We start from the raw sequence: 288358 nt of genomic DNA, 5'->3' as shown, positions 1-288358 counted from the left end.
AGTACCATTACTGGGCATATACCCAAAAGACATAAACACAATGTATCAAAGAGATACTTGCACCACCATGTTCATAGCAGCATTGTTCACAATAGCCAACATCTGGAATCAACCAAGGTATCCATTATCAGATGGATGGATAAAGAAATTTTATATATACACAATGGAATATTATTTAGCTATATATGAAAAAAGAAATCCTACCATTTGCAGCAAAATGGATGCAACAGAGGACATCATGTTGAGTGACATAAGCTGGATCCAGAAAGACAAATACCATATGTTCTCCCTTATATGTGGGAGCTAATATTTAAAAAAAAAAAAGAAGAAATGTGAAGCAAAAAAGGAAGAAATGTGTGTTTGTATCAGTATTGCTGCAAATATAGCTTTTAAAAATTTTGTCTTATACATTTGTCAAGCCAACATTTTTTTTTAACTTTTATTTAATGAATATAAATTTCCAAAGTACAGCTTATGGATTACAATGGCTTCCCCCCCATAACGTCCCTCCCACCCGCAACCCTCCCCTCTCCCACTCCCTCTCCCCTTCCATTCACATCAAGATTCATTTTTGATTCTCTTTATATACAGAAGATCAGTTTAGCATACATTAAGTAAAGATTTCAACAGTTTGCTCCCACACAGAAACATAAAGTGAAAAATGATAGATGATTTTTTAAATGATGATGAAATCAGATCAGACCTATTGTCATGTTTAATCCCAATGAGAGTCAAGTTGGGAATTGATAATTTCTTCTTCTTCTTCTTCTTCTTCTTCTTCTTCTTCTTCTTTTTTTACAGAAGATCCGTTTAGTATACATTAAGTAAAGCTTTCAACAGTTTGCACCCCCATAGAAACACAGAGTGAAATATACTGTTTGAGTACTCGTTATAGCATTAAGTCTCAATGTACAGCACGTTAAGGACAGAGATCCTACATGAGGAGTAAGTGCACAGTGACTCCTGTTGTTGACTTTACAAATTGACACTCCTGTCTATGGCATCAGTAATCTCCCCATGCTCCAGTCATGAGTTTCCAAGGCTATGGAAGCCCCTTGAGTTCTCCGACTCTTATCTTGTTTAGACAAGGTCATAGTCAAAGTGGAGGTTCTCTCCTCCCTTCAGAGAAAGGTACCTCCTTCTTTGAAGACCTGTTCTTTCCACTGGGATCTCACTCACAGAGATCTTTCATTTAGTTTTTTTTTTTCCGGAGTGTTTTGGCTTTCCATGCCTGAAATACTCTCATGTGTCAAGCCAACATTTAAGAATTTTGTACTACTCGGGGCTGGTGCTGTGGCATAGCAGGTAAAGCTGACTCCTGCACTGCTGGCATCCCATATGGGTGCTGGTTCAAGTCCTGGTTGCTCCACTTCCTATCCAGCTCTCTGCTATGGCCTGGGAAAGCAGGAGCCTGGGATGCAGGCCCCTGCATCCTCATAGAAGACCCAGAAGCTCCTGGCTCCTGGCTTTAGATCAGCACAGCTCTGGCTGTTGTGGCCAACTGGGGAGTGAACCAGCGAATGGAAGACCTATCTCTTGCTCTTGCTCTCTCTCTCGCTCTCTGCCTCTGCCTCTCTGTAACTCTGCCTTTCAAGAAAATAAGTAAGTCTTTTTTTTTTTTAAAAAAAAGAATGTTATACTACTCTAGTTTTAATGATCTATGATTACTTAAAATTAACTGTATACGGGTGAAATGGTCATTTTTCCATTCAATTATTGTTTATTGCCATTATCTTTATTCCCTTTAAACTAAGGTCTTTTTTGCTTTTTACTTGTTAAACTTATTTGGTGAAGAATTAACCCTTTTTACTTAATGTAAATTTAAGACATGTTATCTCAAAAGCTAAAAAAATAGAAATGGAGAGGGAAAAGGGTGGGAGGGAAAGCTGGGTAGGGAGGGAGGAAGGGAATACTATGTTCTTAGAATTGTATAAACTAAGCACTTTTTAAAAAATCTGTTAAAATTCTAATTAAAAATTTTTTAAAAAATCAATTGAGGAACTATTAAGGGAAGCACAGAAAGTTTTTGTGAGAAGAGACGACCCTTTCCATAGTCTGTGGAAGAAATTCAGGCAATAGAAGAATTAAAACAGGGCCTTATTACAGCTCCCGGGCTGGCCCTACTGTCCTTAGAAAGATCATGCCATCTGTTGGAGACGGTCGACCAGGTTGTGCCTCTTGGGGTACTCACTTAGATGTGGGCAGGAAAAAGACAACCTGGTGTTTTGTTTCCAAACTCCTTGATCCCATCTCTAGAGAATGGACTGAGTGTGTACCAGCTGAAGCAGCCACATCCTTGTTTGTTGAAGAGAGCAGAAAACTAACCTTTGGTGGAGCCCTGATAGCAAGCACTCCACATCAGGCCAGAAATATTTTAAGCCAGAACTCCAGAAGATGGCCAACAGACTCCCAGATTTTAAAGTCTGAGGCTATTATTAGGAACAGATGACTTGGTATTAACAATGGACACCTGCCTGAATCCAGCTGGTGTCCTATGGAGAGGAAAGGAGAGTGAATAAAGTGTCAGACTACCACTGCTTAGACATTATTGAACACCAGACTAGGGTCAGGCCAGATCTCAGGGAAGCCCCACTATGAGATGGGGTGAGATTGTTAGTGGATGGTTCGTCTCGAGGAATAGACCAAAGAGATGCAATTGTTATGCTATCACAGACACACAGACAATCCTTATGTAAGGGTGGATGATTACCTAACAATTGGTTGCCCCAAACCTGTGAATCATATGCTCTCAATCAAGCTCTAAAAATCCTCAAGGGCCAAGAGGCTACTATATACATGGATTCTAAATATGTCTATGGTGTGGGAAATATATTTACTTGTGTGAAAATCTAGATGGAAAGGAGCCTTATAAATAATAGAAGAACATGGGGAATAGTAAAACAAGTTCCAGAAAGCCTCTTCCTTCCAACAGAAGTGGCTGTAGTTCATGCAAATGCTCCTCAAAGGGGAAATTCTACGGAAGTCGTAGGGAACAGACTTGCAGATGAAGCTGCCAAGTAAGCCTCGCTAGAAGGGGGAAATTCAGTTGCTCAATGTAATCCCACACATCACTAGAGTAACACTACGGCCCCAGTTTACTAAAGAGAAACGAGAGGAACCACACAGAATAGGGGCCACCCAGACTGAAGATGGAAAGTTGGCGCTCCTCTATGGGAGAGAAATGAACAGCGAACCCATGATGAGGGGACTAATGTCCCTGTTGCATAAAGGGAGCCTTTGGGATCCCCAAGTTATGTGTGATGCAAAACTTAGAGACTCTGGGTGTGTGGGAATCTACACCACTGCTAGGCAGGTATGTAGAGGAGGAATAAAAAGGTAATTAGAAAACAAACCGCAGGAGGAAGACCTCCTAGGCTATGGCTGTTTCCTAGTATTCAGGCAGATTTTACAGAAATGCCTATGGGGGGGAGACTGCAATACTTGTTGACTTTCTCACTCAAAATAATATTAGGACAAATTATACCTAGATTTGGCCTTGTAGAGAATATTGATTTAGGTGAGAGTTATTTTACAGCAACGGTACTGAAGGGGTTATGGGAACCGTGGATACTAAATGGGACTACTGTACTCCCAGACCTCCTCCTTCTTCAGGAAGGGGAGAAAGGAGAAATCAAACTCTTAAAAAAGCAGATTGCTAAACTAATCTTGGAAACTAAATTACCTTGGACCAGATGCCTGCAAATAGCACTCCTTAGGATTAGAATGGCTCTGAGAAGGGAGGCGGAGTGTCCCCCTCTGAACTGTTAAATGCAGGACTACAGACCTTGCTACCATGGAAACCAAAGATTAGTTTCTGAGAACTATGTACTGGTCAGATCCTCTACTTTATTATCCCTAAGGTTAAAAGGACTCCCTCCTTGCCCAGAATCTACCTCCTGGGGTCGTGGTTCATCACTTTCAAACTGTCGACTTGCTGCTGATTAAAACCTGGAAGGCTCCAGCCATGTTGGGAGTGCCCACATCAAGAGTTCGTTCGTTCTTTCTTTCTTTTCTTTCTTTCTTTTCTTTCTTTCTTTTCTTTCTTTCTTTTCTTTCTTTCTTTTCTTTCTTCTCTTTCTTTCTTTCTTTCTTTCTTTCTTTCTTTCTTTCTTTCTTTCTTTCTTCTCTTTCTTTCTTTCTTTCTTTCTATTTGAAAGTCAGAGTTACACAAAGAGAGAAGGAGGGAGAGTAGGGGAGAGGGGGAGAGAGGGAGAGAGAGAGGTCTTTCATCTGCTGGTTCACTCCCCAATTGGCTACAACAGCTGGAGCTGCGCCGATCCGAAGCTAGGAGCCAGGAATTTCTTCTGGGTCTCCCATGTGTGTGCAGGGGCCCAAGGACTTGGGACATCTTCTACTGCTTTCCCAGGCCACAGCAGAGAGCTGGATAGGAAGTGGAGCAGCCAGGACTTGAACCAGCGCCCACATGGGATGCCGGGACTGTAGGCGGGGGCTTTACCCTCTACACCACAGCACCGGCCCCACACCAAGAGCTCTTAACTACTGAACAGCAGAGAAAGAGTGAACTCGTTACATGAGGGTTAAAGGACTGGTAAAAGAAACCCTGGGACAAAGAGAAGGAGACCAATAGAAAGTGTGAGCATTATCTAAAGAGAAGTCTTGAATCCACTGGTTCACTCCCTAAATGGCCACAACAGCCATGGCTGGCCCACACTGAAGCCAGGAGCCAGGAGCTTCATCTGGGTCACCTATGTGGTCCAGGGTTCCAAGCACTTGGGCCATCTTCTCCCACTTTCCCAAGCCACAGCAGAGAGCTGGATCAGAAATGGAGCAGCCTAGACTCCAACCAGCACCCACATGGGATGCTGGCATCACAGGTGGAGGCCTAACTCACTATGGCACAGTGCCAGCCCCTAAAGCTCAATTTTATATCCTTAAAGTAAATTTATTTATTTTAGTCAGTTTGATCACACAGGATTAAAATTTTTTCTTGCTTTCACTAATTTTCTCTATTTAGTATTATCTATGTCATTTTCCTTTATTTGAAACTGAAACCATCTTTAAATAAACAAAATTATCCTTCTTACAACCAAAATACATTTTCATACCTTTGTTACCAAGTGTTTATTAACAAACAAAAAAACTCACTTTCCTTGTGAATTTTGCATACAGCATTGTTTCTCTTATTTTTAGGAGTTTTAATTACATAACATATGAATTTTAACTATTTTTTTTAAAGATTTATTTTATGGGGCCGACATTGTGGCGCAGCAGGTTAAAGCCCTGACCTGAAGTGCCAGCATCCCATATGGGTGCTGGTTCTAGTCCCTCTGCTCCTCTTCCAATCCAGCTCTCTGCTACGGCCTGGGATAGCAGTAGAGGATGGACTTGGGCCCCTGCACCCCCATGGGAGACTTGGAAGAAGTTCCTGGCTTCGGATCAGCGCAGCTCCAGCTTTTGCGGCCATCTGGGGAGGTAACCAGTGGATGGAAGGCCTCTCTCTCTGTCTCTACCTCTCTCTGTAACTCTTTCAAGTAAAATAAAATAAAAAATAATAACGCACCATGGGAACTGTGCCATCCCTGGACACAGACTCCAGCGACTGGAGCCACAGACTCCTCCTGCAACACCTGTGTCTCACAGCAGACTACCTGGGTTCAATTTCTTGTTCCAGCTCCTAACTCCAGCTTCCTGACAATGCAGATCCTGGGAAGCCGTGGTAATGGCTCAAGTAATTGGGTTTCTCCCACTTGGTTTGTGCTGCTGGCTCTTGATTGCAGCGCCGACCCAGCCTCCCCGATATTGGACATTTAGGAACTGGTTCAGTAGGTGGGAGTTCTCTCCATCTGTCTGTCTCTCTGGCTCTCATACAAAATTTGTGATAAAGAAAGAAAAAAAATATGCCAACTCAAACTGTAGCCCAAACCAACTGAATCAGAATTTTTGAGATAAGGTAAAAATGTAGGCTTTTTTACACCCATAAAAAACTCCTCTCATTTCCTCTTTCTTCTCTTTCTCTTCATTGAGCTTAAGAAATACAACTTAATTAAAACAATTAAAGCTTTATCCTAGCCCCATCTCTTTCTTGCTCTCTATTTTTTTAAAAGATGTATTTATTATTTGAAAGGCAGAGTTACAGAAAGGCAGAGGCAAAGAGAGAGATCTTCCATCCACTGGTTCACTCTCCAGATGGCTGCAATGGCCAGAGCTGTGCCAATCTGAAACCAGGAGCTTCTTCTGGGTCTCCCACATGGGTGCAGGGGCTCAAAGACTTGAGCCATCTTATACTGCCCTCCCAGGTCATAGCAGAAAGCTGGATAAGAAAAGGAGCATCTGGGACTCAAATCGGCACCCATATGGGATGCTGGCACTGCAGACCAGGGGCTTTAAACCACTGCGCCAAAGCATAGGCCCCCAGCCCTATCTTACAGAGGTAACCACTACCTGATTTTCTATTTTTTCTCTCTCTCTTTTTAAACAGATTTATTTATTTATTTGAAAGGCAGAGTTACAGAAAGGGAGGAGAGAAAGAGAGAGAGGTCTTTAATCTGCTGGTTCACTCCCCAAATGGCCGTAATGGCCAAGATTGGGCCAGATGGAAGCCAGGAGCATCATCTGCGTTTCCCATGTAGGTGGCAGGGCCCCAAAGCACTTGGGCCATCTTCTGCTGCTTTCTCAGGTGCACCTGCAGGGATCAGAAGTGGAGCAACTGAGACTTGAACTGGTGCCCATATGGGATGCCAGTGTTGCAGGCAGTGACTTAACTCACTGTACCACAATGCTGGCCTCTGCTATTCTTTATTTAACTTAGGAGATGTTACCAGGTTTTGGGCTTACAAGTCTTACTCCCCTCTTTGCAACCCTCCAAGCACACTATTAATGCTCCAAAATAAAGATTGACTATATAGTTACTTCCTAGTCTGATTAATGTCCAGGACAAATTATAGTTGAAACTGGGGGCTGTTGCTCCTACTAAAATTTGCTTAAAAACTAATTTGCTATATGCAAATTCACTGCAGGCTAGACTTGGTATTTTATCCATCAGGTTCTTTTAAAAACATTCAAAAATGCTTATATTTAGAATATATAATGTCAGCAGGATAATTAACAAGTATGTTCAAGAGAAAAAATTTTTACTGATTTATTTTATTTACTTGAAAGGCGGAGTTACAGAGAGAGGGAGAGAGAGAGATCTTCCGTCCACTGGTTTGTTAGGTAGGAAGTTCGAAATTAGCCTATGTGTATGAGAGGGCCTGAGAACAAAGCGTCTGCAGAAGCTCGCCTTGGAAGCAGCCCAGTATCTCACACTTCAAAGTCCTGCTCATATCCCAGTAACTTACAGGCGGTCTCAGCCTTCCCCTCAAGGGGAGCTCCCCAGGAGCATCCTCTGTCCTCAGCACCAAGTGGGTTACCTGGTTTGGTAACACTGAGCAACAAGACCTTTCCATCCTTCCTCCCAGGCAGGTACCTTAGGGGAGCTCCTCTGCCTGGCCCCCCAGTCTGACAACACTGAGTAGTGAAACCTTGGGAGGAATTTTTTCCTACTTTGCACTCAGCAAACCCTTTGTCTGGAAGAGGAGGAGGAGGAGGAGAAGGAGAAATAGTGAGAAGAACTGGACCCCTTTCCCTTACAAGCCCCACCCTGAATACAGACAGCATGCTCAGCTCTCAGCTCAGCTGCCCGCCGCCCCAGCCTGTCAGGTGTATTCTCTCCATGTAACCATGCAACCATGCTTTCCCCAGTCTGAGTGGCCAGGCTCTCCCTCTCAGATTCTGTCCCTACTTTTCTGATGGGTGCCCTAACCCAATAAACCTTGCTACCTTGCTTACCACTGTTCTCTGTCTCACGTCTGAATTCTTTCTTGCACAAAGACAAGAACCTACCCCGCCCATCTTGGCTAACAGGTTCACTCCCCGCATGGCCTCAATGACTGGAGCTGAGCTGATCTGAAGCCAGGAGCCAGGAGCTTCTTCTGGATCTCTCACGTGGGTGAGTAATGACAATTAACTTTTAGTTCCTAAAAATCAACTCTTATTTTTAAAAAAGTAAAAAAACCCTTTATTTAAATGTGTTTTCATAATTGGTGTTACAGAAGACATTCTATTCAGTCATAGCTCCTTTTTAAAAAAAGATATTTATTTGAGTTGCAGAGAGAGACAGAGAGAGGGAGAGAGACAGAGAGAGGGAGTGGTTTGCTATGTTCAGATAGATGATTAGGAGAGTAAAGGCTAAAGAATTATATTTTATAAGGTTTTATTTATTTATTAAAGATTTATTTATTTACTTGAAAGGCAGAGTTACAGAGAAGAAGAGGCAGAGGCAGAGAGAGAGAGAGAGAGAGAGAGAGAGAAACTTCCACACATTGATTTACTGATTAATGTCTACAATGGCCAAGACTGGGGCCAGGGTGAGACTGAGAGCTACAAACTCAGTTCAGGTCTCTCACATGAATGGCAGGGACCCAAATATTTGAGCTGTCACCTGCTGCCTTCAAGTGATATCATCTCTCTGTAATCCAAGATTAATATTTCAAGTGCTTGTCTCAAGCTGAGAGAAGCATCCTAAACTTAGACATAGATAAGACAGGCAACAGCATATTTTAAAATTAATATTTCATGGCTCCTTGCCATTTATTTGGACAAGAATTCTAAATACTGGCTCAAATGAGGCAGACAACATAGTAAGGTTTAGAATTTATTTGGGGAAGTGAGAGAAATACACAGGAACGAGGGCTTTATTTAAGGGAGAGGGTGGTCAGAAAGACAAACTGGGAGTTGCATAACAGGCAGAGAGCAGATCAGGGGCCACATGCAGGCATCCACAGGCCGGAGCCACACAGAGAAACTGCGCGGGCAGGAGCTACCACAAATATGAATGGCATGTTGGGGGAACAGGGAGGGAGAACCAGCCAAATGGCCACATGCCCAAGAGGCATATGGGAGAGTAATGAATGGTGGGCCCAGCACATTCCCCAGCCTCTTATGCACTTCAGGAAGGGGAGTGTTGGGGATGGCAGTGTGGTGCAGCAGGTTAAAGCCACTGCCTGAAGTGCAAGCATTCCATATGCATCCCATATGGGTGCTGGTTCGAGTCCCAGCTGCTCCACTTCCGATACAGTTCTCTGCTATGACCTGGGAAAGCAGTAGAAGATGGTTCAAGTCCTTGGGCCCCTGCACCTACATGTGAGACCCAGAAGCAGCTCCTGGTTCCTGACTTCGGATCAGCTCAGCTCTGGCCATTGGGACCATTTGGGGAGTGAACCAGTGGATGGAAGACTTCTCTCTCTCTCTCTCCCTCCCTCCCTCCCTCTGTTATTCTGTCCTTCAAATAAGTAAAAATAAATCTTAAAAAAAAAAAAAAAGGGAGGAGTGGTTATGTCTGATTGGCAGGTGGGTGGATACAGGTGAGATCAAGTAGGGGGTGTGGCCTCCAGCTCATGAATCTGATTAATTTAATCCTATCTGCTCATATCACAAGGGTACACATTAGCAAGAAGTTGAAATCACGAACAGAACCAGGACTGGAATCCAGACACTCAGACACAGAATGAAGTTGTCCCAACTGGTGGCTTACCCACGAGGCTTAACACCCACCCTAGAAGGGAAAGCTCTTATGCTTTATAATATTGTGAGAGTATTGTGAATTATAAAAATGAGTGTGCTATATGATTATCATCATAAGATGATGCAAGGGAACTTATTCATAGAAAGACGTTCAGGAGTGATACAATCCGGTGGATTTTGAACTTTGCACTGCAGAACCCTACAGTGCCAGGAGATGCTTCAGGATTCAACCTGAGGGTTGAGGGTCCAACTGTTGAATTTTCTTGACAACCACCCCTTAACAACTGTCCATGTCTATGGGGGACAGTGTGATGGTTCTGTACGTATGTACATTGTGTATTAGTCCACTCAGGATACTTAGATTATCTGTCATCTCAAACATTTATCAATGCCCTATTTTTATCTGCTCTATGTATGGACATTCAGTATAAGATTTGTTTGAGGGAAATATCCATACGCTGATTTTAAAATATTTATCTCAGGATGTTTTTCTTTCTTTTTTTTTTTTTCTTTAATCACTCAAGTCCCAGGTGATCTATTAGCAGGAAGTCCAATTTCCTCAAGAGTAATTTTCTGTTCTTTGTTTTGCTGATACGCACTTTCTGATTTTCCTATAATGCAAAGTATTGCTTTTGTAATAAGAATGAAAGATATTTTGATTACAAAAATACAAATGAGAAGTAAGCAACATTAAATTCTCTTGACAGTGACATTTAAAGACACTCAGCCAGGAGAACGCCCCGGCGCAGGGAGCTGCACCAGAGGACAGCGGTTTATCTGTGTGCTTGCATCCATGCTTACTTATTTCCGTGGTAGCCACTGCGGCCAACTGAACACATGTGGGTTGACTTTTTCTGTTGAATATGCTTTCTTATTATCTTGTAAATTAAATTTTTGCCCTAGTTGGCTGTATAAGATAAATGATTGGGAGAATTTGAACCCAACTGGAGAGCAGAACAACATGAGCAAAGCAAAAATAAGAAAAAGATTATTTAAAAATTCCACTGCAAATAATTATACTCCTGAACTGGCAAGCAAAGTCACAGACAGTTATCGTGATGAATTTTTTTTTGAGTTCAGGCAATAGATGGCTGTCCTGTTGAATCTTGTTCTCTATTGTTTACTTAATGAGAAATTATCAGTAAACTTAACTGGCCTTATCTTAAATTTAATGACTCCTCTGGTCTTTTAGGTTGTTAGTAAAACACTGATCCATGCTCAGCTTTTAGGGGCGATAATGAGACAAGTAAGCTTACTGAGGTGGCTGAAGTAATTCTATTTAATTTTAAAATGTTGATCTTTTGACTTCCTGCCACTAGTTTATATAACCCTCCTGCCAAGTTAAAAGTTTTCTTCATTTTTTCCATGATTATTAACAAGGAACTGAACTCCTTAAATCTAAGATTAAACATCTATTAAGTGTAATATAATGGTGTGAGCACTGGACTCAGTGTGTTTTAAGCCTGAAAACAGGCCAGAAGGAATCTGACCCTGACTCTGTTTAAGTGCATGCTTAACCAATCTTAGCACTTTCCCTAATTAAAATGAATCATAGACCTTGAACTTCATTTAGTACAGGGTATGAAAGGATGTCAACCTTTTAGGGAAAATTTATCTAAAGTTTACTTTTCCTTTTTTTAAAACCAAATTTATTACTTGAAATGCAGAGTGACAGAATGAGAGAGAGAGAGAGAGAGAGAAATCTTCAATCTGCTGACTCAGATCCCCGGTTGGACCAGGCTGAAGCCAGGAGCCAGTAGCTCCATCTGGATCTCACACATGGGTGGCCTAGGTACTTGGGTCATCTTATGCTGCCTCTCTGGGGGCACATTAGCAGGAAGCTCGATCAGAAACAGAGAGCTGGGACTTGAACTAGCACTGAGATATGGGATGAGGGTGCCCCAAGCAGCAGCTTAACCTGCTGTGTCATAATGCTGGCCCTTTCTTTTTTCTGTTGAAAAATGTGTTCTTTTCTTTTCTTTTCTTTTCTTTTCTTTTCTTTTCTTTTCTTTTCTTTTCTTTTCTTTTCTTTTCTTTTCTTTTCTTTTCTTTTCTTTCTTTCCTGATGTAGATCCTATATTCTGATTTACCACAGAAGCCAATTGTGTTAGTTAGGGTTCCCCAGAGAAGCAGATTCAACAGGACGTGTACTTGAGGCTATTTCTAAATTTGGCCTAGCACTGAAGATACTGAGTAGGATGCCCGTATTCCACGTCAGAGGATCTTGGTTTGGCTCCTGATTCCTGCTTCCCTGCAGTGCAGCAGATCCTAGGAATCAGTGGTGAGGGCTTCAGTGATTGGGTTTCCGCCCTTCCAAGAGAGACCTGGATTGAGTTCCTGGCTCCTGGCTTCCCACACTCAGCAGCTGCATGTGTTTGGGACGTGGGCCAGTGAATAGAAGCTCTGTCTGTGTGTCTCTTTCTGTCTCTCTGCCTACCAAAGACACACAGTTTATTTTTTTTTTTGTTTGTGGAAAAATGGGATTAAAAGATAAATTTACTTTGTTGCAAAATAATTGAAATCTTTGACTGTTTATGAATACACATTTCCATGAACTTTTGGAAGACCCCTTGTATATGAATATATAAGAGGGAATTTATGGTGGCTGAGAAGTCGCCTGATGTATTGTCTAAAACAGGAAAGCCTGCAAAGCCAGTGGTACAATGTAGTCTCAGTTTGAAAGTGTGCATACCAAGGGAGCCCATGGTGTAACTGTCAGTCTGAGCTCCAAGTCTGAGAACCAGGGGAAACCTGAGGCAGGGGATGGACGGCACATGCCAGCTCCAGAAGGGACACTGCGTTTGCTCTTTCTCTACCACTTTGTTCTATCTGAGTCCTCGACAGTTTGGATGGTGAAGGCATCTTACATTGGTGAGGGCAGATCTTCTCTAGTCACTGCACTGGATCAGACATTAGGGACCAGCACTGTGGCATAGTAGCCTAAGCCTCTGCCCGTAACCCATATGGGTGCCAGTTGGTTTCCTAGCTGCTTCTCTTCTGATCCAGATCCCTACTAATGGCCTAGGAAAGCAGTGGAGGATGGCCCAAGTCCTTGGGCTCCTCCACCCATGTGGAGACCTGTAGGAAGCTCCTGGCTCCTGGCTTTGGCTTGGGCCAGCTCCAGCCATTGTGGCCATTTGGGGAGTGAACCAGCAGATGGAAGAGTCTCTCTCGTAACTCTGACTCTCAAATAAATAATTTTTTTTTAAGATCACATCTAAAAAGAAAACAATAAACAAACATTAATGACAGACACACTCAGCTGCCTGGCAGTCTCTTATCTGCATCACGTTAATGCATTAACGTAATTATCACAGCAATTCAATTGAATATCATTTATTCATTCATCAAGCATAATGCATGCCATGTACTGCATATGAAAACTGGCAGTGAGGTACAAGGCTAAAGCCACAGCTTTGGCTCTCAAGAAGCTCACACAGAAGTCTGAGCAGTGCAGTGATAAGGCAGATTAGAATGGGAAGGGTGGAAGGAGCGGGTTCAGGTAAGGCTTCCTCAACAAAGCCTGTGCCAGTGTTCATCACACCTGAATGGTAAAAGCATTTCAAAATCAACCCACTGAAGACTGAACGCATCATCTTGCTCCCCAAATCTGTCTTCCTGTTTTTTCTCTGGGGAGTCAACACCTTTTGTCACCTCCCCTCTAATCATCTAAGAAAGAAACCAAGATGTTGTCCCAGATTCCCTTTTTGTCCCTGACCTTCCTTTTTTCCTGTTTTTTAAAAATAATTTATTTTTATTTATTTGAAAGGGGAGAGAGAGAGAGAGCAAGATCTTCCCTCTGCTTCCTCAAAAGGTTGCCAGACTGAAGCCAGGAGCCCCAAACTCCATCTGGTACTCTCATGTAAGTGGCAGTGGCCCAGGTACTTGGGCCGTCCTCCACTGCTTTCCCAGGCACATTAGCAGAGAGCTGGGTTGGGAGTGGAGCAGCCAGGACTCCAGTCAGTGCTTCAATGTGAGATGCCAGGTTCCTATTGCTGGGCTCACCCTGGCCTTCTTCTTCTTTTTAAGATTTACTTATTTATTTATTAAGATTTATTTACTTATTTGAAAGGCAGAGTTATAGAAAGAGGGAGATAGAGATAGAGAGAGAGATAGAGAGAGAGAGAGAATCTTCCATCCACTGATTCACTCCCCAAAGGCCACAATGGCTGCAGCTGGGCTGATCTGAAGCCAGGGGCCAGGAGCTTCTTCCGGGCCTTCCATGTGGGTGCAGGGGCACAAGAATTTGGGCCATCCTCTGCTGCTTTCCGAGGCATGTGAGCAGAGAGCTAGATAGGAAATGGAGCAGTTGGGTCTTGAACCAGCATCCATATGGGATGCTGGGGTCACAGGTAGAGGTTTAACTTACTATATTACAACACCAGCCCCCCTGACCTTTTTAAGAATCTGGAGCCATCGTAGTGGACAGAGGATAGTGTCCCTGGATCTTGGGCTCATTTGATGCAGGAAGGGTTTTTCCCATGACAGCATAGTGAGGTGGAGAAATAGACTGTGTAGGAAGTCGAGTTACCGCTAGAAAAACAGGATTGATCACTGAGGCAGAGATGCTATGCAATGACAATCTGGAAACCAGATCAAGGTTTGTAGTTGGGAGATTTGAAACCAAGACAGCGTAAGCAGTAATACAAGATTGAGAAGGCTGGATCAGAAGTAAGGTACTTACGGTACCTGGGTGGTGGTTTTTCTTTTAAGTAGAGGCAAATTATGTTGCTGAGTAACATGGTGATGTAAATGGCATATCTACATCCTTACTAGTGGTGTGGAAAAGAACTGGAGTGAGTGGCTATGAACACAAAAAGTTTATTAAGAGTTGTGTATCTTCTCTGGCCTCAGAATCAGCCCTTAAGGCATTCAGATCTGGCTAAAAAGCCCATGAGAGCATTTCAGGCATGGAAAGCTGAGACACTGTGGCAAAAAGTGTTCTACATGAAGGATCTCTGTGAGTGAGATCCCGGTGGAAAGAATGGGCCATCAGAGAAGGAGGTACGGGCCATCAAAGAAGGAGGTACCTTTCTCTGAAGGGAGGAGAGAACTTCCACTTTGCTTATGGCCCTGTCTAAATACTGATGGAGTTTGTGAACTCAAGAGGCTTCCATAGCCTTGGCAGTTCATGACCAGAGCCTCAAGTGATCTCTGACGTCATAAAAAAGAGTGTCAATTGTTAAATTAATAACAGGAATCACTGTGCACTTACTCCCATGTAGGACCTCTGTCCTTAATGAGTTGTACTATGAGAATTAACAGTAAAACTTGTCTTAAAACAGTACTTCATACTTCGTGTGTCTGTGTGGGTACAAACTGTTGAAATCTTTACTTATTGTAGAGTTGATCTTCTGTATATAAAGATAATTAAAATATGAATCTTAATGAAGAATGGGATGGGAGAAGGAGTAGGAGATGAGACGAGAGTGGGAGTGGGAGGGTGGGTATGGGGGGAAGAACCTCTATATTCCTAAAGCTGTACCTATGATTTTTATATTTATTAAATAAGAGCTTTCTTTCTTTTTTTTTTTTTTTTTTTTGACAGGCAGAGTGGACAGTGAGAGAGAGAGACAGAGAGAAAGGTCTTCCTTTGCCGTTGGTTCACCCTCCAATGGCCGCCGCGGCCTGCGTGCTGTGCTGCAGCCGGCGCAACGAGCTGATCCGATGGCAGGAACCAGGTACTTATCCTGGTCTCCCGTGGGGTGCAGGGCCCAAGCACCTGGGCCATCCTCCACTGCACTCCCTGGCCACAGCAGAGAGCTGGCCTGCAAGAGGGGCAACTGGGACAGAATCCGGCGCCCTGACCGGGACTAGAACCCGGTGTGCCGGCGCCGCAAGGCGGAGGATTAGCCTAGTGAGCCGTGGCGCCGGCCTAAATAAGAGCTTTCTAAAAAAAGAGTTGTGTATCTTTTTTTTTTTTTAATTTAAAGATTTATTTATTTGTTTGAAAGAGTTACAGAGAGATGGAGAGACTGAGAGAAGAGAATGAGGACTTCCATCCGCTGATTCACTCCCCAGGAGTTGAGTATCATTTTAAAAACCCCACAAGCAGAATTTAAGTACTTTATCTAAATTAAAACCTTTAAGTAGAGCAAGTGTTTGGCCCAGGTGTGAATTTGCCAACTTACATGCCCACATCCTGGGGAGATGTTTGACACCTTTGGGTGCTGCTTGGGACATCTGTATCCCAAATCAGAGTGCCCAGTTTGAGTCCTGGCTCCTGTTCTTCTGATCCAGCTTCCTTGTAATGTACACCCTGGGAGGCAGGAGGTGCGGCCTCAAGTATTTGGGTCCCTGCTGCTCACATGTGAGATTCATTTTGGGTTTTGGGCTCTTGGTTTTCTCTTGGCCTAGTGTTGGCTGTTGTGGACATTTGGGAAGTGAACTAATAGATAGATAGTCTCTCTGTCCCCCTCTCTGTCTGTCTTTCAAATAAAATGAAAGTTAAAAGAAAAAGATAACTGCAGTGCCCAGGTTCAATTCCTGGCTCCACTTCTGATTCCAGCTTTCTGCTAATAGAGATCTAGGGAGGCATCAGGTAATGGCTCAAGTATTTGGGTTCCGGTCACCCATCTGGGAGACCTGGATTGAGATCTGGCCCCGGCTTCAGCTGGCTGGGCTGTGGCCCTTGCATGCATTTGGGGGAGTGAACCAATAATAATAATTCCCTATTTCTCTTTCTTTTTGTGTATGTTTATCTCTATTTCTCTGCCTCTCAAAAAAAATCTAAAAATTTAAAAATATATAAGCATATATTGATTTTTCAAACTTCTCAAACTTTTTATTTGAAAAGCAGAGATACACACACACACACACACACACTGACAGACAAGCACAAAGAGATTGCCAACCCACTGCTTCATGCCACAAATGCTCACAGCATGTAGGTCTGGGCCTGGCTGAAGTCAGGAGCTGGGAACTCAATCTAGTTCTCTCAAATGGATGGTAGGGACCCAACTATTTGAGACATCACCAACTATTTGTTCCAGGGTGTGCATTAGAGGAAGTTGCATTGGAAGTGGAGCAGGGCCAGCGCCATGGCTCACTTGGTTAATCCTCTGCCTGAGGCACCGACATCCCATACGGGCACCGGGTTCTAGTCCTGGTTGCTCCTCTTCCAGTCCAGCTCTCTGATCTGGCCCAGGAGGGCAGTGGAGAATGGCCCAAGTGCTTGGGCCCTGCACCCGCATGGGAGACCAAGAAGAAGTACCTGGCTCTTGGCTTCAAATTGGCGCAGTGCCAGCTGTGGCGGCCATTTGGGGGCTGAACCAGCGGAAGGAAGACCTTTCTCTCTGTCTCTCTCTCTCACTATCTATATCTCTACCTGTCAAATAAAAAAAAAAGAAAAAGAAGGATGGTAACCAGCATGTGATGTTGCTCACACTATAACCAAATACAACTCAGTGCAGTAACTGTAAAGGGAAACATTATCATATGTATGATGTAAACTAAGATCAGCAAATTCATGGCTGCCCCTAATCTCTGTGTCCACAATTACAACCCCCTTCCCCTCTGTGTCCTGGTCTTCTATCCCTTCCCACGAAAGCATCTTGTCTGTCACATGTGATGGAGCTTAGTTGTACACAAGCTGAACACCCACTTAAAAACCCATCCCAGGGGGGTGGGAATTGTGGTGCAGCAGGTTAAACTGCTATTTGGGACACCCCATCCCACATTAAAATATACATTTAAATAAAATAATTAATCCATGAAAAAAAGCTATTTAAGACATTAGTTACTCAGTGAACGCTGATCAATAACCTGCCACCTGCCAGAAGTGGGCCAGCTACTAGCAATATGAAGACTGATAATACTAGACATCTTCAAAAAGTTCATGGAAAAGATCTATTATGAAACAACTACACATGGATTTCCAAACTTTTTTTAAAAAAAGATTTATTTATTTATTTGAAAGACAGAGTTACAGAGAGGCAGAGAGAGAGAGAGAGAGAGGTCTTCCATCCGCTGGTTCACTCCCCCAAATGGCCACAGCAGCCGGAGTTGAGCTCGGAGCTTTTGCCGGGTCTCCCACATGGGTGCAGGGGCCCAAGCACTTGAGCTATCTTCTACTGCTTTCCCACGCCACAGCAGAGGGCTAGGTTGGAAGAGGAACAGCCAGGACACGAACCAGCGCCCATATGGGATGCCAGCACTGCAGGCAGTTCCAGGAAGGTAAAACGTATCAAGGAATTCTGGTTAATGTAGGGTTTCTTTGCTTGGGAACAGGTAACAAAATGAGTAAGTCAGAAGCTTTGTGTGCACTTGGCTCTAGGCTGAGAAGAGGGAAGGCAAACAGGTGAAGGGAAATATTGGGCTCAGGCGAGTGATGTTATGTGGATTTTCCAGAGCAGGATGGGGTGGATGTGGGCTGCAGGAAGTAAACTCTGCTGCAGACACAGGAATGTGAACCAGAGAACCTGGAGGAGCAATGGATGGTGCCACATAAGTGAAGGCAGGCAATTTTCCCAGACTTCTGCCTTATATTGACACTGTACAGTGACAGTAGCATGCAGGTGATGTCACCATGTGATAGCCTGAAATCATAAGTGGCCAAGTAAAGTAGGCTGGATGGTTAGAAGTATGAGTGTAAAAAGTATATTAAAGTTGCCCTAAAGGCACTCGGATCTGGCTGAAAAGCCCATGAGAGTATTTCAGGCATGGAAAGCCAAGACACTCTGGCAAAAAGATCTCTGTGAGTGAGATCCCAGTGGAAAGAACAGGTCTTCAAAGAGGGAGGTGCCTTTCTCTGAAGGGAGGAGAGAACCTCCACTTTGACTATGACCGTGTCTAAACAAGATAAGAGTCGGAGAACTCAAGGGGCTTCCATAGCCTTGGAAACTCATAACTGGTGCATAGGGAGATTACTGATGCCATAAACAGGAGTGTCAATTTGTAAAGTCAACAACAGGAGTCACTGTGCACTTACTCCTCATGTAGGATCTCTGTCCTTAACGTGCTGTACACTGAGGCTTAATGCTATAACGAGTACTCAAACAGTATATTTCACTTTGTGTTTCTATGGGGGTGCAAACGACTGAAATCTTTACTTAATGTACACTAAACTGATCTTCTGTAAAAAAAAAAAAAAAAAAAAAAAAAGAAAGAAAGAAATTTTCAATTCCCAACTTGACTCTCACTGGGATTAAACATGACAATAGGTCTGATCTGATTTCATCATCATTTAAAAAAAATCATCTATTATTTTTCACTTTATGTTTCTGTGTGGGAGCAAACTGTTGAAATACTTACTTAAGGTATACTAAGCTGATCTTCTGTATATTAAGATAATTGAAAATGAATCTTGATGTGAATGGAAGGGGAGAGGGAGTGGGAAAGGGGAGGGTTGTTGGTGGGAGGGACGGTATGGGGGGGGAAGCCATTGTAACCCATGAGTCGTACTTTGGAAATTTATATTCATTAAATAAAAGATAAAAAAAAAAAAAGAAAGCACATTGTTGTAAGATAAAGATGTATATAATAAAATCTTACAACCTAAAAAAAAAAAAAAAGTATATTAAAGTTGAAGGCTGCTGATAGTGGAGTTCCTTCACATAACTGAACAAGGATCTTACACCATACAAAGGAGCAAAAGAATAAGCAGAAAGGGCCGGCGCTGTGGCACAGTGGGTTAAAGCCCCGGCCTGAAGTGCTAGCATCCCATATGGGCGCTGATTTGAGTCCTGGCTGCTCCTCTTCCGATCCAGCTCTCTGCTATGGCCTAGGAAAGCAGTAGAAGATGACCCAAGTCCTTGGAGCCCTGTACCCACATGGGAAGACCCGGAAGAAGCTCCTGGCTCCTGACTTCGGATTGGCTCAGCTCCAGCATTGTGGCCAACTGGGGAGTGAACCAGTGGATGGAAGACCTCTCTGTGCCTACCTCTCTCTGTAACTCTTTCAAATAAATAAATAAATCTAAAAATAAATGAATAAGCAGAAATATATCCTATTATCTGTAACATTTTGCTTCTGGATTATGTTGCACCATGGAAGCTTCCAGAAAATTGTAATGCAAAGGTCAACGTGTCTCAGGACTTGAAGTCATTCAAGGGAAGGATATACACACCACATAATGACATTCCAGTCAATGAAGGATTGTGTGCACATTGATAGTCCTGTAAGATTACACTAGTAATTACTAGTAACATCAAAGCCATCTTGGTTTACTTATTACACTCTATGAGTTTTGCACAATGGTGAAGTTGCCCAGCAATGCGTTTCTCAGAATGTGCTGTTGCATTTAAGGGATGCGTGACTGAAAAGTACTCAAGGCAGTTATTGGGGTGCTTTGCCTAAGCAATGGTTGCTTTCCTAGTAGTGGTCAGTGATACCCAAGTTCTTGACTTTGTCTCAAGAAAAACTCATGAGCCAGTCAGAGAATAACGAATAGCAGGCAGCAAGTGTTTTGTTGAGGAAGTGAAAGTACACACTCCACATAGCTCACTTGGAGGGGAAGAGTCTCTGCTCTGAACTGAGTTTAACATTATGTGAGTTGTTTAATAAAAGGGGAGGCACATTTATGGCTTTCTGGGAAGTGGGAGATTTCCAGGAATCTAGCTATTAATTTTTTTCATTGTTTCATATGGTCTGATATTTGCTGTCATGGCGGCTGGTGGGTGTGTCATTTAGCATGCTTATGTATTTTTCTCATGTTTATGTGTATTTTGTCAATTTAATTTCCAGGACCACAAAGAAACTAGGAGGGCAGAGCAAATCACCTCTCTTTCACTGTGTATATTAGAACTGTTCTATTTGAGCTTGCAATGTGTGCATTTGTGTGTTTGTGTTTGTTGATGAATATGTGTGATAAGGGGGAGGGATGGAGTTGGGTCACAAGCTAGCAAAGTCATTTGTTTTTTATTAAAAATCTCTCCAAATGCATTTTTGAAAGTAGATTTTCTAAAGTTATGAAAAATAATAATGTTCAGGTAAATAATACATATTTTACAGATATATAAAGTGAAAATTAAGTCTCCTGATTGATTCACAACTCCATAATCCAATTCTATTTTAATCCCCAGAATAAATCACAGCTAACAGTCTGTGTATTCTTATAAAAAGTGTTTCTGAATTTTGAATATGACGTTATGTCTTCATGAACTATAATTCAAGTTTAGTATAGTATTTTTATATAAATGATCATTAAAGATATAATTTAAATCTTTTTTTTTTTAAATTTTTTGACAGGCAGAGTGGACAGTGAGAGAGAGAGAGACAGAGAGAAAGGTCTTCCTTTGCCGTTGGTTCACCCTCCAATGGCCGCCGCGGCCGGTGCGCTGCGGCCGGCGCACCGCGCTGATCCGATGGCAGGAGCCAGGAGCCAGGTGCTTTTCCTGGTCTCCCATGGGGTGCAGGGCCCAAGCACCTGGGCCATCCTCCACTGCACTCCCTGGCCACAGCAGAGAGCTGGCCTGGAAGAGGGGCAACCGGGACAGAATCCGGCGCCCCAACTGGGACTAGAACCTGGTGTGCCGGCGCCTCTAGGTGGAGGACTAGCCTAGTGAGCTGCGGCTCCGGCCTGATATAATTTAAATCTTAACATTCTATTATCACTCTAAGGGATCACATAAACAAGACTAGTGTCTGCAAATACTAACTGATAGAATAAAAAAGGGAGAGAATGATGCAACATGGGAAGCGGGATGCACAGCAGACTCATAGAATGGCAGATGTCCCCTAAACAGCACTCTGGCCTCAGAATCAGCCCTTAAGGCATTCAGATCCAGCTGAAAAGCCCATGAGAGTATTTGAGGCATGGAAAGCCAAGACACTGTGGCAAAAAAAAAAAAAAAAAGAAAGAAAGAAAGAAAGAAAGAAAGAAAGAAAGAAAGAAAGAAAGAAAGAAAGAGAAAAGACCTAAATGAAAGATCTCTGCGAGTGAGATCCCAGTGGAAAGAACAGGTCATCAAAGAAGGAGGTACCTGTCTCTGAAGGGAGGAGAGAACTTCCACTTTGACTATGACCTTGTCCAAATATGATCAGAGTTGGTGAATGCAAAAGGCCTCCATAGCCTTGGCAACTCATGACAAGCGCCTAGGGTGATTACTGGCGCCATAAACAAGAGTGTCAACTTGTTAAGTCAACAACAAGGAGTCACTGTGCACTTACTCCTCATGTAGGATCTCTGTCCTAAATGTGCTGTACATTGTGATTTAATGCTATAACTAGTACTGAAACAGTATTTTCCACTTTGTGTTTCTGTGTGGGTGTAAACTGTTGAAAGCTTTGCTTAATATATGCTAAATTGATCTTCTGTATATAAAGATAATTGAAAATGAATATTGATGTGAATGGAAGGGGAGAGGGGAGGGTTGCGGGTGGGAGGGAAGTTATGGGGGGGGAAGCCATTGTAATCCATAAGCTGTACTTTGGAAATTTATATTCATTAAATAAAAGTTTTTTAAAAAGAACTAATACATTTAATAATAAATTTTTAATTACATGTTTTAAAATTTTAGACAAAGATTTATTTTATTTATTTGAAAGGCAGACCTACAAAGAGAAAGGGAGAGACACAGAGAGAGAGATCAAGAGAGAGAGACCTTTTATCCAATGGTTCACTCTCTAAATGGCCACAGTGGGTGAGGCTGGGCCAGGCCAAAACCAGGAGCCTCATCTGTGCCTGCAGCATAGGTTCAGGGGCCCAAGCACTTAGACATCTTGTGCTGCTTTTCCAGATGTGTTAGCTCAGGGAGTTGGATCACAAGTGGAGCAACTGTGGGGCCTATGCTGTGGCACAGGAGGTTAAAGCCCTGGTCTGCAGGGCCAGCATCCCATAATGGTGCTGATTTGAGTCCTGGTTGCTCCATTTCCGATCCAGGTCTCTGCTATGGCCTGGGAAAGCAGTAGAAGATGGCCCAAGTCCTTGGACCCCTGCACCTGCGTGGAAGACCTGGAAGAATCTCCTGACTCCTGCCTTCGGATTGGTGTGGCTCCGGCTGTTGCAGCCATCTGGGGAGTAAACTAGAGGATGGAAGACCTCTCTCTCTCTCTGGCTCTACCTCTCTCTGTGACTCCATCTTCCAAATAAATAAATAAAAAAAAAGAAGTGGAGCAAGTGTAACTCAAATTGGTGCCCATCTGGGCGTAGCGGGTGGTGGCTTAACCCATTGCACGACAACACCAATCCCTAAATTTTGTTTTGAAGATGTATTTTGAGGAAAGGTCACTAAAGCTAGAGCATTTTCCAAGAATACTCTAGTTTTTTTTTTATTATGATAGTATATACATTCTTAAAAAAGAATAGAGAATTATAAAAATAAAATAAAAATCTTTTTAATCCTGCCACCAAGATGACTTTGAGCACTATGGCTACTGAGTAACTTTTTAACCAACTAAATGGGTGGAAGACATCCTCACTTCTTCTGAAATTCTATGACATAGCACAGAAGGATTACTTTGGTTTATTTTGGTACTGGAGAACGTGTGTTCTCTCTCCCCTTTCTCTCTGTGTATATCTTACTCTCTTATTCTCACTCTCTTAATTTAATTACTCTTCTCCTGATAAAGTACAAGTGATGGTCAGTAAACACTACTCACAGGGGTCGGCGCTGTGGCTCACTTGGTTAATCCTCCACCTGCGGCGCCAGCATCCCATATGGGTGCTGGTTCTAGTCCTGGTTGCTCCTTTTCCAGTCCAGCTCTCTGCTGTGGCCCGGGAGGGCAGTGGAGGATGGCCTGAGGGCCTGGGCCCCTGCACATGTATGGGAGACCAGGGGAAAGCACCTGGGTCTTGGCTTCAGATTGGCGCAGCTCCAGCTGTAGCGGCCATTTGGGGAGTGAACCAACGGAAGGAAGACCTTTCTCTCTCTCTCTCTCTCTCTCTCTCTCTCTCTCTCACTGTCTAACTCATCTGTCAAATAAATAAATTAAAAAAAAAAAGAACCACTACTCTCAATTAATTGGGATAGTTGCTTTTATTTGTTAATTCAAAATATACTTAAGTCAGCAAAGCAGATGTAGTCCCTCCTCCCATGAAGATTTTACGTCCCTTAATTGGTTGCATTTTTCACCAATATCACCATGTGTTTTGTACAATTATTTATAGTAATTGTCTTGTTTTATCTATCTCTTGTCTATTGAAGAGTGCACCTTGGTTTTCCTGGGGACCTCCAGTCCCCTCAGTCCCTGTAGCTTCATTATAGGTGGCCCTATTCCCAGAATCAGGGATAGACGTGTGACTTGGGGTTTCCAATGAGGACATTGTATTCCTCTGGTCACATTTACTGGTGTAGTGCTTGGTACGTGACTTGCGTTGGTCCAGCTGGATTGAATGTCAGTACTTCTAGAACTAACAGGAGAAAAATCACTCTGCTGAAATTGCTAAGAGGAAACAATGTGATTCCGGAACTGCTGGCAACCTTGCCTGAAAACACGGCTACCACAAAAGAAAACACCTGACTTATCCTGACTGCGTCCTTAACACCCAGCTTAGGCCCCTGCTTCCAGCATGTTCAGTGCTTGTTCTGCTGTTGGACTTTTAATTTATGTAGTTATTAAATTTCCTATTGTGCTTAAGCCAGCTTTATTGAGGTGTTTATCTCTTGCAATAAAATATGTACAAAGGTAATAACTTAGAAAAAGAAATTAAAACTACATGGGGCTTGGCGCTGTGGTGCAGCAGGTTAATGCCCTGTCCTGAAGTGCCAGCATCCCATATGGGTGCCGGTTTGAGACCCAATCCAGCTCTCTGCTATGGCCTGGGAAAGCAGTAGAAGACGGCCCAAGTCCTTGGACCCCTGCACCCATGTGGGAGACCTGGAGAAGCTCCTGGCTCCTGGCTTCGGATCAGCACAGCTCCGACCGTTGCAGCCATCTGGGGAGTGAGCCAGCAGATGGAAGACCTCTCTCTCTCCGACTCTCCTTCTCTCTCTGTGTAATTCTGACTTTCAAAATAAATAACAAATCTTAAAAAAAAAAAAAAAGAAATGAAAACTACAGACATCCCTTTATCCCCAAACAACCAGAACTTTTGGTGTATGCTGGTCCATTTGTTTCAGGAAATCTTACATGTGCTAGGGCACATGACATGGTTTGAGCAGTAGGAAATGATTTGATGGTTTTTTTTTAAAATATTTATTTATTCATATGAAAGAGGCAGAGGCAGAGAGAGAGAGGTCTTCCATCCTGGTTCATTCCCCAAATGGGCATAATGGCCGTAGCTGGGCTGATCTGAAGCCAGGAGCCAAGAGCTTCACCCAGGTCTCCACATATGGGTGCAGGGGCCCAAGCACTTGGGCCATTTTCCACTGCTTTCTAAATCGCATTAGCATGGAGCTGAATTGGAAGTAGAGCAGCCGGGACTTGAACCAGCACCCATATGGGATGCCGGCACTGCAGGTGGCAGCTTTACCTGCTATGCCACAGTGCTGGCCCCAATTTAATGCTCTTAAAACTTCAAAATATGAGTTGCTTATACTAATCCTATTGCTACTTGGTGATGGCTGTGCTCCATGGTCACCCAGAGGGACCTGGGCTCAAGGAGTCTCCACCATCTTGTAGAAACACTAACTGGCACACATTATTTTCTTTTGTGATAAAATGTGAGAAAATAAATTTATCAAAATATCATACCTAATCTTGTTTTGTATCCACTTGTAGGAACTTGTTATATGGTCCCACTTGACTGAGAATTGGCTAGGAAGTAAAATCCTCCATGTGCCTCAAGGTGAAAAGACTTAATGTATATCAGCAATGTGCTCCACATGAATAAGCCTATATTTTTAGAATATAAGTCTAAAGATTGGTAATAACAGGTAAAATGTACAAGAGTACTTTAAAAATGTATGAAAACTGTAATTATAGATATGTCTATTTTGGAGCAAAAAAACCCTTTTGAGCCCATGTATACAAGAGTTCTTTGAAAACTTTATGGAAAAGTCATATTATGAAAAAAAAGCTTGCATGGATTTCAAGGTTTTTTTGGCATAAAAATGAGCTTATATTTCAATTCCATTTTCCACACATTTTTGAAGACCTTTGTATTTAGCACTTATATGTATGAGGTATTTTATTTTCCATACTAGATTATTTTACATACTCCTTACCACATCCCTGTGAGTGATAATCACTCCCCCACTTTTCTATATGCAGAAATGGAAGCTTAGTTGGACTAAATGACCTGCCAGGGGTCAGGAAGCAAAGGAGCTGAGGTTCTATGTGAATCAGGTGAGAACCTAACCACTTATTCTGTGCCACTTTGCCTGCCTGATGAGAAGCATTCATTGGTGAGATAAGGATTAGAGTCAGTGAGATCACTGGACATCTGAATGAGAGATGTTGACATGCCACCAGCCCAGATTCTGGGTGAATGGAAAGAAGGAGTAACACCAAGGTGAAATGGGACTCAGTGATTCATCCACTGTGTGGGTGAGAGAGAGAATGAGTCAGCCATGTCTGAGTTCTCCAGCAGTTTGACCGGGAGAGTTAATGGACCATGAGAAGTGTGGGAGGAGATAGCAAGTTGGTAACTTGATTGGAGTTGGAAATATAGATTTACAGATGACAGTTTACAAGGGTAGTAGATCAGATTTTCCACAGAGAAAACAGCATGGAATTAGAAAAGGCTCAAAACAAAACCTGGGTTAGGCTAGGGCTGGTGTGTATGGGGTCTTATAGTTTGGGGGAGGAAAGATAATGAAGGGTATGGAGTAATAAGAACAGGGACCATCTCCCAGAGGGGCTTAGACTTCTTAGACTTCTTAGACTTACTTTTTTTTTTTTAATCTGTATCATAAAGAGCTCTGGTGTTCAGTTTTAATCTCTTGGCCTTTAAGGGGGACACTTAAAATGAAAAGATTAGAAACCAGCTGGACAAAGTGAATCTAAAAGGAAATATGGCATTTTTAACATTATAGGGAAGACTTAAAAATTATTATTTGAAAGGTAGTGAGAGCTAACACACACATGGAGAGAGAGAGAGAGGGGGAGAGAGGGAGGGAGAGAGAGATCTATCTTCATCCACTGGTTCATTCCGCAAATGCCTGCAACAGTTAGGGTTGGGTTAGGCAAAAGTATAGGGCTGGAACTCAGTCTATGTCTTCCATGTGGTTGGCAGGGACCCAAGTAGTTGAACCATCATCTGCTTCTTTCCAGGGTACACATTGGCTGGAAACTGGACCAGAGAGTGAAGTCAGGACACAAATCCATCCCATATGGGAAGCAGTTGTCCCATCTTAGCCACTGTGCCAAACACTATTCCCTGGAGAAGACTTTCATCTTTCCAGGAAGAAGACAACAAATGAGACAGTGTTTCATAAAGGAAATTGGGTAGTGCTTTGTAAACTTTGACATTCTCAACTGGGCAGAACTTCTAGTTTCCATTCCATTTTTAACATTTTCTATATATTATTAAAATATTAAAAATTTTTTTGTACAAATGAAATTTAGCAGACTTTATTTGAGCAGAAAGTGATTTATTCATGTATTTAGAAGCATCTGGAACCAGGAGGGACTGAGAGAGCTCCACACAAGCATTACTTATAGAGAAAGGAGGTAACATACAAGAGCAGCTTGATTGGTTGGGCTCAGCCTTTGACTTAAGTGGGCGTGGTCTTATGAGTTGGCAGCCTGTGATTGACTGAGGCTCAGCTGCTGTGATTGGCTGAGTTTTAGCTATTTGTTACAAGAATACATTGTTAGGTTGCAGGTTGCCTATATGCTAAGTTACGTTGAAGGTCATTAAGTATACAGGCAGTTTCTGGACAAATTTAATTTAACATTAAACTAAGTCCTCCAGGAAAATCTTCCCTGACTAAAAGAAAATCAGGTCATCCTCAAATGTTATTGGTATGTTCACTTTCTTCTGAGAGAATTCACAGGGTTTGCATGCTCAGAGGCAGGTTGCTCTTAGCACCACTACACTAATGTTTAAACTTCCTGGTCATTCACTTACCCATGCTCCTGTGGGATCTGAGAATTGCAGGGTGACCTAAGGGGAGGAATAGTCAGGTGGAACCAGGATGTGTTTGTATGAAAACATTTCTGATAAATTGCCTAAAATTGCCAAAAGAAAGGAGTGAAAAACTGCAAGCCCTGGGGGATTTATAGCGATTGATCTTCTCATTACAAATACTCATTTTTTTAATACCTAATTTTGTATTCCTAATTTTGTGCCCCAATTCCTCTTTTGTTTAAAGAAGGCTCCCAAACTTTTGCAAGTTTCAGTCCCACAAAACATGAATGTGTCCTAGTTTATTTTTATTTATTTGAAAGGAAGAAAGAGAGAGAGATACAGAAAGAGAGAGAGAGAGAGAGACAGAAAGAGAGAGAGAGAGATCTTCCATCTGCTGGTTCACTCGCCAAATGCCTGCTGCAGTGGAAGCTGGGCCAGGGCAAAGCCAGTCCATCTGAGTCTCCCAGATGAATGGCAGAGACTCAAGCATTTGGATCATGATCCTGCACATTAGCAGGAAGCTGAACTGGAAGTGAATGGAGTAGGCGGAAGTTGAATCAGGAACTCTGATATAGGATGGGGGAGTCCCAAGTGGCAACTTAGTTAACTGTGCCACAATCGCTGACCTCATTTTTAATTACTAGGGACTGCCCTGTTCTAACCCAAGTCCAGTTTCTTATGCATCTGTACACCTGTAGGTCCAGAATAGTGCTTTGCTCATAATAGGCTGCAGTAGAAGTTTGTGAAGTGATGAGTAAATGAATGAGGAGGAGTACATCATGAGTTAAAAAATCCGGAGGTTGGAAAGGGCAAATGTAGCCAAAGGTACTAGGAGGCACCACAGGATGTGTGTGGGAGAAGCCCTGTGGTGGGGGAAGAGAAGATCAAAAGAAGAACTTTCTAGGGTTTTCACTTGTGTTTGCAGAAGTCGGACCAAGTAAATATGGAAGTTTTCATCCCCCCCCCCCCCCCCCCGCCCCAGAGTCTAATATAATACAAGCTTCCAAAAGAATGAGTGTGCACGTCCTTCTACTGGCTACAAAGTAATTCATGGAAATAAAGATTATGGTAGGGCTATATTCTCTACTATAAAAGTTTATGTTCTTCCATTCAAGGTTAGGTCAGAATTCTAATTGATAAGGTTTCTATTTAAGGAAGCAGGACAAAGATCAGGTGCTTTTAGTTCTGTATTACACTGCAGGAATGTGAAAGGTAGCATCTGTTCACTTTACAGATTCTGTTTTTTTAAGATTTATCTTATTTGAAAGACAGAATTACAGAGAGAGGGAGAGGGAGAGGGAAAGGTAAAGGGAGAGGGAGAGAGAGATCTTTCATCCTCTGGTTCATTCCCCAAATGGCCACAACAGCCAGGGCTGGGCCAGATCAAAGCCCCGAGCTTCATCGGGGTCTCTCACATGGGTGCAGGGGCCCAAGGACTTTGGCCATCTTCCATTGCTTTCCCAGGTGCATTAGTAGGGAGCTGGATTGGAAATGGAGCAGTTGGGACACAAACTAGCACCCATATGGGATGCTCATTGCAGGCAGCAGCTTAACCCGTTATGCCACAACACCGGCTCCCGCTTTATAGATTTTATAGTGTATAAAAAGAAGATAGAATTTAACTAAACCCTGTTTTCTTTCTTTAAAAAAAGTCTCCTTGGAGGGGGCAGCACATGGCTTAGATGAGAGTTCTGGCACAGGGAAGTTTCACTCATGAGATTGTACTTTTTTTAAATATTTATTTATTTATTCGAAAGTCAGAGTTACACAGAGAGGAGAGGCAAACAGAGAGAGAGAGAGAGAGAGAGAGAGAGGTCTTCCATCTACTGGTTCACTCCCCACATGGCTGCAACAGCCTGAGCTGCGCCAATCCGAAGCCAGGAGCCAGGAGCTTCTTCCGGGTCTCCCATGTGGGTGTGGGGCCCAAGGACTTGGGCCATCTTCCACTGCCATCCCAGGCCATAGCAGAGAGCTGGATTGGAAGAGGAGCAGCCAGGACTTGAACCGGTGCTCATATGGGATGCCAGTGCTTCAGGCCAGGGCATTAACCCACTGCGCCACAGCACCGGCCCCGAGATTGTACTCTCGTTTTGGGCTGGAATATGATCCCTCATACTTGTAGGGTCATCAAAGGTTACCCTTGTGTGCAGAAGGATCAGCATGTGTGATCTGCTACAGTCAGAGGAAACGGTTTTTGAGTTATATTTTTATTTATGAGAGAGAGAAAGCAAGAGAGAGAGATGGAGAGTGCTCTCATCTGCTGATTCAGTCCCCAAATGTCTGGGGCTGCTGGGAGAGGGATTGGAGGGGGTATAAGAAGAGGGGATGAAGGGTTCGGCTGACTACTGAGCCTCCACAGCTAGGGGCTGGGAACTCAATCACAGTCTCCTATGTCAGTGACAGAAACCCAATTATTGACTCATCACCATTGCCTCTCAGGGTGTGCATTGGTGGGAAGCTAGAGTCAGGAGCCAGAGCCAGGAATCAAATCCAGGCACTGTGGTGTGAGATGTGGGCATCTTGACTGCTAGGTTACACACTTCTGTTTCCATGCCTTTTATCTCTGTCATTCTAACTTTGGAGGATCCCAACACTGCAGTTTGTGATGAAAGTGGGAAGAAGGAGCTGGCGTTGAGGCATAGTGGGTAAAACCACTGCCTGCATTGCTGGTATCCCATATGGGTGCTGGTTCAAGTCCCCACTTCCGATGCAGCTTCCTGATAATGGCCTGGGAAAGCAGCAGAGGATGGCTCAAGTGCATGGGTCCCTGCACCCACGTGGGAGACCTGGGAGAAGCTCCTGGCTCCTGGCTTTTGATAGGCCCAGCTCTGGCCATTGTGGCCATTTGGGGAGTGACCCAGTGGATGGAAGACCTTTCTCTCTGTCTCTCCCTCTCTCTGTAATTCTGCCTTTCAAATAAATAAAATAAATCTTTTTAAAAAGTGGGGGAAAAGTGAGAAGCTTGAAATGGAGTTTGGGGGGAGTTTTAAATTGAATGACATTTGGAGTTTCATGATTTTCAGGCTATATTAGATTCTTGAATTTCCCAAAGTGACATGAAAAGCTATGGAAGCTGTCCAAGATTCCATGCAAGAGCAGAAAATAATTGAATCAGAGAGGCGATAAGAAACAGAATTAAATTGCTTCCTGCTTATATCTTATCGTTGCCAGCTTGTTTGACACATCATCGTGACTGTGCACCAGTGAATCCTGCTCTGGGGACACTGTCATTCTCAGGCAGAGAGCTAACCTCAAAGGCTGTTGCACATTTTCTGCCCTTGTGATGGGCAGGCACACAAACTCCTGTTTCCAAATGTTGAGTGCCTACTCTCCAAATATCACCTAGCCTGCCGGTTGATAAAGACACAGCTGAGTCTATTGCTTATCATGGTAAGAGGAACTACCCTAGTGAGAAATTTAGTGGTGTCTTGAAAGGAGGAAAGCAAAGTGGGAATTATTCAGAAAAGCTTGATTTCATGTGGGAATTTCTTTCTTTTTTTTAATGATCTCTTTATTTTATTTGAAAGGCAGAGTTAGAGAGAGAGAGAGAGAGAGAGAGAGAGAGAGAGGAGACTTGGAGAGAGACACAGAGAGAGAGAGAGAATCTTCCATCCGCTGGTTTACTCCCTACATGGCTGCATCAACCAGGGTTGGGCAGATGGAAGATGGGAGCCAGGAGCTGCTTCCAGGCCTCCCACTTGGGTGCAGGGGCCCAAGCACTTGGATCATTTTTCCTCTGCTTTCCCATGCATTTTAGCAAGGAGCTGGATCAGAAGTGGAGCAGCTGAAAATTGAACCAGTGCCCATATGGGATTCTGGTGCTACAGTGTGCAGCTTAACCTGCTATACCACGGTGCCAACCCCTCAGGTGGGAATTTCAGTGTGGGCAGTTGATGAGGACTGGGTAAAGAGCATGATCTGAACAGTTTGGGATTGGAGGAAATAGTAGAGATTTGGAGAGTGAGGGATTCTAAGAATTTTGGAGCATAAGCTATCTATTGAGGCTATGGGAGTGCGAATGCATCCTTCCTAGAGTCCTTCAATGATGTTACTTTGTTTAAGCAAGAGTCTCCCAAAGTACTAGAGTTATAACCATGAAGGTAATGGGTACTAAAGTCATGTTAATGCAGTATGTATATGTTTGTGTGTAAGGGGTAGCGGGTAGTTTCAGTTCTCAATGTATCTATCTACACTTTTTGAAATCCCTCCTGTCTCCAACTTTTTATTTTTACATGACTGTGGATCAGAGATCACCATTATGGTGGTGAGGGCCATTTTCAGCAGGCAGGAAACAGATACCCAGTGCGATTGGCATCAGTTTCTTGGTTTCCCACCACGAAGATAATAGATCTGGTTCTACCTCAAAGGGCCCTCATATAGAAAAGAACAAAGAACTTTGGCACCTGCAGGAACCAAGTGAGAGGAGAGAGGCTGGTTAGGTGCAGCTGGTATGAGCAAAAGCAGCCTTGATCTCTGAACCTGGTGCCTCTGCTTGTCCTAATATTGGCACCAGAAAAACAAAGGTCCATGCTGCTCATTGCTCGGAGGCCAGTTTTTGAGAGACAAGAGTTAATATAATGAAGTCAGGTTTATTCAAGAGACCAGAAACTAAAGAAGAAGGTGGACATTCCTGTCTCACAGCCCTTCACAAATTCTCAAGTTAGCAGGTGGACTTTTGAGAGGAGAAAAAGGGAGTTAGAGAAAATAATGAGCATGGTTGACTGTTGAGGTTCTGACCAGGGAGTAGTCTGATACAGGGCTGGACTGTTTATCTTGGGTCATACATTCCTGACCATTGGCTTTGGACTTGGTGATCCTAAATTCCTTCCTAATCTGAGGTTCCAAAATTTGAGTTGACTTCTTGTGAGAACTCCCTAGAATTATTTTTTAAGAGTTATTTATTTATTTGAAAAGAAGAGTTACAGAGAGGCAGAGGTAGAGAGAGGTCAGTCTTCCTTCCACGAGTTCTCTCCCCAAACGCTTGCAAGATATGGGGCTAAGCCAGGCCAAAGCTAGGAGCCAGGAACTCAGTCTGAGTCTCCATGTTGCTAGGGCTCCAAAGTACTTGGGCTATGGCCTGATTCCTCCCAGGGTGTGCATTAGCAGGAAGCTAGAACCAGGAGCAGAGCTGCGACTTGGACACTGGCATACCAACATGAGGTGTGGTTGTCTCCAATGGCATTTGAACCATTACATCAAGGCCCACCCATTTATCTATTGTTTGTCGAGCTGTAAGTTTTTAAAGTACATTCTGGATATTACAGACTTATCAGATATATGTTTTGCAAATAACTTTTACTATTCTGTAATTTGTCTATGCGGTTTTTGGATAGTGTCCTTTGATGTACAAAAGTTTTAAATTTAGTGAAATCCACTTAATATTTTTTCTTTATTTATGCCTTTGTTTTCATATCTAAGAATTCATTAGCAAATCCAAGGGAACCACCAGATAAAAGATCTCTTTCTCTGGCTCTCCTCTCTCCCTGTAACTCTGCCTTGCAAATAAATAAGTAAGTAATATTTAAAAAAACAAATATGTAAGTAAAGATGAGGTCACAGTGAAGTTGAGTAAGTCCTTAATCCAGTATAACTGATATCCTTCTAAGAAGAGGAACAGGAAGCCACACGGGGAGTGGATACCATGTGATCACAGATACAGAGAGAGGGAGCATTGACATCTTAAAATATTAAGTCTTCCAATCTATGAACACAGATGGTCTTTCCATTTATTTAGTTCTTTACTTACTCTCAGTAGTGTTTTCTAGCTTTTGGTCTACAAATTCTGCACCTAGTTGTCAATTTTATTCCTAAGTATATTATTCTATTTGATGCTATTGCAAAGAGAATAATGTTTGATTTCCTTTTAAATTGTTTATGGTGGGGCTGGCACTGTGGCACAGTGAGTTAAAGCCCTGGCCTGAAGCACTGGCATACCGTATGTGTGTCGGTTCTAGTCCCGGCTGCTCCTCTTCTGATACAGCTCTCTGCTATGGCTTGGGAAAGTAGTAAAAGATGGCCCAAGTCCTTGGGCCCCTGCACCTACATGGGAGACCCGGAAGAAGCTCCTGGCTCCTGGCTCCTGGCTTTGGATTGGCGCAGCTCCGGCCATTGCTGCCATCTGGGGAGTGAACCAGCAGATGGAAGACCTCTCTCTCATTCTACCTCTCTCTGTAACTCTGTCTTTCAAGTAAATAAAATAAATCTTTGAAAAAAAATATTTATTGCTAGTGTATACAAATGCAACTGAAGTTTATACTTAGACCAAACAGATCTATCAGATATTTATAGCACATTTCATCCAACAACTGCAGAACATACATTCTTCCCGTCAGCACATGAAACACTCTCCAGGATAGACCACATAGTAGGCTACAAACATGTTTCAATAAATTAAAAAAAAAGTTACATAATACCATACATCTTCTCTGACCACACCAGAATGAAACTAGAAATCAGCAACTTGAGAAATTTTAGAAATTGTACAAATATATGGAAGTTAAAAGACATTCTCTCAAAGACCAATGGTTTAATGAAGAAATCAAAAGGGAAATAAAAAATTCCTTGAAACAAATGAAAAATAGAAGCATAGCATACCAAAATCTATGGGATACAGGGAAAGTATTACCAAAATGGCCTTATATAGCAGTGTCTATATCAAAAACAGAATAGGTTTCAAATAAACAGTGACACAACTTAAGTAAAGAAAAAACAAGAAAAGCAATAACAAACCAAACCCAAATCTAGTAGAAGGAAAGAAATAACACATATAAGAGCAGAATTAAATGAAATAGAGACTCAAAAAAATACAAAATATCAACAAAATAAATGTGTATTTTTGAAAACATAAACAAAATTGATGGGGCTGACACTGTGTGCAGTGGATTGATCTACCATCTGCAGTGCTGGCATCTCATATGTGCACCAGTTTGAGTCCTGGCTGCTCTACTTCTGATCCAGCTCCCTGCTAATGCACCTGGGAAATCATCAGAGGATGGCCCCAGTCCTTGGGTCCCTGCACTCATGTGTGGGAGACCCAGAAGAAACTTCTGGCTCCTGGCTTTGGTCTGGCCCAGCTCTGGCTGCTGTAGTCATTTGGGGAGTGAACCAGTGATTGGAATATTTCTCTCTCTCTCTCTCTCTCTCTCTCTCTCTCAAACTCTGAATTTCAAATAAATAAATAAATCTTTGAAAAACAAAAACACCCAAAAAAACCCCTAACCAAGAAATACGAGAGAAGACCCAAACAAATAAAACCAGCGGAGAGAGTAGACAGTACAACTGATAGCACAGAAATATAAAGGCTCATTAGAAACAAATAAATGTTATCACACAAATTGGAAAATCTAGAAGAAATGCATGAATTTCTGAATACCTATGGTCTACCAAAATACAAATACCAAAATACCAAAATACAAAATACCAAAATGAAGACAGGAAGTCTGAACAGGTCAATAACAAGCAATGCAGTTGAATCACTAGCAAATACTCTCCATAAAAAGGAAAGCCTGTGCCTAGATGGCTGCACTGCTAAATTTTGTCAGACCTTTTAAGAACTAACTCATCTGAAAGTATTGCAAATTATAGAAGGGAGGGAACCCTTCCAAACTCACTCATGAGACCAGCATTACCCTGATACCAAAACCAGACAAGGACAAAATTCACAAAAAACTGCATACTAATATTCCTGATGAATAAAAATGAATAAGTACAATATATCACATCAACAGAATGAAAGACAAAAACCTCAGGATTATCTCAATAGATGCAGGAAGAGCAAAAATTCAGCATCCTTTCATGAAAAAAAATCCCACAAAAAATTAGGTACAGAAGAAATGTACCTCAGCACAGTGAAGGCAACATATGACAAACATACGGCCTACTTCATAAAGAATGGAAATTGTTTCTTTAGAGATTAGAAACAAGACAGGGATGTTCTCTCTCCCCTCTTATTCAATTTGGCATTGGAAATCTTAGAGCAATAAGGCATGAGAAATAAAGGTCATTCAAACATCAGAGGACAATCAAGTTATCTCTTCTTGCACATGACATAATTTTATATAAAGAAAAACCTAAAGTTCTCATCAAAGAACTCTTAGAACTGACAAATGAATTAAGCAAGTTTGCAAGATACAGAATCAACATACAAAATCGGTAGCTTTTTTTTATACACCAATAACAAAGCCATTCATGATAGCTACAAAACCAAACCAAACCAAAAACCAATCAGGAGTAACTTTGACCAAGGAAGCAAATGATCTCTACGACAAACATCACAAAACACTGATGAGAGTAATCAGAGAGGACACCAGAAATGGAAGGACACTTCATGTTCAGATATGGGAAGAGAATTCTTAATATGTCCCCACAACCCAAAGTGATTTACACAGTGAATTTCCTGTCAAAACACCAGTGACATTCCTCACAGAATTAGAAAAAAAAACCCACTAAAACTCTGTGTGCAGAATCACAAAGAAACCCTGGATATCAGAGTCAATTCTGAGTGAAAAGAGCAAAGCTGGAGGCATTATAATACATGATGAGGAAAAATTGGATATCTTTTTAAAAAAAGTTTATTTATTTACATCTGCTTGGAAGGCAGAATGACAGAGGAAGGAGTGAAGAGAGAAAAAGAGAAAGAGAGAGAGAGAGAGGGTAATCTTGCACCCCCTGATTTACTCCCCAAAAGCCCACAGATGCTAAGCCTGGACCAAGATGAAGCCAGGAGCTTGTAGCTCCACCCAGTTCTCCCACAGGAGCATCAGGGTCTCAAGCAGTGGAGCCATTATCTGCTGCCTCTGAGGCTGCATTAGCTGGAAGCTGGATCAGAAGTGAAGTAGCCAGGACTTGGACTGGTACTCTAATATGAGATGGGGGCATCCCAAGGGGCAGCTTAACCCACTGCACCACAATGCCCGCCCCAAAACTGGATATCTACATACAGAAGAAAGAAACTAGATCCTTATCTTTCACCATATAAAAAAACTCAAAATGGTTGAGAACTTAAATGTTACACCTGAAACCATGAAGCTTAGAAGAAAATATATGGGAAAATATCCAGGATTTTCATGCCAAAGATTTTTTTTGCATATGACCTTAAAAGCAGAAACCAAAAAAAGCAAAAACTGGCAAAAAATGGGATTACATCAAACTAAAGATTCAGTACAGCATAAGAAACAACAAAGAGACACCCTACAAAATGGAAGAAAATATTGGCAAACCATTCAAGGAACTCAAACACCTCAAAAGCAAAACAAAAACAAAATCTGATTTAAAAGTGGATGAATGACTTGAACAGACAATTCTCAAGAGAGAATATAGGAAAAGCTAGCAAGTACATGAACGAATGCATAACATCACAAATCATCAAGGAAATTAAAATAAAAACCACAATGAGATAAGAAGGCTACTGTCAAAAAGACAAAAATAACAAAGGCAGGGCCGGCGCCGTGGTTCACTTGGTTAATCCTCCGCCTGTGGCGCCAGCATCCCATGTGGGCGCTGGGTTCTAGTCTCGGTTGCTCCTCTTCCAGTCCAGCTCTCTGCTGTGGCCCAGGAGGGCAGTGGAGGATGGCCCAAGTGCTTGGGCCCTGCACCCGCATGGGAGACCAGGAGGAGGCACCTGGCTCCTGGCTTCGGATTGGCGTAGCTCCGGCCATGGCGGCCATTTTGGGGGTGAACCAATGGAGGGAAGACCTTTCTCTCTGTTTCTCTCTCTCACTGTCTATAACTCTACCTGTCAAATAAATTTAAAAAAAAATAACAAATGCTAGTGAGGATGTGGAAAAAATGGAACTCTCATATACAGTTGGGAGGACTGTAAGTTAGTATCATGAATTTGGAAAACCATATGGAGGTTCCTGAAAATGTAGAAATAGGGGCAAGTGTTACAGTGCAGTGGTTTAAGCCTCTGCTTGTGATGCCTGCATCCCAAACTAGAGTGCCACCGATCAAATCCTGCCTCCATTTCTGATCCAGCTTCCTGCTAATACTTGTGGGAGGCTGCAGACAATCGCCCAAATACTTGGGTTCCTACCATCTATGTGGGAAACCCAGATGGAGTTCCTGACTCCTGGCTTCGGCCTGGCCCAGCCACAGGTGTTGGGAGTATTTGAGGAGTGAACTAGTAGGTGGAATATCTCTCTCAATGTCTCTCTCTCTCTCTCTCTCTCTGTCTCTCTGACTTTCAAATAAATAAATAAATAAATATTAAAAAAAAAAACCAATAGAATTAGGACTACCATATGGTCAACAACCCCAATACAGTGTATAGATCCCAAGAAATTAAAATAAATATACCAAACAGACATCTGTGCTTCCACATATGTTGCAGGTCTATTCACAAAGGGCCCAGATATGGAATCAGTCTAGGTGTCTATACCTAGGATTAATGGGTTAACAGAATGTGGTGTGTATACACCAAAGAATATTATTTGGCTATAAAAAAGAATGAAATTCTGTTGTTTGCAGCAACATGAGTGGAAATGGAGGACAACATTATATTAAGTGAAGTAAGTTAGGCACAGAAAGAGAAATTCCACATGGTCTCCCCCATATGTGGAAGTTAAAGTTGATTTCAAAGAAGTGAAGAATAGAATAGTGATGACCAGAGGTTAAGGTATTGGGGAGGCAGGATACAGACAGCATGGTTAAGTGGTACATAAGTATACTTGGATACAAAGAAAAAAAAAAGCTTTTTTTAAAAATTAGAATATGGCAGAAATGACGGTATGCCACTTTTTAGGAAAGATTTTTTTGAAAGACAGAGCAAGAGAGAGAGTGCACAAGGAATTTTCCATCTACTAGTTTACTCCCCAAATGGCTACAATAGCTAGAACAACTAGGTCTGGGCTAGGCCCAAGCCAGAGCCATCCTGGTTTCCCACATGGGTGGCAGAGGTCCAAGTACTTGGGCTGTCATCTTCCACCTTCCCATTTACGTTAGCAGGAAGCTGGATTGGATGCGGAGCAGCCAGGACTTGAACTAGCAATCTGATGTGGGAGGTCTACATCATAGGCATGGCTTAACCTGCTGTGCCACAATGCTGGCTCTAGGATGAGTAACTTTAGAAGTTTTATAGCACAGTAGGATAACTAAGTTGACAATAATAAAATATTTCAAAATGGCTTCTACAGAGGATTTCAAATGGTCACAAAACAAAGAAATGATAAATGTCTGGGGAGATATGCCAGTTACCCTGATAAGATAATTTCAGATTGTGTGCATGTCCTGAAATGTCACACTGTACCCTATAAATATGTATAGTCATTATGTTTCAATTAGTAGTATATTTAAAAAAAGGAAATACAAGTGATTTTCTGCAATCTTGTACTCTGCAATTTTTTGAATTGGTTTAATAGTCCTGAAACCAAGCCCTCGTACTTAGTGCCTTTGATGTAGACCTTATCAGGCCCACGTTTCTCTCCCATGGCCTACATTTTCTCTGCTCTGCTGTGATGATTGTAAGTCAACCTCTTACTAAAGTCTAATCCACTAAATGAAGGGAGTGGTGCATGAGGCAAGCTGCCCACAGCACCCCAGATCATCACAAGACTCTGAGTTCATCTGCCACTTTTGTGCACAACATCTTCCTGCAAGGCCTGTCTTGAGATGTTTTACAGGAACCGCAGGCCCTGACAAACAAATCAACATCCACCTTCATGGAGACCCCAAACAGAGTGGAGCTGACTGTGTAATCACATCATTTCCAGAACATGTTGGCCATCCTAACACTGACCAATCAAAGAAAGGTCACAAGCTCTGTGGGCCAACCAGAGACCAGCACAGGAGCTGATCATGCACTGTTTAATCTCAACTTCAATCTATGATTCCTAATCCTTATTCAGAGTTAGCTGCTTGGGGTGGACATTGTGGCACAGCAGGTTAGGCTATTGCTTGGGGATACCTGCATCCCATTTTGGGTGCCAGTTTAACTCCCTGCTTCTCCTCTTCTTATTGCAACTTCCTGATAGTGCAAACTGGGAGACAGATGATTATGGCTCAGGTGCTCGGGCTCCTGCCATCCATGTTGGAGACCTGATGGAGTTCTGGGCTCCTGATTCTGTGCTGGCCCAGCACTGTTGCAGGCATTTTGGGAGTGAACCCGTGGATAGAAGATATCTCTCTCCCTGTAATCCCTGGTTCTGTCTTTCAAGTCTATAAAAATAAAAGAATATTTGAAAAAAAAAAGAGAGAAGAGAGAGAAAGAGTTAGCTATTCAACTCTTTGCTCTGGACTTTGCAAATAAATATCTATCTTCTTCTACCACTGTGGTACAGTGGTTAGATAGCTGTGCCTTGGGCTACTGAGCCAGGTTTGGTTCTATAACAGTTCAAGTAGTTTTTTTTCCCTATATTCTTTGAGGTTTTCTATATACAGGATCATAGCCTTTTTGAATAGAGAGAGTTCTACTTCTTCTTTTCCAATTTGGGCATTTTTTCTCTTTCATTTTTGTCTATTTGCCCTAGCTAGAATTTTCCACATGATGTTGAAAGAGAGTCGTGAAAGCGGGAATCCTTGTCTTGTTCCTGAACTTTGGTGGGAGGGGGGAGTCTTTTGGTCTTTCTCTAATGAGTCTGTTTTTAACTATGAGTTTTTAATATATGTCCTTTATTAGGTTGAGGAACTGTCTTCTAGTTCTAGCTTTGTTGAGTGGTTTTTTTTTTTTAAAGCATAAAAGATGTTAGATTTTTGTCTATTACTTTCTTCATCAATCAAGATGATCTTTTTTCTTAAGTTTCACTCTATTTATGTTTTGTACTATGTTGATTGATTTTATATGTTGAACCATCCTTGCATTCATGGAATAAATTTCACTTGATTTAGTTTATAATCATTTGCATTTGCTGCTTGGTTTGGCTTGCTAGTATTTTGCTGAGGATTTTTGTATCTCTTCATAATGATACTAAAATCTTTCTCTTCAAAATATAAAGAATTGTTAAGCTAAGGATAATCAAAATGCAGGGAGCTTCCTACCTACCTCTGTTTGATCACAGGACAGAGATTAAAAAAGATAAAAGATCTTTCTACTTTCTTCCCCCTTCCCTCAGGTAAATACTGGGTATAAATTCTTCCTCATATTTGCTCATCAGCTCAGAGACAGCGGCTCCTGAGGAAGCTGGGGGCAGACTTTCTTCCCATACTCACCTTTCCGCAATTTTCTCACCTCTAGAGCCTGGGGCTGCTTTTCCTTTGTCTTGTCACATCTCAAAATTTATTATTTTTGTTGAAATTCTATTTGCACAAGTTTCTAAGCCACTGCTTTGGTATTTCTCCCATGTGATGTGCACTACACATTTTAATAAACTTACTTGTTTGCCTTTTTCTAATCTTTCTTTACAGGAGGCTGTCTCAGCTATGAACTTACGAAGGGTGGGGAAAATATTTTCCCCCTCTTCAGTCTGGTGTGGTTGGCAGGATAGTCTGAGACTTTCTGCTCCCTCCAGGACCTATGGAAGGGGTCCTGGGAGCACTGGCAGAAGTGAAACCAAGCCCCTATACACTGCCTTGAATGTAGATGCTGGACACCTTCAGGTTCTAGTCTCCCAAGGTCTTCCAGCCTCTCTCCGTTAGCTTAGAGTTCCCTTGTCTTGATTTTATGGCTGCAAATCAACCTCTTACTAAAAGCAATCTCTTACTGAATCAAGAGAGTGGTGCAGCCACCCCGTGAGTTTGCTAATCACAGGACTCATGTCCTCTGTAGGTAACATTTTGATGCTAGTGTAGTTTTGAGGGATTTCTTTTCCAGGAACCCCAAGCCCCAAGCAACAATCAACTACCACCTCCATGTAGCCCCTAGACTGACTGGAGCCCACTTTGCCATCATTAAAATTTCCTGAAGGACAAGATATTGCTATGGGCAATAGGCAGGAAGTTAGGGGAGAATAAACCAGAAGATTTTCCCCATAACATCTGTCTCACTGCCCCACATTGTAACTATACCCTGTCACATGTCAAACCAGTCAGCCAACTTTCCTGTAATGGACCTGTGTCTCATCCTGGGCTGGGAAGGAGGAGATGCCATGATGAACACGTGGAAGCTTCACTCCAAATGGAGACACCATGAAGCTCCCAGAAAACCTCATGCATGCTAAACCCCACCCAAACTCCACCCTGTTTGTATATTTAATTAGGGGGCCATGCCCTATTCCTTAAAAGTGACTGATGGAGGGCCGGCGCTGTGGCTCACTTGGCTAATCCTCCGCCTGCAGTGCCGGCATCACATATGGGCGCCGGGTTCTGGTCCTGGTTGCTCCTTTTCCAGTCCAGCTCTCTGCTGAAGCCCGGGAGGGCAGTGGAGGATGGCCCAGGTGCTTGGGCTCCTGCACCCGCATGGGAGACCGGGAGGAGGCACCTGGCTCCTGGCTTCGGATCGGCGCTGCGCTGGCCGTGGTGGCCATTTGGGGAGTGAGCCAATGGAAGGAGGACCTTTCTCTCTGTCTCTCTCTTTCACTGTCTATAAGTCTATCTGTCAAAAAAAAAAAAAGTGACTGATGGACATGGGAGCTGCCTTTTTGTCCATCTGGGCCTTCTCTTGCCTTCTCCCATGCTCTCTGTCTTTGTGGGCAGCTCTTTGGAGCTCCCATGGGGAACTTCTTTCCTCGTGGCATTACCTGCACCCACACTCACTCTTTCACTTTAAATAAATCCTGCTTTCATTTTTGCATGTTATTTTTACCTCTGCTTTGAATTCTTATCTCACATGAAGGCAAGAACTTGGAATATACATCAGGAAACATATTCCCATAACAATATTGCTTATCAGTTGAAGGAAGGCCATGAACACTGCAGACCAGTGAGGAACTTGGGTGTGAGCTGAACACGTGCCTCTTAGCCCCAACTTCAGTCCCTAAGAACCCTTATCCCAACCCTTCAAGGAACTCTGGGGAATTAAGTGCTAACTGAATGACTCCTGGCTCTGTGCTTTGTAATGAGTACCTACTTTCATCTGCTTCTGTGATTGCTTGCTGCATGTCAGGCTGGCAGACTCAGTTTTGGGGGCTCCATAGCAATTCCTCCACCCTGTTTTTGGGGTGTTCTATAACAGAGGCTGGAAGAAAATGTAAGAATTCTTACCAAATTCAGCTCTCCTGGATCTCTATCCAGTTTGCAGGGCCAAGAAAGGATGGTAAACATTTTCATTTCATTGTTCCTCCTTACCAGATTGTGAGTGGCAGGAGAAAAAACGCTTGAAGAGAAAAATCATTAGTTCTCTGAATCTGTGAATCTTGTGGATTTGGTTTGGGTACATAGGTCTTTCACTGGCCAGAGACGGTCTTTTGTTTTCCTTGTGTCTGTGCTTTGTGTGTTCTGTCATGAGGAGGAAAATCATAATGAAATTCCTCTTTTGTCTTGTTTCACGTCTAGAGAACTTGACCTCGTAACCAGCAGTCTTTTACTCTATGGTCTGGGGTACTCCTAGAGGACAAAGGTTGTTATGGATGAACCTGGCAATTAGCCAGTTGGTAAAGTGTTCAAAATGTTTGTTCAACTGTGCCACCTCTGAGGGGAATTTTCCCTCACTGTCTCTACTTTGAAGACTTTGTTAAGAATGAAAGTGTGGGGCTGTTGCTGTGGCGTAGCTGGTAGAGCTGCCACTTGCAGTCCTGGCATCCCACATGGGCGCTGGTTCAAGTCCCAGCTGCTACACTTCCCATCCAGCTCTCTGCTGTGGCCTGGGAAAGCAGTGGAAGATGGCCCAGGTTCTTGGGCCCCTGTGCCTGCATGGGGGATCTGGAGGAAGCTCCTGGCTCCTGGGGTTGGATCAGCACAGCTCCAGCTGTTGCAGCCATCTGGGGAGTGAACCAGTGGATGAAGATCTCTCTTTCTCTCTCTCTGCCTCTGCCTGCCTCTGCCTCTCTGTGACTATGCCTTTCAAATAAGTGAATAGACCTTAAAAATAAAAAAGAATGAAGGCATTTGCTTTCTTAGGCTCTCTTTGGGAGGAACTTTAGATTTCCCAGGGATTGCAACTTTTGCACCCACTTTGGGACACAATTCTCATTTCCATGACTTTAAGTCAAAAAAGGCTTATTGATCATGATCCTTCCCTCCATGCTTGCTGGCAATTTCTTTTTTCCTTTTTTGTTTTAGCAATTATTCTCTCCATTTTTGGCTTTCCTTCTATCAGGCACATAGGGGTCATATGGATTTTGTGTACAGGAGGTCAACCAAAAGATTGGGACCCCTGAGACTATCGCTGGATAAAAATGTAGGTTACACTTCATTTGTAGCCAGTCAAGCCTCTCCTCTATTTCTTTTTCTTTCTCTCTCTCTCTCTCTCTCTCTATTCTTCCTTCCTTCCTTCCTTCCTTCCTTCCTTCCTTCCTTCCTTCCTTCCTTCCTCCCTTCCTCCCTCCCTCCCTCCCTCCCTCCCTTCCCTTCTTCCCTCTCTCTCTCTCTCTCTCTCTCTCTCTCACACACACACACACACACACATAGACATTCTTGCTCTTTCTCTTTCTGGCTGTCCCTGTGGCAATGGTCTGAATCTTGGAAAGGACGCATCCTTTTGCCTCCTCTTTGGAAAACTTGATTAAAATTATAAAAATATTCTTAGTTTTTGTCTAAAATTAATTGTATAGGTTTGCTTTAGAATGCTGTTTGTATTTAGAATATGATTTTTTAAAAAAAAGATTTATTTGCAAAAGTAACTGAGAGATAGAGGGAGAGACAGAAGCAGAGAGATCTTCCATCTGCTAGTTCACTCCCTAAATGCTCACAACAGCTAGGGTTGGGCTGGGCTGAAGTCAGGAGGTTGGAACTCCATCAGGGTCTCCCACATTTGTAGCAGGAACTCAAGTACCTGATCCATCATCTGCTGCCTTCCCAGGCAGCAGGATTAGCAGGGACCTGAACCAGGCACTCCAACATGGGATGTGGGTGTCCCAAGCAGTGGCTCCAACCTGTTATACTACAAGGCACAGGGACTTTTTTTTTGTGTTTTAGTCTTTCCCCCTGAACTAAAAAGAAATTACATATTCAGAAAGAATAAAACATTTCAAAGACAGAAGCTCTAAATCTGGAATAGAAAAAAAATTCAATTTCTACCTTAGTTGGAAATTTGTTCACTGGTAAAAGAAAACCAATTTAAGATAGTGCTATTGGAGAGATGGGTCAGCCCATGGATATGCAACCCAAATTCTTCAGTGTTTAAAAGAAACTGTCCTTATCTCTAGCACATTGAGTCTTTACAAAACCAGAAATGTGCCTCTGAAAGCAAGCCTGCATATCCTTCCCAAGACCTAAAACTTGGCTAGGCATCTCTGGGAGCCTGCAAATACTGTAAAATATCAGAACATTAGAAATGGATTTGCCTTGTATTTAAGAACAGGAAGATAAGGAATAAGCAGCTGTTATCCTAGACTTCCAATAGGTAAATAAATACCCCCAGGCTCCTCTGGAAGATAAATGAGTGCACAAAAACACAGTTATATCTGTCAAAACATAGGAACTAATCCACATGATTTCAAGTTCACATGACTTGGGTAAATCTTTGAGAAGTAAAAATATCGTTGGTTTGTGATAGCAACAATGTCTTCTGAGTTACTAGGAAAGAATTAGGTAAATTTTTGTAAACTGTAGGCCTTCAGATTTGCCATTTCTGCTTTCTATCCATCCTTATACCTTGATCAAATCTTGATCTCTGAGCAATTATAGATTGCTATCCATATTTGACATAAAAATGCATTGTTTGCCATGCATGGGGCAGAAAAAGGCAAAACACTATAAGTAAACTTCAAAAGTTGCTACTAAGGTGTTTCCTGCCCACAAAGACTGACCATTAACCTGACCTATGGATGAAACAGGAAGAATCTGTTACTGATTTCTAAGCCTGTTTGGAGGTTTTGTTTTTCTTGGCATTCTAGCCAAAATGGGAAGGAAATGCTTCCAAACAGATAGTCCCGAAATTACACTGACTCCAGGGCCATCAACAACCTAGAATGACCTTTGGACTTCTGCCTAATAAGTGACTTTTTAAAAAAATATTTATTTATTTACTTGAGGCAGAGTTACAGACAGAGAGAGAGACAGATAGAGAGGTCTTTCATCCACTGATTCACTCCCCAGATGGCCACAATGGCTAGCATTGGGCTGATCTGAAGCCAGGAGCCAGGAGCTTCTTCTGGGTTTCCCACGTGGATACAGAGGCCCAAGGACTTGGGCCATTTCTACTGCTTTCCCAGACCGTAGCAGAGAGCTGGCTCAGAATTGCAGCAGTTGGGACTTGAGCTGGTGCCCATATGTGATGCCGGCACTGCAGGTGGCAGCTTTAACTGCTACGCCACAGCTCCAGCCCCAGTAAGTGACTCTTAAATCACGCAGAGTATGCACTCTTGTCAAATGTTTCATGACATTTTCCAAGCATAATTAATAAATAAATAAACTGAGTAAGCCATAGATGTAATAAAAATGTATAAACTTCTAAATAATTATTATATTTTATGTTTACTTAACAAGTTGCCCAAATCTCTGGTAACTATGTCCTTAGAGTGTTGTTAAGTTAAATTAAATGATTATTTTTTAATATTTAGATAATTTCCAAATAGCATAAAATACTAAAACATTTATTTCTGAATGTAGGTTTATTTACTTTTGGCTTCTAAATTTTATAAAAGACAAATATATCTGGATTGGCTAGTGAATAGGTCCTATTCCACATTGAAGGATTGTTCTATGAGAAAGCCCTATATTTCTTTTTTTTTTTTATTTTTTTGACAGGCAGAGTGGACAGTGAGAGAGAGAGACAGAGAGAAAGGTCTTCCTTTGCTGTTGGTTCACCCTCCAATGGCCACCACGGCCGGCATGCTACAGCTGGTGCACCGCGCTGATCCGAAGGCAGGAGCCAGGTACTTATCCTGGTCTCCCATGGGGTGCAGGGCCCAAGCACTTGGGCCATCCTCCACTGCACTCCCTGGCCACAGCAGAGAGCTGGCCTGGAAGAGGGGCAACCGGGACAGAATCAGGCGCCCCGACCGGGACTAGAACCTGGTGTGCCGGCGCCGCAAGGCAGAGGATTAGCCTAGTGAGCCGCGGCGCCAGCCGAAAGCCCTATATTTCTAAATATGATGAAATACGTATTACTAAGTTGTTGGTAGATGACAGTTCAAAATCATGTACTTCCCGGATTTTCACTCAAACTTAGTATTGTTCAGACTTAAAATTGTAATATACATAACTGAATCTACCAGAAATAAGGGAAACGATTCTGTATGTAAAGTATACAAGGAAAAAAAACGTGTTTTGGGGGAAGAAAAATTCTAAGATAGGAGGATGTGTTTTTGAGAACAAATACTTTTTAAAATGATTTATTTATTTGAAATACAGAGCTACAGACAGAAGTAGAGACAGAGAGAGGTCTTCTATCTGATTCACTCCCCAAATGGCTACAATGACTGGAGTGGTGCCAGTCTGAAGCCAGGAGCCAGGAGCTTCTTCCAGGTCTCCCAAGTGGGTGCAGGGGCCCAAGGACTTGGGCCATCTTCCACCATTTTCTCAGCTGCATTAGCAGGGAGCTGGATCAGAAATGGAGCATCTGGGACTCGAACCGGCACCCATATGGGATGCAGGCACTGCAGGCTGAGGTTTAACCTTTTATATCACAGCACCAGCTGCTAGTCTTCTCTTTTAAAAGCAAAATTTTCATGTAGTATTGATGATACAGAACCAAGCCTGGCTTCACAGCTAGCCAATCATTGACACAGTGGGCAATTGTTTGCAAAGCACAGAACATGGAGTTGGGCACCTAATGCTGAATTCCAAGATTCCCCCAAGGGATGAAGGGGGATTGTAGCTGCTGTTGAGAGATGCATGATCAGCACATGTGCAGGTCTCTGATTGGTTCACAGAGCTCATGGCCCTCCTTTGGTCAGTGACAGGACAGCCAGTGTGATCTGGGAATGCTGTGATGGCAGAGTGGGCTCTGGTCTGTCTGAGGTGTCCATGGGGTGGCTGTTACTTTGTTGATCAGGGCATGGGGTTCCTGTAAAACATCTCAGGACAGGGCCTTGCAGCAAGATGTTATCTATGGAAAGGATAAATGAGCTTTGAGTCTTATGATCTGGAGTGCTGTGGGCAGCTTGACTCATGTACTACTTCCTTAATTTAGTGGGTTAATCTTTAGTAAGAGGTTGGTTTGCAATTATCAAAGTAGGGCAGAGAAAGCCAGGGGAGACTTGGCTCTGAAAAGTCTGCATTAAAGGCACTAATTAGTGTTTGGTCCAGTGGTTGAGATGCTGTTTGCGTTGCCCCCATTCCATATTGGAGTGCTTGGGTTCAACTTCTTACTAACGTGCACTCTGGGAGGCAGCAGGTAACGGTTCAAGTAGTTGGATGCCAGCCACCCACATGGGAGACCCTGATTGAATTCCTGGCTCCTGGCTATGGCCTGATCCAGGCTTGGCCACTGCAGGCATTTGGGGAGTGGACTGTCGGTGGTTGGAATCCCGGATCCCCTCTTAATTCCCGCTTCCTGCTAATGCAGACTCTGGAAGACAGCAGGTGACGGCTCAAGTGATTGAGTTCCTGTCATCTATGTGGGAGACCCAGACTGAGTTCCCAGATTCCAACTTCCACCCCATCGCTGCAAATTTGGAAAGTGAACAAGTGAATGGGGGCTCTCTGTCTCTTTCTTTCTGTCTCAGAAATAAAGAAATTAATTAATAATAATAATAATAATACTTTTCAAAATATTCCATTCCAATCTTTGCCTCTCATGCACAGCAGATCTGGAAACTCTAGTGTGGGAGCTGTCAGCAACTTTCTTTCTTTCTTTTTTTTTTAAAGATTGGAAGTGGAGAGGCTGAGACTCAAATCAGTGCCCATGTGGGAGCTCCGCAGGCTGAGGCCCAACCTCCTATACCACAGCACCAGACCCTAACAACTTTTCTCTAATACCCTAAAAGGCCCTCTGACATTCCCCATCTCACACTAATGGTTCACTATCAGCAACTCCTTTTAAGTCTTCATGGAAAGGTTTTACAGTAAACTCAATATTTCGTATCCAAATGCAACAAAACCCAGCCATTTCTAAAAACCCCTATAGCTGGCTTCTGGTAATGAGGATGGTTACTGTCATGAGCACATTTCTTTGGCTGTGAGTTAAATCAATATCCAAGTATTTTACTGAAGGCTGAGATTTGAGTTTTTCCCCCAGGAGACTCCTTATATCCTGCTCTGCCAAAGTGGTCATGGTGTTTTTAGCTGTAGGGTCTTTGCAGGTTCATGCTATCAAGATGTCATCCATATATGGAAGCAAGCCCCTTCCTGGAGCTGGAGTTCCTTTCTGTTTGTAGCCAGTGCATCCTCAAATGGGACAAAGGAGTGTGTGAATCCCTGCAGCAAAACAGCCCAACAGTACTGTGGCTTGCTCTACAGCACAGTCTTCCCATTCAAAGGTAAATGTCTCCTGTGACCTGGGGCTTAGAGGTACACAGAGGACTGGTTCCTGAAGTCCCATGCAGTGAAAGAACAAACATTCCTGAACAAGCTTGTTAATACAGAGTGCTAGCACTGCAGGGAGAATGTACTTGAATACTTGATTTGCAGCCCTCAGATCTTAACAAAGTGATCCTTGTCCATGCTGGGCTTTTTGGATAGACAAGAGGTGAGTGTCATAAGGTGACCTGCAGGGGCTGGTGAGTTTGGTTTCAGCATGGCTGTAACTGGGGGCTGTGTTCCCCTTCTCACCTGTTCCTCCAGGGCTGCTGTGTTGGGGTTGGACCTTGCATGTGAGGCTTTAGCTTTCATTTTTGTGGGAATGGCAGTTCTTCTCTCTTCCCAATCTCCCAGTGGTCCACAGTCCTGAATTTACCTGCATCAAGATGCCCTTCAGGGGCCAGTGCTGAGGTGCAGTGGGTTAACGCCCTGGCCTGAAGCACTGGCATCCCATGTGGGCGCCGGTTCTAGTCCCAGCTGCTCCTCTTCCAATCCAGCTCTCTGCCATGGCCTGGGAAAGCAGTAGAAGATGGCCCAAGTCCTTGGGCCTGTGCACCCACATGGGAGACCTGGAAGAAGCTCCTGGCTCCTGGCTTCGGATCAGCATAGCTCCGGCCGTTGCAGCCATTTGGGGAGTGAACCAATGGGAGGAAGACCTTTCTCTTTGTCTCTCCCTCTCACTGTCTGTAACTGTACCTCTCAAATAAATAAATAAATAAATAATCTTTTTTTTTTTTTGACAGGCAGAGTGGATAGAGAGAGACAGAGAGAAAGGTCTTCCTTTTTGCCGTTGGTTCACCCTCCAATGGCCGCTGCGGCCAGTGCACTGCGGCCAGCGCACCGTGCTGATCCGATGGCAGGAGCCAGGTACTTATCCTGGTCTCCCATGGGGTGCAGGGCCCAAGCACTTGGGCCATCCTCCACTGCACTCCCTGGCCACAGCAGAGAGCTGGCCTGGAAGAAGGGCAACCGGGACAGAATCCGGCGCCCTGACCGGGACTAGAACCTGGTGTGCCGGCGCCGCAAGGCGGAGAATTAGCCTAGTGAGCCACGGCGCTGGCCATAATCTTTTTTTTAAAAGATGCCTTCAGGTATGTCTGATGCAGGGTCCTCAGTGTGCTGGTTCAGAAGAGCGGCTGGAGAGTGAAGGCCTGTTGGGGTGAGGGTTGGATGTGCACTTCAATATCCAACTGTGCCAGAAGAAAAAGTGCCTTGGCATTTAATTTCATTAGCAAGTCACTCTCCACCAAGGCAATGGGACATCCTGGCAAGTTTAGAAAGTTGTGCTTTAAATGAATAGCTCCCAATTGACAATGTATAGGCCGCAAAAAGTGTTCTGCGATGGCCTCCCTGAGACATCATTTACTGTCCTAGTAGTCTCTTTGCTTAATTTTGTCAGTCTTATGTTCAAAAGTGATACAGTGACTTCAGTGTCAATCAAGAAATTCATCGGCTTGTTTCCCACTGATAGGATTTCCTGGGTCCCCTAGTAAGGGATGAAAATGGAGCCCTTTTCCCCCAAGGAATACACTGGGCCCCTTCATTCTGTCCCTCCTAGCAGCTCCTGGTGTGACCAGCACCTTTTCCTCCTCTCTTTCCTTGTCCAGCCTTCTTTTCAAACCTGGGCATTCCTTCTTCCAGTGGACCTTTTGTTATGGTAAGTACATTGCTTGGGGCCTTTTTGGCATGCTCTGTTCCAGGGTTCCCTTCAGGGGTTCTCCCCTGTGTTCCCAGGGCCACTGGGCCCTTCCAGTCTGACTTCGGTTTGTCCACTTAGTGCTGTTGGCTGCAGGGTTGCTTGGTTTCTCCTTGTCTTGTTCTTCCATTCCAAAGCCTCTTCCCTGATACTGAGAGCCTTCAAAGTGATTCCTACTGAGATGCTTCACAGGGAGCACAAAGACCCTTTCTGTCTTCTACAAATTTTTTTTTTGTTTGTTTAGTTCTGCGACAGAGAGGTCTGGTTAATCCATTTAAAATGTTCAAGGTCGTCTGTGGCCACATCCGCATGTTGTTGGTGAGCTTTGTAAATTCTTTCCAGACACTCAGAGGAGTTCTGCTGTGACTTTTGCCAGACTTCCCGTGCATTGTTAAAACTACACTGTCTGGGTACCCCATTTCTCAAGCCTACCAAAATGTAATTTCTCTGATGCTCAAGGTGGAATCTCCCTGTGGGTCATTCCTATTGCATTAAGAACAGCTGTGAGAGGACAGAGGCACCATTGCATTCTGGTCTGTCATGACTGCACTGCCTGGGTTTTGTTCATGCAGACAGCCGCCAGCCTCTGCCCGGGCCCTCCTAATGACTGTCTGCATGTCCTCAGCAATCAAAAGTTTTGACGGGTTTGGGACATCTGCCCAGTTGGGATTATGAGTGCTAAGGATGGGGGAGAAAAACTCTTCCATCTGTTTTGGGTCAACCATGTCATTCTTTCAGTTGTACAAGTCAGAGGTGGAAGGTGGAGAGTGCACCCACAGAAAGCCTGCTGGCTTACCTGCGTCATTTGTTTCTCTGATTGGGATGTGACTTAATGCAAGTGCCCTGCCTGACCCAGGGTGGCTCCCTGACCAAACCGATATGTGATGGGGAGACCATCACCCCTCCCCCCACTTCGGTCTCATATCACAGATGAACCACTGCTGTGCTGGGCTGGCTGCAGGGGACCTGTTACAACTTCTCTCTAGTTGGTCCAGCTAGATCACTTCTTCCCTCTGCTCCCTTCTGGTGATGGGGAGCCCTGGGAGTAGTTACCTGTTGAAGGAGTATCTCATCTTCTGGCTTCTGGTGTTAACTCTCTTTCTCCTTTTCTTTGGGGAGGCTTTTTTTTTTCTGAACCATTATTCTAGGCATACTGCACTTTCTCCGTGTCAGTTCACTTTACTATAATAGCATAAAGGCTTGTAAGTAGGGAATTTCATTTCATTTCCCTCTTTCTCATAGGACAATTCCAGCTAGAAAATACTAATGTAATTCAAGGAGCCTTTAACTACCCACTGTTCCCCTGATCCCAGGAGCACTGAAGCTAGACCATATTACAATAAAAAATCTTTTCTCCCCATAAGCGCATTACTAAGAATTTCCCAGGCTATGCAGAATACAACAGGCTCCAAGGTGGTCTAGAGCTCTGACACCACTCCTGACAAATATTCTTGAATATGTGTTTCTCCTGGGTAAGAATTTTCCAGAATTCCAATGGAAAATCTCTCTCCCTCTCTCTCTGTGCTTCAAATAAATAAAAATGTAAACAATGAGCCTATGTAATCAATCACTATTCTTGTTGAATTTATGTAAATGATCAGGTCAAGCTTAATGACCCTACACTGACTTTGTAAATAAATTAATAGCACCATGATAGTCATTGGTAAAGTAAGAATGACTGGTAGAAAAATTATGTTTCAGGAAAAACATAGTGCATTTGTTGTGACACTCTTCATTGTTTTTGAGATTTGATTATTTATCTGCAATCTGGATGCTGAATTTTTTTGGTTTCCTCCAATATCTGGCTACAAGTCTCTAAACTCACGTTTCCAATTTTCCTCCTGTTTTTCTGACTTGGAACCCGTGTAATTAAAACTGCTATTTTCCTGAAACCCTGCAGGCTGAAGCTGATTGATAAACAGGCCACAGAGAAATCACAACTTATTAGTGAACAACTTGTATGCCGGTTGCTATGCAGACTACTTAGAGAGTTCAGAGGAGCATCTGACCTGGACTGCAGTCCAGAAACATCTGTCAGACTGCCTCTGCCTGCCCCTGCAGCATCTGAAGAGCCCAGCATCTAGAATTCTCAGCTGGATGTCATCTGGACTCAGAAACAAGTTTATTGGCTGTTCCAATGATTAACTTTTATTTTTCTATTCTTTCAATAGAAACCTCCCTTCCCTTTTTAAAAGAAACATTTCTTTTTATTTTTTAATTTTTTGAAGAAGTTTTTATTAGTATAAAGAGTACAGATTTTCTGCATTCCACAGGGACAGTTCCAAGAAGATAACCACACTTTCCTCACTCCCCCACAGTTAAGTTACTGTTTGTGATGCCTGAATCCCATATCTGAACGGCTGCTTCAAGCCCCAGTTACTCTGCTTCTGAACCAGCTTCCTGCTAATGTGTACCCTAGGAAGCAGCAGTACTTGAGTCCCTGCTACCCAAGTGGGAGAGCCAGAATGAGCTCTGGGCTCCTGGCTTCAGCCTGGTCAGTCCTACCTGGCTGTTGCAGGCATATGGGGAGTAATGAGTGATGAAAAAATCTCTCCCTTTCCCAGTCTCTCCGTCTTTCTGAAAAAGTTTCAGAGGCAGGTGCTTGGTGTCATGATTAGTTCACCAGTTGGGACTCCCACATCTCGTACTGTAGTGCCTGGGTTGGAGTCTTGATCTTGCTCCCAATTCCAGTTCCATGCTGATGCACACTCTGGGAGATCGCAGGTGGTTTCTTCAGTAGTTGGGTTCCTGCTACTCACGAGGGAGATCTGGATTGACTTTCAAGCTCCTGTTTGGCTGCTGCAGTTCATTTGGCGAAATGAACCAATGGATGGAAGATCTCTGTGTGTTGTTTTTTTCTCTGTTTTTCAAAAAAAAATTCTCCCCTAAAATATAAAGGATTGTTGAGCTGGAGAGGTTCACAATGCAAGGGAACTCTCTGCCTTCTCTTTGTCTGATTAAAAGCACAACACAGATCTTCAAAGACAAAGAACTTTCTATGCTGCTACCCTCTTATCCCACCTGAAGACTGGATGTAAATTCTGCTTTTCCACACTTGCTGGTCAGCTCAGAGATGGCCGCTCCAGAGGAATCTGGAAGCAGATTTTGTCCACATACATTCACCTTTCCACAACTTTCCCACCTCTGAAGGCTTGGACTGCCTTTCCCTTGTCTTGTCATTCCTCTAAAATACAGTGTTCTTTGCTGAAATACTATTTAAGGCAGGTTCCACTGCTTTGGGTGTTTTTTCTCCTGTTGGATGTGCACTGCACGTGCTAATAAATGTGCTTGCTTTTCTCTTGTTAATCCACATTTTGCTACAGGAGTCTATCTCAGCTATGAACTTAATAGGGATGAGAAAAAAATATACGTTTCCCTCACTTTGGCAATAAGGAATATTAGTCTATAGTTTTCTTGTGCTTTGTCTGGTTTCAGTATCTGGGTAATGCTGGCCTTACAGAATGAGTTAGGGATTCTTCTTTCCTTTATGTATTTCTTTGTGGGTGGAGAGTTTGAAGTGGATTGGCATTAATTCTCCTATAATGATGGAATTTACCCCTGCAGTATCTGGTTCTGGGCTTTTGGGAGGTTGTTGAGTATTAACTCAATCTCTACATGTTACAGGTCGACTCAGATTTCCTACTTATGTTTGGTGGTTTGTGTTTCTGGAAGTTTTCCCATTTCATCTGGGTTGTCTAATTCATTCATGGACCATTGTTTAGCATTCTTTTATAATCCTTGCTATTTCTGTAAGGTCAGTGATAACGTTCCCACTTTCATTTTGATGTATGTTAATAAACTGAGTTTTCTCTTTTGTCTTAGCCTGACTAAAGGTTTGTCACTTTTATTGATCTTTTCAAAGAATCAACTATTAGTTTTGTTTTCTGTTTTTTCAATTGTCTCTTTTATTTGTCTCTGCTCTCATCTTTATTACTTTCTTCCTTCTGCTAACTTTGACTTTAGTTTGCTGAAAATAGTTTCTAACTCCTTAAAGTATAAAATAAGGTTATTGGTTTGAGTTCTTTCTTCTTCTTCTTCTTTTTAACATAGATGTCTCATCCTCTTTGCACAGACCAGACATAATTTTTTTCTTCCAAAGAACACTGTAATATTTAATAAACTTTTCTGGAATTATTCCAACATTCTTCACAGTACAGCATCTATGGTATTTGCAGACCGTCTGGGCATGAGCAATATCATAAAAATAGATTCTGAGTTCACCAAGGGTATACATCTCCAAAGGCCTTGGAACTGCCTGATGATGACAAAACAAAGTGTGACAGTGGGAGTTGCATGGTGGGGGAGCTCACAAACTTGGGTATGTTCATTTCACTGAGACAGCTTTGGGGGTATTAATATCTTTCCTAATTTCTCAATAAAAAATGATGCCAATACATGGTTATATTCTTCATAAGATGCCCTTCAGACAATGCCTTTGATGTGTAGTTTATTCTCTCTCTCTTTTTTTTTTTTTTTTTTTTTTTGGCCAGGCAGAGTTAGACAGTGAGAGAGAGAGAGACAGAGAGAGAGTTATAGACAGTGAGAGAGAGACAGAGAGAAAGGTCTTCCTTCCATTGGTTCACTCCCCTAATGGCCGCTACGGCCGGTGCTGTGCCAATCCAAAGCCAGGAGCCAGGTATTTCCTCCTGGTCTCCCATGCGGGTGCAGGGCCCAAGCACCTGGGCCATCCTCCACTGCCCTCCAGGGCCACAGCAGAGAGCTGGACTGGAAGAGGAGCAACCGGGACTAGTAACCGGCACCCTAACCAGGACTAGAACCCGGGGTGCCAGGGCCGCAGGTGGAGGCTTAGCCAAGTGAGCCACGGCGCTGGCCTTATTCTCTCTTTTTAAAAAACTTTATTTAATAAATTTTGAAAGTACAACTTTTGGATTATAGCAGCTTCCCTCCCCCCCAACCTTCATCCCACCCACAACCACCCTATCTCCCACTCCCTCTCCCATCCCATTCTTCATCAAGATTCATTTTCAATTATCTTTATATACAGAAGATCAATTTAGTATATACTAAGTAAAGATTTCAATAGTTTGCACCCACACAGAAACACAAAGTGTAAAGTACTGTTTGAGTACTAGTTATACTGTTAATTCACATAGTACAGCACATTAAGGACAGAGATCCTACATGGGGAGTAAGTGCACAGTGACTCCCGTTGTTGATTTAACAATTGACACTCTTATTTATGGCATCAGTAATCACCTGAGGCTCTTGTCATGAGCTGCCAAGGCTATGGAAGCCTCTTGAGTTCACAAACTCTGACCTTATTTAGACAAGGCCATAATCAAAGTGGAAGTTCTCTCCTCCCTTCAGAGGAAGGTGTAGTTTGTTCTCACACGTCAATGACATTGGGTAAATCACCTCCAACATCTTGGAGACTCAGTCTCCTTATCTGTTAGATGTAAGCCCTTCTTATCTCACGGGTCATTGTAAAAGAGCCAGGGGACCATATAATAAGTAGTGCACACAGAATTGAGACTGTGCCTCTTGCTGAGCCAGATCAGAGGCTGCCATGCTGCACCCAGGCCCGTCCACCTGTTACCTACTTTCCAACCTTTACATACACTTCCAGCTAAAGCTCTCTGCTGGGAAACCCACAGGGAAATCAAGTCAGCTAGGAACTTTGAAACAAAAAAGTGAATGTTTATACATACCTACTGTAAAGCATACAAAATAACACATCAGTTCAGCTTAAAAGTCTCCCCCCACGGCCCAGCATGTTATCACATGTGACATTTCGGGGAAATCCCTTGAGATACTAGTCACTTAGGAACATGTGAAACCATCAACTTGGCTACTTACATTTGCCTCATAACTGTGGAACTTCCGTCAGTTCAACCTCCAGATTCCCAGAATTGTAGTCTTTTAGATCTGAAAGGTTATGTACTTCCGCTCCTCATTCTGTATTTGACCCACACAAAACAACTTGAAAGAATCGAAGAGGATAGTTTTAAAGAACTTTAGAAGTTATTCTGTCTGTACTCAGGTATCCATTAATGATCCTTTCTCTATCCTCCCCCCTGCAATCTCTCCCAGGCTCACTATTTTCCAGGCCCACTGTTCTATCTTTACTTCTTTGAGATTAATTTTGGCTTCCACACATGAGTGAGAATGTGCAATAGTTGTCTTTACATGCCTGGGTTATTTCAGGTAACATAAGGCCCTTCAATTCCATCCATATTTCTGCAAATGACAGGCTTTTGTTCTTTTCAATGGCTGCATAATATTGGGTATATACCATATTTTCTTTATTCACTCATTGGTCAATGGACACCTAGGTTGATTCCACATCTTGGCTATTGTGAATGGTGAGCTTCTTATTTAGATAGGATGCTAGTGTTTGGCTATGTGTGCCAAGTTAGGCATGAGTGCCAAGTAGTAATGTGTCATGGTCTACTAGGGCTGCGTACACTGATATAAATACCAGAACTTTGTTTTTCACAGTACTGGAGGCTGGGAAGTCCGAGATCAAGGTTCTAGAAGGACTGGCTGCCTGGTGAAGGTTCACCTTCTGTTTTGTAGCTAATACCTCCTGCTGAATTCTCGCATTGTTGAAGGGGCAGGGCAACCTTCGTTAACTTCTTTTGACTTAAAAATTTCCTAATAGGTCCACCCTCTTAACACTATCATATCAGGTGCTTGGTTCCAACAACATGAATGTTGGGGGAAGCCAACATTCAGACCATAGCACAACAAAAAAACACTTCTCTAATTTTTCTTCCTGATTCTTAATTGGTGGGCCACAACTGGAAACCAAGCAGGCTGCTTATGCTTGGAGGGGCCCAACTTGCTTGCCAGACTTTAGACCAGTGGCTCTCAAAGTGTGGCATTTGAATTAGGTGCAGAAGCAGCAATGGAAAGTGGGACTCACCCAAATCATAATCTGTGGTTATTGGGCCACCAGTATGTGTTCTAACAAACCCTACAGGTGCATGATCAAGTTTGAGAACCACTGTTTTGGGTCTCATCATAGTATAGTGCTTGGGGTTGGTGCTGTGGTATAGCCAGTTAAAGTCTCAGCCTGCAGTGCCGGCATCCCATATGGTTGCACCCAATCAGTGGTGTTGTCAATACTAGGCCTAAAAGAGGCAATGGGAATAGAATTGCTGAAGATGGGTGAAGATTATTATTAGATTACTAAGACTATGTGTGAAATACAATGAGAATGTCATTTAAAGATGTGGAGAGTATCTGGACTTGTAGGATAATAAGAGACCCTACTAATGTGAGAAGAGGAAAGAAGGCAAAACAGAAAATGTTCCTTGAGAGAGAAGTGTGAATAGATGCGTGATTGCTCCAAATCAGCTGCTGGTCTGGTCTGACACTGAATGACTTTGCTGGAGTGAGTGGGAAGGTGTGTGGGACATCTATCCAAGAACATCTGCAATTAGATACTCACATATGCAGATTTAGGTTTGTTTATGTAGAACAGAAACTCTACATAAGAGGCAAATTGCTTTATTTTTCATGTAATAGATATGTGGATGTTGCTAGTTCAAAGATTTGTGTGGCAGCTTCTTGGTTACCAGGGACTGTGACTCCTATCTTTTTTTCCACTGTTCTAGTTTATGGCTTCCATTCTCAATGTGCCGCCTCATGGTCCAGTAGGGATTTAGCAGCTCCAACTATCACATGTGTTTTAGGCTGTGGGAAAGAGGAGGGGGAGAAGCAAAAGGGTCAAAGGTCACTGGCCCCAGTTGTCATTTTCCTTCATGCAGCCATCCTGATGAAAGGCAAATATAATATATTTCAATAGCCATAATGTCGGTAGACTGACCATTCCAATTTGTAGAGGAAATGTAAGTCTTTTACCCAGGCACTCTGCTGACCTTCAGATTTGCTTATTCATGGTTTAAGGGGAGCATAAAAGCAACTGATAAGAAGCAGCTTCTGGGCTGGTGCTGTGGCATAGTGGGTAAAGCTGCTGCCTGCAGTGCCAGCATCCCATGTGGGTGCCGGTTCGAGTCATGGCTGTTTCACTTCCAATCCAGCTCTCTGCTATGGCCTGGGAAAGCAGCAAAAGATGGCCCAAGTCCTTGGGCCCCTGCACCTGCGTGGGAGACCCAGAAGAAGCTCCTGGCTCCTGCCTTCAGTTTGTCACAGCTCCAGCCATTATGGCCACCTGGGGAGTGAACCAGGGGATGAAAGACCTCTCTCTCCCTCTCTCTCTCCCTTTCTCTCTCTCTCTCTCTTTCTCTTTCTGCCTCTGCTTCTCTGTAACTAACTCTGCCTTTCAAATAGATAAATACATGTTAAAAAAAAGAAGCAGCTTCTGCCACAGGTGCCCATTTAGTCTTATGATTCATTTATATTATTTGTTAAAAATATTTATTTGAAAGGGAGAGTGGGAGGGAAAGAGAGAGGGAGGGAGGGAGAGAGAGGGAGAGTGGGAGGGAAAGAGAACTAAGATCTTCCATCTGCTGGTTCATGCCCCAAATGCCCACAACAGCTGGGAGTGACCAGGCTGAATCCAGGAACCTGGAAATCAATCTGGATCTCCCACATGGCTGGCAGGGCCCCAAGCACTTGAATCATCACCTGCTGCCACCCAGGGTGTGCATTAGCAGCAGACTGGAACAGAAGTGGCACTTAGACTCAAACTCAGGGACTCTGACATGGGATGTGGGCATCCCAAATGGTGCATTAACAGCTAAGCCAAGCATTTTGCCCTTATTGGTCTGCATAGAAACTCGTCAACCCTTGGTGGCAGGCATTGTGGTATGGGGAGTTAAGACGCCACTTGGGACACCTGCATCCCATACTTGACTGAGTCCCAGCTTCTCTGATTCCTATGCAGCTTCCTGCTAATGTGCATTCTGGGAGGCAGCAAATGATGGCTCAGGTGCTTGGGGCCTTGCCACCCGTGTGCGAGGCTTGCCTGAAGTTCCTGGCTCCTGGCTGCAGCTTGGCTCAGCCCCAGCTGTTGCAGGTATTTGAGGAGTAAACCAGCAGAGGGAAAATCTCCGACACTTTTGATTTTGAAATAAATAATTCATTCAAATAGAACATCTTTCAAATAAAAAGTACATATTTAAAAATCAAATAAAATCTCTAAAAAAAAGAAATACCCATAAAAAGTGAAATTCTCCCACCCTTGCCCTGAGATCGTGTATTGCCAAGGTTAGTTTTTGCACTGTTGCTCTTTTCTCTAGGTCACACTTTGCTCATCTGAAAAACTGACCTTACTTTGAAGAAGTACTGTGAAAATAAATAGGAAGGTGATTAGAAAGAATATATATTATATAACTATATATAATATATAATAACATAGAACTATATTATAATCTTATATAATATAGTTAAAAAGTGAACAAACAACAGTGAAGTAGGGCAAAATGAATATTTACCCAGTTCCAAATGCTGGGAACACAGATATTCTTAAGGCAGGATTTCAGCCTCCACTAAATGATGTGGTTTTCTCCCCTTAGCATTTAAGCCTCTCTCAGGGATGTGGATTATTCCTCTTTAGGTCACTAAGGGACCTCAAAGTGCTCAGCTCTGGTATAATTTTGAAAAAATGAGTAGGCATTAAAGACAGCCAGCATTAAAGAGAGTCATCATGCCTGCCACATTGCCCTAGGAAGCAGTATTTACTTGGTAGACTACCTGTAATTTGCATTCTTTAAATCTTTCTTATTAGTGGATTATGCTAAAACGTTGGCATTCAAAGGTTTGAACAGTAATGCCTAATGTACTGTAAACTTATACTTTCATTTGTTCATTCAAAAGCCATTTATTAAGCAGCCATTAAATGGTGGGCACTGGTGTCTTTACTGTAGACACAAAACACAAAGTTCCTTCTCTCACAGAGCTTCCATCATAGTACAGGAGGAGGGGCTGTGGGACATGGGCTGCAAATAAATGAACACAGAGTTTCTGGCAGTGATTACGTAAAATGAAGGCAGCAGGGGGATGTGGTAGAGGGTGACCGAGAAGGGCAGGGGCCGCTTTTGGAAGGGGAAATTCTCCTGGAGGAGCTAAGACGTGAACATGAGACAGTCATTGAGGAACACATGGTTTACAATGAGCACTTAGTTTATGGATTTGAGCTTCTATTACACAGATGATAAATATGCTGTTTTATTTACATCAGGCATTAACAAAAATCCTGCATCAGCAAAGAGTAATAGGTTTGGGAATTCAAAAAATCCGGTTATCTGCAATATTAGATTTATTTTGAAACCTAAAAGCTCCCAATAGGCGTGGCTTCAAAATGAAAACAATTCAGATACTTCTCTTAATCCCTATGCTAGTTACTTTTGGGAAATGGAATATCTGAGTAATCTCACTTGACTGTTAGAGTATGTTAGCAGTGAACAGGCCAGGGGAATTCTGTTATTAAAAAATGAATCCACACTAATTATTCTTTGAAACAAGCTGTTTTATATTTATGAATCATGATCTTGAGAAATCACACATGTGCTGGAAAAGAAAGTTGACATCTGGCAGGAGCAAAAGCAAATTTGACTAGATGTTCCAGTGGCTAGAACATGTTTATTCATTCAGTGTGTATAACTGAAGCACAAGCATTGCTCATCTGTGATCCTTGATATTAAAAAAAAACACTAACAAAAAACCCATCTATAAAAATAGATTTTTGAAAAATTAGACTTCTCATTATAACACAGTTATGGCATTAGAGCCAACTTCTTTTGTATTTCTCCAAAATTTGAAGGGCTGGTATTTATAAAACAAAGTAACAAAGCATATGGGAGAGGAAGCAGCTACCAACGAGGTAGTCTCATATAAAAAAAGATGTGATATAAATGTAGGAAGCTATGAAATGTAGAGAAACAGAATTATGCCTGAGTAATGCAGAGCAGAATCTGGACCAGACAGGAAATCCAGCTTCAGAGACAGAAGCACGAACAGGAGGCAGGAAGGAGGGGGTGGGGCAGAGGCATGGAAACTTCTAGGGGGTATTGGAATCAAACGCCCTTGAGGTCCCTTCTATTCCCATACATCTGACTCCAAGTACCCGAAGAATGTTAACCAGTTTCTAAAAACAGCTTTAATTTACAGACTCACAAAATTCATCCGTTGTAAATATACAATTCAATGATTTCATGGTAAACTCAAGAGAGTTGTACAACTGTCACCACATTCTAATACATTTTTTAATCTTGTTTCTAGGATAGAAGCCATTTTATTTTTCTAGTATCAAGTGCCTAGTGACTCAAAATCAGCAAGCATCAAAGACGCAGCGGTGACTCACTGCAAATGTGTTTAATAGACATGTGTAGGCAGCTGCTCCACTGAAACGGAGGGTGGGAGGGGCTTGCCTAGAGACAGTATGGAACAATGATTATCCACCGAGGCCTGGAGTTAGCCTGCTGGGTTTCTCAACCTGACACCACTACTTAATATCTGCTTAACCTCGGCCAGTTACTGAAATGCTCTGAACTTGAGTTTATGTATCTGTAAGAGTACCTTACTTCATGGGGTTATGAAGAATAAGTGAGATAAGACTCATACATGCAAGGTGCACAGCATAGTCCCGGCACACAGGGAGTAAGTACCCAATAACTGTTAACTGTTTTTACAGTCATCATTGGCTGACTATTAAATTATCTTTCATGAGCCAAACCCAAAACACTCCAAGATCTATGAATCAGTTTATATAAAACTCTTCTAGAAAAGGCAAAACGAAGCAGATAGAAAGCGGATCAGGGGTTGCCAGAGGCTGAACGTGGGAGTTAGAAATTGACAGCAAAGGTCACAGAGAACTTTCTGGGAAGTTCTATATTATGAATGGATGCACTTTGTAATGCACTTGTCATTGAATTCAACCCTTGAACTTTATTGGATGTAAAATAAAGTTGATCCTCCTGTTAGCCTTTAATTTTCCAGTAGGAGAGGTGCATTATTTTACGTCAGAAGCAACAATCACTTCTGAACTCAGCCAGCACGCGCTGAGCACCCACCAGATGCAAGGCACGGTTCCAGGTGCTGTGGGAGGGAAAACAGCTTTGAAGGTGGAAGAGCTGTCTAAGTGGCTGTCCGTGGTTTTTTACCTTTGGAAAACACTCAAGGAACAGAGTCCCTGGATCTGAAGACGACGCCCTTGACTCAGTGGGCAGTGGCGTGCCACAGGCCTTTCGGTGACCGGTGACCGCGGCCCAAGGCTGCTCTCTGGCCACACCTGTGAGACCCGGTTTCCTGCCCGGGTCGGGGAAACGGACTGGCAGCGGACCGAGGGCCACGCGGGCGCTCCCACTGGCCCCAGGGGGAACGCGGCTGTGCCCTTGGCCTCGTCAGCTGCGCACCTCAGTCACAGGCGGCTACCCTTGGGGTTCAGTCCCAGAGGGCAGCCCAGGCCCGCAGAGACTTGGTCTCCGACGCGGGTCCGGCTGGGGCGGAGACACGTTACGGGAACCCGGTTGGCTGCCCCGGTCGCGCAGCCTCGTGGAGGGGCGGGGCTAGGCATCAGGGGGCGGAGCTAGAGGCGGGGCGGCCGCCGGGCCTCCGCTCGGGAAATGGATGCTGTTCGGGGCTGGGGGCGGGGAGAGCCCTGGCGTAGCCGCGCGCGGGCCCCGCCCGGGACCGCCGGGCCTCCGCGTTCCTCCCTCCCTCAAGCTGCGTGGAACCCAGAGCTGAGAAACTGTGTCGGCTCCTGGGTTCCTCTCTTGGCTTTTGGGCGGCAGCAGCCGGAGGAGGAATATGGCGCTCGTAAGCAACCGAGCGGAGTTGGAAGCGGACGAGGTACTTGGATGGGGGGAGCGCGGGCACTGCTGCGGAGCCTCGAACGGGGACCCCGGGGCGGGGGGACTGAGGCGGCCGAGGTCCCGCCCCCTTGTCCCTGCTCTGAGACGTGTGGGCTCCAGCGCCGCAGTAGGGGCAGAGGCTGCTGGTGGGCGCCCGCGGCGTCCCGCGGGCTGGGGATGGATCGGACCCTGCGCCTGGGTGCGAGCCAGCGGGGCCGGAGGACCCGCAGCTCGGAGTCGCGGGCGCTTGGGCTGTGCGAGGTCCGAACCTGCAGTGCCGGCACCGGTCCTCTAGGGTTTTTGCGACGGTTCTCGACCTCGGAATCTCACCTTGTGTGGAAGTTTGCCGGCGGCAGAGTCCAAAGACTCGGGGTCGGTGGAAATTAAGGCAGCCAGCTCGGGGCGAGAGGGACCGAGGGGCGTCTGTGCAGCCCGCCTGGCAGGAGGCTGCCTGGTGCGGTCCCCCGGGGGGTCCCGAGTGTAGGGGTTGGCGGAGAGGGCGGGCGCCTCCTGTGGGCTCCCCTCTTTCTCGTGCGCCGCCGCCGTCTCCTGTGGCGGACCTGTGGATTCACCGCCTGTGCCTTTCAGCACCGGGCGGCTCGGCTCGGAGAGGGCGCACTCTGGCGCTTCTTTAAGGGGAGGCCGAGGCTCCGCCGCAGCACCCGCAGCTACGGCTGCTGCCATTTTAGCCGACTGGGATTTTACACGTCGCAACTCGGGAGCTTTTGGTTTCAAATGATGCAATAGTGGAAGATCTGGAGGAGGCGGGCTGACGCTAGGGAACTCCTGACAACGAGTGCCGTGGGTCCCAAATAAAAACAAAACAAAAGCCGAACTGCAGCTCCTGGCCACTTCTGGCAGACAGGAGGGCAGGTGGTCTACCCGGCACTTCCCACCTGCCCTGCCACCTGCCCTTGGCGTTGGGAGTCCCGAGACCGCAGCCCAAAGAACAGAGTGTGTTAAGATGCATCTGTGTAGAGTTGAAAGTTTTCCACTACTCATAAGGGCAAATGATGAAATAGCGTATTCGTTGCTATTTTCATCCTTGGCAACTTTTATTCATAGTTTTAGGCTGTCTTTAGGTATGACCTGGAGCCAGCGCTTTTTCTTGTATTTTCCTGTTTCAGTTCTTCTCTGTAATAAAGTTAGTAACACTTTTGTGGTGCTTGGCTCATGCTTTCACTTCCTTCCTGAAGAGTTTTTGCGGCCGCCTGTTGTGTGTGTGTGTATATATATATATTTCTAAACATTTTATTTATTTATTTGAGAGAGCTACAGGGAGAGGGAGAGACAGAGATAAAGGTCTTACATCCTCTTGTTCACTCCCCAAACGGCTGCAACTGCCAGAGCTGAGCCGATCTGAAACTAGGAGCCAGGAGCTTCTTGTGGGTCTCCCACATGGGTGCAGGGTCCATCTTTCACTGCTTTCCCAGGCCATGAGCAGAGAGCAGAATTGGAAGAGGACCAGTCGGGACCTTAACCAGAGCCCATCTGGGATACTGGCACCACAGGCAGAGGCTTAGCCCACTATGCCACAACACCAGCCTCCTCCTGTTGAATATTTTTTTTAAATTTTTATTTATTTATTTATTTATTATTATTTTTTGACAGGCAGAGTGGATAGTGAGAGAGACAGAGAGAAAGGTCTTCCTTTGCTGTTGGTTCACCCTCCAATGGCCACCGCGGCCGGCGCGCTGCGGCCGGCACACCGCGCTGGTCCGATGGCATGGCAGGAGCCAGGTACTTATCCTGGTCTCCCATGGGGTGCAGGGCCCAAGCACTTGGGCCATCCTCCACTGCACTCCCTGGCCACAGCAGAGAGCTGGCCTGGAAGAGGGGCAACTGGGACAGAATCTGGTGCCCCAACCGGGACTAGAACCCGGTGTGCCAGCGCCGCAAGGCGGAGGATTAGCCTAGTGAGCTGCGGCGCCAGCTCTATTGTATATTAAATATCCATGGTCCTCCCATGCAAAGCTTCCTGCAAGATGGTCCTGGTCCCATATCCCAGCTGCTTCCCTATAACTGTAGCCACTTAGTTTCATTATTTTATGAATGGAGAAACAAGAGTGGGAATGAATGTGGAGTGACAATTTTGAATCTAGGTCTCTTTTCCAGAAAGATTTGCTGTGCCTAGAACTACATGATCATCTAGAGCTGGGCATTGTTGAGGAGATGGTGTTAATAATGAATGCTGGCTTGTTCCAGCCATGCTGACAAATGGGCACCCTCGCTATGTCCACTACCTACAAGATGAGCCCAAGTATGGACACCTATCAGCCGATGACCAAGGCTTAGCTCTATGGGAAAGGTAGTTTGCAAAGCAGCAGGGAGCCTGGCATACTTTGTAAATAAATGTTGGATGACTAACTGCTTAATAAAGTTTCAGTTTTTGCCCTATCCTTCATTTATCAACTGGTAAGCTCTTATTACATACTAGGCACAACTATGCTTCTAGGAGATGAGCAAGGCAGAAACAAAGCTCTTGTTCATGTCCAGTCTGCTCATGGGGCACTGTTTCTGTTGGTATAAATTTTGCGACATCTGTTGGGCATTGCTCTGTGTTCAAACTTGGTGGATCCCTTAGAAAAAGGAGACACAATTTTGGCTCTCTAGGGTTCTCAGTCTGGATAGGGAGATATGACATGGACAAGAACTCTAGGATAAAGAGCTGAAAGCAAGGCAAGCAAGTGCGGGGGAAGTGCGGTGGACTCAGTGTCCTTGGGTTGCTGGTGGAAAGTTCCTTATTGTAAATAAGCTGGAGGACTCTTTCCAGGATTAAGACTTTGTTTTTGGATTGTGGGTCTGTAAAACTAAAATCCTTCATTTCAGCCAGGAAACTTTTCACACTTAGGAGGAGTGAGAGACAGGGTCTGTGGTCATTATTTGAAACTCCTGGGAAGTGAAAAAGGACAAAGTAGTATAGTTGGGCAAGTGCTAGGCTACAAATGAGGTAAGCTGGACTCTCAGTGCTCTTTGCTCCATAGTCAGTCATTCATTGATGTGTGCAAACATCTGATTACTTAGGCGCCAAGCCCTATGCTGGCCTGGAGATACAACAGTGAACCAGACAGTGACCTTGAATGAGCAAGGCTCTCAACCTCTGAGGGCTCCTTCAGTTTCCTCTTATGAAGAAGCAGGCACCCCATTTCTAAGTGTTCTTCCAGCTCTAAAACTTTGCTTTTTTTGTGGGGGAGAAAAGGGGCTTCTTTTTGGGAGAAAGGCCAATAAAGTGGGTATTCTTTTTCTTTCCAAGTACCAAAGGAGATGGTAATGAAGCTGCCATGAAAGCTGTGGGATGAATGATTTCTTGGGGACACGATAGGTTTTTGTTTATTTTATAGGTGCTAGGAGGGGAGATGTGTGAGCACAGAGGTTAGGACTTGCATCCTCATGGGGGTAGAAACATCTGAGATGTTATGGCTCCTGGCTCTCCAGAGCGCAGTTGGTGAAATCTTATTTCTTGACATTGAGGTCTCTGTAGTTGGCTTCCTTGGATATTATGTGAGCAGTATTTACAGCAAGTTCACAGAAGCTGTACAGAATACATGCACAATCAGTTACAGCAAATCCATGGAAAGAAGATGGCTGTGACTGGAGCACTTTCTAGCATTGGCTTGATCTTTTTTTTTTTTTTTTTAAGATTTATTTATTTACTTGAAAGAGTTACATACAGAGAGGGAAGGAGAGGCAGAGAGACAGAGAGGTCTTCCATCTGTTGGTTCACTCCCCAGATGGCCGCAATGGCTGGAGCTGTGCCGATCTGAAGCCAGGAGCCAGGGGATTCTTCCGGATCTCCCACACTGGAGATCCCACGCAGGAGATGGCAGGACTTGGGCCATCTTTTACTGCTTTCCCAGGCCATGGCAGAGAGCGGGATCGGAAGTGGAGCAGCCGGGGCTTGAACTGGCACCCATATGGGATGCTGGCACTACAGGCAGAGGCTTTACCCGCTACGCCACAGCACAGGCCTTTGGCTTGATCTTGAAGTCGTGTCTTGATTGGCAACTTCTGCAATGGAAAACAGGCTATCATTAGCTGCCTCTGTGGTTTTATTTGTGTGACTCAGAATTTGAGATTTAAATGCAATAGTTTATATTTTATTATCTAGTTTTATTAATCAGCCTGCCGATAGTTATGTCAGGTGCTAAGAAGAGAAAATATCATCAAGATCTGAATGAGTATGTAGCAGCTAGTTAAGGCATATAATATGAAACAAAAATGAAGCTCACTAAAAATATAACTTTTAAGATCTTTATAAAATTGTTTTGCTGGGAAAATAATACTTTTGAGTATTTTGAAAAATTTGGTTACAATACTATTATGTAGTTATATAAGTTGGTAATTTGCATATGTAATGTGCTACATTATATTTTAAATTAAAAGTTTATCAATGAATATGCTTATGAGTACATGTTTCTAGCTTTGACATTTCTAATTTAACTTTCATAATTTTAATTTAATCATTCTGAACCCCATAAAGCACAGATGTGTAGCTCTGTGGTATTAACATTTCATGGAGAGATGCAATTAGGGAAAAAAAGGTCAAAAATGGCCTCTTGGGGTGATAATGAAAAATAGTTGGGAAACACTGTATTAGGGAAAGAAATGGCTTGTGTGACAGATGCTCTCATGGCCTACTTTTTCATTCAGGATTTATTTATTTATTTGAGAGGCAGAGAGAGAGAGAGAGGGAGGGAGGGAAGGAGGGAGGGAAAGAGAGAATTTCAGACAGAAGGGGAGAGTGCCTGTCTGTTGGTTCATTCCCCAAATGCCTGCAACAGCTGGGGTAGGCCAGGCCAAAGCCAGTAGCCAGAAACTCAATCCATACTTCCTTTCTCTCTCCCAAGTTCTTGTGCCATTGCCACTGCCTGTTGGGTCTGCATTAGGACGAAATTGGAAGAAGGAGCTGGAGCTGGGAGTTGTACGGAAGTATTCTGATTTGGGACATGGGCATCTTCACCAGCTTCTTAACCATAGGTCAGACCCCTGCCCCCAACCCAGGACTCTTAAGATCTAATTATGATTAGAACATTTTCCCCTTTAAAGTTCAGATGAAGATTTTATAAAATTGATTGCCATAATTTTCTTTCATACAAAGAGAGAATCTTCCATCCTTTAATTCACTCCCCAGATGCCTGTAATAGCCCAGGCTGAGCAAGGCCAAAGCCAGGAGCCCTGAACTCAGTCCAGTTCTCCCATGTGCATGGCAGGGACGCAACTATTTGAGTCGTCACCTACTACCTCCCAGGGTGCACATTAACAGGGAGTTGGAACTACAGGCAGAGTCAGGACCTGAACCCAGGCATTCCAATGTGGGATGTGAGAATAATTTGCTATAATTTTCTTGGAATCAGAATAATTTCTGTTTTCCACTAGTGTTCATTACGTACCTCTTAGATGCCAACAGTCTTCAGATACTGGAAAACTCCCTTAAACCATTATTTCCCATCGTTACACACACACACACACACACACACACAGAAACTTAAATTGAGCAATATTTATGGCAGTATTATGTCATTGAAATATTTACAGAACTGAAAACTTGGAACTTAATGAGTTAAAACAAAACAGTTACTGTCCGTGAGCAATAGGCAAGGTCTAGCAAAAAGCAATTATATGTAACTTGTTCTGTTTGGGGTCAGAGTAGGTCCTAGGTTGGAGGGCCACATAACAGATTGTGCAAAGCAGGGTAGTAGGAGAGCAAGTGGAGTGCTCTCAGGATTCTGCTAGCACCATAGGTACACACGGGGCTGCTTGGCCACCCTAGTTCAGGGGTTAGCAAGGACTCCAAAGAAGAGATGTACCTGACCTGGATCTTGAAGGATGAGCAAGATTGCTCTGGGCAGAGCAAATGAGATAAAGTGCAGGACTTGTGGGACGCTGGCCTGGATGGAGACTAGAAAGTCTGGCTTGGGGCATGAAGTGCAGTTTGGGCTATATCTCCTAAAAAGGGGATTCTGGAAGGTTTTGTACCAGGGAGGTATGATCAGCTCTCCTGTGCAGAGGCAGATCTGCTGAAGTAGGTGCAACCAGGTTGTGGAGTTGGCAGCGGGGAGGACAAGAGGCTGTCAGTGCTGTGGCAGGTGGAGCAGACTGAGGTAGAGCAGAGGCTGGGGTGGGTGTGGGGAGAAGGGGCAGAGTTGAGGGGCTTCTTAATGAAAACATGAAGGTGGCTTGGTGGCCAGCGAAGGAGGGAGGGACTGTTCTGTGATGATTCAGGGTTCTTTATATGAGGGTTGTGGTGATGTCTCCTAAGTAGGAGTAGGGTTCAATCCTGTTCCCCTGCAGGTGGGTGCAGAGGATGGGGAAGGTGGCAGGCAGATTAACCCCTGTGGCTCCCTGAGCATTTTCTTCTTTCTTTCTTTCTTCCTTTCTTCCTTCCTTCCTTCCTTCCTTCCTTCCTTCCTTCCTTCCTTCCTTCCTTCCTTCCTTCCTTCCTTCCTTCCTTCCTTCCTTCCTTCCTTCCTTCCTTCCTTCCTTCCTTCCTTCCTTCCTTCCTTCCTTCCTTCCTTCCTTCCTTCCTTCCTTCCTTCCTTTCTTTCTTTCTTTCTTTCTTTCTTTCTTTCTTTCTTTCTTTCTTTCGACAGGCAGAGTGGACAGTGAGAGACAGAGAGAAAGGTCTTCCTTTGCCGTTGGTTCACCCTCCAATGGCTGCCGCGGCTGGCGCGCTGTGACCGGCACACTGTGCTGATCCGATGGCATGGCAGGAGCCAGGCGCTTCCTCCTGGTCTCCCATGGGGTGCAGGGCCCAAGCACCTGGGCCATCCTCCACTGCACTCCCAGGCCACAGCAGAGAGCTGGCCTGGAAGAGGGGCAACCGGGACAGAATCCGGCGCCCCGACCGGGACTAGAACCAGGTGTGCTGGCGCCGCAAGGCGGAGGATTAGCCTAGTGAGCCGCGGCGCCGGCCTCCCTGAGGATTTACTTATTGTGGGAGCCTGGGCCATTTGTTGGTGAGGGTACGGATGGGACAGAGTTAAGAGAGGGTGTTTGTGCCTGGGTGATGCAGGCCAGAGGAGGATGTGGAATCAATTTACCATCAGTCTCAGCGCTGGCTCAGGTTAACAAACAAGCAGTTTTCCTAAACTGTTCGGTCTTGAATCCCTCTTAAAATCCCATCTATTCTTCGAATGCTGTTTTCTAAGTGGAACGTGCTCTCATTTTCTCCTCCCCTGGACTCAGATGCCTCTTTCCTTCCTTGCAAGTGTGGCAGTGCAGTTGTGTTTGTGCAGGCAGGTAGCAGTGCTTCCTGTGTTAGCTGGTGGCCTGCTTATCTGAGGTCCCTGCCCATGGGTGCTATTACTCATTATCCACACTGTGAATCTGATACTGTCAACGCTGTCAGGCGCGTGGCTTCCATGTAGCCATCTGTGACAGCTCCCCAGCTTCCATCTCAAGTGCTCCCTCCCAAGTCACTTTGTGCTCAGTTCCTAAAGACAGCCCTCCCCTGACCCAGAGTGCTTGGGGGTGCTGGTGAGGCTTCCTGGGGCGCATTTGTCTCACAGTTCTCCTCTTTGTGGTCTGTGTTTCTGCCCAGTGCAACAGCTCTGTTTATATCTGTTTACAGTGTGGCCAGAAGGCCTTGTTGGTGAGGTCCTCGCTCTTCTCTACAGGAATCCGGTGTGGGACTGGCTGGCAGCTCCTAGTGACGTCTTGCATCTCCTCTTTATTTGAAGACTGGCTGTGACGAGTGATGCTTTTGTTGCTGTGATCCCTGGATGTGTCCCCTTGGTGTTACAGATAGGAGGCTGACATCTGCACATTTTAAAAGATTTCAGTGAAATGATACATTGTATGTTTGTTTTTTTTTTCCTAATGGTAACTGGTAAGTGAGGCTTACTCAGTCTGACTGAATGTGTTGAGGGTGGTTCTGGGTGTTGGAGAGGCAAACACAGCACCTGCCCTGAGTTAGGATCTGGTGGGTGCTGGAGGCAGATGTGCACTGAGAGCCATGGTGGAGGGATGCCAGGGGCGTTGGGGCTATAGAAGAGGCCCTCAGTACCACACCCAGGAGTGATCAGGCATGGTTTCCTGGAGGAGGCCATTTCTTGGATAGGGGTTATCCCTGTAGAAGTGAGTGGTGATGAGCGAGTTCCTAGAGGGTGTTTCAGGGAGAGGAAATAGCAGGGGAAGGTCCAGAGTTAGGGGAACTTTGGGTGGTGAGGGTGGTAGGAAACCAGGCTGGAGGGGACAGGATGTTAGGGTACTCCAGAGAAACCAGGAGGAATTAGGAGTGGAGAGGCCACCCCTCCCGCCTTGTGCCATCTGTAAGCTGGTGAACCAGGGAAGCCAGTAGCAGGGCTCAGTGCGGGTCTGAAGCCCTGAGGACCTGGGGCAGGGGGCACTGGTGCAAACCCTGGAGTCTGAAGTTCCAGAGAAACTGGAGCTCTGATGTCCAAGGGCAAGAGAAGAAGTGTGTCCCAGCTCTGCGGGAGAGAGGGAGAGAGAGAGTTCACCTTTCCTCTGCCTGTCTGTGCTAGGTAGGCCCTTAGCCGATCGGACGGTGCCCGCCCACACTGGGTGAGGCTGTCTTCCTTACTTCCTTCTCAGTTCACTGATTCATAGACCAATCTCTCTTCCAGAAACATGCGCCTGGGTATTCCCAGAAATAAGGCTTTAACAGTGAACACCCAGAATCAGCCCTAGTAAGGGCCGCTGTGGCAGTGAGGGTGTGCATTTCAGGGCTTCAGCTGACCAGCAGTGTCTAGAGCTCAGGGTTTAAGTGGCTGTCATGGGGCAGGACTGCTAGGAGGCAAGACTGGTGGGGCAGGAGCTGGGTTTTTCATGTTCTGTTTTGATTGTTGAGTGACTGTTTGATCTCGCTGAAGGACCGTTATATACATGGGATAGCCAACTACAGGGATAATGTGATGAGTAAGATAGGATTTTGACCCCTCTGGAGCAGCAGGTCAGGAATGTGGGTACTAGCAGGTGGCTCTAACCTGGAGGGCAGGAGAGTGCTGGGGGAGGGTGCCAGCAGCCCAGGACTCCACAGAGAAGTGGAGAAGAGGGTTGTCATGGGGCACTGGGCCCAGATTCCTGCCAAGGAGGGTGTGCCCTCCCAGTGGCGGGGGCATCAGCTGGCCTGGTTTCCAGACCAAGGCCTTGCTGGCCAGCTGGTGACTGACCTAAAGGAAATCCCTTAACCCTTTGGGCCTCGGGTTTCTCACAGGCAACATGAAGGAGTTGAAATGAATGACCTGCCTGTGAAGTTCCCTCCAGCTCTGACAGCTGTTGTCTAGGCGACATTTGACCTGGACTTTGCATGGTGGAGTATCAGTGGGCAGCGGCGGGCCAGGTCACCCTTCTTGCTCCAGGCAGACGGAGGGAGCAGGGCAAGTAGGTGCAGGCAAGGACAACAGGGGCGCTGAGTAAAGTGGTTAGGGCTGGAGAGCTGCAGTGCGTGTGTGCAGCTGGATTTTGATAGGCTTTCGACTTGTTTAGTTAGGGAATGAGGTTTTTCTTCCTGCTTTCATTTTTGACAGTGGGGGAGACATTAGTACCTTCCTGTATTGGGGGAATGGTTTTCTCTCTCTCTCTCTTTTTGATGAAGGAAGCGACCGTGATCCTATGTCTTTAGTTTCGTTTTCTCCTGTCTCAACTCCATTTCTAAAGAACAGGTTACAGCGTTGCCTATAAGCAGAAATACAGTGGTGAAGGAGACAGGCAGGGTCAGGCACGTTGAAGGATGCCATGGGCTGTATCTCATACCCTGGGCTCTCACCCTCAGCCAAATCCTGAGACACCCGAGCCACCACCGTGCAGGTGTGGTCAGCAGGGCGCCGTGGTTTCTCTGAGTGTGGCTGCTTCCTCCTTGTCTCTGTCCAGCTGCCTCAGGCCACTGTGTCCTGGAGTCTGGGACTCTGATGCATTTCCAGTGTATCAGTCGCTTTCCTTCCACTCCGAACTAAAGGAAACAAACCTCAGGTTCTCACGTCATTTTCCAGGCCAACTGGGGCAGGATCTTTTTGAAATCAGATTTCCTTTGCAAAGCACTTGGCATGGAAAAGTACCCTAAATTGCTAGTTTTCTTTCCCCTGACGCCTTCCCCTTAGGTACTGCTGCCACTGGTCATTCCTTGTGGATTTCATGAAGGGTCTGCAGCTGTTTTGGTGTGCTAAAGGGAAGTGTGACCTTATTTTTGCTGTCAGTCGAGAAGAGAGTAGACATCTTAGAAACAGAAAAGTGGTTGGCTCAAGGTCACTCAGCAAGCTTAGGCACAGAATCAGAATTAGAAGCACATGCCCCTGACTCCAAATTCAGTGCCCCTCCCGTAGGTCATGGGGCCATAAACTACACCAGAAGGCCAGATACAGTCAGCCTGCACTCCTGCTGAATTTTATAAATGAAGTTTTACGGGCACATAGCCAGCCTGTTTGTTTAGGTGTGGCCTGTGGCTGCTCCCACCCTGCCGCTGCAGGTGGAGTAGGTGGGACACACTGTTGGCTCACATAGCCCGTGTATTTATGGGTCTTCCACAGAATGACCATGCTGACCCCTGTGTCCAGTCATTCCTAGGGATCCATGTCATGTCGTTTATAATGTGTGGTAGGCTTTATGAATTAAATCTGCTAATTTCCTTAGTACGCATACAGGCCTCAAAAACTAGGAGCAGTGCATGTCTCTGTGACACGTTTCATCAAGTGGTGTGGTGCCAGTTCCAGACACACGTTTGGATCTCTGCTTTTCTCTGTGCAGCCTTGGATAAGTTAGTCTCTCCAAGCTGCAGTTTCTTTGTCTAAAAAATGCAGCGGATGGAACCTACTTCACAGGGCTACTTGTGAGGATTGTTGATGCACACAGTGCTCAGCCCTGCCGCTGTTAAGGCTGCACTGTGGGGCTGTGTGGTATCTTTTTTTTTTTTCTTTTTAAGATTTATTTATTTATTTGAAAGGCAGAGTTACAGAGCGGCAGAGGCAGAGAGACAGAGAGGGCTTCCATCCACTTGTTCACTGCCCAAATGGCTGCAACGGCCGGAACTGGGCTGATCCGAAGCCAGAAGCCAGGAGCTTCCACCAGGTCTCCCACATGGGTGCAAGGGCGCATGCACTTGGGCCATCTTCTACTGCTTTCCCAGGCCATAAGTGGAGAGCTGGATCAGAAGAGCAGGAACCGTCACTCAAACTGGTGCCCACATGGGATGCCGGCACTTTTTTCAGGTGGCAACTTCACCCGCTATGCCACAGCGCGCCAGGCCCAGCATTGTTTGTTTTGACCCCACAAAGATCTGGCATTGTGTGAAGGTGGGCCCCTCCGGGCTCTGGCACAAGGAGACACCTGTGCAGCTGCATTCCTGTAGGTGATGCAGTGGCCACCCAGGCTGCAGGACTCCCGCTGGGTGAATTGTGCCAGCTTAAGTTCTTCTGCACTGCTCCTTCTCTGAAGGGGAGAGACAATCCCTCAACACAGCAGAGTGCTAAACACAGGCCCAAAGGCTCTTCTCTGCTGGCTTAGTCTGGAACTGATCAGTGTTAATATTCGCCGGCGAGGGAGGTGGTGATGTCAGTATTATTTTGGAAATGGCTTCTGTGCACTGGCATATACATGTTGTAGCCTCTGATTTCTCCAAGCAGGCATTTTTTGTGTGGTGCATGTCCTAGGTTGTCACAGGGCTTTTCTATAGCATTCAGGTGTTCATAGGAGACCATCACCTCTGAAAGGTTATGTTTGTGTTCAGGTACTGTCTTAGTGAGTTTTGTGGGGCTGTAATAGAATACCTGAAACTGGGTACTTTATAAAGAGCAGACCTTTCTTTCTTTTTTCTTTTTTTTAATAAGAGAAATACATGTTTATTTTCAGTTTATTTGAAAAGCACAGAGAGGGACAGAGACAGAGACAGATAAACAAAGAACAGTCTTCTTTCCTCTGGTTCACTCCCCAAATGCCTGCAACTGCCAGGGCTTAGCTAGACTGAAGCCAGGAGCTGTGACTCAATCTGGAGCTCCCATGTGTGTGGCAGGGACCCAAGTAGTTGGGCCATTGTCTGCTGCCTCCTGGGGTGAGCACTAGCAAGAAGCTAGATTGGAAGTGGAGGAGCCAAGAGTTCCTGGCTCCTGGCTTTGGCCTGGCCCAGCCCTGGCTGCTGCAGGCATTTGGGGAGTGAACCAGCCAATGGAGGAGCTCTCTCTGTGTCTCTCTTTCTCTTTCTCCCTCTCGATCTTCTGCCTTTTGAATAAATGAAAATAATTAAATTAAAAAATTTTAAAGAGGACTAGCACTGTGGCACTTAACTTAAAGGTTAAGCCTCCGCCTGTGGTGCTGGCATCCCATATGGGTGCTGGTTCAAGTCCTGGCTGTTCCTCTTTTGGTCCAGCTCTCTGCTTATGGCCTGGGAAAGCAGTGGAGGATGGCCCAAGTGCTTGGGCCCTGCACCCACGTGGGAGACCCGGAAGAAATTTCTAGCTCTGGTCTTTGGATAGGCCCAGTTCCGGGTGTTGTGGCCACTGGGGAATGAACCAGAGGATGGAAGACCTTTCTCTCTGTCTCTCCATCTCTCTGTAACTATGCCTTTCAAATAAATAAATAAATAAATAAACATTTTAAATGAAATTAAAGTCCAAGTGCATTCTCACTTTACTTCCTAAAATCTGCCTGTAGCTTCTCATTGCCTTTGCAGTCAAACGCAAGCACTTTGGTATACAGCTTCCATTAGAATCGGTCTCAGCAGTGCTTGCACTTACGTGTGCATGGGAATTGTCTGGGGAGCTGGTGCCTTGTTCAAGTGAACATCCCTGGGCCCCTCCACCAATGCCTCTTACTCTGGTGGGATGGGATAGGGTGTGTTGTAGGATCTTGTATTCCCAGTATGGACTTTTCACACCAGCCGTTCTAAAGTGCTTCTTAACCCTGTTCTCATGCTGCATTTACCAAAAGGTGGTCCTTTCTCACTTCCCAGCTACTTCACCTGGTCTTCTCCCACAAGGCCATAGAAGATGCCACCACTCAGACGCCACATCAGGTGCCACCACTCCAGCCTTTGTGGAACTTTGTTCCTTCCTTCCCCTCCAGGTGCACGATGACCTCATAGCATTCCTGGCTTCCTTAGCAGAGGAAGAAGAGATTCTTCCTTTGGTAAATGGCATGGGATGGGTTATAGGCAATGCTGACTCTTCTCTCTCATCAAAAGCAGCAAAGGAATGCCCTTGAGTGCTTTCTTCTTCTTCTCTTGTTTTAAAAATATTATTAGAAAGGGAGAGATTTCTCTCATCTGCTTGCTCCCAAAAGGCCAGCAACAGCCAGGGGTGGGTCAGGCTGAAGTCAGGAGCTGGGAACTCAATCCAGGTTTCCCATGTGGGTGGCAGGCACTTAACTACTTGAGCCATTGCATGCCAGCTCCCAGGGTACACATTAGCAGAAAGCAGGAATCAGAAATGGAGCTGGGACTGGAACCCAGGCACTCCTGCATGGCATGTGGGCATCCCAAGTGGAGTCCTAACTGCTGTGCCTTATCTGCTGAGCCAGATTTGAGTGTTTTCTAGCAATGTGATATTTTAGCCTCTCAATCGGGAGGCAGAATGTACCTCTGTAAACTGCTCTATTAATCTGTTATTTTAATACACTTCAATAACTCCAGATTAATTGAAATGCCATCTACATATCATAAAATTCACTCCTTTTAGACATTCACTTAAATGATATTTGGCAAATTTATAGAGTTGTATAGCCACTACCACCATCCAATTTAAGAACATTTCCATAACCCTACAAAGATTCCTTGTGCCAAGGGGTAGGTATTGTGCAGCCGGTTCAAGCTACCACTTGGGCACTTGCATCCCATATCTGAATGTGGGGTTCAAGTCCTGGCTACTGCACACTTCCAATCCAGCTTCCTGCTAATGCACACACTGGGAGGCAGCAGATGATAGCTCAAGTGCGTGGGCCCCTGCCACCAGGTAGGAGACTGATGGAGTTCCTGTCTCCTGGCTTAGGTCTGGCCTAGCACCAGGTGTTGTGGGCATTTGGGGAGTAAACAAACAGATGGGAGATCTGTCTCTCCATCTCTTCATCTTTGTCATTCTGTCTTTCAAATAAAATAAATAAATCTTAAGAAAAGACATCTCTTGTGCCCATTTCCTGTTACCTCAACAAAACACACTTAAATTGATTGAAAAACTAAAAATTCCCAGGAGACAGTAAAATTTACCATCAGAAATAAAAAGAAGCATCTGATATATGATGAGAATGAAGTGTAAGTGTTGGGCATTGGAAAACAAAACTGGAGAGTCGGGTGCATTTGGGTCAAAGGTTGGCTTTGCTCGAACGCTGTGATATCATTAGAAGATTTGCGGGGGAAGTAGTGCTGTGGTGCAATGGGTTAAGCCACAGCCTGCAATGCTAGCATCCCATTTGAGCATGGGTTCAAGTCCTGGCTACTCTACTTCTGATTCAGCTCTGATAATACGCTTGGGAAAGCAGTGGAAGGTGGCCCAAGTGCTTGGGCCTCTGTACCCACGTGGGAGACACGAATCAAGCTCCTATTTCCTAGCTTTGGTCTGGCTCTGCCATGACTGTTGTGGCCATTTGGGGAGTGATCCAGCAGATGGAAGATTGATCTCTCTGTAACTCTGCCTTTCAAATAAATAAAATAAAGGAAAAAAAATAGGAGAGAGACAGGGTTGGGGGCTGTGGGGATTAGACCTGCCAAGAATAATTTGCTCCATTTGCAAGAAAGCAGAAGATGTATAGTTCACATGGATGACAGTTTTTCCTGCTTTTCTAGTTCATTCCTCTAAGCAGCTGCTATTTACCCAGTTCATTTAGGCCCCTGCTAGAAGGATGCCCGGGCGATTGCATTGCTAAGCTATTACCAGTTGAATAAAAGAGACTGTCACTGGATTCAAAGTCCCAAGTAGAACAAAGGATCAGGCAACATCAGTCAGCCTTTTACTGGCACACCTCTATTTCAGATTTGTTCTCTCTTGGTAGCAAGGAATGTAAGAGAGAGGCAACAAGGTGGATTGTCCTGTGGGTATGCAGAGGTGGGGAGAGTTCTGCCTCTTGCTGGCAGTGTGACCTGGGGGCAAGTTAAGTTACTTAACCTCTCTGTGAGCTTCAGTGTCCTCCTCAGTCCCTGGGAATTCAAATACTCAACTGGGAGCCTTCGGATACAACCCTGGTAGCTCGTTCAGTACCTGGCATTCTTTGAATACTTAGTTGTAGCCATTACTTTGATTCTGTATAGATTTTGCTTTGTGTAAGTACATTCAAATGGCTAGAATTCTACAGAGCAGCAAAGACTCATATTAGGATTGTTTCAAATACTATGGGAAACCTTAGTGAACATCTTGACATTAAATATTCATTTGCTGATATATGAATTTTAAAATCACTTTCCGGGGTAAGATTTTGTTTTTGTTTCTAAATACAAGCAGTAATAAACATCCTGGTTCAAGCTAGATAACCAATGGGAATGATAACTTTACTAAGCTGTGGGACTCCAAAGTTTAATCATATAGCCAATTATGTTTGAAATTTAGAAAGTAAATAATTGTAGTAGCTTAGAATCAGTGATCTTTATTTGTCTGGGGTGTTCCTGTTTTTACTTCTCCTTTTACTTTATGGTAGAGGGGTTACCTTTTAATTAGGTAGAAATGCCACATTGGACATGCAGGAGTCCAGTTCAGGAGGAAACCAAGTGTGTATGTGTGGGATGGCCAGGGTCCCCTGGATGTAGGTTAGGCTCTGACATTTTACGACTGAGGGGCTTGTGGTATTTTAAGAACTCTAGCCTGCTTGTTAAAGACCACACAACATTCCATTTCCCTCATGGCCTGGGCTTTGGGGATTGATTTAAAAGAGCATTGCTTAACTAAAATAAATAAATAAATAGCAATAGTCAATCATAGGAGCCCTCCTTCGAAACAAAAGAAAAAAATCACGACCTCATCCTTGATTCTCCCTGTGTGTCCTTGGTTTTCCTTCCCCTGTGCTTCTCCAATGTCATCTAGTTCTGGTGAGTCTCTCTGAAATGGGGCTCCAGCGCTACCCCCAGCGCCACCCCCACCGCCACCTGGAGCCTGCACTGCCGGAGGGGAGGGGAGGGGGGGAGAGAGTCTTGCTGTCTCCTGCTTCCTCTGCTTTGCCCTCTGCAATCCACTGGGCACTCTGCAGCAGCCTTAGGGCTCTTTGTCACGCATCAGTCACCTGTTGCTCCTCTGTCTGTGGCTTCTCAATGCCTGTGTGCAGCACTTAGAAAGGAGCCCGACTCTCTCCTGTGAGCTGCATGGTCTGGCTTTGCCTTCTTCGTTCCCCTCCTCCAAGGCCACTCTAGCTACTCCAGCTTCTTTTGGATTTCCTGAACATTCCACATTCCTTCCCAGCAGAAGTGCTTGCTTTTGCCTGTGAGTTTCCTGACCTGGCTGATTGAACCAAACCCCATCCTCGGCTTCCCGTAATTGCTATGAAGGTCAGGCTCCAAGTGAGGCAAAGCACCTTTCTCTCTGCTCTGCTCCGCATCCTGTTTAATTTGCTCCCAGCTGTGATCACTGTCTGTGATCACAATCTCTGTGATCTCGTTTGCTTATTTCCTTCTGTGCCATCAGTCTTGCTCTGTCAACATTTCAGTTGCAGGAAACAGAAGCGCTCTAGGTAGTGTGAGAAAGAGGAGTTTTTCTAAGAAGAAAGTAGGTGCTTCTATAACACACAGAGGACCAAAGGAGTGGTTGGTTCTAGGCTGTTGTCCAGCACTGACCCTCAGTGGCATCCAGAATTGAGCCACCTAGGGGAGGTGCTTACTCTGTGGCGCTCTGCAGTAGCTGTGATCTAGAAACGGGGAAGCTAGAGGCAAGAGGCTTCGGCTGCCGCTGCCTTTCAGGTGCAGGAAGCCGGGAAGGGGACACTGTAGAGGGGAGGCTGGACCGCCACTGTCGAGAAACTTTCCCTACCCCTGCTGGACAGCACACGTCAGGAAGAGAGGCAGGCGGATGGCCTCAGCCATGCAGATCTGGTGTGTGTCACCAGGTGGGCCCGAATCCTTCCCCAGACTCCATTCACTTCCTCTCCAGCCACAAATCGGTTAGACTCTCCTGTCTGAATTTTATGGAACACCTCAAGTTTCTCTTATGATTCCAAAACTTTTGTTAGGACTTACCTGTTCTGTTTGTCTGGTGTCTTAGTTTTTTTTGTTTTTGTTTTTGTTTTCTTTCTTTTTTTTTTTTTTTTGGACAGGCAGAATTAGAGAGAGAGAGACAGAGAGAAAGGTCTTCCTTTCCGTTGGTTCACCCCTCCAAATGGCCACTACGGCCGGTGCGCTGTGCTGATCTGAAGCCAGGAGCCAGGTGCTTCTTCCTGGTCTCCCATGCAGGTGCAGGGCCCAGGCACTTGGGCCATCCTCCACTGCCTTCCCGGGCCACAGCAGAGAGCTGGACTGGAAGAGGAGCAACTGGGACAGAATCTGGCGCCCCAACTGGGACTAGAACTTGGGGTGCCGGCGCCACAGGCAGAGGATTAGCCAAGTGAGCCGCAGCGCCAGCCATGGTGTCTTAGTTTTGACAATTCTTTATTTCAGTTGGCGGCACATCTTTAGCAGCTGTCACCAAGGGTGGCTCTCGTTCTCTCTCTCTCTCTGTCTCTCCTAATGAGCTGTGAGAGCTAAATGTAATAGTTGACCCTAGACCAGAGCCTGTACTGTAGGAGCATGCTGTGTGGGATGTTGTTGGGTTAGCTGACAAAATTGGAATATGGGCAGCAGTGTAAAGTGGTTTAATTTATGAAAGTGGATAACTACTGTGGCTATGTTGAGAATCTTATTTTTAGGAAGCACACTGAAGCATTTAGAGGTAATGTGCTACAATATTTGCAGTTTATTTTCAAGTGGTTCAGAAGAAAAAAATGCTGTTAGCTAGCTAGCGTGACTAAAGGGGAGGCAGGGAAGGAGAGGTTGGGCGAGAAGGCAGTGCAGATTATAAAGCAAAGAGGCAAAGTGTCTGCGACAGGTCAGTCTGGGTTAAGTGTCACACTTTGTCCTGCCTTTATTCTGCCATCTCTTCTCTAAATTTGAAATTATTCTAAGTAAAAAGCTACCGAACATGATTGTCTAGAGACAGCAAAGGCTGTTCACTTAGGCTGGGTGTGGAAGGATCTGAGTTATTATAAAACACATTTAGTTGAAATGTCATCTTACCTTCCTGTGCAGGAGGTTTTCTCTAGGTATGTTGGATCTGCTTGTCTTCAACTTACACCTTTTTTAAAAAATAAAGATTGACTTTATTTGAAAGGCAGAACTACGGAGAGAGGGAGAGAGAAGGAGAAAGATCTTCCCTCTACTGATTTACCTCCCAACTGTCTGCAATGGCTAAGGCTGGGCCAGGTAAAGCCAAGAGCCTAGAACTCCACCAGGGTCTCCCACATGGGTGGCAAGGGTCCAGGTACTTGGGCCATCATCTGCTGCTTTTCCAAGTGCATTAGCAGAAAGCTGGATTGGAAGCATAGCAGCCAGTAAGCAAATCTGCACTTTGTTATGGGATGCTTTTATCACAGGTGGCGATTAACATGCTGCACCACAACCTTAGCCCCTCCAAGTCATTCTTTTCTTTTTTTTAAGATTTATTTATTTGAAAATCAGAGTTGGGGCTGGCGCTGTGGTGCAGTGGGTTAACACCCTGGCCTGAAGTGCCAGCATCCCATATGAGCGCCAGTTCTAGTCCCAGCTGTTCTTCTTCCAATCCAACTCTCTGCTATGGCCTGGGAAGGCAGTAGAAGATGGCCTAAGTGCTTGGGCCCCTGCACCCGCATGGGAGACCTGGAAGAAGCTCCTGGCTCCTGGCTTCAGGTCGGCGCAGTTCCGGCCGTCGTGGTCAATTGGAGAGTGAACCATCGGATGGAAGACCTCTCTCTCTCTCTCTTTCTCTCTCTCTCTCTCTGCCTCACTTCTCTCTGTGTAACTCTGACTTTCAATTGAATAAATAAATCTTTAAAAAAAAATCAGAGCTAGAGAATGAGAGAGAGAGAGAGAATCTTCTATCTGCTGGTTCACTCCTTAGATGGCCACAATGCCAGGGCTGGGCCAGACGAAGCCAGCAGCCAGGAGCTTCAGTCTGGGTCTCCCATGTGGGTGTCATGGGCCCAGATACTTGAACTATCTTCTACTGCTTTGCCCAGGCCATTAGCAGGAAGTTGGATGGGAAGTGGATCAGTGGAGACTTGAACTATATGCCCATATGGGATACAGGCATTGCAGGTAGGCAGCCTCACCTGCTGCACCACATTGCTGGCCCCTCCAAATCTTTCTTTAACCTCTCCCATATTGTTCAGATTGTTCAAGTTGTTTATGTCACACAGTTCCTGAAAGCTTCTCATTACTGTTCTCTCTCTTCTCAGAAGAAAAAACTTGGCCATCAGGAGTTTTCTTGTGACCGTCTAGTTACACGCACGCGCACACACACACACAAACACATATATATAAATATAGAAAATGTATCACACACACATCTGGGTTTTATCAATATCGATGGGATTGGTACTATACATCTTCCCCAGGACCAGGTATTCAATATATCTTCAGAGATATTTCCACAGCTTGCTTTGTTCTTTACAAAACGACAGAAGAGAATTGCAGCATAATTTGTTTAACATCTTCCTGGTGGAAGATGATTTGGGTAGTTTCTGAAGTTGCCAATACAGCATGTACCATTGTAGACCAACCTTGGTGCCTGAGAATTTGAATAGTGCACAGCCTTAGAAGTGCTCTTGCTGTGTTTGTGTGTGAGATGGATGCATTAATTCTTTTTTATATATGATACATGCTGGACATCTAAATAGATTGTTAACAACCTTATACACCTCTGCCAACCATGGATTTTGTCAATCTTGTAAATTTTTGCCAATCATGTGGGCAAAAATAATACCATGTTTTTAAGTGCATGCTTCTAAATTTATTAGCTGTTAGATTTCTTCTTTAGTGCACTGTGAAGAGAGCATGTCCCACCTTTTAATATACTTTTTTTAATGAAAGATTTATTGATTTATTTGAGAAGCAGAATTACAGAGAACAAGGGAGAGGTAGCTCTTCCATCCATTGTTTCATTCCCCAAATTTCTGCAACTGGGCTGGGTCAGGCTGGAGCCAGGAGCCTGGAACTCCATCCGGGTCTCCCATATGGGTGGCAGGTGCCCAAGCATTTTGGGCCATTTTCTGCTGCTTTTCCAGGCACACCAACAGGGAGCTGGATTGGAAGTGGACCAACTGGGATCAATGCTCATATGGGATGCTGGCATCTCAGGCAGTGCCTTAACCTGCTGTGCCACAATGCTGTCCCATTTGTTATGCTTTTTGATTGTCTATTTCTTATTGACTAGTAAGAGTTCTTTATGTATTCCGTATAACAATTTTTTTTTGTCTACTAAGGATGCTTTGATTATTTTACCTAGTCAGTTATTTGATTTGGGAGTTTCAGATTTAAAAATTTTTATTTGTTTAATTTATTTGGAAGGCAGAGAAATAGTATGAGAGACAAATGGAGACAAAGAGACTGCCTATCCATTGATTCATTCCCCAGATGCCTGAAATATGCAAGGCTGGGCCTCCTCAAAGCCAGGAGTAGGAAACTCAGCTTGTATCTCCCATGTGGGTGGCAGGAACCCGACCACTTGTCTCCCAGGGTGCGTATACACAGGAAACTGGAATGGAGAGTGGAGCCTGGACTCAAACCCGAACCCAGGCACTCCAGTGCGGGATGTAGGCGTTCTAAGTTGCAGCTCAATTGCTATACCAAATGCCCACTACAGAAATTGTAGGGTTTTATAAGGCCATGTCCTTTCTTCTTCTCCATATGGCTTCTGTTTTTGTGTCTTGCTTAGAAAGATTGTTACTATCTCAGATTATAAAAACAATTACCAATGTTTTATATATAACTCTTTATCTGGTAAATTGTATATGGATATAATTCTTTTTTGCTCCATTAGATAAACAATTTTCTCAGTATCATTTATTAAGTGTTGCTCGCTCCGCAGGCTCGTGGAGGAGTGGCAATGGATTTGCTGTTGTTTTTCCCCCTGGTCCTCCCTGGATTAGCTGCCGCCCCTCCTCCCCCCCCCCCCCCGCCTCCACGGAGGGGCGGCACCCCCGCTGCTTCCCCGGCTTCCGCGGAGGAGCGGAAGAGCGGAGGAGCGGCACACCGCCGGCCGGCTCTCTCAGGGGTTCCTCAGATGTTCCTTCCGCATGTTGTCTCTCTCCTCCTTTATAGTCCTCTTCCACCAATCCCAACTCTGCTGGCGTTCTCTCCCCACGCACTGAGCACGCTGCACTCCTCCAATCAGGGGCAGGATCAACTCCTGCAGCTTGTTAGTCAAATTGGTGAGGCAGCTGTGTGGAAGTTGTTTACTCCCTCTCAGTGCCATATGGTGGGAGATCAGATGCATAGAGTTAGTCTTAGCAGTTCCAGTAGTTTAGTCTTAGTCTCGGTAATCTCAGTATTTGTCCTCAGTATTTATTTGTCCACAGTCTTAGTACTTATGTCTCCCAGGTGACAGGCCCTGCCATGTTAGGGGAGACGGGCCCTGCTCCCCACAGATCCCCCTTTCTTTTTATTCTTTAAGGCGTTGATACGCGCCTGTCTTCGGTGCCCCACAGCGCATACTCTGCTCAGCTAGAGTTGCCCACAGGTGCTTATCGCCCTACCAATTAGGCAAACTGAATCCGGGTCCTCTCATCGCCATGTTGTGGGAGGCCTTTTTTATTTTTCTCTATTTCTCTCTATCTCCAGGCATTCCTATTTCTCTTATTTTACTTCTATCTCCCGGCATTCTTATTCCTCCTATCTGCGCGGCTTCCCGGCTCCGCGTGCGCTCTCCGCGCTCGGCGGCTTCTGCGAATCACGGCCTAGCTTACGTTTCTGCTACGGCTTAGTTTTTCGTCTTTGCTCCCCGGGCTAATCTGACGAATCCCAACCTTGCTTACGTCTCCGCTTCGGTTTAGTTTTTCATCTTTGCTCCCCGGGCTGATTTGACGAATCCCAACCTTGCTTATGTCTCCGCTTCAGCCTACCCCCGCGTCTTCACCTTCCCCTAGCTTATATTTTTCTCTCCCCAGTACTTTTCCTAGCTTTCTTCCAGCAATATTTCTCTCTCATTTCTCCTAACTTCTCCCCACAGTCCGTATCCGAGTCTAAGTTTTTTCTAGCTTTCACTTTCAATCTTAGATTTCTCCTAGCTTCTCCCTGCAGTCCATATCCCAGTCTATGCCTAGGCTTTCGCTAGCTTCTCCCGGCACTTTTTCTGTCTGGCTTTTCCCTAGGCTCTCCCTAGTCTCTCTTCGATATTTTCCTGCTTCTTCCCTCCTAGATTTCATATCCGAGTCACGGCACCATTATGTCGCTCCCCCACACCGGACCCTGCGCTGTTCTCTTTCCCCGGCCCTTCCCGGGTTTGCTGCCGCTACCCCCAGCCTCCGCGGAGGGGCGGCACCCCCGCCGCTTCCCCCGCTTCTGTGGAGGAGCGGCACACCGCCGGCCAGTTCTCTCAGGGGTTCCTCAGATGTTCCTCCTACATGTTGTCTCTCTCCTCCTTTATAGTCCTCTTCCACCAATCCCAGCTCTGCTGGCGTTCTCTCCGCACACGCTGAGCACGCTGCTCTCCTCCAGTCAGGGGCAGGATCAGCTCCTGCAGCTTGTTAGTCGAATAGGTGAGGCAGCTGTGTGGAAGTTGTTTACTCCCTCTCAGCGCCATATTGTGGGGGCCGGGCCCTGCTCCCCACAATTAAGTAATTCAGTGTTCTCTCTCCATTGTGAAATCTTAATTGAATATACAATAAATTCCCATGGGTATAGGAATCTTTGTATTCTTTATTATGTTCTACTGATTTATACATGTTCCTATGCTAATTGCACAACTTTGGTTTGTCAGGGCAAATCCTTCTAGATACCTTTAGAACTGGTTGGTTCCACTGAAGGTTCGGTTGGGCCTTTTGATTGGCTGGATTCTCTCCATATAAACAGGTTCTCACTGCAGGATAGACAGGAGTGCGGGCTAGAGTCAGATGGATCACAGCCCCCTCACTTTGGGATATTCTTATCTCTGTTTTCAAGAAAACATAGTGTGTATATATGTATGTATATAATGTTTATGTATGAAGTGAATGTAACAAAATGTTAAAAACTGTAAAGTTTGGCTGGTGCCACGGCTCACTGGGCTAATCCTCCGCCTTGCGGCGCCGGCACACTGGGTTCTAGTCCCGGTCGGGGCGCCGGATTCTGTCCCGGTTGCCCCTCTTCCAGGCCAGCTCTCTGCTGTGGCCAGGGAGTGCAGTGGAGGATGGCCCAGTACTTGGACCCTGCACCCCATGGGAGACCAGGATAAGTATTTGGCTCCTGCCATGGGATCAGTGCGGTGCGCCAGCCGCAGTGCACCGGCCACGGCGGCCATTGGAGGGTGAACCAATGGCAAAGTAAGACCTTTCTCTCTGTCTCTCTCTCTCACTGTCCACTCTGCCTGTCAAAAAAAAAAAAAAAAGAACTGTAAAGTTTTAAAGCAAAGTAATAATAAACATTAAAAAAGAATCACATAGGCCTCTCTATAACCATTCATGAGCTCTGGGATGATCATTGTACCTATTTTATTTTATTTTTTTTAAAGATTTATTTATTTGAAAGACAGAGTTACAGAGAGGGAGAGAGAGAGAGAGAGCGAGGGAGGGAGGGAGGGAGATTTTTTTCCATCTGCTGGTTTGCTCCCCAACTGGCCGCAACGGAGCTGTGCTGATCTGAAGCCAGGAGCCAGGAGCTTATTCCGGGTCTCCCATGTAGGTGCAGGGGCCCAAGGACTTGGGCCATTTTGTACTGCTTTCCCAGACTATAGCAGAGAGCTAGATATGAAGTGGAGCTGCCGGGACTCAAACTGGTGCCTATATGGGATGCCAGCCACTATGCCATAGGGCTGGCCTCAGTTTTATTACTTTTAAAGGTTTATTTTCATTTACTTGAAAGGCAGAGAGAGAGAGAGAGAAGAGACAGACAGAGAATCTTTCATCTGCTGGTTCACTTTCTAAATGCCTGCAACAACCAGGGCTGGGCTAGACTGAAGCCAGAAGCCCAGAAGCCCAGAAGCCCAGAAGCCCAGAACTCTATTCAGTTCTCCCATATGGATGGCAGAGGTCCAGGCACTTGAGTCATCATCTCCTGCATGTATCCCAGGATGTGTCAGTGGGGAGCTAGATCAGAAGCTGGGGCTGGTACTAGGGCACTTGTATGGGGATCCTACCCCATACCTTTTTTTTAAAAGATTTATTTATTTATTTGAAAGGTAGAGTTGCAGAGAGAAAGAGAGAGAGACATACATACATACATACACATACACACAGAGAAAGTGATCTTCTATCTGCTGTTTCATTCCCCAAATGACTTCAAGAGCTGGGGCTGGGCCAGACTGAAGCCAGGAGCCAGGAACTCCCTCCTAGTCTCCCATGTGGGTTCAGGGTCCCAAGTACTTGGGCCATCTTCTACTGCTTTATCAAGCATAGCAGCAGAGAGCTGGATTGGAAGTGAAACAGCCAGAACTCTAATAAACTCCTCTTTTAATTCTATTTTCCATAAATTTTTTTCTAATGCACTTGTGAATAAAATTTCTGTCTCCAGTGATACTTCATATGTGAATAAATGCATTAATGAATTCCCTGACCAACACATTTGATTCTTTCTTTATTCATTATTTATGCAGCTGGTGTACAGGTCCTGTGCTTGGTGCTGTGAGGATAGTTCGTGGTTGTGTCTCCTAGGACCCATTGGCTGGGGGAGAACAGACATGAAACAGATCTGGCAGACATGGTATGAACAGGAGTGAGAGTGTATCTTCATCCCGTGCTCAGTCCGGTGAAGTCCACTTTGTCACGTAGTTCAATTTGGTGAACTTAGAACATTTTGCTTTTCAAAAGCAGTTGTAAAAGCTTTAAAGAGAATGAGTGTAATTTAAATTCTGAAGTTAGACTCTGTGAATTTAAATCCGGATTGTGCCACGTATGTGGTCTGTGACCTTGGGCAAGTTGTTTAACCTGTCTGCCCCAGTTTCGTCATTTGTAAACTGGAGATAATACTAAGCCATGTTAGAGTGTTGTGAAGAGCAAATGAGTTAATATGTATGTAAAAGTAGGTAGCAGGGGGGTGGGGGTGGGTATTGTGGCACGTAAGGTTAAGCCATTGCTTGAGATGCCTGCATCCCATATCAGAATGGCTGGATCCTGCCCCACCTCCCCTTCTGTTCTCCAGATTCCTGCTGATGCATACCTTGGGAGGCAGGAGATGATGGCTGAAGTACTTGGATCTGTCAAACACATGGGAGACACGGGGTGGGATCCCTAGTTCCTGGTTTTGGCCTGACTCAACCTCAGGGTAGACTTTTGGGGAGTGAACCAAAGGATGCAATCTCTCTCTCTCTCTCTCTCTCTCTCTCTCTTTCTCTTTCTCTGTCACTTTATCTTTCAAATAGTAATAGTAAAAAAAGCATATGGAACAGTTAGAGAAGTATTAGCCATTGTGATATCATCAACATCTGAATTTTTAACATACTTTAAACAATTCAATATGGAAAATTTTTAATATCTCTTTCCCCCAAATTTTTAAAAAAACTACTTAACAAGGTATACTTTACTCGCAGTAAAATGCATCCATGATAAAAGTGTACAGATTAAATTGCCTGAATGTAAACACAGATTGAACCACCACTGAGATCAAACATTTCCATCAACCCCAAAAGTTCCCTGTTCCCATCTGCAGTCATTTCAGATTCTTTTCAAGGCATTTGTTTTTTTAACCAGAATTCTACTGTGGATCTCTTAGCATGTTTAGAATTTTAATTTATTTTTGATGGATAATGTATATGAAATTTGAGATGATTATTATATGGTCCGTTAAACTCATGATCGCTTCAACAGTCTCTCTGCTTTCTGCTAGTTTTGAACATGTTTCTATATTTATTTGCTTCTTGTTAGAAACCAAAATGTTGTATTTCACTTACAATGATATTGAACCCATTGATTTCAGTGTATAAAGTTTATTTTTCTACATGATAGAAATGTGTAGCTAGGCATGTAGCTTCTTGCTGAACATTTTTTGCTGCTGAAGGGGAACCTGGTAGGAATAGAGGGAAGATTAGTCCTTTTTTGTTTTAATTAAAGATTTATTTTGGGGCTGGTGCTGTGGTGCAGCAGGTTAACGCCCTGGCCTGAAGCGCTGGCATGCCATATGGGTGCCGATTCTAGTCCTGGCTGCTCCTCTTCCAATCTAGCTCTCTGCTATGGCCTGGGAAAGCAGTAGAAGATGGCTCAAGTGCTTGGGTCCCTGCACCCACGTGGGAGACCTGGAAGAAGCTCCTGGCTCCTGGCTTCAGATCAGTGCAGCTCCGGCTGTTGTGGCCATCTGGGGAGTGAACCAGAGGATGGAGGACCTCTCTCTGTCTCTACCTCTCTCTGTAACTCTTTCAAATAAATAAAATAAATCTTTTTTAAAATATTCTTTAAAAGGCAGAGTGACAGAGAAAGAGAGCCAGAGGATCAAAAAGATCTTCTGTCTGATGGCTCATTCCTCAAATGGCTGCAATGACTGGTACTGGGCCAGGCTGGAACCAGGAGTCTTGAACTCCATCCAGTTCTATCATGTGGGTGGTAGAGGACCAAATATTTGGACTATCTTCAGTTGCTTTCCCAGGTGCATTAGCAAGGAGCTGGACTGGAAGCAGAGCAGCTGAGACTTGAACTGGCACTCATATGAGATTCTGGTGTTACAGATGGTGGCTTAACCTGCTATACCACAACACCAACCTTAGGTTAAGTGTTGAAACAAATGAAGGAATACATCCAAGTCCTAGCTTTTTCCTTGACAGTCCCACAAGAACAGATGAGTGTTGTCAGCCTCTGCTTTGCAGGCAACTCATAATTCTTTTTTTTTTTTTTTTTTTGACAGGCAGAGTTAGACAGTGAGGAGAGAGACAGAGAGAAAGGTCTTCCTTCTGTTGACTCACCCCTCCAAATGGCTGCTGTGGCTGGTGCGCTGTGCCGATCCGAAGCCAGGAGCCAGGTGCCTCCTCCTGGTCTCCCATGCGGGTGCAAGGCCCAAGCGCTTGGGCCATCTTCCACTGCCTTCCCGGGCCACAGCAGAGAGCTGGACTGGAAGAGGAGCACCGGGACAGTACCAGCACCCCAACCAGGACTACAACCTGGAGTGCTGGCGCTGCAGGCGGAGGATTAGCCTAGGGAGCCGTGGCGCCGGCCCAGTACCTCATAGTTCTTATGAGAACAGCTGCCTTGCCAGGGAAGGTACTGTGTGAATGGTCTAATATGTGGACATGTAACTTTTCCCTGAAGTGATAGCAATAAAGTAGTAATTTCATGAGAGCTGATGGTGTTTTTCTTTTTCTTTTTTTCTTTTAAGATTTTATTTATTTGAGAGGCAGAGTTACAGAGAGAGAGGGAGAGACAGAGAAAAAGGTCTTCATCTGCTAGGTCATTCCCCAAATGGCTGCAATGGCCAGGGCTGAGCCAGGCTGAGCAGGCTGAGCCAGGCCGAAGCCAGGAGCCAGTAGCTTCTTCTGGGTCTCCCATGCAGGTACAGGGGCCTGAGCCCTTGGGCCATCCTCCACTGCTTTCCCAGGAGCATTAGCAGGGAGCTGTATTGAAAGAGGAGCAGCTGGGACATGAACTGGTGCCCATATGGGATACCAGCGCTGCAGGCAGAGGCTTAGCCTACCTAGTATGCCACAGTGCCGGCTCCAGAGCAGATGGTTTTTAGTGCTTCATTATGGACCAGGCACCATGCTAAATGTTGCACACATATCATTTAGTTCTTTCAGCCCTACAAGTTACGTAATGTTGCTGTTGCTTTTTAGGTGATGAATGTGAATGTTGTAGAAGTTAAGTCACTTACCAAAGGCCACACCTAGACACTAATGGTGGAGCTGATGGTGGGACTCTATGGCCATGTTCTTAACATTATTTCCTTCCTGGATTTAAAGCTTGAGCGCAGTGTGGCTTGTTTTTGTTTTGTTTTCCTTTTTGGTAAGTGATCCCTCCTCATTGCTAACCTTTTAAACATTATTTCAGAGGTGTTCATAGCTGTTTCTCACCGTATCATCAAAGCATCTAATGAGTTATAGGGAAGGACATTTACCCATTTGTGCAGTGATAGGCAGACTGTGTGTGAGGGCTCACAGAATAAACATTTCTGGTTTCCTGGACCACGTGGTCTCAGTTGCAACTACTCATTTCTGGTTTGAATAGGAAAACAGCCTTAAATGAAAAGTACATGATTGAGCATGGCTGTGTTCTCATAAAACTTTATTTGTAAAAACAGGCAGCAGGGCCTGGTGCTGTCGCTCACTTGCCTAATCCTCTGCCTGCAGCGCCAGCATCCCATATGGGCATCTGGTTTTAGTCCCGGTTGCTCCTCTTCCAGGCCAGCTCTCTGCTGTGGCCCGGGAGGGCAGTGGAGGATGGCCCAAGTGTTTGGGCCCTGCACCCCATGGGAGACCAGGAGAAGCACCTGGCTCCTGCCTTTGGATCAGCGCAGCGCTGGCTGTAATGGCCACTTGGGGGGTGAACCCACGGAGGGAATACCTTTCTCGCTCTCTCTCTCTCTCACTGTCTGTAACTCTACCTGTCAAATAAATAAAATTTAAAACAAACAAACAAAAAACAGGCAGCAGGCAGGTCCCTTTGGTGTGGCTGATCTCTTTGAAGATGTCAGGATATGTCAGCCAAGGAGAGGCAGAATCGGATTCTTTTTTTTTTTTTTTTCCTTTCGCCAACATAGACTCTCCTTAAAGAAACATATGTTAAACCATCTTTAAATTCATTTTAAAATCTTTTGCTTAATATTTCACTATAGTCCAGTTGAAATCCTTAATATATGAACTATAATGCCCTATATTCTCAAACCTTTCTGTATCTATGTATAGCTTTTATTTTTTTTATTTTTTAAAAGATTTTATCTATTGAGAGGCAGCATTACAGAGAGAGGGAGAGAAAGAGAAAGAAGCAGATCTTCCATCTGCTGCTTCATTCCCCAGATAGTTGCAATGGCTGAGGCTAGGCCAGGCTGAAGCCAAGGGTTCCATATGGGTTCTCCACATGGCGGCAGGGGCTCAAGTACTGGAGCCATTTTCCACTGCCTTCCCGGACGCATTAACAGGGGCTGGATATGAAGTGGAGGAGCTGGGAGGTGAACCGGAACTCATATGGGATGCTGGCATTGCAGGTGGCGGGTTAACCCATTGTGCCACATATATGCCAGCCTCATATAATGTGTATCTTTTAAATTTTTATTTATTTGAGAGACAGATAGAGATCCCACCTGTTGTTTAACTTGCCTGATGTCCACAGTGTCTGTGGGCTGGGCCAGATGGAAACCAGGAACAGAAACTTAATCCAAGTCTTCCATGTGAGTGGCAGGGACACAGCTCCACCACACCTCCCAGGGTATGTATGTGTAGGAAGCTGGAAACAGGATCAGATCAGGATTTGAACCCAGGCACTCCCATATGAGTCATGGGCTTCTTAAGCACCAAGCCAGACACCCATGTGATTGGTCTATATGTATATATTTTTTAAAAGGCAGAGTGGACAGTGAGAGAGAGAGAGACAGAGAGAAAGGTCTTCCTTTGCCGTTGGTTCACCCTCCAATGGCGGCTGCAGCCGGCGCACTGCAGCCAGTGCACCGCACTGATCTGATGGCAGGAGCCAGGTGCTTCTCCTGGTCTCCCATGGGGTGCAGGGCCCAAGGACTTGGCCATCCTCTACTGCACTCCTGGGCCACAGCAGAGTCTCTGGCCAGCTGTGGTGCAGGCTGCAGCTGGAGCACTCAGCTCTGGGCACAGAGGTGGCAGGTGTGTGGCCCCCATCTCATTCACCCATCTATCTTTTTAAAAAAATATATTTATTTATATAAGTTACACAGAGAGAGAAGGAGAGGCAAAGAGAGAGAGATAGAGAGAGACGGAGAGAGAGAGAGGTCCTCCATCCGATGGTTCACTCCCCAGTTGACTATAACGGCTGGAGCTGCGCTGATATGAAGCCAGGAGTCAGGAGCCAGGAGCTTCTTCTGGGTCTCCCATGTGGGTGCAGGGGCCCAAGGACTTGGGCCATCTTCTACTGCTTTCCCAGGCCATAGCAGAGAGCTGGATCAGAAGTGGAGCAGCCGGAGCAACTGGGACTCAAACCGACTCCCATATGGGATGCTGGCACTGTGCCAGCCCCAACTTTTATCATACATAACTATTTAATGATGAATATATTTCTCATGGAAGTATTTTTTAAATATTCTAGAGTTTTTTTTTTAAGATTTATTTATTTTTTGTAAGAGTTACACAGAGAAAGAGAGAGAGAGAGAGAGAGAGAGGTCTTCCATCCAGTGGTTTACTCCCCAGATGGCTGCAATGGCTGGAGCTGCGCCGATCTGAAGCCAGGAGCCAGGAGCTTCTTCCAGGTCTCCCATGCGGGTGCAGGGGCCCAAGCACTTGGGCCATCTTCTACTGCTTTCCCAGGCCATAGCAGAGAGCTGGATTGGAAGAAGAAAGAACAGCTGAGACTAGAACTGGCGCCCATATGGGATGCTGGCGCTTCAGGCCAGGGTGTTAACCTGCTGTGCCACAGTGCCGGCCCCATCATGGAAGTATTTTTAAATGAAAAGGCTTCCTCCTTTGACTAAGTAATTAGAGTCCCAGTCTATTAACACCCAGGCACCATACTGGTAATCTACAGTAAACTGAGCCAAAGATAGAGAGATAAAGTAGAGCCAAAGATAGAGAGGGAGAAAGGGAAAGAGAGGTGTTCATCCACTTGTTCACTCCCCCAGATTGCTGCAACAGCTGGAGCTGAGCCAATCTGAAACCAGGAGTCAGGTGCCTCTTCCAGGTTTCCCAGCTTCTTTTGGGTCTCCCATGTGGGTGCAGCGGCCCAAACACTTGGACTGTCTTCTACTGCTTTCCCAGGCCACAGCAGAGATCTAGATGGAAAGAGGAGCAGCTGGACACAAACTGACACCCATACGGGATGCCGGTGCCACAGGTGGAGGCTTCCCCACTGTGCCACAACACTGGCCTCCAAGGTTCATTTTACAACCATAAAAATAGGAGCTGAGGAATATGCATGGAGAGTAAGATAATTTGCTCACTTGTGGGAAGCAAATTCAACTATATGTAATTGTAAATAACTTGTGTTTTGCATATGCACTCTTTGTTTTATGTTGTATATTATCGTGCATATTTTATGAATTTGCACACCCATTCCCTTGTGGAGTTATGTCCAGAACTATGGGTGTTCCGTTATAATAGAAATTTAAAGTATTTTTTCAATATTATTTAATTTAATTTTTCTTAGAAAACTTTTATTTAATAAATATAAATTTTGAAAGTACAACTTTTGGATTATAGTGGTTTATTATTAATTTTAACTATGCATGATTTTTCTTTAAAATACTAACTTTAGAACTTAATTCCTGTCTTAAGTTGCAGCTCAGTTGTGTTTGTAGTGAAATTTAGAAAGGAAGAAATCTTTTTCCTTGTGATGTAGTTAACTTTTCATTTTAAAAACATGGTAAAGTGTTATTAGAAAGTAAGGCAACACTTTTTTTGTGAGAGCGACATCTGGTGGTCCTTTCTAAATTCTGATGGCTTCCCTGTGCCTGGCTAGAAGTTGCTGGAAATCCCAAAGAATCCTGTGTGCTGCTTTGCCCGGTGCTGACTTCACGCGAGTAGTTCTCCAGCACCACGTTGGTACCAGGACTATGGCCCCAGCTGGAAAAGCCGGCGGTGCACTGGGATGCAGGCTCTCTGAATGCTAGTCTAGCTGAGGGGGTTAGTGCGTGTAGTGGACAAATCACTGCCTTGGGAAGGATTTCTGTTGAACTTGAGAATTCAGGATTTGAATAAGGACTGCTGTCTAAGCCCCGTCTCTGGTTTCCTCACCAGGAGCCCGCAGGGCTTGAATGTGCTGGCCAAGGCCGTGCTGCTCCCTGGTGAGCTGAGATCTTACGAGGTGTCTGAGAATCTGTGTCCATAGAGGGCAACCAACTAAGAAGGGTCTGAGTGTGAAGAGATAGGAGAAGGCATGGTAAGGCCCTTCATATCCAGCTCCTTGTTAATGCACCTGGGAAGGCAGTGGAAGATGGCTCCAGTACTTGCGCCCCTGCCACCCACGTGGAAGGCCTATATGGAGCCCTTGGCCTCAGCCTGGCCCAGCCCCAGCCAGTGCAGCTATTTGGGGAGTGAAGCAGCAGATTGTTTGAAACTTTTTTTTTTTTAAGATTGATTTACTTATTTATTTGAAAGGCAAAATGGTAAGAGAGGGAGATAGAAAAACTGGATTGCTCCCCAAATACCCTCAATAGCTAGAGCTAGGCCAGACCTAAGCCAGGAGCCTGGAACTCCATCCAGGTCTCCCAGGTGGGTGACAGGGCCCAAGTACTTGGGTCATCATCTGCTGCTTTTTCAGGCTCATTACCAGGATGTTGGGTCAGAAGTGGAACAGCTGGGACACAAACTGGCACTCTGATACAGAATGCCAATGTCACAAGTGATGGCTGAACCACCTGTGCCACAATACCCACCCTCGAAATTCTTTCACACCAAAGTTTTAGAACCTCTTTTTTGTTTAAATTTCATTTTTTTAATTTTAATTTTTAACAGATTCAATATGACTTATAGATACAAGTCCAAGAACAAAACGATATTCCCTTCCTCCCTCCCTCCACTCTCTTTCCTTTTACCTTTTTTTTTGAGACAGCATATTTTAAATTTACATTGATGTAAAAAGGCTTAATACTTCACCAAATAAGAAGTTTGACAAGTAAAAAGCAAAAAGACCCTAGTTTAGTGGGAATACAGACAACAGCTATAAACAATAATTGAATGGAAAAATGACCCCTATACAGTTTTTTTTGTTAGTCATTCATAATTTCTTTCAGTGAAATAGAACCAATGACAGTGTAACATCAAATTATTTCCTGTGTGGTTACAAGACAATTATTCAGTTCATTTAGACTTTAAGCCATTTCCTCTCAACAGTTATGCTGTTGAGCATAATTTCACGCAGACTGCAATTCAAATATTTATAAATTACATTTTTGTGCCCTATTAATGACCACAGATCAGGGAAAATGTATGGTATTTGTCTTATGGGGATGGCTTATAATGGTATAATGGTTTCCAGTTGCATCCATTTTGCTGTGAAAGACAGGACTTCATTCTTTTCTTATGGCTAAGTAATATTCTATGGCTTATTGTGTGTGTGTATCACATTTTCTTTATCCAGTCATCATTAGAACCTCTTTTTGTGTGAATTGATTCATCTCATGTATTGAAATTTAATCTTATGAAATTGCATTTATTGATCCTGTTTTGAATTGGACCTGTTTGATCCTGTTGGATGCATTATCTCACAAACAGTCTTACAGCAATGCTGGCAGGTAGATAGAATCCCCATTGTACACATCAGGAGATAGAGGATCAGGGTCAAGGGTGGAGCTGAGAGTCAGACCCAGACATGTCTAACTTGCAAGCCCAAATTTCTGCCTTCAACTGTGGTGCACTGACTGTCATTAACGTCATGTATGTGTTGATTTATAGTGATAGTGCTTAGGGAGTAGAGGCACACTCATTCCTTAGACAGATAAGTGCATGACTCTTAGTGTGTGGACACTTCCATGAGTAGTGTTTGGTTATGATGCAAGGAGGGATGGCTCTTGTTATCATCCTGTCATGATTGCATTGACAGGTACTGACTGCCAGAGACTGGCACACACTGTACGCACAGGGCTCCTTTGAGCCTCCCCAAAAGTCCATGGGTACTACAGGTATCTCCAGTTTACAGATGATAATACCAGAGTGAAGTGGAAGGGAAGGGTTTGCAGTGGAGGCACTAGGGAAGAAAAAGACGGAGAAGAATGGGTGGATGGAGAAAACCATGGGTGGACTGGAGGCCAGGGAGCTCGGCTTGTGCTCTCCTGTGCTGAACCTGATAAACCAAATGTAGGCAGCAGGGTTATTTGACCCACGCCTTTCTTCAAGTTCATCTCAACCTCCTTGCCCACCAAATCTGAACAGCCTGTCTAGACTAAAGTAAAATGTCCTACTGATATTGTTCAGCGGTTTTTCAAGTTTTCCACACAGTAGTGGTTGAAATCAAAGCACAAGGTTCTTCCCTCCCTCCCTTCCTTCCTTCCATTTGAAAGGCAGAGTGACAGAGAGGCAGAGGCAGAGAGAGGAGAGGTCTTCTCATCTGCTAGTTCATTCCCCAAATGGCTGCAACAGCTGGAGCTCGGCCAGGCCAAAGCAAAGAGCCTGGAGTTTCATCCAGGTCTCCCATGTGGGTGCAGGGACTTGGGCCATCCTCTGCTGCTCTCCCAGGCACATTTGCAGGGAGATGGACTGGAAGTGGAACAGCTGGGACTCGAATTGGCGCCCATATGGGATGCTGGCACTGCAGGTGGTGGCATTACCTGCTGTGCCAGTTACAGGCAAGGACTTGTAGTGTGAGTGGGCTCAGGTATGTGAACCCCATGGCTTGTTTCTTATGTTCCAGGACATTAAAAGGTCTCCTGTATCTCTGCTATCTTTTTTTTTTTTTTTTTAAAAAAAGATCTTCAAGGTGTTGTGTGTGGACCACTTTACACTGTCTCATTGCTAGCTCCTTATGCATACCATGGAGGTGGATAGTCTGCTTTGGCTTTATCCATCCATCAGAGTGAGCTATGTGCCGTTGGTTATCTTAGGTTTGTAGATAATGTGATCATAGTAAATTCTCTCCGACCCTGGAGCCTTTCCTTATGTACATTCCTCTGCCTCATCCTCTCGCCTCCAGTCCCCAGGTCAGCCCTCCCTCCCCTGATAGAGTTCCGTCCTTCCTCCTGGTGATCACATAGTTGGTGTAGCCTCTTTCTACAGTAGAGTGAATTCTTTGAAGGAGGGACTGTGCCTTTTTTCTGTGTCACTTGTTCTTGGCTTGTTGATGTTCAATGCATGTTTGGATGAACATTTGAATGAAGTGTAACTCTCTGATAATAGTTAACAGTTGCTTAGTAAAAATATATTTGATTTATTGATTATTTCCTAAATTTATAGAAAGTAATCCTTCTCCTTGACATGTCTGTTACTCTGTATTACCTATTTTCACTATCAGATTTGTGATTTTTGGTGAAAATAAAGCTTTAAGAAACACAGAACTACCATAACTACCATAAAAGCAACTAAAAATTACATAATGATACATTTGGAGAAAGAGAGAAATTATTTTTAATTTCAAGGGATGAAATTTTAAAATAAAAATGCTTAAGGTATGAAGTTTTTCTTATTGAGTATGTTATTAAATCTTTCAAACAAACCCATATGTTGGAGTAATGTTTGAAAACTTCCAGTTTCTTTTTTCTTTTCTTTTCTTCTTTTTTTTTTTTTTTTGTTAGATACATATAGAAAAAATCGGGTTTAACACATCTGGACAGCTTCAGAAGTAAACTCTGTGCCACTTGCCTTTTCTTTCTTTTTTTCTGGGAGTTCTGTTCTCGAGAAGGTCACGGTTTGTTCCCGCAAGGGCCAGCAACCTGTGGTTACAGGCAAGGACTTGCAGTGTGAGCAGACTCAGATGGATAAACCCCCGTGGCTTCTGTCCCTTTGAGCAGGAGCTCTGTTGGTCACTTAAGGTTTCACAGGGATGGTGGTGCCCGAGTGGATTTTTACTTTTGTTTTCGAAAACATATCTTACTGTCTCAAGCAGTAAGACATTTAAAAACATGTAGGTCTGTGTAAGATGCAACTGGTGATAGCCCGTGGATCTGGCTGGGGAGTTTAGATGCTCCAGAAGGCCACGGGCCACTCTTTGAACTTGGCAAATAGATTGTAGAGACTTGGATGGCAGGTGTGAGCAGAGTGAAAAAAAATATTTGTGACAAATGAGTTCAAGGTGTACATACTTAGAAGAAAAAAAATCTTTACCCATACTTTCTGGTTGAAGTCACTTCATGGCCTACAGTTAAGGTTTATTTTAAATACATTAATACTGACTTAGAAAAACCAACATTTCAGTCAAGTTATAATCAGAAATGATGTTACTTATATGTACACATTTCTCATATGATTCCCGACCTGGCAGCGTGCCCTCTCCTTTATGCGTGAAAAGATTGACATTCATTGTTGAGGAATCCTGGTGGGTCACTATGAGAACAGTCAAGTGCTTATTTGATGTCAGTGTGGTTCCCCATTTAGGGCATCTTGACTCTCAGAGGAGTACGTGGCAGCCCTCCAGACCCCAGCGCCCGTGGCCCTTAGTCCCTGCCCTAGTCCCACTGCTTTTCTCATCTCCCTGGGAATGATCCAGATGTGCCCCAGGACATAGATTCTCAGGAATCTAGCCAGCATTCTCAGGAGTCTAGAGTTCTCTGAGTCCATGGTGCTAAGCACAGTTTCATTGGTCAGTAGAATGGAACATTGAGTGAAAGCTCCAAGGGGGGAAGGTGAGTGGTTCTCATTGAGGAGAAGGTGCCTGCAGCCCCATCCAACCTGCCACCAGGCTACAAGGCTGCCCTGGAACAGGACGTGGCAGCATTTGCTCATAGGCTCATGACGTTATCCATAGATAAAAAGGAAAAATGGAGGAAGGGACAGAGGAATAATAAGAAGAGGAAGAGGCGGTAAGGGGAGGGAGGAAGAGGAGATCCATACGAGGGATTCAAAGTTGTGGATATGCAATACCTAATTTTAGTTTTTATAATGTTTTTAACTATTTCTAGTTTCCTTCATGGAGTCATATTTGCTATGAATTCCTTTTTGTATTTTAAAGATTTATTTTTTATTTCCTTGAAACGCAGAGTGACAGAGAGAGAAAGAGAGAGGGAGAGAGAGTCAGAGAGACAGAAAGAGAGAGAGTGAATGACTCTCTTTCATCTGCTGATTTACTTCCCAAATGGTCACAACTGCCAGGGCTGGGTCAGGCTGAAGCCAGGAGCCAGGAACACCATCTGGGTCTCCCACGTGGGTGACAGGGACTCAAATTCTTGGGCCATTTTCTGCTGCTTCCCCAGGCACATTAGCAGGGAGTGGATTGGAAGTAGAGCAGCTGGGACTTGAACTGGTGCTCATGTGGGTTGCTGGCATTGCAGGCTGCAGCTTAACCTGCTGTGCCACAATGCCAGCCCCCCATGTATTTTTTCTTAAAAGATTTTAAAAAATGAAAGGCAGAGTTATAGAAAGAGAGAGAGAGACAGAGAATTTCAATCAGCTGGTTTATCCCCAAATGACTGCAACAACTAGGGCTGGACCAGGCTGAAGCTAGGATCCTGGCATTCCATCTGGTTCTTTACACTCCACATATTCCTTTTTTATACCACAAAATTAACTATCATTCAGACATGGAAGCCTTTAAATCTGTTTGGTACCTTAGGAAGTTAATGTAGAGTACTGAAATGACTACTGTTAGGGGTGGTACTGTTAACTAGGTTAAGCCTCCCTCTGTGGTGCTGGCATCCTTTATGGGTGCCAGTTCAAATCCCGGCTGCTCCACTTCCAATCTAGCTCCCTGCTAATAGCCTGGGAAAGCAGTGGAAGATAGCCTAAGTACCTGGGCCCCTGCACCCATGTGGGAGACCTGAAAGAAGCTCCTAGCTCCTGGCTTAGGAACTGCTCAGCTCTAGCCATTGCAGCTATCTGGGGAGTGAACCAGTGAATGGAAGACCTCTCTCTCTGTCTGTCTATCTGTCTATAACTTTGCTTCTCAAATAAATAAATAAATCTTAAAAAAAAAATGAGTACTGTTAATAGCATATTTGTCATTTTTATTCTTTGTTTTTCTGAGAGATAAAGATAATGTGGACATTTTTATCGTTAGTATCCTCATTGTTTAAGGCTCTTGAACATTCATTAAGAGGGTGCGGTCACTGAAGTGCACTTGCATACATTTTGGTACTCCAAATGTGGCAAAGTTAGGAAATTGGGATGAAGATTGTTTGGAAAAGCCCTGAGGGTTGATGCAGCGCCCCCTTCACTTTCTCCACTGTGTCTCAGCCTCCAGAGCCCTGGGTAGGGGGCAGCCTTGCATCTGGAAGCTCTCCCTGAGGGTGGGATGACGGGGTGGGGGAGCATTGTCCTTCATCTGTGGATTAGCCTGTTTGCTAAACTGTAAAGTGAAACTGCTCAAGATGAGAACCTGCTACCCCAAGACAAGAGCACTCAGCCAACTAGTCAGGCACCAATTATTTGCTAAGAGTCTATGGAGCGCAAAGCACTGTGCTAGCTATAGAGTGGATTCAAAGAGCATGTAATGACCCTTGATGTTGGCAAAGGAGTCAAGATAGGTCCTTGAGAAAGTTAGTACCATTTTGAGGCAATGCATGGTTAGGAGCCAGCCATAAAGCAATGGAAGCATTTGTCACACTGTGCTCACGGGTAATAGCCTCCCAAGCTTGGCCTCTCCAGGAGAATGGGAAAGGCAAAAGCACTGCCTTCAAGGAAGGAACTAAACACAGGCTTTCCCATCGTCACATCGTGCAGCTTTGCTGCCCTTTCCTGAAACTGGGAGGAACCTGGCTGTCTCTGCCTGTGCATGTTGTAGCCAGAGCACACGTGGTGGGCCTACCTGGTACTGTATGAGTGTAAAGGAAACCAGCTGTCGCTCCCTGTCTTCCTGGAGGAACGACACAGGACCCTGCGTTGTTCTTTTGTCTGCTCGGCCCTTCCCGGGTTAGCTGCTGGTTCTTCCCGGGTTGGCTACCGTCCCTTCCACCTCCGTGGAAGGGCGGTTCCCCCTGCCACTTTCCCCACTTCCGCGGGGGAGCGGCACACCGCCGGCCGGCTCTCTCGGGGGCTGCACAGGTGTTCCTTCAGATAGATGTTCCTGGTGCATGTTGTCTCTCTCCTCCTTTATAGTCCTCTTCCACCAATCCCAACTCTGCTACCCACACGCCGAGTACGCTGCTCTCCTCCAATCAGGAGCAGGTCCTGCAGTTTATTGGTTGAACTGGAGGCAGCTGTGTAGAAGCTGTTTCCTCCTCTCCCAGCGCCATATTGTTGGAGAGCAGATGCATAGAATAAGTCTTAATTCCAGTAACTTAGTCTAGTCCAAGTTGCTCCCAGTTGCTCCCCACACCAGCTATGGTAATCAGCACTGGTGTGGCCCCAGAAGTTGATGGAGAGTATGGGGAAGCAAAGAGATTATGAAGAAAAGTCCAGTTAGGCCTTGTGAAGAATATATGTGGATGTACTTAGTGGTGGGTATGAGGCTGGAATGGTAGTCAGCCGCATATCAGGTGCCCAAGCGAAGGGTCCTGGTGGGAATCCCATAGAGGAAGGGACTCTTTGATGTAGCAGCAGGGGAAAATAGAATATGAACTGGGTGTGGGGACCTAGAAAGACAGGAGGAGGAAGCCATTGGGTTCCTGGGGATGATGGTTGGCAAGTCTGAGCAGTCTCTCTGACTTCTGGCTTGTCACACCCCCCAGGCGGATCCCATAATCACTTTTCCCAAGAAGCTAGGAAACTGTGTACAAGTTCTCCTAAACAAAATGTGTTGTCATGATGAATGTCAACATGGAATTTCTAAAAATGAGAAATATTCTTGTAAAGATACAAAATGAACATGTCAGAATTTTCTTTAGTCCACCAATGAGGAAACCAGTGAGATGGTAAACTGATTCAAAGGGTATTTGAGGAACTGGTTATTAATGGGCTTTAAAAAAAAAAAAAAAGAATGTGAGATTAAGGTTTGTAGACTCTTTGTGGTCAATGTTTCTACTGTCAAGACGTCTTCAACAAGTAACTTCACAGAGTCTGTGAAGTCTCTCGGGTTGTACATAGAAAAGTCAAATTCAAACGTGTTCTCCGCAAGAGTGACGTAATCCGAGGGAGGGCCTGTTGAATGATGCTGCAGTGTGACATTGATGTTGAGAGGATGTGCTGCCTTTCGCCTCCCATCCTCCGTCTTGCCCAACTGTCTCATTTCCAAGCTTTGGGTAGTTTTTATGAATGTTTTTAAACTGCTTTGGAGTTAAAGAAACTTGATATTGAACCTCAGTACCTTCACTTAGCAGCTATGTAATGTTGGGCAGCTAATTGCCAACACCTGGCTTTATTTACTTGCTGTAAATTTGGAAGACCAAGTGAGACAGCTTTTGTATAGTGGCTGGTGCATGACAGGAACTCCATAAATCTTAATCTTAATTCTCCTCTTTTCAAAGCTAAACAATTGTCATCTGTTGTCTGCACTTCACAGGCAAGTATGCTTTACTTAGAAGCCTGCTTCTGGTGACTGAACAAAAAGGAGAGATGTTCCTGGTGACTTGATATCCTTTTTTTTTTTTTTTTGATGGTGAGGATGGAGATATTTCTTGTTTAAGTGAAAATATTAGCCTTGCCTCCTTGTACATGGAGAGCTGGCCTCCAAAATTGTACTCTGTGAGGTCCATTCGGTAACTTAGTGTCTCTGTGTTGAGGTTTTTGAGGAGAGGGGAATGGATAGATGCCTTCCAGGAGTGCCCTCTTTTGCATACCCACCTCATCTGCTAAAGGTCAAAGGTCATGACAAATACAGTCAACAGAGGGACTGTGAGCTGATCTCTGGGACAGACAGTTGGTTCTAACAGCCAGAGCTGGCTGCCTGAGAGCGGATTCCCTTTCTTCCATAACCCCGTCTCTCAGGAACCCATGTACTGGGCCTTGACTTCAACTCCCTTACAGAGTATGATGGTAATGTTGATTCATGGGTCAGACGTCCCAAATTCAGTGCTGCCACTGTTTATCTTTGTGTCTTCTTTTTAAAAGTTTGTATACAGCCTTTTATCTTTCCTGCATATATTGTAAAATTCAATAGGTCTATGTGTTGTTTGGTGTGAATGGTCACACAGAGGAGAGGTTCTGTAACTCTGTCCTTTATGTCTGGGTCATAGCTCTGAATGAGATGTGATATAATCAGCGTCCGTCATCCAAACTCAGTTTCGTTCATTCATTAGGCAACAAGGATTTATTGAGCAACATCCCTGTGCCAAGCCCTGGTGATTTTTCTGTGTCTACAATAAGAGCTGGCTCTGATGGAGACAAATAGTAACCAAGTAAACAAGGAAGATGATGAGGTTATGATAAGTATCATGAATGAGATAACCCTGATGATGGGAAACTCTAAGTAAGCTGCTATTCTAGGCATTTTAGCTGGGGTGATCAGAGATAGTCCTCCTGAGGAGTTGGCTTTCTGAGCTGAGAACAAAAGATGAGGTCATTCAGGGATTCTGGAAGCCATGAGAAGGGATTTTGGTTTTTAAGGGAGCTGTCATGTATGTGTGTCTATGATTGTGTGTGTGTAGTCAGTATGTATGAGTGTGGAGTCTGTGTGTGTTCTCATGCTGTAATTTTTTAACAGGTTATTGGCATGAGAGGCTGTCCTCCGTGGCACAGGTTATAGTGGGGAAGGCTGGTGTCAGGGAGATTGGCTAGAAGGGGAGTTCAGTTACCAGTGAAATGAAACCTGGAGGGTGCTTATTTGGCTGGCTGTGGAGAGGGAGAAGACTAAGTTGGGGAGGTCCTGTAGCTTACTTATTTTATTCTGTATCTGGAATGAATGAGATGGAGGAGTGGGGGGCCAGTATCGTGACATAACAGGTTAAGCCGCTGCCTGCGGTGCTGACATCCCATGTGGTCCTTGGTTTGAGTCCTGGCTGCTCTACTTCAGATCCAGCTCCTTGCTAATGTGCCTGCGAAAGCAGCAGAAGGTGGCCCAAGTGCTTGGGCCCCTGTACCCACATGGGAGACCTGGATGAAGCTCCTGGCTCCTGACTTTGGTCTGGCCCAACCCTGGCCATTGTGGCTATGTGGAGAGTGAACCAGCAGATGGAAGACTTCTGTCTCTCTCTCTAACTCCACCTTTTAAGTAAATAAATAAATAAATATTTTTTAAGAGAGATATGGAGGAGTGAAAGATAACTCCATCAAAGAAGTCACACTGTCTTCAGATGGGCTAGATGAATATTTTACCAGTCTTAGTTAAAAAACAGTCAAGCCTCACTTAAATCTGTGTGCTTGATTTCTGTGAAAAGACTCCCATTAGTTTTTTTTTTTTTTTTTTTTTTTTTTTTTTTTTTTGACAGAGTTAGTGAGAAAGAGACAGACAGAAAGGCCTTCCTTTTTTCCATTGGTTCAACCCCCAAATGGCCGCCACGGCTGGCGTACTGTGCCAATCTAAAGCCAGGAGCCAGGTGCTTCTTCCTGGTCTCCCCTGTGGGTGCAGGGGCCCAAGCACCTGGACCATCCTCCACTGCCTTCCTGGGCCACAGCAGAGAGCTGGACTGGAAGAGGAGAAACCAGGACAGAATCCGGTGCCCCAACTGGGACTAGAACCCTGGGTGTCGGCGCCGCAGGTGGAGGATTAGCCTAGTGAGCCACGGTGCTGGCAAGACTCCCATTAGTTTTACTGAGTGATTCTCCTGCATGCTTTCACCTCCCTACCCGCACTGCACCTGTACGCACAGCCATTTTTTTTTTTACATGCAGGTTTCTTAATCTGGAGAAACTCATAAGTGTTTTTTATTCCCCCCAGGACATCTTTGAAGATGCTTTGGAAACCAACTCTATGTAAGTAGAAACATAATAAAAAGTATTCCATAAGCAAATGTTTATGATTCTTATATCCAATATAAATATTCCATTCTTAGTAAAAAAGGCATTCTTTAAAATTAAAGAGTTAGGATATGATTGTGCTTAAGAAAGGATATACCTACATTTACTATGAGTAGTATTTCTTGTGATATAAAAGGAAAATGCTTTCTAACATTATTTTATAGCTAACCTTTTCAGTGCTTGTCCATATTTATTTACATGGTTAGCCTCATTATATAGATTTTTGCTTTTGGTTTACACTTGACTTCATTGTAAGCATTTACGCTAAGCCTTTATTTTGGTAATAATTTTAAATGGCTAATTTAGAGTAAGTGGAATCTCATAATTATCTATGTTGCCATTGTTAGACATCTAGGTTGTTTCTTGTTTATTAACTTACAACTAAGCAATGAATATTTTCATGTATGTAGCTTTGCCATCTTTTTGAATTACTTCTGAAGGTTAATTCTCAGATGAAGGATTGTTGGATTAAGAGGAGTGACTATGCTCTGTATGTATCTCCAGTTGCCTTTCTTTCTTAGCTTGGGCTGCCATAACAAAATACAATAGACTGGATGGTTTAAACAACAGAAATTTGTTTTCTGTGAATTTTGGGAGCTGAAGTCTAAGATAGGGCACCAGCACATTTGGGTTCTAGTGAGGGCTGTCTTCTTGGCTTGTGTACCGCTGCCTTCTTACTGTGTCCTCACATGGAAGAGAAAGTGAAAGTTACCCTGTTGTCTTTCCTTGTAAGAATATTAATCCCTTCACAAGGGCCTCAGTCTCCTGACCTTATCTGAATAACTAGTTATCTCCTAAGGGCCTCAAGTACCATTGCTTTGGAGGTCGGGCTTCATCGTGCCAGTTTTTGGGTGGTGGCGCTGGGGCACACAATTCAACCCAGAGCATCTTCAAAAGAGCTACCCAGTTTGCACAGCTGCCAGTGCCATGTGAGGGAAGTGCTTTAAACAGTAGCGTTACCATTACTGAGTATTATTTGAAAAACAGTTTTGCTACTGAAATGGTACCTGTTTAAGCATTTAAAAATTTTCTGTATTATATTTTGTCCTTTTCCTTTTATATGACTCATACTTTTGCCTTTTAAAATTTTTTCTCAGTGTTTTTCTGATGTTCTTACGGATGTTATATCATGTCTGCCTTGATCATTTGTCATTTTTGCTACAGATATTTTCCCAGGCTGCTAGTTTTCTTTATGATAGAAATACATATCTTTATCTTGTCCCCAAATTTTGATGTTTATGTGGTTGAATGTTTATTTGATTATGAAAAACTTAACTGTGATTGTGATTTAGTAAAAGAAATAACCACCTTTTTGTTTTGTAAAAGTTTTAGATTTTCAGAATCACAGTGAAGTTAGACAGAGAGTACCTATATACCCACTCAAGACTATTAATAATCTTTGCTATTAATTTCTTAAATTAGCACAGAACATAACCTAATATACATCAATACTTACTACAGTGGGTTAAGATTTCTTCTTGTTCTTTTTTAATTGATTTTTTAAAAGATTGATGTATTGGCGCCAGCACTGTGGCATAGTTGGTTAAGCCGTGGCCTGCAGCACCAGAATCCCATATGGGCGCCTGTTCGAGTCCTGGCTGCTCCATTTCAGATCCAGCTCCCTGCTAATACACTTGGGAAAGCAGCAGAAGATGACCCAAGTCTCTGGGTCCCTGCTCCCATGTGGGAGACCCAGAAGAAGCTCCTGGCTCCTGGCTATGGCCTGGTGCAGCCATTTAGGGAGTGAGCCAGTGGAAGGAAGATCTCTGTCTCTCCTCTCTCTCTGTAACTCTGCCTTTCAAATAAATAAATTGATCTTTCAAGGCAGAGTTACAGAGAGGAAGAGAGACAGAGAAGACATTTTTTGTCCTCTGGTTCATTCTCTAAATGGCCAAGAGTGGGCCAGGCTGAAGCCAGGAGCTTTTTCTGGGTCTCCCACGTGGATGGCAGGGCTCCAAGCACTTGGCCCGTCTTCCACTGCTTTCTCAGGCACATTATCAGGGTGCTGGATCAGAAGTGGAGCAGCCGGGACTCTAACTGGTGCTCATACAAGATGACAGCCTTGTAGGTGGAGGCTTAACCCATTGTGCCATATAACCAGCCTCTCGGATTTCTTCAGTTTTGCGTAGTGTCCTTTTTCTATCCCAGGACTCTTCCAAGGGTACCACATTACTTGAGTTATTATGTCTCCGTAGGCTCTCCTTTACTGCGACAGTTTCTCAGATTTCCCTTAATTTTGGTGACTTTGACAGTTTTAGGGAATACTGAGCAGTTATTTTGTAGAAATTCCCCCAGTTGGGATTTGTTGTTTTTTTTCGCTCATGATTTGACTTAGATCCTATGTTGTTGGGAGATGACTTCAGGTGTAAAGGGCCATTTTCATCACATCACAAAATGTATTCTTAGTGTGAATCCCACTGATGGTGTTAAGCTTGGTCACCTGGCTTGTGTGTGTGTGTGGGGGGCAGGTTTCTCTACCATAAAGTGACTCTTTCTCTCCATTCCTTTTTGTACTGAACCCTCTGGGAGAGAATCTGTTCATGGGTGTGATACTAGGATTTCAACCAGGGATCCTGGCTCATAACTCCCTGCCCATGGCAGGCCAAAGGAACTAGAATTTCTCTTCCTCAGTGTACACTGCAGAGTCTCTTCTCTGTCCTGGAGCCTGGCATAAGGCAGTTCTCTGAGCTGGCTTGTCTGACAGTGGCTCATAAGTTCCCAGTGTCAGGAGAGGTCCCACACTGCATGCAAGGGGAAGGTGTGCTGCAGAGAGAGGCAGAGGAGTCCAGGCAGGCCTTCTGTTAACCTTAGCTTATAGCCTCTTTGTCCAGTCCCATTTCCACTCAGTTATCTGTGCCTCAGTCATGCCATGTGACCAAGTCTCTGTAAAAACCCAGAAGGACAGGGTGACCACACGGAGGTAGGTTCTTGGAGGGTGGTGTTGTAGAGAGGATGTGGAAGCTCTTTGCCTGCATACCTGTTCTATGCATCTCTTTATGTGTGATAGCCTTTGTAGTATACATATCTATAATATATTAGTTACATATATTAGTTATAATAAGATTGCATATATTAGTTCTCTATATTAGCCATGCTATAATATACAATAGTTTTATTAACTGATAGACCTTAAGTGTTCCCTGAGTTCTGTGAGACCCTTGGAAATTAGTAGGACCTGTAGCAGCTGTGGGAATCCCGATTCATAGCAGGTTGATCAGAAGCACAGGTGAAACAACCTAGGGCTTGTGGTTGGCTTGGAAGTTGGGTAAGGGGAGGCCATTCTGGAGATGACTCTGCCACTGTATCCAGGTAGCCAGCGTGAGAACTGGCTTGGATTAGAGGATGCCCAGCTGATGTCCTCTGCAAAACCGACTGCTGGTGAGGAGAAACTCACCCCTCTGGGGGTCATGGAAGTCTTTTGTGTCGATCGTTGTGGTGGGAAAGCGTAGGAAAAATAGTTTGTTTCCTTATATTCCCCTGCGATTTCTTTTAAATTACTTTTTTTAAAAAAAGATTTTATTTATTTATTTGAGAGGTAGAGTTATAGACAGTGAAAGGGAAAGACCTTTCTTCCACTGGTTCACTCCCCAAATGGCCGCAACAGCTGGAGCTGGGCTAATCTGAAGCCAGGAGCCAGGAGCTTCTTCTGGGTCTCCCATGTGGGTGCAGGGGCCCAAGCACTTGGGCCATCTTCTACTGTCTTCCCAGGCCATAGCAGAGAGCTGGATTGGAAGAGGAGCAGCTGGGACATGAACCCGTGCCCATATGGGATGCTGGCACCATGGGTGGAGGCTTAGTCTACTATGCCACAGCGCTGGCTCCTAAATTACCTTTTTTTAAAAAAAAAAAAAAAATTTAAAGGTAGGGTGACAGAGAGATCTTCCATCCACTGGTTCACCTCTCAAATGGTTGCAATGGCCAGGGCTGGACCAGGCTGGAGCCAGGAGCCTAGAACTCCTATCTGGGTTTCGCATGTGGGTGGTGGGACCCAAGCACTTAGGCTTTCTGCTGCTGCTTTTCCCGGGCACATTAGCGGAAGCTGGATCGGAATTAGAGCATCCAGGAGTTGAGCAGTTGCTATTATGGGATGCCAGCATTGCAGGTGATGGCTTAATTTGCTATTCCACAACATATGGCCCCTAAAAAAAAATCACTTTCAAGGTTAGTGAATTATTGCCATGTGAAAATCTTGTCATTATTTAACCATGTTGCTGTGGCTCCTCCCTGGATGTTGGCAGGAACTGAGCTGGGGCCATAGTGGGAGATGGCTGTCTGTGTGGTGAAGGAAAAGGATCAGGCTGTGGGGCTAGTGATTAGTGTTCACCAGTGGAGACCACACTGTCCCCAGCAGGGAGTAGAGCATCACATACTGGAAAGAGACTCAGTCCCCACTAAGGGAACATGTTGGCCTGGTGACTGGCAGCACACATTAGCACTCTTGTCTTTCCCAACCCTCACTGGCTGCATGAGGCTTTACCTCTGGGATATCTGAAAGACATTGCAAGTGATTTCCAGCATCTATTACTTTTCAAAAATTCACATCATACAATAAAAGGGAACAAAACAAACTCTTGAACTTTACTCAGCTGAAGCTAGTTTAGTTCCCCGTCTCACACCAGCCCTAAAACTGCCAGCCCTCTACCTATTCCAATACTATTCACCATGCAGGAGAGAAAATTTATGCATGATGCCTCCGTTACTGAATAATAAGTTCATTAATGTAACAATACTCTCTTTCTGGGCTACCTATTCTGTTCCTTTAACCTGTGTGTCTGTATTTGCACAAAACCACTCTTTTGGTAGACTGTTTCACCTGTTTTCTTAGTAGTGTGAATGGCTCTTAGAAGAACAGCAACAAAAATGATCCCTGGGATGGAGTCATTTTTGATTCATGGATCTCAGAAGTCCCTTTGTGTCCTTTTCAGATGCGGAAATCTGAAAGCCCCGAGTCTTCTTTTATTCTACTGTCAGCCATGCTACAGCTCTCATGCTGAAAACAGTCGCTCCTCAGCACCACCTCATTTTCTCATTATTTAACATTTCCCCTTCATTGCCTTTTTAATTTCTCTTCTACTGTATTTATCAGCCATTGTCAGCACTTTCCTTTTTTTTTCCTTTCCAATTTTAACTCCTCTGTCCTGCTCTGTTGAACAAATCCAATGGTTTTTCCATTCTAGAAGTTACCTTGCACTTTTAGGTCTCCTATGCATTATATCTTTTTTTTTTTAAAAGATTTATTGTTTGAAAGGCAGACACACACATTTTCCATCTACTGGCTCACTCCCCATTGGGCCACAATGGCTGATCCAAGCTTACACTAGGAGCCCAGAGTTGTATCTGGGTCTCCCATGTGGGTTGCAGGGGTCCAAGTCCTTGGGTCATGTTTGGCTGCTTTCCCTGGCACATTAGCAGGGAGCTTGGTTGGAAGTGGAGTAGCAGAGTTTCGAACCTGCAATCTGATGTAGGATGCCAGTGTTGTCAGTAGTGGTAACTGTGCCACAATGCCAGCCCCTCTTGTGTCCTTTAAGACTACCTCTTGAACACTTTTGTGTTTCCTTTTCAATGTTGCTGAAATGTCCCTGGAACATGCTACTTTCACCTTGTTTGTGGCAGTGCATTATAGTCATTTTACTTTACTTTTATGCAAGATAGAGCCCCAAACCAGAGGGACAGCCAACGTTACATACTGCAGCCGGTATTAGTACCTTTTCTGTACTATAACAAAATAATCTGAGATAGGCTTACTTTACAAAAAAAAAAGAGGCTTATTTCACTTGCAGTTCTAGAGAGGTTCAAAGGCCCAAGATCAGGCAGCTCAATCATTTGGGTTTCTGGTGAGGGCCCAGTGGCAGATAGCATCATAGTGGTGGAACACGTGAGAAAGAAGAGATCACATCTCAATACAGAGAGTCAGAGAGCAGTTCAGGACTCGGAGTCAGCTGTGTAACTGCTCTCATGAGAGATCAGGCCACCCATGAGAAGGCAAGGCCCCCTGTGACCTAGAGACACCCTCTAGACATCACTTCCCAGCACCACCACACTGGGAATCAAGCTTCCGACACATGAACTCTTGTGACACATGACACTTGCAGGCTCAGTCCATGCTCCAAGTACCTTGCCCTTTGCTGGTAGCACAGGCCTCCGTGCAGAGTCTATTTACAACTGATTTTGATCTCATTCTAACACTTTGCTTTTTAACTTTGCTGTACAGAGTTCTGAGAGGTATTGTGGAGGGGGGCTGGTTTTAGAAGCCGGCTTTTTGATTATGGCAAAAGAAAAAAAATGGCAGTGAAAGAAGAAAGGAGAAAGTCAGTATTACACACAGCTGTTGATCTCCAAAGCACAACAGTGTGATGCCATTTTGCTTCCATATGCCTTCCTGGAAGATAAGACCGCAGACTTGACAGTTAGACTTGAGCTTTAGCCCCAGCCTTCCACTTACTGCCTGTGAGGCCTAGAACCAGTTTCTCTGAGCTTCAGTTTCCTCATCTTCTCATAGATTTACTGGGAGAGTTAAATGAAGTACTCAGAGAAAATTGGCATTTTGCTGCCTTCCTCCTATTAGTCTGGGTTCTCCAGAGAACTAGATATAATGAGAGATACCTATCTATATATTTTTCTTTTTTTAAAGATTTTATTTATTTGAAAGAGTTACAGGTCCTTGCCACTCATGTGTAAGTTACAGTTACAGAGTTACAGTAGAATCAGAGGGAGAGAGAGGTCTTCCATCCTCTTGTTCACTCCCCAAATGTCTGCAGTGGCCAGAGCTGAGCTGATCCAAAGCCAAGAGCCAGGAGCTTCTTCTGGATGTCCAACATGGGTGCAGGGGCCCAAGGACTTGGGCTATCTTTTACCACTTTCCCAGGCCATAGCAGAGGGCTGGATTGGAAGTGGAGCAGCTGGGACTCGAACCAGTGCCCATATGGGATGCCAGCACTGCAGACCAGGGCATTAACCCTACAATGCCAGCCCCCATATCTATATAGTTCTAAGTAAAGAGTTTTAATATAGGAATTGGCTTACATGGTTGTGGAGACCGAGGAGTCTAGTTCTAGAGTTGGCAAGCTGGAGACCCAGGAAAGCTGATAGGGTGGGTAGTTCCAGGCCAAGCTGAAGGTCCGGGTGCCAGAACAGATCATATTCAGTTTCCTGAGTCCAAGTCCAAAGGCAGGAGAAGACTGATTGCCAGCTCTAAGATAGGCATGCAGCGAACTGGAAAAGCCTGCTTGGCTGTTCCTGTGTTTCCCAGTGTAGAGTGTGGTGTTCCCATACTTATATATTCTGCGTTGCTGAACCTTTTTGAGATTAAAAATGTTGCAGAAGTAATTTGCTATTCAATACTTTTCTTTTTGCTCTTTTTTTTTTTTTTTTTTTGACAGGCAGAGTGGACAGTGAGAGAGAGAGACAGAGTGAAAGGTCTTCCTTTGCCGTTGGTTCACCCTCCAATGGCCGCCGCTGCAGCCGGCGCACCGCACTGATCCTGGCAGGAGCCAGGAGCCAGGTGCTTTTTCCTGGTCTCCCATGGGGTGCAGGGCCCAAGCACCTGGGCCATCCTCCACTGCACTCCCTGGCCATAGCAGAGAGCTGGCCTGGAAGAGGGGCAACCGGGACAGAATCCGGCGCCCCAACCGGGACTAGAACCCGGTGTGCCGGCGCCGCAAGGTGGAGGATTAGCCTATTGAGCCACGGCGCCGGCTTCAATACTTTTCTTTAAAAAATGTATGTATGCTTTCCTTCTGGTTGTACATACATGGTGATTGTAAAAGATTGTTCAGTGTTTTTATGTGAAATCTCAATATTTCCCTCTTGTTTCCTCTTAAATTTCTTTTTAAAAATTTTTAAAAAGATTTTATTTATTTATTTATTTAAGATGTAGAGTTACAGACAGTGAGAGGGAGAGACAGAGAGAAAGGTCTTCATTCTGTTGGTTCACTCTCCAAATGGCCGCCACAGCTGGAGCTGTGCCAATCTGAAACCAGGAGCCAAGTGCTTCCTCCTGGTCTCCCACGCGGGTGCAGGGGCCAAAGGACTTGGGCCATCCTCTACTGCTTTCCCAGGCCACAGCAGAGAGCTGAATCAGAAGAGGAGCAGCTGGGACTAGAACTGGTGCCCATATGGGATGCCGGTGCTGGAGGTGTAGGATTAACCTACTGTGCTGTGGCGCTGGCCCCTCTACTGTGCTATGGCGCCGGCCCCTCTTAAATTTCTGATTCTACAATATTCCCTTTGTGGTCCACTGGCTACTACATTCACTAGACTTTGTCCGTCTGATTGAGGCACAGATTCTGGATTTATGTTTCTAGTAGAGATAGCAGCTTTTCAGTCTCACTGTACTAGGAAACGATTCTTTTGCCAGCTTGATGATTAATGTCCTCTAGTGAATGTTTTCTCTTAAATTCTTAATGAAAATATTCATACTGGTAGTCAAAGAAGGCCTTAAATTGTTTCCACAAAGGAAATTATTTCCTTCTTTTCTGCTTAATGGATTTACCACCTGGACATAGATTTTCCTCCTTCTGGTTCTTTGTGGCAAACACTGTTATTTTCCCCAAGTAAACTATGTTGGGAATTTCTACTTTTGCAGACTTGTGGGTCATACAAAAATCTCTACCATTTAGAACTGGAGGAAAAAATAAAGATGAAAAAAAAATAATGTCACATTGACCTTGTCCTTTGTGAAAATTAAAATTGTTGGGGCAGGCATTCCATGCAGAGGTTAAGAAGGTCCTTGGGATACCTGTATCCCATAAAAGAGTGCCTGGGTCCAAGTCTTGGCTCTGTTTCCAATCTCACCTTCCTGCTGATGCCCCCTGGGAAGCAGCAAGTGATGGGTCATGAAGTTGGGTCCTTGCCACTCATGTGGGAAACCTGGATTGGGTTCTTGGCTCCCATTTTTGTCCTGGCCCAGCCTCAGCTGTTGCAGGCATTTGGAGAGTAAGCCAATGGACGGAAGATTTCTGTTGGCCCATAAGTCTCTCTGTCTCTCTACCTCTTTGTCTTTCAAAAAAAAAAAGTTGTTGATGAACTTCATGACATTTGGCTTAAGGAGGTGTCTTCTTAGAAAGGAGTTGTAAATTAGACCCATCTCAGAATATGTAGCAATCTGCCATAAATAATAAAATTTCTAGATCAGCACCAGTGTAGTGTCTCACTTCCTGGTTTAACAATTCCATGATGGCCAGCACTTCTTGGTACTCTGATGCCTTGGGATCCTCCTTGCCACAGTGCTGTGTCTGAGCGTGTGGTTGTGAGTGTCATGAAGTCTGCTCATAAACAAACAAATATATGTGAAGAGTAAGTAGACTCTTTCAGGGTCCCCAAAAGAGAGCTATCTTCCAGTTGGGTATAGAAGCCATTGGCATTTGTTTTGGATTTTGAGGGATGGGGGAGTTCAGTAGGTGGAACTGGTGCAGAGGTTCATAGGTGGGGAACAGTGGCCAAGGTGCAGGGAGTGCACTCATGGAGCCATGGAAATGAGCGAAGTTGGGCTATGAAGAATTCCTGGCCTTGTGTAGTGAGGAGAAGGGACTAACCACTTCGAATCAATGTGACGTGGTGGTGTTTTTGATGAACCTGTTTCTCATAAAATGTTCAATGGGCAATGAGATAAAAATCTGCAACTGGGAGATTTGGCTGGGTACTAGTTAATCAGGGTTTTCTTTCTGTGGTGCTGTATAGAAGTCTGGGGAGACAGATCAAACCTATGTTCAACAACTATTAGAACAGATACAAGTTTAACATGTTCTCAGCAGTGGCCTCTCAAGTTCAGTAACATCTTATTATGATTTTGGATTATCCTTACCTGGAAATTCCGAGGTGTTGAATCGGGTCCTGAGGCAGTGTGAATACAGAGGAGACAATTGTGTTTAAGTGCAGGAACTGCTTTGAGTTTGTGCTTCCTGTAGAAGGTGAGATAGGCAATCATTTTTAGCCAGGTGATGAGAAGCTTACAGTGGAGATAACAATGTTTTGTGGCATAGTGTTTCTCATGGGCTTTTTCTTTCTTCACACTTTCTCTTTTGAACTATCAACTGTAGATTGGAATGAGACAGGGCTTTTGGGGCCATCTCCCCACCTCCTTACTTGATTAGATCAAAAATGATTTTGTCTGTCTTAAATTTTTTTTTTTTTTTTTTTAGAAGCAAAATGATGTTTATTAAGAAAGGTTAACAGAATACTCCCACCTTCAATATTTACAAATGAAAATTGCTGAAGATAAAAACTGAGCACTTACTAAGCAACTAATTTTTTCATCAGATGCATTTATGATGCTTTTTAATGATATTGACAATAGGTTGTTACTATAAAATTTTTTTTTTTAACTTTTATTTAATGAATATACGTTTCCAAAGTACGAATAATGGATTACTATGGCTTCCCCCCCATACCGTCCCTCCCACCCACAACCCTCCCCTTTCCCACTCCCTCTCCCCTTCCATTCACATCAAGATTCATTTTCGATTATCTTAATATACAGAAGATCAGCTTAGTATACATTAAGTAAGGATTTCAACAGTTTGCTCCCACACAGAAACATAAAGTGAAAAATAATAGATGATTTTTTTTAATGATGATGAAATCAGATCAGACCTATTGTCATGTTTAATCCCAGTGAGAGTCAAGTTGGGAGTTGATAGTTTCTATTCTTTTCTTTTTTTTTTTTTTTTACAGAGGATCAGTTTAGTATGCATTAAGTAAAGATTTCAACAGTTTGCACCCCCATAGAAACACAAAGTGAAATATATTATTTGAGTACTCGTTATAGCATTAAATCTCAATGCACAGCACATTAATGACAGAGATCCTACATGAGGAGTAAGTGCACAGTGACTCCTGTTGTTGACTTTACCAATTGACACTCCTGTCTATGGCATCAGTAATCTCCCTATGCTCCAGTCATGAGTTTCCAAGGCTATGGAAGCCCCTTGAGTTCTCCGACTCTTATCTTGTTTAGACAAGGTCATAGTCAAAGTGGAGGTTCTCTCCTCCCTTCAGAGAAAGGTACCTCCTTCTTTGAAGACCTGTTCTTTTCACTGAGATCTCACTCACAGAGATCTTTTGCCAGAGTGTCTTGGCTTTCCATGCCTGAAATACTCTCATGGGCTTTTCAGCCAGATCTGAATGCCTTTAGGGCTGATTCTGAGGCCAGAGTGCTATTTAGGGCATCTGCCATTCTATGAGTCTGCTGAGTATCTCACTTCCCATGTTGGATCACTCTCCCCTTTATTTATTCTATCGGTTAGTGTTAGCAGGTACTAGACTTGCTTATGTGCTCCCTTTGACTCTTAGTCCTTTCATTATGATCAATTGCGAACTGAAATTGATCACTTGGACTAGTGAGATGGCATTGGTACATGCCACCTTGATGGGATTAAATTGGAGTCCCCTGGTATGTTTCTAACTCTACCATTTGGGGCAAGTCAGCTTGAGCATGTCCCAAATTATATATCTCTTCCCTCTCTTATTCCTACTCTTATGTTTAACAGGGATCACATTTCAGTTAAATTTCAACACTTAAGAATAACTGTGTATTAATTACAGAATTAAATCAGTCATATTAAGTAGAACAGACAAAAAAACTACTAAGAGGGATAATGTATTAAGTTGTTCATTAACAGTCAGGGCTATGCTGATCAAGTCACCGTTTCCCATAGTGTCCCTTTCACTTCAACAAGTTTCCTTTTTGGTGTTCAGTCAGTTGTCACCGATCAGGGAGAACATATGGTATTTGTCCCTTTGGGACTGGCTTATTTCACTCAGCATGATGTGTTCCAGATTCCTCCATTTTGTTGCAAATGACTGGATTTCGTTGTTTCTTACTGCAGTATAGTATTCTAAAGAGTACATATCCCATAATTTCTTTATCCAGTCTACCGTTGATGGGCATTTAGGTTGGTTCCAGGTCTTAGCTATTGTGAATTGAGCTGCAATAAACATTAGGCTGCAGACCGCTTTTTTGTTTGCCAATTTAAATTCCTTTGGGTAAATTCCAAGGAGTGGGATGGCTGGGTCGAACGGTAGGGTTATCTTCAGGTTTCTGAGGAATCTCCAGACTGATTTCCATAGTGGCTTGACCAGTTTGCATTCCCACCAACAGTGGGTTAGTGTCCCTTTTTCCCCACATCCTCGCCAGCATCTGTTGTTGGTAGATTTCTGAATGTGAGCCATTCTAACCGGGGTGAGGTGGAACCTCATTGTGGTTTTGATTTGCATTTCTCTGATTGCTAATGACCTTGAACATTTTTTCATGTGCCTGTTGGCCATTTGGATTTCCTCTTTTGAAAAATGTCTATTGAGGTCCTTGGCCCATCTCTTAATTGGGTTGTTGGTTTTGTTTTTGTGGAGTTTCTTGATCTCTTTGTAGATTCTGGTTATTAACCCTTTATCTGTTGCACAGTTTGCAAATATTTTTTCCCATTCTGTCGGTTGTCTCTTCACTCTCCTGACTGTTTCTTTTGCAGTACAGAAACTTCTCAATTTGATGCAATCCCAATAGTTGATTTTGGCTTTGACTGCCTGTGCCTCCCGGGTCTTTTCCAGAAATTCTTTGCCTGTGCCAATATCTTGAAGGGTTTCTCCAATGTTCTCTAGTAACTTGATGGTGTCAGGTCGTAGATTTAGGTCTTTAATCCATGTTGAGTGGATTTTTGTGTAAGGTGTAAGGTAGGGGTCTTGCTTCATGATTCTGCACGTGGAAATCCAATTTTCCCAGCACCATTTATTGAATAGACTGTCCTTGCTCAAGGAATTAGTTTTAGATCCTTGATCAAATATAAGTTGGCTGTAGATGTTTGGGTTGATTTCTGGTATTTCAATTCTGTTCCATTGGTCTATCCTTCTGTTTCTGTACCAGTACCATGCTGTTTTGATTACAACTGCCCTGTAGTATGTCCTGAAATCTGGTATTGTGATGCCTCCGGCTTTGTTTTTGTTGTACAAGATTGCTTTAGCTATTCGAGGTCTCTTGTGCCTCCATATAAATTTCAGCACCAATTTTTCCAGATCTGAGAAGAAGGTCTTCGGTATCTTGATTGGTATTGCATTGAATCTATAAATTGCTTTTGGGAGAATGGACATTTTGATGATATTGATTCTTCCAATCCATGAGCATGGAAGATTTTTCCATTTCTTGGTATCCTCTTCTATTTCTTTCTTTAAGGTTTTGTAATTTTCATCGTAGAGATCTTTAACGTCCTTGGTTAAGTTTATTCCAAGGTATTTGATTGTTTTTGTAGCTATTGTGAATGGGATTGATCTTAGAATTTCTTCCTCAGCCATGGCATTGTCTGTGTATACAAAGGCTGTTGATTTTTGTGCATTGATTTTATACCCTGCTACTTTGCCAAACTCTTCTATGAGTTCCAATAGTCTCTTGGTAGAGTTCTTTGGGTCCCCTAAATAAAGAATCATGTCATCTGCAAAGAGGGATAGTTTGAGTTCTTCCTTCCCAATTTGTATCCCTTTAATTTCTTTTTCTTGCCTAATAGCTCTGGCTAGAACCTCCAGAACTATATTGAATAGCAGTGGTGAGAGTGGACATCCCTGTCTGGTCCCAGATCTCAGTGGAAATGCTTCCAACTTTTCCCCATTCAATAGGATGTTGGCTGTGGGTTTTTCATAGATTGCTTTGATTGTATTGAGGAATGTTCCTTCCAAACCCAGTTTGCTTAGAGTTTTCATCATGAAAGGGTGTTGTATTTTATCAAATGCTTTCTCGGCATCTATTGAGAGAATCATATGGTTTTTCTTCTGCAGTCTGTTAATGTGGTGTATCACATTGATTGTCTTGCGCACATTAAACCATCCCTGCATACCAGGGATAAATCCCACTTGGTCTGGGTGGATGATCTTTCTGATGTGTTGTTGCATTCTATTGGCGAGAATTTTATTGAGGATTTTTGCATCTATGTTCATCAGGGATATTGGTCTGTAATTCTCTTTCAGTGCTGCATCTTTTCCCGGCTTAGGAATTAAGGTGATGCTGGCTTCATAGAAAGAATTTGGGAGGATTCCCTCTTCTTCGATTGTTCTGAATAGTTTGAGAAGAATTGGAGTTAGTTCTTCTTTAAATGTCTGGTAGAATTCAGCAGTGAATCCATCTGGTCCTGGGCTTTTCTTTGTTGGGAGGGCCTTTATTACTGTTTCAATTTCTGTCTCAGTTATGTGTCTGTTTAGGTTTTCGATGTCTTCCTGGTTCAATTTAGGTAGGTTGCATGTGTCCAGGAATCTATCCATTTCTGATAGGTTTCCCTGTTTGCTGGCATACAAGTCCTTGTAGTAATTTCTGATGATTCTTTTTATTTCTGTGGTGTCTGTTGTTACATTTCCTTTTTCATCTCTGATTTTATTGATTTGGGTCTTTTCTCTTCTTTTTTTAGTTAGTTGGGCCAATGGGGTGTCAATTTTGTTTATTTTTTCAAAAAACCAGCTTCTCGCTTGGCTGATTTTTTGTAATGTTTTTTTGGATTAAATCCTGTTAATTTCTTCTCTGATTTTAATTATTTCTCTTCTCCTACTAGATTTGGGTCTGGTTTGCTGTAGGTTTTCTAGATCCTTGAGGTGAATAGAAAGCTCATCTATTTGGTGCCTTTCCAATTTCTTGATGTAGGCACCTATTGATATAAACTTTCCTCTTAACACTGCTTTTGCTGCGTCCCATAAGTTTTGGTATGTTGTGCTGTTATCCTCATTTACTTCCAGAAAGTTTTTGATTTCTCTTTTGATTTCTTCTATGACCCATTGTTCATTCAGGAGCATGTTGTTCAATCTCCATGTGTTTGCGTATGCTCTAGGGATTCCTGAGTTGTTCATTTCCAACTTCATTCCTTTATGGTCTGAGAAGCTGCATGGTATGATTCTAATTCTTTTGAATTTGCTGAGACTTGCTTTATGGCCTAGTATGTGGTCAATCCTAGAGAAGGTTCCATGTACTGCTGAGAAGAATGTATAATCTTTAGCTGTAGGATTGAAAGTTCTGTATATATCTGTTAGATCCATTTGGGCTATAGTGTCGTTTAAATCTACTGTATCCTTGTTGATCTTCTGTCCTATTGATCTGTCTATTTCTGAGAGTGGAGTATTGAAGTCCCCCAGTACTATTGTATTGGGGTCTAAGTCTCCCTTTAAGTCCGTTAACAAATCTTTTAGATAAACCGGTGCCCTGTAGTTAGGTGCATATACATTGATAATTGTTATATCTTCCTGTTGAATTGATCCCTTAATCATTATGTAGTGTCCCTCTTTGTCTCTCTTAATGGTTTTTGTGGTAAAGTTTATGGTGTCTGATATTAAGATGGCTACGCCTGCTCTTTTTTCATTTCTGTTGGCATGGTATATCTTTTTCCAGCCTTTCACTTTCAGTCTGTATGGATCTTTGTTGGAAAGATATGTTTCTTGTAAGCAGCAAATAGATGGGTTTTGTTTTTTAACCCAATCAGCCAAACGGTGTCTTTTAACTGGACAGTTCAGGCCATTCACGTTCAATGTGACTAATGATAAGTGGTAACTTTGCCCTGCCATTTGCCAAAGATAAGTTCTAATATATGCTTTGAATTCCCTGTGATCTTTAGCTGTGAGCTTTCCTTCCTTGGTTTCCTTCCTTTACCTTCTTTCATATTGATGACCGTGTTTCTTTGTTTCTGTGTGTAACACATCTTTAAGCATCTTTTGCAGGGCTGGACGAGTGGCAACAAATTCTTTCAATTTCTGTTTGTTATGAAAAGTCTTTATTTCACCTTCATTCACAAATGAGAGCTTGGCAGGATATAATATTCTGGGCTGGCAGTTGTTCTCTCTTAGTACCTGGGCTATATCTTGCCATTCCCTCCTAGCTTGTAGAGTTTCTGATGAGAAGTCAGCTGTGAGTCTGATTGGAGATCCTCTGAGAGTAATCTGACGTTTCTCTCTTGCACATTTTAGGATCTTTTCTTTATGTTTCACTGTGGAGAGTTTAATTACAACGTGCCGTGGTGAGGGTCTCTTTTGGTCGTGTTTATTAGGGGTTCTGTGAGCTTCCTGTACTAGGATTTCTCTGTCCTTCTCCAAACCTGGGAAATTTTCTGCTAATATCTCACTAAAAAGGCCTTCTAATCCTTTCTCCCTCTCCATGCCTTCAGGAACTCCTAGAACCCGAATGTTGGGTTTTTTAATAGTATCCTGAAGATTCCCGACAATATGTTTTAGATTCCTAATTTCCTCTTCTTTTCTTTGGTCTGACTGTATCCTTTCCTGTTCTCTGTCTTCTAAGTCCGATATTCTCTCTTCTGCTTCTCCCATTCTGTTTGTAAGGCTCTCTATTGTGTTTTTCATTTGATCTATTGAATTCTTCACTTCAGTCACTATCCCAGTTTCCTGTTGTACTAGTTGTTTCGTTTCATTTTGATTCCTCCTTAATATTTCATTTTCACGAGAGAGATTTTCTATCTTGTCCATTAAGGATTTCTGTAGTTCAAGAATTTGTTTTTGAGAACTTCTTAATGTTCTTATCAATTTTTTGAGATCTGCTTCTTGCATTTCTTCTATGTCATCATCCTCATAATCTTGAATTGGGGTGTCTTTTTCATTTGAGGGCTTCATGGTGACTTCCTTGTTTTTATTACCTTGGTTTTTGCGTTTGTTATTTGTCATATTGGAGATATTTGGTTTCTTCACTGTGGTGCTTTTTCTTGTTATACTACGACTCTAGATTAAGTGGACTATCTGTTTTTGAGGGAGCCTTAGGGCTTGAGATGGGTGTGGCCTGAGAGCTCTGTTTGGTGTGCCTAAGGTGACACTCCCAGGTTAGGCGTGGTAAACCTCTCTCTCTCTCTCTCTCTCTCTTTTTTTTTTTGATTCAACAGGGAAGTTATTCTGCACAGCTGAACAAAGTTGGAGGTAGTTAGCAGGCGAATGATATACCCACAGGAGCCAGAGATCAGAAGCTCTTTCCCAAGGACCACACAGGGAATCTGTTCGGCCCTTAGAGTGGGCTCAAATTCTCCTTCAGTCTCCCACTGGGTTGCCAAAGTTACGGAATTGTAGCGTCTCTGGAGAGTGCTCACATGAATTCCGTGAGTTCTCTCCCCCACCGTCTCTTTTTTCACAGTCTCAGTTCAGTAGCACCATAAATTTACTAAGTCCTAATCTCCTGTTAATTCGCCCCACCCAGAGTCAGGTTTTTCTGCTAGGCTCAGGGCCGGTGCAGACCTGAGGTCGCTCTGCTTATGACGTATGTCCAAGATGGCGCCTGCTCTTTGTCTTGCTCGCCCTTGAGAGGTGAGCGGAGAGAGAGAAACCCGTGTCCATACCAGTCACCTTTTTTTTTTCCCCCTCTCTCTCTTCCAGTTAGCTTGGTGAAGTCCCCCCCGCCCCGGGGGTCGTTCCCTCTAGTCTCCTCTCTCCGCTTGCCTGCCGGTGTCTCGGGTTATTGAGGTTCGGCTCACCTCGCGTTCCAGCGCTGGTGTGTTGAGTCTGCCGCTGATGTCCCGAACTGTGGGCTCCCACGCTCTCCACGCAGGTCTGCTCCCCTTCCAGCGCCGATGTGTGGACTCGGAGCCCTGGACTTCCCAAGTCTCCCCGCTGTTGCACTCCCCTTCGAGCACTTGCGGGCAGACCCTGCAGCTTGCGCAGCTCAGTCCCGCTGCTCGGCTTCCGCGGCTCAGTCCCGCGGCTCGGTCCTGCGGTTCGGCTTTCGCGCGCGGTGGGCGACCTTGTTCTCCCAGTAGGTCCTCCGATTCACGCCCACTGGATCCAGAAGAGTTTTGTCTGCAATATTTTCCTGGTTCTTTTTTCTGAGGCTACCGTAACTCCCCTTTTATTAAACTAAATTTTCCCGGACTATCGGTGCGCGCCCTCACTATTCCGCCATCTTGGCTCCGCCCCCCCTGTCTTAAAATTAATAAGGGTGAATACTAATGAAAATGATAGCTGGGAAGCATCTAATTAAAAGTTGTCTTCCCATTAGCTAAATGATAAACAGTAACTACAAGCAGAAATGAATATGTTTTCATTTCTCATTTGCTCCTTTTCTTTTGGCTGTAACACCCTCCAGGTGCTGTAAATGTTTCTCTGGTCTGCAGAAGGACTTGTTTCCCTCCTGTAACCCAATTTTCTATTTATTTGAGAGAGAGAATGAGCACTCCTATCTGCTGGTTTACTCCCCAGATGCCCACCACAACCTGGGCTGGGCTAGGGCTGGAGTCAGGAGCTGGGAATGCAGTAAGAGTCTCCCATGTGGGTGGCAGAAACCCAGTCACTTGACAGTCACTGCTGCTTCCCAGGATCTGCCAATGAGAAGCTGGAATCAGGAGCCGGAGGAGCCAAGAATTGAGCTCAGGACCTCCAGTGTGAGAAGGGGGTGGGAGTGGGAGTGTCAATGCATGTCCCATCCTGATTTTCTTTCTTTTTTTTTTTTTTAAATAAAGATTTTATTTACTTATTTGAAAATGAGAATTGCAAAGAGAGAAGGAGAGAGAGAGATCATCCATCCATGGGATCAGTCCCCAGATTGCTGTGTCGGCTGGGGCTGGGCCATGCCAAAACCAGGAGCTTGGAGCTTCATTTGGGTCTCTCATGTGGGTGGCAGAGGCCCAAGCACTTGGGCTATCTTCTGCTTTTCCCAGGCCATTAGCAGGGAACTGGATCAGAAGTGGAGCAGCCAGGACACAACCGGTGCCCATGTGGGATGCTGGCATTGCAGACAGTGGCTTTACCTTCTATGCCATAATAGAAGGTAAACCCTGACCCCCCAGTTTTCTTAACCATGCGGACAGTTATTTGTTGGATCTAAAATGCCACTGATGTTGTTATCTATAATATAAGGAAGGAAACCACCACAGCATAGAATTTTATAGAAAAGCTTACACAAGGAAAAGAAAAAATAAAACGTATGCAGGAAGACATAAGGAAGCACATGTATTTCAACCTTGGTATACAAGGAATAAAAAAGCCTCTCACGAGATTCTCTGCTATGAGAACGAAAAAAAAAAAAAAGAGCTTAAATGCAGTACTAATTTATAACCTATTAATATTCTGATTTTAAGTTATTAAGAAATGAATTTTAGTATAGAGAATCATGCAGACATTACCACATCTAATTCTAAGATATTTTTGTCACCTGAAAAAGCCACCTATGCTGCTCTATAGTCCCTCCCCTTTTCTCCTCACCCAAGGAAGCTCCTAATCTAATCTGTCTGTCTTCGGGTTTGCCTCTATAGATGTTTAATATAAACAGAGTCATCTAATTTGTGTTATCATGCGTTATCTTTTGGGGCTCCTGCGTGTTGTGGCATGTATCTGTACTCCATTCCTTTCTGTGGCTGGATAGCATTCAGTTATACAGCTCTGCTACACTTGGTTTACTCAAGCTCATGGGCATTTGGATTGCTTCCAGTTTTTAGTGATTGTGAATAATGCTGCTTTGAACAATTATGTGCAGTCTTTGTATGAACACATGTTTAAAATTCTGTGGCATTTTTGTCTGGAAGTAGAATTGATGGATTCTATGGTAAGCCAATGTTTAGCATTTGTACACTCTTAAGAATTCGAGTCATTCACTGGTTGGGACTCTGAATACGAGTTGTAGCCCAAGCAGGTGATTTAATGTGAAGTGGAGATGTTGATGGTACCCTTAGGTAGTTGGCATAGGTAAATGCATTCTCTCTCTAGGAACTCAACTCTGAGATAAGCCAACAGGAGTTTCTATTAATTTTAAGATATATCCTGACTTCAGGGCTATTCCATGAGGAACAGTGGCATGTCATAGAGTCAGTGATATATAATAAATATATAAATTATAATAAATATATAAATAAATATAATATATAATAAATAACAGTTCTGTTAAAATGTCCAGAGAGAACAGCGTCCCTGCTGTCTTTCCCTGGGTTTGTTACCACTTGGATTGCTTTTCTGTGTATTTTCCTTTTTACTGTTCAGTCTGCTGTTATATTTGAACCTTCCAAGATGTAGGAGGGTATGTATGTGTGTGTGCACATTTTAAGTTAAGATATAGATCTTATAAATGCTTTTCAGTTGAGTGCGTTGCAGGTTTTCTTAGTTTGAAGGGATGCTCCTGAAGGAAAGCTCCTTAGTGACCTTTTGGTTCAGCTGTCTCATCCAAGGCTGTCTCATGCCTTGCTCATGATCAAGGTCAGTTGATGACAAAATGAATGTTTGTGAACATTTGCCTTTCTGTAGGCTCCATTCTTCTCTGAAGCCTGGGTAGTGAAGTGCAGGCTGTGTCCTAAGACCAGAAGGATTCTGCTCCTTCTTCTGAGTTCCTTACCTTTTCCTTGAATATGCTGCTCTATACAGCTCTGTCTGAGGCTATTTTGAGAGTTATAGTTGGAGATAGATCCAATCATTGCTTGTTTGATCACCCGTAGCACTTTATGTGTCCTGTTGAACTCCTAGTGTCTACCTCGCTCATCCATCCAATGCCTTTTCCTCCCTCAGTCTTCCCGTTCTCAGTTCATGTGTGCACTAGGGAGCCAGCTTTGATTCCTCTCCTTTAACTTCCACACTATCCAGGCTGATGATTTGATCAACGTATATTTCCTATCTGTTTACTTTTCTGTCTTTACACTCTACATCAGCTGAGGTCACTGTCATGTTTTTCCTGGACTGTTTAAGAACTGGCTAATGGCTAATGTGTTTTCCCTTCCTGCACTTTCCCAGCTGTACCTCACTCATTCTTCACACAGCAGCCAAAGTTATTATTTTTTTTTTAAGATTTATTTATTTATTTGAAAGGCAGAGGGAGAGACAGAGAGAGGTCTTCCATCTACTGATTCACTCCTCAAGTGGCTGCAACTGCTGGAGATGGGCCCAAATGAAGCCAGGAGCCAGGAGCTTCTTCTGTGTCTCCCATGCCAGTGCAGAGGCCCAATCACCTGGGCCATCTCCCATTGCTTTCCCAGGCCCTAAGCTGAGAGCTGGATTGGAAGTCGAGAAGCGAGGACTCAAACCAGCATTCATATGGGATGCCATATGGGATACAGGCAGAGGCTTAACCTACTACACCATAGCATGAACCCCCCAAAGTTATTTTTTAAAAGAATTTTAATGTGAACAATTTTGGACATACCCAAAAGTAAAAGAATGGTAAAGTGAACTGTTGCATATTTATCATGCAGCTTCAGCGGTCATCGATTGAAAGCCAATCTTATTTCATCTGTAATCTATCTTCAGATGATTTGGAACCAAACCCTAGACATCATAATTTGTTTCTAAGTATTTCAGAATGGCCTTTCAAAAACAAAGTGTTCCCTCACATCATTACATTCAGATGTCAGGGTCAGGATACTAATGTTGGCATAGATCTATTACCTAACCCTGTAGGCCTTAGAAGGTGTCATTTTATTTGCATATTAGTTTGCAGATATAAAATATAATGTATATTTTAAATTAATTATTTTCTTATTTGAAAGGTGAGGAGGGTGGTGGGAAGGAGAGAAAGAGTACTTCCAACTACAGTTTCACTCCTCAAATGGTTGCAACAGGTAGGGCTGGGCTGGGCCAGGTTGAAGCCAGGAGCAAGGGACTCCATCTGGGTCTCCCACATAGGTGGCAAGAACGCAAGCACCCAAGCTGTCATCCACTGCAGGGAGGTGGGTTGGAAGCACACAGTAGTCAGGACTGGAACTGGCACTGCAGTAATGGGAGGTAGTTATCCCAAGCAGTGGATTAACCCACTGTGCCACAATTCCCACCCCAGGTATCTTTTTAAAGACTAGCACCAAAAAGTGAAACAATCAAAAAACATAATATCATCAGTGGTGGGTGTTTGCTGCAACAGTTGAGATGACACTTGGGATACTTACATCCCATATTGGAGTGAGTACCTGGGTTCTAATCTCAGCTCTGCTTCTTGTTCCGGCTTCCTACTAATGGGACCCTGGGACGTAGGTGATGGCTCAAGTATCTGGGCCCCTGTGAGAGACCCAGATGAGTTTCTGGCCCTAGTTTCAGCCTGACCCAACCTTGGCTATTGTGGGCATTTGGGAAGTGAACCAGGACATAGAAGATCTCTGTCTGTCTCTTTGCCTTTCAAATAAAATGAAAATGAATAAACAAAAATTAAGGAGAAATCACGAGACTGTTATTATACCTAAACATTAACAATATTCGGGGCTGGTGTTATGACACAACAGATTAAGCCACTGTCAGCAGCACTGGCATCCCATATGAGCACTGATGCGAGTCCCAGCTGCTCCACTTCCCATCAGCTCCCTGCTAATGCACCTAGGAAAGCAGCAAAAGGTGCCCTAAGTCTTTGGGCCCTGCACCCACATGGGTGAGCTGGATGAAGGTCCCTGGCTTTTGCCTGGCTGTTGTGGCCATCTAGGGAGTGAACCAGTGGATGGACATCTCTTATTCTCTCTCTTTGCGTCTCCCTCTCTGTGACTTTGCCTCTCAAATAAATAAGTCTTTTCTTTTAAAAAGGCTATTTTAAAAGTAACAATATTCATCCAAAAACTTGTCAGTGCTTAAATTCCTGTTTATAAGGGCAGATGCTGTGGTGTGGTGGGCTGAGCCTCTGCCTGTGGCGCCAGCATCTCATATGGGTATAGGTTCAAGTCTCAGTGCTCCTCTTCCAATCCAGCTCTCTGCTATGGCCTGGGAAGCAGTAGAAAATGGCCCAAGTGCTTGTGCCCCTGCACCCTTGTGGGAGACCCAGAAGAAGCTCCTGGCTCCTGGCTTTGTACTAGCACAGCTCTAGCTGTTGTGGCCATTTGGGGAGTGAACCAGATGATGGAAGACCTCTCTATCTCTCCATCTCTCCGTCTGTAACTCTGCTTCTCAAATAAATAAATACATAAATTAAAAAAAATTTTTGATTTATAATTTACAAAATGATTTCTAATTTATTTTTTAGCAGTATGTTTGTTTGAGTCAGGACTGAGTGATCCTTATGGAAATTAAATTTGATGCTATGATGTCCTCAAAATCTCTCCATGAGTTTGTGTGACTCCAAGGATGAAGGCCGCAGTCTACTTTTGTCCATCAGGCTTGATGTGGTCTTGCTCCCACATGCTGCTTCTACCCGATTTAGGCCAACTTGCACCCTCATGCATGCCCTCTAATTGCATGCTGTATTCAGGTTTTTATTAAAGATCTATTTTATTTATTAGAAAGAGAGAGAGAGAGGTCTTCCATCCACTGGTTCACTACCCAAATGACCACAACGGCCAGAGATGAGCTGATCTGAAGCCAGGAGCCAGGAGCATCCTCTGGGTCTCCCACATGGGTGCAGGGGCCCAAGGACTTGGGCCATCTTCTACTGCTTCCCCAGGTCATAGCAGAGATTTGGATCAAAAGTGGAGCAGCTGGGACTCGAACTGGTGTCCATATGCGATGTTGGCGCTGTAGGCTGGGACTTTAACCTGTGCGCCACAGCACCAGCCCATGTATTCAGTTTTTTGTAACTGAGTAAGCCCCTTGCTGCTGTGGTCTTGAGCATGTGGGTCCCACTGACTGGAGTGTCCTTCCTGCTACCTCTTGAAGGGCTTTGTGTGGTCCTCCCATCTTCTTGGTGACTCCACCAAGACAGCTCATTCCTCCCTCATTTTTCTTTCTTGGCCTCCTGTTTGTTTTTCTTACTGCATTTCCATTTGGTAGTTGTTACTTGTTTTCTGATCGTCTGATCTTTTGGGATCTAAGTTCTGTGATGATGGGTCTGGTTTACTTTATTTATCATAGTTCATTCTGCACCTAAACATCATGTATCATGCTTAAAACATAATAGGTGCTCAGTATATATTTTTGATTTAATTAATTTGTTAAATCAGTGTACTTAGTCTGTTCAGGCTACTGTAACAAAATACTTCAGACTGAATAATCTGTAGACAACAGAAATTTTTTTAAAAAAGATTTATTTTGTTTATTTGAAAGAGTTACAGAGAGAGGTAGAGACAGAGAGAAGTATGCCATCCATTGGTTCACTCTGAAAGTAGCCTCAATGGCCGGAGCTGAGCCAATCCGAAGCCAGGAGCAAGGAGCTTCTTCTGGATCTCCCACGCAGGTGCAGAGGCCCAAGGACTTGGGCCATACTCTGCTGCTTTCCCAGTCACTTTAGCAGGGAGCTGGATCAGAAGTGCAGCACCCGGACTTGAACCGGCACCCATATGGGATGCTGGCACTGCAGGCCAGGGCTTTAACCCACTGTGCCACAGCTCCGGCATAGTCTAGACATTTTTTTTATTTCAGAGTTTTGGAGGCCAGGAAGACCAAGATCAAGCCCCTAGTGGATTTAGTGTTTGATAAGGCTCATTCCTTATAGATAGTGCCTTTTGTATCCTAAATGGCAGGCAGGAGGGATGAATGTTTATCCCCACAGAGCAGAAGAGACCAAAAAGGGAGGGGGAGAGAGAGAGAGAGAGAGAGACAGTCTTCCATCTGCTGGTTCACTTCCCAAGTGACCGCAACAGCCGGAGCTATGCAGATCTGAAGCCAGGAGCCAGGAGCTTCTTCTGGGTCTCCCACAAGGGTGCAGAGGCCCAAGGACTTGGGCCATCTTCTACTGCTTTCCCAGGCCATAGCAGAGAGCTGGATTGGAAGTGGAGCAGCCAGGACTTGAACTGGTGCCTATATGGGATGATGAGATACTGGCACTGCAGGCTGGGGCTTTAAACCGCTGCACCACAGCACCAGCCCCCGTAGCTCCTTTTTAAGGTCACTAATCCAAATCATGAGGGAAGAGCTTCCCAGAGGCCCCACCCACCTTTTAATACTATCACTTTGAGAGTTAGGTTTCATCATAGGAATTTTGGAAGGACACATTTAGACCATGGTTCACACTATTCAGAACATGTAGATGGACATTCAGAGTCGAATACAAGGATTTGCAGAGCATAAAAAAATTCATGAAGGTATAGCATTTTGACACTGAGGGTTATGCCACTACTTGAAACACCTGTGTCCCATATCTGAGTCCTGGGGCTGCCATATTCCTGATCCAGCTTCTTGCTAATGTATAACCTGGAAGGCAGCGGGTGATGGCTCAAGTACGTAGGACCCTGTCACTCATGTGGGAGACCTGGTTTGAGTTACTGGCTCCTGGCTCAGCCTGGCCCAGCCCTGGCTATTGTGTGGATTTGGGGAGTGAACCAGGAGAAGAAAGTCCTCTCTGCTTCTCCATCTGTCTGTCATTCTGCCTTTCAAATAATAAATGAATAAATCTTAAAATAAGGAAACTTGACATCTGAAAAACAAAGCACACATGGGGCAAGTGTGTGGCACAGTGGTTATACTGCCTTTAGGAGATCCGCTTGTATATTGGAGCACCTGATTTTAAGTCCTGGGCCTACCACACTTCTGATTCAGCTTCCTGCTAATGTGCACCCAGGGAGGCAGCAGTAATGACTCAAGTACGTGGGTCCCTACCACTCACCTGGGAGACCTGGATTTTTTTGACTCTTTTCTTCAGCCTGGCCTAGGTCTGGTTGTCATGGGCATTTTGGAGAGTGAAACAGTGGATGGAGGATCTCTCTGTCTCTGTGCCTTTCAGATAAGATGAAAATAAATTTGAAGAAATGTTTAAATCCATCACTATAGAGCACTCCTCAGGTGTATAAGGCAAAATGATAATTACCATGATTGTTGAAAGAATGAGTTAAGGGATCCTTTGGGAGATATAGTTTATAAAAATGATGATTGTGTTCATCAATTCAAGTACATGCATAATTGAGTAATGTCGCGTTGTTAGGACATAGTAGACACTTGGGGTGGTGGTGTCTGCTTTGCTGTGGCTGGCGCACTTTGCATTTGAAGTTGATAGAAATGAGCTGTCAGGATCTACAGGAAGACAATGAGCTCATCGCCTTTGGTTAGCTTTCTGTCACCTTTAATTCGACTCTTGTCCTGATGCCTTCATCCATTTTCCTTTCACTTACCTTTTGATAAACATGGCAACCAAAAGTGACTTAAGAAATACCCAAAAGCAGGTACTTGGGAACTTTGTCTTTTGAAATGCACCAGGCTTCTCTGTTGCTTGAGGTTTGCAAGTTGATCAGTCTCTCTGGCCCTCTGTCCTCTCTCCCCGTTTTGTCTTTCGTTGTGTCTGTAGTATATCATGTGTAGCATGCTCAGAGGCAGAGTGATACTTGTTTTAGGTATGTTTTTGAGTAACCTGTAGTTCAGTATCATGTATAATACACATTTAATAGTATGAAGGCTTAATAGCCCCTTCTTATTGGATGGACTTGGAATTTAAAACTGAAGAGATATTTGGGGATTTATCTGTAGTTTTTATTTTTATGTAAAGTAATTTCTGTGTTACTTATTTTACTTATATCGTCCAAAAGGAAAAATTGAAGCCTGCAAGGGGTCCTTTTTTATTACCTGTAAGCAGAATGTTACAGCTATACTTCAGCATTTTAAAGCTCTGCATACTTCTGATGAATTAGCCTTTGCAGAGGTGTGTGTGTAGTTTTGGGGTCCCCTGGAGGCAATACAATTATAAACGTTTTCGTTTCTCTATTTTGGCAGCTAAGAAAGTTTTCTGTAAGCATAACTTGACTTGACTTTTATGCACTGAAAAAAGTATATATTTTGCAAAGTGTTCTGTGTGTTAAATCTCATTGATTTGAGAGATTCTTAGCTCTTTAAAATACTTGTCCCTCATTTAAAAATAAATTGTACCCACAGTAGTAGGTTGCTTTAGTTAAAATAGTTCTATGTAATTATGATGAGAAAATTAATTCCATGATTGGCTATTTAAAGCATGCTTATTTTCATTTTCAATGTTTCAGTACAATTGAATTGTTTATATACGCAGGGGAATCCTGTATTTTCAGTAGAACGCATTTGCTAAGAAAATAGTACAAGGAAGACCTGTCAGATGATTTTATAAAAGTCAAAAAAATTATCATGTGATATAGGTCTTTAATCTGTGAAATAATGTATTTGAAAGTATTTTGGGAGCCGGTGCTGTGGTGTAGTAGGTAAATCTGCTGGCTGCATTGTCGGCATCCCATATGGGTGCTGGTTCAAGTCCTGGCTGCTCCACTTCTGATCCAGCTCTCTGGTATGGCTTGGGAAAGCAGTAAAAGATGGCCCAAATCCTGAGCCCCTGCACCTGCGTGGGAAACCTGGAAGAAGCGCCTGGCTCCTGGCTTTGGATCGGTGCAGCTCCGGCTGTTGAGGCCAACTGGGGAGTGAACCAATGGATGGAAGACCTCTCTCTCCCCCTCTGCCTCTCCTTTTCTCTGTGTGTGGCTGCCTTTCAAATAAATAAATAAATCTTTAAGAAAAAAAGAAAGTATTTTATAAAATTGCAAAGTATAAAGCAAATGTAACATAATATGTATACCAGTTACTGTATGTTCAAGTATAATGTCATATTAAGGAGCCCTGGTGTTGTTGTCAAAACATTGTTTCTCCCAAGATGCAAGGCACACATTATAGCTATTTTTTTTAATTTTTATTTTTTGACAGGCAGGGTTAGAGAGAGAGAGACAGAAAGAAAGGTCTTCCTTCTGTTGGTTCACCCCTCAAATGGCCGCTACGGCTGGCGTGTGCAGGGCCCAAGCACTTGGGCCATCCTCCATTGCACTCCCGGGCCATAGCAGAGAGCTGGCCTGGAAGAGGGGCAACTGGGACAAAATCCGGTGCCCCAACCAGGACTAGAACCCGGTGTTCCAGCGCCGCAGGCGGAGGATTAGCCTAGTGAGCCACAGCGCCAGCTACATTATAGCTATTTTCGTGTAGCCTCACAAAGGCCACCTCAGTATATAAAAATGCCTTAAATAAGTTTTTAAAAAGGCCACATTTAAAAAATCTAAAAAAAATCTAAGAAATAAGAATGTCCTTTTTCTTTAAACATTTATCTATTTGAAAGGCAGAGTTAGAGAGAGAGAAAGAGAGAGAGACTGGTCTTCCATCTGCTGGTTTGCTCCCCAATTTGCGGCAACGTCTGGAGCTGCACCGATCTGAAGCCAGGAGCCAGGAGCTTCTTCTGGGTCTCCCATGTGGGCACAGAGGTCAAAGGACTTGGGTCATCCTCTGCTGCTTTCTCAGGTGCATTAGTAGGGAGCTGGATGGGAAGTGGAGCAGCCTCACCTGAAACCTGCACTCATGGGATGCTGGCGTTTCAGGCAAAGAATAAGTCCTATCCCTACTCATTTCCCTATTTCTGAGACTCACCCCACCAGACCAGGGAAGAGGACAGCTTGCCTACTTTACATGGCTCTTCTTTTTTAAAGGCCAGTTTTATCGATTTATAGACACTCCAGATTTAACAAACATTTGCTGAGCATATTCTCTACATCAGCTGCTGAGCTAGCTTGAAGGGGCTGGACTCGATTAGGGAGTGTGGCTGTGGATAGGCCTCTCCAGGAAGTTTCTGGTTGTCCTCCTGAACGCTTGTTCTGTACACAAGTCTCAGTGCTGACACTGGTCTAGGGCTGAAGGGCAGAGAGATATGGGTGAGTGGATGCATGGTTTTGCGTGTTTCTTAATAAAAAGGGGAAAATTTTGAAGATTTTCATTAGCTAAATATTAAAGGCAAATTAAGGATGTAATTCTTTATTATTTGCCAAGGGAAATATGTGTTAAGCAAAACACCAACAGGGAGAAAGAATGATAATTTTGATCATTGTAGCAAAATGCTTATAAGCCCATTTTAAAGAGAATTCACTGAAAAAAACACTTGAACATCTATGAAAAAGGGTTAACATTAAAAAATAGTCAAGAAAGAGAATGCTTTGATGGGAAAATTTGCAAAAGGACATAAGCAGCCAGTTAAAAAAAAAAAACAACACAGGTTAGCAAAGCTACTATCTTAGTTTCCTATGTCTGCTGTACAAATTCTCACCAGCTCCATAGCTTCAAACAACACAACACTTATTCTTTGACAGTTTTGCAGGTCAGAAGTCTAAAATGGCTTTCAGTGGGTCAAAACCAAGGTGTGGGCCAGCGCCGCGGCTCATTAGGCTAATCCTCCGCCTAGCGGCGCCGGCACAGCGGGTTCTAGTCCCGGTTGGGGCGCCGGATTCTGTCCCGGTTGCCCCTCTTCCAGGCCAGCTCTCTGCTGTGGCCAGGGAGTGCAGTGGAGGATGGCCCAGGTGCTTGGGCCCTGCACCCCATGGGAGACCAGGAAAAGCACCTGGCTCCTGGCTCCTGCCATCGGATCAGCGCGGTGCGCCGGCTGCAGTGCGCCGGCCGCGGCGGCCATTGGAGGGTGAACCAACGGCAAAAGGAAGACCTTTCTCTCTGTCTCTCTCTCTCACTGTCCACTCTGCCTGTCAAAAAAAAAAAAAAAAAAAAAAAAAAAACAACCAAGGTGTGAAGGGACTTTGTATGCTCTCCTCACTGCTGTTTCCCCGATGTCCTATACATGGTGGTCACACGTGTCTGTATTGCCTGTCACTGCAGATACAAACTCTTTTGAGTACTTCTAGAAATTTAGGTGGCTAACAATAGGTGATATTTATGGCTTACTAGTCATACAATTCTGTGAAAATTGTAATACGTACCATGTAAAGCAATAGTGTTAGACAAAAATACCTTTGGCAGTCATGTCTCCCTAATTGTCATATTGCCTCCACATGCTATTATGGAGGAAGACTGGAAGTAAATTATTGCAAAATATTCACAGTGGTTATCTCTGGGTTATGAGATTATGGTGCATTTTAATTTTCTTCTTTGTTTTTCAGTTCATTCCAAGGAGTTTATTATTTTGTAATTTGAGACATCAGGATATATTATTTGGTATTACTTTTTTAATATTTATTTATTTATTTGAAAGTTACACAGAGAGAAGGAGAGGCAAAAAGAGAGAGAGGTCTTCCATCCACTGGTTCACTCCCCAGTTGGCCACAACGGCCGGAGCTGTGGCGACCTAAAGCCAGGAACCAGGAGCTTCTTCCAGGTCTCCCACATGGGTGGAGGGGCCCAAGGACTTGGGCCATCTTCTACTGCTTTCCCAGGCATAGCAGAGAACTGGATCCGATGTGGGGCAGCTGGGACTTGACCTGGCGTTCATATGGGATGCTGGCACTGCAGGTGGCAGCTTTTACCTGCTATGCCACAGCGCCAGCCCCTGGTATTACTTTTATAATCAGAAAAAAATAGTGAGCTCCATAATAAAAACATTTTGGCTGTTGTATGTACAAGAGTCCTGAGACAAGAAATGTTCCAGGTCACTAACTAGGAGAGCTTATATTTATGTAACCCAAAAAAGTACAACCTGCTTCAGAATTATGTTACTTTTTGTAATCTTTGAACTAATGTTTCCTAATCTTAGTCTTACTTTTGCTGCATCAAAACCACTTCCAGTAGTTTGTCAAATATTATTTTAAAAGGCAGAGAATTGAGAGAGAGAGAGAGAGAGAGAGCAAGGGAAAGCTGGAGGGGGTGGGAGAGAATTCTCTATCTGCTGGTTCACTTCCCAAATGCCTGCAGCAGCTGGAGCTGAACCAGGGCAAAGCTAGGAGTCATGAATACCCAAGAACTTGAGGCATCACCTGTTGTCGCCTGGGGTCACGTAGCAGGAAGCTAGAATTGGAAGTGGAGTCAAGACTGTAACCCAGAAACTCGGGTAAGGGATGTGGGCATCCCAAGTGGTGTCTCAACTGCTGTGCCAAATGCCTGCTGCTGAAATGTTATTTTAAAAGCACAGTCCCCCACTACTTTGGTATAATTGTCATATCACATGTGTGTTTAACTTAGTTCAGTAATTTAATGTCTGTGCATTTAACCCATTAGACAAATTTCAGAGAAAATCTTTTTTTTTATTTTTAGAAGTTCATGAGATATAAAGTCTGATTCCAACTGCAAACAACAGTCTGTTCTTATATTTTCCCTAAAACAAGTAATGATTTTTATTTCTCAACTGGCCCTTTTTGGTTAGAAGATGAAGCCTTGGATTAGATGAAAAATCATAGAAGATCCTGTAGTTTTTATAAATCCAGGCTGTTTGTATTTTTCCTGCCTATTTCTCTAGGATAATTAAACAGTGATGGATTAGAATTAGGCTGCAGCAGAGATTGGAGGGGGGATCTCCCGGCATCCCTTGCTGCAGAAGCATCCACTACCAGCAGTGAGCAGTGAGTGTAGCTGCCACTTTAACTGACACATCTTAAATCCTATCTTGCAAAGCTCTGGGATGCTGTCAGCCACCTCGGCAACTTCTTTGCTTGTGCCTGATAATTGAAAGTCTCCTTGGAGAACAAGGAATAAAACAGAATTTGAGGAATTTTGTTGGCTTTTAAATTGAGAATTCTTTTTTATTGACTTTTTAAAATATCTGGTAGAAGAGAGGGAAAGACATCTTCATAGTGGAACTGTATTCATTCCTTCAAAGTTAACAGCTGCTCTAAATCTGTGAGTATGTTGTATTTATTTAGCAGTTCCTAGGAATATGATTATAATGTTCTCTTTAAATCTGCAAGGATTTAGTCGAAGGAAAGCTTTGTAAAAATTTTAGACCAGAGTTAAATGTCACTGGAGACCCGCAGGTTTTGTTAGGTGACATTGTCTGCATTAAAGGCTTCATATATCAGTCTTGCTAGGGCTTCCGCCTCCTCCCACCCCCCTTTTTAACTTCTTAAGGGTGAGTGCTGCAATTGGAGCAAATAGCGCATCTTGCTGCTGCTGCCGCTGCGCGGAGGAGCTGCGCTTTCCGGATGCCATGGCTGGTTTACTGCGGCTGCAAGGTGCTCTTCGGGGTTGCTGAGACTCCCCGCTGCAGAACAATGGCAGGATGGTGATGGTTCATGCTGTGTGTCTTATGTCTTCTTCGGACTTCTTTGTAGGGTTTTGTTTCGCTTTGGTAGGGTGATTAACACCTTAAAGATTAGTGAGGGGGCATGCTCTCAAAAATAGCTGTGGGTCCTCGTAACCCTCACCCTCTGACCGAGCTGTACTGGCTGCAGCCAGTCTCCTTGTAGCAGATTGCAGTGAATGACATCTCGCAGAACGTGACCTTTGCATGACCACCCTTTTCTAATTTTGCATTGGAATTGGTGCTGTGCTTTTTTTTTTTTTTTTTTTTTTCTCCTTGTGACGCAATCCCTGAAGTCTAAACATCTGTCCTTAGTCATCATGTCCCACTTTCCCTGTTTGGAATTCACCAGAGGCTAGCACTGTATCCTTGCTGAATTATGAAATGAATGGATTGTGAGCATTTTGTAAAGACAGAGGTTAGATTCCGATTGCCACCATAACCCCTGTATGTACATGATTTGTCTTTGTTAAAGGCTAGTCATGATTTTAGTTTACTGAACCGATTCATATAATTTGGGTACTGATCCCATTCCTTTATCTTAAAATCACATTAGCTAAAGTGATTTTTAAAAGTTGATATGTTCAGAGATCAGTAGTCAAAATACTTTTAAACACCAACTGGTCCCAGTCATCTTGGTAGATACAGAATATGTTTGACTGAGGCTGACATGGTATATGAGCATTTTGGGTGCCAGAATTTTGGTTGACTTCCTACAGCATAAAATAAATCAAGGATTTTAAAAAAGAAATGTTCTCCACCACCCAGGGATCAAACATCTGCTGTTTTTATTTTTAAACATTTTGTCATACCTAAATACAGCAATTTCACATCTAATTAGGAAGGATTTCTAAAATTAGGAAACTCTGCCTTACTTAGACTTGCAAAATTTTTATATCTGTTCACTTATTTCATTCATTCATTCAACAAATATCTGCATTTGTTGTAAAGCACTTGCCAGACCCTGGGAATATGATGCGGAACAAGATACTGTGTCTGTTCTCATGAAATAGATATTTCTAGCAGGTGAGACAGGCAATCACAAACTAATTATTTCATTGCAATTGTGATTTTTCAGCTGTAGAAGCATAGGTACTTTTTGGCCCAAAGTATACAGGACAAATAAACCCTTCTGGGGCAACTGCTTCTGCTTCAGATCTGAAGCCACACATCCTTCGGATGTTTGAGCTGTAAAGAAATGTAGAAAATAATGTAATTAGTTCAACAAGCATGTGATAGGCACTGTGTAAGTTCTGGATTTAGATGAGTAAGTAGGAAATGGTCTCTGCACACAGTGTAGTGGAAGAGAAAAGGAAACTGGTTATGTTAGAATAATCTGTATCATCACTTACCTATTTTATTGCAAAAGAAATAAAGTGGATTCTTTTTGAGTCTAATGTGTCAGGCCCAGGACTTAGGGTAAATCAATTTTTTATTCTTTTATTTTATTTATTTTATAAATCTCTAGCACCAACCACTTTAGCACTCCCATTTTACAGATGAGGAAAATGAGGTGCACAGAGGTTAAAGCCATTGCTCAAGGTCATACGGGGTGCTGGCTGTAAGTTATCGTGCTGAAAATAACATATCTGTGCTCCTCGAAGCTGCTGTATTATGTCCCTTAGCCAGAGGCTGACAGGAGAGTCCCTTCCTTTTCTTCTCCTCTTCCTCCTCTTTTCCTGCTTCCTCCTCCATCACTTCTGGATGTCACACATCATGAAACATGAAAAAGGCTCAAAAACCAAGCCTCACGCTGTGGGATATTCCTGACATCTTGGACTTACTTTCCACTTTCTGACACCACATTCTCTGTACATCTTTGGCTCATTTAAGAAACAATGGGATGGCATATATGGGCATAGTATCCTTCAGAAGCAGGTCGGTTAAGGAACGTGCAAATGCTACAGCCTAGACAATGAATCTAAGAGGGAAAATGCAACGATTTCTTTTAGGTACAGATGGCTGCCCATCAACATCAGCCGTCTCCCCAGAGTGGCAGAGAGGACTTGCCTCCCAAGTAGTGAGTTAGAACCCTTGCAAATCTGAAAACGGATGAGGATAGAGAGTAACTTTACACTAGAGATATTGACCCCCAGGGCCATCTGTCCACTCCGTTTCTGAAAGGCTCTGTAACTACTGTTCCCCCTTAACTGAGATAAATGTTGCCTCTCTGCAGCCCCTGTCCACTGCTCTGGGGATAAAACCATTGTAGTATCCTGCATAAGTTGACCCAATGACTTTTTCAAATATGTGAGGTATTCTTCCCACTTCCCTCATGCATCTTTGTATTTCCAGGCTCAGCACGCTCAGTTGTGTCATTTCTTCCTTAGGTGATGTGTTTCAGACTTCTCAGCTTTCTGATTTCTTGGCATTTGACCTGTGTGAGTTGCCAGGTGGTGGCAACCACAGCTGGGTGCTATTGCAGGCATAATCTGGTCAGCCCCGGGTGCAAATAGGTCATTTCTGATTGTGACACACACAGTACTCTTCTTTTAATGCTTCCTGTGCTACTTACCAATACCTGTGTGACAGGTCATCACAGGACTTTGCAGGCTTAAAACAGCAATGATTATTTGCTTAAGGATCTGCAGTTTAGGCATGATCCAGAGGGGATGGCTCATCTCTGCTCTCTTGGAATCACCAGAAGTGGCTCAGGCTGTAGGTCCTTGATGGAACATTTACCTTGCTAGACAGGACGAGTTGTTGACTGGGAACGTAGCTGAAACTTTTGGACAGAGCTTAGTTCCTCTTCCCGTGTGCTTAAGCTTCCTCACAGCATAGCAGTGTGGTCCCAAGCTTTAGGTATTCGAGTGACAGGAAATAGAAGCTGCTTGTCCATAAGACTTGGACGCCTCAACTAAAACAAATGTTGGATTGGTCCAGTAGTCACAGAGACCAACTCAGATCAAGGCGAGGGACCACAGACCCCACTTCTTCTTGGGAAGGGTGACAAAGAATTTGTAGCCATCCTTAATGTATCCACTTGACAAATTATTAATCCTCAAGTCAAGCTCCCCACCCCAGCCACAACATATTTCTTTTTTCAAAGATTTGTTTATTTATTTATTTGAAAGGCAGAGTTACAGAGAGGCAGAGGCAGAGAGGGAAAGAGAGGTCTTCCATCCACTGGTTCACTCCCCAAAGGCTCACTCCCCAGATGGCCACAACGGCCAGAGCTGTGCCTATCCAAAACCAGGAGCCTGGAGCTTCTTCTGGGTCTCCCTCATGGGTGCAGGGGCCCAAGGACTTGGGCCATCTTCTACTGCTTTCCCAGGATGTAGCAGAGAGCTGGATCAGAAGTGGAGCAGCTGGGACTCAAACTGGCGCCCATATGGGATGCCGGCATTGCAGGCGGCGGTTTTACCTGCTGTGCCACAGTGCGGGCCCTCGGCACATTTTGAAAGCAGTCAATGAAAACCCTAAGAGTTACACTGGCACTCTTGCTAAGGTGGGTCTCTTCACTTGTATTTGCTCAATGGTTATCCTGAAAGTAACAGTTTTGTTCTTCCTAAATTCCTCCTAGTAGGACTCTCTAAGATTATTTGAATCTTGACTCTGTTTATCCTTCATATGAATTAAGCATCCTGCAACTGTGTCATCTGTGTACACAGTAAGAATGTTTACTGTGTCCTCACTCAGGATATGGTAAACACAACATGGGACAGGACAGGCTTGTGGTTATTAGCCACGTCCCTCTAGACTAACATCAAGACGTTAACAGAAATGTCTTATGGCCCTGGTAACTTAACCAGGTAAGAAGTCACTTTACCGTGTTATTCTACACAGTCACTGACAGCCAGAGAGACTTAGGTGCTTAAATGAGGAAGACAAACAGAATGCAAGTTCGATGTGAATTTCATTCACTTACTCTTTTAAATAGTTCATCAGTCCACTGGTGTGAACCTCCTTAGCAACCATTCAAGTGGTATGAGTGGATTTCTTTGGTGTTTATTTTAGATTAGCAGGCTCTTGAATAATTTCTTTAAGGTCATTACAGGTGACTGCATTTTAAAAAGCAGGAAAGCATGGGACAAATCTTGAATTTCTTTTGTGTTTGAGGCTGTAGGACTGTCTTCTCAGGTCATAGCTGGGGCAGAACTTGAGCTTTCCTGTGATCTAGCAAACCAGGACCTAACATAGCTTTTGTTTGCCATTAAACCTTAGAGTTTTTTTTTTCTTTTGTTGTTGTTGTTGTTCTTCCTAAAGCAATAACATCCCTGTATAGCAAAACCATGTTGTATGACTGTTTGATACCCCAAACTAAATAATTACAGCCACATTCACTTGAAAACAGTCACATATTGAAGGGTTGAAGAAAATTCACCTCTGGGGTCTAATTGTGTACTTATGTGCTTCTCCTTCTGTTTTATTTGTTTTTATACTAATAGATGTTTGTGGGAAAAGCCCTGGTATTTATTGAAAGCTACTTGTTTGGAGATGAAGGTCGCATGGGTATTTTCCATGACCTACATCTATTTGACATAAAATGTCAAGGAACAGACTGTATTTGACACAGCAGTGCTAACAGAATCAGTAAAATTGCCATTCAGTCATCAAACAGTCATTGTGCATCTCTGAGCAAAGACAGACAGTTCCTGGCCTTACACAGCTCATCAGCTACTCCGCACAACTGTATGGTAGACCAGTACTCATGCTGTAATGAATTGTAAACTCCAACCAAAGAACCCAGAGGAGAGATGGACTGGCTAGCCTGAGAAAACTTTGACTTTTGTTTTAGGCTGTTTTTTTTTTTTTTTTAAGATGTATATATTTATTTCAAAGAGATACAGAGAAGTGATCCATCTTCTGTCCTCTGGTTCAGCCCCCAATGGCTGCAATGGCCAGGTTTGGGCCAGCCCGAAGCCAGGAGCAAAGGGTTTCATCTGAGTCTCACATATGGGTGTCAGGGCCCCAAGCACGTGGGCCATCTTCCACTGCTTTACCTAGGTTCATTAGCACAGGGCTGGTTCAGAAGTGGGTAGCTGGGACTTGAAACGGCACCCAATAGGATGCTGACATTGCAGGCAGCAGCTTAACCTGCCTCACCAGAGCTCCAGCCCCTAGGATGCGATGTTTTAAAAGAAATGATAAACTGTCCCCCTCCACACCCACCTCCAATCCTTATCATGCTGAAACCTGCATTTGCTCTGCGTTCTGAAAATAGCCACATCCCTGCTGGGAGTGACAGAATGAAAATGGCAAAATGCTACTGATGCGGCCTCTGCTCCGTGGCCACAGGAAACAGCCAGTGGGACTGCTGAGTAGCAGCAATGTAATGGCCTCTGTAATGGGAAGTTATTGGCTCCCATCACTTAACTCTTTTAATAACATCAGCACCACTTACGTTTGCTTCCAGTGTGTGATATTTCCATTTAAGAAGTGATGTTACCAAGTGGACCACGTCTCTTCTTCACAGTATCCCTGCCATGTAGGCAGGGCAAGTACTGGGCTCCCTCCTGGGCTTGCTTTGCCGATAGGGACACACCGAGGCCCTTACCTAAGAACCATACCCACACTGTGTTTGTGACAGGAACTTAGCATTGAGTCCTATGTCCCAGCTTGCTTTCTCCTGCATCACACCACAGGGGTGTGCTGGGAAAAGGGCAATGAATAGACTAGGTATGAAGTTTTTCCTCCACCTGGGAAGAGATTTGGGGGGGTGTGGTTTAATAAAAAAAAAAAAAATCAGCAAAGAAAACCAGCAGAATGAAACAGGAGACATCCCTGTGGCTTGCCAGTCTAACATTCCATGGTTACTTATTTTAAATAATGGGGAAGGAGTGTGCTTTACGTTGCCTAAGAAAGGAATTTGGAAAGACACAGCCTCTGGTTTTGCTCTAAATCTGTTAGTAATTTCCTGTGACTGGGCAAGGAAGGTGGCTTCTGTGGACCGTGGAGGGGAGTTTCTTTATTTTTTCTTTTTCTTTTTTTTTTTTTTTTGAAAGAGACAGCAAGCCTTGCTTTCCATTTTCTTGGTGAGTAAAGTCTGGGTTGTGCTTTGTTATTTATAGGAAAAGAAACCTTTATTCCTTCTACGTGTTCTCCCTTTACTCTGGAACTCTCATGTGTGAGCACAGGAAAAAACATTAAGATGTCAGCGATGGTATCATCTGTTCAGATTTTAAGCTGTCCCTGTTGGAGTGACGCAGGTTTCTGAGAGCTGTGGAAGGAGTAAATGCTCTGTGAAATAAACATTTAATCTCTGCATCAGGCCTAGATCTCCCTTCTCAAAGGTCCCCTACTCTCTCTTCCGTCCCCGATGAGGTTGGGCGCAGGAAGAAATAGTATAGGGAGCAAACACTGGTCTGGGAGGGAGAGTCTCATCCTGTTGTGTTTGCACTGGCTGTCCCTGCTGCCCTGCCCCTGTGACTGCTCACTGTAGTGTGCCCAAGACGCGAGGGCTTGGCATGGCACCAGCTGGTCCACGGGGGCCTGAGATTGTGTGGCCCCTCCTATTTTATATCCATCCTTCCCTTTTTGTGGCAAGGTCATCTCACCACTAAGCTATCTTAAACAAACAAACAAAAAACACTTACTGTGGGGGCAGGTGTTGTGGTGTGTTGGGTTAAGCTGCTTCTAGGGGTGCTCGTGTCTAGTATCGAAGTGCTGGTTTGAATCTGCTCTGCTCTGTGTATTTCCCACTCAGCTTCCTGCTAACATATCCTGGGAGGCAACCATGGTAGCTCAAGTGCTTGGGCCCTGCCCACCCACGTGGGAGACAAGCATGGAGCTCCTGGCTAATGTCTGGCCTAGCCTTAGCTTTTGAGGGCATTGGGGGACTGAAGCAATGGTTGGAAGATCTTTCTCTCTGTATCTCTATTGTTCTGCCTTAAAATAAAAACTAAAAAAAAAAAAAAAATTCTTGTAACAACTTTAAGCTTATAGAAAAAGTACAAGAATAGTACCTAGAACTTCTGAATACCTTTAATCTAGTTTTAAAGTTTTTCCTCATTTGACTTAGGATTCTGTCCCATATAATCACATTGTAATGTGTGTTTTCTCAGTCATTGCAGGGTAGGATTCAGCTCCAGAGATGGTGGTCTGGGAGGATGAATCAAAATATTCCAGTTGAACCAGGGAGCTTCATATTCTTTGCTTTTCTTAGCCTTCTTTTTTCTGCCAAGTTAAACGTCTTCACTTGCTGAACGCTTCCTTTTGTTAAACTGTCTTTGAGTGCTTTCTCTCCTTGGCTTTTGGCCTTTGTTACATTTCTCAGCTAGTCTCCTGTTTCTTAAATTTTAACTTTCATTCATTCATTTATTTGAGTAGCAGAGATGCAGAGACAGACAAGTTTACTACCAAAATGCCCACAATGGCCAGGATGAGGAGAAAGAAACTCACCCCGGGCCTCCTGCGTGGGTGGCAGGAACCCAGCCACTTGCGTCATCCCTGCACTTCCCAGGATCTGTACTGGCAAGAAGCTGGAATTGGGGTTGGAGCTGGACTCAAATGTAGACACTCCAGTCTGGGATGTGGGCCTTTCAACCGATGTCTACCAAAGATCTTACGACAATCTATCTGGGACACCAGATAGGCCAGGTGTGGCTGGCCTGCTTGTAGGAGAGTGGTATAGTCCTTGCTTTGCTCCTTTGCTTGTCTGTTTAATCAATTGGAACAATGTTATTGCAGGTTTCTACTTGGCAAGGCACTATACCAGGTGCTGTGATACAGTTCTGCTTTCTGGCAAAGAGACAATTATTTTTAAAAGGAAAAGAATTAAAGGAACTCAGGGAAGACTATTGTTTTCCTCATTCTGGTTGCTGAGCTTCTATCAATATAGCTGAAGTTGCATTGGGGCTAATGGTCTATTGCATTCATAAATTAGCTTGCAAATAATTTACAGCTTTTCACTAGCATGTTGCCACATTATATCTCTTTATCCTAAAAATTTTAATTAAATATTTTTAAAAGATATGTTTTTCAAAGTGGTGAAAATTTGCAAGATTTCTAAAAGTACTAAAATAACTTAGAAACACATTGGAAAGTGATGTATTCTGATTTCTTCACATGGAAAGGGCTAAAAATAATAAATTATGCTGTTTTTACATATGTTTTAGGAGAACTGTTCGTTTTGAGCTATGTATGCTATAAAAAGAATGATCAGTTTCTTTAAATTCTTATTTGAATATTTTCTTCATGAATTTGAACTTAAATTGTTCAAAATATACATGTATACTTGAATCTTCCCCTGAAGATTAAAATTGTGAGTAATCATTTTTTTAAATTTAAAAAAAAAAATAGAATAGCACAAAGAATCTAAAAATCAGAAGCCCCACGGATACTATTAAGGTTCACAGTTATGGTTGATTAAGCACAGTTAGGGTGAGATTATCCAGTGTTTCAGTCCATCACTTTCTTGTTGAATAGACCAATGACAGCTTTGGTTTGTGCTTGCTCTTTGGCCTTTTTCATCTTTTTACTTGTTCCTTCTAAAAGAAAGAGCCAAGGCAGGGAGAAAAAGTTGAAATTATGCTCCTTTGATTTTGATAGCACTGGTGACAGACAAGAAAACGGGATTGAGGACAACAGTAAAATGATGTTCGGGGAGTATCTGTTGATTTCTGGGCTGTTTTTACTTTCTCATCCCGAGTAGCATGGGCCACGAGAATGGCTGTTTGAAGGAGTCATCCATTGGGCAGAATTTGGGCTGGTGCGTTTTTGTCCATGTAGCTAATGGCTAATAACATAAAGCAGTATGTGTCCAGAGGGCATCAGAAGCCAGCATTTCCTTGCTTTGGAGGACACCATTCAGATTGCTGATCTTATACATGGTGCCTCCCAAAGCATATCAGTTGCTCTATCTACGCTCACTGCTTTCCTCCTCTGAGGAGGGATTTTAGCTTTGATGAAAGAGCTGGCTGTGGTGGGCATTTGGCCAGCTATTGTATTCCGTGTCTGAATGTGTGGGTTTGAGTGCTGCCTCTGCTTGCAGTTCCAGCTTCCTGCTTATGCATGCTGGGAGGGAGCAGATGATGGCTGAAGTCGTTGGGTCCCTGCCACCCATGTGGGAGACCTTGGTTGGGTTTCTGGCTCCTGGCTTCAGCCTGGTGCAGCCCCAGTGATTGCAGGCATTTGGGAGTGAATCAGCTGATGGGACTCTGCCTGTCTCTGTCTCTCTGCCTCTCAACAATAAAAGTGAAAAATATAAGAAAAAGCCTGAAGAACAGTAAATGCATTTATAGTAATTTTTGACATTTTATTTCAGTTTTTCCCTTTTTTAAATAGGCTAGCTTTTATCTCATTGTTCAGGAATATAGCACATGGTATTGGATTTCTTGAGGAAATTAAATTTAAATTGATTTTACCAATTATAATGTGAATTAGGGGAAAAGTATGAAGAAAAATAGCCATAAACTTTTCATTTGTAAAATAGTTCTACTTAGTGATTAAAAAGTAGAACAATATTCAGGTCAATAATAAAAAGACGTTAATTAATTTAAAATGGTAAAATAGGGACTGGTGCTGTGGCACAGTGAGTGCTGCAGTGCCGCCATCCCATATGGACGCAGGTTCAAGTCCTGGCTGCTCCACTTCTGATCCAGCTCCCTGCTAATGCACCTGGGAAAGTAGTAGAAAATGGCCCAAGTCCTTGGGCCCCTGTACCCATATGGGAGACCTGGAAGAAGCTCCTGGCTCCTAGCTTTGACCTGGTCCGTCCCTGGCTGTTATGACCATTTGGGGAGTAAACCAGCAGATGAAGGGTCTCTCTCTCTCTTTCTCTTCCTCCCTCCCTTGTTCCCTCCCTCTTTCCCTCTCTCGCCCTCTCTCCTTCTTTCCCCATCTCCCTCCCTCTCTGTAACTATGGCTTTCAAATAAATAAACACATCTTAAAAAAATTTTAAAAATGGTAAAATAATCTTAATAGACACTTCTCCAAAGATAGACAAATGGCCAATAAGTACCTAAAGCATTTATAGTATTATTAGTCATTTGACAAATGTAAGTCAAAACCACAATGAGGCATCACCACACCCACCAAAATGGACAATAATATGTGTTAGCTAAGTTGTAGAGGAATTGGAGCTGTCATGCATTATTGATAGAAAGACAAAATCATACAGCCACTTTGGAAAACAGTCTGGCATTTCTTTAAAGTGTGAAACAGAAATACCATATGGTTTCAGAATTCCAGTCCTAAGCATATACCCAAGAGAAATGAAAATGTCCACATAAGAACTTGTATACACATGTTAATGTGTTAATGGTATTATTCAGAAGGGCCAAAAAGTAGAAATAATCCATATACATCAACAAATGAAATAATAAACAAAATGTGGTATGGCTATGAGGTGGAATATTATTTGGTAATAAAAATGAATGAGGTCTGGGGCTGACGCTGTGGCGCAGTGGGTTAACACCCTGGCCTGAAGCGCCAGCATCCCATGTGGGCGCTGGTTCTAGTCCCGGCTGCTCCACTTCCAATACAGCTCTCTGCTATGGCCTGGGAAAGCAGTAGGAGATGGCCCAAGTCCTTGTGCCCCTGCACCCGCGTGGGAGACCGGAAGAAGCACCCAGCTCCTGGCTTCAGATCGGTGCAGCTCCGGCCGTTGCAGCCAATTGGGGAGTGAACCATTGGATGGAAGACCTCTCTCTCTCTCTCTCTCTCTCTCTCTCTCTCGGCCTCTCCTCTCTCTGTGTAACCCTTTCAAATAAATAAATAAATCTTTAAAAAAAATGAATGAGGTCATGTAAGATGTTACAACAAAAAATAACCTTCAAAACATAAGTGAAAAAAGCCAGTTATGAAAGACCACATATTATATGATTCTACAGATATGAAGTGTCCAGAACAGGCCAATCAATACACACAGAAGAAAATAGATTAGTAATTGCCTAGTACCTAGTACTAGAGATGGTAGGAGGAATGAGAAGTGACTGCCAATGGGTTGGTACATATCGATGACAGTGTGCTAAAGTTAGGGCCAGTGCTATGGTGTAGTGAGTTGGCTGGCATCCTATATGGGTGTAGGTTCAAGTCCCAGCTGCTCCTCTTCTGATCCAGCTTTCTGCTGATGGTCTGGGAAAGTAGTAGAGGATGGCCAGAGTGCTAGGGCTCCTGTACCCGAGACCCAGAGGGGACTCCTGGCTTCTGGCTTCAGATTGGCCCAGTTCTTGCCATTACAGCCATCTGGGGAGTGAACCAGTGGATGGAAGACCTCTCTTTCTCTGTCTTTCCCTCTCTCTGCTGTAACTCTGCCTCTCAAGTAAATAAATAAAGCTTTTTTTGTTTGTTTGTTTTAAAAAAGCTCTAACCTTAGATTGTGGAGATAGTTGTATTTCTTTGTGAATATACTGAAAAATTTGGTTATATTTTTTAAGTGGGTGAATTTTATGGTCTGTGAATTATACTTTAATAAGGCTGTTTAATAACTTTTAGGGCAGGTGTTTGGTTCAGTGGTTAGAGCACCACTTGGGACGACCTCATCCCATATCCAAGTGCCTGGTTTGAGTCCTGGCTCCTCTGCTTTTGATTCCAGCTTCCTACTAATGTGCCTCCAGGGAGGTAGCAGATGATGGTGCTACCTATATGGGAAACCTGGTTTGAGTTCTAGGCTTCTGGCTTTGGCTTTGCCTAGCTCTAGCTATTGAGGGCATTTGGGGAGTAAACAAGCAGATGGAGGATCCCTCTCCATCTGTCTCTGCGTTTCAAATAAAATGTAAATAAGTAAAAAAAAAGAAAAGAAAAGAAAACTTTTAAAAATTAGAGCGCGGCCAGTGCCGTGGCTCACTTGGTTAATCCTCCTCCTGCAGCACCAGCATCCCATATGGGCACCGGGTTCTAGTCCCGGTTGCTCCTCTTCCAGTCCGTCTCTCTGTTGCAGCCCAGGAGGGCAGTGGAGGATGGCCCAGGTGCTTGGGCCCTGCAGCTGTGTGGGAGACCAGGGAGAAGCACCTGGCTCCTGGCTCTGGATTGGTGCAGTGCCGGCTGTAACGGCCATTTGGGGGCTGAACCAATGGAAGGAAGACCTTTCTCTCTGTCTCTCTCTCTCACTGTCTATAACTCTACCTGTCAAATAAATAAAAAAAAATTAGAGCAATAGAAATAGGACAAAACAAGGGCATATTTTCTAGCATAGTAATATCTGTAATTGGTATATGGTATATTATTTTCATTAGCCTCCATCAACTTATGATCAATATTTTTTACTAGTTAAAAATATATTTCTTGAAACATCTGGGTATAATATCTAAATTATTCTTTGGAGTGAAACAAGTGATTTTATTCAATTAATTTTTTTTAAATATGCTTACTTTGGTGATCCAGAGTCTGAAATGGGAGCAGTGTGAAGATCTTGCATGGCAATTTTGCAAGGATATATGTACCTAAGTGAAGTATTCATACATTAAAGACCTTTATTGAAAGAGAAAATACCTGAATCATGTATGGTGTATGGTTGTGAAGGTACAATATTGTAGACAGCAGTTCTCTGCAGATTTCTCTAATAATGTCATGATGTTCTTATAACCTTATAATGACTGATTCTGAAATTCATAAGTAAGAATTAAGGTGTAATGAGCCTTCCCCCTTCCCCCAAAAAGAAAAAGAGCATTTAATAAAGTAGAGGACTTGCCCCCATTGGCATACAGGCGTTAGAAAGCCAAATAATGAAAATTGTGCGTGTGGCACAGAAAGAGGTGAATTTGAGAGTGGAACAGAATGCCCAGAAACAGGCCTGTGCACATGTGCACACTTGCTCTGTGTTAGAGATTGCCCTGTAATGCAGCATGCTGATGTACAATAATCATGGAATCATGTCACAGATGTATTTATCAGTGAATCAGCAAGACAGTAAAACTGGCTGAGAGCCTTTGGGAACTGGCAAAAAAATGTTAGATTTGTCATGTATAAAACTGGTTAATCTGCAAGATAATAAAACTGTAACCTTACCAGATAAATTATTTGCATATCTCCCTGATCAAAACAATCTCCAAGTTAGCACATAATTTTACAGAATAAAACCTTAGCAGTAAAGAGTAAGTCAAATAGAGTTAGATCCCCTAGAGAATGAAGCACTATTAGGCAGTGCTCCAGGTTAACCTGAGAAAGACATGCAGACTTGCTCTTGCCTTATTTTCAAGCTAACAAATAGCTAAAGGATGTTAGTCCTTGTATACCTATATGGGAAAAAGCTAAATTTTATTCACACCATACTCAAAAATGGGCTTTATGTATACTTGTGTGTGTGTGTGCTCTTCCATTTTCTCTGTGTTTTTGCAACATTTATTTTTTTTTTAATTTATATTATTTATTTGAAAGGCAGAGTTACAGAGAGGCAGAGGCAGAGAAAGAAAGTTTTCCATCTGCTGGTTCACTCCCCGGATGGCTGCACCAGCTAGAGCTGCCTCAATCCGAAGCCAGGAGCCAGGAGCTTCCAGGTCTCCCTCATGGGTGCAGGGCCCCAGGGACTTGGGACACCTTCCACTGCTTTCCCAGGCCATAGCAGAGAGCTGGATCGGAAGTGGAGCAGCCGGGACATTGAAACATTGCTTACAAAGAATGAGAAAATAAAGTTTTTAAAAGCTTTATTCATTTGAGAGACAGGGACAGAGAACACGTGCTCCTGTCTGCTGGTTTACTTTCCGAATTCCTGCAATGGCCGAGTGGAGCTGCCTTGCTGTGTCTGCATCATCAGGAAGCTGGGGCTGGGAGCCAAACCCAGCACTCAGAGGTGGAATGCAGGCATCTTAACTGCTAGGCTAAAAGCCTGCTTCTAGAAAATAGGTGCTTAATGAAGAAGAAGACAGTAGTTCAAACGAATGTTAAGTCTGTACCTAAAAACACTGTTGAAAACAAAGTCAGTTTGTGGCGGAATGTGTTTATTATCATGTTACTATAAATCTAAAAATTCTGTTGAATTCCTGGAATTTCATGTACATGTATGTGTATAAAAGCATAAAGGATCTAATTTAAATTTTATAATGAATAAATGAATAAAATCTAAAAATATCTTATTAATGATTATTACGTTCTGCTAAATTCCTGTCTATTGTGCCAGATAAAGCTCTATAATTATAGCTCGTGTTAAAAGATAAGCTTCGGCACATTGTAATTTTGATGGGTTTCCTGGAGCATGCAGTGATTCATGAATCAGGCAGCACTGTTCTGCAAACAGGGCATAAAGGGGAAACTCGTATGACATGTTTGAAGGAGCCAGACAAATATTTGCTTGGTCAAAGCGAGAAGGCCCTACGTCCAGGTTAGTTGGCGGTTTCTGATTGATTATATTTAAGTGTCCTTTGAATGTTTACATTGAGCAGAGTTTTGGTTTGCTTACCAAAGAATCTGAGGTGCTGGAGTTGGCTTAGTCTAATGGCCTCCCAGTTAATTGTTGCAGCACTTTGGAATGTGTAATATTTGCCTGGCACAGTATACGTGTGTTTATACTTAGTGTTTTATAAGTACGGTGTATCAAACCGTTGGGGGAAAGATGTGGGCCTTTCAAAGCGAGCTTGGGCAGGGCAGGTTTCTGGTGGGCAACTAGGGCACTACTTGAGATTTCTGCATTTCACATGGGAGACCTGGTTTCTACTTCCAGTCCAGCTTCCTGCTAACATGCACCCTATGTGGCAGCATGTGATGGCTCAAGTACTTGAGTCCCTGTCACACACATGGGAGACTTAGGTTGACATCAGGGTTCCTGGCTTTGGCCTGGTGCAGCCCTGGCTAGTGAGGTTATTTGAGGAATAAGCTAGCGTTTGGAAAGTCTCTCTCTCTGGCATGTTTCTTTCAAATAAAATCAATACATTAATTACAATTTTAAAAAATCATCTTTCTTGAAAAACAGTGGTGAAAAATGATCTTGGTAAAAATTGCAAAAGATTATTAAAAAATGCAATGCACTGTCTTGTGTCGTATACTCTAATTAGAAGTAAATCTACAAATTTACCCATAAAAATAATGGCATATGGTTTATTTAACAGGTAAAATTTATATGATCTCTGTAGAAGGAAGCTTTTAGTACCCCCTCACAACCAAACTTTAAGGGAAACTGTGATAACATTGATGAGAATCTTATGGTTAAAGCCAAAGGTCAGCAATGAATGGGGGTGTTTTCCCAATATATTCCAGAGACCCTGTGTTTCCAGCCCTCACTAATGAGTCTTTAAGACAGCAGATGGGCAGAGTAGTTCAAAAGGGTAGACAGCCTGTTTAATCTGTGGCATCCTTTCTCTGCTGATACACAGTTGACAAGTCACTTCCCTGGGGTCTTGCTTATGTAAGTGCCCCTTCTGTCCTCCTAGTGAAATGTTTTGTGGTGGAAGGTAACCTGCTTTCAAAGGACACTTACCCTCCTCTGCGGAGTTTTCTCCCTCCCCTCCCCTCCCCTCCCCTCCCCTCCCCTTACTTGACAGGCAGAGTGGACAGTGAGAGAGAGAGACAGAGAGAAAGGTCTTCCTTTGGCCATTGGTTCACCCTCCAATGGCCACCGCGGCTGGTACGCTGCAGCCGGCGCACCACGCTGATCCGATGGCAGGAGCCAGGTACTTATCCTGGTCTCCCATGGGGTGCAGGGCCCAAGCACTTGGGCCATCCTCCACTGCACTCCCTGGCCACAGCAGAGAGCTGGACTGGAAGAGGGGCAACCGGGACAGAATTCGGCACCCTGACCGGGACTAGAACCCGGTGTGCCGGCGCCGCAAGGCGGAGGATTAGCCTAGTGAGCCGCGGTGCCAGCCAGTTTTCTTTCCGTCTTTGAAGATTTACGTTGTTTATCTGAAAGGCGGATTTATGGAGAGTGAGAGAGGAAGAGACAGAGAGAGATTTTCCATCCATTGGTTCACCGCCCCAGTTCACTGCCCCTGAGCTGGGCCAGGACAAAGCCTGGAGCCAGAAGCTTCATTTGGGTCTCCCACGTGGTTTCAGGGAGCCCAAGCACTTGGGGCATCCTTCACTGCTTTCCCAGGCACATTAGCAGGGAACTGGATGGGAAATAGAGCAGCCGGGACTCAAACCTGCGCCCACATGGGATTCCAGCATTGGATGGCTTTACCTGCTGTGCCACAATGCCGGCCCAAGGAATTTTCTTCTCTCCCACCACCCTGTGCCCAACCCTCTTTGCAAGGAAAACATTGATTGCCCCTTCCTGATGTATAAAATTTATGGAACTTGACAGTCTCCGAGATAAGATGAATGCTGAAATGCTGAATGCATTATATATTACAGGGCATTGGAACGTCTGAAAGGTGGGATATAGTTAAGCTCAACTGAGAGCATTGCATGTCTTAGAACTAAAAAAAGAAAAAAAAAAAAAGAAATCCCCAAAGGAATAGACAGGACCGCTTTCTGTGCCTCTTCCGTTAATGACTCCAGCTCTTTTTTATGCGATGTGCACTGTTTAGATGAATGGATGTGGGAGGAGCTTGGCAATTTTATTATAATACCACACAGGACTTACTGTAAAAATCTTTCTGCAAGTTTCTTTCTTGGAGTGGCTCTGCCCACCTTGGTTTGTGTCATAGTGCATCTGGATCTATGATTCTGTAAACCACATGAACGTTCACCTTTGTGTCACTTTTCAGCTCTCCATGGTGCACATGAAATGGGGAATCAGACAGTTTATTAGAACCAAAATAACTTATAAAATGCATGACTTTGATTTTGGGAACTTACCTTCAAGAAATAATCAGGCCAGATGGGTAAGGGGCACATTATCGTAGCTTATAAAAACAAAAACGTGGGGGCAACTGCTGTGCCCAGCAATGAGGGACAGGAAGTAAAGTACAATACTTTCCTGCAGTGGAATGCTGGGCAAACACTAGGATAAAGCAACTGTGTTTGTTGAGAGGAAACGGGTAAATATAAATATAATATTCCTTTTTAGTGAAACATATATAACAATTATCTTTAATACAATTTAAATTAAATATCTGTAGGTTTACTTGGGAGGAGATCTAGAAGGATATATCTGAGTATGTCAGTTCATGTTTTGTGTACAAAAGAAAAAAACAGAAGTGAGTTATTTCGTGGCAGTGCCCTTCAGAAGTGCTCCAAGCACAATGACAGACTTGTGTTCCTTGATTTCCAACATTGGTAAGACATAAAATTGAGTTGTACAGAATTGCTGGAGGGCTCGTGTTATGGGCTTGTATTTGTGTGGTCTTTCCTTGCTGTACAAAGAAATAACTGCCTCACTCTGCCTTTTTCATGAACAGATCTTCACCTCACTCCGATATGGCAACAGGCAACCTTCACTTTGCATCCTACGATACAAGACGCACATCCAGACAGCTCGGAGGCTCTCAAGGGAGCAGGTCAGGAGGCGGTGGTGGGGGCACTCCCAGGGCACCAGGGGACAATAGCCCATTCTTTGGGGGAAGGTGATCCTGGTGGACACAGTGCTTTGTACTTGACACACTAGTGGGGAGGGAGAGGCTGAGGCAGGTGCAGTACCATTTGCAGATTAGAGAAAGGAGAGCAGCAGCTGCTGTGCGAACCAGTGTTACATTAAGAGCAGAAACAAAACTAAATTCAGCTTTGGGGACACGACTCCCTTTTGAATCTTTTATCTTAAAATTTTTTAAGATATTATTTTTAAGATATTATTATTTTTGAAAAAATAATTTTTGTCAATTTGAGAGGCAGACAACCGAGAGAGGGGGAGGAAAGGAAGGAAAAATGCTCATTGCAGCAGAGCCCAGGCTGGGGCCAGAGCCGGAAATTCAGTCCAGGTCTCCCAGGTGGGTGGCAGGAACCCAGTTACTTGAACCATCACCACTGCCTCCCAGGGTCTGCATTAGCAAGAGTCTGGAATCAGGAGCCAGAGCCAGGGACAGGAACCGGGTACTCCCATGTAGAGTGGAGGAGCCGGAGCCAGGGACAGGAACCGGGTACTCCCATGTTGAGTGGAGGAGCCAGAGCCAGGGACAGGAACCGGGTACTCCCATGTAGAGTGGAGGAGCCAGAGCCAGGGACAGGAACTGGGTACTCCCATGTAGAGTGGAGGGTGTCCTAACTGGCATCTTAAACTGCTAGGTTAAATTCCCACCACCACCCCCTCTTTTTTTTTTAAGATTTATTTTTATTTATTTGAAAGACAGAGTTACAGAGAGAGGTAGAGACAGAGAGAGAGGTCTTCCATCTGCTGGTTCACTCCCCAGATGCCTGATCTGAAGCCAGGAGCTTCTTCTGGGTCTCTCACGTGGGTGCAGGGGCCTACGCACTTGGGCCATCCTCCACTGCTTTCCTAGGCCATAGCAGAGAGCTGGATTGGAAGTGGAGCAGCCAGGACACAAACCGGTGCCCATATGAGATGCTGGCCCTGCAGGTGGCGGCTTTACCTGCTACGCCACAGTGCCAGCCCCCCATTGGTATCATATTAAGTATTCTGTTTAATAATCTGCCTTTTAAGCTTAAGATACTATATCATTCTTCTTTTCAATTAGATATTTTCATGCAATATCATATTTGTTTAATTACTGTCCCATCCAGCCCATTTTAGAATTGATTTTTGAAATTTTCTTTGTTTCTTTATGAGTTACTAAAGCAACTCTGTTAAGGCAGTTTTATACCACAAAAAAGTACTGTACTTTCCCTAGTCCTTTTGGGTTTGTTAAACTTCTAAAGGTAGACAGTATTTTGGATTTTGCATTTGAAATTTAGCTACTTGCGTGTGTGTTTGTGATACTCATGTGTTTGGCAGCGTGCCTTAGGGCTGTACCCTCACGACAGACAGAAAGGGTTGAAGAATAGAAATGAAGTTAAGACATTTACACTTCCACATTACCTTTTGTCCCCGCTTGTGGAAGTCTGAGTTTTCTTCAGAAAGAAGCATTGCGTCTCATACTTATTCTCCAAGTCATGTGATGGTTTCCTAGGTAACTAATCCATCAATTATTTATAATGTGAAGTTGAAAGCTCTAATAACATAAATAGAAATTACAGAAGCCAGAAATCAATGAGGGCATAGCGCTCACAGAGAGCAAGGGGCTGGATCTGTAGACAACACATCTTTAGCATGTGTGTAGTTACTGAAGCCATGAACAGCAACTGCTGTTTCCCAGAGAGAGCAAACCGAAAGAGCAGAGAGCGGTGGGAGGGAGGAACCTTCAGGAACACAGACAGTGGAGAAGCAGGAGCTACAGAGATGCATGTGTGAGGAAGGAAGACCGGAGGAGATGGTGGCCACAGAGAGTTTGGGGAGGGCTGAGTTATGGAGTCGGGGCAGCAGAGCCAGGGCTTGCAAAGATGTCTGCTCCAGTATGGGGTGGGAAGTATCCATCCTTTTGTTTTGAAGCTGGGTCCTCAGAGACCCAGCGAGGAGGGCGTCAGGAATTGGGGCAGGAGCCAGGTTTTGGTGGTGGAAGGTAAGTGGCTGGTGGGGAAGGAGAAGAGTCAGTGCCAACTCTCTCGAAGCTCTTATGTGAGAGGAGAAGGGGTGGACGTGGTGTGTTAAGTTTATCTGCAGATTCCGTAGCTTTTTTCTTCCAGAAAACTAAACAATAAAAATTCCTGCTCTGGGTTTTAATCGGCAGTCTTCACAGGCATGTGCACAATCAGCACGTATTGCAGGGATGGTTGGATGTGGAGCCAAGCTTAGGTGTGGACAGGAAGTGTGTGGGTGTGGTTCTTGTGTGATTAAGCTGCCCGGGAACTAAAGCATCTTAACCTGATGTGTTTCTCCTCAGTCACAGGTCCCACTGGGAGGACACTGGGGCACGTCAAAGATGAGGCAAGGGATTCAGGCAAGATACACAACTTCTGAAGGTCATTGGGCAAGAGGAGGGCACTGTTGACTTCCGATTTCAGCGCAGGAACTTTTCCTTCCATCCCACTAGGCTTGAAGGGTGTGCCACGTTGATGAGCTTCTTGCTAGATACTTGGCTGTTGTAAAATAGCCTTGCTCACCACACCAGTCTGTTTGGACAGGTGCAGTGGGGCCAGAATTCCAGGGCATGGAGAGGTGAAGAGGTCCAGCTTTCTATGGCATGTATGGCAGCCAGTCTGGGTTCTTAATCTGAGGAGGTGGTAAGATGATCATCTGTTTTGGGAAGAGAAGAGCAGTCTGAGAATGGTATCCAAGGTGAATTAAAGCAGCATTAATATGATCTGGGTACTTATTGGGCCCACCCCAGGCTTACTGAGGCAGACTGAGAGTGGCACCCAGCAGTCTGCTTAGCAAGCCCTCCAGGTGAGTCTAATGTACACTGCAGTTTGAGAAACAGAAAGAAGGAATAGTCAGGAGTAGTCAGGAGTGTGTTTCGGAATTCAGATTGGAAGTGATGGAAGAGGAGCGAGAGCCTTTGAGAGATGCTTGAGAAGGACTTGAGAAGGACCGGCCAAGATCAGAGTTGCTCTCCCACTCCTTGCAGAATATGTGGTAGCACAGCCATTCTGAAGGGGTTGATGGTGGCAGTTCCAGGTGAACTGCATGGTAAATCACTCATAAAGGTTGAATTTGCCTTGTGTGCAGGTGCTGAATCCCCCTTTGTTTATCTCTGAGCTGGAGCAGGTGAAATACACAGGTGTAATATATCCTCCCACACTGCGGTGTGGCCAGCTGAGATGCAGAGGTGATGGCTTGTTTGGCAAGGGGACTGGTATCTATTCTTAGTCCATTTCCTGGTAATAAAGGAAGAGCTGTAACCTTAGAGAGAACAGGTGGCAAGTAAGAGTGGAAAATCTAATACATAGTTAAAGGGAAGGGGCCATGAGAAAGGGAGTGAGGATTTCTGAGCCAGTGTGTTTCTTTGTTCTTAGAATAAAATCTATCTTCTCTCCCACTGGTGGTTTTGGTTACTTGTGTTCTGTTCTTATTTCCCCCTGCTCTCTGCCTTAGTTGCCTCATTCCCAGCTTGGAGATGCCCATGGTGGCTCCACTGTACTGCACTCAGGTGCCACCTTTTGGAGAGCTTTTCATGACTGTTCATTAACATTGGACCTCTATGCACCCATCCCTTCCTAGCCAGGTTCCGCCCCAGACTTCTTATCCCAAGCTGGGGTGATTTTGTTATTGGTCTACTTGTACAAGTCTGCCTTTCCTTCCCTAGTAGAATACAAGCTCCTTGAGAGCCTTTAATCCTGTGTCTTGTTCATTGCGGTATTGCTGGCACCTAGAAGGGTGCCTGGCATATATTTAGCACTCCAGAAACATTAATTTTGCAATGTAAAAAATTAGGTTTTCTTCAAAGAATGCTGATATGTATTTGTGAAAAGAAGACCAATGCAAAGGGAACACACATGCCATAGTAAATTAGGAGTGAATTCAAAGGGATTGAGGCAAGGAGAAGTTTTTAAAGGCAAAAATAATGAGGATTACATCAGATGTTTTGAAGCATTTCAGTCATTGTACTCAATGATTAATAACCAGGGTGACATCAGTGTAAGGTTGAACAGAGTTACTGGGCAGATGTCCTTGTGGAACTACTTTTTATATAAAGCTGTGGTGGCTTCTTTGTATTGTTGTGGATCTGGCAGAGTCTTTTGTAAGAGTTTCTATGAGGCAATTACTTGCAAGAACACTTCCATCATAATCCCCTGGCTTTATTTATTTTTATTAGTGTTGACATAGGGACTCCATTTTGATTCTGACAACTTTACATTTCTTTTACAAGTTGAATGAGAGGCAACATTGTGGCACAGTGGGTTAAACCAGTACCTGTAATGCTGGCATCCCATATTGGAGTCTTGATTTCAGTTCTGGTTGCTTTGCTTCCAATCCAGCTTCCTGCTAATGCACCTAGGTAGTCAGCAGATGATGCTCCAAGTGCTTGGCCCCCTGCCACTCATGTGGGAGGCCTAGATGGAATTCCTGGTTCCTGGCTTTGGCCTTACTCAGCCTTGGCTGTTTCAGGCATTTGTGAAGTGAACCAGCAGATGAAAGATCTCTCTCTCTCTCTCTTTGTCTCTCCCCCTTCCTCTGCTGTCTCTGTCATTCTGTCTTTCAAATTAATTGGTTAATTAATAAATTTTTAAAAAGTTGAATGAATTCCAGGTAAAGATTTGATGGCAGGATAGGTAGTGGAGATAGGGAGATAGGGACCTGGGGACTCCGGGCAGCACATGAGAGCTAACTGGGACTAGGTGGAGGGAGAGAAATAGGACAAATCAGGAGATGTTCAGGAGGTGATACTGATGGAAGCTGGTGATGGACTGATAATGGAAGATATTAAGCAACTTCCTTGTAAAGTCCTACCTATAAACTTGTGGCATTCTCGTTTGAACTCTTCATTCCCTGGAAAGCAGTGTCTAGCTCTCTGGCTGCTGCCCCTCTGTTAAGAGCTTGTTTCAGGTCTGCTATACCCGAGGGGAGAGGTACCTTAAATTCTAAGCAGATTCTCTCTCTCTACAGAGCAGTGCCACCCACTCACCCCTCTAGTCATCATTTATTCAGCATGTGCTATGTTCTAGGTACTGTTGCAGGCACTGGTGGGACAGCAGTGACTGAAACCACCTCCTTGACAATATGTCCATAAGTACTTTACATGCACAAGAAACTTTTGGATGATAATGGGTGGTATGGAGAGAAAGCAGTGAGGTTTTTTTGGGGGGGGGGGAGGTCAGCCAGGCTGCTCTGAGTTGGTGCAGCATTAGCTAAGATCTGTGTAACCACAGGACCCATAAGGAGACCTGGGAGCAGAGCATAGTTGCATGGGTTGCCTTCAGAGCTTATTTCTGATAGATGAATAGCTGAAGTGGGATTTTGCTTTCATGCTTCACACAATGAGTTTGAACGGTATGTGGCATGAAAACTCAACTTTTCAAGTTTATTTTGTTAAGATTTTTGTTTGCCAAATCAGCCTGTTAGCTGGGGAGGAGGTTGGGCAAGGGTTCCAGGTTCTCATCTGCCATACATGATAGAATTCTAGGACAAGACATAAAGGTTAGCAGAGGAATGCGGCTTATTAGCAAAGCAAAGTGCACGTTCCAGAGTAGGTTGCCACCTATGGAATTTGAGGTCAACCATATATGTGATCTACCAGCACAGGAGCTGGTGCTTGGGTAGAGTTTTCCAGGAAAGGATAGGGATTTCCAGTGATTTGGTGACTGCCCAATTTCTGGCCTTTTAAAGAACTCTCAGAAGTATCATGGCATCAGGTGCATGATGGGAGTGTTAGGCATGATAATTTTATGATAATATTATAATAGGCATAGGTGATAGTGAGAACATGGCCAACAGCCATGTTGGATATTTTCAACAAGCACTGGTTCTGGGCAGGAGTTTTTTATGCTACAACACTAGCCCTGGGGTCTTACTTTTTAGAGGGTAAAGGGTACTGCAGGCAGGGCCTGATTGAGTGATTCAAAAGAGGCAGGGTTTGGGGTGGGGCTGCTGTGCGCATAGTGGTCTCCAGGAAGGTGTCATGGCATCTGGTGCATGATGGAAAAGTGGGGCTTAGTTGCATGATGAGGGGTAGGTGTGCCAAGTTGTCAGCCATGTTGAATAGGCATGGAAGGTGATAGGATTTAGACCATGCGCATGGTTTGGGGTTGGCGGTCCTTAGCTCTTTGTCCCTCCCTGGCTCCCTGCCCTGCATACCTCACTTGGACAACTTACTAATAGAAAAGCAATGAAATTCAGTGTATTTGTTTCTTGATCTTCAGTTCATCGTCAGCCAAGGTGGATCTCAAGAGTGGCTTAGAAGAATGTGCAATGGCCTTGAATTTATTTCTAAGTAACAGATTTACAGATGCCTTAGAGTTGCTTCGTCCATGGTAACTAACTTTTTTAATAAAAACTTTTCAGATGTTTCTGATAGTTCTTTGATGTTGTGCTTATGAGTTAATTTATCTGCTTCCACCTGTTTATAAGTTAATTTGATTGAGACCTATTACTGTCGGTGTTTTAAAGTTCAGCTAAGAATTCTGTCTTTTCAAATTTTGTAAGTAGAAGATTCCTGATTCTTTTTCAACTTTTCATTTCCATGCTTGCTAAAATGTTGTTGTTTCTGTAGTTTTATAGGACTCCAATTTTATTTCTTCAAATTTATCGTTATTACTGTTCCTCTTAAATATTACTAAGAAAAATTTCCTTTGAAACAAGGAGAGGATAAACTATGTTAATCTTAATGCTAAAAAAAATTTAAGAATTTTATTGAGATTCCCTATTTATGTGACAAATTTAATTTTAATTAATAGGACCTGTTAATTTTCAAACATGGCAACAAGACCCGTGCTCAGCCTTGTTTAGTGCCCTTACCTTGACTAATCACCAGTTCTACAGTGACTGTAGCTGGACAGGAATAATCTACATTATACCTTCTAGCATGGTCACTTTCTGGATGAAGTTTGCACCTCCTGTAATGATTTTCTAGAACATTACTTGCATACCTAATGAGGACTCCTTTCCTTCCTTTGACCTGACTCTAGTCATTGCCTTTGAATCTCAGAGGTTCATTTACCTCCTGAGGAGCTCCTGGGGGTAATTCCATTAGGATGTGGAATAGTTGTGAGCATGATTATTTTAGTATTTCAGAAGCTAAGAACCAGTGATAAAATAGATGAGGCCCTAGTCGAAGGTAGTAGATTCACAACCTCCCCTCTGCCTGTTTCCTGCCTTTTCCCTCCTCCCTCCCTCTTAGTCCCTCAGTCTCTCTCCCTCCCCTTTGTCTTGTGTGCCTTTCCTTCCCTCTCTCTCTTTCTCTCTCCCTCTCCCTCTCCCTCTATCTCCTTTTTTTTTTTATTCAAGCAAATCTCCTCTGCCACTGACACCTACTGGCTGGAGATAATATGCAATGAAAATAAATGATCAGTATTGTTTTTATATAATCTGGTCAGGTTTTATATAATCTGGTCTTTATGCATGTTTCACTGTTAAAAATACTACTCCCCTACCCCCCCCCTTTTTTTTTGTTAAAAATGTGAGGTTTAGAACCACAATTAGTGATTCACTTTGTGCTGCTCTTATTATTCCTCATGGCTCTTTGGCACAGGCAGGCTCCTCACCTCTCAGGACAACCTGCAGATGACCCAAGGATGCTTGGACAGTTTCTGTGACCTGAGTGTAGTCTGTGGAACAGCAGGCTGTTGTGCATTCATATTTAAGTTAAAAACACAAGCCTGCCTTGATATTTCAGACGTTCTAGATAATTAATATAAGAGGTTTTGAGAAGGTTGTGAGGTTTTCACAGCCCGTGAGTCTGGATGTCTGATTCATCCAGAACTTAATTCATACCCTTAGAATCCTGAAGTAATTCTCATTGATAACTTGGTCATTTGAATGATCAGGAACCTTAGACAGGAATATCAGGTAATGTGATTAGATTATTGCATTATCTAAGCTAAGATTTGCCTTTGTTGAGGTCCCTGGTCTTGATTTACTGCAAAAATCTTGCTTCCTCTTGGCCTTTGCCTAGGAAGGTGGGAAGATGATTTTAAATGAGTCTTTACCTTTCAAGAAACATATAAGAATCTTCCCATCACAATACATCTCCAGAAGCCTTTGTTTTAGCACTAACTTCAGACCTATTGACCTTACACTGTCCCTTGTTCAACTGGAAAATACTGGTTTGCCTTGAAACCTTTCCTGGACAGAGAGTCTGCAGGCTGCCCCCTAGTGCTGAAACAGGGAATAGCATTTGTCCACTTCAACCTGGAACATTTTGTTCTGCCTGTGTGGGTATAAATGGGAAAGTCCTTGATACTTGAGTTCTTAAAAGCATGCCTTTCATAGTCCGTGTCATTTCCATGATTATGATGGAGGAGTCAAGGCTATACCTGTGGAAGTCAGGACAAGCATTTCTTTTAGAGCTTCCTTTGGTATCAGTGAGAGCCTGGAATGCTTCATCTGTGGAAGTGAAATGCACTAATTCGCTGTGTTCTCCCCAGGGCTAAGGAGAGCATGTACCATGCGCTTGGCTACAGTACCATTGTGGTGTTGCAGGCTGTCATGACCTTCGAGCAACAGGACATCCAAAACGGCATTTCTGCCATGAAGGACGCTTTACAAACCTGCCAAAAGTACGCCTGCAGCATTAGAGACTTGAGAGATGATGCCACACCTTCCTGTCTGTGTGACACAATGCATGCTGTTTGCCCCCTGAGAGCTTTGAGTTGAAGTTGGCCACTGTTTGTTAGAGAAAAGAGCTTTAGCTTCTCAGCTTCCTGACCCCTTGCAGTTTTATGAAACAGAGTTAAAAAAACTCCTATCAGGAATTAGAGTATGATTCCTGTTTGGCATTCATACCTCTCAGTTTTCTTTCTGATTGTTTGAGACCTGACCTACGGAGAGCTTGAGAGAGATTGCAGTGGGGTTAGCAGCAGGCAGCGCTCAAGGGCCGCCTGTGGGTGAGATTAGGTACTGCAGGTCAGTCCATGCCACGTCAAACCAGCAGCACCTTGTTTGACTTAGATCCTCCAATTCAGATGGGAATGTTTTCATCCGTTTTTAGAAGGACACATTTGAAAACTTCTGGTTGGTCAAAATGAGATGGCATTTTGCTTTTATTTGAAGCTTTACTCTGTATAGATAGGAAGAACCTGGTAAAAGCTATTATTAGCGTTGGTGAAAAAAAAAATTTTTTTTGACAGGCAGAGTGGACAGTGAGAGAGAGAGACAGAGAGAAAGGTCATCCTTTGCCGTTGGTTCACCCTCCAATGGCTGCCGTGGCCTGCGCGCTGCAGCCGGCGCACCACACTGATCCGAAGCCAGGAGCCAGGTGCTTCTCCTGCACCCTCCCATGGGGTGCAGGGCCCAAGGACTTGGGCCATCCTCCACTGCACTCCCTGGCCACAGCAGAGAGCTGGCCTGGAAGAGGGGCAACCGGAACAGATTCCGGTGCCCCGACCGGGACTAGAACCCGGTGTGCCAGTGCCGCAAGGCGGAGGATTAGCCTAGTGAGCCGCGGCGCCGGCCAGCGTTGGTGAATTTTAACATGGTTGAGACTCCTCACTCATGTGATGAGGCTGCAAACCCCTCCAATGAAGAGAATTTCCAGCTGTTGTACTGTAACTCCATTTTTGCCCATGGAGGCTCTTGCTGCAGAACTAATGATCTGAGCCATAGAGATAAAGGAAAATGCTTTGCGAGTTTGGTGTTCACTGGCATGAGGGTTTAGCCACAGGACAAACAGGGATTGGGTGAACAAGGATTGGGTAACAGCCTGGTCCTAAGTGCTGGGAGTTGCAGTGTAGGGACAGAGTGGTCTCTGCCCTCCAGACTTTAGGGTTTAGGGTTCCAGCTAGGTGACTCTGGTGTGACTGGGACTGAAGTGAATGTCAAGTGAAAATGAGCTCAGTCTGATTTGTTTTTGTATTTTTTTTTCTTTTTCTTTCCCATCTCCCCTTTTGCTTTATTTATTTAATGCAGGTACAGGAAGAAATGCACAGTTGTAGAATCCTTTTCAAGTCTTCTCTCTCGAGGGTCACTGGAGCAGCTGAGTGAAGGTGAGAGCCATTTGAAAGATATTTTTTTCCTTTTTTTTAAAAATCAGAAAAAGAAAGTGATCATTTTCATGAAGTTCAATACTGAAGTGGAGAAATTATCTCACACGGCCACCAGGAGCCATCACTACAAACAGTTGGTTTTGAGGCTTGGCCGACTTTTCTGTGTACAAATACAAACATATGCATAACGCGCAAAGGGTTTTTGTTGTGGTTTATGTATTGTTTATTTTTATAAGCATAGGCTCACATAATGTATGTTGTTGTACAATGTGATTTTGACATTGATTTATTCCTAGGTCAGTACGTGTGAATTTGCTTTGTTCTGTTGAGCAATTATGTAGTATCCCATAGGATGAAAGTACTGTAATTTACTTGTTCTTTCTCTGTTGGGGAACAGTTAATATTCTTTTGAATTCTTCACTGTTAGCTGTCCTAGAGTCTTGTACGTATGTCTTTATATATTTTTTCTAAGTATATCATAAGAGAGATTCTTGAAAATGGAATTACTGGGTCTCAGGGTTAGAAAATTTAAAAATATTCATAGATATTGCCCAATTTTTTCCTCCAAAGGCTTGGGTCAGATTATATTCTTACTGTCCATCTATGAGATCTTTCAGTTTTTGGTAAGCCATTAAAATTTTATTCTAAGGTAAAAGTAATTTTGAGATCCTTCAAACAATGATAATGTTTCACAACATGAAGGATGCTTGATTTGTAGGCATTCAGGAATATTCAAGAATCCAAGGATGGCTGTCACCCTCTAATCAGATGAATGGGAGGAAGTGACTCCTGTTGTCAACTGCTTGCTGTTCCCACTGAGATCCGCCTGAAGTTTCATGTTCAGCTCTAGTCAGATGGTTTACAAGGAAAGAGCAAGTGAACAATCCTGTGGAAGAAACATAGGTCCTTGGCACGTGACTGTTTTAGTATAAAGCTTCTATCTTTTCCAAGAAAATTTGTACCTGTGAAGCTTGTTCTCTGGAAGAGGTAGCATAAAATACTAGATGTAGGCATGGCTGATTAAAGCAACAGCAGTTCTGAATACTGCTGTCAGAGTCATTCCTCATGGCCAAATGTGGGTCAAATATATAGATAGATAGATAGATAGATAGATAGATAGATAGATAGATAGAGATATATTTATTTATTTTACATCTTAGTTTTAGGAAGAATATTTTTGATGTAAGTATAATTAATAATTTAAAAAATAACAGCATGTTCTGTTTTTTTAAAGTACTTTATGTGTCAGATCCAATGCTTGGTGCTTTCCTTACCATTTACTAGTATAATCTGTGTAACGTCTTTATAGAGTAGAAGCTGATGTTCAGAGAAGTTAAATAAATGGCCAACCACGTATCAGAGCTGGTTTAGACTTGGTCAGGCTTTCCCTAAACTACACCTCTTTCCATGTTCCCTACACTCTATCCTGTAGGCAGGCAAAAAAGGGCAAGAATGTGTCCCCATTGATGAGAGAAATACTGAATTATTCCCATATTCAAGACATCTTGAAAATAGATGATACTGCATTCTTAGGTTTTTGTAAGGTCTTTGAGTAGTGGTACTTTAGGAAATCTGGACTAAGGTAAAAAACTACTTTTTACAGCTGTTATAAAGTAAACTAGCTGTGACTGTAGCCCGTTCTGAAATGCAAGCTTACTTAGACTTTATACCTAGAGGCTGTGCTAAACTAGCATTTCACGCTTCCTGAAGATACTTCCATTAGTGGACCAAGGACTTTATAATTATGATGTAGAGGTGTTCTGGTAGGCACCTACTCGGAAATTTCCCATGGCTAATTCTGAGAAGCAGCCCAGCGTGAATCAGCAGCAGTGCAGGAGTAAGTCTTTTATAAATTAAGCTGCATTTTATTCTTAGTGAGTTTGGCTGTCATTGCAACCCAGACTTTGTGTTCAAGAGAGCATGTCAAAACATTGTAGCTTTAGTATGCGATTTGTTTTTCCTCTTGGTGATTTCCATTTACATTCTTTAGTGTCTAGTTCTCTGCACAAGTGTATTTTGTTAAACTGTTCATGGAACACACTCTTGTCTCATGGCTGACTGCTGCTTTCTGAGCTTTTACCACCAAGCACTGACGTGGGCTTGGGACAACGATCTAGTAAAAGTGGCTAACACTTATCAATGGCTTATGGATGGGTTTTCTCAGATGAGTTTCATATTGCCTTTAAAAACAGACTTTTACATGCAATACCTAGGATGTGAAAGGGATTTAACAGGAAGAAATCATACACATGGAATACAGAGTTCAAGTTCTCATGTCTTCCACCTTTGCCTTCTTGTTGCATCCTTTATACGGTCTTTGATGTCATCTTGAGCTTAGCCCTGATCTGCCCCCTCCTCCTGCTCAGATCTCTGCAAGGACCCACTGCAGTCTACTGACTGCACTGAAGGGCGTTCACCTTTCCAGTTCTGTGTCCCCTCCTCCTTTGATCTCCCTTGTGCTTCAGACACAGGAGCCCCGCTGGACTCTCCCTGACAGTGCTGCAGGCTGGCCTGATGGGTGCCTGTCCTCCAGCTGGCCCTCTGACTCCACGTCGTCCTCTCTGCAGGGTCCCCGTGCCAGAAGTCTATGCTTCTGAGCAGACTTTCCGAGTTACCAGTTCCTGATGACTCTTATTCTGTTACAGAGTTTTCACGGAGGAGGGTATTTGGGTGACATTGTGCAAGTGAAAATGACCTGTCCGTGTCCCGCTGAACATGCTGAGAAAATCTAGTGGCTCACACGGGACCGAGACCCTTGTTGATGTAGCTGGAATGGCACAGGCTGTAACTCCTCAAGTTTTGCTTCTCTGGGGTTGGGCCCCATCTGTCTGTGTGCCCTTGGGGATCTTAGCTGCCTCATTGCTTCTTTGTGAATTAAACATTTGGAATATAAGCATGCTAGTAGGAAGCCGAACCAATTTATGAGCCAGTGGGTTGATGTGTCTGGTGGGGGCATCTTCTACATGTGCAGATGAAAGAAAGCCTTGATTTTTTTTTTTTTTTTTGACAGGCAGAGTGGACAGTGAGAGAGAGAGACAGAGAGAAAGGTCTTCCCTTGCCGTTGGTTCACCCTCTGGCGGCCGGTGCGCTGCGGCCGCCGCACCGTGCTGATCCGATGGCAGGAGCCAGGTACTTCTCCTGGTCTCCCATGGGGTGCAGGGCCCAAGCACTTGGGCCATCCTCCACTGCACTCCCTGGCCACAGCAGAGAGCTGGCCTGGAAGAGGGGCAGCTGGGACAGAATCCGGCGCCCCGACCGGGACTAGAACCTGGTGTGCCGGTGCCGCAAAGCGGAGGATTAGCCTAGTGAGCCGTGGCGCTGGCCCAGAAAGCCTTGATTCTTACCTCATTTGATTGAGCAGCATTCTTGATAACATAGAAATACCCTGTTTTTCAGCCACTTACTTGGTATAAAACTGCTTTCTGTTTTCTGAGCTTTTACCACCAAGCACCAACATGGGCTTGGGGCTACGGTCTAGTAAAAGTAGCTAACATTTATCAAGTGCGTACCCCACAGAGTGAGCCCCACGGGCAGGGCCTTCCGTAATCCTGCTGCTGAGAGGTGGAGATGTTCTCAGTGGACCCTATGAAGGGAGAAACCAGCAGAGAGGGGTTGGGTAGCTTCCTCAGGGCCCCCTAACTAGGGCGTGGCACAGGCTCTCCTCCACTCTGGGGATTCAATACCCCAGGCTCATTTTCTTCAATAACATACCCATTTGCACCCCGCAAATAAAGTGAGCATCTGCTGATTGTGTTTGGGCAAAGATAGGAGGCAAAGTGTGTCTCCTTTGTCTCTGCAAGCATATTGAATTATTTAGGAAGGTAGGAGTGTCTGTTGGGGGCTCCATATGTCCCTGGCATATGCGTAGCTTTGCATAGCCCCTTGCTGTGGGTGTCTTGTTCCTGTGTGAGACATCTGAATGATCAAATCCGCCCCAAACTGGATTAGTGCTTTCTTTATGTCATCTGTGAGTCGGAAGGAATCCTGACTTGGACCTGCAGGGCAGTGCTTTTGCACAGAACTCTCTAGAGTTGCTGCTTTCTCTTCAAGAAGTTGCCACAATTGTCACACCTTCCTATTTTTAAAGCTAGCACTTTTTTAGTGTTCTTCAACCTTTTGTAAAAGTGTTAAACTTTCCTGTGGCTGTTACGTTAAAAAGTAAGTGCTTGCTCTTTCTAAAAAGCGCTTTTGAATCTTGACTTCCTCCTGCGAGCTGAGTTTGGGTTTCTGACGCCAAGTGCCCAACCCTTTGCAGAGATGTTTGAACGGGGCCAAGGATGACTTCCCCAAACATTTCACACTTCCCAGGCAAATCCTGCCCAAGGACTCGGAACTGAGGTTATGGCCCTGCTTTTGTGGCAGCACCATAGCAATCTAAGTTTTTGTATCTCTCATGGGCTCATTTATCTACCCGTCTTTTCTGAACGTTTCAGAACAATTACTGTGGAGGTGGGATTTTCTTTAATATAATTTTATTTGTTTTTAATAGAGGAAATGCATGCCGAGATCTGTTATGCCGAGTGTCTCCTACAGAAAGCAGCGCTCACGTTTGTGCAGGTAATGAACATTTGGTTTAGATTCGGTATTGACCGGGAAGACTGCCAGGACCACGTAAATGTGCCTCATTTTATGTAGGTGCTTTAGTTCTTTTACCTTAGAGTGGTAATGAAACGTGTTTATTATTTTGGTCAACTTTGGCCAAGAAAAGACTCCAGAGAGCTTGATTTCACTCACCGGCAATTGGAGTCCATTTTGAATTTTAGTCTACTGTGATTCCATTTCCTTTCAGAGAAACTGCCACACCTAATTTTAGGATGCTTCTTTGCCTGAAAGCTGTGAGATCATTCCTCTTGGGCTTGCTAACCATGGAAGGCTGCCCACAGAGAGGGTGGGGCACAGCCACAGCAGGTGTCCTTAACCCTTGACCCTCCCCTCTTTCCATTCCTTCCCATTGCTTCCACAGAGCTCAGTTACGCATGCAAAGATAGCCACGCTTGTCATGCATACTTCAGATTTTACTTTCCTCCTCCTTCTATTCTCATTCCCCGTTCTTGCTTTTATATTTTCTTTTCAAAGAGTGATTTTTAAAAGTCACTAAATCAAATGGCAAAACTTTTTCTTAAGCAGTATTTTAACTTTACCCCTAGAAACTGTTCAATGTCAGTACTTTGCCTCTGGCTCTCTATCTTCCAGTATTTAAACCAGCTTTTTGTATCATGCTCTCATGGGTGGAAGTGATGGCTACCATGAGAGAAACTTGAGAGAGAGACTGAAAGGAGGCAGAAGGAAACTCAACTATAAAATGGAGAAGTCTTCCTCAATCTCAGTCTTTCAAGTCGTTTTGGAAGTTGGCTTTTCTCTTCTGGAAGATGGCCTCTTAGGTTGGTTTCTGGTTTAGTCTAATCACTGTGGTCCTAAAACCTTGCACATTGTAAAGCCTGGTTGATCACAACAGTCTTAGTGCCTTCGTAAATATAATGATAGTCACAGAGGCCTAACCTTCCTTCTGACATGTGTTCTGAAATGGGGATTTGATATCAGGTCTGGAATCTGAAGGTTTATTTTATACTTGGGGACTTGAAGTTAAACATCTGAGAGCTATCCATGATTTTCCCCTCTTCTCCATGCCCCCATCTCTTGTTGCCTTCATGTTCATGCTGCTTTCGCCTGTTGAAAGTTTCACAGCCCATCTCGTCCTCTCTGTTCTGTCATTGCTCCAGTAGATGTGCTGGTCAGCTCTTGCCCATGCTGTATAGCAACCCGGTGATGCTATATCTTGGATCTCATTTGCCTCCAGCTCATTCTCCATTTTGCAATCGCATGCCCTTTGAAAGATGAGATGCGCCGTGTTGTTTCTCTGCTTCAGAATTTAGCAGTAGCACTCAGTGGCTTTGGCAGTGTTCGTAGCAGAATAGCACAAATGAGGGAGGCTTTTTAACATGGAACTGGTGCCTCCCTCACTGATTTATGCTACTCCCCCCATTACAGGTATCCTAGGAAGCTACTGGCAGGGTGTGGTGCACACTTGGCATGGGTGCTGGTGGCTTTCTTACTCATTGGTCAATCCGTTCTTTGCAGTAGATTCTTTAGCAGAGATGGCCAAGCACACCATCATCTTTAATCCTTTCCTGTCTTTCCACCTGAATTTTCCTTTGCCTGCAAAGTTCACATCTGTTTTGCCTTCCTCCACCTGGCCATTGTGTAATCATTTTTGTGCTCTAAGCACCAATGCTTCTAGTGAGCTTTCTTCTCTCCATGCCCCTGCCTGTTGCTCCCATGATATCCCGTGCATGTCTTCATCCCTGTGTGTGCCTCCATCCCGTAGCATGTGATAGTGCTTCGTCTGCTTTTACATTTGGGTGCCTGGTGTACAATAGGTGTGCAAGAAGTATTAATGAATCATGAAATGAGATACTCTTTTTTGAGGCAGATAATTAAGAAATTTCTTTCCTGGTTGATATTAGAAGGTGTATTATCATAAGATTACTTAAAATAAGATGATAAACATTTGAGTTGTGTAGTAAATTTTGTATCTGTTGGTCCTTACAGTAATTATTTATTAGATAATTATTGAAATATTTATTAAACAATTATTGAAGTATTTATTAAATGGTTAAGCATGTAAGTAATTGATGAAATTAGTAAACAATCTTCGGTTTTCTTCTGCATTCAGAAGAATGCTCAGGTGCATGGAAAAGAAATAGCAGAGCATCTTTCTGAATGCTGATAGACCAGAAAAACATTGTTCTTGGAAATACAACACATGGGCTATACGTTAGCACCATCTACCAGAGTAGCTTTCCATAAGCAACTATTGTATATAATTTATGAGGTACCCTGGGGATTCTTGAATGCTGACTCTGAAAATGACATTCATCTAGGCCACTGACTTAATGACCATCAGGCAAGGAGAAGTAAAGTGATTTTTCCCCCTGAAACCACATTGCATATTAGTAACAAGCCACTTCAGAAACCAGACCAGTTTGTTTTGGCCTGTAAATGTGTATGAATGAAATTCACAATATTAAGTAGACAGTCTACTCAAGCCCCTTGTGGTAGAAAAGCCATAGTCCCATTTAAACATTTAAATTTAAACATTCTGAAATGTTTACCCTTTGAGTAGATCTTTAAGGTTAATCATTTTTGATTCTGTTTGAACCAAGAAAAACATTGCTAAGTAGATGATGCTATTTATTAAAGTAGGTTTGATAGTATGGCTTTTAGTTGGTAAGAATTACTTCATTAATGATATAGAGTAATGCAAGGATTTTGAAAATATTTTCATTTTGTTGTTCTTAACTTAGAAGTAAAAGTCCCCCCAAATAAAAAGAATGTGTTAATTTAAAAATTATGTTATAAAAAAATTTGGATTTATTTTCTAGTCACACAAATATATAACTGTAGAAACAGTTTCAGTGTTTTTGCCAAATTATCTAATTATTTAATTGAATTATTTTCAGGATGAAAATATGATCAACTTCATCAAGGGTGGACTCAAAATTAGAACAAGTTATCAAATATATAAGTAAGTTAAAAAGTAAAATATGGCTTTTAAATGATTATTGTGCTGTATACCATTTGGATCTTCCAAATTCTCATAAAAGAAGTATGGCTAGGGTTTTAAATTTGGTGTTAGTAAAAATGCATTCGGTTTTTTGGCTGAGTATGTAATCTGAGCCACAGGACAGCAGAATTTAAGTTTAAGTACAATTTGAAGAGCGAAGCAGCTGAAAGGATAGCTAGTAAGGTCACTACTGATTATATAACCTTAGATTCTTCCTCCTGAGGCCCACTGATGAGCCTTAAATGACAGGTGTGCCGTTGGTCCATGGACTAGAGCAGCACCGCCCAACAGATCTTTCGGCAGTAGATAGAAGTGTTAATTAAGGAACCCGTACTGTGGTTCATATCTTCTCTATCTTTACTGATTTTTGTCCTGTTACTCTGTCATTTAATCACAATGTTAGAATCTCTGAGTTTGGAGTCATCTGTTTCTTCCTTAATTCTGTCAGTAGTTGCCTCATATATTTAGACTTCTGTTGATAATTGTTCTGTCTTCCTGATGAATTAACCTTTTTATCATTACAAAATGTCCTTATTTAACTCTGATTATTCCTTGTCTTGAAATCTGTCTTGTTTAATATTCATAGAGTTACTTGTGCTTATATTTAGTCTTTGCATGATGTATGTTCTGTAAGCCAATCTTTGTTTGCAGATTTAAATTGCATTTCTTATAGATGCATATAAGAGGATGGTTGATCCGTTTGCACTTGGGACTGCCATTTTGCTTTTTCTCTTCCTCCTCCCTTCTTATTGTCTTTCTGCTTTATTAAAATTTTAAAACATTCCAGGATAATCCTGTTTTGTCATCTTAGCCATTTCACTCTATGTTTTGTCATTTGATGGTGGTGCTCTAGTGATTACAGTATCCATCTTACTTTATCATAGTCAGTCTTGAGTTAATATATTACCATGTCACATAAAATGTACTCCACTGCTGTATTTATCATTTTTTGTATTCTTTATTCCTGTTTACTTTCACTCTGAAGAACTTCTTCTGTTATGTATATATGCTTTCAAAAAATTCTGTTTTTATTTATCTGAAAATGTCTTTTGCCTTCATTTTCAGGGATGTTTTTGTTAAGTATACTATTCTGAGTTAATAGGTTTTCTCATTCTTAGCCCTTTAAAACTGTCCTTCCATTGTGTTAGGGCATCCATTGCTTGTGATCAGAGAGCAGTTTTCATTTGTATTGTTAGTCCCCAATAGCTGATATGTCATTTCTTCTGACTTCTTTGAAGAGTATTTTGTGTCTTTGGGTCTCAGCAGTTTATCTTTGATGTAGCCACCTTTGTGTCATTTTGAGAAATTTGTGGTCATTCTTTCTTTGTATTTTCTCTCTGCCCATTGTCACTCTTCTCCTCTGATACTCCAATTACACATATTAGCCTGCCTGGTTTTGTTCAGTAGATCACCAACGTGCTGTTCACTACAAGCATCTTTTTTTGCAGAGTGGATATTATCCCAACATCTGGGTCATCTTTGAGTTGCTTTCTCTTAACTGCTTTTTCCTTTGACAGTATATCATGTTTTTCTGTTTATCTTCATATCCAGTTTTCTTTCTGTGGCACACAAGTTATTGGTACCTCGTGGAGACTCCAGATTCTGTTAGGCTAGTTCTGAAGGTGCTGATTTTAGTTCAAGGAGCATTTAACTTGTACCCAATGAGCAGCATCTGGAGTCTCTGCTCCGTTGTTTTGTCCCTTGTTTGGGCTCTTCCCACTTCAGCTGGGAGTCTCTCCAGTACTCACATAATTCATGGGTTGGCTAAGAATTTGAGTGACATGGGTATTGGTGTTCCCCTTCTCTGTGATTCTTCTATATTTGGAAAATTTCCCATTAGCTTGCAGCCACTCTGTCAGCCTTAAACTCTGTACTCTCATCATATAAGCTAATAAGAGTGTGGCTTTCTGTTTGAGTTCCAGGTAGGATTGATAGGATTGGGGTGTGCTTTCAGGTGAATGGCCATATATAAGTATCCTTCAGAAAGTTCATGGAAAATATATATTTTGAAAAAAAAAGTGCATGGGTTTCAATATTTTTGCACCGAAATGCTTATCTTTTAATTATACTTTCCATGAATTTCTGAAGTCTGCTTGTATGCCTTTCCTGTTATAGAACTGTTTTGATTTCTTTCTTAATTATGTTTAAATTTTGATGACTGCAAAAGCAATCAACACTTTAACCTTCTTTTAATATCTTCAAAAATTATTTCAAGAAGAAATCTGAAAACAGGATGTCAGTTTCCAGAAATCTAACCACACTTTCTGGATTTTGAATGGATGAAAAATATATGAAATAATTTTGAGTAAAAGTGTACTCTTAGAATGTGAAATTTTCATCCTGCGCCTCATCAGTAGTGACAGTGTATCTGTAGATTAGCCCTCCTACAAATAACAATTATAAACTCTGAAAAACATACAAAATATCTATTTAAAATTTATTTCCAGGCACTAGAAAGTGAAGGGAAAAAAATCAGAAACAGGAAAAGAGCTGGACTTTGAAAGAAGGGAATAACTCTTGAATGAATTTTACATTTATGAAAATACCTCCAAGAGTTCATGGAAAAATAGAATTTAAAAAAAGTTATCTTGATGCAAAAATACACATTTTCCGTGAACTTTTTGAAGACTCCTTGTATATTTATTACTCTCTTTCAAAACAGTAGAGACACATATATTTATTTTTATTTATATAGTATTTATACATTTAAATGTTTAACACTCATTTTATACATATTTATATTTGTTGAAGTGCTTATTTTAGTGAATATTTAATATTTATTGAATTATTTTAATAAACTTTTAATAATTGTTGAAATATTTTTAATAAATACTTGTAGAAAGTTGACTGTTTATTGAAGGAAAAAAGCATTAATACAAAGATAAATTCCATATATATTTAGTATTACAATATTTTAAAAGACTACCAACAAAAATATAGGAAAATATTTTTATAATCCTAAAATAAAAATGCCCTTAAACTTTTTATTTTTAAGTTTTTCACTTTGAGGTAATTGCAGAATTATTACAAAGGGTTTCCATATAGCTTTCACTAAGATTCAGGTGAAATGTGTTTGCCTAGACTACATCATAAGTGAAGTTGCATACATTATATAGTTGTATCACACCAGGTGATACCTGAGATCTAATTATTCCTTATTACTTTTTAAAAATATATTTGTCAAGGACCTGACCACTCCCCCAAAGTTTCCTGTCAAACACTGCCTGAAGGAAGCTGTGGGATGGTGGCCTTGGATCCTGCAGCTCCTGGGTGTGCTTGCTGATGGCCGAACTCTCTTTCTTTCTTTCTTTTTTTTTTTTTTTTTTGACAGGCAGAGTGGACAGTGAGAGAGAAAGAGATAGAGAGAAAGGTCTTCCATTGCCATTGGTTCACCCTCCAATGGCTGCCGTGGCTGGCGCGCTGTGGCCAGCGCACCGCGCTGATCCGATGGCAGGAGCCAGGTACTTCTCCTGGTCTCCCATGGGGTGCAGGGCCCAAGTTCTTGGGCCATCCTCCACTGCCTTCCCGGGCCACAGCAGAGAGCTGGCTTGGAAGAGGGGCAACTGGGACAGAATCCGACACCCTGACCGGGACTAGAACCCTGTGTGCCAGTGCCGCAAGGCGGAGGATTAGCCTATTGAGCCATGGCGCCGGCTTCTTTCTTTTTTTTTTTTTTAAGACTTATTTATTTACTTGAAAGTCAGTTACACAGAGAGAGAAGGAGAGGCAGAGAGAGAGAGAGAGAGGTCTTCCATCCACTGGTTCACTCCCCAGGTGGCTGCAACAGCTGGAGCGGTGCTGATCCAAAGCCAGGAGCCAGGAACTTCCTCTGGGTCTCCCATGTGGGTACAGGGGCCCAAGGAGTTGGGCCGTCTTCTACTGCTTTCTCAGGCCATAGCAAAGAGCTGGATCGGAAGTGGAGCAGCTGGGACTCGAACCAGTGCCCATACAGGGTGCCGGCACTGCAGGCGGCAGCTTTACCCGCTATGCCACAGCGCCAGCCCCCTCTTCTTTTCTTAAGCTAAGACAGACAGCTCTTTCTAAACACTGTAAAAATGGCTGCCTCTTTTCTTCTTAGTGATCATTGCCCTGTAGTTTTAACAGTAAACTCAGTGTGGCGTCATCCCTTTAAAAATCCCATAATATTTCAGCTCATGACATTCATTATAGTGTGTTATGTTAAATATGCAATTTGATTAAGCATGTATTTCAGAGTCGTGGTCAACCTAACACTGTAAGTTTTCTTCTTTACTCCAGGGAATGTCTTTCTATTCTGCACGTAATTCAGAAGAACAAACTTGAGCAAGAATTCTTCTATGAGTTTGAAGGGGGTGTCAAGCTTGGTACTGGGGCCTTTAATTTGGTAAGGAAATGATTTTATAGAAACCAGAAACTTTAGTAGAAGAACTTAAAGGTTTTCATTGGCTGATCTAAGCCTCATCCTGAACCTCTGACTGGTCTGATTGACAAGTGGCTAGAACAGGATTTGTTTTGTTTTGTTTTGTTTTTTTTTGCATCGTGACCCCTCTGGAGGCTATGGCCAGTATGTGTTGTGAGTGAATGTTCATGCTCAGAGTAGCCCCGACTTGTACAGTATAAAGGAACCACATAGCAATCTGAATGGACTATTAGGCTTGGAATACAATTCCATTTCCATGTGAGAAATATTTTTGCTAAGATAATGGCGACTTTGAAATTGGAAATAGGTGAAGGAACCATAAAACACAGGGAGTAGTATTTGGTGATCTCTAGGGAAGTGAGGAGTTAGAATGGAAATCTGTCATTTAATGAAATTTTGATATCTTGTTAAGATTTGACTGGCATGGGTAAGAAAATAAAGTGGTAAAGAGAACCATACACACAAGTGCTTGTGCTACGGTGGCCACTTTGTTCATGAGCCTGTGGCTGGGGTCACAGACTGACTGACATCCGTGGGCTGGGTTGTCCTACCTACTTATGTATTCAAGCCCTTCTCAGCTGAGGTCACTCTTAGGTGAGAATTCACATGGGACACAAATATCTTCACATTTTCTCTCCATTCAGGGACATCTTTCCATACATCTCTCCCTAGACTCCTTGTCATCAGGTTTTGAATCATGCTCCTCCTGTGTACCTAATCATCTGGCCAGACCCCGGGCCATACTCCATGGCTTTGCATGTCATTGCCTCCTTCCATGCACAAGGCAGAGCCGGGTACCCTGACCAAGGTTCTGCTCACAGGGAGACTTTCCCTTCACTACTCTCTATCAGGAATTTCCCAGAGAGGGGCTGTCCTCTTGGAGTGGTGCCTGCACAACACACAGACTACAGCAACTTCTTGCTTTTTGAGAGAAGCTAAGGGAAACCTTTTCTGGAAGTGGGTACCCAGGGGTGCCTCCCATCACTCTATCATCTCCCATGAAGAAACCAGTGTTCTTTAGAGAATTTGGGAAAGGCTAAGCTCCTTTTTGCCATTATTTTTTTTTTAAATGTTTTTTTTTTTAAGGCTCCTTATCTTACAAGAAATCAACTACAGTATGCGATGATTGTAATATCAGTTGGTTTAAGCTTGTTTCTTTTTCAAATTTGTCTGCATTTAGATACACTAACACATAAATTAACGTGGCTTTTTTTTTTTTTCTAACAGATGCTGTCTCTTTTACCAGCAAGAATTATCAGACTGCTAGAATTCATTGGATTTTCTGGAAACAGGGTACATATTTAATTTTATCTTAATTTTAACAGGCAAAAGAAAGTATCTTTGACTAATTATAAAGGCATTGCCCTGGGTCCTCAGGACTGCAATACTTATTGGCAATTTATTTTCAGGACAATAAAAAGCCATTGGTCTGTGATCATATTTTTCAGACGTGAGATGTGTTTTCTCTCTTGAAAGTTAAAACTTTTCATCATTGTTACCAAAATTCTGGGGTTAAAATTATATTTCAATAATATTGGTGTTTACAGGATCTTTATACCCTGGTGTGATTAAAACATATTTTCTTGGGGCCAGCGCTGTGGCATAGCGGGTAAAGCCGCCACTTGCAATGCCAGCATCCCATATGGGGACTGGTTTGAGTCCTGGTTGCTCCACTTCCAATTCAGCTTTCTGCTTTGGCCTGGGAAAGCAGTGGAAGATGGCTCAAGTCCCTGGGCCCCTGCACCCACATGGGAGACCTGGAGCTTCAGATCAGCACAGCTCTGGCCATTACAGCCATCTGGATGAAGACTCTCTCTCTCTCTCTCTTCCCCTCTCTCTCCCTCTTTCTTTCCGCCTCTGCCCCTCTGTAACTCTGCCTTTCAAATAAATACAGAAATATTTTTTAAAAAATACTTTCTTAACATTTTTTAAAAAGATTTTTTAATTTGAAAGCAGAGTTACAGAGAGAGAGAGACAGAGACAGAGAGAATGATCTTCCATCCGCTGGTTCACTCCTCAAATGACTGCAATGGCCGGAGCTGGGCCAATCCAGAGCTGGGAGCTTCTTCCTGGTCTTTCCTATGCGTATAGGGGCCCAAGCACTTGGGCATCTTCTACTGCTTTCCCAGGCCATTATCAGAGAACTGGATTGGAAGTAGAGCAGCTGGGACTTGAACCAGTGCCCATATGGGATGGTGGCACCACAAGTGCTATTCCACAGCACCAGCCCCACCTTCTTAACATTTTAACTATCCCAGAAATATCTTCTCTACAATGAAGAAATTAGGCTAAGTTTCTATGTCTAATATTTTATGATTGTAATGGATCAAATAGCATGGATCAAGCATAATTACAGTATTTTGGATTTCTATATATTTTTACAAGTTTCCCTGTAAAACTAAGGGAGAAATTTGTTTTCCGTGAGTGAAATTTCTGTATGGTTATTGTTTTGTCCTAAGTTTAAAACATCTATCAATCACAACACTAAATGTACCACATGGGAACAGCTGTCTGTTAACCAAGAGGGAGATTTTGAGGAATAGATAGAATGGGTACAAGAAGGTGTGGTTTTTCTCCTGTTTATTCCACTGTCCATGTTCTTCATAAGTCATTGTATACTTATGGCCACCCTTCTCTGTGACCATTTGTCTTCTACCTTGCTCTTTTAGTGGTTCCAAATTGCTTCTTGAATAAAGTCTAACTGTAACACGGACCCCATAACCTGATTCTTTTCTTTTTCTTAAATCTTAGATTTAAATAAATTTATTTGTTTGAGAGGCAGAGAGAGAGAGAGAGAGAGAGCGAGCTTGGATCTGCTGGCTCACCCCTCACATGCCTGCAGGATCTGTGGCTGAGCCAAGACTGAGGCTAGAAGCCAAGAACTCACCGCAGGGTCTCCCACGTGGGTGGCAGGAGCCCTCTCACTGAAGCCATCACTGCTGCCTTTTGGGTTCTGCAGTGGCAGGAAGATGGAGTCCATAGCTGGAGCCAGGATCTGATTTTAATCATTGTTCCCTACCTGACTACCCATACCTTTTACCTTCCTAGAACTCCTGGTAAACTGGACCACTGGTTATTCTTTAGGAAGATCCAGGATATCTTTTTGGATGTCTTCCCCAACTTCCAGTTAATGTTCTCTTGAGAGCTTTTCCATCTATCAGGGCCAAGATAAATGCCTTTTATTCCACAGAGCATTCCCTGGTACTCCCCTAGTGAGGCACAAGTGTTTATAACGTTCATAGTCATTTATCTTTCATATGGTACTCACTATATTCTAAGAGGAGTGTGTGTTTGTGGACCAGCTTTCCTATTTGATGGAAAGATCTTTGAAGATGTAGAACTATATTTGTTCACACCCACCATAGTGCCTTGCACATAGATCCTCAGTATGTCTTAATGAATGAGTATTTTTATCAAAGAAATACAGCATTCCTGTGAAACTGCCTCATTCTTTCCCCTAGAATCGTGTGATATAGAAGGATTTGTGAGACTCTCATATCAGTTTACAATGTAAAATTTGGGGGTGAGTGTTGTGGCGCAGAGAGTTTATATCTAATATCAGGATGCTTGGTTTGAGTCCACTGCTCTGCCTTTGATCCAGTTTCCTGCTAATGCATTCTGGGAGGCAGCAAATGATGGCTCAAACACTTGGGTCCCTGTGTCTCTCATGGGGGATCTGGATGGAGTTTAGGGCTCAGTCTTGGCTGTTACAGAGGGTACCAGCAGATAGAAGATATTTCTCTCTCTCTCTCTGTCTCTCTGCTTTTCAAATAAATAAAAATAAATACATAAACTTAAAAAAATACGTTTCTAGTTAGGCATCACCTATATTCTGACCTCTAGTCATATTAAGCCCCACCTTATGGAGGATAGGCGTCCGTGAACTAGTATGTTGGAGCTTCTGAATACAGCCTTTCGGCCTTGTTGGTCTCTTCCTAAAGTGCATTGAATTCCCACAGGAGTTAGGCCTCCTGCAGTTAAGGGAAGGTGCCTCGGGAAGAAGCATGCGGTCGCCACTGTGCTGCTTGACCATCCTAGCTTTTCACACTTACATCTCCCTCATTCTGGGTAAGGTCTGCGTGACATAACGCTTCACTGAAAGTTGGTTATCTTTCACCTGAGTAAGTAAACAGTTTAAAAATTATTATGTTTGTCATGGGAATGTTTGGCAGAGGAAATGACACTGTTTCTTTCCTTTTTCTTTTTCTTTTTTTCTTTTTCTTTTTTTTTTTTTTTTTTTTTTGACAGGCAGAGTGGACAGTGAGAGAGAGAGAGAGACAGGGAGAAAGGTCTTCCTTCCGTTGGTTCACCCCCCAAATGGCCACTACGGCCTGCATGCTGCGCCAGTCCAAAGCCAGGAGCCAGGTGCTTCTCCTGGTCTCCCATGGGGTACAGGGCCCAAGCACTTGGACCATCCTCCACTGCACTCCCTGGCCACAGCAGAGAGCTGGCCTGGAAAAGGGGCAACCAGGACAGAATCCGGTGCCCCGACCGGGACTAGAACCCGGTGTGCCGGCACCGCAAGGTGGAGGATTAGCCTAGTGAGCCACGGCGCCGGCGCATACTTTCTTTCATTGAGTATTTTTTATCTGCTTTCAGCTAAAGTTTCTGTATTAAGTTAATATGTTTTATCATATTCATGTTAGATTTCTTCTTTTGCTGTAAATTGCATTTTTGTCAAAATAAGCTAATTGTGCTGTTAAAGCCAGAGTCCCATCAGAATTCTTAGGCAGCCACCTTCATACTTAAGCATGTATCTGTTCAAGAGCTTTCTTGAACTGAAGTCATAAGTGAGGCTTGCCTTTATTTTTTTAAAAAAATTTTTTAATGTAGAAATCTTTTATTTATGGTATATACAAATTTCATGTATTTCACATGTACAAATTTAGGAACATAGTGATTCTTCCCATCCTATCCTCCCTCCCACCCACACTGCCACCCTTCTTCCTTTCCCCTCTTCTTTTCCCATTCTTCTTTTTTTTTTTTTAACTAAGATCTATTTTCAGTTAACTTTATACACATAAGGTTAACCCTAAACTAAGTAAAGAGTTTAACAAATAGTGTGGAGGAAAAAAAACACGAAAAAAAAAAAAAACACAAAAACCCTGTTCTTCAACAGACAAGACAGGGGCTGTTCAAAGTCATTGTATCTCAAAGTGTCAATTTCACTCCTATGGATTACATTTTAGGTTCTTTATTATTGACCACAGATCAGGGAGAACATATGGTGTTTGTCTTTTGGGGACTGACTTATTTCACTAGGTATAATGTTTCCCAGTTGCATCCATTTTGCTTAAACAACAGGATTTCATTTTTTTGATTGCTATATAGTATTCCATGGTGCACGTATACTATAATTTCTTTATCCAGTCTTCAGTTGATAGACATCATGGTTGATTCCATATCTTAGCTATTGTGAATTGAGCTACTTGCCTTTATTTTCTTTCTCATTTGTGAAAAGCAACAAAATGACAGGTTTCATCTTTCCCATGAATAGGTCTTTGCTGTGTGTTAATGAACTTGAAGTGTTGGCTGTACATGTCTACCGTGTGACGTGAAGACTGAGGCTTTCCCTGTTTGTTTCTAGGTACAGGAGAAGTGAATGTTGTGGAAGCAGAACGTCTCCTTGCACCCTTCCTGCAGCAGTTCCCAGAGGTATGCCTGGTGTTTCAAGTGTGTCTTTCAGTCCACAGTCCCTCCGCCGTGCACGTGCTGAGCAGCGTGTGTTCTTGCTCTCTCCACAGGGCTCACTCATGTTGTTCTATCATGCCCGAATTGAGCTGCTGAAGGGGAATGTTGAAGAGGTAAAGGATCTGCTCGTGTTACCTGGGGGAGGTGACTGTGGGCTGGACTTGAGCCACACACTCCTTTGACGTAGATAAATGCAGCTATATGGCCTAAACAAAAATGAAAAAGCAATGTAATTAAAAAGACAAATTTTTAATTTATGTAGAATAGAATACTGAATATGATCTGCACTTAACGTATAAAATATGTGAGGCAGTTCAGGGTAAAATATCCAAAAAGTAATAGGTGCTATCTAAGGAATTTTCAGAAAACTTTGTCATATCAATTTCTGCTTTCCACATTGACTTTGGAATCTAGACTCACATAAGATGCAACTCTGCTATACTGCAGGTGGGTGCCTCATAAAAGGAAATTACTAATTTCCTTGAAATAGAAGGAGAATGAGGTGCCTTTTGTATAAATATACTCATCGTTTTATTTTACACAAATGAGAAAAAAAAAAACACATATTTTTCTGCAATTTGTTTTTTCTGTTTGCAATACATCTTGGATCTCTCTCCAGGTCAGTATATTCAAATCTTCCTTATTCTTTCTGATGATTGGGTTTCATTTCATGGGGTGAATACATATAATTGCTAAAGTGGTCCACTGTTGATTGTGGCCTCTAGAAACAGCGCTGTTAGGCATCGCTTCTGTGTGCAGGTGTATTTATATATACCAGATTCTGATTGTTCTAATTTCTGGGTCAAAAGATGTTTGCCTTTTGATAAATCCAAGCTAAAATGCCCTCCTTACTTAAGGTTGTTCCAACTTAAACTCCTGTATAAAGATATGAGACTGCTTCTTTCAATTCTGTTTGCTAACTCTGAACTTTATCTCTGGTTGAAAAAATGGCTATTTAATTTTTTTTAATTTAGCAGTTTACAAATTTCTTCATATGTACATTTGTCATTTGTATATCTTTTCACATGATTTGCCAATTTATATCTGTTTTTTTTTTTTTAAAGATTTATTTATTTACTTGAGAGGCAGAGTTACAGATAGACAGATAGGTCTTCCTTCTGGTGGTTCACTCTTCAAATGGCTATGACAGCTAGAGCTGAGATGATCTGAAGCCAAAAGTCAGGAACCAGGAACCTGGAACCACTTTCTGGTTTCTCATGTGGGTGCTTGGGCCCAGGCACTTGGGCCATCCTCCACCACTTTCCTGGGCCATCAGCAGGGAGCTGGATTGGAAGTGGAGCAGCTGGGACCTGAACTGGTGCCCACAAGGGATGCTGGCACCACAGGCAGATGCTTAGCTCAATAAGCCACAGGTTGGCCCCAAGTCAATTTATATCTTTAGCACTGAGTTGTTTTTTTCTTAAAGGATTTTATAAAATTGTATGATGAAGGTGATGAAGGGTTAATGTTTTACCAGTTAGGTAGGTAGTGGTATCTTCTCCCAGGCTGTTGATTACTTGTAACTTTAAGTTGTTTTTTGTCCAATAGAATTCAGGACATTATTATTGTTAGTCTTTTCTTAAAAGACTTCTATGTTTTATATCTTACTTGAAAAGGCCCCTCTCCCAAATCATAAAGTGCCAAGGCCCCCTTATAAAGTTAAATAAAGAGGTAGCTCTTCATTGTATCATTGCATGTACAGAAAGGAACATACTGTCATTTTGAACATAATGTCATATTGAATGGTTTAATAAGTAATAATTTTGTTCTTTTAGTACAAAGTATTTTATGTATTTTTCCATTAGGTTATTATCTCCTTGTCTAATATCTGGATGATCAGCTTTATGCAATTGACTTATAGGCACAAGAGATATTTCGAAAATGCATTTCAGTTCAAGAAGAATGGAAACAGTTTCACCATCTCTGTTACTGGGAGCTAATGTGGATTAATGTATTCCAGCAAAACTGGATGCAAGCATATTACTATTCAGATCTGCTTTGCAAAGAGAGTAAATGGTCCAAGGTAAAGTGCGGTGCTTTCATGAATGTCATCTGCTTGCTAATCAGCGACCAGGATGGTTTTCATATGGGGCTGGTTGTTCAGTAGCTTCCCATTCTCTGCTTTCTCAATGTGGAGATCCACAAAAGGAGGATATATGCATCAACTATGCTTATGGACATTTTTCTCTCAGCACTGGGTGCTTTAAAAACTATCCAAAATGTATTTTTCAACAAGGAAGCTTTAACTCCAAAGACAAACCACATTTATTTTTAATACTATCTAATACTGTAGTCCAGATAATTTTTGTAGATTTTCCAGTACTGCTGATCAGGCTTTTTGTGATCATCAAAGTTAGTTCTGATCCATTTGTGAGAAATTGGAAGGAGTGAGATAGTGATCTTTTATTCATTTTGTTGTGTTCTCAGCCATGAATGACATAGTTGTGCACTAGGAAAATGGTCTAAATTAATTGAGGACTATTGTTCTCATTTGGAATAGGCAATCTAAGACGGCATTTCCTTTGATTTCTTTGATGCCTCTTGGTTTTACGTCTGGAAGACTTGTAGGTCATTTCTGATTTTCAAGATCAAAACATCATTTACTTAGGGACTTTCTATGTCAAGCTTCTTTTCTTTTTTTTTCCTCAAGGCAACATATGTGTTCTTGAAAGCGGCAATTTTGAGCATGCTTCCAGAAGAGGATGTAGTGGCCACTAATGAGAATGTGGTGGCTTTGTTCAGGTGAGCGGGAAACAATTCCTGTAACACAGAGCCGGGTGTATAAAGGAGCACACATTCATCTTCTATCTTTATTCCTTGGTGTTGTCCCATGCTTTACTCTCATATTTCTTTAACTTTCCTATTCATTCCATATGGAAGTTGTTAATATGTTTAGCTCAGGGTCAGTCTGTCATCTTTCTGTGGAGATTTTGCATGCTGATATCCTTGGTGGCTTCAGAGTACATTATTTCTTTTTTTTTAAATTAATTTATTTGACGGGTAGAGTTATAGACAGTGGGAGAGACAGATAGAGAGAAAGGTCTTCCTTCTGTTGGTTCACCCCCCAAATGGCTGCTACAGCCGGCGCTGCGCCGATCTGAAGCCAGGAGCCAGGTGCTTCCTCCTGGTCTCCCATGCGGGTGCAGGGGCCCAAGCACTTGTGCCATCCTCCACTGCCCTCCCAGGCCATAGCAGAGAGCTGGACTGGACGAGGAGCAACCAGTACTAGAACCCAGCGCCCCATATGGGATGCCGGCACCACAGGCAGAGGATTAACCAAGTGAGCCATGGTGTTTGCCCCAGAGAATACATTATTTCATTTATGTTCTGGATGAAGGATTTTGTTATTGTTCTTTGCTACCACATTTTGAACACAGTTTCCTAAATTTGTATCATTACCAAAATATGTTACCTATTACTGTGAATTAAAGGTATTCTGTGATTAGATAAATATAAACTTAAGGAACAATGTAACATATACTAGACATTTAATAGTATGTTCAAGATTCCGAGAAACTCTATTATGAAGTAAACTATTTAACACCTTTTTTAGAAAATGTTTACTTGTTTATTAGTGGGGGTGGGGGTGAGAGAGAGAGAGAGGGAGAGAGAATGAGAAATCTTCCACCTGCTGTTTAACTCCACAAGTGGCCACAAAAACCAGGGCTAGGCCAGGCTGAAGCCAGGATCCAGGAACTCCATCCTGTTCTCTCACATGTGTGACAGGGGCCCAAGTACTTGGGCCATTATCTCCTGCCTTCCTAGGCACATTAGCAAGAAGTTGGAGTAGTTGGGAATTCAACTAGCACTCTTAAATGGGATACGAACTTAACCCACTATGCTGCAATGCTAGTCCCTCTGTTTAACATTACTGAGACCAGTTTTCATATATCCCTCTCTGTTGAACATCTGCTGTATGAAGGGGACTGTGCTGGATGCTGAATAAACAGATGTGACCCTTGTCCTGTGGATTTCATAACCTTGTAGTGAAATCAGACATTGATGCAGTTATCACACACATATCAAGATCACACACACAACTGATTTCCCCCCACAAGTCTCTGTATAGGGGAGCACAGAGGGAACGCTGATTGAGATGGGTCTGAAAATGGAGAAGAGCTGCTCAGGTGGTGAGTGGGGGCTGTTTCAGCAAAGGACTTGCAAGGGAGGGGTCCTTGTTGCAGGAAGGAGCCCTGCACATTTAAAATACTTGGGCCATTCTCTGCTGCTTTCCCAGGTCATTAGCAGGGAGCTAGATTGGAAGTGGAGCAGCTGGGATTCGAACCTGTGACCATATGAAATGCCAGTATTGCAGATGGTGTAGTGGGTTAAACTGCCTCTTCACTTTGTTGAGTGCTTCTTTGCAGTGCAGAAACTTCTCAATTTGATGTAATCCCATTTATCAATTTTGGCTTTGATTACCTGCACCTCTGGGGTCTTTTCCAAGACCTCTTTGCCTATGCCTACTCCAATACATTGCAGGTTATCTTCAGTGTTCTCTAATAATTTGATGGTAACAGGTCGTAGATTGAGGTCTTTAATCTATTTTTTTTTTTTTTTTTTGACAGGCAGAGTGGACAGTGAGAGAGACAGAGAGAAAGGTTTTCCTTTGCCGTTGGTTTACCCTCCAATGGCCACCACGGCCGGCATGCCGCGGCCGGCGCACCTCACTGATCTGATGGCAGGAGCCAGCTACTTCTCCTGGTCTCCCATGGGGTGCAGGGCCCAAGTACTTGGGCCATCCTCCACTGCACTCCCTGGCCACAGCAGAGAGCTGGCCTGGAAGAGGGGCAACTGGGACAGAATCCGGCGCCCTGACCGGGACTAGAACCCGGTGTGCTGGCGCCGCAAGGCGGAGGATTAGCCTAGTGAGCCGCGGCGCTGGCCTCTTTAATCTATTTTGAGTGCATTTTTGTGTAAGGTGTAAGGTAGGGGTCTTGCTTCATACTTCTGCATGTGGAGATCCAGTTTTCCCAGCACCATTTGTTGAAGAGACTGTCCTTGTTCAAGGGATTGATTTTAGCTTCTTTGTCAAAGATAAGTTGGTTGTAGATGCATGGGTTGATTTCTGGTGTTTCTCTTCTGTTCCATTGGTCTATCCATTTGTTTTTGTTCCCGTACCTGGCTGTTTTGATTATAACTGCCCTGTAGTATGCCCTGAAATCTCATATTGTGATGGCTCTGGTTTTGTTTTTGTTGTATACGATTGCTTTAGCTATTCGGGGTCTTCTGTGTTTCCATATGAATTTCAACATCATTTTTCCTATATCTGAAAATGATGTTGGTATTTTGATTGGTATCACATTGAATCTGTAGCTTGTTTTCTGTAGTATGAACATTTTGATGATATTTATTCCTTCAATCCATGAACATGAAAGATTTTTCCATTTTTTTTGTATCTTCTATTTCTTTCTTTAATGTTTTGCATATCTCATTAAAGAGATCTTTGACATCTGTGGTTAAATTTATTCCAAGGTATTTGACTTTTTTTGTAGCTATTGTGAGTGAGATTGATCTTAGAAGTTCTTTCTCACCTGTGGCATTGGCTGTGTATACAAAGGCTATTGATTTTTGTGTGTTGATGTTATATCTTGTCACTTTATCAAACTATGAGTTCCAATGGTTTCTTCGTGTAGTCTTTTGGGTTCCCTATATATTGGGTCATGTCATCTACTAACAGGGATAATTTGAGTTCCTGCTTCCCAATTTATATCCTTTTGATTTATTTTTCTTGCCTAATGTCTTTGGCTAAAACTTCCAGGACTATATTGAATAGCAGTGGTGAGAGTGGGCATCCTTGTCTCATTACAGATCTCAGTGAGAATGCTTCTAACTTTTCCCCATTCAATAGGACACTGGCCATGGGTTTATCATAAATTGCCTTGATTGTGTTGAGGAGTGTTCCTTCTATACCCAATTTGCTTAAAGTTTTCATCATGAAAAGATGTTGTATTTTATCAAATGCTTTCTCTGCATCTATTGAGATAATCGTATGGTTTTTGTTCTTAGTTTGTTAATGTGATGTTTCATATTGATTGATTTGCAAATGTTGAACCATTGCTGCATACCTAGAATAAATCTCACTTGGTCTAGGTGAATGATCTTTCTGATATGTTGTTGGATTCTATTGGCTAGTATTTTGTTGAGGATTTTTGCATCTTTGTTCATCAGGGAAATGGGTCTGTAGTTCTCTCTCTCTGTATGTTTTTCAGGTTTAGGAATTAAGGTGATGCTGGCTTCATAGGAGGAGTTTGGGAGGATTCCTTCCCTTTCAATTGTTTTGAATAACTGTGTAAGCTCTCTCCTTAAAAAGTCACTATTCCCATGCATGATAGTCTACTCTGTTGAACTAATTCCCTCCCAGTGGCTGTAGTTCCTACTGCCATCACATAGGAGATTTGGATTTCAACACTTGAAAACACAGTGCATAGCACTCATAACACAGTATTCATTTTCAAAATAAGACAAAATATGTATTAAATGATATAGGAATCGCCGGCGCCACGGCTCACTAGGCTAATCCTCCACCTTGCGGTGCTGGCACACTGGGTTCTAGTCCCAGTCAGGGCGCTGGATTCTGTCCCGGTTGCCCCTCTTCCAGGCCAGCTGTCTGCTGTGGCCAGGGAGTGCAGTGGAGGATGGCCCAAGTGCTTGGGCCCTGCACCCCATTGGAGACCAGGAGAAGTAGCTGGCTCCTGCCATCGGATCAGTGAGGTGTGCCGGCCGCAGCGCGCCAGCCGCGGCGGCCATTGGAGGGTGAACCAACGGCAAAGGAAGACCTTTCTCTCTGTCTCTCTCTCACTGTCCACTCTGCCTGTCCAAAAAAAATGATATAGTAGTCACTAATAACCCCAGTGAACTCTGAGAAGATATAAGAATGGGGTTGGCAAGCAGACTGGAGTTGGTAGAGGAGTGAATGAGATAGAAATAAATGGAGAGAGTGAGCATCAGTATAGCCCTAGACACCTTTGACCATGAAGGAGAAGGGATAGAGAAGGAGGGAGAGAGTTGGCGTAAGGTGTGAGGTCAAATCATATTAATGGGAAAATTTTGAGCATTCTTTAAACCCACTGGGAGAATCCAGTTGAGAATAGCATGTTGTACATACAAGCAACAAATGAAATAGTTGTTATTGTAAGGTTCTTGAGAAGCAGAGAGAGACAGAATCCAAAGCATTAGTGGCAGGATTGGTTTGCTCTAGGAGGAAGGCTAAGAGGAGGGCTGTTGTATCATAAAGAGAGGAATACTGAACCTGTGCTAAGCCAGGCAGGCTTGTGATGCAATGGGGATTTGTATTTGTTCATGAAATAGGAGGCAGGATCATCTGTTGAGATTGAAAGAGAAGGGAGAAGGCTGAGGATGATGGAGGACAAGTTCACTGTTGCAGAGAGTAGACAGGAAGGCAGTGAGAAGAACTGAGTAGGGGGATGCCAGGCAGTGCTTGGACAAATTTGAGGTTGGTGGAGACGAGTTCATGGTGATATTTTCTGCTCTCACTGCAGATGCAGGGGAGGAGGATACTGAGCTTTATCCAGGGCTAGGTTCTTGCTGGATCAGTGCAGTGATGAGGCAGTAGACAAGCGGGGTTAGGAAACAGGCCCGAGAGTGCAGAAGCCATGGACAGTATAGCGTCAGCAGGAGTGTTCAGGGACAGGGAGACAGTTGAAAGTGCACTAAAATTCTTAATAGAACAACAACCAAGTTAGAATGAAGAGAGTTGTGTTTCAAAGGTAGTGTGCCTGACTTTGTGCTTAGAGGTGGCGAAGCTGCAGATGATGAAGTGGTCTAAGGTGTGAGTGTGGGGATGGCTGAGGCCGAAAGGAAGGGATGACCACTGGACATGAGGAAGTCAAAGAGCAGAGACCCCACTGCATTGCTCAATGTCCAAACCATGTAAGTGGAATACTAAATTCCATGAGTACATTTTGAGAAATTATGGCTTCACTGACTAACTTATCCGAACCAACTCTAAGGTATGACCAGGATTTTTTTTTTAAGATTTATTTATTTATTTGAAAGGCAGAGTCACAGGCAGAGAGAGAGAGAGAGAGAAAGGTCTTCCATTGGCTGATTCATTTTCCAAATGGCCACAACAGCTGGAACTGGGCCAATCTGAAGCCAGGAGCCTGGAGCTTCTTCTGGGTCTCCTACATGGGCCATCTTCTGCTGCTTTCCCAGGCCCATCAGCAGGGAGCTGGATTAGAAGAGGTGGTGGTTTTACCTGCAGTGCCACAGCACAGGCCCCCACGATCTTTTTTTCACAACTGCTTTTGGAAGCTCTCCTTAAAACAAGACCAGGTATCTTAACAGTAGAATCATGGTGTGATCGGTGTGACCTCCTACTGGTAAAATGCATTCCCTCATTTCACACAAACAATAATATTAAGATACATGGAAATATTTCACGTCGTCCTGTACTTCCTTTGCTTCAGTTTAAGATTTCCCTGTATCAGAATTATTTCTGTGAAATATGTAATCTTGTTTTCGGGAGAAAGTTTGAAGTCTGCTCTGTCAGCATCTGCATTGTTAGGATACTGAGGTGAGAACACTAACAATGAGAGTTCTCTCTCTTTCAAGGTTTGTTTATTTATTTGAAAATCAGAGCTGAAGAGGGAGAGAGAGAGAGATTGATAGATCCTCCATCCATTGGCTCACTCCCCAAGTGGCCACAATGGCCAGAGCTGAGCAGATCCAAAGCCAGGAGCTTCTTCCAGGTCTCCCACTTGGGTGCAGGGGCCCAAGGACATGGTCCATCTTCCACTGCCTTCCCAGGCCATAGCAGAGAGCTGGATCAGAAGTAGAGCAGCCAGGACTAGAACCGGCGTCCATATGGGACACTGGCGCCACGGGCGGAGGATTAACCTACCGTGCCACTCTCTGATCTTTAGCACCACAGGTTTCCTGTCTTAAGCTATGCCTCCAGCCCCTCTCCCACCTCACACTTTTCCATGACTCCTCCTCTGACATTCGTGAACAGCAGGTGATGGGGGTTGTGGTTTAGCACTCCATAGCCCATACAGTGCCAGGAAAGAACATGATATCAGCTTGCCTCTCTCCTTGTGGTTTTTCCTCTTAGTTCATCTTAATCTGTCAGTGATGTAATTGGGTATTTCCTGGAATCTTTACCCAGCACCTTGTTTGACGCATTCAGAAAATTATTCATAAGAAAGTGCTCCCAAGAACATTGTTGGAATTCCTTAGAACTTTGACAGGAAGTTTGTAAACACAGTGCTTGTCCTCAGCTGCTGTTTCCAAACTCACCTATGCTTGGGAAACATTTTTCAGATTACATGTGAATTCCGAGCCCTGTTATTTTGTGAGTCCGTGTCATGCTTGTGAACAGGAACAGGAAATGTGCCCATGTGCCCTCTGCCCACTCTCTGGTATGCACAGTGTAAACAGATACTTTGGACTCTTTAGTGCTTACTTCCGGAAATTGCCTGGATTGCCTGGGCTGTGTTTGATCCACTGAAGTCATCAGCTAAGTTGCATAGAAAGAAATGCACTTCCCTCAGTGGAGCATGCCTCACATGCACCTGCAGGCCTCCTCAGCATCCACTTTGCTGGGTCCTAACTGGGCAGTGGCTGATTCCCGAGGTCTGAGACAGGCCTGGGCTTTGCAGTGCCAACAGTTTCCCAGGTGCAGCTGCTGAGCCGTGTGCAGTGTGGCAACCGCAGGTGTAAATAACAGGGTTCTAACGACCTTTCTCGGGGGTTGGGGGTCTTCCCAGGCAGGTCGATGGCTTGAAGCAGAGAATTGCTGGGAAGTCCCTGCCCACCGAGAAGTTTGCCGTGAGGAAGGCTCGACGTTACTCCCCCTCCTTGCCTGCACCTGTGAAGCTCATCGTGCCTGCCCTGGTACCTGCTTTTGTTTCATTTACTGCTTGCTTTCTGGAAACCAGTTGTCTCTTCACAGCAGCAGGGATCATATTTAACTTCGGTTGTAAAGTTTAGCTCAATTCAAAACCATTGTGTGCCCTAAGGTGAACATTTACAAATAAATTAACAAATGGTAAAAGTCATAGCTCATTTTTTGGACTAGTTTGTGTGATCCAGGTCTTAGGAAAAAGGCTGTTTAAAAAACACGTCATTTGATTCTTGCAAGGCCTCTGAGTGTAGTTTTGTTAGCCTAACTTGATAAGGCTCATTTTGCAGATCAGGAAATTGAGGCAGAGAGAGGTGATGTGAATTACATCTCAGTGGAGTTGAATTATAGTGCAAATTATTTGTGTAATTTTACTTTTTCTATTAGCCATTAACAAAGCAAAAGGAAACAAATTGATTTTAAGCATGTACTTTGTTTTTTTTTTATTTTTTTTTATTTTTTTTAATCTTTTATTTAATGAATATAAATTTCCAAAGTACGACTCATGTGTTACAATGGCTTCCCCCCCCATACCGTCCCTCCCACCCACAACCCTCCCCTTTCCCACTCCCTCTCCCCTTCCATTCACATCAAGATTCATTTTCGATTATCTTAATATACAGAAGATCAGTTAAGCATGTACTTTGTTAAAGCAATCCACACAAAATTTTGTCACCTCAGCATATAATAGATAAAAGTTTATTCATGAGCTAATTAGCATTCCTTTTTCAATGTTTTTAAAATTTTATTTATTTGAAAGTCAAAGATACTAAGAGAGAAACAGAGAGGGAGAGATCGTCCATCCAATGGTTCAACTCCCCAAATCACCACAGGAGGTTGGGGCTGGGCCAGGTTGGAGCCAGGAGCCTGGAACCGCATCTGGGTCCTCCTTTTGTGTGACAGGGGCCCAAGCACTTGGGCCATCTTCCACTGCCTTCTAAGCTTATTAGCAGGGAGCTGCATCGCCACAATGCTGGCCCCAGCATTCTTTTACATTATGCTAATTCTTAAAAAAACTGGTGTATCTTTCACCCTTCTGGGATATGTTGGTTAGGGCTGGCCCTGTTTTTAGTGCTTAGGAGCCACAAGTAGCCAGGGACTGCTGTCTTCCACTTGGGATTCACACTCTGAGCATTATGTCATCTAAGCAAGGCTTCTGTGAAAAATGCAATCTCAGCTTCATTTCTTCTAATAAGGTTTTGTTAAGAAATCCTGAATATATCAGATTATGTAGCTGTGTTGGGGCTTTCATTTTTCCATTGGAAGTCAGCACAAGATGGCTCATCAATGTAAGCTAAGGTCTGTAGTCCTTTTGGGGGTACCTGTTTTTTTTTTATTTCAGAGTTCATTTAATCCACTTTACTAGTTTAGTTTTCCTAGGTTTTACTATTAACAACACACTTCAATGAATATCCTTTTTTTAATTTTTTCTTACATGTGCATGTAATTCTCTGAGAATGATTTTTAGAAGTGTAATTCCTGGTTGGAGGGCCCATACATTTAATATTTTCATAGAGCTTGACAGTTTTTCACCCAAGAAAGCTGTACCAACTTAATTTTTACCAACAGTGCTTTACTGTTTTAATTTGTACTTCCCTGTTGGTGTGTTGAGCAATTCGTGTTTATTCATTTTTTACTTCTTTTGTGAATTGTTCCTGTCATTCACTATCTGTAAAATGGGTTGTGTGTGTATATGTGTTTAATTATTGACTTACAGGACGTATTTATATATTCTATAAGAAAAAAAAAAAAACAAGCACAGGTGTCAGATAGGAGCTAGTGTGCAATTAGCACCTGGGCCCAGGTGTTCCCTACTTGACACAAATGATCCCAGACAACACTGGTTTCAGACAAGGTGGTTCCGTGACCAGTCTGTAATTAGAGCTGAGAACAACGCTGCAAATCAGAGATAACCAGACATCCCCATGCCTCCCCGCCCTGCCCCGCGAGAGCCTGCTCTGCCTTACAATTGCAGTTTCAGCTCCATTCCTGATTCATTTTTATCAACTGATTTGCAGTGGGAGGACTTTTCATTCTGACTCTCAGAATTTTGCTGAAAAGTTTCTACGCCATCATGGTTCTTTCTCCGCTCTAGTACTCTGATACCAGTGTGTGCCTAAGGAAGGTTAATTCGTTGTTCTTCTCTGGGTGAACGGATGTAGACTATGTAGGAAACGGGCTTGAAGTGATTGTATGTAGGAATTTTCCCAGAAGCCTATTTTTCATAAAATACAGACATGAGCTTGTATCCTGGTAAAATATTCCATTAATAAAACTTTTCTTAGACTCATCATCATCAATTTAAAAATACTCCATCAGTGATTGAATTGAGCTTGCTCTTACTCTTTAGTGATAAATTATGTAAAACGAAAGGCGGAGTGGCATGATTCCTTTTTTTTTTTTTCTCTCTCTTAAAGATTTATTTATTTGTTTGAAAAGCAGAGTTGTAGAGAGAAAGAGAGAGGTAGAGAAATTGATCTTCCATTCTACAGGTCCACTCCCCAAATGGCAGCAATGGCCAGAGCTGGGCTGATCCAAAGCCAGGAGCTTCTTCTGAGTCTCCCATGTGGGTACAGGGGACCAAGGACTTGGGCCATCCTCTGCTGCTTTCCCAGGCTATTAGCCAGGAGCTGGATCAGAAGTGCAGTGGCCGGGACTTGAATCAGCACCAGTATGGGATGCTGGCACCACAGGTGGCTGCTTTACCTGCTATGCCACAGCACCAGCCCCAGGATTCCAATTTTCAGTGCCATAAAGATGATTTACTGTCATTCTACCTAAATTTGTCTTCCACATTTCCATTGCTTCTGTGGTAAAAGGCTTTTCAAGCAATATCTTTATCTGTATTTTTAAATTCATTTATTTCCAAGAAGATAGTAATTACCCTGCAAATTTCATATCTTTCACAATATGAACTGTATGATCAGGAACATTAGAAAAATATTTTCAAGCAAAAACATTTGCTTTTGGTCCAAAAAACATTCTCATCTGTTAGCCCATTAAATATAATCTGCAATAAGAAATCATTAGTTTACATTTTCAGGAGCTGTCATTCAGCCATATGGCCTTTCAGTGAATGTGTTTTCTGCATCTTGGATTGCATTACTGGACCGACACATGGTTTAATGGTATAAAAGAACCTGAGCCCAGTGAAATACTCCAGTGTTCATTTCCAGTAATATTCTTGGAAGCATTTTATGTAAATAACTGGCAGGAATTTTAAAATATTTCCCTTTACTTAAAAGTAACAACAAAAATTTACATGAAACAGAATTATTCATAGTATCAGTTTAAAATATTTATTTATGAATCTATAATTCTGTCTTTGAATACCAGTAGATACTTAATAAATATTTGTTAAATGAATGAATAAATTACTGTTTCAGTAAAAGCATAGCATGCTATATATCCTGAAGTACTTCACAGTGTAAAATGCAAAATAAAGGGAGAGAAAGAGAAATTATACTGTTAAACACCAAATGAGGAACACTAGGGAAAATGATCTCTAAATATTGTCTTGAGATCCTTAGCAACTGGGGCAAAACACACATACATGGTTTTGTGGTCCTACAGGACATTGAATAACCTCACGTAATTGCGAATGGTTTTTCATTCTTCTTCATTAGGAAATGATGTATGTCTGGAATGGTTTTTCAATAGTGGGCAAAAGAAAAGACCTGTCCGAGAATCTGCTGATAACTGTCGAAAAGGCTGAGGCAACGCTACAAAATGAGAGTGAGTATGAAAAGCAACCACCTGGAAATCTGGGTCTCTGTTCCGTTCCCTTTCTCCCTTCATTTCCCTGTGCTCATCAGCCCATGTGGATTTGTGGGCATCCCAAGGGCAGAGAGCCTGAGCAGAGACGTCTGGGTGATTGCAGTGGAGAAGCAGGGAGGAGAGAGACACAACCTGCAGTGCAGATGGACCTTGGAAGCCTTGGGCTGGTCAAAAAGACCATTTATTGTATGAGTCCATTTCTGTGATACATGCTGCACAGGCAAATCTATAAATGTGGAAAATACATTAGCGGTTGCCCATGGATGGAGGCATGGGGCAGCTAATAGCTAAAGGATGAGACATTTTCACAGGAGGGGAATGGTCAAATGTTCTAAAATTGTGATGGTTGTAGAACTCTGAAATAAATTTAAAGTCATTGAATTATGTACTTGGAAGGGTGAATTGTATGGTATGTGAGTTTTAAAACAGTTAAGATAAAGGGAAGAAGACTGGTATTTGATGTTTTGAGCAACACGGAGACAATGTGGACTTATTTCTGGTCTTAGTTTGCCGGGACTTTTTTGCACGTCCTTACTGGTCACCAGCAGATGGTGTGTTTCTGCAGTCACAGGGAATTATTTTCAGTCTTGCTACACTTGATTTTGTATTTTTTTTACTCATTACCTTTGATTGTTCTAAAGGCTCCTCCCAGATTACTAGAAGCTCTGTTGGAAGCAGATGACATGATCCAGGCTCTTTGGCCATCAGATCCTGGAAGACACACCTCTATTTTCATTTTCTTCTTCCTACTTTCCTTTCTTGCTCCTCCTCCTTGTTCTTCATTGATCTTCTGTGGGTACTGACAACTTTATTATTATTTTAAAAATTATTTATTTGAAAGGTAGAGAGAAAGAGACAGACAGAAGTCCCATCCCCTGGTTAACTCCTCAGATGCCCGCCTGCAATGGCCAGGCCAACACCAGGAGCTGGGAACTCGGTCCAGACTCCTATGTGGGTGGCAGGGAGCTGGCTATGTGAACCATCACCTGCTGCCTGTGGAGTCAGGAGCCAGAGTTGGTAGTCCAGCCAAGTACTGCAGTGTGGAATGGGGCATCTTCACCGCTTGACCAAATGCCTGCATCTCAGTTTCCTTTTGAAATAGGAGCTATGTTAGAGTAGAGATCCCCAGAGTTGTTCTCTGGCCCTTGTATTTTCTGATTCTGTGTTATTAGTATAGGCCTTATGCTGGGATAGTGCCATAAATGATAGCCTTTGCTGTATTCCTTATGAACGCTAAATCACTTAGGTGTTATCCCAAGATAGTGATCTAAGCTTTTGGAATGTCCAACTCATAAAAGTAAAATGAAAACTTCTGGGGTGATAAATATAGCAAGGGACATAGAAGTTCAGGAATGGTGTCTGGGGGGATTGTAACAGTCACTTCACACCCTTTTAACTGGCAGAAGGTGAGCATGTATGACCTCTGGCTCCATACTCAGTATTCTTCCCACACTGGTGCTTCAGGTGGTGACTGGCTATAAGAATAAGTACTTCCCTTAGATGGTTTTTCTCTTTGTCTCTTTGTTATCAAGCTGAAATGATTATGAGATTTCTCTCTACAGTTATTCTTTCAAACACATAATTGCAATCCTTGGTGTAGGTTGAAAAAAGTCACTGTGGCACAATTAATTTACAATTTTTATGTATTCCATCCTAGTTTTATTTTTATGGTTATAGCATAGTTACCTGCATATCTACTAGCCTAGATTTTTCATTTAATAGATCACAGAGGTTTTAAGTATTGTAAATAATAGCCTTTATAAATTTTTTTAAAGATTTTTATTTATTTATTTGAGGCAGAGTTACAGAGAGAGGGCGAGACACAGAGAAAGGTCTCTCATCTACTGTTCACTCCCCAAATGCCTGCAATGGCCAGAGCTGAGCCAATCCAAAGCCAGGAGCCAGTAGCTTCTTTCAGGTCTCTCATGTGGGTATGGGGGCCCGAGCACTTTGACCATCTTCCACTGATTTTCCAGGCCATAATCAGGGAGCTGGATCAGAAGAGGAGCAGCCAGGATACAAACTGGCACCCATGTGGGATGCTGGTGCCCCAGGTGGAGGCCTAGCTACACCATAGTGCTGGCCCCTTGCCTTTGTAAATTTTAAAAGCTTCAGATGGAAGCACCTCATGGAGCTAATGTGTCATGATTTAACCAGCTCTTTCAGTATTGTTGGGCCTTGAGACTGCTATCCCTATTCAAAATCATTCTAGCTTTAGTTTTCCAACAGTCGGAGAAGAACAAAAGCTGGCTCAGGGGGCTGTTAACAAGGCCAAGGTTTCAGACCTGATAGAAACAGAATCAGTAGAGCCCAGACAACTGTGCTGTTCTGAGGCTGTAGCCTCTCTTCTGTAGCCCCCAGCCCACAAGAGCCATCTTGCAGATACAGACCGGCAGGCACAGGGAGAGAGGGCGGTGGAATATTGTGCTCCACTATGGACAAGCTTCCGTGCTGACAAGGGGTGGGTAACGTCACCTTACCTTCCCATACTGTAAAGAACCAAGGCTCTCATTTCTCTCACAGGAAAGTTGTAAGGCATCAGTCCCTTACTGAGCTAGAGCTTGGGTGGAAGAGCCAAAATATTGGAAGTCTTCATCTCCATAGACTGAGGCTTCCCTTAAAATGCTGGGAGCCAGGGAACTAAGCAGACAAGAAGGCTCAAGTATGGGCTTAAAAAAAAGAGGAATTGGAGGGGGCAGTTTGGGCTGAACAGTTAAGCTGCCAGTTAGGAAGCCCGCGTCCTGTTTCAGAGTAGTGTCCTGGCTCTGTCCTCAGTTTCAACTTCCTGCTAATGCACACTCAGTGCTTGGGTCCCTACCACCCAGGTGGGAGATCTGGATTGAGCTCCAAAGCTCCTAGCCTTAGGGCATGTGGGGAGTGAGCCAGAGGATGGGCAATCTGTCTCTCAAATAAAGAAATACATAGTTGAAAGAAAGAGGAATTAGAAGTTTGTACTGCTCAAGAAAGAACCCAGGAGCATGTGTTTGAGTGCTGTGTATACATTCCAGAACTCTTCTGCATGGTCTTCTAGATCTTCTAGCACTAACAGACTTCCTAGATAGTTCCTAGCAGTATGAAATTGTGATAAGCTTTCTTATCTTTTCTTTTTTTTTTTTTTTAACAATTTTACCCTTTTAATTAATTTTTTCTTTTTTAATTGTAAAATATACACAAAATAAAGCTCTTTTACCCTCTTTTAAAATTGTATTTATTTTCATTTTATTTGAAAGGCAAGGAGACAGAGAACTTCCATCCACTGATTTACTCCCCCAAATGCCTGCAAGAGCCAGGTCTGGGCTAAGCTGAAGCCAGGAGCCTGAAACTCAATCTAGGTCTCCCGTGTGGGTAGCAGGGACCCAAGTATTTGGGTCCCTGTCTCCTCCTAGGGTGCATGTTAGCAGTAAGCTGGGTCAGAAGGAGGGCCAGGACTCTGTACCACCAGAGATCGGGCTTCTTATATGTCAAGAAATCCTAAAACTCACAAGAAGAACTATTAGGTTTTCTCCATTCGAACAGGCCCTACATTGCCTAAATTTTTTATGAACTCCCATTGTGTTGAGACAAAAGTAGGTATATGTGCGTCAGGCCAAGAATGGAAAATGCAGTTATAGTTTAGAAAACCAAGCTGCTGTCTTCCATCCATGATAAGGCTTTCATGTTAGCCTCTAGAGGTACTTTATTTATTTATTTTTTAAAGATTAATTTATTTATTTGAAAGTTGGAGTTACATAGAGAGAGAAGGAGAGGCAGAGACAGAGAGAGAGAGAGAGGTCTTCCATCTGCTAGTTCACTCCTCAATTGGTCGCAACAGCTGGAACTGTGCTGATCTGAAGCCAGAAGCCTGGTCTCCCACGTGGGTGCAGGGACCCAAGGGCCTGGGCCATTTTCTGCTGCTATCCCAGGTCGCTGGATTGGAATTGGAGCAGCTGGGACTCAAACCGGTGCCTATATGGGATGCTGGCACTGCAGGCGGCAGCTTTACTCGCTATGCCACAGCACAGGCCCCCTTTAGAGGTATTTTAAGCAGGATTGGGAAAGCTGAGAAAACAGACAGACACACCATACCTACAGTTCTGTCTTTGTATGCTCTGCTTCTGGGTGAAAGGATTGGTTTCTTTTCTGATGATCTTCTTTGATGAATGTTGCATATGAAATTTATGATGATTTCTTCCAAGACCTTTGTTGTATGCAGGAAGTTTATCTTTCCCTCTCCCCCTCTACCCTGAACAGCCAGAAAGGACCTTTTGGTAGTAAGCCCCTGTTCTTCAGATGGGAAACAGAAGTCCATGGTTGGAGAGTAGAATAGATTTGTAAACTGGAGGACGCATCAGCCTCCACCTCACCCTCCGTTCCCATTATTGGAAATTGAATGTAGTTTTGCTTCTCCTGCCCTTGGCCAATGTGTGAATGCGATTGATCTTATACTCTGGCAGTGCCCTGGCCACAGTTATTAAAGGCTGGTCACTGATTCAAAAGGCAGAACTCCAAAGTCAGTTCTAAGCACTTGGTCTACGTGTATTAATTCCAGTGATGTTTCTGTTGAAATATAACTTAATTCAACATTTAGCCAGAACTTGGCACAGCAGTTACCCTTTGTGCCTTGCAGTTAATTTTCTGGGTGACATTAGGTAGCAGAGTTGCATATAAGGGAAAATGTTACTGACTTTATGGCTTTTCACTTTCTAACTCTGTTTTCAAGTTTTTCTCTTGTTGTATTTCAACCAGCATCTAAAAAATCCCGTATTGTTTGTTTGTAATTTGGACTTCAAACTTCCTTTTCCCCCAGCCTACATAGCATTTTATTAACAAGTTGAGCAGATCTTTCGTGATGAAAATGTAATTCAGCAGCAACAGCATGCAATTTTCTTCAAATGTAAAATGGAGACCATCCATGAACTCTTTCAAGAGGTTGAGAACCATGACTAAGGGAAAATAGTTTTAAGAGAAAATAATCATCTAGCAATGCTCGGTGGTCTGAGAAGGTGATGGTTTTCTTCTCAGGCTTTTGGAGGGAGGCGGTACATTTGAACTTGTTTGCCACGTCCCTGCCTCAATATCTACATAAGGTTTAAGTATGGCTTTCCCGATACTTTAACTTTCCATGATTTTATGTCTGTTTCCCATCAAAAAGCATCATTCAGTGAGTAACAGAATGTTGTCATAACACAAACTGTCAATAGCATGCTACCAAAAACTCAGTAGAATGCATAAAAATGGTACTAAAAATTAGCATCTGATATGGAACCCTAAAGCTTCCATCCCAGGCCCTGAAAGATAATGTTTCTTGAATGTATATTTCAGCAAACATGCATAATTAGAAGCATGGGTAGAATGGAAGGGGGGGTGCAGAAAAATGATTCTAAATGAGTAATATCAGCTCGCAAGCTGAAGATGAGTATCTGCTCTTTCCAGCATCTGCAAAGTAAGTGACCCCATCCTCACTGCTGAATAGCATTGTTAACCTCCCATTGATAAGTAGTTTACCACTAACATATCAGAACACGTCAACGGTGATGTCCAGGTGTGGACAGAAAGCCGGAAAATTTCAATAGGAGGGACTCCTGAGGTCTCTCTGAGTTCTCTTTACTGTTGTTAAAACCTGAAATGCATAAATTACCATTCTGTTGTGTAGTGATTTCTAGGTTGCATCTGACTTGAAAAACAAATTACAAAGTGGCCAGTGTGGGCTGGCTACCTTGTCCCGTAGATGTCACCACTAATGTGGCTCCTTCTGTCTATTACGCATTTGCCTTGGGCTGTCGAATGTGAAGACTCATTTTCAAAAGACAAGAAGTGGGGAAGGAAAATCCTTTCCATTACCCTCAAGCAGATAGAAGTATGTGGGGGTTTGTATTTCAGGACTATTTTGTCTAATTTTATGACTTAATTTCCCCCCAAAAGAACATAACCTGGGAGAATGGATGAGTTGTAAACATAATGACCTGGAGAGGGTATTTGACTTCCTGAATGTTTAATGGGTGCAAGGCCATCTGCTTCTCCATATGGAGCTCTTATCCTTGCCTCATTTGAAGCCAACACAGTTAGGCGCCAAGACAACAGGGGGAGGCAGCCTCCTTATGCCTCATGGCTTTATCTTTTATAGAATTGATCGAGCTCTTTATTTAAGTTCGCATTTCCTGTTACTACATCTCAGCGTACAAAGCTGATTGTGTCCCCCTGAAACTCTTTTTTTTCATGAACAAAGTGAACCCCCTAATAAAACAGTGTATCTGTGAGCTAGTGAATTCAGTATACTGAAAATATTTTCACTGTATTGTGTGTACTGATACATAAAAAACAATGTTAAAAATGGTTTCCTTGTTTTTAAGTGATTCCTCTGAAACCTTGTAACTGTTAACTCTTCCTCCCCGTGAGGATTTTTTTAAAGTGTTTTTCTGTTGTGTTTTTAAGGTGCTAGCGAATACTCTGTAGACGATGAGTGCTTGGTGAAATTACTTAAAGGATGCTGCCTCAAGAACTTACAGCGGCCCTTGCAAGCCGAACTGTGTTTCAACTATGTCATGGAAAGGTACCAACACGCTATAAAACCAAACTGAGCACACACTGGGGTTTGGGGAAGTTGTGAGAAGGCGATGCAGGATGCTTGGTCTCTTGCTGCTAACCTTTCACTTGGTGTTACTGGGAAGAGAATCCACTAGCTTGCTTTGTTCCTGGATAACATGATTATAGTCCGCATGGAACACAGCTTTCTGCATTTTTACTTGGTGTTTAAAACGCCTCACAAAAACCAAGATTGTGGTGCAGCTCTGAAAGTGAAACTGTCCAAGCTCTAGAAGTGAAACTGTTTCTTCAGACTTTTTTTTTTTTTTCCATTTTATTTGAACGGTAGAGAGGCAGAGATAGAGACAAATGGAGAGAGATATTTTGTCCATAGGTTCACTTCCAAAATCCCCACAACAACCAGGGCTGGGCCAGGCCAAAGCCAGGAGTCTGGAACTCCATCTGGGTCTCCTATGTGAGTGGCAGACACCCAAATACTTGAACCATCACTCTACCTCCTGGGGTGCACACTTGCAGGCAGCTGGATTGGAAGCAGAGTAACTAGGTATGAGGGCACTGTGGCACAGTGGCTTAAGCTGCTTCTTGGGATGCCTGCATCCCATAACGGAGTGCCAGTTCAAGTCATTGCTACTCTGCTTCCAATCCAGCTCCCTGTTAACATACCCAAGAAATAGTGGATGATGGCTCAACTGCTTGGGTTCCTGCTCTCCATGTAGGAGAATGCTGCAGTCTGCTGGATGGCAGGGGTGGAGAAAAGGAAAGAGTAGAGAGTGCTTCATCCACTGCTTTACCCTGTAAGTGCTCCCAACAACTGAGACTGGACTTGGTCTAAGCTGGGAGGCAGGAACTTAATCCAGTTCTCTCACAGTGGTGATAGGAATCCAGCCACTTGAGTCATCACTGCTGCCTGCCCTCAGTGTCTGCATTAGCAGGAAGCAGTAGTTAGGAGTTGGAGCTGACCACTGAATCCAGACACTCCAGGATGGGATGTGGCCATTCCGACAGACATCTCCCCTTCTCTGCCAGTTGCACACCCCCAGGGTTAATCATTCAAGTTCAGCATTCGTTGACCTGAGAGAGAGTAAACAATTATCAGGGCTGGATTTATATTAAAGAATAAAATATTATTACATTAAAACATACTGTTTAGTTTATTAGGTCCCATAGCTGTGTGATGGTGGCTTTTCTCTGATAGTAGGCTTAGTGATGCACCTGCTTTCTGAGGAGTAGAGAATGATACATATGTTGAAAAAGAATGATGTTTTCTTGTTCTGTTAAGACTTCCCTGTGTTTGGTTTGTTCTTTCAGTGAAAAGCTACTGAAGTATGACCACTACCTAGTGCCCTTCACTCTGTTTGAGTTGGCATTTTTGTATAAAAGCCAAGGGGAAATTGATAAGGCCATAAAGGTCCTAGAAACCGCAAGGTAAGTGATAAACACGGCTTTTCCTTGATTGCTGTGACATCAGGAATATCAATACCATGATAACAACAGAAACATTATACACTTAAAAATCAACAAATTGGTGCAAAATTAGTAACAAGGTTACATTTGCTAACTTATTCTTGGTTTATGCTCCTGACTTTTGCTGTTAAATTGCTATTTCCAACCCTCTTAATGCCTTCTTGTGATCATTGACAGATGTGTAGGTATCTGGGTAAGGGATTTCTAACAAATTGTCTTCTATATTAGGACTCAGAAAACTTTTAACGTAAATGATCAGATAGTATTTATGACATTAGTATAAAATCTCCATTACAACTGTTCAGTTATATCAGAAGCAACCATTGAAGAAAAATGAGTGTCTAGATTTGGTCTTTGTATCATAATTTGCCAACCGTAAGCATATTCAGTCACATCTGTTGTTTCCTTGAAGAGCCACTGATTCCATGATGCTCTTTGATCTACCTCTGAGTTCTTTCGGTCTGCTATGAGGGCTTCAGAATATTTTTACCATGTTTGCTGGATAATTGCTCTTAGACGGGTGATAATGTAAGGCAGACACCTGTGTTCTGTTTGCCTTCCACTCTTCATTCAGTGGAGAAAGAATGCCCTAATAGTTCTAAGTCATAAGTAATTTAGTGGTTCATTGATTTGCTCATGTATTCCAATTCAAATGTAAAGAAACTTCAGAAAGTTCATGGAAATGGATGTTATGAAAAACTACTCATAGATTTCAAAACTTTTTCATTAAAATAAATGCATTTCTTAATTGCATTTTCCGTGAACTTTTAGAAGTCCTTATGTGTCCACTGAGCATCAGCTGTGTCCTATACAATAGTTAAGGCTCTCAAGAGATAACTGTAAACTCAACAGTGTTTCTATTCTATTAGCTGGAGGGAGATGTTAAACAAGTAAGAAAAATCTCAGTGGTATATGCTTTGCTGAGATTTAGAGTGTGATACCTGGGTGTTACTTTACATTGATTCTAAATGATTTCCTTGAAGAGGTGATGTTGTAGTTGGGATTTGCATAATTAAAGCTACTTTTGAGGGTTTTGAGGGTTTGGTGTTGTGGCATAGCACTGCCTCCTGTGATGCTGGCATTCCACATGGGGGCCGGTTTGTGTCCTAGCTGCTCCACTTCCCATTCACCTGCCTGCTAATAGGCTGGGAATAGCAGCAGAGGATGGGTCTACTATTTGGGCCCCTGCTGTCCAAGTGGGAGACCGGATGAAGCTCCTGGCTCCTGACTTCAGTTTGTCCCAGCCCTGGCTGTTGTGGCCATCTGGGGAGAGAACCAGCAGATGGAAGAACTCTCTCTTTCTCTCGCCTCTCCCTCTGTCTCTCTAACCCTGACTTTTAAATAAATAAATAGTAAATCTTAAAAAAAAAGCTAGTTTTGAGAAAATCAGTCACCAGAAGATGAGAGGGCGCTTTCCTGGCAGAAGCCACAGCCAGGGAACCCTTCAATTGTGAAATTAAGTCAGTAGGTTGAAATTAAGCCACTAGGTTGATTATTATGCTTTTTATTGACTTGGAGAATAAAATAATTTAAGGACGAGAAGGAGCTTCTCTTTTGGACCATGATATTTTGAGGCATCTGTTAGATATCCCATGTGAAGATAGTAAGTTGGCTGTCAAAAACACATGCAAGATTGAGGATGAGATTTCAAAGTCACCAACACAAGAGACAGTGATATTTAAAGCTATGGTACTTGATGAGGTCATTTTGAGAAAGTTACATATCTGGAGAAAGGTCTAGCATAGTGCCTGGGTTATGCCGTTTGTCAGAGATTAAACAATACGATGAAGAAGATTAAGCTCTTCGTAATAAGATTATGTGAGTTAGGGAAATATCTAGGAAAGCCAGCTGAACAAAATGTTTCACAAAGAAGACAGAGTGGTCAGTTATGAGGGCAGCTGCTGAGAGGTTCGGCAAGGTTAAAGAGAATTGGCTGCTGCACTTGGCAGCAAGCCAGTCATTGGTGACTTTTGACAAGTGAGCTGAGAGGAGAAATGGAATCAGCTGCTTGAGACAGCTCTTTTAGGATGTTTAATTTGAACAGAGTGTAGTGATGGAGTGGAAGCTTCAGGGGCATGGAAAGCCAAGAAGGGCTTCCTTAAAGTAAAAAAAAAAGGTAAACACATCACTTCTTAAGTTAATATATGAGTGTATGACTGGTATTTCAACCATAATATCTATGTATCATCAAATACAGCTATTAGAAAGTTAGACTATAAATACTGCTATTCCAGATATTCAGTATGTGGACATATGCAAGTCCTTCCTGTGAAGTGCACAGTGAGACAATTTTTTTTTTTTTATTTGACAGGTAGAGTTATAGTCAGTGAGAGAGAGAGACAGAGAGAAAGGTCTTCCTTCCATTGGTTCACCCCCATAATGGCTGCTGCGGCCAGCGCTGCGCCGATCTGAAGCCAGGAGCCAGGTGCTTCTCCTGGTCTCCCACGTGGGTGCAGGGGCCCAAGCACTTGTGCCATTCTCCACTGCCCTCCCCAGGCCACAGCAGAGAGCTAGACTGGAAGAGGAGCAACTGGGACTAGAACCCAGCGCCCATGTGGTTTTCTGGCGCCGCAGGCGGAGGATTAACCAAGTGAGCCACGGCACCAACCCCGGTGAGACAAATTTATAATGATGAATGTAAATGACAAGTATTTTACAACTGAAAAGCAACTGGAAGTTACCACTGAGTCAAGGCAGTGTCAGTGATTTAGACACACATCCCAGTAATTTCAGGACTCTCAATTCTCTGCAGTTCCCCTTAGGTATGAGGGAACTTCAAAAAAGTTCAAGGAAAAATTAAATTAAAAGATAAATTTATTTTGGCATCAAAAATTTTGATGCCTATTTATAATCTTTTCTTAATACACATTTTTCAATAAATTTGTAAAATTTTGTATTTAGTTTTTATGCACTTGAAAGACCGACAAAGAGAGAGCTCCACTCTCATCTACTGGTTCACTCCCCAAATGCCCATAATGGGTAGAGCTGGGCCAAGCCAGACCTGGGAGTTGGAATTCATCTAGGTCTTCCATGTGGGTGGCAGGGACCCAGTTGCTTGAGCCATGACTGCTATTCCCAGGATGCACATTAACAGGAAACTGGGATCAGGAGCAGAGTCAGAACTCAGAGCCAGGACTTGAACCCAAGCATTTGCATATGGGATGCAGATGTCTCAATGGAGGCTTAACAATTAAGTCAAATTCCTGCCCCCTCCCCACAATGAATTGTTTTTGGTGAAAAACTATTCATACATTTCAACTTCTTTTGCACTTAAATGAACTTACTGTTTAACTCCATTTTTCATGAAATTTTTTAAGTACTTTCATATTAGGAGCTTTGCCAATTTGCCACTTTAGGTGGCTAGCCATGTAGAAAATACTCAGTAACATCCTTTGGTAAACTCTAGTAATATGTTGACTTTGGTAAACTCTAGTAATATATTTTCTGGGTTACCAGTAAGTAGCCCTTAGAAATGTGTAAGGCAAACAGCTATAGAAAAATATACCAATACAAACAAGGTGGTTGTAAGACCATTCTGTACAGCTGTCCCATTTTGCAGATTCTTAACAGTTCTAACTAGGTAAAGTCAACATGGATTATCTATGTAGGGTTTTTAAATGACCTTTGAGTTTCTGTGGTTCATTCTGGCATTGGTCTGATTGTTACATAATTATTGATCAAACCATTGATACTTGTATGTAAGCAATGGAATAAGTAATTTTGGCATTCTCAGTAATCCTGCTTTCATGCAATTGTTCCAAGGTATTTTTCTTTTTTTTTTTTCAGTCATTGGTTGTGTTCACCATGTTTAAATGAGCCTTCCTTAAAACCTTCTAATTTAAAAAAGCCAAACTTGGGGCCAGTGCTATGGTGCAGTAGGTTAATCCTCTGCCTGGGGAGCCAGCATTCCATATGGGCACCAGTTCATGTCCCGGCTGCTCCTCTTCTGATACAGCTCAGGTGATTGGGCCCCTGCATCCAAGTGGGAGACCTAAAAGAGGCTCCTGGCTCCTGGCTTTGGATCGGCCCAGCTCCTGCTGTTGCAGCTATTTGGGGAGTGAACCAGTGGATGGAAGACTTTTCTGTCTCTCCCTGTCACTGTCTGTAACTCTACCTCTCACATAAATAAGTAAAATCTTAAAAAAAAAAAAAAAACTGTTCAGTTTGCTAGACCCTCCTCATAACCTTCTTGCTGTGCTTGTGAGTGCCTTTGTGATTAAGTAGAACCTTGCTGCTCAAAGTATGACCTTTGGAACACCACCAGGAAGCTTCTAGAAATATAGACTATCACTGTCCTCTGTCCTGTCACCTCTTACAGAACCAGGAAGCTGTACTTTCCTAAGATCTACTGTTATGCCTGTTAGGGTTTGAAAGTAAATAAGGAGATGAGCGAGGGGGGTGGGGAGGCTGCTTGTGCCCTGGGATACACAGATGGTTTGACTGTACAATTTTGTTGTTATTGTCTTCAGAAACAACTACAAGGACTATTCCCTGGAGTCCAGACTACACTTCAGAATCCAGGCAGCCCTGCACCTCTGGAGGAAACCTTCCTCAGAACATGATTGATCAGAACACCAACTATGGAATGTTCCCTCACTTGGCATCACCACCTGCTATAGATTAGATCGTGTATTAAAGTGGAAATATGTTTATGTGAATAAGAGACAAAAAAATCCAATTTTATTATCAATATTTGCTGTCATCTGAATGATGATTTACTGTTGGTCTACATAAATTTTTTTCCCTATGGAATTAAATTCAATAGTATCTAGAAAATTTTTATTTTTTGCATCTCCAAAAAAGATTTCATATTAGATTTTAATTGGGAGGTGGAGAAGTCTTTTAAAAGACTTACAGGCACATGTAGTCTAATTAGATTAGTTATTTTTTAATATTGATGTGAACACTGTTTAAATAGCAAATGTCCTACATGTTGAGCCATTTTTAGATTTCTTGGTCAGTTAAACTTCAGAGGTATTCTGTTGCCCAGTATTTAAATTTCAGAGGAGAAATAAACATCACTCATATTTTAAAATAGCTAAACAATGACCTTCTGAAAACTCTGAGGAGAGCAGGTGGAGGGCATGGACAAGGATGGGACGATGCAATTTGTGGTTTAAAGACACTTGCATCCATGTGATGAAATACTAAGTTATGGGCTTTTTTTAAAAAAAATCTTCATGTTGGTTAAAGGTGGTGACATTTTTGAGAGACTATCCAGTTTTTGAATGTATTTAAGTCTATTATAGCAGAATTTAGAATTAAAAAAACCTGTATATCTAAAGGGAAATAAAAGTCATATTTTGGAAATTATCCTTAATCTTAGCAATGAAGCCTGAAATATATACATTGGTTATTTTTCTTATAGGAAGCAAAGTTCCTGCTGCTTTAAATGATATGTAATATATCCATAGTTTTTACTTCTGTGTCAGTGAGCAAGATCTAATTTTCTAATCTCTCTAGCACTGTGATTATTCCTTGTAAATATTTGGACTTGTGCTTATTAGTCCTTGAGTTAGATGACAGGGCATGGAGTGAGAAAGAGCCCAGCTCCATATGGTCCTGGCTCTGCCACCAGTGAGCAGTTAACAAGGTGACCTTTAGGGGGTCCCTGGCTCCTTGTGCCTCTCACCGTATTGTCATCTGTGAAATGGACAAAGAACAGATGACTTCCAAGGTCCCTTTCAGCTTTATAACTGTGAGTCTGTGTATTTATTTTTTACAATGTTATGCGTAGTCCAAACCACTCCCACCTACTGTGCCTTTTATTTTTCAATCATCACCATTCCTCCCCCTACTTCCCCGGTATGTGTAGTGTGGCTAAGGACCAGAATGGATCCAGAGAAAGGAAAAAAAGTTCACGAGTTGACAAATCCAGGTTTTATGCTTTCTATTTCAGTTTTGAAGAAGAGGAACTTTGTCATGGAATCCTATACATTTGAACAGGAAATGAGGAGTTTATCTTTGTTGGTTACTAATTCCATGACTTGAAGTAAGTGAGTGACCCTTTCTGGGCCTTGCTTTCTTCAGTGGGGAGAGCAGCATTAGGGTTTCTAAGCATCGGTTACCATCTCAAAGCTATTGACTGAGGTTGTAATCTTTGAAAGAAGCATGGACATTCAAAAAGCTATAAATTTATTAATGCTTTTGGCACCAACAGTAGCCCAAATTATGAATTTGCTCCTTCCTTGCTGTTCCCGGTTGCATGAGCCTATGTGCAAATGGTGTTTGGTGTTATTTCTTTCAAGGTACTGATTCTTTTTATTTTTAATGATTTATTTATTTATTTGAAAGGAGAGTGACAGAGAGAGGGAGAAAGATTTCCCTCTGCTGGTTCATTCCCCAAATGTCTACAACAGTTGGAGCTGGGTCTAGTGAAAGCCAGGAACCCGGAACTCCATCCAGGTCTCCCAACTGGGTAGCAGGGACTCAAGTGCTGGGGACATCATTTGCTGCATTCCCAGGCACATTAGCAGGAAACTGGATTGGAAGCAGAATAATTGGGGCTTGAACCCACACTCTGATATGGGGTGTGGGAGTCCCAAGTAATGGTTTAATCAGCTGTGCCTCTACGTTGGCTCCTAAGGTGCTGATTCCTGATCAACACGTAGGCTGCATTTCCAGTGCAGGATGATTAACACAACTTGAGTCAGAGTACCACTTCTTCAGATAGATCAGTATGTGCTATACACATGAATTATGTAACTTTAATTACAAAGAGGAGATAAAATTGACTGTCATTATAGTTTAAGTTGCAGTGGAAAATACGTTCCAGAATTATTGTTGTGTATAATTGTAAAAAAGCTTGTAAATTGCTTAGGTGAGCTCTGGTAGCATTATTTTGTAAAGCATATATACCTATATTGTTTTTGTGGGAAGCTGCAAGTCATAGCTGAGTCACTCAATGTTCTACTGTAAAATGAAAAATTTTTAAGCTAATAGTTGTTTTATTTTAACTATTTTGAAAGACATATAACAGAGAGTCATCTGTCCCATAAATGTTTTCCTTTGTTATGTTTTCTTATTTTGCTTTTATTATTACTTCCTGTTCTTTTGATGGACAATCTATGCAGTGGATGTTTAAGTACTGTAATATCATTAGTGCTAGAGATGTTTGTTTCCTGTCGTGTTCAAGGAATTGTACTGGCACCAGTTGCTGGCGACATCAGCTAATATTACATTTTTGGAATTACTTTATGATTTTTAGGATATTCTTTGAAGAATGAATATTGAAGTAGCAATGTTTTATTTAATCTTTTGAGGTGCATATATGAGGGGATTGGACTGCCAGTGTGTCTGACGGTGCAATTTGTGTAGTTCCTGGTATGATTGCCTTTTTTTGTGGTTGTTTTGCTTTGTTTTCTTTTAAATGGGGAGTCTGAGTTCTGATAGGTGCTTTATAAAGAGGTTGTGCTTTGTAGGGATAATGACAAGGAAAGCATGATTCCTGCTTGACAATTAATGGAAAATTAATTACAGCTGCTTTTGACATAGATGCTGATGTTCTCTATGCTCCTGGGGACACAAAGGTCTCAAGTCATATGGGATAAAATTAATTGATTATTTCTCTCTTCAGAGAGCAGAGATGAAACAGAAACTGTAGGGAGGTGAATTCTCAAGGAATAATTTCTAATCAGTGGAACAGTCCAAGAGGCTGATACAGTGCGACTAGCTCTTTTGCAAAAGAGTGAATATAGCAGCAATATGTGACTGTTATTCAGACCTGGACTAGAAGCTTGGAAAGCTTGGACTAGTTGGTTGTTGAGGCCACGCTATGATTCTTGCTCAGGGCTTCAAGTCAGCGGGTTGTGTGAAGTTGTTAGTAGAGGTAGGTACATTATGATAGGTTCTGAAAGTACCTGTTACTAATACTCATCATTATTCCACTTCTGTTGTTTTGCTAGTAGAGATTTTCCACCCCTTGGATATTTAAAAAAATTATTTTAAAAATGGTCTTTGTAAACAACTAGAAAAATTTCTGGAGTTTCTCTGGTTAATTCTCAAAACTTTTTCACATCTTGTCCTTTCCAACCTCTGAACAGTATTGCTTCTCCTTCCTTCCTGCTGGGCCAGTACAGTGGCCACGTCCCACATGTGGCTTTTGAGCCCGTGGGATGGCGAGGGCACGTTGGTACTGCCAAGTGTCAAGGGAGCATTTCTTCATGCATGCACTTTTCTTTAAAGGCCTTCCAATGCCTGGCTTCCTAGAGTTCTGGCTTTGACCTGCCATCTACTCTGCCTACCCTCTCACCATGGTAACATTGTCAGAAGCACGGCTTTTTCTGTTCAAGTGCCCTTAAACTGTCATCATGTTTGCTCTGCAGGTGATGGAGGTCATTGGCATGTTTGAATGTTGTGCTCTGCCACTTCCATCCATGCAGAACTCCTTATTCTTATTTGTAAGATTCCCATTTAAATCTAATTTTATAGACATTCTTCACTTTTCCGGAAAATACAACTGTTAGAATTGTAGAAGAGTGATTCTTACATCTGAGATAGCAGATTTCATGATTAAATTATCTTCCAAGATAATAATATTCTGAAAAATTCAGTGACATCTTTTCAAGCACTTTATGTTATCAAGGTTTTCCCATTGACTCAACTGGCCTAGTAGTTCTAAAGGTTCTTAGATACAAATTAGCTACTAAGAAAATAATTTGGCAGATTATTTATTTAATATTATGAATTTTATGCCTTTTGCTGCCTATTGATTTTTCTGAAAATTTCTGATACCTAAGTTACATGCATAAATATAATTAAGACCTATTTTTGGTCTCTTTAGACAATTAGTGCTTAATTAATTGCAGCTAGTTAATGCAGTTATTGATCAGTAGACAAATATATAACACTGTATAAATATTAAATAGACAATGTTTTATACTATTCTTTCAGAAGAATTATATGATTTTTTCTACATTGTTCTTCCTCCACCAACCCAATTACTTACATTCTTTCTCTTTAAGTATCAGATTGCTTATTGTAGAACATAATATTGCTTCCTTGTTGGTAGTTTGTCTTTCATACATTTGCTATTAGATTTGGTGGCTTTAAAACTGTTGAACTTGAAATGTAGGGAAAAGTACATATGAGAATTTTTACCATCAAGGAAAACCTTTTTGGGTTGAGTAGTTAGGATTTGATCATGATGCTTGAAACTGCTTCTTCAGAGGTACTGTTGAAATCCAACCCAGTCCAGTCTGTCTGTAGCCTCATCATTTCAGAAAAAAATGACACACGGACTACTTAGCATAGAGAGATGGCTGAGCAGGTTCTTGGCCTGAACTATTCAGCGGGATCCGTAGATCCAGCTTCAGAAGACATGTAAGCCCCATTCCCTCCTATGGACAGTGTACCCGTGACATGTGTCAGCATAGTACTACTGTAACACGACTTTGTCTAGAAAAAGCAAAGCAGCTGCCTCACTGTAATAATGCCTACAGATGCCTACAGACTGAATGCTTAATAGGAAAAGTCAAGTACTTTCAGACCAAACTTCATTAAGTAAAATGTGTTGCATAGTAACAAACCAGTATACCTTGTATGATAATCTAGTAGTTCTAAGAAATGCATACTTTAAATGGTGAACTTAAGGGATGCTGGCACATCCTAGTGGGACTTTTTATTTTATTGCTATGTAATATCTTCTAGTAAATTGGTTTAATTATTGGTAGTTGGCAGGCACCATTTGAAGAAAAAAGTAAAAGAAACTGATCTCAGTATTACCTAAGTAAATAACCAGTGAAATTGAATTAAGAATTTAAAGTAGAATACTTTTTTCAAATTTAAAGGAATTATATTATTTTGAAATGCTGGAAGGTTTTATTCAGTGTGAAGGTGTGATGCTCTGTGCTTTGGGAATCACACAGACATTTGAATTCTCTATTGTTGATGAATCCGAATGGCCAGGTGGCAGTTTTGGGGGTGGTAAATAAGTTTAAATAATTTTCATTAATTAACTTTTTTCCTAAAGAGATTATACAGTTGCTTTCTATAGAGAGATTTGTGATATTTTTTAAAGAAAATAATTTATATGAAAAGTTTATGGTGAACACCTAAAATCTTAGTTTATTGCTTCAATTTAATGTCCTAAGAAAACAGTGCTGTTGGGTTCTGTTTAAGATCTGTAGAGGAAGAATATGTGTATTTCACTGTTATGTGCTGACCAGAAAAATTACTGAATTCTCAATAAAATGTTGTTTTCTGATACTGTATTGGGGAAAATTCTGTAACTAGTTAATGTTTTAAAATTATGTTTCCCTACTGCTGACTCTTGGCATCCAAATACTTAAATGAACACCAATTGAGTAATTTCCATAAAAAAGAACTTCAAAAAGTTTGTGGAAAAATTGGATTAAAAGAAATGTATTTTAGCAAAGGAATTTTGAATTTCACATATAGTTTTTTCAAATACACATTTTCCATGAACTTTTTGAAGATCCCTTTGTAGTAGTGTTTGAAATATTTATTTGCAAATGTGGATAGGGACATTTATGTGTTTTCATGTAAGTTTCTAAATTATAAGTATAGCCAAATATATATATATGTATATACATATATACATGTGCATATATATATATATAATGAAATTGATTAGTTCATTACTGAAATTTATTCCCAAAGCTTCATTTGGGAAATTGTGCTTTGCCTTAAAACATACAAAATAGACCTGTCTTGTGATGTAGGCACCTAATCATAATCTTAACTTGACGTGTAAGAGGATTTCTACTTTCACAACATGTGTTTTTCCACTTTTGCTTGAATTAAACAAAAGTAAGGTTGGAAGCCTTAGCATTTTGTAACTGATGGGAAATCTCCTGTTGGATCATGACATCCAATCTACCTGTATGTACTTTGCAATGCAATTTTCTCTTAGTAAAAATCATCAACATTTTATCTCACTCTTTCTTTATTACATTTGAGCTTAGATCTCTTTCTTTCCCATTTTCAGTGGTCACACTTTTACAGAGAAAAACATTTTTAGAAGCTGAAGATATAATTTCTATGTAAAATGAATGTGTTAGTAACATCCATCTGCTGATCAAGTAGGCACCGGTTCTGGTATCAGAAAGTGAAATAGATTGTCGCTATCAAAGCATTTTATCTATACAAGTGACAAAGAAAACTGTGAAGTTCTGATATTTTTAATATAGAAATGACATTCCCAATGAGTATTCTCTTGCTGATTTTGTGTTAATGGTATCATCTATGATTTGTGAGTTAATGCTGATGTGAGACCTAAGTTTCCAACATGGAGACAGCAGTCCCCATAGCCTATTTTTACCATTAAGATGTTTTTGAAAACAGATGTCATCTTAGAAATTATATTTTTAAGTGCAGATAGATGATCACAGCTTGAAAGTCAACATGTTTTATTTTTGATTTCTTAGTATTATAAGAGTACTGTGTATCATTAGATATGTGTTTGAGTTGGAGATTTCCTCAGAAATCTGTATTTTCATATTGCTACAACTGGTTTACCTGCAACATGCAATTGTTATTTAAATAAATTACAGTTGATGGACTTACAGTCTTATTGTGATTGGTCTACATGTGAAAGCTGTATGCAACATATGTCTACTGGCCTTTCATTGTCTTATGATGTAAACTTGAAGTTTTCTTTCTTTTTTCCCTCTCTAAACTTAACAGGCAAGTATGAAAGCCCTTCTTTGTGTGATGTTCTTGGTTGAGTGCTGGGTGTGAACACATGAATGTGATGACAGTTGCCTCTAGGGAGGGTTGCCTTCTCTTTCATCTTTTTATAGTCTATTTAATCTATTTAATGGCTCAGAGATGTAGATTAGCAGATAACTTGTCAGTTTTAGGAGGAATCTTCAGCATTCAGCATAGCGCAGAAAGAAAGTGCTAGTCCCTGTGAATCAAGATGTCTGTATTTAAGCCTGGACTTGGCTAGACTGTGGAATGTGATGCCCCTTCCCAGCTACTTAACTTCTTTGCACTTTGCCTAGCCCCTCTGTAAAATGGGGACAATTATGCTTCACTCAGCCCTCAAGAGTAGAGGATGAGACATGCAAGACCCACAGTGAGCAAATCCAAAATGAGATATTTCCTTGTTCTGCTCCCTCCATGTTAAGGTTGGTTCATGTCTCAAAAGCCAGGCACTTCCATCACTGGGTGGCTTTTTATGATGTAATTCAGTAACTTGAGTTCTTTCTATCTTGTGGTTCTGTAGTTTCAACTCATGACTGCTAAAATCTGCCCTTTTAAAAGATATTTTTTTTTTCATTTTATTGGAGAGACAGAGAGAGATCTTCCATGTGCTGATTCACTTTCCCAAAGCCTGCAGTAGCCAGGGCTGAGACAGGCCAAAGCTAGGAACCTGGAACTCTATCCGGGTCTCCTATGTGGGAGGCAGAGACCCAAGTACATGAGCCATCATCTACTGCCTCGGGGTGTTACCATAGTTGGCTGGAACAGAGGTTCTTGTTCACCCTAAGAAGAGAATTTCAGATGTGAGATAGGTGGTAAGCAAGCTATCACAGTTTAATGAAGCAGTACACCTGGCAGGCCAGATGGGCAACTCACCAAGGAATGGAGTGCCCAGTATGCATTTTGATGGGTATATATGGCTGTGGAGTCCAATTCTTCCCTCTTTCCCCTTCCCCCTCTTTTGAAGTATTGCTGGAAAGACTTTCTGGGTGTGAGACTCCTCCTGAGGCTTTATTAGACCCCCAAATAGCTTCCTTGGTGCCAGCCTACTAAGATTCCCCTGGCATGTTCCCAGAAGGTGTGACTGGGACCCTTGTACAAGGTTATGGGACTTGGTCAGGACTTTTCATGTGTAGATATCAGACTGCTTCTGAATGTTTCTAAAGCTGCTACCTTCCTTCCCACAAGGGTCTACCTTCCTACCTAGCGTAAGGATGTGCATTAGCAGGAAACTGGTTTGGAAGCAGAGTGGCCAGGATCCAAACTGAAGTGGGAGAGGTGGGAGTTCATTTTAATCTAGGTCTTTGCTTTTACTTAGAGAAGCAATCTAAGTACAGGCACATATACAGTATGCAACATGGTTTATTTAAGAAGTGAGAAAGCAAACACACATGTGGGCATAGTTAAGTGGAATGGGCCAGGAAGCGAAAGGGGTTGGGGAGGGAAATGGAAGGCATTTTCAGTGCCTCCTTTTGTTCTGGTCTCTACCAAAAGAAAGACTCACTCCCAATAGCCATCTTTTATAAGGCCAGAAGGGGAGTGGCTACATGGCACCGCCCAACCCAGGTCTTAGGTGAAGGGAAATACATCCTGGGAAGGGGGCCATTTGACAGGTAAGTGGATAGGATCACACTGCAGTGCAGGGGAGAGTGTGTGCAGCTGCCAGCTTGTGACCTTAATCTGGCTACCTGCCTCATCCCATATCATTCTCCCCTCACATTTCCGACCCTGTATGCTAAGAGAGTGCTGAAGAGTAATGATTCATCTTCTGTATCTACTTCCTGCTGATCACCGTCGTGGGTTCTGCCTATCTTGGGTTCAGAAACCTCTTCCCATCTCATCTAATGGATCTGTCCCAGAGGCCAGAGAATGTTCATCAGTCACTGCCAATGGCTGTAGCTCAGCGGGATCATTATTTTGAGAAGCTGTTGAATTCTGAAACAGACAACTTTATCAATCAGTGTGAACATAACTGGAAAAATCAAATTGCCAAGTGGCATGCCCTTTAGGAAAGGAAGAATATATCTTATTGTTTTCAAATAGTGGGTGCTGATAGATTCTGCAAATGAGAAAACCACCTAGCCTGAGCATAAAGATTTTTAATGTTTGTTTTTACAGTGAACTTACTGCTAGAGTATATGTGACAGATTCCATTAATCACTTCACATGCTCCTCATTCTATCAGTGTATGTTTAAGGCTAGTCAGTTATCCATGACTACCTTAGACAGCATCCACACACTTCCATACTTGTTATAAATACTGGGCTGAAGTATAGGGTAGGTTGCCCAAAGCAATGGACAGATTCTTAGTTAGCTTTTTGTGTCATACCAGGATCTTTGATTGTTACTCACTAAGGAGTTTTTCTGCCAATAGCAGCTTCCTGAGAGAATCAAAAGAGGTATAGATAACACATGTCTGCCTTAAAGTACAATAGCCTCGATATGACAAATGCAAAAGCTTCACTTAATATTTTTGCCATTTGAAGAGGTATTTGAGATCCTCCATTGGTTCACAAGAGTAGGCAGATTTATCTTCTGTATGTACCTGTAAAAGTTTAATCCTTGAATTTCCCAGGTTGGGATGCCCTGTAACTTGACTGTGGTAGGAGTACTCAGTAGCATCCCTTCCATTTAGACTGCAATTGATCTGAAGGGGATACTTCCCTCCAAGTCTTTGATAAAACTAGGTATCCTGGGGATGTAGGCTATTCATGACTTTCGGGATCATGCACTGGAGAATTTTATTAACATACTCACCAGAACCTTTTGTACCTGACCTAAATTAATAATGCACTTTATCTGATCTTGAGTCTCTGAATCAAAGAGGATGTCAGAGGTGAGGAAGGGCTTTCCATATAGCATTTTAATAAGATTTAAAGTAGACTTAGGTGTCATTCTCATCCTGAGAGGGGTAATAGGCAATCATTTAATCAGTGTTTTCTGAGGGCTTTAGCAAAGCTTAGCCAGAATTTTCTTAAGATTGTGATCAGCCTTTTGGACTATACCTAATGACTGAGGTCTCCCGAGAGGCATGGAGATAAACCCTAGAGCAGTAGCTACCTGTTGAGTTACTTTCCTTTTGATATCATGTAGTCCTTTTCCTTCAAATATCCAAGAGACTATCCATGTTAAAGCTTCTCTTCCCAGAAGAGTTGAGTCATGTATTTCCTTAACTATTTCATTGAGAGGCCACTGGGAGAATAACCTTGTGATCTGAAGTCCACCAGTCTCTATTCCCTATTTGGTTTCAAAATAGTCAGAATAGTAGTATTACAAGGAGATTGGCTTGGGGCCGGCGCCGCGGCTCACTAGGCTAATTCTCCGCCTTGCGGTGCCGGCACACTGGGTTCTAGTCCCGGTCGGGGCGCCGGATTCTGTCCCGGTTGCCCCTCTTCCAGGCCAGCTCTCTGCTGTGGCCAGGGAGTACAGTGGAGAATGGCCCAGGTGCTTGGGCCCTGCACCCCATGGGAGACCAGGAGAAGCACCTGGCTCCTGGCTTCGGTTCAGCATGGTACGCCGGCCGCAGCGCACTGGCCGCGGTGGCCATTGGAGGGTGAACCAACGGCAAAAGGAAGACCTTTCTCTCTGTCTCTCTCACTGTCCACTCTGCCTGTCAAAAAACAAACAAACAAACAAAAAACAAGGAGATTGGCTTGGAACCAAGAGTGAATGTTCAAGAAACTTACCAATCTAGGGTTGAAGTCCCCTATGTAGCTTCTGGTTTTATGAGATGCTTTTCCCGATGAGAAAACGCAGTCTCATCTTTTAAGAAAACCCTGACATGGTAGGCTGTCCAGGTATTCCTTGATGCCAAACTTAAGGTCTACTCTTATTTCTTTAGGAAGATCTTATAGACTGGGATCTGCCGTAGTACTTGATAAAATTATAACAAATGACTTAGACATGGGAGAAATTAGCTTCAGGGTAGCACTTAGGGATAATAAATCTCTCCCAAGCAAAGGGATTGGGCATTTAGACATTACCAAAAACTGGTAAGAGATGAGGATATCCTTTAACACACTAAGTCAAAGTGAATATTTTAGAGCAAGTTGTATCATCAACCCCCGTAATAATAATAAAAGTCTTTGAGGAAAGAGGTCCTTCATGGGAAGTTAGTACACAGTGACTCCTGTTAATTTCACAAGTTAACACTCTTATCTGTGACATCAGTGAATACCCAAGACTCTGACTGGGATGCCTAGGTTGTGGAACACTCCGGAGTCCTCAAATCCCATCAGTCTTTAGACAAGGCCAAGAGCTAAGTGGAAGTTCTTATCTCCCTTCGAAGAGGATACTCCTTGCACAGTGCCCTGGCTTTCCACATCTGAAACGCTCTCTTGTGGGCTTCTTAGCTAGACCACACTGCTTTTGGGGCTGATTCTGAGGTCACTGAGTGTTGATTAGAGTAGTTGCCATTTTATGGACTGTTTCCCATGTTAACCCTCTCTATATTATTAAACACTTAAAATGTTACTTTTGCTATCCAGCTCATGGGGATTTGGGATCCCATGGCCAGTTTCTGAAACTGTACCCTTAGGAGGAGTGAGTCCATAGGAATGAAAACAGAGTCATATACAAGTGAACATTTCATAGAACCTGAGAAGACCAAAATAGAAAATGGCTCTCCATGAGCCTAGTTATACTTTAGCATGTAACTTAAATATGTAATTTGTACCTTCGAATCTCTTTTTGTACCCCAAAGTGGGGCTCCCTGTTGTATCCTGCCCGGGGAGGCGGTCTTTCTGCAGGTTGATATAGGGTAATTACTACCCAATGCCCCTGATATAGTCATATAAGAAACTACCGTGCCTGGAGTCCATGGCCTCCAGGGGACATACTGCCATCATGAAGATGCTAGTCCATCTAGAGACAATCTAATATGAAATTGAGTCATGTCCACAACATCCCAAATTAGCTTGGGGACTGTTCCCACTATCACTAGATAGACATTTGGAGGCAACACTTCATGCTTGGATGCTAAGTTCCTGGGTGATAAAAAACAAAAACAAAAAAGTAAAAAGTCAGCACAGGCAGGGTTCTGAGTGTCCTGGAATTTGTTTTGTACCCTGAACATTTTCAGGGAATTTATATTGCCATGCCTAGGGCTTGTGACCCCAGGAGGCATCGCCATCATTAAGGTCCTATGAACCAGAAGGGGCATTTAACTGGCACCTGAGATGTGTCATTCAGGGCCCTTCCTTTCATCCCAAATATTGAGTCTTTTACCACCATCTCTAGGGACTCTAGTCCCAGGAAGCATCGAAACCCATTTGGAGTGCATGCCAGAGTGTAAAGTTGAGGAGTGGATTGAGCCAAGAAGGAACAAGGGATGGGGGAAAGAACTAGAGGGCACCTTCAGCGCCTCCGGTTGTCCTGGTTTCTTTCTTTCTTTCTTTCTTTCTTTCTTTCTTTCTTTCTTTCTTTCTTTCTTTCTTTCTTTCTTTCTTTCTTTCTTTCTTTCTTCCTTCCTTCCTTCCTTCCTTCCTTCCTTCCTTCCTTCCTTCCTTCCTTCCTTTCCTTCCTTCCTTCCTTCCTTCCTTCCTTCCTTCCTTCCTTCCTTCCTTCCTTCCTTTCTTCAGGCAGAGTGGACAGTGAGAGAGAGAGACAGAGAGAAAGGTCTTCCTTTACTGTTGGTTCACCCTCCAATGGCCGCTGCGGCCAGCACAACCTTGCTGGTGCTTCTCCTGGTCTCCCATGCGGGTGCAGGGCCCAAGGACTGCACTCCCGGGCCACAGCAGAGAGCTGGCCTGGAAGAGGGGCAACCGGGACAGAGTCCAGCGCCCCAACTGGGAGTAGAACCCGGTGTGCTGGCGCCGCAGGCGGAGGATTAGCCTAGTGAGCCGTGGCGCCGGCCATGTCCTGGTTTCTGATGAAGGAAAAAGAGAGCCTTCCTGGTTGCTGGCCTCTTTATAAGTTCAGAAGGAGAGAGATGTGGCATTCCCAGGCGAAGGGAGATGCATGCTGGAAAGGGGGCTATTTGACAGGTAAATGGATAGGATTACACAGGGTGGGGTGTGTCTGGCTCCCAACTCATGGCTCTAATCTAGTTCACCTGCCTTGTCCCTAAACCAGGCACTCTGAGATGGGATGCAGGTATTCCCAGGGACTTAACTACTGCACCCAACACCCTCAACCCCACTGTATCTTTCTGTAGCAATCAGCCAAAGGTGGAGGGTTGTGTGTAGGAGGAGGTGATGCATATCTACCATCTGTTCAAGCTCCTTTGGCTAGAACACAGCCACCCAGCTTCACTTAATGACAGCAGAGGCAGGGAAATGTAATCTGAACCATGGGCACCGGGAGCAGAGGAGATGGGTGTAGCGACTGGTTAGCCTGTTTACCATATCCCCATTTGGGCTGATCCGCCATGGTTCTCCCAGTGTGTCTTGTTCTTCCCTGCTTGTCTTTCCTTTATTCTTTGCATGAAAAGCTTGATAGGTTTGCACATGCATCAGTTACAACTCTTAGAGTGGAAAGTCCAGGAATCAACTTGAGCTAATTTAAAAAGAAATCCCTGAAGCAGATACTCTCAATAGATAAAGGACATCTTGTGGGTTCCAGGGGCAAGAATATGGAAGATCTCCAAGCAGTATTTGACTTCAGAGTAGAAAAGCTCCTGAGATCTGGTGAACGTTCCTGCTCTCCTTAGGTATGCTTCCTTCTCCACTGATGAACTGCTAGTATTTCACAGGCTCTGGAAGGCAGGAGGAGTTCACAGGCTCTGGAAGGGAGGAGGATGTCCACAGAGCAAAGGCTAATTTTTCTCACGTGCCCCATCTCTCTTCCTGGGACCAGCTCCACATTGCCCTCACCAAGGGCCATCAACTGGTAGAGTCTCTATCAACTGGAGGAGTGTGGTGTGTAGGAATGGGTCTTAAGAGCATCCACTTGGTGGGGCCGGCGCCGTGGCTCACTTGGTTAATCCTCTGCCTGTGGTGCTGGCATCCCATGTGGGCGCCGGGTTCTAGTCCCGGTTGCTCCTCTTCTAAGTCCAGCTCTCTGCTGTGGCCCGAGAGGGCAGTGGAGGATGGCCCAAGTGCTTGGGCTCCTGCACTCACATGGGAGACCAGGAAGAAGCTCCTGGTCCTGGCTTTGGATCGGCACAGCATGGGCCGTAGCGGCTAATTGGGGGGTGACCCAACGGAAGGAAGACCTTTCTCTCTGTCTCTCTCTATAACTCTGTCAAAAAAAATTAAAAGAAAATGTTATTTGTCCTCCACATAGGATTTACATGCTCCCTGCACAGAGGTTGGAGAACCGCAAGGAACACTTCCCCTCAGAAAGGGAAAGATCCAGCAAGCACTGGTTGCTCACTCCTCAGATCTCCCATGGAGAGCCTCCCTGCCTCGAGAATAAGCAATGTTCTTTGATTAGAATTTCATCTGTGCTCTGGAAGGAGCGTTTATCACACCGAAGAGAAAACACACCTGACTTCTGCTCTGGAAACCTGTACTATCTTTATCACCCCAAGCAGCTTATTATCCAAACAGTGCTGAAAAGATAATTTGACATAAAGCTAGGCAGCACCTTTTCCTTTGAAATGTGTAGAAAAAAGAAAGAGACCCTTGGAGAATTGTCTCCCACTGGTACACTGGTGGGTTGAAAAGATATGTTTTTTTTTTAATATTTATTTATTTGAGAGGTAGAATTATAGACAGAGAGGGATAGACAGAGAGAAATGTCTTCCACCTGCTAGTACACTCCCCAAATGGCTGTAATGGCTGGAGCTGGTCTGATCCAAAGCTAGGAGCCAGGAGCTTCTTCCGGGTCTCCCAGGTGGGTGCAGGGGCCCAAGTACTTGAGCCATCTTCCATTGCTTTCCCAGGCTGTAGCAGAGAGCCGGATCAGAAGAGGAGCAGCCAGGACTCGAACTGGTGCCTATATGGGATGGTAGGGCTGCAGGCAGCAGCTTTACCTGCTACACCACAGTGCCGGCTGGATATGTTCTTAAGATGATGGGGTCGGGCCGGCGTTGTGGCTTACTAGGTTAATCCTCCGCCTGTGGCACTGGCATCCCATATGGGTGCCGGGTTCTAGTCCTGGTTGCTCCTCTTCCAGTGCAGTTCTCTGCTGTGGCCCTGGAGGGCAGTGGAGGATGGCCCAAGTGCTTGGGCTCCTGCACTCACATGGGAGACCAGGAAGAAGCCCCTGGCTCCTGGCTTCGGATCAGCTCAGCTCTGGCTGTTGCAGCCATTTGGGGAGTGAACCAGCAGATGGAAGACCTCTCTCTCTCTATGCCTCTGCCTCTCTGTAACTCTGTCTCTCAAATAAATAAATAAAGCTTAAGGAAAAAAGAGATCTATATTAGATATCTTAGTGTTGTGAACAGAGATGTATGAATGACTCTGGAATTTGGAAGTCTGAGTTGACATAAGAAGTTGGGAATCCTTGGCAGGAAAGATAGCATTCAGAGACATGTGACTGGAAACTCATGAGGAGAACCCAGTATGATATTTGGTCTGAATTATGAATGCTTTGCAGCCTCCAAGCTGAATGGAGCCTGTTAAGGTTCCGATTGGATAAAATATACTACAGATGAAGAATACAAAGCACAAAGTTAAAAATGAGCTCTTCTGATAAGGCAATTAGGGCCTTTCTCTGGCTCTTTGAAGACTCTCATGTGTCTAAAAGAGGCAGTGTGTCATTTGAGCTTCAAAGGGGGTGGGAGGAAGCCAAGCAAAAATCTTACATTTTAATTAAGAAAATTTGACAATGTTAAACAAGAAGCAGCTGCAAGGGGGAAGATTGTGTGCATTTTTAGCCCCACTTTGTAAGCCTCAGATTGTCTCTGGAGCAGAATGGAGCAAATTGTCACAAATCTTGTTTTCTGAGAAACCAGTTATATCAACATTACGGCATGGCCCTGCCACAGCCAGCATGCCAAAAATAACATGAAAAGGAGTGACTGCAAATCTGTTTAGAATTAAGCCAGTAATTATTGCGTTTGCGATCATTTCCAAGAATCGTTCCTACCCAAATACTAAATGGAAAACAAGAGCAGCTCACTCCAGCCCTGAAAATGTTCACTTTCATTTTTCTGCTTTTCTTCACTTACTGAAGATTTATGTTAATCAACTATGAATAGTTTTAAACAGAGCACTTCTATGTTGAAATTAATAGCAATGTAATTTTAATAATTTGGAGACATTTTTATTTAATAAAAAAAGGAAACTTTTCTTTTTGTTTTTTATTTCTGTGTCTGAAGTTACTTCAAATAGTTAAAAAAAACAAACTTCTTAAAGCCGTGAATACAGATATGTGCTCATTTAAAGTCCTCGGACCTATTTTTCCATTATCAAATAAATTTTAATTTGGCAAAAAATGGATGAACATGTAGATAAGAGTGGTGACAATGGAACTAATGTAGCAATGGCACTTAACCCTCTTCCTTTTGTGTATAAAATATCCTTTCTGGAAAGAAATAGATCCCTTGTTGCAGGAAAATAATTTTAAAAATGATTGCAGTAAACTAGTTAGTAAATTCCTCTTTGCTTAATATTTGTCTGGCTACATGTTCCTGTATTCTCCCCATCAGCAGAGCATGTAGGTATCTATGGTGCTCATTAATCTATAGCAGCAATGTATGTTCTGACTATCCATTGCTTTAGGAGATTATTTTTTTGCAAACCCTTGCCTGAGATTTATGTCTCACTCTTTTTTTTATTATTATTTATTTGAAAGTCGGTTAAAGAGAGACAGAGGCAGAGGCAGAGGAAGAAAGAGAACCATCCGTTGGTTCACTCTGGCCAGAGCTGGGCCAATCTGAAACCGGAAGCCTGGAGCTTATTCTGAGTCTCCCACGTGGGTATAGGGACCCAAGGACTCGAGCCATCTTCTGCTGCTTTCCCAGGCCATAGCAGAGTGCTGGATTGGAAGTGGAGCAGCTGAGTCTTGAACTGGCACCCATATGGGATGCCGGCGCTTCAGGCCAGGGTGTTAACCTGCTGTGCCACAGTGCCGGCCCCTACATGAATGTTTCTTAATAGACAGTTGTCAATGACACTGCAGCTGATGGAAAGAACTCCAAAGGCCTTTGGCTCAGAAACATCTGAGAGGGTTCAGCTGGACTGTAGGGCAAAGATGGCCTTAGGAGTCAGATGCCCATTCAGCCATCTAGCTTCACTGGGGTCCAGGACCAGATGTCATTCCCCAGCCATTTCCCAAGCGGTGTGTGGAGTACTGGCAGCGAAGTGATTTAGTGCAGAGCCTCTACTTTTCTCATCTAAAATTTTACAACTTTATATTTGCAGGGTGAGGGAAGGCCAGAGGCACCAGCACTATCTTTAAATTCTCTTACTGTCTAAGCAGAAAGTGAGATGGCATGGAGTTCTGGGGACATGGAGAGGGACAGCATTGGGACTGGTACCTCTCTCTGTACCTCGCTCTCCTCCTTATCTTTCTAGATGGTATCTTTCTCGATGTTCCCAGACACATATATAAAAATGTAGTAAATTGTCCAAGCTTTTGATTAACAAGCATCACAGCTGGATAATCATTGTAGGGGGATGTTGTTGAACAGAATGTGGAGACCAAGGGAACATAAATTCTCAATAATTGATGTCAACACCCTGTGTTTCCCATTTGATGATGGAGCAACAAGTCAGTGCCAGGTCAGCACGATCTCCTATATGTACAATCCACTTTCATGGCTCTTACTAAATGTCTAAGCCACAGGGAAGCACAAACTTGATAAGTGCTCTATTTTCTCTTCCAGGTTAATTTTCCTTTCCTATATCCCCCATAGCGATTTTTCCATTAGCATTTGATGTTCAATTTTCATTTCCCTTAAAATTGGTCCTTGGAAGTATTCCAAAGTCTTAGGAAACCTAAAAGATTGGATTTCACCTTGTTCTGTTCTCACCTATTTCATCATAAAGTTGCTTTCCTGATTTATTTGAGCAATCTTCTGCCCTCCATTGGAGGGGGGGTCTATAAAATTTAGGCCAAAGGAAAAAAGTCTCCTGTTGCAAAGCAAGCAAGTTTCTTCCTCCAGATGGCCTAGAGCAGCCAGCCAGCTACCAACTGTCCTCTCATTAGTGTCTTTTGTTGGCTCTCCCATGAACGTTGCTAAGCATTTCTGACTCCACAGTACTTTAAGCTCACTTGGCAGTAGCTCCTTCCTTGGAGAGGACCCGGAGATGAGGCTAAAGCTGCTTCCTTTCCTGTCTTTGTTGCTAAGAGTGACACAGGTAGTTCACATTGAAGCTGGTTGGGCTTCCATGTTCTTTTTTGCAACTGTTGTTGAGGTTGTGCTTCCTGGTTCTGGGTTGTGTGGCTCAGGAATTTGTTTAATGGGAGGGGGAGGGGAAAAGGAGAGGGAGAGGGAGATGGAGAGGGAAGACCAGAGATATCTCAGAAACTGAATCATGCCTGCAAAAGCCAGGAGCTAGGGACTCAATCCTAGTCTCCTATTTGCGGAGCAGGAACTTAACTACTTGAGCCATCATCAGCTGTGACCCAGGGTGCACACTAGCAGGAAGCTGGAAACAGGAACAGAGCCAGGATGCGAACCCAGACTCCAGTGTGGCATGTGGGTGCCCCAGTCTTAACGGTTATGCCAGTTGCCCACCCCATCCACCCTGTCTTATGCTTGTGTGAGGGTTCTCTCTAGGAGGAGGCCACCCTACGGAACCTTCCCTGTTGGTTTTAGATCTGTAAGAGCAGCTGGCTGTGGCTGGCCATTGTGTTAATTAAGCTTTCTGCAGAATTTTGGAAGCCTTGAAATGCCCAGCTGGGACAAATCACTGACACGTACCTTTATAGCAATAACTTGCAGATGTGGGGACTTCAAAACTTTGATAATCTCTTGAAAATGGCCCTAACAGAGCAAGGGTATTCAGCTCGTGTGGAAGAAACCCATGGATTAGTGACGCCAGGAGTCCGATTCTGCACTTGCCTCTGCTCGGTGGACCTTGGGTAGTGTTGCCTTCCCGAGGACTACATAGAATAGTGGAAGAGATACGTCTAGAAGCTTCCTGCAGGCTTGGGGCCTGACTAAGCCTTAGCGTCGAGAGGGGGAGGTGGTAAGTGGAGGCGCTTTCCTCTCCAGGACAGCGGCCAAGCAAAATATTTTTCCTAACCAAGGTGGAAAGGCTGAGAGGGGATTGTGGGGATTGGCGAGGAGGAAGCTCAGCCTGGCATTCTCAGCTTAGATGGGGTTTGCTGCCATTGGAACTTCCTTCAGCGTTCAGCAGAAATCACTCTAGGTACTTTAAGAAGGAAAGGATTTAAAACAGGAAGTTAGGTGTTGTGAACACATTGAAAGTGTTGGTCAGCGGGGTTCTAGGTGCCGCCTCCAGGAGAGAGGCGAGGACGTGGAAGAACTGACCTACCAGCGGAAGCTGGAGAGTTAAGAAGCTACCACGTTTAGCAGTGAGGTCGGAAAACATGCTGTGCAGCTGTCGTCCCGGGGTCAGGAGGTCTCCTACTGTCTGAGTTGGAACACAGAACCTGCTGCAGAAAAGCCAGCGGCATCACCTTGCTTGCCAAGACCCCGAAGGTGAAGGAAAGCAGGGTCCCCTCACTTCCACCTTCGAAGCTGCTGCAAGGGCATCGAGTGGGCTTCATCTGATCTGAGCAGCGAAGGCGTGTGAACAATGGTTTTTTTTTTTTTTTTTTTTTTTTTTTTTTTTTTTTGACAGGCAGAGTGGATAGTGAGAGAGAGAGACAGAGAGAAAGGTCTTCCTTTGCCGTTGGTTCACCCTCCAATGGCCGCCGCGGCCAGCACGCTGGGGCTGGCGCACCGCGCTGATCCGATGGCAGGAGCCAGGTGCTCCTCCTGGTCTCCCGTGGGGTGCAGGGCCCAAGCACTTGGGCCATCCTCCACTGCACTCCCGGGCCCCAGCAGAGAGCTGGCCTGGAAGAGGGGCAACCGGGACAGAATCTGGCGCCCCGACCAGGACTAGAACCCGGTGTGCTGGCGCCACTAGGCGGAGAATTAGCCTACTGAACCGCGGCGCCGGCTCGCTCTTTAGCTTCCAAGCTTCTTCAGTTCAGGAAGGCACACTGGAAAGAGGTTGGGCTGGATATTGAGCAATGGTTGTTTAAACGTAACAGATCTCCAGCTGTGGCTGGGCCCCTCGGCTGAGCAGTAGCTTCAGGTGCCCCGGTAAGGTCAGGGACTAAGAGCTCCCAGGATGCTCCTGAGCAGGGGTGCTGGCAGGAGTTCCCCAGAACAGACCTATCCAGGCAACAGCAGGGCTGGAAGCCGCGGCGCGGACTGCTGGGAAGGTAGAGCTGCCCCTCTGGGTAAAGGACATAAACCTCTGCGGGGGGCGGTATCTGTGACCTCAGGCATCTTTCTTGGTATTGGAAGTCCCCGTTTGCCAATGCTGTACCCGGTAGCCGCAGTTTTGAGGGAGGAGGGAGCACACACTCCAGGGAGGAGGGTGCTTGCTGACTAGCTTCACCCCAGAAGTGTCCATGGTCACAGCTGTCAGGTGAGCTTGTATGCAGGTGTATGACGGGGATTGCATGGCTGAGGGTTTTGGGACCTGCATTTCCCTCTGGTGGTGCTGTAGGCTTCAGGAGCAGCCTTTAGCACAATGAGTGTGTTGATTGGGGGCTGGGTGATCTGGAGCAGCGTTGAGGGGTTCGTAGTCCTGATGAGCTCACTCCAAGAAGATGAGTGTTCATAGACTGGCTGCTGCTGGGCGCTGAAGTTACTCTCCGGCTGTCAGGGCTTGGCCCGGGGCCATGGAGCAGGTGGTCATGTGATTGTATCGAGGGAGTAACTTTACAGCTGCACCGAGGATGGCTGCTTTGTGCAAGATCATGGCAACGCCTGCTTTAAAATGACCATGGCTTCCCATTTGTGTGAGGCGAAGGCCAAGCTCCTTATACAGCCCTGAAGACTCTATTTTGGTATGGTCCCTAAGACTGACTTGTGCGTTCTCTTCTCCCTTGCTCTCTCTGCTGCACCACACTCGCCTTCTCCCTGTCCCTCAATGTATCGGCTTGTGTTCACCTCACAGCCTTGGCTCTCGTCATTAGCTATACATTAGCTGTATACAGGTTCACTTCCTCTGGTCTTTGATTAACTTCTCATCAATGGAGTCCAACTGTTACTGCCTCAGAGGCTAGAGTTTCTAGTTATTCCCTTAACAGGAAATGGTCGAGTCCTATGTGAGGCAAGTCACAAAGTTCAGTAAGAGATGCAGAAGATTGAAGGGAGAGAGACACTATGCTTATGGGTAGAAAGTGAAATAGCGCAGTGATACTTATTTTTCCCAAATTAACTTCCCAAACCCCAAAAGCTTACCAAGGGAAAATTGATCCTAAACTTGAAAGTGAAGAATGATCAGTCAGTAATTAAGATAGGGAGAGAAATTAAGAAAGGAAGGCTAGAAATATGTTGCCCTACAAACTAATGGAGCACAAAACGGCAGAAGCTGTAAAAATCTGGTATTTGTAAAAGAAATGACAAGACAGTCCTGAAAACAATCCTTGCAATAAAGAGGAATTTATGATAAAACATCACACATCACGTGGGAAGTGGTTATTTTTTTATGCTAGGTGTATACCCAAGAGGGCTAAAACCTTTCATCCACACAGACATTAAACATTCAGTACACGAATGTTTAAGCAGATTGCTTGTGATAGTCAAAAAGGGGAAAGAGCTCAAAAGTCTGTCAGCTGGTGGAAGAATGAAAGGAGTATGTGCATCCATCGGCGTATTTCTCCGTCCACAAATGAAGGACTGATTCATGCCTCAGCAGGAAGACTCTGGGAAACACAAGCTAAGGGAAATAAGCTAGACACACATGCCATGCGTCATGTGATTCCATGAATATGGAATGTCCAGAACAGACAAGATAGCCTAGTGGTTGCCAGGGGCAAAGAGGAGGCTGGAATGAGTGACTTCTAATGAGTATAAAGTTTTTTGGGGGTTGATGAAAATATTTTTGGACTTAGGGGTGATGGTTGCACAACTTTGTGAATGTACTAAAATCCACCAAATTATGCCTTTAAAGTGAATTTTTTAAAAAAATGTATTTATTTGAAAGAGAGAGAGATCGATCTTCCATCTGCTGGGTTGCTCCCCAAATGGCTGCAATGGCTGGGACTGGGCCAGGCTGAAGCCACGAGCCAAGGGCTTCATTCAGGTCTCCCATGTGGGTGCAAGGGCCCAAGGACTTGGACCATCTTCTACTGCTTTCCCAGGTGCCTTAGCAGGGAGCTGGAATGGGAGGGAGCAGCTGGGACTGGCACTGGCAGCCATCTGGAATGCGGGTGTTGCAGGCAGAGGCTTAACTCGTTACACCACAATGATGGCCCTGTAATCATGGTGAACTTTATGTGGTGAATTACATCTCAAAAATAGTGGAGAGGTTTTCTATGCAGGAATATCAAATGAGATCCATAAGCCAAAATAACTAGATCATTACACTAAACATACACGAATATTAAATTGCTCTAAAGATTGTGAAGTTTCCACACAGGAAAGGTGAAACTTCAAGGGAAAATGAGCAGATTTCACAGTATAAATATTAAAAACTTTCATATGCTAAATTGAATCATAAAATCAAACAGTAAAAATCTGGATTTCTTTTTTTTTAACAATGGCAGGAATAAGGTTACTAGATTTAATGTTTTAAAATCAGCAACATAAGCAAAACCCTAAGACTCTAGCAGGAAAAATTGGGCATAGGCAATTCATGACGGAAGAAATAAAAATCGCCAACATGTGAAATGTAAAAGGCAAAATTTAAACCATGAGATACTCTTCTACCAGTGAACGACATCTGTAGTCCATAGATACAGCTTTTTTTTTTTTTTTTTTTTTGTCATCACCAGTATTGGTAGCAATATGTGAGTCAAAAGTTAAAACTAGATTGTGAAATAGGATATGCACATGTGTAGGTATGTAAGCCTATTTAAAAACTCCAATGTGCATGTTTCCTAGCTCTTAGATGAATCATTTAAATTTGATAGAAACTTGAATTTTATTTTTTAAAACCCTAACTTATTTGGTTTTCCATAAAATTTAATGTATGTTACAAGGGATCAACATAATTGTTTATTACGATGCAGATATATATTCAAGCCCCATCCCCACCTCCACCCCACATAAAAGCAGCAGGAAACATTGCCTGTAAGAAATGCTAAGTCTGGATCTGGTGTTTGGCACAGGAATTAAGATCCCACTTGGGATGTCTTCATCCTATATCAGAGTGTGGGTTCGAGTCCAGGCTGCACTTTTTTTTTTGACAGGCAGAGTTAGAGACAGACAGACAGAAAGGTCTTCCTTTCTGTTGGTTCACCCCACAAATGGCCACTACGGCCGGTGCACTGTGCCAATCCGAATCCAGGAGCCAGGTGCTTCCTCCTGGTCTCCCATGTGGGTGCAGGGCCCAAACACTTGGGCCATCCTCCACTACCTTGCCAGGCCACAGCAGAGAGCTGGCCTGGAAGAGGAGCAACCAGGACAGAATCCGGCGCCCCAACCGGGACTAGAACCCCGGGGTGCTGGCGCCTCAGGCGGAGGATTAGCCTAGTGAGCCGTGGCGCTGGCCTAAAAAGTTCATTTGTATTGATAATAGAATATCCATAAATAGACATATAAAATATTTATTTGAAAGGCAGAATTAGAAGGAGAGAGATTTTCCATTTCCCCAAATGGCTGCAATGGCCAGGGCTGGGCCAGGCTAAAGCCAGGAGCTTCATCCGGGTCTCCTATGTGGGTGGCAGGGGCCCAAGTTCTTGGAACATCTTCCGCTGCTTTTCCAGGAGCATTAGGGGGGAACTGGATTAGAAGTGGAGCAGCTGAGACTTGAACTGGTGCTCATATGGGGTGCTCATGTCCCAGGTGGCAGCTTAGCCTGCTGCTCCATAATGCTAGCCCCTGGTTATATTTTTAAAAGAAACCACAGCAGGTAGGTTTTGAGTAGTGGGTTAGGCTGCCGCTTGGTACTCAGACACCCCGCATCAGGTTATAGGTTTAAATTCTGGCTGTGCTGCTTCCTATCTAGTCCCTTGCTAATGCACCTAGGAAGACAGCAGATGATGGCTCAAGTACATGGGTCCCTGCCACCCTCGAGGGGGATCTGGATGGAATTCTGACTCCTGGCTTTGGCCTGGCCCAGCCCTAGCTATTGCAGGCATTTGGTGAGTGACGGAGCTGAGGGAAAATCCCTCTCTGCGGCTCTCTTTCTCTTTGCCTTTCAAATAAATGATCAATGTTCAAAGCCTTTAAAATAACATTTTAATAAGAAAGACCAGAGGCAGTCCAGCAAATGCCCTCATTCCACAGCCTTCAGAGGCAGTGGAAGCTGGAGGGGTGGTGTTGGAATTGCTGATGTGCCACCAGCTCATACAGGTGAGTTGCACCTCTGCCTCCCCATCACCCTTTGCCTGTTCTAGTCACCGCCGTTCCGTCCAGTGACGCTCGGACAAACGCATCTCGGGCTCTGGAAAACCTGAGGAGAGTTGTGTACTGTCTGAAAGGTGACTCAGGAACATGCACTTTTTCCACTCCATCAGGAACATTAAATGAAGCCCGAGTTGGCATTATTTGATGTTAACACTGTCTCACCAAAAAGGGCCTGTGTGTTGCATTACAAAAGCAGCTCTTCTCAGCTAGAAAGTTCCAGAATCGGGACTGCCTTGCCTCCCCTTGAGCCAGCAGTGCAGGGAAGGCGGTGGGATCCTGGCGGGTGAGGGCATGAACATCAAGTTTGGGAAGAGCAAGAAGTGTCCTTTTGTCTAATCCTTGTCCCTACTGCCTCGTTCAGGCTGCTGACTCAGGATAATAAGGCTCCTCTGTCAGAAAATGGCACTAATTAGTTGCAATTTCTCAACCTCTTTGGACTGCTTCTGAAAACTAATTACCGGGACCAGAGTGTGTTCGAGAACACACACCCTGCGGGTATGTAGCTAATGCACACGCCTTTCACGGGTGCTCATGGGACAGGCTCCTTAATTTCCCCAAAGAGGATCCTCTGGCTTTTCCCCTCCCCATCTTTTAAGTTTTTCTTTCTTTTTTCTTAACAGCTTTGTTAATTTAGGTTAAGTGGTTTGGTTGTCATAGAAACCAGTATTCCTCTCGGGCTGATGGTGTCAGAGGCATCATTAATCTGTTTTCTCAACTGCCTCTTCCTTATCCATCTAATTGGAGCCCCTTGCTCCCCCTCCCTTTGAATGACATCATTTTGGACATTTTTAGGACACCATATGTGAGACTCGGCACAGTTTATTTTCCACTTCCATATCACTGTGTTCATTGTCATGTGCCCGCCCCAGAGGAGCAGGTAAGGCCCGGAGGTGGAGGACACACCTTCTCGGAGGGAAGGGCTGAAAGCCCTGTGGTTTGGTTAAGCCTCAGGTGCACTTCAGTACCCCAAAAAAAGGAGGTCTCTGAAGCTTTGCCCCTTCCCGCCTTCTCCTGGGTTTTTTTTTCTAGAAAACAGATTCTAAATCAGCATTTTTGCAATTGTTTTGATAAGCATGATCTTTGAGAGTACAGAGCATTTCAGGAGGGGATAGAGAGGTGGGAGCAGGATAGCCACCCTTCTCCCGAGACCTGGAGGGTTCAAGGTCTCAAGGCCTTGAACCTGGAGGGGGGATCTGGTGCTCAGTGTACTGCCAATGCCTGCCTGCCTGCCCGCCTACATTCTTGGTGAGGGATGCCTGCTCCTTCGTGTCCTTTGGCTTTGGCATCCTTTTCTGCACACACATGCCCATTGAGGAAAACAGTGTGTCCACTGCTGTTTGTTCTTTGCAGCTCTGATCCATGGAAAAAAGTCCTCGACTGACTTTTTTTTTTGTCAGTGGGCAAGATCTTTCCTGGACACCTCCACCCCTAGGCAAGGTTTTTGTTTTCCCTACTCATTACTACAGCAGGCTCCTGAGCTTCAGGGGGGTTTTGGGTGTGGGTGGGGCACAGGCCGGTAGGGTGTAGCACCTGAGGCTAAGTCAGCACAGGATCCATCCGCCTGCTTTCTGGACCTTGCTATAGAGGAATTGTGAGAATTAGTGGTCTTAGCCACTTTCTCTTGAGAAAGCCAAACTTCATCTTTTCCCTATTGTGCTATTGTTTTTGTGGGATGGTGCTGGAAATTTGGACATAATGTTGACTTAATATGTGACTGCACATATTTGCACACAAGTTATTAGAATGAATTTTATTAGTTCATAACAGCAGACAAACATTTTCTCTTCTAATTTTTGGGTGAAATTTACTTGATTGTGAAGGTTCACCTCCTTTACTCATCTGTTCCTTAGGCAGGATTCATTGTGTCTTTGACACTTGATGTATTTCATCCATTTATTATATCATGTGTACCATTTAATTGGAGTAAATTGAAAAGAGTTATTTGAATCTCCTTTCTTATCCTCATGCCCAGCAGAGTGCCTGATAAATTATTTAGCCAAAGTATTTGTTGAGTAAGTCAATTTTGACCCAGTACCAAAACAACTTTTATTTGTGGCTAGATCAATTTAAAATAGGGAAAAAATGCTTATTGGTCATTTTTGAGTGTCAACAATGATATCAGAACTCATTAGATTGAATGTGATAATTCTCTAAGAAGCATTTTATTTTAGGCCAAAGGAATGAAGCAGTGTATGAAAAAACTAGACAAAGCAACATGCTAGTTAAGATTCATGCTTCTGCAATCTTGAGTAAAATACACTGAATGGCGTCAGATCGGTTATGGGACATGAGGGGGCTGCTGCTGTTGAAGTCACTGTTTGGAAGTGAATAACTCCTAGCCTTGGTGAAGTAGGCAGGCATACAGGTTAAAATGGATTAGGTTTGTGAGCTGGAAGACCGTGCCTTCACCACGCCCCTGTGTGACCTCATGCCCCTACCTGGCCACACCTGAGTGCCCACTGGCCAATCAAGTTAATTAACAACTCCCCTTTGGAAGTAGGTTAAAAGCCCGGGGACACAGTGTGTCCGGCCTTTCTCTTCTTCCCTGGCTTCTTGCCAGGAGGGGGCTGGCTGTAGCCCTGCGCATCCAGGGCCCGTGGCCTTCGGGCCACCCGCCCTAGGCTTCTGGCCTAGATGCTCCTCCACGTGGCTGGTTCCTGGTGCTCAGTATGAACCCAGATTTACCTCTCAAATCTCTCACTCTCCTATGTACCTTTCGCACTAAATAAAAGCCTAAAATGTACCATGCTGCCTTCTTTATCTGTGCCAGTATTTAGAATTTTTCTCTAAATATTAGGCAAGAACCCTCTTGGACTTATTAATATTGAGGATTTATTAATAAGTATATAATGATATTGTATGGCAACCTACATTTTGGTAGCATATGTGGCATCTCAGATGGCACTTCTGGGAACTTTAAGGGGCCACATTTTCGTATAGATTTTAGGGGATCATCTCTGATATCATTGGGGTCTTGAAAGGAAGTTCGCAATACTGTAATACTGGGGGTGAGCAGGTGTGGTAGAGGGGGTGGGGGAGTTGACACCCCCATGTTAGGTCTGACACTAAACTTGCACCAATACAGAACTGAATTGGGTCTGAGTAAAAGACAAAGGCATCCTTAGGTTATGTTTTTCTTAGATGGCTAACCCTTTAATATAACTGTGTAGAAGCAAATTGTCCAGTATCTTTTAGCCTAAGCCAAAAGCTATCTCCCATCAAGGCTAGTGAGTATTGGAGATAAGGAAACAACAATACAGGGCTACAGCCAACAACATGTAGGAATTAATGCAGTTGGAAAAACAAAATTCAGATTTGTGAAAACAGATATGGTATTTGAATTAGAAATTGAGGCTCTTTTTGAGTCAAGGAAGTTTCCTCTTTTATTTTTTAATTGAAGAACAAGTAAGCCCAAGGAAAGGCAGGAACCAAAGTTATCTCAGGATTAAGTTCCCTGCCTTCCTGCAATAAGTTCTTCTTAAACATTTATTTATTTGAAAAAATCATAGACAGTGACAGTCAGCCATAAAGAAATCTATGCCCTGGGTAACTCCCCAAATGCCTGCAACAGTGGGGCATGGGCCAGGACAAAGCCAGGAGTTTGGACCTACACCGAGGTCTTCTTTGTGGGTGGCAGGACCCAGCTATTTGGGTCCTCACTGCTGTCTCCCAAGCTGAATATTAGCAGGAAGATGGAGTCAGGAGCAGAGCTGGGATTCCAACCCAAATACTCTGATATGGGTGCAGGTGGCTGAAGTGGCGTCATAATTGCTACAGCAATTTTTCGTTCATGTTTTGTGGTCACCATTTACCTCATGGCAATGTCCACCATCAACAACCGAGATAAATGACATTCATTTTGATTATCCCACCTTCATATTTCTTGGGGTGGCAGGGGGAGGCTATTTTCAAAATTGTGGTGCAGGGGTGCAAAGCCGCATCACCTCGGGTGTTTGGGTGAGGAGCACCTCAGAGCAGACAGATGGGAAACAAATCTGACTCAGAAAACCACTTGCAGACACGCCGTAACCCTTACAATCCAAATAACCATGTTTTTCCCTAGCTGTTTTCCCCAAAGAGACCGTGATCACAGTAAGTCATAATTTATAATATGGTGAGCAACATAAACATTTGAGCAGAGCTGGTTAAATCATACCATTTCTGGGGCACTTTTCCAGAACCCACGTGATGCCTTTATGTTTTCACTAAATATTTATTGCTTAAAATCCAGGCTTCATTTCCTGCCGTAAAGATCTGCAGTATCACACACAAGCCACCAGATGTCACTATTGCAGATCGATTCCTAATTTCTCAGTTTGGGCACGAATCTGTCAGCCCCAAGACAGCTGACAGGCGCCAAAAAGTCACCCGGACTGTCCTTCCTGATAGCAAGCCACAGTGAGCAGGTGAGTGAGGTGGTGTACTTTTCATGCTCTTCAGATAGAGAGAGCAGGGTTTATGAAAGCACACGTTTCTGTGGGCTACTCGCAGGACGCAGCACCCTGACAGGTGTGCCTTCAAGGTCTTCTAAACTCCCAACATTTGGGGCCAGTGTTGTGGCGAAGAGGGTAAAGCCGCTCCCCGCGACCCGAAGAAGCTCCTGGCTTCATCCTGGCCTGGCTCTAGCCCTTGCGGCTGCTTGGGAGAGTGAACCAGTGGATGGAGGACCTCTCGCTCTCTCCATCTCTCTCCTCCTCCGGCTTAAAACAAAACAAAACAAAACAAAGCAAAAAACCCTCGTAATATCTGTGAATCTGCGATTCTAAGCCCAGCAGCCAACCACTCAACACTGTGTGCTTTTTTTTCCAAGATGAAATAATTGTATCAGATAGTATATTATGCATTCAAATAACAGAACCCATAACGGACATTCAGAATACAACACAGTGAAGGTAGAAATTTGTTGTGATTTTCGTTTACCTCTAGTGGCTAAGGCTGAGGTGGAGGTGGGGGTGGCAGCTGCTCTTCAGGTCACTGGTCAGCTGCTTCTGAGAAATACCACCCCCTGATGGTTTAAATATGTTTTAAAACATTTATTTAGGGGCCAGTGTACATGGGCATCCCATATGGGCACCCATTCATGTATCTGCTGTTCCACTTCAGATCCAGCTCCCTCTGATGCGAATGGGAAAGCAGAAGAAGATGGTCCTTGTGTTTGGGACTGGGGAACCCATGTGGGAGACCCAGAAGAAGTTCTTGGCTTTAGCCTGGCCTAGCCCTGGTTACGACCTTTTGGGGAATGAACCAGTGGCTGGAAGATTTGTCTTCCCCTCCTTCTCTGCCTTACAAAATAAATAAATGAATCTTTTTTTAAAAAAAAGTTATTTGAAAGGGCAGAGAGGGAGATAAGTAGATACAATTTTATCTTGGTATAGCTAGAACTGTATAGGTATTTATATTTAGATAAACAGCCTACCCATCTGCAGATTCACTCCCCAAATGCCCACAAAAGCCAGAGCTGCGCCAGCCTAAAGCCAGGAGCTGACAGCTCAATGCAGGTCCTATGTGAGTGGCAGGGACCCAATGGCTTAAGCTGTCATCTGGTGACTCCTAGGGCGTGCATTAGCAAGGAAGCAGGGATTGGAGCGGAACTGGAACTTTGAACCCAGGTCCTCCCAAATGGGCTGTGTGTTTTCCAAGTGGAATCTTCAAACACCTGCGTCAAACACCTGAGGTGGTGGTTTCAATTTAACCTAGCTCCAAAATTATTGTGTTAATTTGGAAGGTAGGGTGTTAATTATTTGGTTTCACCACCCTTCTCACCAAGTATTCCTTCTTATGTATCCTTTTCATCCCTCCCCTTTTCTTCTTCTCATACCTTCCTTTTGCCTCCGTGTCCCATTCATCCTGGCCCACAGTCCCCACTAGCTCAGAAGGCATTCTTATGTCCAGCAGTAGCAGTTGGCACGCAAGCAGTTATAATTCTGGACGTGGTTTCCAGCTTTTTAGCCTCTTCTGATAACCTAGATCACTGATAGAAGAGTTCTAGTTACTAAAAAAGGGTAGCCAATGAGAAAAGCGGAGCCCGAAGAGTACTATTGACATATAGGTAGGCAGGTCTGGCTCCCCTGGGCCAGTGCTTTCCAACAGGCATTCAGAAAAACATTGTTCCTTAAGGTGTGGCACTAAAAAGTAGTTCTTCGCTAAAGTGTATTTGAGAAAGGCCACAGCCTATGTCCTTGTTTGGGAGGGTTACAATGCACAGAGTGCCGTGAAGGGTCTGATAGGTGTTTCCGCAAAGAAACCTGATTTACTTCTCTTCATCCAGCATTACCACTCTAATCTGACCATAGAACCCATCTTGTGCCTGAGACCACTGCCTGCTAGGGACTTGAGTTCTCATTCTAAAAGAATTTTGTAAATATACTCTTGCCAAGAAAGCAAACTTGAATGCTTCTCCTAGAACAGGTTCAGGCTTCGATTTTGTTGTTGTTCTGAGATGTCATAGTTAAAGCAAGTAGAATAATATATTGGGAGTATGACTTTTATGTCTTCTACATTATTTAAAAGACATGCTGAATTACTGACAATTGAAAGACTTAGTCCTCTCAGGAGAGCTTCTCACTGCTTGAAGCAGCTGTATATTTAGATTATTTAGCTTAACATTTATTGAGTGTGCGCTGTGGGCACCCTGAGAATGCAAAGACAAATGAGACATAGTTTTTGTTTGAAAGCTAATCTTACAGCCTTGTACTAAACTTTTATACTTTTAATCCTGATATTTAGTAAACAAAATGCTACTTATGGTAGATCTACTTATGGTAGATCTGGATAAGCCTTCAATAAATAGTGGTGAACATTATTAGTTATTTTGTTAAATGCTTTGAAATATTTTGGATAATTTTAGACTTTTCAAGCTTTTCTTTTCCACTTAAAACTAAAAGAAACCTCAAATAGATGGCTAACAGCTTGTGGTCATTCACTGTAGAATGTGTACATGGTACCCTAGGGCTACAGCAAGCACCCCTCCCACGCCCATCTACTTGTGTGTGTGTGTGTGGAGGGGGGAATCCATACTTTCATTTCCCAGGCATCAAAACTAAGTGGTGACTTGATTGTATTGCTGGGGATGTGCACCGTGACATCTCTGATCCAAACAGATGGGACTTTTTCTCTCTCTCCCACTTGAACCTGGCACTTCCCCTGGGAAATCAGTGCCATTTGTTCAGGTTTTGTCTGAGTTCAGTGCCCAGGTTGTACTGTTTCGTTTCCTTTTCATGTACATAGTAGATATGGGGTTCCCTTCATTTGGACTCAACACCAGACATTCAAAATCATATCTCCTCCTTGCCTATCTCATCGTTGTGTTCTCAAGTTAGATGGAGAGGAGTGTGTCCACGAGGGTCAGCGGAGACTGTCCTAGGGGCCTACCTTGCACTAAAGGCTCTCACACTGATCCACTCAGAATTAACTGCAGCACACAGCTGGCAATGGGGGCTTAGGTTACTGGTGGCAGAGTTACAGAGAGAAGGAGAGGCAGAGAGGGAGCGGGAGGTCTTCCATCTGCTGGTTCACTCCCCAGATGCCTGCAACTGGCCAGAGCTGCACTGATATGAACCCAGGAGCTTCTTCTGGGTCTCCCACGTTGGGTGCAGGGGCTCAAGAACTTGGGCCATCTTCTACTGCTTTCCCAGGCCATAGCAGAGAGCTGGATTGGAAGTGGAGCAGCCAGGACTCGAACCAGCGCCCACTGCAGGTGGCAGCTCTACCCTCTGCCACAGAGCCGGCCCCAGGTTCCTGGTCTTACCAGGAGATTGTCTTCCACATCCAATAAAGGCAGCCATTATTTGCTTATCACAATTAGTTCTGAAGTCAGAGAAGACCTGACAAATGCTTTTTGAACTGATCCATCCATATTGCCCTGGGATACTATGAGTAACTCCATAGCAATGGGGTCTTCTCTAAGAAGAAATTCTTTAAGACATGGGCACCTTTGTTGTAGATAGGCCTAAGATTCTAAAAAAAAAAAGGCATATTCCCACTGGGGATGAAAAACTGAATTTCAGTATCGGCTTTAGTTTAGCTCATGGATAGGATAAATTCTAAATAGAATAAAAATCATTTTCAGAACTTCTCATTGATTTATGGACCCTATAAATATGCTCCTTGACAGAGAGCATGTAGGATGATGGGATTTATTTTGTGTGTTTGCTATGAGGATGAAATAGAGTTTGGGAATTATTGAGGCCAGACGCAGAGGGAAATTAAATAAGCTCTGTGGATGAAAAGAAATGTTTAAAAAGTACCCTCCAAGACAGATCAGGTAATAAAGCACCAGGGCCAGATGGATACGCAGCTGTATTGTACAGAACTTTCAGTTATAAATTACTTATAATTTTAGAAGAGGTTTATAAACATGCTCCGGGAACCAGAGAAACTTCTTGTTCCAAATCTACTGGCAAGAAAAAAGAACTGTATAAGCTATAAACTTATTTTATTCTTTAACTCTAACCAAACCCCATGACTGTTAGATTTATAAAGCTATTAAGCTGTATATTTACCTTGATCAAGTGGATTTATTTTATGGAAATTTTCTGGAAAATATTTATTACCTAGCTTATATTACAAATGCAGTACTAGGTCATTAAAAATAAGTATGGATAATGTCTTCGCCTAGTGATTTAAGTGATAAAAAAGCACTCTTCTCAAGGAAATAGTCATAGAGGTTTTTTGTAGAAATTTCAAGACCAGCCTGAATTCAGAAGGAATATATATGACTTTTTCATTTCTGTAAACATATCCTTGGAATAATCATGGACATATTAAACTACTTGACATCACACATATTTCTTAAAATGTGGCTTGAAATAGCAAAAACAAAGAAGGAAACCCTGTATGTCCAATAGCAGGTTTCACAAATTATACTATGTTGGTACAGTAGATGCTAGGTAATTACTACAAAGAAAATACTTAGATGGCCATATTGTTTTAAATGAAAAACTTCCAAAACAGTCTTTTATTTATTTTTTTTAAACGTTATGTATTTGAGAGTGACAGACATCTGCTGGTTCACTCTCCAAATGGCCTCTCAATAGTCAGGTCTGGGCCAGGCTGAAGGCAGGAGCCTGGAATTCCATCCTGGTCTTCCACTTGGGTGGCAGAGGCCCACGTACTGGGACAATCATCAGCTGCTGTACCAGGCCCATTAGCAGGAAGCTGGATCAGAAGCTGAGCATCCAGAACTCTGCTCAAACCCATGCTCTTATATGAGATGCCAGAGTTACAAGCCTTAACCTGCTGTGCCACGATACCATCCCCAGCAGTATTTTTTTTTTTTTTTTTTTAACCTCATCTCATCTGCTGGTTCACCTTAGTGCCCGCATGGCCAGAGTTAGACTAGAGCCAGGAATACAATGCAAGTCTCCGATATGGGTGACAGTAACCCAACTGCTTGAGCCATCACCATTGCTTCCCAGGCTCTGCATCAGCAGGAAGTGGGAGTCTGGAGCTGAAAGTTGAACCCAGGCACTCTGATGTGAGAAGCAGACATGCTAAGTTCTAGTGTTGCAGCTGATGAGAACCCCAATAACTTGCTCTATCAACAACAAAATTTGAGGCTGATGAACAAATATGAAGGCTATGTTTACCGAAGTTCTATTGAAGTGAACAGAGACGGCTCTTGCAGCCGAGTCGTTTGGAGAGAGGGATCTTTTGAAACAAAGGCCTTATTGAAAGCATTAAAGCCCTGGCCTGTGCTGTGGTATCTCATATGGGCACTGGTTTGAGTCCTGCCTGCTCCGCTTCTGATCCAGCTCTCTGCTATGGCCTGGGAAAGCAGTAGAAGATGGCTCAAGTTCTTGGGCCCCTGCACCCACGTGGGAGACCTGGAAGAAGCTCCTGGGTTCAGATCGGCTTAGCTCCAGGCATTGCGGTCATTTGGGGAGTGAACCAGCAACTGGAAGACCTCTAACACTTTCAAATAAAAATAAATAAAAGCAGAGAGAAGACTTCTGGGAAAGCATCTGAAAGGTGTTTTTCTCAGCAAGAAAAAAGCCATCGAAAGGAAGTAATCTGAAGGTGTTATATTCCTGGAAATTTGTATAAGGTCCTTTAAGAAAAGTGTTCATTGTGTGGTGAGTTCATCCTGCCTTCTTATCTCCCATTCCTCCCATTTGGTCTGGTCCCAGGTGTGTTATCTAGGGTTTAGCCAGTGCTGCCTATTTGGTTGTTCATGGCCTTTGACTCCTTAGCTTACAGTCACAGGTTTTTCTCTTAACCTGTTAAGTTACAGTCTCCAGGCTTGTGTTTTAAGTTCCCTATTTAGCTTTTGCAAAGGGTGTCTCTTAAGACCATGCCCTTGTGTTGCTTAGTAACCAGAGGCCGCTCTCCTGACCATGTAGCAGCCCCCAACACATACACACACCCTTAGCTGTGTTTACTAAGTTCTACGCTAACCTAGCTTGCTTGCTTCTACCTATATCACTAGGCTAAATGCCCCCACTCCTTCAGCAGTCTTTATGGATGATCAAATTTTTGTACAGTAATATATAAGTAAGTGTATCTGCAGTGCCCACCAGGGAGTCTTGTTAGATAAGTTAGACATTGAGATTCTAGACTGTCTCAGGATGCATTAGAACCAGACTGCTATGGAGGGTGTGAAACAGGAACCACAGGTCCCCTGCAGGGTGGCATCAGGCATTGCTTTCAGGGGAGTCCTCAGGGAAGTCCAGACCTGGTGCAAGTGAGGGGCGAGGCACATTGCAGGGTGAGAGCTGCCATGGCTTGGAAGCTGTGTATCTCTCAGGGACTCAGCCTTTCTTGTAACAGTCAATGAACTTACAGGGCCCCCAAGAGACATTCCAGTTACTGGAGTCACCACACGCTGGGAAACCAGAGGTATGCTATGTGGCCAGGGACTAAAAGTTCCCTCCCAATCGGGAGAGACTCCAGGTGCATGTTCCAACTTTATTGTCATGGGCAGCCACCCATGAGGCCAGTGTCACGGATGGTGAAAGAAATCACCAGAGCACTGAGAGTGAGCAGACTTAGGTTTATTGAACATGCTGCAAGAGAGCACCCTCCTTCTGTTGCCTTCCTAGGCACGTTAGCAGGACAGTGGATCAGAAGCAGGGCAATCCAGCACTCTAACTGGCACTCCCATGTGGGATGCTGGTGTCACAAGTGGCCACTTAACCCACTCTACCACATTGCTGGCTCCCAACTTTTTTTTTTTTTTTTGATAGTAGAAAAACAGCTTTTTAACCAAAGAAGTAAAAACCAGTGATTTTTCTTTTGATGGTTAGGAAAGGAAGGGAAATTCATGGTCTGCCTTTTACTGAGACTCCCTAGAAAGAAAGCTGACTTGGTCAAATTTCCTCACAAACATGTTTGTGACAGATCTTTCGGCCCCCACACTAGTGGCATTTAAAAGTGGGAGAGTCCTTAACTGGGGAGTGTTTTTAGCAGAGCAGGCTGTGCCTGGTCTTTTTGATCATGTTAAACAGACCCAAAATTAGTGGATTTATCAGACATGGCTCCCTAGAAAGTCATTCATAAGCAATGCAACTATAGGAAAAGAAAGAAGTTCTGTGATAGAAGGGCTCTCTTCTGTAAAGGTGAACAGGCATGTGTTAAATAATGCCTACTGAGGCTAGAAAGGTCCTAGAAAGCTGTGTTAGAAATCTTGAAGCTTTCTGCCTATTCCAAATAGTCTGATACAGGTTAAGGTCTTAATTTCTGATGAGCTGGATTTGAAAATCCAATCCTTTGTATGGTTTCAGTGTCAGAGTAGGAGTACTTTCTTAGGAGCACTTGTGAGTTGCTACACTCCACTGAAATGGTATTAGAAATCACTGAACTCTACAGATGACTCGTCACTTAAATTCAGGAGATGGAACTTCAGTCTACTCGTGGCCAGTACTACTATTTATAACAAATTATTTTATCAAACAATTGGACAATGCAGCTCGAAGTTCTTTTTTCTGAGAAACAATTTCCCCTTGGTCAGTTTGGTAATTGACAGAAGTGGTTTTTAGTGGATTGCACTGGTTACAGGCAATGCAAGAGAGAAAAATATTTACAGCTGTTGCTCTGTTAGTTCCATGGTGCTGAACTGTAAAGGAGAATTATTGGGAACTGTGGGAAGCGAATGCCCTTCCTGCAGCCCAGGAGGAGGTTCGTGTTTTCTCTCTGCTGTGTGCATTTTAAAAGCCTACATAGAAAAAGCTTTTCCTCTTTGTTAAACTTAGACACCAAAGAAAATCTGAAAAATTATTAAAACATAAAAAATGGGAAAGCCATCCATGTTTACATGTTTTGAATATATCTTTCTCCAGTCGTTTTAGAGGCATTGGGTTTTCTCATGTGTTTGTAACTTGTCTTGTGCAGAATAACATCATTTTAATACCCTAGACTTCATTTTAGGTAGACTGCACACTTTATTTAAAAAATTCAAAGCAGATATCTGCAGGAATCACCGAATGATTCAAATAAATGAGATCATCAGAAACTCTGCCAGTGGCTTGTTTTGCTTTGTCCACTTAAATTGGCCCCGGAACATAGCAAAGGGTGTAGAGGGAAAAAAAACATCCCTAGTTAGGGGCTGTACTTTAATGGGACTTAAGAGAGGAAGCTGTGATTAAGCAGGTTTAGGGCCCAGGTGCATTTACTCCCTGTGAGTTAGTCTTATAATTTGGATTCCCACAGTTTCCCATCCTGTGCAGAGGGAGTGAACCTGGTGGTTACTCCACCTGGAGAAGACTGTGCACTAACAGTCAAGACAAAGTTTCAGTGAAAAGAACAGGTCTTCAAAGAAGGAGGTACCTTTCTCTGAAGGGAGGAGAGAACCTCCACTTTGACTATGACCTTGTCTAAACAAGATAAGAGTCGGAGAACTCAGAGGGCTTCCATAGCCTTGGAAACTCATGACTGGTGCATAGGGAGATTACTGATGCCATAGACAGGAGTGTCAATTTGTAAAGTCAACAACGGGAGTCACTGTGCACTTACTCCTCATGTAGGATCTCTGTCCTTAATGTGCTATACATTGAGATTTAATGCTATAACGAGTACTCAAACAGTATATTTCACTTTGTGTTTCTATGGGGGTGCAAACTGTTGAAATCTTTACTTAATGTATACTAAACTGATCTTCTGTAAAAAAAAAAAAAAAGAAATTATCAATTCCCAACTTGACTCTCACTGGGATTAAACATGACAATAGGTCTGATCTGATTTCATCATCATTTAAAAAATCATCTATTATTTTTCACTTTATGTTTCTGTGTGGGAGCAAAGTGTTGAAATCTTTACTTAATGTATACTAAGCTGATCTTCTGTATATTAAGATAATCGAAAATGAATCTTGATGTGAATGGAAGGGGAGAGGGAGTGGGAAAGGGGAAGGTTGCAGGTGGGAGGGACGGTATGGGGGGGAAGCCATTGTAATCCATAAGTCGTACTTTGGAAATTTATATTCATTAAATAAAAGTAAAAAAAAAATTCATGGAAATGGGATTAAAATATGAGTTTATTTTGGTGCAATAAATTTTTGGAATTTATGCATAGCTTAAAAAAAAAAGACCAAGTTTCAGCTGCTGTCTATCATGTGCCAAGCATCACTTTTACTTATAGAATGTGTGGGAAATAGTGAACAGTTTCCAATTTACAAAGCATTGTGCTCAATAGGAATTGTTGGTTAATTCAACTTGGGTTGGAACACATTTCTTCACTTAGATATTGTTAAAAAAGAATGGTTCAGTTTCTAGCAAGTTCTTAAGAGGGTTTTAGTTTTTGCTTGTATCTCTATCATAATGGAGCCCATGATCTATCTGGAATCTAAAAGTTCAATAACATTGCATATAAATAACATAAAACTGTTTTGGGCTTTAGATGCAAATCTCTTTTCTTCCTTCATCCTTACCATCCACACCCTGGCATAAAGGCAGAGAGGATTAATAAAAAGTAAAATCAGCTAGCATTTATTGTAGGTATTCTGTGTTCTAGTCGTTATGCTAAGCACTTTGTGTGGATTTTTATTACTTAATTCCCACCATTTCCCCCATTTTACATATGGGCAAATAGAGATCAAGAATTAACATGATTTGCCCAAAGAAATGCCAATGTTTGGAAATAGGACCAGTTTGGAGGTCACTAAGCCGTGTGCTCCTCTAAGACTACAGCCATTAAGGCAATGGCCATTGGCCAAATACTGTTTCTCAGTAAGAATCTCCTTTCATGCCTCCCTCCACTCTCAGGCTGGTTCAGTTGCCTTTATTTAGGCTCTCACAACCCTGAATTCAGAATCCTGGTCATTCTTATACTAGCACTTGTGTGTTTGTTTAAATTTTATTTATTCATTCATTCACTGAAACAGGGATCTTCTGTCAGGCACATAATTAGACATGAGTGACCAGGGAGGGACCACAAAACTCTCCTCCAAGGCTGACTCTGAGGGCCCTGCTCTGGGCAGGGACCCACCCACTTTGTACTTTAACTTGTTAAAGTATGTGAGCTGAGACCAGATGCTACTGCTAATGTACCTAGGGACCTCGGACCTGGAAACTCCAGGGTGTGTGGGCTCATCAATCCTAGACCTAAACCCCTGTCAGTCTCATCCACCAACCAAGTGTTACAGGCCCTGGAATGCTGCCTAGCCTGCACTGATGGGTGAGCTCCGTGTTTGTCTCTGTAGTATTCGGCCTTCAAACCTATGTCGAAAAGTCTAGTTTGTAACAGACTTTTGCAGAGTCCAAGAAGTGTATAACTCCCAGATGTCAATCATGAGCATCACTAGTCAATGCTCCTCCTACCTTTAGTCATGAAAGGGTGCCATGTTTTCTCCCAACTGGACCTTGGAATGTACTTAACTTTATTATCCCCACAGCAGACCATGTGCTCTCTGGACTGACCTGTTCTTCCTTGGAACATATCTCAATAAACTATTGTTTTATTATCCTTACTTTCATCTTTCTGAACTATAATTCATTACTCCATTGGCAAAAAAAGGAACTCAGGTAAGCTGGATGCCATGAGTGACACTTATATCTGCTGGTTTACTCCCTAAGTATCTGCAACAGCCAGAGGTGCGCCAGGCCAAAGCCAGGAACCTGGAACTCAATCCAGTTTAACAGGTTTCCTTTTTGGTGCTCGGTTAGTGGAGAACATATGATATTTGTCCCTTTGGGACTGGCTTATTTCACTCAGCATAATGTTTTCCAGATTCCTCCATTTTGTTGCAAATGACCGGATTTCATTGTTTTTTTTTGTTTTGTTTTGTTTTGTTTTGTTTTACTGCTGTATAGTATTCTATAAAGTACCTATCCCATAATTTCTTTATCCAGTCTACTGTTGATGGGCATTTAGGTTGATTCCAGGTCTTAGCTATTGTGAATTGAGCTGCAATAAACATTAATGTGCAGACCGCTTTTTTGTTTGCCAATTTAATTTCCTTTGGGTAAATTCCAAGGAGTGGTATGGTTGGGTTGTATGGTAGGGTTATACTCAGGTTTCTGAGGAATCTCCAGACTGACTTCCATAGTGGCTTTACCAGTTTGCATTCCCACCAACAGTGAGTCGGTGAACTCAAAAGGCTTCCATAGCCTTGGCAACTCATGGCAAGAGCCTAGGGTGATCACTGACGTCATAAATAAGAGTGTCAATTGTTAAATCAACAACAGGAGTCACTGTGCACTTACTCCTCATGTAGGATCTCTTTCCTTAATGTGTTGTTCAATGTGACTTAATGCTATAACTAGTACTTAAACAGTATTTTTCACTTTGTGTTTCTATGTGGGTGCAAACTGTTGAAATCTTTACTTAATATATACTAAACTGATCTTCTGTGTATAAAGAGAATTGAAAATGAATCTTGATGTGAATGGAAGGGGGGAGGGAGAGGGAAAGGGGAGGGTTGCGGGTGGGAGGGAAGTTATGGGGGGTGGGGAAGCCATTGTAATCCATAAGGTGTACTTTGGAAATTTATATTCATTAAATAAACTTAAAAAAAAAAGTTAAAAAAAAATGCCTGTTCAAGTCCTTTGCCCATTTCTTAAGTGGATTGTTTTGTTGTTGAGTTTCATGAATTATTTATAGATTCTGGATTTTAATCCTTTATCAGTTGCATAGTTTGCAAATATTTTCTCCCTTTCTGTTGGTTACCTCTTTACTTTGCTGAGTGTTGTTTCCTCTTTAGTACAGAAGCTTCTTGGCTTGATGTAATCCCATTTGTCTATTTTTGCTTTGATTGCTTGTGCTTCTGGAGTCTTTTCCAAGAAGTCTTTCTCTATGCCAATATCTTGCAGAGTTTCCCCAATATTCTCCTCTAGTAATTTGATGGTATCAGGTCATAGATTTATATCCTTGATCCATTTTGAGTTGATTTTTATATAAGGTGTGAGGTAGTGGTCCTGTTTCATACTCCTATGTGTGGAAATCCAATTTTTGCAATACCATTTGTTGAAGAGACTGTCCTTTCTCCAAGGATTGATTTTAGCTTCTTTGTCACAGGTTAGTTGGCTGTAGATGTATGAATTGATTTCTGGGGATTCTATTCTGTAGTTCTGCATGTTTATTTCTGTGCCAATACCAGGCTGTTTTGATTATAATTGCCCTGTAGCAAATCTTGAAGTCTAGTATTGTGATGCCTCTAGCTTTGTTTTTGTTGTTTAAGTTTGCTTTAGATATTTGAGGTCTCTTGTCTTTCCATATGAATTTTAGCATTGTTTTTTTCTATATCTGAGAATAATGTTATTGGTATTTTGATTGGGATTGCATTTATAAATTGCTTTTGGTAGTATGGACATTTTGATATTAATTTTTTCAATCCACAGACATGGAAGATTTTTCCATTTTTTTGTGCCTTCTATTTCTTAAATGTTTTGTAATTTTATTCCTAGAGATCTTTGGCCTCCTTAGTTGAATTTATTCTAATATATTTAATTTTTGTAGCTATTATGAATGGGACTGATCACACAAGTTCTTTCTCTGCCATGGCATAGTCTGTGTATATGGACGCTATTGATTTTTATGTTTAATTATGTCCTGCAGCTTTACCTAACTCTTGTGAGTTCCAATAGTCTTTTAGTGGAGTCTTGGGTTTGCTATATATTGGGTCATGTCATCTACAAACAGGGATAATTTGACTTCCTGCTTCCCAATTTGTATCCCTTTGATTTTTTTTCTTGTCTAATGATTCTGGCTAAAACTTCCAGGACTATATAACAATGGTGAGCGTGGACATCCTTGTCTGGTTCCAGATTTCAGTGGGAATGCTTCCAAATTTTCCCCATTCAATAGGACACTGGCCATGGGTTTGTCATAAATTGCCTTGATTGTGTTGAGGAATGTTCCTTCTATACCCAATTTGCTTAAAGTTTTCATCATGAAAAGATGTTGTATTTTATCAAATGCTTTCTCTGCATCTATTGAGATGATTTGGCTTTTGTTCTTCAGTTTTTTAATGTGATGTATCACATTGATTGATTTGCAGATGTTGAACCATCCCTGCGAACCAGGGATAAATTCCACTTGGTCCAGGTGAATGATTTTTTTGATATGTTTTTGGATTTGATTAGTATTTTGTAGAGGATTTTTGTGTCTATATTCATCAGAGATATTGGTCTATAGTTGTCTTTCTGTTTGTATCTTTTTCTGGTTTAGGAATTAAGGTGATGCTGGCTTCATGGAACGAGTTTGGGAGTATTTCTTCCCATTACATTGTTTTGAATAGCTTGAGAAGAATTGGAATTAGTTCTTCTTTAAATGTCTGAATTCAGTGTTGAAGCCATCTGGTCCTGGGCTTTTCTTAATTGGAAGTGTCTCTATTTCTGATTCAATCCCTATCTTGGTTGTTGGCCTATTTAGGTTTTCTGTGTCTTCATGACTCAATTTTGGTAGATTGTGTGTGTCCAGGAATCTATCCATTTCTTTTAGATTTACCAATTTGTTGACATACAGCTCTTTGTAGTAATTCCTGATGATTCTGTGATATTTGTTCCATTTCATTTTCATCTCTGATTTTCTTAATTTGATCCCCTCCCCACTTTTTTTGGTTAATTGGACCTATTGTGTATCAATTGTATTTTTTTCAAAAAACCAAATCTTCATTTCATTGATTTTTTAGTATCAATTTGTTTATTTTCTAACTTTAATGATTTCTTTCGTCTTGCTCATTTGGGTTTGTTTGTTGTAGTTTTTCTAGGTCCTTGAGGTTAATTGATACCTCATTTAGTGCCTTTCCAGTTTCTTGATGTGGGCATCAATCGTGATAAGCTTCCTTCTTAACATTGCTTTTGCTGTATCCCATAAGTTTTGATATGTTGTTTTGTCATCTTTATTCATTTCCAGAAATTTTTGATTTCTATTTTGATTTCTTCTACGACCCACCATTCATTCAGGAGCACATTGTTCAGTCTTCCATGTGTTTGTATATGTTCTCAAAATTCTTGAATTGTTAATTTCTGGCTTCATTTATTGTTGTCAGAAAAGATGCATGGTATTTCAATTTTTTGGAATTTGCTGAGACTTCCTTTACCACCTATTATGTGATCTATCTTAGACACAGTTCTATGCACTGATGAAAAGAATGTGTATTCTGCAACCGTAGGATGAAAGATTCCATAGAAATCAGTTAGGTCCATTTGGTCCATAGTGTGGATTATCTTTGTTGTTTGTTGGTTGATTTTTTTGTCTAGTTGATATGTTTATCGATATACGTGGGGTGTTGAAGTCCTCAATTATTATTGTATTGGAGTCTGTGTCTTTGATATATTAACATTTGTTTTAAATAGCCTGGTGTGCTGGCATTGGGTGCATATGTTTATTATAGTCATATCTTCCTGTTGAATTGATGCCTTAATCATTACATGATGGCCTTCTTTGTCTCTTTTAACAGCTTTTGTGTTAGTCTATTTTGTCTGATATTGTGATGGCTACACCTGCTCATTTTTGTGCTCCATTAGCATGGTCCTGAGCTTTTCTTAATTGGAAATGTCTTATTCTCTTGAATCCACTTTAAAGCATTTCATCAATCTTTTCATCTTCACAGTTTAATATTAGTGTTGTGCTCCTTTTGAGGAGTCCTATTGTCTTCCTTGTCCTTGTTTCTTGTATTTCTGTGTTTATTTTTAGGCATTTTGGAAACACTTGGTTTTCTGCTTTGATGGCTTTTTCTTTGAACTATGCCTCTGTGGCTTAGTGGAGTGTTTGCTTCTTTAGTCAATATCTAGAAACCTGTGCTAGGTGGGTCCAAGGAGCTCTGGTCAGTGCTCAAGGGTAGGATGAGAAACCAGGATTTCTGATTCAATCCCTATCTTGGTTATTGGTCTATTTAGGTTTTCTAAAATGAGCAGGTGTAGCCATCACAATATCAAGCTCCATTAGCATAATATCTTTTTCCATCCTTTGACTTTTAGTCTGTGGGTATCTTTGTTGGTGATACCTAGGCAGCAAATAGAAAGGTCTTGCTTTTTAATCCATTCAACCAGTATGTATCTTTTAGTTGGAGGATTTAGGCCATTTACAACTTGCTTTGCTGTTTTTCTGTAAATATTCCTGTTGGCTGTTTTGGATTTCCCTTGTACTTTTTTTTTTTTTTTTAAGTTTTTTTTTTTTTTTTTGACAGGCAGAGTGGACAGTGAGAGAGAGAGAGACAGAGAGAAAGGTCTTCCTTTGCCGTTGGTTCACCCTCCAATGGCCGCCGCGGCCGGCGCGCTGCGGCCGGCGCACCGCACCGATCCGATGGCAGGAGCCAGGAGCCAGGTGCTTTTCCTGGTCTCCCATGGGGTGCAGGGCCCAAGCACCTGGGCCATCCTCCACTGCACTCCCGGGCCACAGCAGAGGGCTGGCCTGGAAGAGGGGCAACCGGGACAGAATCCAGCGCCCCGACCGGGACTAGAACCTGGTGTGCCGGCGCCGCAAGGCGGAGGATTAGCCTAGTGAGCCGCGGCGCCGGCCCTCCCTTGTACTTTAACAAGGAGATTTTCAACATTCACATTCTTTTACAATGATGTCTTTCTGTGTTTCTGTGTGCAGCACAACCTTACATGACAAATTCTTAAAATTTCTGTTATAGAAGGTCTATTTTGGCCGGCGCCGTGGCTCAATAAGCTAATCCTCCACCTTAAGGCGCCGGCACACCGGGTTCTAGTCCTGGTCGGGACACCGGATTCTGTCCCGGTTGCCCCTCTTCCAGGCCAGCTCTCTGCTGTGGTCCGGGAGTGCAGTGGAGGATGGCCCAAGTACTTGAGCCCTGCACCCCATGGGAGACCAGGATAAGTACCTGGCTCCTGCCATCGGATCAGCGTGGTGCGCCGGCCACAGCGTGCAGGCTGCGGCGGCCATTGGAGGGTGAACCAACGGCAAAAGGAAGACCTTTCTCTCTGCCTCTCTCTCTCACTGTCCACTCTGCCTGTCAAAAAAAAGAAGGTCTATTTCACTTTTCATAAATGAGAGCTTTGTAGGGTGCAGTATTCTGGGTTGACAGTTTTTTTCTTTTATTACTTGGCCTATGTCTTTCCATTCTGTGCTGGTCTGTAGAGTTTCTGATAAGATATCAGCTGTGAGTCTAATTGGAGATCCTCTGAAGATAATCTGGCATTTCTCTTACACATCTTAGAATCTTTTCTTTATGTTTTACTGTTGAAAGTTTGACTACAAAGAGTCCTGGCAAAGCTTTTTTCTGGCCATGTCACACAATTCTGTGTGCTTCCTGTATTTGGATGTCTCTGTATTTCTCCAGATTAGGAAAGTTTTCTGTTATTATTTCATGGAATAGGCCTTCTAATCTATTCTCTTTCCACACTTTCAGGAACTCCTAAGACCCATATGTTGAGTTGCTTGATAGTATCCCATAAATCTTGAACACTATTTTTAATTTTTCTTTTTTTTTTTTTGACAGGCAGAATGGACAGTGAGAGAGAGAGAGACAGAGAGAAAGGTCTTCCTTTTGCCGTTGGTTCACCCTCCAATGGCCGCTGCGGCCGGCGCGCTGCAGCCGGCGCACCGCGCTGATCCGATGGCAGGAGCCAGGAGCCAGGTGCTTTTCCTGGTCTCCCATGGGGTGCAGGGCCCAAGCACCTGGGCCATCCTCCACTGCACTCCCTGGCTAATTTATTCTCTTTTTTTTTGTCTGAGATATTTCCAGGCATTTGTCTTCTAGCTCAGATATTCTTTCTTCTGCCTTACCAGTTCTGTTGTTAAAGCTTTCCAGTGTATTTGCTATTTGACATATTGAATGCTTCATTTCTAATATCAGTTTGATTTCTCTTCAGTATCTAAGCAAAATTTTTCATAATACTATTAATGAATTTCTTTATCTCATAAATTTCTCTTTTTTGAGTAATCTTATTCTCTTGAATCCACTTTAAAACATTTCATCAATCTTTCCATCTTCACAGTTTAATATTAGTGTTGTGCTCCTTTTGAGGAGTCCTATTGTCTTCCTTGTCCTTGTTTCTTGTATTTCTGTGTTTATTTTTAGGCATTTTGGAAACACTTGGTTTTCTGCTTTAATGGCCTTTTCTTTGAACTATGCCTCTGTGACTTAGTGGAGTGTTTGCTTCTGTAGTCAATATCTAGAAACCTGTGCTAGGTGGGTCCAAGGAGCTCTGGTCAGTGCTCAAGGGTGGGATGAGAAACCAGGGTGACACCAAATTTGGGCTTGGTAGATCTCCTCTGTTGTCTGCAGGGAGAGGGTGTGATCATGCCTGATAGTGTACTGCCAACCTTAGCTTCTCTCTCCCAAGGTGATCAGTGTCCCAGGTTAGCCCACAGTGGGTGCAATACTCATCTGCACTGCCATAAGATTCACATAAAGGATCTGTATGGTCTCCAGTGTGAGCCAAAACTCTCCACAATGACCTACGCGAGGCCATTGGGGAACACTGAGCCTCTGAACCCAGACACAGTGATTGCACAGAGACCCAGCTACACTCTGTGCCCTATCGTGAAGTCACAGAATTCCCAAAGTCACAGCATGCAAAGCCTCCAGAGTCACAGGGTACAGAGAATCTGCTCAGATTTGCAAGAATGCCCTATCCACGGAGAGAGCAAAGACATTCCTAGAGTCAGCTGCCTGTGGGTGCTCTGCTGTGGCAGTTTGAGCCCTGGAACCTAAGTGGGTGCCCAGCCCACTGTCAACCCTCTCAGGTAGACTCAAAGTTGGTGCAGAATGCAGATTTTTCCTTCTTGTAAAATCCCGCGGTCACAGGTGTGCGGGAGAGCCGCTGCAGCCTCTACTCATGTCAAGATGGTGCCTTCTCCCCTCCAGTTGCTGGGCACCCCTATGGGGCCATGGGGAGAAGGAAACATGCTTTTATTTTGCTGGGATATGTGGTTACCCTGCCCCCTGTTATGGCTCCAGGCCTGACTAAAAGTGTGGTCTGCAAGGCTGTCCCTTGGGCAGTATCATCAGTGGCTCTCGCCTTGCTCTCCAAGGCTGGCGTGTCTTCCAGTCCCCAGCTGCAGGGATCGTGTGTGGTGTCCCTGTTTCTTGCTGTGCATCCGCACCTTCCATACTGCTCCACCACTCTTCCTTCTGCAAAATTTCCACTGTAAACTCTCCAACTCACCCCCAGGAATGCAATTCTTCTACTTTTCTTCTGTTATTTTCCACCAGTCAAAAGCAGCATGTCTTTTCCCTATTCAGCTGTCTTGGAATTCTTTCAGTTAATATATTTAAAGCAAATGAATGAGGTAGAAATACGGGAGCATTGCTTCCACAGGGGCTGAGAAAGAGGTGTATATGTGGGCAGGAAGGGGACTTTGTTGGCTTACAGGGGCAGAGTAGGTTCTGATATTGATAAATCTTGGGGGTAGCCTCAGCTGTTGTAGCTCCTAACACCATTAGAGGGTTGTGGCACAGGTGGCATTTTAAAGTCACCTTTTTACCTGTCAAATCTTTGTGTCAACATTTATTTAAAATTATTGCTTATTTTCAATTATTTGAGAGACCAACAGAGATCTTCCATCCACTGGTTCACTCCCCAAATGCCTGAAATAGTTGAGGCGGGGACCTGGATCTTGGAACTTAATCTGGGTTTCCCATAGAGATGGCAAGGCCAAACTATTTGGGCCATCCTCTGCAGCCTCCCAAGGTGCGCATTAGCAGAAGGTAGAATTGGAAGCAGAGCCAGGACTCGTACCCAGACAGTGACAGTGCAATATGGGACGTGGGTGTCTTAGTTGGTGGGTTCTTAGCTGCTGTGCCAAATACCTGCTACTGTGTTCATCTTTAATCTCAATAGCTTCCTTCAAGGCAGTTTCCTATTCCAGTCACAGGTTTACCAGGCATTTCTCAATGAGCTCCATTTTCCTATTCCTTTGGTTCTTAATTGAGGGTCATTTGCTGCTGCTGTAATAAATCTTCAGTGATTTCCTTTCATCCTTGGGGAAAAGCCCTAGCTCATCCTACAAGTTTCCAATGCAAACAGTCTTCCACAGCCAGTGTCATCTGCTTTCTGGATGCTGTCTCTATGGCTGCTGTGATTGGTGTATTCGTTTGGGTTTAAATTCCTACTTGCGCAAGGCTTAGATCCCAAAGTTTTACGTTAATGGTACTAAGAGGGTGGGAACTTAATCCAGGTCTGGTGTTTAAAGGTGGGACCTATGGGAAGCGCTGAGCTTGGTGTAGCTTGTGAAGGTGGAGCCCATGACTGGGTTGTGCGTTTATCAGGGCGCAAGCATGAGTGCTCCCTTTTGCCTGTGATGCTCTGACTCTATGGGGCCCTCCCAGTCTTGGACTGTGAACCTCCAAAACCAGGAGTAGAAACAAACCTCCTTCATTCTTTAAGTAGCTTGTCTTTGGTATTTTGTTGTAGTAATGAGAAACTCGCCAATCCAGCGGGATTTCTCAACTGTGTATCTGTGCCCAAAGGGTTCTCACCTCTCAGACTCTCTTCACTCCTTTGCTAACTAACCCTGAATGACCCCTTAAGGCCCAGGTAGACCTGTTCTACACAGAGCCTTCCAGCCTGACCCCAGGTGTAGCCATAGCCTGCCAAGATGATGCATACCTGCTTCTTGCCTTCTGTTCAAAGTCTCAGCCTGCTCACAAGATTTTTACCAGCTGCTATTTCCTTATTACCCCATAATTTTTTTTTCTCTTAAAGCCAGCTGTAGGGGGCCAGCCTTGTGGTGCAGCAAGTTAAGCTGCTGCCTATAACACTGCCATTCCATGTAAGTACCAATTCCAGTCCCATTTTCTCTACTTCCAACCCAGCTCCTTTCTAATGTACCTGGGAAAGCAGCGGAGGGTGGCCCAAGGGCTGGAGCCCCTGCCAGCAATGTGGGAGACCTTGATGGAGTCCTAGGCTCTTGGATTTGGCCTACCTCAAACTGTTATGGCCACTGGGCATTGAAGATCTCCCCCTGTCTCTGTCTCTGTCTCTGTCTCTCCTTCTCTCTGTCTTTGACTCTGCTTTTCTCCCTGTAACTCTGCCTTTCAAATAAATACATCTTAAAAAAAAAAAAAAAAAAAAGCTGTAGTACTGCATGTTCTTCAGTAGGTGGCAACCTTCCCAAACGGAATTCGGGCTATTCTGCTTTGCTTACACACCCTGGGCAGCTACATCCCCTGGTCTTGCTCACTAATTAGAAACATTTGCTTCCTTGGAGTCACGAAAATGTTCCCACTATTATTCTACTTTGTGAGGAAAAACAATCTGAGTTGTTATTTAAGTGATTCCACTTTCCAGCCCTCGCATGCTGGGAAGATCAGAAGATACCAAAACAACACTCCTTTTTGTTATTCTTTCCCTCAAAGAATAGGGAGAACTTACGATTGTTTTTCAATTTTGTTAGGGAATTTTTCTTTTTCTCTTAACAAGATGATGTTAATGTTAAAGGTTTAAAAATTTTTTTTTACATGGATCTTATTAAAAGTAATGGGAAGGAGAGGATGTTTTGAAAAACACAAGGCTAGACTGCTAATGAAAAACAAAGACATGGAAAAACTGAGCACATTCTGAGTTCTGTTTCTCTTTAACAAGAACACTTGAGAGTTGGCTGTTTTGTGACATGGAGAAATTGGTGCAATTTCTAACACTGGAGAAATTGGAACATGTACATTTTCTGGTAGGATGATACAGGCATTGTACTTACAACTACTCTTTCCCTGAGTTCATAACTTGACTGTTGGCACTTACTATGGTGTCTAGCTTGGGAAATAAGTGAACTCCCTTATCCTATGTTACTCCTGAACTTTGCGGCACTTGTGGAAGTTTTCCTGGGATCATCCAACCCCTCAAACCAATTTTCACTTGTGTGTTTAAACAAGTTTAGTATGAGGAAATGGGATGAAACTTCAGCAAGCAAATGGAAATGTATGATGGTCAGTATGTACTCGATTCCTTAATGAAACCACTGTTGTAGATCATGTAATCATGTTAGTGATGACTTGTTGACTCAAAACTTTATTTTCTTTTTTCTTCAAAGCCTATTGCCAAATGATAAGATCTGTTCTGGGCTATTCCACCGATCCTGAGTTATTTGTATGCTTTTTGCATTCTTGTGCTGTTCTATTACAAGATATTTTGTATTGCCCTGGGAGTAAAAAATTATACTGATATCTCTCTAATCTTTCTTAATGCAGGTTTATAATATTTTCTCACTTCCACCTTTGACTTAAAATTTACTTCTTGTAGTGTTGATGCCTGATCTGAAAGTGAATAACTGCAGTGCTGTCTATTCCAAAGGTGTGCAGAGTAGTTGTTCTTCGATTTCTGTTGGACTTACCCATCTCCAAGGTCAGATTTTTTTTTAAAAATTGACTTATGTATTTGAAAAGCAGAAAGATGTAGATTCACCAGTCTTTCATCCCTTGGTTCACTCCTCAAATAACTGCAATGGCAGGGGCTGAGCCCTAAGTCAGGAGCCTGGAACTCCATCCAGATCTCCCACATGGGAGGCAGAGGCCCAAATACTTGGGCCATCTTTTGTTGCTTTCCCAGGCACACTAGCAGGGAACTGGACTGGAAGTGTAGCATCTGGACTGGAACCAGTTCTCATATGGAATGCTGGTGTTGTAGATGGTGGCTTAACTTGCTTCATTACAATACAAACTCCCAAGTTTTAGGGGTTCAGATTTTAGGACTAGAAACATGTTTCCTAAATTAAATAAGAATATAATCTTGGGGGATCCAAGGTAGCTGAATAAGGTATAGCTACACTATGTAAGCTGCTCTGGGATATGAAAAGAACAAAGGAAAAACTATGTTTCTAGGGGTCTGACTGACGGAAAATTTCAGCAAAGGAGTGAAAACAAACAATGAAGACTCCTGGGGACAAGAGGAGAGAAGATAAACACCGCTCCAGCCAGCCACATGGTGCAGCCAGCTACTGGCTATGAGCTGCCATCTTACCATGTCAAGGTAGAAAGAAATTGCTGCGTACTCTGTTGCTTGCAGTTTCAGCTAATGGGGAATTTCAGTCACCCACTGACTTTTACTTCAGCATGGAGAGCCGATTGCCTCTCTCAGCACCAAGAACAAGGCCCTGGCTATCTCAATCATCAGGGAGTCTGGCACTGAGCTCTCTATGGACCAAAGATAGACACCCAAGGAAAAACTGCTACAGACTGCAGCAGACTAGACCACTGTGTCACTTATGGACGTAGCTGGCATTGATTAAGACAAAAGAAATCACTCAGACTACAATCCTGGGTTTACATGGAATCAAAGCCAAAGCAACAAGCCAAGTGAGACCCTGCATTCCAGCTAAACCATAAATTCTTTCTCAATAAAAGCTCCATAAGGAAGGGAAGAGTTCATTAGATGGGGCAGACATCAATGTAGTGACATAGGAGACTTGAAGAAACGGGATAGCAAGATGCTTCTAAAGGAATACAAGAATTAGATCCTGAACTGAAGGAAATCTATAAAATGACAGAATGCAAAATAATGATTGTAAGGAAACTCAATGAGATGCAAGAAAATACAGACAGATGACAGAAATGAGGAATATGAGTAACATGAATGAAAATATTAAGAAAATAGAACTTATTAAGAATCAAATAGAAATTTTGGAGATGAAATCTTCAGTCAGTGAAATAAAAAAATACAATTGAGAAATTTAACAGCAGAATAGTCCAAATGGAGGGAAGAACTTCAGACCTCCAGGACAAGAGTTTTGAAATAACCCTTATAAAAAGAAAAGAATGCAAAGGAATGAAGAAAGTCTATGTGAAATATGGGATACCATTAGATGACCAAATACTTGTATTATAGTTATTCCTGAAGGAGAAGAAAAGGAAAAAGGCATTGAGAACCTGCTAAATGAAATAATAGTCAAAAATTTCCCAGGTCTTAAAAGAGACATGGACATCCAGGTACAAGAAGCTCAAAGAACCCCAGGCAAAATGGATTGGCTGAATGGATAAAAACTAACTTCACTATATGCTGCCAACAAGAAACTCACTTCAGAAACAACAGACAGTCCGCTTTTTCTGTTGGAGTAGTAGTGCTGGGATCTGGCATCTAGTTCTGGTTTTATCCTGCAACTTCCAAAGTGTTCCTCATATGACTTGTATCATTAGGGCAGAGTAATAGTTCATCTACTCCTTCCTCCTCCTCTAGCCTTCATGCTCATGTTCCTGGGGGCAGCTATTACTTTAAGATATTTTAGAACATGTTACTCTTTGTCTTCTTTCAAAACCTGTTCAAACCTAAAGGCTCTTCCTTAAACTGAACTGGTCCTTCTTGGCCTCTCTGCCTGTGGTGTGAACCAGAACCTTATTGGTAATGAATCTATTGGTCTTTATTCTGGCTTCTAGGTCATTACCATATATGTCCAAGTTCAGGTTTTTCTGGGCCTAAAATACTTGGAACCATGTCTTTACTACCTCTTGAGGCTTGGTTGGATAAATATTGCAAATTTCACCTCCACCTGCAAGTCCACTCTCTGTATCTTAGATTGGTTGAGAGCCCTTGGTAGTATGTTGGCTATACTTCATTAGGAATGCGAACATTGGGCAGTGACTTCACTGTTACCCCAATGTTCATTTCTCTATAGGTTCAACCTCTTCTCAGGAATTCTCCTGGAAAACATCCCAGTCATGCTGTCTCTCCTTTCACCTGTCTTGCCACATTTCATCCCTCTCACATGCTATCCAGTCCTGTTTTCCACCTGGGTTTTGATCCCAGCTCTCCTCTCCTTGGCTTTCTGGGTTTTTCATGTTTTTCTTCATGTCTCTCCATTTATATGTATTTATTTATTTTATTTTTTTTGACAGGCAAAGTTAGACAGTGAGAGAGAGAGAAAGGTCTTCCTTCTGTTGGTTCACCCCCCAAACGGCCGATACAGCCAGCACGCTGCGCCGATCCAAAGCCAGGAGCCAGGTGCTTCTCCTGGTCTCCCATGTGGGTGCAGGGCCCAAGCACCTGAGCCATCCTCCACTGCCTTCCCGGGCCACAGTGGAGAACTGGACTGGAAGAGGAGCAACTGGGACAGAATCTGGCACCCCAACTGGGACTAGAACCCGGGGTACCGGCGCTGCAGGTGGAGGATTAGCCAAGTGAGCTGGGGCACCGGCCTCTCCGTTTATTTTTGAGCCATCTTCCTCTCTACTTGGGCACGTATTTCCATAGCTTCATGAGCCTTCAGATCAGCAATGTAGAGGGTGTCAGCCAGTTTGGCAATTTTTCATTTATGTGTACTATCTGTGGTCCTCTTCTTTCAGCAGGCAGATATTTGGCTAATGGAGTTGTGTAGATCTTTGCATTTTTTTTCCAGTTGGCAGTACAGGACTCTTCTACTCTTGTTGCTTTACAGTGATATTTTGACTAGGAGGATGCATGACAAGGGCAAGGTGGTCTTTGGGAAATTTTCTTATTAATCTTGAGCATTAGAGTCTCTACTAGACCTCTCTGCATTTCTACCATCTGGTAACCCTCTGTTGAACTCCAGAGTTGAAAGCCACATCTTACGGAGGTTGTATGTACCTGGCACACTGAACATGGGGCAGTTTGTTAGCTGTTTGAATTGGAATGACTGCAGCAACCTTTTATGATACAGATTTTCCTAAGACTATGTCTTTTCTGTTATTTCATTGAGTCTTTGCAGGGCGGGATAATCTGCATTCATAACCTCCTTTGGAACCAGGTCAGGTATTTGCTATAAATGACCTTGACCTTTGACTGTCCTTTTTGAGTGATCACATCATACTTAATTTTTCCTCCAGGATCTTTCTGAATGGCTGGCACATTCATTATATTTTTGTGCCATATTCAGTGGATGCTGAGCCACATAGATCTCTGGAAAAGCACCTCCATCTCCAAGATCCTCTAACAACCAGATACCCAATGTTTCTGGTGCCTGTATGGGAAGTTTCTCTCAGGGAGGAGACCATAAAGGTCTGTGTGGCCTCTGGGATCTTGTCTCAGGCTGGTCCTGAGAGAGCTGAGTAGTTGCAGGTAAAACCTGATGAGCACCATCTTCTTCTCCCAGTGCCTTTTAGTTCAAGTAAATTTCACCCATACCTATTGCTCAGGACAGATCAATTCATTTCAATCTCATGTTTGAACAATAATGTATGAGGAACGGGCCAGCACCACGGCTCACTAGGCTAATCCTCTGCCTGTGGTGCTGGCACACTGGGTTCTAGTCCCGGTTGGGGCGCTGGATTCTGTCCCGGTTGCTCCTCTTCCAGTCCAGCTCTCTGCTGTGGCCCAGGAGTGCAGTGGAGGATGGCCCAAGTGCTTGGGCCCTGCACCCACATGGGAGACCAGGAGAAGCACCTGGCTCCTGGCATCAGATCAGCGTGGTTCACCGGCCACAGCGGCATTGGGGGGTGAACCAACGGAAAAGGAAGACTTTTTCTCTCTGTCTCTCTCTCTCACTGTCCACTCTGCCTGTCAAAAAAAAAGTATTAGGAATGGTATGACCTTACATAAATATATCCTTTGCAAGTACTTTTATTCATTTATTCACCAATAATTGGTTAATAGGTTCAATCATACAGTTGACAACCATATTGATCAAGCATATACTCAATGCAGCCTTTTGTTTACTGCACTAGTGATAACAGCAGGAAATGGGATGCATGATCTTATTCAGTCTCAGTGGAGCTTATTGAACAGTAGGCTGCCACTTTGTAAGGGCATCAAAAAATAAGCTACTGCCCAGGAAGCACCTGCTATGTGTCAGCTGATGGTATTTTCACTGATGGTAGTTCACTTAACCCTTGCAATGAGTTGTTTAGGTTAAGCATAACGAGGGTAATTTCTGTTCTCAACATTGTTAAGTATTGCTCCCAGTGCAAAGATGGGGGAGTTAGGTTTGAACCTACAGGTGCAGCCTTCCTGGCCTCCCCAATGTGAACACGATTGTCTTGGCCTCACAGTTTTGGTTGCATCCACCAAATTCAGTTCCCTTTTATTAATATTTCTGTGGGGTTTTAAATTTAGACTTGAATATTGCAAAAACTATAAGCTGAGGACAGCAGTGTGAAATAGCCAATCCCTATGTAGCACTTATTCTGCACCAGGCAATATTCTCAGTACGTATATTTATTCACTCATTTAATTTTCACAAAACCCGATGCAGGAGAGATTATTCTCATTCTTATTTTGTACAGGGGTAAACTGAAGCACGAAGAGGTCAGGTAAATGATTGAGATGAGATTGGAATCTGGGTAGGTCGAGCCTGATGGCCTGTGGCTTGCACTGTAATGCTGTGATAATAAAAATTACACCAACCATATAATAGCCTCCTCATTCCATAATACTTAACTAGACACAGCTAAACAATTCATGCACATGTATAGACATGCCAGCGTCTACCCATGGAGCAGCTACACTTAAGGGGTGAGCTTCCTGACATAGCTCTTGTCACCAGTACCTCTGCACCAGGCTACAGGCTAGAAGTGACTGAAGTGGTGTTTCAGGGTCACAACAATGTTGAAATTGCTGTGACTCTTCTTCATGGTGTACAGGCCCTGATAATGCCTATTGCAAAATGCTCTTTCAGTTTAAGCGTGGAAAGAGGGGTTTTAGAAACCTCCTTGATTTTAGGTTAAAAATCTTCAATTCGGAAACTTATGCTTCTAAATAAAATTGGAGACTTCACCTCCATCTGTATCTATTAGTTTCCTGCCTATTTTCTGTCTTCTGGGGATTTTGTGGATCCTTGGTGTGAGCTCACAGGCTGGGTTTGCCATTTAATTTTTTACTGGGTTATACAAGCAACTCTGGAAATTATTTGATATTTAAAAAAAGATAATTATGCATTATTATGAAGCCAAGTTTTTTTTAAAATTTTGATCAAAGGTTATTTTGTGGCCTATTAAATGACAAACCCTCAACCTCTGTGGAACTATTTCACAATGAAAATATGTTCAAGGTGTAAGCCTTAAAATTCTCAAATACAGCACAATTCCTTTAAATTATAGCAATTTTCTGATATGGTTGTTACAGTTAGTTTTGGCATTACTATAATTTATTATTCCAAGTCATGCAGTTATCAATATTAAGTAAATACAGAGAGATGGTTCTCCAAGTAAAAGGGTTTGTTTGGGAATAATATATATAAAGACTAGAATTGCAATTTGAGACACTTGTACAGGTCAGAATGGCCTCTGGCTTGTCTGGAAAGCAAAGGAAGAGGTTGGGATTTCATTGGGAAAACCAAAGCCCTTACAAGTGAGTTTGAAAGTTCACTGGTGCTCACGGTGTGCTGGGTGCTGGTGAGCTCTGAGTAAAGCGTATCAGTAGTCACTAGATCATATTTGTAATCTCAAAACTGTGGTTGGGCCCTTGTAGCTGGGATTGGGCTCATGAGACAGTATGTCAGGTATGTGTGCTTATGTTAAGTGATTAGCTGTCCTTGTGTGTTAGCTATTCTTGTGTTGATTCATGTAGTAAACTGTGGTTTGGAAAAACTTCTTGTGACCCAGCAAATGGTACATGAACCCTCCCTTTGTGGCCTTCTCTGGCTCCGTTTTCCTGGCATTTGATGTGATAGATTTTGAACCTCACAATTTCACACTATCTTCTACAGTATTCTGTGCATTCCATCTGCTGGTTCATTCCCAAAATCCACAATAGCCAGGGCTGGGCCAGGCCTTATTCAGGAACTGCATCTGGGTCTCCTTAAGTACTTGAGTCATCACCTATTGCTTCCCATGCACTTTATTTTTTTTATTTATTTTTATTTTTTGACAGAGTGGACAGTGAGAGAGAGAGACAGAGAGAAAGGTCTTCCTTTGCCGTTGGTTCACCCTCCAATGGCCACCGCGGCCGGTGCGCTGTGGCCGGCGCACGTCACTGATCCAATGGCAGGAGCCAGGTGCTTCTCCTGGTCTCCCGTAGGGTGCAGGGCCCAAGTACTTGGGCCATCCTCCACTGCACTTCCCTAGCCACAGCAGAGAGCTGGCCTGGAAGAGGGGCAACCGGGACAGAATCCAGCGCCCCGACCGGGACTAGAACCCGGTGTGCTGGCGCCGCAAGGCGGAGGATTAGCCTAGTGAGCCGCGGCACCGGCCCCTGTGCACTTTAGCAGGAAGCTGGTGGATTGGGAGTCTGAAGTAGTCAGGACTTGAGCTGGACACTCTGATATGGAATGCAGGTGTTCTAGCAGTGCCTTAACCATTGTACCATAATGCCCGCTCCCTGCCCTCCTCCCTCCGCCAAGTCACTCTCTGCACCTCATTATTTTAGTTAAGATGAAAGTGGATATTCAACTAAAACATGCAACCACAAGCCTTTTAGGACAGTGAAAGTCTTTTATAGGAAACTATAATAGTGATACCTGTCATTATACAGACATGTGGAGTGTACCACACTGTGAGTGAGCCGTAATATAAGCTATGGACTTGGGTAGAATTTGTCAATGCAGGTTCATTCATTGTAACTGCACCAGTGGATGCAGAATGCCATTTGTGACATAGGCTGCACATATATGGGGCATAGACTTATGAAATCTTTGTACTTTCGGCTCAATTTTGATGTGAACCTAAAGCTTCTCTAGAAAAATTAAGCCTCAAAAAAGGAAATTGTGGGCTAGGGCCAGTGCTGTGGCATAGTGGGTAAAGCCGCCGACTGCAGTGCTGGCATCCCATTGGGCTCTGGTTTGAGTCCCGGCTGCTCCACTTCCAATCTCGCTCTCTGCTAAGGCCTGGGAAAGCAGTAGAAGATGGTCCAAGTCCTTGGGCCTCTGCACCCACGTGGGGGACTTGGAAGAGGATCCTGGCTCCTGGCTTCGGATCAGCACAGCTCCAGCTGTTGCGGCCAATTGGAGAGTAAACCAGTGGATGGAAGACCTCTTTCTCTCTCTGCCTGTCCTCCTCTCTTTGTGTAACTCTTTCACATAAATAAATCTTAAAGCTGTGGGGCTGATGTTGTTGAATAACAAGTAAAACTGCCACCTGCAATGTTGGCATCCATATGGGCACCAGTTTGAGACCTGGCTGCCCCATTTCTGACCCAGCTTCCTGCTAATATGCTTGGGAAAGCAACAGAAGATGGCTGAAGTGCTTGTGCCCCTGCACCCATGTGGGAGAGCCGGAAGAAGCTCCTGGCTTTGGCCTGGCCATTTTGGCCATCTGAGGAGTGAACCAGCGGATGGAAGATTGCCCTCTCTCTCGAACTCTCCCTCTCTCGGTGTAATTTTGACTTTCAAATCTTTAAAAATTGTACAATAATTAAATATGGGAGGGAAAGGAATGCAAATAGTAATAAATATCAGAAGACAATGTTTAAAAAATTACTTTCAAGAATACTGAGTGAATGTATTTTAATGGCTAAAACATTCAGTTGATGTTAAGGTTCTGTCAAAGGATTTCTTTGTTCAAATTTGCCCTTGGTTCTGGCCTGTGCTGATAACTAATTGTGAACTACCTGAACGGATCTTGATCTTAGGATTTGCTGAGTGTGATAAGCCTATTTGCTTAGAACTAACCTTTGTGTACATGGTTCTTTTATATGATAAAACTTTATGTGCGAGAAAATAAAAGCAGCACGTAGCTTTCTTAATTTCCAGTTCCCTTCTCACAAAGGGATTGATAAACTCTCCTAAAGTGAGCTCAATTTCTTCTCTCCAAATCCTCATACCATTCTTATTCTTGGTAAATGGCTCAGGCCAAAAGAATTCCAGATAAAATTCCACAAGAAAAGGGACTTTGCTTTATACACTAATATATCTTTAAGCATAAAACAATACCAGACATGGGGTGAGTATTCAAAAACTCATTTGCTGAATGATTAAGTCAATGCAGTAAACAGAAGCTCAATATAAAATTATGTTTTATATTCTAAAGGTTAAAAGTAATTATATGTGTGAAACAGTGTAATGCCAAAAATCAATATAAAGAGTATAAAGAGCTCTTTGAAGCTGAAATTACTTTGACTAAAAATTTTTAAATGTATCATAAAGATAGAAAAGAATAGAAAAGCTGAGGATGGCAGTAGAAAACTTTTAAAAATTAGGATTGAGATCCATGATCCAACTTACAGGCATTCCATCGGAGAAAAAGTGAAAGTAAGAAATTAAAGAAGTAAAATTTTAAAGTTTTCCAAAACTGAAGGATGTGTGTCTTCATGTTGAAAAAATCCACAAGTACACATTAAAAAAATTGTAAAAGACCCACATAAAAGCACAATCCTAAGAAATTTTAGAATACCAGAGACAATTTGCAATTCGGGACATGCTCAAGCTGACTTACCTCAAACGGTAGAGTTAGAAACATACCAGGGGATTCCAATTCAATCCCATCAAGGTGGCATGTACCAATGCCATCTCACTAGTCCCAGTGATCAATTTCTGTTCACAACTGATCATAATGATAGGACTAAGAGCCAAAGGGATCACATAAACAAGAATAGTGTCTGCAAATACTAGCTGATAGAATCAAAAAGGGAGAGAATGATCCAACATGGGAAGTGAGATACACAGCAGACCCATAGAATGGCAGATGTCCTAAACAGCACTCTGGCCTCAGAATCAGCCCTTAAGGCATGTGGATCCGGCTGAAAAGCCCATGAGAGTATTTCAGGCATGGAAAGCCAAGACACTCTGGAAAAAAAAAAAAAAAAAAAAAAACCTAAATGAAAGATCTCCGTGAGTGAGATCCCAGTGGAAAGAACGGGTCATCAAAGAAGGAGGTACCTTTCTCTGAAGGGAGGAGAGAACTTCCACTTTGACCATGGCCTTGTCTACATATGATCAGAGTCAGTGAACTCAGGGGGCTTCCATAGCCTTGGCAGCTCATGACTAGAGCCCAGGGAGATTACTGACGCCGTAAATAAGAGTGTCAAATTGTTAAGTCAACAACAGGAGTCACTGTGCACTTACTCCTCATGTAGGATCTTTGTCCTTAGTGGGCTGTACATTGAGATTTAATGCTATAACTGGTACTCAAACAGTATTTTTCACTTTATGTTTCTGTGTGGGAGCAAACTGTTGAAATCTTTACTTAATGTATGCTAAACTGATCTTCTGTATATAAAGAGAATCGAAAATGAATCTTGATGTGAATGGAAGGGGAGAGGGAGTGGGAGAGGGGAGGGTTGTGGGTGGGAGGGACGTTATGGGGGGGAAGCCATTGTAATGCATAAGCTGTACTTTGGAAATTTATATTCATTAAATAAAAGTTTAAAAAAAACACCAGAGACAAACAGAAAATTCTAAGGGAATATGCAGTTGTGTGTATTATGTTTTTTTTTTTTTTAAGAATTTTTTCTCACATTTATTCAAAAGGCAGAGTTACAAAAGGAGAGACAGAGATTTTCCATTTGCTGGTTCAGTCCCCAAATGGCCACAACGGCCAGAATTGGGCCAGTCTGAAGTCAGGAGCCAGGTGCTTCTTCCAGGTCTCCCACGCAGGTGCAGGGGCCCAAACACTTGGGATATCTTCCACTGCTTTCCCAGGCCATTAGTAGGAAATTGGATCAGAAGTAGAGCAGCCAGAACTTGAACCTGTGCACATATGGGATGCCGGTGTTGCTGGTGGTGGCTTTACCTGCTGTGCCACAATACCAGCTCAGATTATGCAGATTTAATAATCACAAGAAATTAGTAATAAAGACAAAGGAGTGGAGTTGGGAAGAGAAATCAGGTGTTTGCCACAATGGTTAAGATCCATATGACTCCGCATCCATTGCATGTGGGACAAAAGAAAACTGAATGTGCTGACCATTCAGGAAGATCTTGGAGGAAGCCATAAATACGGTATGATTGCTCAACAAGGACAGTCAAAAGTCAAGGTTATTTATAGCAAATACTCTGACCTGGTTTCAAAGGAGGTTGTGAATACAGATGATCCAGTCCTGCAAAGACTCAATGAAGAAGCTGTTAAAGAGTAACAGAGACGACTAGAGTAGTCTTAGAGAAATCTACTTCTCAAAAAGTTGCTGCAGCTGACAAACTGGCTCCTGCTCAGTGTGTCCATCAGATACCATCTCATCAAGCTGTGACTTCCAACTCTGGAGTTCAACAGAGGGTTATAGGATAGTAGAAATGCAAAAAGAAAATTCCTTGAGGACTACCTTCTCCTGCACATATCATGCATTCTTCTAGCCAAAAGAAGACTGTAAAGGAACAACAAGAGTGGAAAATTCCTCTTATATTGCCATCTGAAAAAAAAATTGCAATGCTCATACATTGTATGTTTCCTATTGCTGCTAGGACATGCTATCCCAAACCCGATGGTTTAAAACAACACAATTCTGGTGGTCAGATGTTCCAAATCCATTTTACTGCACTGAAATTGAGGTGTCATGTTCCTTCCAGAGGCTCTAAGGGGGAATCTGGGTTCTTGGCTCATCCAGCTCTGGCATTGCCTATACTTCTTTCCTCCAGGCTCAATGCCAGCTTCTTAAAGCCTTTGGTCAACACATCACTGCCTACTTCTCTAGTCAGGTCTTCTACCACCCCCATCTTGTGAGGACACTGACATATTATTTAGGGCTATTTTGGGTAATCCTGGATATTCTTCCCATCTCAAGAGCCTTGATTAAACCCATTTGCAAAGTTCCTTTTGCTGTGTAAGGTAACATTTACTTACAGGGATTAGGACCTGGATACCTTTGCAGGCTAGAGCCCACTAGAGACTTTCTGAGTTTGAAGTACATTTTTGAAAATAATTCTGTAATTAATTTGAAAGCAGATAGAGGAAATTCCATTTGCTAGTTTACGTCCCAAATTCCCATAATGGCCAGAGCTGGGCTAGGCCAAGACTGGGAGACTAGAACTCAATGCAGGTTTCCTATGTGGATGGGAGAGACCCAAGTATACAACCATCACCTGCTGCCTCCCAGGGTTTGCATTAGCAGGAAGTTGGATCAAAAGTGGAGTAGCCAGGATTAGAATCAGATGTTCTGATAAGGAATGCAGAAATCTTAAACAAGGACTTAACTGCTATATCAAACAGCCACTCCAGACACAACTCTTTTTGAAAGTATAGCTGAAATGGCCGGCGCCGCGGCTCACTAGGCTAATCCTCCACCTAGCGGCGCCGGCACACCGGGTTCTAGTCCCGGTCGGGGCGCCGGATTCTGTCCTGGTTGCCCCTCTTCCAGGCCAGCTCTCTGCTGTGGCCGGGGAGTGCAGTGGAGGATGGCCCAAGTCCTTGGGCCCTGCACCCCATGGGAGACCAGGAAAAGCACCTGGCTCCTGGCTTCAGATCAGCGCGGTGCGCTGGCCGCAGCGTGCCGGCCGTGGCGGCCATTGGAGGGTGAACCAATGGCAAAGGAAGACCTTTCTCTCTGTCTGTCTCTCTCACTGTCCACTCTGCCTGTCCAAAAAAAAAAAAAAAATGTATAGCTGAATAGGAACTGCGAAATGGAACAGGAGTTGGAGGAAGAAGTGTCAAGAACTTTTTTTACATAAACTATATTGAAGTATAATTTCTATACAGTTAATGTATCTATTGTAAACATACAGCTTGATGAACCTTGACAAATGTATATACCTGTATGGTGATGAACTATGGCAGATGTATACACCTGTGTAACATCACTATAGTCTAAATGTAGAAAATTCTCATCACCTACCAAATTCCTTCATAATCCTGGGCAGTCAATCTTCACTGCCAGGCAACCACTGATTTTCTTTGTTGCTGTGGATTAGTTCTGCCTGTTCTAGAATTTCATGTAAATGGTATCATGACTGAGTAATCTTTTATGCCTGCTTTCTTTGTCTCACATCATGCTCTTAAGATGCAGTCGTGTTGTGTCTATCCTTACTTCTTTTAATTGCTGAGTAGTAGTCCATGGTGTGGCTATACCACCTTTTTTATCCATTACCTATTAACAGAAATTGCAGAAAGAGGAAATTTTAAAACTTACAACTCAAAAATTTTTAATTGATTTCTTTTAGGAGTCAAAGAACAAAATTTCAGCAAATTGAATTTTTAAGACCAAATAGACTCTTATTAGCACATGAACCAGGCAGCATCCCTTCTACAAACAGAAGTTCTACCAGGTAAGGCAGAACAGTTGGCTTTTATAGGGTAACTAGAGAAGGAACTAGAAAATGGATTAACTAATTGTAAAGAGTGGATTAACATGAGATCACTTAGGTTACTTTTATAGGTTAAGGTAGAAGGGGCGTCCTTGTTCAGGCTCAGGTTGACTGGGCCTTTCTGATTGGTTGTGATGGGCCTCTCATTTTCACATTTACTAGCATGAGCGATTCCATTGGTTTGGCCATGTCTGTCAGGGCCCAAGGCAGGAACTCATTTCTAAACAGTGGGTTCTCATAGATTTATTAACATACGGCTGGTATTTTTTTATGTTTCGTGTAAGAAAATCATTGCCTGTTCTAACCTGGTGGGAATTTTTTTCTGTGCTTCCTCTGGAAGTTTTATGGTTGTAGATTTTATGAGTGGATTCTGTGCAATGTGAGGTTATTTTTTTCCATGTGGATATCCTGTTGTTCTAGCACTGTTGATAAGATTGTTGTTTCCTTGGAGGATTACCTTGTGAAACAAATCAATTGATCACGTGCTATGGTTTCAGTGTCTCCTCCAAAAGTCACGTTGAAATTTAATGGTTAATGTAATTATATCAGGAAGTGGAACATTTAAGAGTTGATTAAGTCATGAAAGCTCCACCATCATGAATGAATTAATACCATTATCTTGGGAGTAGATTTATTATCATGGGAGTAGCTTTGTCTCATGCATGTTCTGCTGAATCCCCTCTCTCTGTGTCCACCCCCCATCTTGTGTGCACGTGCACACATGTTCTCTCACCTATATGATGCTCCCTGCCATGTTTTTGAGAACTTCTTAATGTTCTTATCAATTTTTTGAGATCTGCTTCTTGCATTTCTTCTATGTCATCATCCTCATAATCTTGAATTGGGGTGTCTTTTTCATTTGAGGGCTTCATGGTGACTTCCTTGTTTTTATTACCTTGGTTTTTGCATTTGTTATTTGGCATATTGGAGATATTTGGTTTCTTCACTGTGGTGCTTTTTCTTGTTATACTATGACACTAGATTAAGTGGACTATCTGTTTTTGATGGAGCCTTAGGGCTTGAGATGGGTGTGGCCTGAGAGCTCTGTTTGGTGTGCCAAAGGTGACACTCCCAGGTTAGGCGTGGTAAACCTCTCTCTCTCTCTCTCTCTCTTTTTTTTTGATTCAAAAGGGAAGTAATTCCGCACAGCTGAACGAAGTTGGAGGTAGTTAGCAGGCAAATGATATACCCACAGGAGCCAGAGATCGGAAGCTCTTTCCCAAGGACCACACAGGGAATCTGTTCGGCCCTCAGAGTGGGCTCAAATTCTCCTTCAGTCTCCCACTGGGTTGCCAAAGTTATGGAATTGTAGCGTCTCTGGAGAGTGCTCACGTGAATTCCATGAGTTCTCTCCCCCACCGTCTCTTTTTTCACAGTCTCAGTTCAGTAGCACCACAAATTTACTAGGTCCTAATCTCCTGTTAACTCGCCCCGCCCAGAGTCAGGTTTTTCTGCTAGGCTCAGGGCCAGTGCAGACCTGAGGTCGCTCTGCTTATGACGTATGTCCAAGATGGCGCCTGCTCTTTGTCTTGCTCGCCTTTGAGAGGTGAGCAGAGAGAGAGAAACCCGTGTCCGTACCAGTCACCTTTTTTTTTTCCTCTCTCTCTCTTCCAGTTAGCTTGGTGAAGTCCCCCCCCCCCCCCCGGGGGTCGTTCCCTCTAGTCTCCTCTCTCCACTTGCCTGCCGGTGTCTCGGGTTATTGAGGTTCGGCTCACCTCGCGTTCCAGCGCTGGTGTGTTGAGTCTGCCGCTGGTGTCCCGAACTGTGGGCTCCCACGCTCTCCACGCAGGTCCGCTCCCCTTCCAGCGCCGATGTGTGGACTCGGAGCCCTGGACGTCCCAAGTCTCCCCGCTGTTGTCTGTGTGGCACGCACTCCCCTTTGAGCACTGGCGTGCAGACCCTGCAGCTTGCGCAGCTCAGTCCCGCGGCTCTGCTCCCTGCCATGTTTTGAGGCAGCAAGATCTTCACCAAATGTAACCCTTTGATATTGGACTTCCTAACCTCTGGAACTGTGAGAAATAGATGTCTTTTCATTATAAGTGATGCTACCTTGTCTGTGACATTCTATTATGGCAGCAGAAAGTGCACCAGGGGTAATTTCTGTTTCATTGTTCTATGTGTCCATCCTTCTTCCAGTATGCCTGCATTTGATCGTAGGTCTTGAAGTCAGGTAGTATAGGGTAACCAATTTGGACAGATGTTTGACCTGACCGCATTAAAATAATCACTTAAAAACTTTGAAAGTTGCTAGGGAATTATATGTGTTTTGGTTCATTATCTGCATTTCATTGAGAGATTCTCTAATATTGGTATCTGTGGTTTTTGTCCCTTCCATGCTACTCAATTTTCTTCAGACTAGAATACTTTATTGTCCACAGGGCACATGCTTTCCAGCAGGTGGTTAAGTTCCAAATATTTGCTGTTGAAGGCCTTCCTTAATACTTCTGTTTTTTTTTTTTAAGATGTTTTATTTATTTGAAAGTCAGACTTACAGAGAGGCAGAGGCAGAGAGAGAGAGAGAGAGAGAGAGAGAGAGAGAGAGAGAGGTCTTCCATCCACTGATTCACTCCCCAGATGGCCACAATGACTCAAGCTGTGCCTATCTGAAACCAGCTTCTTCCAGGTCTCCCATGCAGATACAGGGGCCCAAGGACTTGGGCCATCTTCCGCTGCTTTCCCAGGCTGCAGCAGAGAGCTGGATCAGAAGGATCAGAACTGGAGCAGCCAGGACTCGAACCAGCGCCTGTATGGGATGCCAGCACTGTAGGCCACAGTACTGGCCCCAATACTTCTGTTTTGAACTTCTCGGTTCAGCTTACCCTCTACTGCTGGTTACTTTTGGTTCTCTCAGGTCCTTTTCCAAACATTAAATCTGGTTTCCTAAGAAGTAGGGAAAAAGCCAGTGGCCTACCTACAAAGATTTGAGAGAAAGGAAAAGGTACCATATTTGATCACTCTATTTTGTTGACAGATTTTCCTTTTGACTCTCATCTTGCCTCTGGTTCCTTGCACTCCCATTTCTGAGCCTGTCCACGGCCTTGTGGGTGATTTCATTTGACTTATTGTTTTCTCTCTCATGGGATGCTGGATTCTTCCCTTTGCTAGAGTTTTTAATATTCCCCCATCATTCTGTCTTTGAGAATTTGTTCACACATTCTTGGCAATCATTGGCAATCATGGCAATTGATTGGCAATCGCCCCTCTCCTTTTTTCTTTGTGGATCTGTACATTTTTAATTTCTTTGATTTGGTGGTGTTTCAAAAGCTGAAGGATAATTGCAGAACTCCCTTTCACACTGTTAAGCCACATGTGCTCTCTTATAACACTTTCAATAATAAATACTTCACAAAAGTTATTCTTATGGAAATTTGCTATCCACAGTATGCTTTGTAAAATGCTTGTCACCAATGACGCATATCAGCAATCAAAATTACAACAAATGTGGCTGTGGATCTTACTGGCTTTTTTCCTGAATTGATGTAGCCTACATTCTGCAAAACAGAAGGAGGGGTCCCGCCGGGCAGTTAGATCAGGTTGCCTTTTCCACGTAAGATTTCTTTGGAGGGGACTTTGCCATTGCACTGATTCAAGTAGGCTAGAATGTCTTCTTTTTAGGAAAAAGTTTTCTCCTGGGATTTATCTGCTTCCTTAAAGTTTTAGTTTAATTATGTGGTATTTAGCAAGAGTGACTCCATTTTGATTTGATCTGGTCTGTTAGAGCCTAGTACAGGAGCTCAGAGCAAACCAATGACCTCTCAGAATTTTTCTTTAAAACCTGTTATCTGCTTGCTCAGTGCCACAGGTCTATGATCTAATCTGTGCGTGCTGGGCTGAGTGCCTACAGGATCTTGATTGGGTTCTGAGTTTTTCAGTATTTAGATGGCTGCACAATGGTAGGAATGTATGATTTCTATTTTTTGTGTAAAGAGATGCATCTTAGCTAGAAATGATTTCTCCAGAAATGTGGACATTAAATATCACCTTGAACTTAAGCAGTTCAGAAAGATATCTCTTACTTTCATGTAGTCTACTTCTATAAACTCAAAGCTTTAAATGATGTGTCACTGTCTCTCACTGCAGTACAGAGTTCTTGTTCTTCTGATGTTGAAAAATTTGCTTGAGTATCTATAGAAATCTGCAAGATTTCCACAAATTCATAAGGAGCATAGTCATAGTTTTCTATAACTGCCCTTGTGTGTGTTTTTTTTTTTTTTTTTTTTTGGATTTACAGCACTGCAGCCTGAATGAAGATGTCCTCCAATTCTAAAAATCTACACTGGGCAACCATTTGGTGCAGTGGTTAAGACAGAACTTGGGACACTGACATCCCATATCGGACTGTCTGGCTTTGAATCCCTGCTCCACTTCTGATTGTAACTTCCTGCCAGTGGGCTCCTAGGAGGCAGCAGTTGATGACTCAAGTATTTGGGTCCCTGCCTGTATTGAGTTCCTGTCTCCTATCATCCTGGTCTGGCCCTGGGTATTGTGAGCATTTGGGGAATGAATCAGCAGATGGGAGATCTCTCTATGTAACTTTCTGTCTTTTGAATAATATGAAAATAAATAAATACACTCACACAAAGTATCTAGAAGCAGAGTCAAATTTAGTTAAGGAAGCTCGGTTGAGTAGAGTTTATTTTATTTGACTAGAGTTGGAATTAGATTGAGTTTGAGCTGACTTGGGTATTGATTTAGGGATTTTAACTTAGTAGAGAAGAATTTGATTTGAGTTGAGGTTGATTTGGGTCTGGAATGAGTTACCTGGAGGTTGATCTGAGTTGAAGTTGAATTGAGAAGAGGCTGAACTGTGTCAAGATTCAGTTATGTAGAAAAGGAGTTGAGTAAATTTGGATGGCACCTGGATTAGGGTAAGCAAACTAAAACTTCCACATAATAGAATAAACAAACTAAAACTCTGGAGTAAATTCTCCAAAATCTTTGTTTGTGAACCTTTCTACTTGGGGTCATCTCTTAGCTCTTTCCAGATGGAAGGGGTTACTCACAAGGCGTTCTGTTTGCTCTTTCTCTTTTCCCCCTCCACTGCCCATTCTGAAATAAAAATTCCTTTCCTTGTTTCTCTGTAACTCTTCTCTAACAGCCAGATCCTTACTGTCTCAATTTGTACTCTAACTGCTTGTCAGAATTTGCAGAGACGGTGCCATCCCTATGAAGGTATGGCAAATGACTACAATAATACAATTTTCTCTACCTTATTACCTGTACTTGGACTACTGAGAAATTACAAAATGATTCTCTGTTTTAAAAAGTTTTATTTATTTATGTTTATTTGAAAAGCAGGGAGAGGGAGCGAAAGAGATTTTCCATCTGCTGATTAATCCCCTAAACGTCCACAACAGCCATAGCTGGGCAAGGCTGAAGCTAGGAGCCTGGAACTCAATCTGGGTCTTCCATGTAGTGGAACCCAAGTACTTTAGCCATCACCTGTTGCCTCCCAGAGTACTAGCAGGAAGCTGGATGTGAAGGAGAGTGAGGATTTGAAGCTTGGCAATCCAGTATGGGCTGTGGGGCATCACAAGCTGCATCTTTATTTTTTTAATAGAAAACTTTTATTCAATAAATATAAATTTCAAAAGTAAAACTTTTGGATTTTAGTGGTTCTTCCCCCATAACCACCCTCCCACCCACAAAAAAAAAAAAAACCTCCCATCTCCTACTCCCTCTTCCATATCATTCTTCATTAAGATTCATTTTCGATTAGCTTTATATACAGAAGATCAACTCTATATTAAGTAAAGATTTCAACAGTTTGCACCCACACAGACACACAAAGTATAAAGTACTGTTTGAATACTGGTTTTACCGTTAATTCACATAGTACAACACATTAAGGACAGAGATCCTACATGGGGAGCAAGTGCACAGTGACTCCTGTTGTTGACTTAACAATTTGACACTCTTGTTTATGGCATCAGTAATCTCCCTAGGCTCTAGTCATGAGTTGCCAAGGCTATGGAAGCCTTTTGAGCTCGCTGACTTCGATCTTATTCTGACAGGGCCATAGTCAAAGTGGAAGTTCTTTCCTCCCTTCAGAGAAGGGTACCTCCTTCTTTGATGGCCCCGTTCTTTCCACTGGGATCTCACTCGCAGAGATCTTTCATTTAGCTTTTTTTTTTTTTCCAGAGTGTCTTGGCTTTGCATGCCTAAAATACTCTCATGGGCTCTTCAGCCATATCCGAATGCCTTAGGGCTGATTCTGAGGCCAGAGTGCTATTTAGGACACCTGCCATTCTATGGGTCTGCTGTGTATCCCGCTTCCCATGTTGAATCATTCTCTCCCTTTTTTATTCTATCAGTTAGTATTAGCAGACACTAGTCTTGTTTGTGTGATCCCTTTGACTCTTAGACCTATCAGTGTGATCAATTGTGAACTGAAATTGATCACTTGGACTAGTGAGATGGCATTGGTACATGCCACCTTGATGGGATTGAATTGGAATCCCCTGGCACGTTTCTAACTTCACCATTTGGGGCAAGTCCTATTGAGCATGTGCCAAATTGTACATCTCCTCCCTCTCTTATTCCCACTCTTATATTTAACAGGGATCACTTTTCAGTTAAAATTTAAACACCTAAGAATAATTGTGTGTTAATTACAGAGTTCAACCAATAGTACTAGAACAAAAAAAATACTAAAATGGATAAAGTATTACATTGTACATCAACAGGACAAGAGCTGATCAAGTCACTGTTTCTCATAGTGTCCATTTCACTTCAACAGGTTTCCCCTTTGGTGCTCAGTGAGTTGTCGCCAATCAGGGAGAACATATGATATTTGTCCCTCTGGGACTGGCTTAATTCACTCAGAATAATGTTTTCCAGATTCCTCCATCTTGTTGCAAATGACCGGGTTTCATTGTTTTTGACTGCTGTATAGTATTCTATAGAGTACATGTCCCATAATTTCTTTATCCATTTAGGTTGGTTCCAGGTCTTAGCTATTGTGAATTGAGCTGCAATAAACATTAAGGTGCAGACAGCTTTTTTGTTTGCCAATGTAATTTCCTTTGGGTAAATTCAAAGGAGTGGATGGCTGGGTTGAATGGTAGGGTTATATTCAGGTTTCTGAGGACTCTCCAGACTGACTTCCATAGTGGCTTAACCAGTTTGCATTCCCACCAACAGTGGGTTAGTGTCCCTTTTTCCCCACTGGTACCAGACAGGGATGTCCACTCTCACCACTGCTATTCAATATAGTTCTGGAAGTTCTAGCCAGAGCTATTAGGCAAGAAAAAGAAATAAAGGGATACAAATTGGGAAGGAAGAACTCAAACTATCCCTCTTTGCAGATGACATGATTCTTTATTTAGGGGACCCAAAGAACTCTACTAAGAGACTATTGGAACGCATAGAAGAGTTTGGCAAAGTAGCAGGGTATAAAATCAATGCACAAAAATCAACAGCCTTTGTATACACAGACAATGCCATGGCTGAGGAAGAACTTCTAAGATCAATCCCATTCACATTAGCGTTCCAGCGCTGGTGTGTTGAGTCTGCCGCTGGTGTCCCGAACTGTGGGCTCCCACGCTCTCCACGCAGATCCGCTGTGAATCACGTGTTCCGGAAGAGTTTCTTCTGCTGTTTCCTCCCCTACTCTGGTACTACTCTTCCTTGAACCTGCAGTATCTCCACTTTTATTAAACTATCTCTCCCTGGACTATCAGTGTACTCCCTTCCTATTCTGCCATCTTGCCTCCTCCCGATTCCTTTTATTTCTGTGGTGTCTGTTGTTATGTTTCCTTTTTCATCTCTGATTTTATTGATTTGGGTCTTTTCTCTTCTTTTTTTAGTTAGTTGGGCCAATGGGGTGTCAATTTTGTTTATTTTTTCAAAAAAACAGCTCCTTGTTTGGCTGATTTTTTGTAATGTTTTTTTGGATTCAATCCTGTTGATTTCTTCTCTGATTTTAATTATTTCTCTTCTCCTACTAGATTGGGTCTGGTTTGCTGTAGATTTTCTAGATCCTTGAGATGCATTGAAAGCTCATCTATTTGGTACTTTTCCAATTTCTTGATGTAGGCGCCTATTGATATAAACTTTCCTCTTAACACTGCTTTTGCTGTATCTCATAAGTTTGGTATGTTGTGCTGTTATCCTCATTTGCTTCCAGAAAATTTTTGATTTCTCTTTTAATTTCTTCTATGACCCATTGTTCATTCAAGAGCATGTTGTTCAGTCTCCATGTGTTTGCTTATGCTCTAGGGATTCCTGAGTTGCTAATTTCCAACTTCATTCCTTTGTGGTCTGAGAAGCTGCATGGTATGATTCTAATTCTTTTGAATTTGCTGAGACTTGCTTTATGGCCTAGTATGTGGTCAATCCTAGAGAAGGTTCCATGTACTGCTGAGACGAATGTAAATGCTTTATGTGTAGGATGAAAATTTCTGTAGATATCTGTTAGATCCATTTGGGCTATAGTGTCGTTTAACTCTACTGTCTCCTTGTTGATCTTCTGTCCTGTTGATCTGTCTATTTCTGAGAGTGGAGTATTGAAGTCTCCCAGTACTATTGTATTGGGGTCTAAGTCTCCCTTTAAGTCCCTTAACAATTTGTTTAAATAAACCGGTGCCCTGTAATTAGGTGCATATACATTGATAATTGTTATATCTTCCTGTTGAATTGATCCCTTCATCATTATATAGTGCCCCTCTTTGTCTCTCTTAACAGTTTTTGTGTTAAAGTTTGTTGTCTGATATTAAGATGGCTATACCCGCTCTTTTTTCATTTCTGTTGCATGGTATATCTTTTTCCAGCTTTTCACTTTCAGTCTGTATGCATCTTTGTTGGAAAGATGTGTTTCTTGTAAGCAGCAAATAGATGGGTTTTGTTCCTTAACCCAATCAGCCAATCGGTGTCTTTTAACTGGACAGTTCAGGCCATTAACGTTCAATGTGACTATTGATAAGTAGTAACTTTGCCCTGCCATTTGCCAAAGATATTTTCTAATATATGTTTTTATTTTATTTTATTTTTTTATTTTTTGACAGGCAGAGTGGACAGTGAGAGAGAGAGAGACAGAGAGAAAGGTCTTCCTTTGCCGTTGGTTCACCCTCCAATGGCCGCCGCGGCCGGCGCACCGCGCTGATCCGATGGCAGGAGCCAGGAGCCAGGTGCTTTTCCTGGTCTCCCATGGGGTGCAGGGCCCAAGCACCTGGGCCATCCTCCACTGCACTCCCTGGCCACAGCAGAGAGCTGGCCTGGAAGAGGGGCAACCAGGACAGAATCCGGCGCCCCAACCGGGACTAGAACCCGGTGTGCCGGCGCCGCTAGGTGGAGGATTAGCCTAGTGAGCCGCGGCGCCGGCCTCTAATATATGTTTTGAACTTCCTGTGATCTTTTGCTGTGAGGTTTCCTTCCTTTACCTTCTTTCATATTGATGACCGTGTTTCTGTGTTTCTGTTTGTAACACATCTTTAAGCATCTTTTGCAGGGCTGGATGAGTGGCGACAAATTCTTTCAATTTCTGTTTGCTGTGAAAGGTCTTTATTTCACCTTCATTCACAAATGAGAGCTTTGCAGGATATAATATTCTGGGCTGGCAGTTTTTCTCTTAGTACTTGGGCTATGTCTTGCCGTTCCCTTCTAGCTTGTAGGGTTCCTGATGAGAAGTCTGCTGTGAGTCTAATTGGATATCCTCTGAGAGTAATCTGACATTTCTCTCTTGCACATTTTAGGATCTTTTCTTTATGTTTCACTGTGGTGAGTTTGATTACAACATGTCATGGTGAGGATCTCTTTTGGTCATATTTACTAGGGGTTCTGTGAGCTTCCTGTACTAGGATGTCTCTGTCCTTCTCCAAACTCGGGAAATTCTCTGCAAGTATCTCACTAAAAAGGCCTTCTAATCCTTTCTCCCTCTCCATGCCTTCAGGAACTCCTAGAACCCAAATGTTGGGTTTTTTAATAGTATCCTCTAGATTCCCAACAATATTTTTTAGATTTCTAATTTCCTATTCTTTTCTTTGGTTTGACTGTATACTTTCCTGTGCTCTGTCTTCTAGGTCTGATATTCTCTCTTCTGTTTCACTGACTCTGTTTTTAAGGCTCTCTAATGTGTTTGTCATTTGATCTATTGAATTCTTTATTTCATTTTGATTTCTCTTCACTATCACACTTTCCTGTTCTACTAGTTTCTGCGTTTCATTTTGATTCCTCCTTAAGATTTCATTTTCTCGAAGGAGATTTTCTATCCTGTCCAATAAGGGATTCCATAGCTCAAGCATTTGTTTTTGAAAGCTTCTAATTATTCTTATCATAAATTTTTTGAAATCCGTATCTTGCATTTCTTCTATCTCATCATTTTCATAATCTTGGCTTGGGGTGTCTTGTTCATTTGGGGGTGTCATAATGTCTTCCTTGTTCTTGTTTCCTCAGTTTTTGTGTTTGTTGCTTGGCATTGTGGAGATATCTTTGGATTCTTCTTCCCTCATTGTGGTGTTTTTTTCTTGTTATACTATGACTGTATTACGTGGACTGCCTGTTTTTGATGGAGCCTTAGAGGCTTGAGATGTATGTGGCCTGAGAGCTCTGTTTGGTTCCTCAGGGTTAAGGGTGTGCCAAAGGTGACACTCCCAGGTTAGGCGTGGTAAATCTTTCTTTCTTTCTTTTTTTGATTCGAAAGGGAAGTAATTCCACACAGCTGAACGGAATTGGAGGTAGTTAGCAGGCCATTGATATACCCACAGGAGCCAGAGATCGGAAGCTCTTTCCCAAGGACCACACAGGGAATCTGTCCTGCCCTCAGTGTGGGCTCAAATTCTCCTATGTCTCCACTGGGTTGCCAAGGTTACCGAATTGTAGCGTCTCTGGAGAGTCCTCACGTGAATTCCGTGAGTTCTCTCCCCCACCGTCTCTTTTTTCATGGTCTCAGTTCATTAGCACCACACATTCACTAGGTCCTAATCTCCTGTTATTTCACCCCTCCCAGAGTCAGGTTTTTCTCCTAGGCTGAGGGCCGGTACAGACCTGAGGTCGCCCTGCTTATGACATATATCCAAAATGGCACCTGCTCTTTGTCTTGCTCGCCTTTGAGAGGTGAGCAGAGAGAGAAACTCGTGTCCGTATTGGTCACTTTTTTTTTTTCCTCTCTCTTCTAGTTAGCCTGGTGAACTTTTCCCCACGGGGTTTCAAGCCTCATTCCCTCTAGTCTCCTCTTTCTGCTTGCCTGCCGGTGTGTCAGGCTATTGAGGTTCGGCTCACCTCGCGTTCCAGCGCTGGTGTGTTGATTCTGCTGCTGGTGTCCCGAACTGTGGGCTCCCACACTCTCCACGCAGGTCCACTGTGAATCACTAGTTCCAGAAGAGTTTCCTTTGCCGTTTCTTCCCCTACTCTTCCTTGAATCTGCAGTATCTCCACTTTTATTAAACTGTCTCTTCCTGGATTATCAGTGTGCTCCCTTCCTATTCTGCCATCTTGCCACTCTTGGTGTATTTCTTTTACCTGGTATATAGATGGGTCTCGCTTTTTAATGCATTCAGCTAGTCTGTATCTTTTAATTTGAGTGTTTAGTCCATTTACATTCAAGGTTATTATCAATAATGACTTAGTCTTGCCACATTTTTCTATTTTTTTCGTAAATATTTCTATTGTTTTGGATTTCCTTTGTGTTACTATTAGGAAGCTTTCTGCCATCATTTTCTTTCATGATGCTGGTTATCTTACTTGATTTCTATGTGTAGTACATCCTTAAGCATCATTTGTAAGGCTGAGTGATGACAAATTCTTTCACTTTCATTATGTTCCATTTTTAAATGACAGCTTCACTGTGTACAGTATTCGTGGCTGACAGTGTTAAGGGCTTGGACTATATCTGTCCATTCTCTGCTGGCCTATAGGGTTTCTGATGAGAAATCTGCTGTTAATCTGATTGGAGATCCTTTAAAGGTAATCTAGCATTTCTGTGTTGAATATTTTAGAATATTTTCTATGTGTTTACCTTTGAAAGTTTAATACTTGTGAAGATCTTCTCTGATCATGTCTCTGGGGTTCTAGATGTTTATTGTATGTAGATGTACATATCTTCTTTTTTTTTTTTGTCTGACTTAGATCTTTCAAAAGCATTGTCTTCCAGCTAAAATATTCTTTCTTCTGCCTCACTGAGTCTGTTGTTGAGGTGTTACACTGTATTTTTTATTGGAAATATTGAATTATTCATTTTTAAATATGTTTGATTTTTTAAAATATTTCTTATACATGTCATTCACACATTTCTTCAATTCATATAATTGCTTCTCTGTGTTTTTGAGTAATCTTAGAATCATTGTTTTGAATTCCTTTTCTGGCCTTGTCAATTTCCTCATCTTCACAGTCTAATATTGAAGCATTATTGTATTCCTTTTGGGAAGTTATGTTGTATTCCTTGTTCATGTTTATTGTTTTTCTATACTTTTTATGCATCTGCAGAAACACTTGTTCATATCTCCTGAAATTTTTGTTCTTGGGAATGTGGTTCTAGGTGTATTGGAATGCCTGTACCTTAAGGGGTTATACAGAGATGTGTGCTGGATGGGGCCAGGGAGCTCTGGCCAACGTTTGTGAGTGGGGCAAAAGTCCAGGGTTACACACAAGTTATGAGTAGTAGACTTCCTGTGTAGTCAACAGGGGAGAGGCCTGATCACTGCCTCTACCCAACCATGCAAAGAACCTGTGTGCTCCATAGTGTGAGCATGGAGCCCTCTGCAGTGTCCATTACCGGTGATCAGGGAGTTATTTGCTTCTGGAGTCGGCTCAGTAATTATCCAAAGACCCAGCAACCCACAAGGGATCCGCTCTCTGCCCTGTGAAACTTCTGGTCCAAAGAGAGCTGCCTTGGAACCAGCCACCTGCCTGAGAGAGGTCAGTCAGTGCCCCACCCTGGCAAGCTGAGTCTGGTGCTTTGATGGAAGGAGTGGGGAGCTACTCCAGATACCCATGGGCACCCCAGAGGGAAGAGAGAGATTGCAGCTTTGTGTGTTCCTTGAGAAACCCATTTCATCCACCCTTTAGCTCTCAGACTCAGCCTCCCCCCTCTACCTCCCCAGAGCTGCATTTCTCCTTAGAGGGCCCAGCTGTTTTGGCATAGTTAGAGTTGAGAGCCGGGGCCTGAACACATCTACAGAGAGAATGTTCCCAATACTGTGGTACAGCTTCTGAGGTGGAGATGCCCTGGGGACAGGGAGGGCTGAGAGCTACCAAGGAGAGAAAGCTGTGGTGGTCAGAACTGACCTGTGAGCACACATGAGACACTCCCTGGATCACTGCAGAAATTACTTGAGGAAGCCTTGCCGGGGACTGGACTCCTGCCTGAGCAGTATGGATGGGCTGTTGCTGCTGCACTGTGCAAGTCATGTCGGTGACACCTCAGATGTGCCCTTGGGTGCATGAGGCTGGGGCATACATGGGCTTTCCTGTTCTCTTCCTTCTAGCACTTAGGTTCCCTCATTCATCAGGCGTGCTTCAAGTTAGACATTGACTTCATTGATGAATAGAGGTTTTTAACTTGCTCTTAAGTTATTCCAGGGGGGCTGCATAGGTGAGACTATATCAGGAGCAATGACAGAGGGTCTCATGTTGCCTAGGGAAGGGAACAGTGTCCAGGAAAGCTTCGGAGAGGAGTTTTGAGTTGGGTCTTTTTTCCTTTTTAAATATTTATTTATTTGATAGAGCTATGGCAGAGTGGGAGAGGGAGATATCTTTAATCTGCTGGTTCATTCCCCAGATAGCTACAGCAGCCATACCCATGGTTAGGCCAGGCCAAAGCCAGGAGCCAGAGGGCTTCACATAGGTGGCAGGAGCCCAGGCACTTGGACCATCTACCGCTACTTTCCCAGGCCATTAGTTAGGAGCAGGATTGCAAGTGGAACACCCAGGACCCAAAAAGGCACTTGTATGGAATGCCGACATTGCAGGCAGCAATTTTATTAGTATGCCACAAAGCTGGCGCCTGAGTTGGGCCTTAAAGGAATGGTTCATGTGTGGTCCAGTGTTACCTGGCGCATTTTCATCTTATCAACAGCCACATATCGACCAGCATTTGTTGGAAACTAAGTAGGGCCTGGCATTTCACTCAGCACTTGCCGGGCACTCTGATTTCATCTACCAGAATCCATAGTCTGGAAGGTGCTTCACAAGTCGATGTTGAATAGAATGAAATTTTGGCTTCTGCCCTCAATTTATTCCTTGGACCTTTTGATAATGGCTTATAAGGCATTGCTTTGACTGTCATTTACCTGTAACACGATGGCTTCTGTCTTTTGGCACCAACATGCTTCCACATCTGTGTCTTATCCATTCTCCTCTAGGCCACTCTTGGCAATGAACCACACTCTCTCAGTGGATCTCTTGAATAATGGAAGTTTTTAAGATTGTGCCTTTTCCTTCCAGTAAGGCTACAAGGCTCCATTTATCTACCATCTATCTATTTATTTACTTTGAAATTTTAAACCTGCTTACCAGTTTGCCAAATTGTGTCTTTTGGAGCAAAAAGTCCCTTTTTTTTAGGCACAGAATGAAAACTTCCCACATCTCATGGCGGCCACGTGCTGTGCATCCAGTGCCCAGTTTACAAACTCTAATATAGAACATGTTTGAAAAGACTCCCAGCTAATCCACACTGAGAATATTTATGTACTTCTTGGGGGGATTTTGGCATGGGTGTTTCTTTTCCGGAACAGGTGGTGAAGCTAAATTTGTTTGGTGTGCTTGACATACTTGGAGCCTTATATTAAAAGACTTCAGTGGCTGAATAAACAGTTCTTCCCTTCTTTGTTTACAGGGATTTGGGGTTTTCTCTGGGGTGTTGGATTTCTGTTTCTGCCCCCAGGCAGGCTGCAAACTGTTCCTGGCCCACATTCTTTCACTGGGACAAGAGGCCGGCTGATTTGGCTTGGAAACCTTGCTGCTGGGCTGTAAGATGTGGCCTCCAGCTCTGTCAGTTGGGTCAGGATGGATTTTAGTCATTCCTTCAGATCCATAGAAACAAACCCATATACTTTGTTCAAAGTCTTCATATTTATATGCTTCCTTACAGTGTCACAAGATGGCAGGGAGAGTGTGGGAAGAGTGTGGGCAGGGGTGCAGATTTAAAAGCACCTGAGGGTGCCTGTTGCTTCATTTGGAAGTCTTTTGGATCTAAAAGCAGATGATTGAATTTTTGTTTGTTTGTTCTGACTGTAGGAAATGAATATCCCCAGATTAGCTTTGTGACAGAAAGTGAGGCTTTCCTTCTAAGGAGTATCATTGCTTCCTTAAGTCCTTGTAGTGGGCCAGTTGGTGACACCAGACCCAATCCTTTCATGGGGTAGATTTTTGGACTGACTACCCCAGATTGAGGCTCCAGGGTGTTACCGGGAGATAGTTTTGGAAATATCTTTGGTGGGTAGGATCAGAGTCTACCGCAATTAAAAAACCTTGGTGCTGTCACACTGGGCTTTAGCTAGAAGGTGTCACTGACATGATGTTGCTGTAGGTTGTATGCAATTGTTGCTTCCTAAAGCAAACCTGAAAAAAAACCTCCTATTTGCACCTGTCAGAGTTGTCCTTGCACTGCCCAGATTTGTGCGATGCTCCTTTGTCCTTCCAGATGTTTACTAGTGTTTTCATTGATGATTGGGAGGTCTGAGCTTCTAATCTGAGGTGGCACAGGCTAGAAGAGCTAACGTTCACTTGCATTTAGCATGGAGGTCTCCTTTTGGTGTAAATTCATCCTTTGGTTTCTGCAGGCAGTATCAGGCTTTAGATCCACTCAGATTTGAGTTCAATTATGCAACCTGGATAATGAAATAGCTATGGTACAGATTCAGCTGTTATGGCAAAGGCCAAAGTCAAGTGACTTCAACAGGATGGAAATTTCTGTCTGTCTCCTATAACAAAGCGTCCACTCTAAGGTTGATGTGACAACTTCATGGTATCTGGTTTGTTTTTGTTCTCCTATCTTGAGCCTACCACTTCTGTTTCATGTCTAGGGCAAGGCTGCTCCACCTTCCACTGTCAAATCTGCATCTTTTCTGGGGTAGAGGAAGAAGATAATGGAGGCCATGTCCCTTTAAGAAGTAACACATGTCACTTTTGCTCACAGCCCATTGCCCAGGGCTTAATTGCATTGTTACAGATTGAATGTGTGGCCCTTGCAAATTCATATGTCAAAGCCCTAACCCCCAATGTGATGATATCATGAGGTGGGGCCTTTAGGAAATAATTAAGTTTACATAAGGTGTGATCTTTCATGACTTACTGCCCTGTGAGAAGAGTCTGGGGGGGGGGCTGGCATTGTGGCATAGCTCGTGAAACCGTGAACCCGACTCCTGTGATGCTGACATCACATTTGGGTGCAAGTTTGAGTCCTGGCTGTTCCTCTTCCAATCTAGCTCCCTGCTAATAACTTGGGAAAGCAGTGGAGGATGGCCCAAGTGTTTGGGAGACCAGGATGAAACTTCTGGCTTTGGCTTGGACCGGCCCAGCTCTGGCCATTGTGGCCATCTGGGAGTGAACCATCACGTAGAAGATTCCCTCTCCCTCTCTCCCTCTTCCTTTCTCCCTCTCTCCCCCCTCCCCCTCTTTCTCTGTAACTCTTTCAAAATAAACAAATCTTAAAAAAAAGAGAGAGAGAGGGTCCAGAGCTTTCTCTGTCTCTGCCAGGTGAGACAGCCATTGGCAAAGTAGGAAGAGAGCCCCAGCAAGAGCTGAATTTTCCGTTGACTTGATCTTGACTTCTCAATCTTCAGAACTTTGAGAAGGTTTCTGTTATTGAAACCATCCATCCAATCTGGGGTGTTTTGTCCTATCAGCATGAGCAGATTAAGAGTGT

At 43.2% G+C, this 288358-nt stretch overlaps 1 protein-coding gene and 2 pseudogenes across 10 annotated transcripts; 1 reads left to right on the top strand and 2 right to left on the bottom strand.

Annotated features, from left to right (window-relative positions):
* The first annotated feature begins 62979 nt into the window (after positions 1 to 62979).
* On the top strand, positions 62980 to 215652 carry TTC39B (tetratricopeptide repeat domain 39B). 10 transcript variants are annotated; one of them, XM_070052366.2, is made up of 21 exons: positions 62980 to 63260; positions 90150 to 90502; positions 105746 to 105780; positions 154682 to 154780; positions 161070 to 161180; positions 163293 to 163424; positions 164773 to 164849; positions 169339 to 169406; positions 172310 to 172374; positions 176671 to 176776; positions 178040 to 178105; positions 180772 to 180880; positions 182400 to 182467; positions 182557 to 182616; positions 184365 to 184526; positions 185154 to 185245; positions 192235 to 192361; positions 195995 to 196103; positions 202557 to 202674; positions 203976 to 204092; positions 208601 to 215652. In XM_070052366.2, the coding sequence occupies exons 2-21, from the start codon at positions 90476 to 90478 to the stop codon at positions 208695 to 208697; spliced, it is 1845 nt and encodes a 614-aa protein (XP_069908467.2). In that variant the 5' UTR covers positions 62980 to 63260; positions 90150 to 90475; the 3' UTR covers positions 208698 to 215652. The 10 variants fall into 10 exon arrangements, 5 of the variants coding, with proteins under 5 accessions (XP_069908467.2, XP_008252876.4, XP_089173423.1 ...); XR_016223804.1 differs by lacking the exon at positions 90150 to 90502 and adding an exon at positions 70879 to 71090 and having other exon boundaries at positions 63123 to 63260; positions 184309 to 184526; XM_008254654.5 differs by lacking the exon at positions 90150 to 90502 and having other exon boundaries at positions 62988 to 63260.
* A 45000-nt stretch (positions 215653 to 260652) lies between these two features.
* Positions 260653 to 261273, bottom strand: LOC138843037 (SNW domain-containing protein 1 pseudogene; annotated as a pseudogene).
* A 369-nt stretch (positions 261274 to 261642) lies between these two features.
* Positions 261643 to 284901, bottom strand: LOC100348794 (SNW domain-containing protein 1 pseudogene; annotated as a pseudogene).
* Positions 284902 to 288358: the final 3457 nt, after the last annotated feature.

The sequence above is a fragment of the Oryctolagus cuniculus genome, chromosome 1, assembly GCF_051225735.1.
Source record: "Oryctolagus cuniculus isolate XC-2025 breed Fujian yellow rabbit chromosome 1, ASM5122573v1, whole genome shotgun sequence".
NCBI lineage: Eukaryota > Metazoa > Chordata > Mammalia > Lagomorpha > Leporidae > Oryctolagus > Oryctolagus cuniculus.
This window is presented reverse-complemented; position numbering and strand designations above follow the sequence as displayed.

Coding starts and splice junctions, on each gene's coding strand:
- TTC39B (XM_008254654.5), top strand. CDS start 63,219: ATGGCGCTCGTAAGCAACCGAGCGGAGTTGGAAGCGGACGAG. Junction 182,617..184,364: donor TGAAGGGGAATGTTGAAGAG/GTAAAGGATCTG, acceptor ATTGACTTATAG/GCACAAGAGATATTTCGAAA. Junction 185,246..192,234: donor AATGTGGTGGCTTTGTTCAG/GTGAGCGGGAAA, acceptor GGGTCTTCCCAG/GCAGGTCGATGGCTTGAAGC.